Source organism: Thunnus thynnus, chromosome 4, assembly GCF_963924715.1.
Source record: "Thunnus thynnus chromosome 4, fThuThy2.1, whole genome shotgun sequence".
Lineage (NCBI taxonomy): Eukaryota > Metazoa > Chordata > Actinopteri > Scombriformes > Scombridae > Thunnus > Thunnus thynnus.
Window position 1 is genome coordinate 13,556,814 of NC_089520.1, and position 288,358 is coordinate 13,845,171.

The window sequence follows — 288,358 nt, forward strand, 5'->3', positions numbered from 1 at the left end:
ACATATTTTTTCATACTGTAGAAAGCAAGACTTTTAAAAACATTGGTACCATAGACTATAAAAAACTATGGATGTAGTCACCATGATGTCACCCACTGGTTTGTGGAATGCTGTTTTGAAGCCTTGAGTTAGGAATTTGACCATCGCCATCTTGGATTGGACTGTCGCCATCTTGGGTTTTTGTAGCCAGAAGTGTACCATGTTTGGACAAGAGAGTGGAACTGACCCTAGCGCTAGCTGCTAGCTTGGATAGCACGGTGCATTTACAGTCTGTAACTGTAAGCTGTGATAATGCTAATGCTAATTTTCACTGGCGAAAAACAGGCCCAAAACCATTAAAACAAAATGTACTTACTGGAAAAACTGAACAGCCAACTCCATAAAGGGTCTTTTAGTACAACCAAACACTGAACAAGACTTTTTTAGGTGACCAAATGTTACAATTATTACAATCATGAACAAATACACACTGTGAAATAGCAGCAGCTATGCCTATACTCTGTGAATCTGGGGTTATGCAATAGTTACATTATGAAATCAACGTTGTCGCCATGGTAGCAACTTGTCAATCACAAGGTAGCCACATTCTAAAGCATACACTGCTTTATCATCTATTCTACTTTAATTGGAACCATAATTTACAAAATGAACATCATGCTGAATTAAAGAGGAATTAAAAAAAAGCAATTGAGACCATAAACTCATTAGGAAACAGTTTACTGAGGTAATAAATCAAGTGAGAAGTAGGGTTATTTTCTCATAGACTTCCATACATCCGGACTTCTTTTTGCAACCAGAGGAGTCTGGCAGTTAGAAGGAATGCAGGTTTAGGGCACTTCCGCATTGGCTTCACATTTCAGACTGGGAGTTAACTGCTTAATTGGTACTGGATATAGAAAATTTTGCAGAATCATCCAACACTGACATTCTTGTCTATCGATAAAGTTGTTGTGAAGGAACACAAGTGCATTTGTGTGTTCATTAAATTTTTAGTCACCTTGATTTGTTTCAACAAAATTTTCACCTGATTCAAGTTTTCTCAAAATATCATCAAGTATAGAGTAGCAGCATTTTAAAGAAAGTATTACTTGTTATAGATTCTATTTTAATGATTGATTTTTAATTATGTAATTAATCCTTCATTTTGGATGAATTTTGGACAAAATTAATTCTAATATTTTAGATAGATTTAACAAATTCATTAAACTAATATTAATTACCTAGCTAGCTACATCTGCTATAATCATCTCACAAAAGGTCAATTAGAAATTATTTTAATAGCTTAAGTGTTGCAAAGTTTCAATCTGGTCACAGTAGTGAGAGGCAGTGAGGTGCACGGGGAAGATTTTTGCCCACTCCAACCTACAGTCACATTATATCAGTGTCAGAGAGTGAATGCCTGATCTCAGTCTCCCATCTGTCCCAATCAACACTTCCCCAGTGATGGCACAAACATGCAAATCTGCTTGGAAAAGTAAAGCAGCAAATGGTTCCTAGCATGGTCCTGTGGACTACATGTTCCTTCAGTTGGCAGCAATGTGCTTTTTAGTGATAACTTTTAAATCAAACCATTTCTTTTAACTTTTTAGCAGCTATCTGGAAGTGGAGACATCTACTGCTCTAAATCCACACTGCTATGTTGTATACTTCGTCATCAAAGGTGAAATTGTGATGCCAAATCCAAACGTACAGTATAGACCCATCTTTCCTTCTGGACAACAGAACGGCTTCAAAGAAGTCCTGAGTGTCACTTCAAAGATCTCTTCATCTCCTTGAGGTTTCCTCTCCTGTTTGGCTGCTCTGTGTTAAAAGTGTGTGTTTGATTCTACAGCCCTGTAATCTTCTATCCATTCCTCCATCTCCCCTTCCCACCCCTGGCTCACTCTGGTTAATGAAGGATTTTTTTTGTTGTGGTTCACTCAGAAGATGACACAAAATCAAAGATTCATCAAAGCAGAGACATGTTTCATAGGTATAACCTTTGCTCACAAGAGTAAGACCTAATTTGGCTGGATTTTCACAGGTGGGAATAATAAACATTTGCAAGTATGTGCTGTTGCCATATAATGAAAGTTAACTTATAAATAACAAATCTGTAACTAATCTGATAGCTGATACCTGGTGTTTCATCAGGTTTATGCAGATTATTCAAAGGTAATTTTTTTCCAACCCTGGAAAAAAATGTTAAACCCTTACGATTTTTTATTCGAAATGAGTTGAGAAGGGGAGCACGCAGTGAAATGGGCTTCACTAAATTTCTTATTCACAAAAGGAGGTGTTAAAAGACTGAAATACATAGCCCTGAGCTGACACTGACATTCATCTCAGACACAAATGTGGCCAGATGTAGGAGAAAAAGGCTTATTACTATGCCACACTTTACACCTCGACGCTCTTAAACTGGTACTTCTACTCAGTCGGGGAAGTTTTCAAGAACTTAGCCCACGGCTATGGTTTTTAAAGAAAAAAAAGGCTTACCAGCTGAAAAGTTCCTCTTCATTTATAACTTTGAAATTAACATAAAACATGTCAAAGTAAACAGACAGTAGCCCTTCTCTCGTGATGTAAAACATATTATTGTATTAAATGCATTCATAGTTAAATAAACTAAAATTAGTGGCATGTTGTATAGAAAAGTGTAAATCTACTATTTATGTATGTGTTGCTGTTGTTCTTGTTGTACTTTATTTTCCTTAATTACTGTGGTACCTAACAACATCGCAGGGAACACCTGGTCTTAGTCCTTTAGATGGATAAATGAGACATTTTACTTTGACTATTTCCCTCAATCACAGTGTGAGAGCAGCTGGCTGATTGCCTTTTTCCCACTGATAACTGCTGCTGCATCTCTGGGGGGACTTTAATTTTCACTCACGAACATCACAACTGTTCAGTGAAAAGCACTTTCTAAACTAAGTCAGTCATTCTACTCATTGACAAGCCAGGCAATGTAACTGAGTGTCATGGCATTGTTAAAGCCTATAAATGTACTTGTGAGAATGTGCTTGTAAATCCTCCTGAGACTGAATTACTATTGTTTTCTATCTTCATACAATGACTTACACTTGAAAAGTTGTGTTTCCTTTATTGCAACCTTATGGCTTTTATGTTACAATACCAAAGGTATATCCTGGCCATTGGCAATAACAGAAATAGATCAATGGAACACCATTGCCAAGATTGGGATCCACCTCAGGGCCTGCCGTTCACTGTAAAATTCTCCATAATTTACATTGTAACACCTCTGAAAGATACAGACACATTAATATAATAATAATAATAATAATAATAATCATCATCATCATCATCATCATCATAATCATAATAATGATTTTATTTATATAGCACTTTTTAAAAACACACAAAGTGCTTCACATTTAGGATAAAATACACACATACAAATACAAATATACATACGGTACCGTTACATACATACATACATACCAATACATACTTACACACATACATACTAGGGATGTGCAGAGAGCCCAGTATTTTTATCTGTATTTGTTTAGGCAACAAAATTATTTGTATTTGTATTTGAATAAAAGTGGAAATAGGCATAACAACACTATTTTTGTTGTTATTACACTTCTAATTTTAGGATATTAAAGTGTTAAAATAAGTGCTCTTCAATTAACTATTATAATAATTCCAAACACTTAAATGTAATATTGGTTTATAGTTTTCATAAACCCAGCAATAAACATGTATAACCGTAAACATAATTAAAAAGAAAATAATTTTAAAACTAACATTCAGTACCTAATCCACACTCAAGCAATAAACTAAACTCTAAACTAATAAATGCCTGAACATTGTGAATATTGTGAATATATGCATTGCATAGGCTAACATTTCACATTATTGCGCACAGTGCGGAGCACACACACACTCACACACACAACATTGTTTTGAAAACTTTTGAAAAGAGGACAGCTATAAGGTTACACTCAGTCGTTAAAGCTCAGAAACAGGTGCAAGCTAACCCATATTGCCATGAGCTACAATTAGCGAAATAGCAGGACAAAACATAATTTGCTCTGCACTCCCATTTTCACAATAGAGAAAATAGCGTTAGCTCATACCGGGAAACATGTCACACTGAGTTTGTGATGGAAAATAAGTTGAAATCACCAACATATCGCTGGTGCCAACACGTCAAGAAAAACTGCTCAGTCAGCAGCAAACTAAATTTAATGTTAGCCACCGTTAACTCTAGACAGCCACTCTGTCGGGGGAAATCCACACATAGGGCCCTATTTTAACGATCTAAAGTGCACAGTCTGAAGCACATGGTGCAAGTGCATTTCGGGTGTGTCCAAATCCACTTTTGCTATTTTAATGGCGGAGAAAATTGTCAATGCGCCAGGTGCGTGGTTCAAAGGGGTTGTCTTTAGTCTCTTAATTAATCATGGATGTGTTTTCAGCGTAACATGCAATAAACCAACCAGAGTGTCATCTCCCATTCCCTTTAAAAGCCAGGTGTGCTTGCACCTTGGCGGATTGCTATTATGATGGCGCATTTGCCAAGTAGTAAGAAGGGACACTTCTCTGCAGAGGAAACGGATCTGCTTGTGTGCAAAGTGAAAGCGCACAATCCATAACGAGCACACTGGCCCCTGCTGCTTCCGAACCCTCTCGTGATCAGTCCCAGACCACCAGTTCAAGATCCTGTTCATTAATTTGTTGTGAATGTATTTTCATTAAGTTTTTGAAAAGGTTTATTTTTTTTAAATTACAGCTTTGGTTTCTTTAAAATCGCTTTGCTCAGTCATGGAGTAACAGCGGGTTTTTAATTGCCGAAAGTATGGAAACCTGATCACTGTACTCTCAAAAATGTTAAAGAATATTTGTTAAATATTGTTCGAAAATTAAAAAATTCATTTTAATCATGTAAAGAATCATCAACACAGTTATCAGGACTTTATCAGCTCTCCAAGGTGCTGATCCTGCTGCTGGCAGCAGCTAGAAGCTGTCCAGATTTATTTCCTTCTTTAGTTTAATTGTTTTCACCTCATTTATTTCCCCATGTGTTCCTCATGTCATCATGTATTGATGCAGCAGTAAAGTCGATCTATGTCTGATCCGTTGTTGTCTGTCTGTTTAAATACCTACGTGTATTGCCACGATATGGTCAAATAATTAGACAATTTTATCCGTCATTACTGCAATTAGTTAATTCTGATAAATATTATGACTAAGCATTATGACATGTATTTTTAAACTATGTTGATGTACACAATAACAATCTTTCACATTGTAATCCTTTTATGTGTATTTATGAACACAAAACTCACGGTTCGGATCAAATCACGGATTTGAGTCACGCATCAGATCATTATTAGAAAAAAAAGGGGAGACAAATAAAACTTTGTTTTCCTTTTATTCTGTAACACATTTACAGACAGAAACAGCAAGGAACTTTTCCCCATGGTCTTAAATGAAAACAACACTTAAGATGTCCAATGTTTAAATTAAATAAAACATATAAAATATTCAATGCTCAGTTATTGCAATATGAGGCATGATACCTTCCTCTTTTAAACAGTGAATGAAACAGCCTCTGTCCACGTCATCAAAACTTGATAACAAACATTCACCGCTAAGCAGCTAGATGCTAATTAGCTGCTCAGCTGCAGCACATTAAACAGCAGGTAAACATAACTCAAATGTCACTTCGGAACCGTTAGATGCTGGTTTGATCGTTGCCCTTCAAAATCCCTCATAACGTTAGCGACATGCTGTCTGCCCATGACTTGTACTTACAGCAATTTGTTTACTTTGTCTTAAATGAGACATTAAATTCTCAGTTCATATGCCTGCCAAACTGCGGGGGGTGATCAGTACGGATCACAGATCAACTACAATCCGTTACACCACTAGTTAACACTTGTTATTCTAGTTACGTTAAGCTTATTACTCAATATATGGCTCAGCTTAAAAACGAACTAAAGAAACTGTCAGAAGCAAGCAGCCAGACCTCCTGCACTCATTCACTAATCATACAACATCAACAGGTGACTGAACAACCACTCAATTAAAAACGAATGAATGAGTAAGTCCAGACAGCTCACTGTAACTTCAACAAGCAAACTAACGTTACCCACAACACATTATATGATCTCTGCTGCATTCTTGTTAAAGAGATAAATTCACAAAACAGCCACACAGAGAGACATTTAACGATCGGAGATTAAATTAGCGACCAAAGAGACAGAGAGAGAGAAGCTGTATCTGACTCATGTTATCTGACGTCTTCTTCTTTCTTTCATGGAGATGAAGTATCCATGTTATAATATCCATTTGTGACTGTCGGTCATCTTGTTTGTTAGTTAACAGAACTTTATGGCTGCTGCTTAACCAGTCTGATATCATTAGCAACAATGACAAACAAGCTAACTCTCCTGGTCGTTTCTCCGACTGCTTCTCTCTCCAGCCTCCTCGGCAGCGTCCTGCTGCTGCTGCGCTGCCCAGTCCAGATAATTTCTCCCTTTAGCTTAACAACAGTCCTTAATAGTCCTTCCATGGATGTATAAAAAGTCCTTCAGGCTGCTACAACAAGCCAGCTGTTGCATTGGCTAACGCAAGGAGCTATCTACTGCTGCTACTCTGCCTTACAGTGGAGAGAATTGAAGATGATATCTGGAAACTATCATTGGACCAACTCGATGTCAATATTGCATTCTGGATGTTGATTGGTAAGGGAGGACAGCCTCCCTTGGAGCGTCATTTTACTTGTCATGGCCAATCACAGATTAGCATGAAAAAAAAATGAAATACATTAACTCTAATGTAAGAGATCTCGCCCTGTGGAGGACAGCAGGCACCCGTACTCCTCTGTCCCCCACTCCACCTCCACCAATTGCGCTCCCCCCTCCACTTCACACACACTGCCCTTTCTCCTCCCACCCTGCAGGTGTTGCTGTTGAAGCATTTTAAAAAGAATTTCAGCAATGGATTTTTTCCAAAGAAGAGAGAAAAAATACTTTATAAATAATACTGAGATTTGTAATGGTTTCAGCAGCCAATTAAAACAAACCACAGATTCAGATCTGATGGAATGAGGGAAGGTTGTTCCAAAGTTTAGGACCAACAACCATAAAAGTGTGGTCACCTCTGGAATTGAAATAGGAACAGAGAACAGATAAAAGGCCTTGATCAGATGATTGGAGTAGCCGACAGCTAGAATAGGGGCTCAACAGCCCTGCTATATATGCAGGGGCCAGGCCATGCAAGGCCTTGTATGTAATTAGTCAAATTTAAAGTCAGTTCTATGTTTTACCGGAAGCCAATGACGGGAGGCAAGAATTGGGGTGATGCAGTACCAACAACTAGATTTTGTTAACAGCCTTGTGGCTACATTTTGCACCAACTGAAGACGAGCTAAAGATCAATGAGTAATGCAAGTATAGAGGGAATTACAGTAGTCTAAGAAGAAAAAGATTAAGGTATGCACTCGATGTTCCATAGAAGTTCCATATTTTTGGCTGAGTAGGTTTGATTTTTGCAATATTTCTCAACTGAAAAAAAACAAGACTGAATGAGCTTAGTAATATGAGATTCACAGCTCAAATGTTGGTCAAAAAGGACACCAAGATTCTTAGAGGTGGTCTTGATGTTGCTGGCGAGGGGGCCAATTTAATGACTGACCTCCTTAGTAAAACAATCAGAGCCAATCACAAGGACCTCAGTTTTGTCAGAATTGAGATGGAGGAAATTTTAAGACATTCAATTTGTAACAGAAGCTAGGCAGTCATGGAGTGCGGTAAGGTTATTGAGGTTATTAGGTTTAACCATGAAGTAAAGCTGTGTGTCATTGGCATAGCAATGGTAAGAGATACCACTGGAGGAGTTTGGACAGATAGCCCAGAGGTAACGTAAAATAAAAATAGAATAGGTCCGAGGATCAACCCTTGTTGGACCCCACATAAGAGAGGAGCGGAGAAAGACATGCAATTGTTAATGTCAACATTGAAATGTCTGTCCTACAAGTATGAGGAAAACCATTTCAGTGGAGTATCAGAGGTATCAACCCAGTTCAGTAGTCTATTAATTAAAACAGCAATGATCAATGGTGTCAAAGGCAGCAGATAAGTAAAACTAAAGTGGTATATTCACCTTTATCTGAATGCATAAGAATGTTGTTCGTTACTTTAAGCAGTGTCATTTCAGTGCTATGTTTTTGGTGGAAGCCCAATTGAAATGTATCGATGATAATGTGTCCCTTTACCAGTTGGAGAAGCTGGTGAGTGACAACTTTTTCAAGAATTTTCTAAATGAAGGAAAGTTTGGAAATGGGCCTGTAGGTAACTGAATTGGTGGTGAGGGTTTTTTGAAGAGAGGGAAGACACTGGCTGTCTTGAAATAATAATCAGGTATGCAGCCAGGGGTGAGAGAATGACTGACAATAGAGAGAAGGCAGGGGGCAATGACTGGTAGGATCCCTTTAAGAAATTTGGATGGAATTATATCAGCAGGACAGGACGATGGATGGATATGAGAAACTATATCTAAGAGATCTTGCATGGAAATAGGGTTGAACTCAGACAGCAGGACCGGGCAGATAATTTGAACAGAGTGATAAACACCAAGGTTGAAATTTAATCTGACACCACCAATCTTGCCAACAAAGAAATTTAGAAAGTTATCACAGTCGTTAGAGGAGGTGGCAGGAAATCCAGAATGAGCAGGATTCAGAAGTTGGTTAAGAGTATTAAACTAAACTAACTAAAAAACGAGGATTATGCTTGTCATTATTAATCAGGCCATAGAATTATGCCACTCTCAGTTGACTGAGTTCTACACTGACTGTAGAACCATGTCAAAAATTATACATTTGTGATCAGAAACTAAATCAGGCATATGCAGGGAGTTCAGAGTCAGGCCAAGTGTAAAAACAAGATCAAGGGTTATGTGTGGGGCCAGTTCTGGCCCCACACATAACCGTGGGCACACTAGGTTAAATGATTTTGCAGTGTTTAGGAATTCTGTGGCTTGGGAATTAAAAGGATCATCAGTGTGAATGTTAAAATCACCTACAATAATGATCTTGTCAAATTTGAGAACAACAGAAGAAAGCAGATTGGAGAAATCCATCAAAATTTGTACAAGATCATGGGGATTGGTAGATAACAATAAAACACACTGAGATGTCACACTCAATTTTGAAAGTTAATAGCTCAAAACTATGAAAAAATCCAGCAGTAAATGGGACACATTTGAGGTGGTTCATATAAACTGCTGCAATGCCCCCGCCATGGCCTATGGATCTTGGCACATTCAGAAAGTTATAGTTGGGCGAGCAAAGCTCCACCAGGGGGAAGCAGTCCCTTGATTTGGGCTAAGTCTCAGTAAGACATAAGATATCTATATGGTGACAAAGTCATTAAGAATAAAAGATTTGTTTGAATGTGATTGAGTGCTGAAAAGGACAAAAACAAATGGAGAAATGGACTTTGGAGGCTTCCAAGAGACAGTAATCAAGTTCTTAAGTCTGGCAGCAGAATTACAGTGAATAAAGCATTTCTTTTGTCTGTTCCTACTAATCACAGGGATTGAGAAAAAGAAGGTGATGTTCAAAGACATGACTGGAGAACTAGGCTTGGTGGGGATATGACAATGATTGCTCAAATTAACAGATCTGGAGTTAGAAGGTTTAACAAGAAGATTTAACAGGATCAACTGACAGAAAATTAAATATCAATTCATCTTAAAAAAAATTACACATTAATTGATAGTGAAAAGATTTTTTTGTTGTAGCCCCCCATGCAAAGTTTGCATGTAGGGTTGAATGTGTTACCATACAAAGTTCCAAAGTACTTGCCTTGCAAATTTTCAATAACATGCCATTGGAGCAACCCGTATTTAGCATTTTATAATTCCATTTGGGAGATCATAAGTTCTTAATGACACAGCTCACACAGAGAACTTACATTACAATACAATCCTAACAGAAACTGCAGCCCACAACCAACTTCCACACATTTCTGTAAGCAACACATCTCTTATACATCAGGAGTCACAAAGCTCTAAGGATTTCTATGGTGTTTGTGAACTCACAGACATGAAATGTCAACAATGTCAACACTTACCCCTTCACCCTCTGACTCCATTTCTCGCCTCATTATTCAGTGTTACAACTCGGTGCGGAGTCCAAAGTCATTACTCAGCTCAGATCATCCAACAGGAAAGAAATGCAGACAACTCTTGCAACACAAGCCGGTGCTGCTACACATCCCAACACTCCTTCTTTCAAACAGTGTGATTACTCTCAAACACACTTTCCTCCTCACTGCCTCTTGTTCTTTTCCTCTTGGTCTTGTTTTTTTTCAAAGAATGCGGCAAAACCTTTAACTCTGCATACTTCTTGGGAGGTTTGAAAATAAAGATGTCCTTCTCATGAGGACAAATTGAGTAGTGCTTGTGTTCTTTTCCTTACACAAGAGTGAATGTTCCTGTGCATATTATTGGGTATCTGTAAATTCATTTGAGAGGATGACAAGTAGAGCTGGGATCTATAGTACAAAGGAAATAGTACATCTGACAAAACACAAAATACCATTTTGAAAAGATAGCCTCACAATTTTTTTTAAGTCCGTCTTAAAACTATAGTCAGGTGCCCAAATGAACATTGAAAGAAGTTTTGCTTGTTTTAATCATTTCACCTCCTTACAATGGACATTTTAAAAAGCCCCTCCAAATGCACTTCAGTGATGGGGGACATAATCTACAGTCCTCATTTATGCACAGATTTTTATTAACATTTATCTGAAGATGAGTCAAATCAAGTGGATATTTTCCAAAATTATAGTCTTTTCAAAATCAAATTCCTTCCCATCTTTGTGTTCCTCAGACAGTGTTTCCCTGTTAAGCTGCAGTATAAGGATAGTAACCAAAAAAGGAATTCGGCACCAAAAAGACTATAACTTTGAAAGATATCTGCTTGATTTAACTAATTTGGATGGCCAAAGCTTCATATTAGCTTAAAATAAACTCTTAAATACATTTTTTCAGGGGATGGCTGTGGATTTTGTCCCCCATTACATCACCTACATTGTATAAGCTCATTAGGAAGGGATCTCTTGATGATAAGTATGAACAGGAGGAATGATTACAGCAAGAAAAACATGTTTAAATGTTCGTTTGGACATCTGACTATTGTTTTAAGACAGACTTGAAAAATTGTCAACCTAACCTTAACAGCAGATGTTATGGATATGTAGCCTGGTTCCAGACCAGACAAAATATGATTTTTTTCAATTCAAATAGGTCTGGTGTTGTACTGATTGGTTAGGGCAAAACTAAACAACTCCAGTCGGCTAATATGAACACATTGTCAGGCTGACTGAAAATAAAATGGAAATTCAGATTGATTATTGGGCTAGTCAGTGTGTTTTTGAAACACTAAAGGAGAGCTTCATGTCATATGCTTCATGAATTATGCATGGACAGAGGCAACAACATGGTGGCACAGTGGGCAGTTATTTTATTCATACTCCTCCCAAAGGGAGAGCAAGAGAGACTAAAAGAATTCCTGGAGGTCTTACAGCGTTTCACCTGCTGGGACATTGGTGAGATACACATGTTGGCGTTGGCTAGGTGGCACCTGGTTCACATTAACCAGATGCTAGAATGCGAACCTCAATCACTTTGACAAGCAGCGGGAATGCCTGCACAGATCTGGCTTCTCCTGCTGCTGCACCACACTGGCAGACAGACACATTAACAAGTCATATGATTGTTAAGACACGACTCATTTGTAGGAGTCCTTTCTTGTATAAATGTCAATGCATCAAAAATACTAAATGGGACTCTCAATAAAACCTGAGTGATGGTGTACTGTATTCTGCCTCCTTCTCCATGTCTATTTTTAACCGAAACTTCACTTGCTCAACTAACAGCTCCTTCTGCATCTTAAAAGTCAAACCAGCTATAGGCACCACAGCTGGCACAGACACCGGCACAGGCGCTGGCTCCACCGTGGCCGGACACAACTCACTTTTCTGTAATACACCTTTTTCAAACAAAGCAGACAAAACCTTATTTCTAATCTCCTTACGTTTTTTTCTCTGCCACAATAATGCCATAATGGTCAGCTATTAGCACTAGCTGATCCTTTTTACAGCCTCTTCCAAATGTCACCGTATGTGCATCAAAAACTCTAACAAGGAAGCCATAATTACAAACACAGATACAGAGAATAATGTGTTCACTGCTAGACACGCACTATAGGGCAATTAACGGCCCTTGACAGAGAATCTCCCCCTAACTGCCTAACCAAAACTTAACTCACCCCTAGTCTTCATGTTGCTTGCGGCAGGTATTTATGCACTGAAACCAGCTGACTTGTAAAGCGCAACCCCACAACATCCTGCAGATGTGCCCCCAAGACAGCTGTCCAAAAACAACTCTAACCATATAGCCACAACACTACAAAAAAAAAAAGAAAAAAAAAAAGACACAACCTAGAAGGGAAACGTCACTACAGCCTAACAGGGAAAACTCTGTATACAGAGTATCAAAACACTAACCTTCTGAACTGAACTGGACAATCCAACATCTGGTCATAACCAAATGCATCCTGCAGAAGAACACATGGTGTATCTCCCAAAAGCCACAGCTAAACCAAAGTAAAACCGAATACCAAAACAGCTCTGGCCACAAGACACACAGCCCAAAAACCAGCACGCAGCTGGACCAAATCAACTCACAAGTTGCACAATTGCAACATGCGCCCAACTGCTACCTGAGGCAGAAAACAAACTTTTTTTACACAAACTAACCTCTCGGATGAGCCCCCTTTTGTCATGACCTGGCTCAAATGGTCACAACAAAAGGAAGATGCACCTTGTCAAAGTTTAAGAAAAGATATTTATTTTAACAAATTAACCAAATATTTACAACATGGGGTGTGGATAACAGTAGGGTCAGTGTGAGGTGCGTGATGCATGAATGGAGAGAGAGAGAGAGTGAGTGCGTGTGTAGGTGTTGTCAGGTGCATAAAAACAAAGTAAATAACTACAGCAACATAGTTAAACTGGAACAGAACAGCTAACTGGAGGGGAGAGGTGAGAAGGGAGAGCAGATAGCTGCCCACAGCAGCCGCAAGCAGTCAGCATAAAGTGACAACCTGCTAGCTGCGGTCAGGCTTTATCCCCTGGGAACACCGATGCCAGGTGTTCCCAGCTGGGGTAATGAGTCACTTGTGGAGCAGAACACAGACAGGTGAAGAAGCAGTAGACCCAAGATGACAGGGTTCATCACACAGTGTACATTTATGTCTTCCTCATTCTCACATATATTGTTCTTACTCAAAATTACCAATGCCTGGTAATGACAGTTATCTTGTCAGTACCAGACATTGGTAATTATAACTCAAAATGCAGTTTTTGAAACTAAATGCCAATGTTTGCGGTTTCCCCACAGTGCAGCAGGTGAAAAAGCAATATCATTGAGGTTAAATTGTATTGTATGTCCAAAGAGACAAGACTAGACAAGCTCATGATGTCACATGTTTACACTTCCTATTCCTAATTTTCACTCATGAACACAGTGACTTCAAAGTGCAATTTCCTTGTCTACTGACCCCCTTGGAGAGCAAGGAAAAAAGCAAAGCCAAAACAATGAGATGGTGAAGATTCTATGGTTTTGGATATCTGAATAAAAAATCTATCAAAGTATTTACAGAATGACTTTCTTCTTTTCAGATTTACTTAGTTTTAATAGTTATCTAATTGAGGTTACTGGTCTTGTCTGAAACTATGTTGTGACTGGCTGCTTTTTACCATCTAAAGCAGAAAACTAAAAAGACCTTTTTAGCATTTATCCCTGAAAATAACAGACTTTTTATAGTTGATGTTTTGACTCACAGTCACAGTTGGAAAAGCAGACATTAAGTAATACCACTAATTGTTGATGGCTCTGTTCCATTTAAGTGTTCCAGTAAGCAAAGTCAAAATGCAAAAAGTAAACTCAAAGGTAAAAAGTTGTTTTATCTTTGTTTTTTATGTTTTATCCTTAATCTTCATTGACATTTTTGTGCAATATACAAGTCTGTCTGATGGTGGGGGCTTTGAATAACCAATAAAATGTATAGACACAACAAGTTTAGCCTTCCTCTGAATGTCAAAAATGATTCAACTGAAGAAGAAAAGTGGGCTTGGAGGACACAGAGCATTTGTGTGGGAAGTGAAACTGGCTGGATCTTTGATACTGCACACTCACTTCAAAAGTAATTACTGCTTACAAATTGCAGTATTGCTCACAAAGACTTCATATTCTTATTTTTCATGTTTTGTAAAGTCAGTGCAATGAACCATATACTATACCTCAGTTTGCAGGCTTCTTCTCAGTTGAGCACTTTCTGATTCTGACACTGTGCCTAAGATAGTTTACTCCATTATCATCAAAATGCCAAATGATAAAAATACACTAGGTGTAAAGCAACACTCAGCGTAATAGCTCAAAGCTGATGCTCTAATTGTGAAAGCAATATCTTAAAAGCTGCAGAAGTCTCTTATTAAAAATCAATAAATATCACTCCCATCAAATGTCTCATCTTGTATGTTTTTTTTTTCTTTTTTATTGCAGAGCATAGCATTGAGCGATACGAGAAAGGCTTTAGGCAACAGAATTATGTGTGCAAGAAGCTATGAGGAGTAACTTCTTTTTTAGATCAAAACAATAATCTTTATATGTTGTTGATGCTTTGTGGTATTTCAATTAGATGTTGAGTATTGACCTTGATAATGTATCTGTCTTTTTTGGACATTAACTAAAAACTATTTTGAACATAAAATGAGACAACTCAGCCACTAACTGACTGACTCATTCATTTATTCACTCAAGGCTGAAACATACTTGAAGATACATGAAAAAGTCTTTGCAATGTGATGCAACCAAAGGGGTTTCTTGGTAACTATAACTCTGAGAGGCTTAAGAAGGCCAGACACGAAGACTTAAAAACAATCTTAATTACTGTTTTACAGTAATATGATTACTTTTGGCAGTAATGATTTGATTTGACTTTTGACTTTAAGGTCACAATTCGATTTTCGAGTACTGATAGCTATGCCATTGTTAGACTATCAAGTCTTGATTTGTAAAGATCAATAGATCAGTGGTTTTATGCCAAATGTGTACAAATGTCATTTACATTTTCAAATTCTTCTTTAAAAAGATAGGCTACATGGTATCAAGTGTGCTATAAATGCCATATTTTTTTGGAATGTACCACACTAAGGCCACATGGTCAAATTTAAATAATTTATTTAAAATGTAATAATAACTTATTTCACCTGTTTGGAACAAACTGTTAAACACAAAAACAAAAAGAAGAGCCACTAGATGATGGCAGAAGGGTACTTTACAAAAACAGTTTGGCTTTTTGCAGGTGAGGAAACTATGTTTAAGTGTTGCACTTTTTAGATGGTCCCTGCGTACTCATCTCCTCCAGCTCGGAAGACAGCTTGTTTTGGTGAAAATTTGCTCATTGTGTACCTCGCTACAATAGGAAAGAGGCATCATTTGTGTTTTAACAACATTTCACTTATGAGTTATTGATCTTGGAAATTCAAATCTGTCAACATACAGTATTTTCAACTTTACTGAAGTGTGTAGCATAGCCTACAAACTGTAGCTTTTCTGTCAATGATGCGTTTGTTGTTTACGCAGCTCACGAGGAAGGCAAAATGTCGCCACAATGGTGACTTCAGGGAAGTAGGAGGATTTTCCAGTTCTGTTGTTTCTCCATCATCTCTGACTCCGGCAGTGGCCATGGTGTCTTGAAAAGTGATGCAGCTGCAGGCTACCAGTAAGCTGTGCTGTCTTTGAAATGTTGTTTTTTTTTCTTCAGTAGCACGTAAGTAGGCAGGGGTGGACAGAAAAAAACTGCTGAGAGAATCACTGATCCTGCTTTTGATTTCAAAGGTCAAAATCAAACGCTCAATTCGATCGATTTAAAATTTAGAATCGAAATCGTGACAGCCCTAGTAACAAGTGGTGTAAGGGATTGAGGGTTTTGGGGGCCAAGTTGTTTGTCGCCTCACTGGTAGTTTGACAGAGAGTTGATATCAGTTTTGTCTCCATGCATTCAGTGTTAAGACTACGTTAATCTGGTAGATGCTAGTGTTGTGCCCTTAAAACTGAGAAAATAGTGAGGAGAGAGAGATGAAGAAACCTTCGCACTGCTCTTGCTTTCACTCGTGTGTATTGAGTGAGGGAGATTTTTAAATTCTTAACTGCCACACTGGCTTGGTGTGTGGAGCCTGAGGACGTGGCTAGCCACCATCAAAAGAGGAGAAATGCAACTCCAGGTATCTCTAAAGTTGTCCTGTTTGTGTCTTCTTCAGGAATCACTGTGACAAGCAATCACTGTGCCTAATGTTAAACTAGCTGTTGATGGTCAGTAAATACATCAAAATTACAGGCTCGCTGCTTGTTTAACCACATCTTGTTTTCTTCTACATTGGTTAAATACAGAAGACGTAAGATGTAACATGAGTTTGGAGGCTTTCAAGTTGAGTGAAGAGGCTCCGTCAAAGGTGCTGGGCTGAGAAACGTAAGTAACGTAACTTTTGCTGTTGAGTAATTAGTAATTACATTTTATTGAGTAATGTGTAAATGATTACATTTTACAAGTAAGTTCAACACTACATATAATCTACAGTCCTTTCCAGGTAAAAAGGGTAGTTACACAAGGAAGGAATTTTCTACTATAAAGATGAGTAACTTTGGAAGATAACCACTTGTATTGGCCAACTCAAGACAGTGAAGAATGATTACAACTACAAATAACTCTTCCCAGGTGCATACAGTACAGGAATAAGAGTATTGTTTTAAGAAAAACTTGAAGAAACGTGATGAGATGTGTTTCCTTTAAGTTAAGGCAACTAAAACTAAGTTTGGGGAAAGATTACTGTCATAGTTTTTCTTTTTTGCTGTGTTATAATATTGTTGAACTACTTCCTACGCTGGCACTGAACACAAATATAGGTTTCTTTAAAGCTGTTTGAACAATTGTTATGACTAATGCTGTCCTTTCTTTGAAAAGGTCAGTCTAAAAAAAACATACACACACTTGCTGAGGAGGAGAGGATAACTGCCATTTAGAGCCACTGAGTATCAACAATAGAGACAGTCAACAAAAACTATTAACTGAAATTGGTTGAAAGCTACATGGAGTTTCAGTTTTGTGATGATTCTCAGAGTCACGTGATTCAGTGGTTCAAAATTATTGCATACTGACACGCTGACAAATTTCTTTTAGAGAATCAAATGGGTTTTTTTTTCAAAAATGCCATACAGGTTAAGGGAGTGCTGTATCAATTATTAATTGCGTATATTTATGAAGGGACAATAAAAAGCATTACTAGTGTTTGAGGAAGGGTCTGCATGCCCAAAATGTATTACATAATCAAACAGCTCATTCATTAGTCTTTAGAGATATCCATGTTCCGTTGCATTTGTTTACACACCAACACTCATTTTTTCTTCCAGTTTCTTTAAAAGACACTGCAATGCAGTCCAAAAAAGCTGCCCAAGAAACGTCCTCAAGAGAAAGGTTGAAAAGGAAACAGGGCATTTTTAAGAAATCTAGAGATTCTGAAGAGTTAGAGAAGGCAAGAACACCAAATAAAGGTAGAAAAGGTATAAAAAATCTCTCTCTCTAGTCGACAGAGAGTTAGCAGAGTAGTATGGATGGTTGTGTCAATACAACTGGCTCTTTGTTTTATGGCCATAACAGCTCACCATCCATCCTTGGTTTACAGTTTATTGATTACAGCAGGCTCAACATCATGTGAATTCTATTTGTGCCCTTGGCCATGATACAGAGTAACTAAACTAAACTAAATGAATGCCCATTAAATCTTTTCTCAGAGCTCAAGAAAATCCTGATTGGCCTATTTAGAAGCAAATTTTCTTCAATCTTATCTAACCTTATTTTGGGACGCTAACTGCCTCTGAATTCTGCGCAGATTTTGTCAGAAGTGACGAGTTGTGGAGCAGTTAACAAGCAAAATCAGTGCTGAGTATTCGTTCTTCATTAAAGTATACACAGACAGTGTGTTGGCATATTATGTGTATTCATTTATACCAGTGACAGCAGAAAGGTTTCATTACAAAACATTTTCATATGTCAAAATCATAACCTGCTTAACTGTTGGTGCAAAATTAATGACATAATTTATTTTTTGGAAAAGAATCACCTTAACTCTATGACAACAAAGTAAATATTCTAGGTCTCTTTATTAACTGATGATCTTTTTTTTTCTTTGAAAACAATGTGGTCATACTGATATTTACAAAGGACAGCCAATTTGTTGCTGTAAGCTTGAATTATCCTCTTTGACTTTTACATATTTTATTATTTTTACAGCACTGAATCACAGTGAATGTAATGAGGCTGTTTGGAGACAGATCAACACATCAACACAGATCAACATCAAAGTGTTCACAGATCTCTAAAATTTGATATATATTTAATGCAAACATAAAAGCCAGAATACTCAGTTGTATTCAACTCTTTATTTTGACACAACAAAATCGTATAGCCATTTGTATTACTGCGAGAAGTCTCACTCATTTAACTTCTTAATAACAGCACCCTCTGAATGCTTCAACCAAACAAAGAAAACTGATAATACTGTATATTACCAGATGTTGTCAGGTCTCTGCACTGGCTTCCAGTGTATCTATAAATCTCACAGTGGTTTACTTAGTACCCCTTTGACTCTCTTTCACTAATTAACCTTCTCAGCATCTTAGGTTATCTTGTAACAGTCTGCTAAATGTTCCTGGGATCCAAACTCAACATGGAGACACAGAATTTAGTTTTTATGCCACACAAACTCCAGCTGGTACTTTAAGGAGATACACTATATGACTTGTCTAAACCATAGCCAGGTTAGCCTGCAAAGCTAGGGTCCAGAGGCAAAAAGGAGCTGATTCCCCTTGACCCTCTCTGTGCATTTTGTACAAGTTTGTTGTGTTGTCCCACTACCTAGGACCAGGTTTGGTGTTAATCAATAATTTAGGAACCAGATAAGCACAGTATCAGCTGAAATAATGGCAGTCTTAAAACTACATTTTTGTACAGGGTCCCTCTTTAAGACAGGGTTTCAAGATCAGGTAATGAAGTAATGAAGTAGGACTCACTCCCATATTATGTCTGGTGATAATATGTTCTAGCAGTGCATATTCCCCCAAACAAAATTCCAGTTAATAAAATACATCAAGTGTAACTAAGGGGCCCCAGAGTGGATGTCCACTGTACCCATTTAATCCAGGTTTGGTCCGGAATCTGACCACATTTCTGACAAGGTTTAAAAAAAAAAACAACCTTTAGGTTCTCCGCTGTCTTTAACTTATCATAAATATTTACATCAGTTTTTAACCCTCCACTTTCAGTATGCACTCTGACCCTTTGTTACTGTAAAACATTTCTTTGTTATTATCCTTGATATATGGTCTGTCTGAAAAATTTGTCAAGTCTGACAAAATAACTCCTGATGCCATCAGTGTCAGCTTGGGCTTTAGACAACATTTTTAGCAGAAAAGACTGCCTTGCAATCTGAGGACATAGAGTCCTCGGGGAAGGTCTAATGAAAGAAGCTATTGAGTTGCATTATGGGAAGTGGATTGTAGGTCCCAGTGATTTTGAAACTTGGCCAATACTAGGGATATCTCTGTTTCTCATTCACTTTATGGAAGTGAAATACAAAATTGCTGGAGCATCCCTTTACTTATCTTTTATTTACAGTAATAAAACCCACAGTGTGTAGGTGGTACTAAGTAGTAAACAAGGTTATTATGATAAACCACAGCAGTGTTTTGGATGCCAGGGCTGTACACGTCATTGAAATCTGGGTTTGTCTCTGAGCATACAGTAGCACTGTAAACTTCAAGGTATGTTAATAACATAGGTCTCATACATGCAGAGGCTGTAATTAAAGTGAAAAAAAAAACAGATTGTTTCTAGTGCCGGAGGGAATGCATTAAACCAAGGTCAGGGTCACACAACAATATCTGCATACTCGCTCTCTCTCCCACCTACCCTCTATGTCTCTTGTAAGAATACACAGACACACATCCCATAAATAATCGGTGCATCATTTTTTAAGGTAAAGAAACACACCCTCATTCTCTGCTTTCCTATTCCTCTCATTCCTCTCCCTGTCCCTGTCGCTAACAGAGAACAACATGTTGTTATGAAGATCAGTTGCTGGAACTGCAGCACAGTTGCAGATTCAGCAACAACACACAGTCGTTCACCAATAAATCAAAACACAAACACACACACACACACACACACACACACACAAACACATCACGGTGTTGGCTTAGGCCTTGACCTGATGAAAAATACACCACTGGAAATGGAGGTATATTGCATATTATGCTGCACTGTATGTGCATACATGCATACCATTAACATCTGCCAGTCTGTCATCCTTATAAACCAAACAACCTGCATTGGAGGCAAACAGATTTCCTCTACATCTGCACACATCATCGTAATGCCACGCAATGCCGGGCAGCCAGATGGCAACGAGCGGCAATTGAACAGAACAGATCAGGTTTTGAGTTTAGTTCCTTTCTATCTCGCTCAGAATGGCAACAGAGAGGCTTGTGGGAGATTGTACAGGCAGCAGGGCCAGGCGGGCTTCTCGTGAGGTGAGGAACAGACCACCTGTGCCAGTGGGGTGAACGAAGGCAGCGGGAGATAGTGTAGGTGTGGGTGTACGTGTGTGGGTGGGTGCCTTTGCATGTGTGTGTTCATTATGTAAGAGAGAGAATGAAATGATGAATGAGAAGATGTTACAGTATGCAGGAGTACAGCCAACAAAATAGGAAATGATATTCTCCTCTTATTTATGCAGAGGACAGCAACAAAGTAATAGTGAATTTAAATTAATTTTTTATACTTTGGATGTGCAGCATGTTTTTGGGCATATCTCAAAAGGTAAACACGCAAGGGATATCTACTACATTAAGAAGTTTTGAATAAATTCCTTGAACAGGAAACTATTTGATGTCAAGTCCAAAGGGGCCTCATGGTTCAGAGACCATGGAGGTTTATAATGTTGTCAAGTGTGCAGGAGGTGCACCTCCCTTCATTTTTCGAGCATCCATGGAAGTAAAAAGTGATTTGGAACCAACCACTTACACATTCACAGACACCCAAGACACATGCACACAGTGAATGCTTCATTAAACTGCATCTATCCTCCCAAATGTGCCTCCATCAACCCAGAAGGGAGCAATACAGACGGAGATGAAGACCAATGCGTTTCTGTGGCAGTTTCGGCTTATCTCAGAGATAAGATGGAGACCCTTCAGGGAGATGAGAACAGAGAATGAAAGATGGAGTGAAAGAGATGGAGAGAACAGAGCCAGTCCAACAGAAAGTGATGGTGCAGATGCGGAGAGAGAAAGAGAGACAGACAAGGAGGAAAAGACAGGAATAAAGACAGGCAGGGAAAAGATAAGGGGAGGAGAGAAAAACAGAAAGGGAAATATACATATAAAACATTGGGCATCATTGGTTTCAAGTCTCTCTCTGTTCCTTTATTTGCTGGATATAAATGGGCAGATTAGGGCTGTGCTCTGCAAATGTAAATCAGCTGGTGGGGAGATCAAACAGTTTTAGTTCATTTTGCCCTTCGGTCCACATACTTGCTTCCAATCAGAATAGAAATTGTTACAGTTCTCCCTCAGTAAACCCTAAGAGAATAAGAAGTAGAGCTCTCCAGAGCCCAGGAGCTCACAGGGCATCTGCTAAACTTTCTCCCTCTCATCCCCAGCTAAACCGTGACCTCAGATTCTGAAGAATATAGTAAAAATGTACATAATAAAATGCATTATACTTGTCTATACTGAATATCTTATTGAATCTACATTGAAGTATACAACCATTCATTGATGACCTCTCAAAATAAACAAGTAGGTGGAGAGTTAGTGTAGTTGCCATGGAGGGGATTTAATGTAATCAGAACACATTAGGGTGACCTTCATATAAACACGGGAGACGTATTAAGACCATTAAATGGGAAAAGTCACTGTGAACTTTTAACAACAGCAGCCGAGAAAATATTGCATTTAACTCAAAGCACAGCTGTGCCTTAAAGCAGCCTCACAGAGCTACTAGTGTGGATGTATACTCGCCGAGCACTTTATTAGGAACACCTGTGCAATCCAATGCAATCCAATACAACAGCTCTGCCATAAATTCTACTTCTACGAAGCTTATACATTTTCAGTTTTTGTTGACATTTTAAGAAAGCAGACCTGCCAATCTGTACACATTTTTCATAGCAGGTATGCATTTTGACATTAAAGTATGCTGGTACGATTTGTCACTCTAAACTACTCAAAAAAGCTGGTGATGCCTGTGAGTTCAACTGGGCTCATGCAGTTCTCAAGTCTAACAGCAAGAGGCAGCAGCAGCATCTAGCCTGCCAAAAAGCAAAAGAAGAAGAGTTCGATCAATCATAGCTCCGGATTCATTCCCCCTGCTTTCACCCAAATCATGGCGGGAATGATCATGATTGACAAATACGTAATGTCATTTCAAGAGACTGCAAATCTGCAAATGAGGATGGTTCTTTTAACTCCTTTGCAAAGGTAAACATACAGGGGTAGATGTGGAGAGTTGAAATTGTGAATTGAGTTAACACCCGTCAGTATCTAATAACGTTAGCCTAACGTTAAGTAAGTGCAGGCACCGCAGAAATAATGTTACCAAGAAAGTTTTATGCAAATCCATAGAAAATGTCAACCTCGAGTTGAGGGACCGCCAAATTCATTAGGATGCATCTGTGGATGTCAATACAAAATTTTGTGCCAGTCTTACTTGTAGATGTAGAGCTATTTCACTGGATAAGTGAAAATTCTGATCTGGTCTTGGCACAAGATTAAAAGTCAAGGGAACACTGAAGTCAGTAGAATTCATCCTCTGGGCATCACTGATATCACTAATTTCATGTTGAGACCATGTAGTTCCTGCCTATGCAATAAACATGTATTTAAAACCTGCTAGATTTGAATATGGATACATTTTGACTTTTTAGTTGCCTTTAATTGTTTGACAGTCAAGCAGCTGATGCATCTCAGTGTACCACTGTCAAGATTAGCTGGAGTCTGAGTCCTAATGGAGGCCATTTATGTTAAAAAATGTATGATGTGGGGCATTTTGACTTATAGAATCCACTATATGGCAGATGTTGTGTTCCATTTCGTTCACATCTTTATGCTCTGCTTGTTTGACAGAGACCTGAAGCTGTTAATTTCAGCAGAAGCTATTTTGTTAAACACTAAAGGCTTAATGCCCCTAGTGGACAACTGGTCAATAATTTACTGTGGAAACTGCATCACCAGATTATATGGAGACTATGGATCTCTCTAAATTCTGCATTGTCAGTGTCCAAGTGTCTGTAAATATATGGGTGTCATCACTCCAGACTATTGCAGGCTGATATTCAAATTCATCCCACTGATCTGTTTAAACAAGACTAGATTAAAACCCAATATATGGCAGGACCGTGAATGAAACGCTAATTTGAAACAATAGATACAGGATGTGGCGACACTTGGCGACCAAGCCCCCAGGAAGTGCACCAGGCTTTGACTGAAGCCAATTTGACATACAGCCTTTCTCAATACTAAGTACACCAAGTTGCATACTTGCTAGTTCAGACTTGGCAAGTTCGACTCGGGAGTACAAACTTCCGCGGATGGGAAGACACAGTACAATCATTCTGCAATTGGAACAGCAGCGTACTTGCTGACAGCAGCAGCTCAGCTTCAACACACCTACCTGACTGTACTGTGACATAATAATCTCAACTCAAAGCTCCACTAACACTTTTTTCTCACAAAAAAATTACCTCATTGACAGAGAGATGTGATAAAATGTGATGATATTTGTACATATATAGCTCCAGAGGCAGGTCTGTCCAGTAAAAACATGAAGCTTCACTTTACATTCAGATAACCTAATGTGGCAGCTACAATTGTTAGATTTCATCTTTCAGACTAACATTTATCTTCCAAAATGAATTATATTATATATCAAAATCCTACGGAGACATTAGAGCCAGTGATAAATTACCAAAGAGCTGTACAGATCACTTCATTGCATCATGTTCTCCCCGGCCTGGAATGACAACGGACGTTGATTATCTCAGCAGTCTGGCTGCTAGCAGCTGAGATGACTGACTGGCACCCAGCCAGTGGCTCCTCACATCTCCGAAAATGTCGGAGCAAATTTCCAAATAGGCGTTATTTGGATAAAGTGACCACATATTGGAAATCCAAATGGTTACTTTCTCGCCTGAAAAAAACATTAAAACTTAACATTAGAACCACCAGGGGTCGCTATGCAGTATACCTAAAACCGCCAACAGGTAAAATTTACTTGTGCACCTGGCTACCACATTTCTAATACTAAATAATGTAGTCTGTCATTGTATTAAGGCATTGTCTAAAGTCACAAAATGAGTTTCTTTAATCATCACCTGTATTTTGGTCCTCTTGTTTTATAATATTATAATAATATTTTTAAGTATCTTTAAGAACACTTATTTCTTTGCATGGCCATCAGTATAAATCAGTCTAAAATTACACTGTGCAAAAAACGTTCCATTTAGTGCAAGCAGTCTTTGCTTCTCCATTGCTGTTGTCATGTCATCTGCATTTAAAGTGAACATATGTGTCGTGCAGGCGCAGCACACCACAACACACACGTTGACTACCGGTGCCAACCCGACACATACATCCAGTAATGACTGAACGAAAGAGGAGCATCGTGTGGAGCTACTTTACAGCTGTAAATGAAAATGTTGCGAACTGCGGTGTATGTAGAAAGGCGGGTCATTACTGTGGCAACACCACTAATTTGTTGAAAATCACGAGAAAGAAAACTCTGACCTCCAACAGAAAAGAAGGGAGGAGGAGGGAAATGCCTCAGCCAGACCCCCAACACAGATACAGAGTTCACTGGCAGAGTCATTTCAGAGAGGCAAGGAATATCTAGGTATATATAGTGGTGAAATTAATACTTTAGTCAAATCTGATATTATGCATTAGTTTGTTACATTTTCAAACTATAATTGATCATCATTAGCTGTTACTTTAGCAGTCTGATTAAATATAGATTATATTCAGACATTCAAATAATATATTAAGCCCATTGAAACGTGTCATCTAAATTAATTATTTTAACGGAATTGAAAAAGAATACCTCAAACCTGAAATATGAAAATGGCTGAATAACCTTTTTGTTTAACTGTGAAAGATAGGTTATAGGATTCCTATATTTAAGCTACATGTAGTCTATCATAGGCTATAGACCTAATTATTTTGTTATTTCACATAGGTAATTCCCTGAGAGTTCTTGATATTACAAGGAGCCTTGCAGAAATGATTGTAAAGGACCTTCAACCTCTCTCTGTGGTTGAAGATGGGGGTTTTAGGAATCTTGTTAAGACACTTGATCCACGCTACAAGATTCCAAGTAAGAAAAGTTTAACAGAAGGGAAAGTGGCAGCAATGTATGAAGAATGCCACTAAAAGAGAAAAAATCTCTGGATGGTGCAAACAGTGTTGTACTCACAACAGACATGTGGACATCAGAGCCACAGAGGCTTATTTAACTGCCATGTTATTGATGAGAACTGGCAAATGCAAGCATGTGTTCTAGAAACCTGTAGTTTTGCAGGACAACACAGTGCTCACATTTGCTCAGAATTAAAAAGAATCACTGATGAATGGGGCAGTACTGACACAGATAATTGTGCAAATATGATTGCTACAGTGCCCAAAGCAGGTTGGGCGCATTATCCATGTTTTGCACACACTCTAAATTTAATGGTAAAAGACTCCATCAAGGCTGTTCCTGATTTACTTCACATCCAGGAGAGATCCAATGCTATATTAGCTTTATTTCACCACAGCACAAGAGCTGCAGAGAGGCTCAAAGAAATTCAGAAACAGTTGAAGCTTCCAGAACACAAACTGATACAATCAGTTGAAACAAGGTGGAACTCTGTGTTCTATATGTTGGAGAGACTATGTGAGCAGAGGAAAGATGTTACCACGGTCCTCTGTCTTCTTGGGAAGAGCTCACTGTGCTTAAGTGGGGAAGATTGGTCCATGATCAGTCCCTCCATTGATGCCTTGAGACCCTTTGAAGAAGTAACAGGAGCGATATCAACTGAAAAACATGTTTCAGTTTCAAAAGTGATCCCCCTCGTGTCACTACTTCTGAGAGCAACTGCATCTTATGAGTGAAAAGGTAGCAAGCTAGCTGCGGAGCTGTCAGTGCAATGCCAGCGCCACTTCAAAGGTATTGAAATGTTTTATGGTCTCGCTGTCAGCACCTTCCTGGACACAAGCTTTAAAAACCTTGGGTTCCGTGACATAGCAAATGTTTAACCCATGAAAGAGCGACTCATCAGTAAGTGAACCAGACCTCAGCCATTTCAGTGTTAGTTCCTGAACCTACCTCAAGTTCTGCCTCAAGCTCTGCCTCATAAATGGCTCCTGTGATTACCTCAAGCTTCCCTGCAGGGACTGCTGCATCCCCACCTGCAGCAAAAGGTGGGATATGGGCAGAGTTTGACACTCAAGTGCTTGCATCCCAGCAGCATCACACAATTGGCACTGATGTCTTAATTGAAATGTGCCGGTTCCTAGAAGAGAAGGTAATTCACCGGATCAAGATTCACTACTTTGGTGGAAAAAGAATGAGCAAACATTCCCCTCTCCAAGCAAGCTTGACAAGAAATACCTGGTAGTCACTGCATCATCTGTACCTGCAGAAAGGATTTTCTTGAAGACAGGACGGTTAGTAAGCCAGAGAAGAAGGGCAATGAAAGGGAAAAATGTAAATATGTTATTGTTTCTGAGCAAAAACCTCTAACTCAGTGCTTCTCCACAGGGGGCCAGGGCCCAAAAGGGGGCCTCATGGAATATTTCCTTGGACATGGGAGGGCCTTGGGGGTAAAAATGTTGAGGACCATTGCACTAGCTTGTTTAGTTATTTGCATCTTTATTTACAAAGGTAGTGAAAGTTATAAAACATTCATTGTTCTCCACAAATGGTGTGCACTTTGTTTATTCAAAAAACTTCTTTAATGTTTGCACATTCAAATTACAATTAAAAAATATGTTATTTGCCTTTTTAAACTGCCCTGTGTTCTAACATGCATGTGATTAAGCAATTAGCAGTGGAAAGCAAAAAAAAAAAAAACTGGCTTCATTCATTTATGTAGCACTTTTTTAGTGCTACATAAATGAATGAATCCGCTTTTGTTTTGTTTTTTTTTGTTTGTTTGTTTGTTTTTGGTTTGCTTGCTACATACATGCCTCAGTTGGGAATCAAACCCAGGTCTCACAGGTGGCAGGTAGAAATTCTGCCACTCACAACACAATCCAGTCGCCAGAAGAAAACGTTGCCATTGAACGTTTCTGCAAACCACAGAAATGTTGAATATATACGTTTCAACACGTGAATTATGTATCATAACAACATTTCTACAAATGTAGCATATTAACATTTCTACCCATTGAATAATGATGTTTTATGGTGTGATGACGCTGTGGTTAAGGTCTGGTTAGGTTTAGGCACAAAGACCACTTGGTTAGTGTTAGGGAAAGATCATGGTTTGGGTTAAAATAAAAATTAAAAGTAAAATAAAAACGGACGATGTCTCACTAAAAAAAGCCAGCTGTCTTGCCAGAAAAACGGCTTGCAAATGTCCTGACGTTTCGCTAAAAACACTCGCTTTTGTCGGTTGAAATGGGAAGCGGACATTGGTCTAGGTTTCGAGGTGGTCTCCAACCGTGTTCTCTGCTGATTTCCAACTTGCTGCCAAGAAACTTACTAACCATCCACCTGCCCCTCCTCCTCCTATATAGGAAAGATCAACTCATATAGATCACATGTGAACTACGTCACTTTAGAAATGTTGAGATGATACGTATTTTGGAAATTTTCATATAATACGTTTTGTTGAAATGTTGAGATGATACGTTTTGTTGACATTTTGATATGATAGGTATTGTTGAAATGTTAATATGCTATGTTTTGTAGAAATGTTTATATGATATGTTTTGTTGAAATGTAAATATGCTCCGTATTTCACGTGTTGAAACATCGATATTCAACGTTCGTGGTTTGCAGAAACGTACAATGCCAACGTTTCTGGTGACCAGGCTGCACAAGAATGATTGCTATCCTTTGGTAAATCATTCAGTGGTCATGAAAATGTATTAACCTATACATTTAGCTTAGTCTATTGATGATGCATTCACCTCATAAATCATGACACACTACTCTCCCCTACATGAAAGTACATAAGCCGCTTTTAATAATAAAAGTATCGGTATCGATATCACCGATTCTGGCCCTGTATTACTTGGTATCGGATCGCAAAGAAATTTTGTGGTATCCGTCACCCCTAGTACACAACCTCTGTCTTTAAGTTGGTACTCATGCAACACATCTTTGGAAAGCTGAGATTCTTGTGATTCGATTGATGCAAACCATTTCAAGATACAATCACAACAGCAGGTACTATCAACGCCTCTGTCAGACCTCCAACAAACAAACAAACAATTACAAAATTCACACTACTCACCTATGAGGCCTCATATCACTCCATTGACTGATACAACTCTGACAAAAATGGTCTTGTTACATTGGCAAAGGTCCAGTCGAACTAATCCAGTAAAACATTTAGCCCAAAATACATTATTACATCAATAAACATCCACGAATGGCTATTGCATCATTTCGAATTAGCCGGCAGATGCCCTCGGCCCAATCCCAAACAAGTCTCTACCCACTACCACTTCACCACTGAGTGTTACTCCAAATCAAATTACACTCACAGCTGTGGAGGGCACTTCTAATGAAGGGGGAGGGTATAAATGGATAGCCAAACTATGGGATGCCCTTGCCACTCTACCGGAACAAGGAAGCAGCCGTCACCACGGCAACAGATTGACACTGTGCTTGCATGGCTGTTATGCTGTTCCATAGTTTACGAGAATAAGAATGAGATATGAAGTAAATTTGAAATATTTTAATTTACTTTTATGTAGGCTATGCATGCATACAGGCATTTGTGGGTTTGCTACAAGTGAAGCGACCTTAGGGACAAAGTGACACTCTCCTCATCTTTATTTTATCTTTTCACACCATACATTCTGAGATTTTGTTTGAGACTGTAAAGTTTGCATGAGGAAAACAAAGATGTGTGTGCTCGATCTAAACTACTTGACAAAGTAGAAAGATGGAAGTCTTACATTTGTATGTTATTTCCTCCATTCTCCTGTTGCATGTGCACTTCCTGTTAGGATAATCGTAAGCCTGCACTGATGCGGACTCACTATTTAAGAGTTTCACAGTCAACTTACGCTCTGCATTAATTTGATTGGCACAGCCCTTAATATGGTGAACCTCCATGTGAATGCACAAATGGAGGGAGAGTGGATAGGGCAAGGGAATAGGGGCTGGTTTGAGATTGAACCCTAATCTTCCAATGTATTCTCTGTCACAACTTGCATTAGCATGTAAACATTAGCCACATCTTGGTATCAAATGGCGGCTACACTCTGACCTTTCAATTGACACTTCACTTGACCCAACAGGAGCTTCCATGTCCTGTCCACAGCCTACAATAGCCAATGAGAGTCTGCGTTGAAAGGCGGAAAGTTGAAGAGTTGCTTGCCCATCTTCTTTCGTGAAAGACAGAGTCTGCTGATGACTGGCGCTGATAAAATTCCAATAATGACCATATGCTACTTTATTGTTTTTTATAAAGCCACAACATGGAAATTATATAAATATAAATAGTTCGCTGCTATTTACTTTTTATATGAACTGCTTTTTCACCATAGCACTTGTTTTGACTCTTTTATATGCACAGTTTAGTTTCAACAGGGGAACAAACTATAATGTGTTTATGCTTCAGATACTCTGACGCAGGGGTTATTTGTTGTCTCTAAATGGCCTTTTTTTGGAAAGCACCTAGACATACCCTTAGAAAAACATGTAAAATATTCATTTTCTGTGGTATTGTTATTAAATTTGAACTTGGACTAGGTAAGGCTCCATGCTGTGGTCTCATTGTGTTTTCCAGCTAATAAGTCACAACTATAAGTCATCTGCAGGCATCTGTTTGCAAAAAAATATTCAGGTGGAAATAATAAACCTTATACTTCAGTGTGTTCAAGCTTCTTTCAAACTTTGTACATTTATGGTTACTGACTCTCTCTCCACCTCTCTATTTTGAGTGTAATTCATTTGCCAGAAAAGTGGCAGAAAAGTTAAAGGTCACAATAATTGTGTTGTGAAAATCTGATATTGTGACAGCTCTAACACAAATATATATTTCTCCTTTGGTGTTCTGTTCATGAAAACAGAGTAAAGAGTAAAAAGCCTGAATAAATGGTAACATGGTGAAACAAAAATGAATGAACAATCAATTAACAAAAACTAGGTTTTACACAATGAACAATGAATGTTTATGAGTAGGCTAAATCATATTCAGTTGAACACTACGTGTCCCTCAAACACACTTTGTGCAGACATTCAACACTCTGACTGTGCATTTTCCACAGACAGCTTTCCTGCACCTTAGGCATTTGGCAAAGGTTTTTTTGCAGGTCATTCTCCTCTGCTCTTTTTATAAATTAATTATGACTCGACATAGTTGTCAGATCACACATGCCATGCCGTTGCCTAGCAACTTAGAATGTTTAAACATGAACCATGCAGAAATAAATGCATTCCATATACAGATAAATTTTACCCAACGGCGGTTATGGGTATAACATAGATTAACTATGTTCCGTGCACAACAATGTTAGGTACAGATGACCTTTTACAGCCGATCGCTGAATAAATACTTCCAGGTCATGAATGAATATATCTGTGTCATCTTCATTTCTCCCTCTTTCATCCCCGACCAAGACAGAGACACCCCCGCCATTTGTTCCTGAGAGATTTCTGTAAGTTTGCTAGGTAGGCTAACTACCCTTGAAAATGGGGAGTGGGCAAGCTCCAGTCCAGACTGCAGCTTGGATGGGGAGAGCAGCAAAAATGTACATTTAAATTTAATTTATGTTTCTCACAGTACCACAGTCTGTATGAAATGATGGCTCAAAATCTCCACCATTGCTGCTGGTTGGTGCAAAATGCATTCTGGGATACTTGGTTGACCCAAGCTTCAGCAGCCTTCAGCTGCCTTTGGCTGACTGCAGCCAACCAATGGAGTAACTTCATCACTCGTTCAGTGACTCAGTGACAGACAGACATTCGTGTATATAGGGCTTGCCCAGCTGTTGCTGTCCAGCCAAAAAGAAAGACGGTAACATTTTGTGGCATAAGTAATCTGAAGTATAAAATTGGTACTACTTTACATACATTAAGTACAGTATTTTACAGTAAAATACATATACCGTATTTTCTCTAACAGTAGCCAGTATTCAATTAAAAGCTGGGTCTCCAATGGCCAGGGGTGTGGTTGACACAAACAAATAAAGGACGGCCCCAAATACAGGCCGGGGAGGGAAAAAACAAGGATGGATTGAGACTGTATTCAGATAAAATCAGGTGTTGCTGCACATCGCTGCAGGGTTGAACAGTGATGTGTGGGGGTGTGGATGTGTTTATTTGTGCTCTAGAAAGTAACCACTGTGAAACAATTAGATATTTTTTTATTGTTCTGATTCACTGCTTTCTTACCAGTTCCATCTCTTCATTCACTCTCTAGCCCACTGTCCCTCTTTTTCTCTCATCTTTTTTTAAAATGAGTTGGGAAACCAACAGCAAAGCCTAACTTTACTTTTAACGTTATCAAATGAAAGGAAATGTCCGCCCCCCTCCTCTTGGTGCCTGTTATAATGTGACTGTGATTTGTAGTAATGTGCAAGTGCCACAAGATGGCGGTAGTTATAATTGAAGTACCATACAGGACCTGTGCAAGTGTCAGTGACTAGATTTTCCATAACACCAATGCCACAACACTGTAGAGAGCGAACATGGCACCCATTTCCCCTCCGGTACTTGACCGGTCATACTTCACACAAGTTATATTGAAATGTTTGTGTAATGTTTCACAACAAAAGTCGGGAAATGAAGGCTTTTATTTTATTAATAGCATAATGCAGTAACAAAAAATTAACAGAGCAAACGGAAGCAGATCAGAAAACAGGGAGGCTTCGTACTAAAATATGAGCAAATATACTTATCAAACAGAGGGAATTAGGAATAAAGGCCTCTCTCTAATATAAGCCTGCTTCCAATAAAGGCCTGATACCCTCTGCAGTTGAGGTAAAAGGCCACGGCCACTATTAGAGAAAATACGGTATATACTGTATAAATGAATTCAGCTTTATAAGCATTGTAAAAAAGAATAATGTGATAATCCATATGAACTCCTGACCTTCAGCTACTTTTTCTGTTAATTAGAACAGTGAACAAATGCAGAGTTAGTTCTAAAGGCCAGCACTCAAACCAGACAGAGACAAACTCTTTCAAGCTATTTTGAAAATTGGGTAAAACACTTCAGTCAGAAACCTTGACATCAAGGAATTGACCATTTATAGCAAATGACTATACAGTTTTGGTGGAAAAGGCTCTGCTCTTGAGGTAGCTTTCAAAGAATCCGAGCAGCAATGAGGATTCCGCTGAGAGAGATAATCCCCCTATAAACATACATAAACATAAATCTTAGTTAAATCAACAATATGGAAATACCACATAAGGAGGAAGTTGGGGTTGTGGAGGGAATGAGCGTGATGAATATTGGACGTTACTCGCTACACAACTATGAATGAGCCAATGAAAGTGAAGGATATTGAAAACAGCTGGCGCCAATCAGACAATACAAGCACGACTTCAGTGCTGTGCTGGAACTAACGATATACTAAATGAATGGCAGAGAAAGATTTCCAATTATTTATTTTTTAAAGCTCTTTACAAAAGTAGAGTTGTGTGTGGTGTGTTTACATGGCGTGTATGTGCATGTGCGTGTTTGTGTGTGTGTGCAGCAGTGTTTCTGAATGACCTGGTTCACATTTAATCTGTAATGCTCCAGAGTGCAACCATCTGAGACCCATCACCCCCCAAGATACTGCAGCAATAATATTTTAAGGATTTTTAATTCAAAAATACCATAAAGAGAACAGACACTGGAGGGAAAAAGATGATGCAAATTGCACTGGTGAGCTCTCCAAGGTTACAGTCTTTATATGTATAAAGAGGGCCTGAAAGTCTCAAATGTACTGAGGCTGTCTGACAACACAATTAGCAGTCAGAAAACATGACATTGCTGTTGCATCCAATGAGTTATATTTTCAACGAATTACATGACTGCCCCACCAGGCACATAAGACCTGTGAGGTTATACTGCCATTGTAATGAATTATATATGTTTTTCTGACGATTAACTCGCAGTGCCAGCAATTTAATCAGACAGCCACATTGGTTTTCAACGAGAATCAGCTAAACACTTGCACATGGTATGATGGGTTAACTGGCCCATAGAGAAAAGTTAGTACATTATATTTCTCATATTGAAATTACATTGAGGTGTGTTAACAAGACCAGGAGTCTACAGCTATGCAAGTAGGCCTGTGAGGCTATGCTTAGACACAGTGGTGCTTTGAGAAAAACACTAGCATGGCAACATGCTCATAATGACAATATGAACATATTGATGTTTGCCGATATTCACCGTCTTAATGCGGCATGTTAGCATGCTAACATTTGCTAATTTGCAGTAAACACAAAGTACTGCTGAGGCTGGTGTGAATGTAGATATTGGACAAATTTCATCTCTGTTTTGTAGCTATTAAAAGAAGACTTTTTAACCTTTATTTAACCTTAACAAAGTCTGTAAAAACTGAACGAAATCAATGATGAATGTACAAAAATGAAATTATCATCATCAAAAAAAAAACTCCAACCAACCAATATGCACTACATTTTCTCATAAAAAGCAGAAAACCAATTATCTGAAAAGTTCTGTTATGACATCATGGACATGCCAAACAGTTTGTTTAAAGATTGTTTACGTTTTGCTTTTCTGTTTCTAGTTCATGACATCAACATCTGCTCTAGTTTTTCCACGCGCTCAACATGGATTTCACCCTGCACCACTCTAATTGTATTTGAATTTTAGCTTTAACACTAGCCTGGCATCGCCAGACTAATTTGCAAACAAAACATGGGCTTGGCAGAATTATCTGGATCCTTCCTTCCCAGGCTACATAAACAAATAATTTAATTTCATCTAAAAAACCACAACTCAACTCAAACTTAAGGTTAATGTTTCTCTTTTAAGCTAATAAAAACAGTCAGACCTCAGATTGCTAATTTAAACGCTGATGTTAATTGACATTGTTTTTTATTAAACCAACAAGTTTAAACAATTAACTTGTTTTTCTCTGAATCTGTTATGATGAGTTCTCTCTTATGTGTCTCCTCAAACCTCTCAGCCTCAGACCCTCCCACAAACTGAACAATAAATGAGTCAATAAAATTTTACCCTATAACCCACACAGGTCCAGCTGGGAAACAAACTGCTCACATGGTCAACACAGCCAAAGAGTTTGTGGTAACACAGTGACAGCAGCAGCAGCACCAAAAGTCAGAGAGGCTTTTATTGCTGTTGTTTCACAAAACAGAAGAAAATGTCTGAATGATGGCTTGTTGGATGCCACCTTCACTACAGCAGGCTATTTTACCACTCAATTCGAGTTTCTGAACATGACTCTACAAAATGACTTAATTCCTCCTAACATATAAATACATTTTACAGCAAACTACACCTTGACTATTAGAGCAAAACAAGAGCTCACAAAAGTTGTTGTCAATCTTCCAAAAGAACTGTGCAACCAAAACCACATTCTCCAAATACCTAGAAATTATTTCTCTCAGCCTTAGGCCTATGACGTAAGGAAATTAATACAGTGCCATCTGTATAATTAAATGAATCGATGGGTCTAATTAAATAAAAATATATAGGCTATAAAACGCAAGTCATCCAAGTTTTAAAACTAAATGAGCTATTAGGCCAAGCCTATAATTTTGACTTTTATTGAATAAAATTGACTTGCCTTAAATAAATAAAATTGCTTGCACAATGTGCATATGGGTTGCATAAAATTAAATTAGCCTATATTCGCTGTTAAGTGCAATTTAAAATGAAAAAAATAAAAAAGAAGAGTTGCTTGCTTGTAAGCTATCAGTTCTTTTGAGTTCACCTCCAAGAATACAAGTTTGGCTAGCGCCTGAGGCTTCAGACTCGTGCGGTCAGCAAAAACTCATGGTTCAGAACGTATCACAGATTTGAGTCATGGATCAGATCATCATTAGGATCAGCGGAAAAAAAGGGCGGAGACAAATAAAACTTTGTTTTCTTTTTATTCTATAACACACTTACAGCCAGAAACAGCAAGGAACTTTTGCCCATGGTCTGAAATGAAAACAACGTTTAAGATGTCCAATGTTTAAATAAAATAAAATATATAAAATATTCAATGCTCAGTTATTGCAATATGAGGCATGATACATTCCGCTTTTAAACAGTGAATGAAACAGCCTCTGTCCACATCATCAAAACTTGATGATAACAAACATTCACCACCAACGTTAGTTAGCAGCTTGATGTTAATTAGCTGCTCAGCTGCAGCACATTAAACAGCAGGTAAACATAACTCAAATGTCACATCGGACCCGTTAGATGCTGGTTTGATCGTTGCTCTTCAAAACCCCTGTTAACGTTAGCAACATGCTGTCTGTCCATGACTTGTACTTACAACAGTTTGTTTACTTTGTCTTAAATGAGACATTAAGTTGATATGCCTGCCGAACTGTGTGGGGCAATCCATACGGATCACGGATCAACTACAATCCGTTACACCACTAGTTAACACTTGTTATTCTAGATACTTTAAGCTTATTACTCAATATAGGCTCAGCTTAAAAACGAACTAAAGAAACTGTCAGAAGCAAGCAGCCAGACCTCCTGCACACTAATCATACAACATCAACAGGTGACTGAACAACCACTCAATTAAAAATGAATGAATGAGTGAGTCCAGACAGCTCAATGTAACTTCAACAAGCAAACTAATGTGACCCACAACACATTATTTGATCTCTGCTGCATTCTTGTTAAGGAGATAAATTCATACAACAGCCACACAGAGAGACATTTAACCATCAGAGATTAAATTAGCGACCAAAGAGACAGAGCGAGAGAAGCTGTATCTGACTCACGTTATCTGACATCTTCTTCTTTCTATCATGGAGATGAAGTATTCATGTTATAACATCCATTTGTTGGTCATCTTGTTTGTTAGTTAACAGAACTTTATGGCTGCTGCTTAACCAGTCTGATATCATTAGCAACAATGTCAAACAAGCTAACTCTCCTGGTTGTTTCTCCGGTTGCTTCTCTCCAGCCTCCCCGGCAGCGTCCTGCTGCTGCTGCGCTGCCCAGTCCAGATAATTTCTCCCATTAGCTTAACAACAGTCCTTAATAGTCCTTCTATGGATGTATAAAGAGTCCTTCAGGCTGCTACAACAAGACAACTGTCACATTGGCTAACACAAGGAGCTATCTACTGCTGCTACTCTGCCTTACAGTGGAGAGAATTGAAGTTGAAATCTGGAAACTATCATTGGACCAACTCGATGTCAATATTGCATTCTGGTTGTTGATTGGTAAGGGAGGACAGCCTCCCTTGGCGCGTCATTTTACGTGTCATGGCCAATCACAGATTAGCATGAAAAAAAATGAAATACATTAAGTCCAATGTAAGAGATCCCGCCCTGATAATTACACATGTCAGCATCAGACTGTCCTCCTGAAACCCGTTCTGACCTACCAGCCCCGTCCTCCGACCACTTACCAGATCTCACCTTAACCCAGTCCCCAGAATCACAGGCACGGGACTCAAAATCAAGCTTGTGCGTCAGGACATACTCGTCTGCAAGAGCAGTAGTTTTGACTTTACGCTCATTAATATAGGTAGCAGCATTACTCAGCAGAGAACTTTTGAACTGCTCCAAAACCATTGCATTATATAAGTCAGCAAATGTTTTAACTTCCAAATTCCATGTTGGTTTTCCTACTGTCCTCCCCAATTTTTTGAGTCACCAGCCGCCACTGATGTGCTCACAGCCTAACAAAACTGTGTGTCCCCGGAACGTCCCATCAATGAAACGGGCCATGATGCCAAGGAAGCTGTGCCCTCTTCTACTGGTCCAAATGTCAGTTGACTGAATAAACCCATCTCCTTTTTTGCAGTAGGTCTCGCAGCTTGGCTTAAATCTCTTTGAGGGCATGTGGCATCAGCACGTCCCAGACAGAATTGTAGCAGGGGGTTGTGTAGTCTGATTGGGCAGCACGGGCGAAGTGTCGCATCCCTTTGCGTTCTCCTTTACACAGGGGTTGGTAGTCCATGAAAATCGTTGTAAAAAATGCTTTATCCATCTCTCATTGTCTCTCCCCTGTCACGGTTGGGCCTTTACGTGAAGTGAAGAAATTTCTGAATTCCTCACCACTTCTTTTCTCTTTCTCTTGTTGCTGCTGCTGTGCCTCTCTCTCTATAAAATACAAATTCACAGACGGTCTGAATTAAATTAAACAAACATTAATATTTTGAATGACAAGATGAATTTATTTTAATATTATATTAGGCTATATATAGGGCCTATTTAACTAGCAACTAGCTCACCTTTTGATTCCTTCCCAACATGTTCTTGTAGCTGCATTCTTTTTCTTGTTCCACATTATAGTAATCTGTTAGTATAACAGGAATAGTACAGCTATAGACTTCTCAGCCTCCTTTGGAAAGTACTCAGTGAACTCCATTGTCGAGTTCGCAGCGGTGACAGAAAATAGTGTACGTGCGCAGATGCATTCTGGGTCGGGCATGCATGGTGTGAGCAATACCAGAGCAAAATTGGAGCGGGAGATAGGGTGATGCTCCACCTTAAAAAATCTGCTCATCACGCCATCCAAAATCCTCCCACTCGCGCTCTCCGCTCACTCGCACTCCACTCACATGCTCTGGTGACTATTTCTTTATGGAGGAGGAGGTGGTTTACTGGCTTGACTGAATATCCATTGGTGGTTTAGCTCTGGTTTGGTCCAATATTTACCTGTTTTAGCCCTGGATAGATCTACTGTCTGTGAATGTTTAAGCTCAGGTTTAGCACAATATTCATTCCAGCCTAAAGGTTTAAATGCATACTTAGAACAATTTTAGTGTGTAAGTATATTTGAGGGTCTTTTTTGTTTGTTTATTTGTTTGTTTGTTTGTTGTTTCCTGTTTTTGGACTGCTGCCAATATCCTGTTTTCATGTTTTTGTCTGCAATCTACTGGTATTTGGGAGAGCATGAAGGAGATCGGTGATACAGCTGCTATATATTTTTACAAGCCAAGTACATCTATTATCCATTCCCCATTAAGACAGGTGTTTTCCTATCATATAATATGTATCCAGTGATCTGTTTTGTATTATCTCTCTGATGGGTATAAAAAAAAGAACAAGCAAAGAAGCAAAACATCAACCTTGACCTTTCTTGTTCTGTCAGCACCTTTGATAAATGTGCAACCTTAGGAAATAACCAAGGCTGGTTGAGAGACACACGAGACTGGTCAAAAAGAACTCATTGCTTATTTATTGTATACAGTACACTGTACATTATTCATAGCATTCAGTTATTGCAGGCATTTTCCAGATATATGAGGTACTTTTGTGTTGCATGGGCTATAGCTGTGCTATGACTTCCACCACAAGCTCATTGATCACACAACAGTGTTTGTCCACCAGTGACAGTGTAGTGGTGCACTGCCTGGAGTATGAATGTTTATGCCATCTTCAGAGTATCTACGTTTGCCCGCAGATGTGTTTTTGTTCAAAAAAGAAAGATCTGGTGTAGAATAGTGGTAAATAATGAAACAATTAACATAGCATTTGGACAGGATTATTCTGCATTTTAAACCAATAGTACACTTATTCGGATAATAATAATGCCCCATTTTACCTTAAAATAGTAGTTAATGTACATATTGATGCTCTAAAATGTGGATAGGTTACCATTCCAGTCACAGCACTCATTTATTTACATTTCCAAACATGGTAAAGTATTGAGTTTTCAAACAAAGGGTTTCTCAAACCGCTCAAATTCTTAAAATTGTCTTTCCTGTTTGATTTATACATATATGTACAAATTTGATCACTGTTGCGTAAAAGCACATACCATTGTTCTTATGTCCCACAATGTAACTCTCCTTCTGATCTATATGTGACAGCCACATTAACCAAAAATGTCTTGCTGCAGATTCACTGCATTCAGAGAAAATATGCCTTATGAGAATTCCCACTTCAGCCCACCCCTTTAGACATTTCAATAATGAATGATCCCTCCTTCCTGAACCTCACTCATGGGTCAAGGGCTGATGTATGGGAGCCCAGAGGGGACATACAGGATGCATTAGCCAGGCTCGAGTCTGTACAAATGGGAAGTGAGTGATGGCGGAGAATGTTGACATCCTTTGACATCTCAGACAGAGAGAAAACAAGGCACTGGCATTTAAGCCATTGTCAACTGCAGACAGAGTCAATTTTTACTGAAACAAAAGAGCGTCTACAGGATTAGAACAAAGGAGAGAACACTTACCATAAGATAATTTCTTGCTAAACTTTAGGCAGCCAGTGAAATGTTTTCATAATCACTCATCAGCCCTCCTTGGTATTGAATTCCTGTTACATTGTGCCTGCTTTGCATAGTGCAGGCCAATTAATCCAACTTGGCTGCTTCCTCTTTGAGTGCTAATGCGATTAATGGGATTGTGACTAAAGCTAGTTGGATGTGGGTGACCATACTCTTGCTAGGGGATAAAAGCAGTGACAGAAAGACATATGTTTACACTTCAAAACCCAAAGAACTAAAGGGGATGTTAAAATCGCTTTGAAGAAAATCTTAAAACAGAAAGGTAAGGAAAGGGCATAGCCTATTTTTCTAAGGAAATGTTCACTTTTTGTATGCCCCATATTCCAGCAGGGAACATACATTTCTTTAAGACTTTATCCATCAAATGATGGGTAGGTAGATGAAGCCTAATTACCTTAACATTGAAAATTGTGTTGAGTAGATGTGAAGTCGTTCCATGATTTACTCCCCCTGTCTCCACTATTCTTTTTGTCAAACACAAATTAGCCTCCCGCTCAATCCCAGTCCTCAACAAGGACTATTTTTGCCATGTAACTTGTTATTGTGATGTGAGCTATTATAAAACTTTGAGCTCAATGAACTGCACCTAGAGTTTATTTTAAAACATACAACATAACAAAAACATAATGCAGCTATTTCAGCAAACACATAAACTGAAACTGGGCCATGCCCTGATTCTGTGTGGTCACTACAGCTACAAAACACGGTCCTCAGTAAACTCCATCCCACAGAGGCCACTGCCCTCAGAACTGCAAAGCGGCTCAAAGTGTTTCACAAATCCAGAGACAAAAGGCAAGCAAGAGTGAGCAATTTAGTGCTAGCTGCTTTGTGAAGGGTCTAGCGGCCCACACAGCACCATTCAGGGGACTAAAACACAGGCCAGGATTACTCTTATCAAGCATCAACTGTTTGGTCACACAGACAAAGGCTTATTGCTGTGGGACAACTTTAATGGCCCGTGGCTGAGTGCAAAGAGCGCCTCTTATACAGAGAAGGAGGGTGAGTTGAGGGCGTGAAAGGGAGGGGGCCACAGCAGCACAATCACTACTTTCGATAATGATGAAAGCAAATGAAGGGATGGACAGTTAGAGTTTGTTGAGTGGTATTATCTCTTTGGACCATAATGAAAAGGAAGCAGCACATGAACCACAGAGTGAGAGACTGAACAATTGCAATCCCTCATCGTCCAGAGGTCCATGTGAGTTTCAGAAGCTAATAATAGCTGGATGGATGAAAAGTCTGCTGAAGGCTTGGTATAAAGTACTCAGAAAATGTTGTCATGGAATTCCAATCTGTCAATAACACACTGTCAAAAAACAGAAGGAGCTGTTCCAGTTGGTTTGGCATAGATCCATAAAAAATATGAGCAAACTTTCACAACCTTGGGAAACAGGTGTGACCGCACTGCCTCGCTGTCACCTGCATGGGATAAATGCTGAATTAGATGTGCAGCTTTCACCAAATTAACACATAATGCAAATTATTTTCACCTTTATGCTCCTATTCTTGGTCAAATTTTTTACGCTCCATTCAACATTTTAGATTGCATAAAAGGATCATTTGGGTTTATTTTTATTTGGGTCCCATTTTGTAGTTTTGGCCATAATTCCAAGTGGTATAATATTGTACTCATCAAGTTAATTGCTAAGATCTGGGAATGCAGCGCTATAGCTAAAAATAAGCCAGATGAGTGATCAGAAGGTTATACAGGTTTTAAAGAAACCTCACGTTCACCGAACTCATGTGAAAGACAAAACAAAGGGATATGGTAGCATTGATTCCCAAACTGTCCACCATAATTACCCCTGGTTCAACTTGGACCTGCCATACATGCTGTAGCTGTGCACACACATGAGCAGATTTTGTGATTTAGGGGCCCAAGGCAAACTCAGGCACAGGACCAGCCAGTGAAAATAAAGTAAGGTACTTGTACTTTACTTGAACATTCTAATTTTATGCTACTTTATGTTTCTACTCCACTACATTTGCAGATCAAGATATTAGATATAAAATATATCAACTGATAAAGTACGATGCATTATTATAGATTAACATAAGGTAGTTAAAATTATGTTTAAATCAACATTAAAATGATTACATGTTAATGCATCTCTAATAATAATACTACAAGTAATAATGGTATAACACAAGTAAAACCTTAAAATCAGGACTTTAATTTGTATTGGAGTATTCCTACATTGCAGTATTGTGACTTTAAGGATCTGACTATTTCTTCCACCACTGGGAGTTAAATGCTACTAACACTGCGATATGCCTACAATGACAATGCAATCATGATGTTTAGCAGATATATTTACCATGTTCACCATCTTGGTTTAATGTGTTAACATTTGCTGTTTAGCACTGAAACCAAAAGTACAGCTGAGAATGATGGAAATTCATTAGTTTTGCAAAAATAAGTGAAAATTGGACCTATTGATGGTGCTAGAAGAAAAACTGAGGACTCACCAAAGTTATTATAATTAATCTTGAGGGGGACATGAATGTGTGTACCATATTTCATGGTATGTGTGGAAGTGTCAGGGGAATTCAAAGTTATGAGGATTAATTGTCTGGGAACCATGAATGACTGTACCAAATTTCCTGGCAACCCCTCTAATAGTTGTTAAGACACATCACAAAAATACAAAAAACCTCATATTGGCGCTAGAGGAAAAGTCAGGGGATCAAGTTGTTCGGATATTTCAGTCTGGACCAATGTGGTGGATCACTCTACCAATCAACAGAATTTTCACTGCCTTGAGCCATGTTGCTAGCATGGCTAAAAATAGGACCCAAGTTGTAATAAAGCAGAATTAGCCTTAAAAGAAGGTAAGACACTGGTCATGTCAAACACTCTAATTTGTCTGTCATTTTTTTACCTTAGCTGCTTTTTAAAAATCCCTTCCAGTCGTTGTGTGTCCTCTGCCTCCTTTAGGCTCTTACTTTTGGAGTGAGAGAAGAAACTTTATTTCTGGTTTAACCAATTCTCCTCTATCCTATTCCAAATGACGCCACTTCATCTGCTCTTCTCTGCCTACAGTTCTTTAGCTCATTTCATGTAATACTTTTATCCCGGCGTCAACATTACAGAGCTCACCTACGTATTCCCAGAACCACTGATACACTCTCCCAAATCCATCAGATATAGTCTCTCTCCCTGTAAATCCATTTGGGAACTAGACTCTATGTAAATCCTGTTCCTCTCTTTTTTCTTCCCTGTTATTCTTATTTCTATAATCCTTAGCTCTCTATCTCTCTTTGTTTCTCTTCCTTTTCCACATGCTCCTTCACCTCCTCATCACATCCTTCTCATACTAAAATGCCTGCCCTCAGACCTACATCTAGTCAAGGACAATATGTAAACAAGAATAAGTGATTTGGCATCTCTCAGTGCAATATGTTTCCTTCCCACTTCTCCTCCTCCTCTCTCTCTCTTTAATGCTGCTTGTCTAATTAAAAGGCATACAAAACATTACATTATGACTTTGGGACTTCAAGCTCATCTCCTCACAGATCTACAGTAAAAGGGTCAATTATATGATGCAAAGTGCTGAGAAAAATTAAACCCACCATTAGTTGCTTCGCACCATCTGCGTTATTGCAGGGTGCACACAGAGTAATGTTGTAAATTTTAGCCTGATTTTTCTTAGGAGGGCATGCATTGCTGAGTTTGCTCCTGTCGTAGTCAAGCATAATTATAGTCAAGGAGGTGTGTCACAGTTCTAATCTAATTCGCTGACAAAATGTCAGACTAACTAACTACTTAAGGACGTTGTATAATCACAAGATAGCTGTTGGGACAATAAGATGTGTATTTGTTTCTGTTTTATGAGCTTGGCTTTTGAAATGACATGCAATGGACCAAAGCCTTCTCTGCCATCTCGAAAACCAGGCCATTACTCTGCCTATTGATATTCCATAAGAGTTCACATTCTAAGGCTTCTTCTCTCTTGCGTCCTGGTTCTCTGTACTGATGGGACAATCTTTACTTGCACAAAAAAACAAAAAAAACAAACAGCATAGCACAACGCAACTCAACACAGCAAGAACAGCACAACACAACACAAAGAACCAGTCAAAGAGAAGGAGGTTGATCAGCCATTCTCCATTTGCATTTGTTCTCAATGTGGCAGACTTTCCTGTGGAGTCTGTGGCGGTTGAATACTAAAGAGAAAGCGAGGCTGTGATGTGGAGAAGGCGCACAGGTCTCAATCACCTCCCCAGAGACACCAGGTGCCTCAGTAAATGAGGGAAGAAACGGAGACTTGGACTTTCTTCATTGATACCACCCACTGAGGTAAAGAGTTTCAAATGGGTGGAATTACAAGATCAATAGTGTGATTAGCAGAGGCCTTGTAGCTATAGCGTGTTGTTGGCAATTCATTGCATCAAGCTAAACCCAGGGGACAAGGAGGCTGCTGCTCCTTCCAAGCATAGAGCCCTAAGGAGGAGGAGAGGTGCGTGAGAAAGAGGCTGAAACAAGAGTAACCAGGGCCTAATGCAGCAAGCATTTGACATGGAAAGATGGATGGATAGATGGATAGACAGACAGACAGACAGACAGATAGATAGATAGATAGATATAGATAAATTAAAAAAAAAAAATTCACTTCCAGCAAAAAAAATGTTTTGAGATCAAATATGTATCAATTGAGACTGAAACCGTTAATTAACGGAAAGTAAAACTTTTAGGTCAAATATAAATGGATTGAAATCAGGACTAAAGTAAACCAAAAACCATCATATTTTTTTCCTTATGCTTGTTTATCAATTTTCAGTTGTTTTATTGCCACAGTCTTTGGTTGCGAATCACAAACTCGGGGGATGACTAAATGGGATTTCATTTGAATTTTAAAATAAACAGTATATTGAAATAATAATTAAAATTGTGATAACTCTGAGAGTATTTTCTAAATTTGTGTCATACTTTGGGAAATTTCTTGATTATTATTCAGCCATTTCTTCTGCAATGGGCATGCAGAGCAAAACATGTTGGTCCCAAGCCGCTATATTGCTGTTGCTGTGGGCTTGTTCCACACAGCCTTCCACACTAAGTAAAGCATTTTTGCTGTAGATCACTGGAAGTTGTGAAATGTGCAAAAAGCTACTTTATGGATTTCCAGACAGCATAACATTACTTGGATGGACATGAGTGCTTTAAATCAGTCACTGTGGTTGGAACATTGCCATATTTTCCCACAACATACTGTATAATTGATGCTATTATGTGCATTCTCTGAGCTCTTTTGTCACATAGCCAATGCTGGTATATACTGCATGTTCCCATTGTCAATAATGTAATTTCTGTCATTACCAGTAATTTAACATTGGACTCATCCCATTTCTTTTTATACATGTAACACTTTGTACATACAAAATAATGGTACTCAAGCAGGCCAAGATTCGGTTTTAGAAACTAACATCACGTTTTTTCCACTGCAACAATATATTTGATTGGACACCTATACCATCATCAATCTTTGTTTTTAATGAAGTATTGGTTTAATTAGCGTTTCATACTGATCCTAATTTTAAAGTCCCAGCCCAAATGAGCCATGGGCACTTCCAACGTTTATCAAATTCCAAAAATGAAAGAATTTGGCACATATCTTTTTGAGCTAAGCACAAAATGAATCTGGCCTTACAACCTCCAGTAATGGACTACAAAGTGAGTGGTCCAGCTGCTTTTTTTTTGGCTCCCAAACCATGCCTAAATGTGACTGCCAAGAAAAATCCCTAACAAACGGCTCGCTAAAACACAAGTTCATGACATTACATAAAAGAGTCACCATTGAGTCCAAACACAGAGTGGTATTCCCTCTCAGCAAATTTGGGCCACTGTATGGCCAGTACATATTTTGGGAGGTGAAGCAGGGATGCTGAACTCCACTTAAAGTGGTACACCAGAAGGCACTCTTTCTCCTGCCCTCGATGTATAGATCTACAGTATCACCACTTTACCTCAGTTCAGGCCAGTCCTTATGCATTTAGAGCTGCTGGCTCTGACATACTGGTTGAATTTCATTACAGCGTGCTATTACAAGAGCAAGCTGCTGGGCTGGCCTCGGGATGAGAAGGCCAATCAATACAGTCAGTATCTGCCCCCTCTAATCTCTGTCGCCTGTGTCAGCCCTGCTATCTGTAATAGATCTTAAGGATTAGGGGGCCCCTGCTTAAGACACTTGTCTTTGCTGAGAACTGGCTGGCCAGCAGGACCCATGGGGGCCCAGTCATGCTGATCCAAAACTATATGGGGAGTGCCAGCGGGATGGTGAGAGTGACACACTCACCAAAGGAGAGGAGAGGCAGTGGCCTGGCTAAAAACGAAGATAGGGGTGAAAGAAATAGAAAAGGGGTATGTCAGTGGGGAGCAAGGTGAAGAAGGCAACAGAGCAGCTATGACATTGAGAGATTGATAGAGACAGGCAAAGAAGAGAGGAAAGGACATAGCTGTGGGAAAGATGGTGGGTAAACAGCAAGAGCAAGGCGAAGAAGGTAAGGGAGCAAAGGATGGAAAATGACAGAGAGAGGGAGAGAGAGATGAGCAGAGAGGAGGATAAGCACTAGGCCAGGAAAGGCGAGAGCCCATGTAATTTCTCTAATCCTCCTGGCATTTATACTTTCACCAGACAGATAATGAAAATGAAAAATAAAATGGAAAACTTCCCCTCTCCGACTGGGCACAGGATTTTTTTTTTTTTTATCTGTTGCACTGCTCAACTTTCTTTTTCTTAATGCCTCAGTGGGTCTGTGCTGAGTCAGCAGAATTGTCTATATGTTATTACTTCCCGTCATGGTAGATGTGACTCACTCAGGCTTGGTTTCTTTAAGATCAGGATGCAGTAAATCAATTATAGATAGATATATAGATAGATAGATAGATAGATAGATAGATAGATAGATAGATAGATAGATAGACAGACACACTGATGTAGTGTTTCAATGTGTGTACAGATTCTCTCTCACACAGACACATGAGCACACAGACAGGAGATTGAACTGAAGTAATTGTGAGCAAGCTGGAGGGCAAGAGCCATGTCCAATTGTTTATAATGTGCATGGCATGGGAAAGCAGCTTCGATACACTTGTAAATCAAGACAGACAGCAGCGAGCCAATTAGAGAGATGTCACTGTTCATAACCTACAAAACATGTTAGTCTTGCTTATGCTTGTCAGAATGGGGAGACAACATGTGAAACCAGTGGCCCAGTCAATCCGAGCCATTCGCTGAACATCATAAACCATAATTCATTGTTTATATTTGCAACAAGCACATAATCTATAAATGAAAAAAGTGTGTTGACACTTTAATGTCATGAATAATATTCCTAGTGATTATTTTGGCAGTGCAGTTTACTTTTAACAGACAGGAGCAAGCTGTGCACACAGTTTGTTGAGATAATTACTCAACAGAATACAATGAAGAGTTTTATATTTTAAATTCTTGTGACGATTTTAGATGCAGTTGTATGTTGCACCAAAGAATACAAAAGGGCTCCTCCCTCTTGAGAGAAAGATTAAGATGAGAGAGAATTGCAGTGCTTTCTAGGTGACACACAAAGCACTTCACTCTCATCTGCAGCTCCGCCTGGACTCAAACAAACCAGTCCTCTTTTTTCTGAGCACATCACAATTAACCTCAAGTACAACCAGGTCGGAAAGAAGTAATTTCAGTCATTTTCAGTCATTTTTACTACTCTGATGATGCCACTGCCCCTAATTCTTCCTGAAAACGCACTGTGTGATTGATTCAGCCAAGAGCCAGATTAATGTGTGCATATAGCCTTAGGAAAGCAAATATAATTGCGAAAAAGTATTGCACAAAGGCAAAATGTACTAATCACCACTACAGCCCAGTATTATGTCCCTTCCAAGAATGTGTCTGATCAAGAAGTAAGGGTGCACAACTGAGATTTTGTTTATCAGTGGTTGGCCATAACCTGAATTTTGTTCAGGTTGTACTTGAAAGTCCTTCGCAATTTCAGCATTATAAGTGTCTTTAGCCTTTGTTAATTTTCAAAGCTGTTTAATTGATTTTCCCATTCAGCATTATCTACATATGTATGAAACAGGAGATGCATGTCAGAACTACAGGTGACTTCTTTGAAACTCATCAAGCCTGTGCAGGTCTATTAGCAGTGGTGGAAAGTAACTAAGTACATTTACTCAAGTAGTACTCTCAAGTATAACTTTGAGGTACTTGTACTTTACTTGAGTATTTCCATTTGATGCTACTTTGTACTTCTACTCCACTAAATTTCAGAGGGATATACTGCACTTTCCACTCCACTACATTTATATGACAGCTTTAGTTACTTTTCAGATGAAGATTTTACATAAAACAATATATTTTAATATTATAACTGTTGTTTAAATTGCCGCTCTTTTATTTTCTTAAAAAAAAAAATGTTATGCACTTTGTGTGAAAGGTGCTGTACACTTATATATAATAGAATATGATGCAGTACTATCGCTATGAATCTACCCAAAATACTGTATGTAAAATTGGCTCCACACCAATCAACCATTACATTAAAATGCTCTCACTATTTGTTAGTGATAGAAACAAACAAAATAATATATTATAATAATATAACAGTCTTCATAATGAGTACATTTTGTTGATAATACTTTTGTTTATTTACTTAAGTAACACTTTCAATTCAGGACTTGCACTTGTAACTGGGTATTTTTAGACAACAGTATTTCTACATTTACTTAAGTAAAGTATCTGAGTACTTCATCCATCACTGTCTATTAGCATAACAACACCAGCATCTCTCCAAGTGTTGTTGGCATTCTTCCATTACAAACTGAACCCTTTTACAAGCAACATCCCAAAACTTACTACAAACAAATACAAGCGAGTTACACACGCAATCCACACCTAAGGTGTTTTTTCTGTGCTGCCGACAGGACAGCTGGTTCTGAGGACAGTGACAGGCAAACAGGGTCAGTGTGGTCAGTTGTGGTCAGTCAGTAGGTCAGTGTGGATTGAACTGCAGTAACTGGATTCTTCACCAGCACTTATATGTGCCGCTCGCAATTTACTTTTGATGTGGATTTCCATTAAGCGAGCCATGCTAGCTGCTCTGTGAGGCTGTATTTTGGAACAGCGGTGCTTTGAGGTAACTGTTAACATTAGCATGCTATCAGTGTTCATAATGACAACGACATGATAATGGCACCAAAGGAAAAGGTAGGGGGTCACATTACAATTCATCCTGGTGGGGGCATAAATGTCTGTACCAAATTTCATGCAAACCATACTACAGTTGTTGATACATTCCACAAAATAACAAAAATGTCAACCTCTGGGGACCTTTAATGTCTGTACTAAATGATATGACAATCCATCCAAAACTTATTGAGAACAAGCACCTGAATGACAGACCAACAGACTGACATTGCCATTCCTAGAGACACACCGCTATTGTGGCTCAAAGAGAGCACATAAAAAGATATATTTAATAATTTAATATATTTTGAGATGTGTTTGCACTGTCTTGTTAATGTTTAATTTGACATTTCTTTTGTTATGTTAAATCGATTTTTCATGACGTAGTTCATCATATTCAATGCCAATTGGACAGAAAATCTAATACCCTGCTGACTTTTTTGTTGTACCACCTACTACAGTTCTCTCTCAGTTTCTCTCACTGCTGGATGAAAATCAAGCATTCAAAACAAGTACAGTTTTCAGGGAATGATAAAAATGATCTTTTCATGGCTGTCATATTTATACCATCAGTTAGGTGGCTCTCTGAGCTCTAAGGTTACAGAGCGAAAAGGACCATGTGAACTTCCAATTGAAACTCAAAAATGGAGGGAAAAACTTCTGCAACAACTGCCTTGAGAACAAGTTGGAAAGGAGACTTGCAGAGAATTCATTCATTTATTCATTATCTTGTTATCTGTCTGTGAAATGGGCGCCGAGTGTCACCAAAGCATTATCAGATGCCATTGCAGTGTTGATCAGGTGAGTGCCTGGTCTCTGTCAGTGTGGGCGCGGTTCTGTCACTAAAAGGTCTGACAGGGGGTTTTTAAATTGCCTCTTTCCTGGATCCAGTTTTGCTGTCGTGGCACAAGTGACTATCTGTGCCTTTACAGCTGTCCAAATTCATTCTCACAACTCACACAGTACTCAAAGCGCAGAACATTTACGTTCAATTTACCCAGGAAACAGAAAGAAAGAGACCATAGCAAGATCTTCAAATACAGTACAGGTCAAGGGATGATGTCCCACACTAGAACAGACTTGAAATAATTTACTGCTTTAGGCCTCTAAATATTGGTCGCACCATTTTGCCACTTATGTATGAAAGTAACGACAGTATTTGAACACATTTTAGGCTCCATTTTAGGCTTTGCCTCTGTGTAAATGTATTCGAATTGAAACAACCATTTATCATTCTACAACTCCTTAACTCCACTTAATGTCTTCCCTATTATAGGTTTGCAAAATTAATTTTATTCCACTTCATGTTATCACTTATGTGGCCACTCTGCATCCTCTCCAACTTTTAAAGCTTATCTTAGGTAATGGCATGTTACATACAGCATCCTATATTACAATATGTGTCTCAAATGGCAAAATGCTAAGAGCAAATTTATTTAATATCCCGGTCTGTCAGGCTCTGTTAAAACAGTTGTCACAACATGCTTTACTGATGAAATAAAAGAGAAAGAAGGAATAAAAGAGACAGCGAAGGCAATTTGTAGAAACAAAGAGTGTACAATTGGACAAGTGTACAAATGAGTATAAGCTATAAAATCAATAAAAAGACAGAGAAAACAAGAGAGTTTTAAAATGCCTTAAAAAATGTACACTGATCTTCTTTTCTGAGACCGCATAAGGCTGTATCAAAGTCGAAGAGCAAGCACAGCTAAAGACTAGAAAAATTAAATCAGTGTTTCTCATGAGGAGGTCGGTATATTTTCTCAGATCGCAGTGCCTTGCATGACACCGAATGAACATGGCATCCCACACAGTCAAACAGCAAACAAATATTACTTTTACAAGATTATATACTTACACATCAAGTTAGTTGATCATTTTCAGCATGGCATGTTTTTAAATCATCGGCACACCAGTATATTCACATTGGTTGGTTTAAACTGTACACATTGAGGTTTCTAGTGCTCATAAGCAGCTAAAGAGATATTTAACTGCAGGCATTCATTGTTTTTTCCACTTCAGTAACTTGAATGCACAGAGGGTGGGAGTGACGGCTTTGCCACTTTGGATTATTAACAAATGCAATGTTAACTTTTGTACTATAGTTTTAATTATAAATATCTTGTTTAATTAGGGAAAGATAACCTATAATTTTGTGTTATCTAAAACTAGTATTTGTCATAATAGGCCAAAGGAATGAGGATGACACAACAGTACAAACATTTCAATGAATCCAGCGACGCATAAAAGTGTGAACAAGACACTGGTGTCTCCTGCTGGGAAAGGAGCAGTCAAGCAGGGTAAGGCTTACTGAATACTGACAGTTGTAATCATAACTGGATCTCTTGTCTCTCTAAGTGGTTATGCTTCACATAAAGCAAAAGCCCCTCTAAAAGTAGGATGAGAAAACCTGGCAACAATGGAAGACATTTCAAGTGTTTTATATGCTTGGTAGGACCAAAAGTCTGACTTTACTTTTGAAAATATACCTTTATGATTCTGATTACTTTTCACTAGTATACTTGATATCATGAGGTCCATTTGCAACGCTGTTCGTCAAAGCTACAACCTGTATTTTATGCCCCACTCAGTGCTTGTTTCATAAACATTGCATCAGAGAGCATGGTGGCTAAAACTTAACTTTGCCACCAAGCTTCAGCATGGTGCACAGACTGGGGATGGATAAGTAAAAGCTGACAAATGAGCAGGATAAAAGTAGAAGTATGATGAATAACAAATGACAGTAAGAGTGTCAGTTCAACAAGGGAACTACACTTAGAATGTTTGTGATGTCTTCCTGGCACTGACCACAGTCGTACGCTTGTTACAAGGTCCTACATAATTTACAGTTAGTGAGTTAGAGCTACTACATTCTTACTACATTACTAGGTGAACTTTGAACTTTTGAAGTCTGTAAGTGTCACAAAGCTAGCAGATGCTTTACAATTTTGATCAGTTGAGAGTGCATACAGGCACAAACACAAAAGGAAACAACAACTTTGAGACTTTTAAAAAATTATTCTAATCTGATTTACAAGTTGGCTATATCCAGTATTAAACCGTAATGTAACAAATTTTGTAACAGACAGCAATTCAGTAAGTACTAAATACTAACTTCTCTCTCTCTTTGGAAGGTCAACTTGTTTGCTGCCTTACCAGGAGTTGGATGGAGGGCTAATCAATCTTGTCTAGGATGTGTTAGCATGAGTGTGGGCGCTGTAGGTGGAGGGTAGCTCTGCCAAAAATACATCTTCAAGTAACTCCAAATTATTTCCATATTTTATCTTCCTAGCTTTAGCGACCGACTGGCAAGCCTGCATTCAAAAGTTACCTCAGAGATGGAACCTCACAGCTTCACTGTGATGTTGTGGCTTCACCTGGGCTAAGCTAGCTGTTGTAGGCTAGCTGCCTGTTTACCACAATTTCTACTTTTTTTATTTCTACATGTGCCTCATACAGGAGGTGTAAAGTTAAGGTGTGACTGATTTGAAGTTGCTGAAAGGCTGAGTAACATAAAGTAATGTAATGAGTCATGCAACTACTTACCTTTGCTAGTGTGTAATTGGCAAAGAAACGTAATTACTTAATTACTACCACAGACAACACTGACAGTTGTCAGTATACATACATATCAAAACAAACATGGAAAAGATTTAGATTGGGTGGAATTAACAACCATATAGAGTTTTTGTCTACATAATTTTGCATCACTTTATTCTTTCATCCCCCTCTTCTCTCTCTCATTCCCCCCTAAATGTTGGATACTTTTCTTGTTCAGAGTGAAATAGTCATCTATTGCCTGTCCTGTCAATTGCAGGTCTCATTCCTTCTGACATAAAGAGGTGTAATGACAACCATTTTAATTAAAGGCAGTAAAAAATAGAGGGCTCACTAGCAGTAATACCATTCTTCTGAACGAGAGTGGATCAATGACTTTAGCGGTGCACAAATCATGCAGCCACACAGGCTTACAAAAAGCTGACAGAGGCCAGGACAGAGTGTGTGCTGGTCTATGCTAACACAAATACCCATTCAACTTCTCTGGCAGATTCAGCTGCTGGGGTGGTGCCAGGGGGATGTGCATCTTTGCTTAATGTTTTCCCTCGATGGAGCAGAAACATAGTTTGTTTTAGGCCTGTCATGGCCTGTTGGGGCTTTGCTCGATGGTGAGATGCCCTAATACATATTGATAATCATACACTGATGGTAATGGTAATAAACCACCTTTGTCACAGCACTCAGGCGTAGGAGAGTAGAATGGATTAGCCTGGGTATTATTTTCCCTTTCTTGGCCATATTTCACTGCTGCTCTGTGAAACACCCAGCCAAGCTCATTGCATATTCCGCAAAGCACATATGGTGTTGTATTAAAAATTTGGAGGTAAATCCAGAGTTATGAGGCGGCAGGAGCAGCACTTGGAAGCCCAATGCAGCAAAACAACTTAATGTCAGTCACTAATCTGGTTGCAGGTGTTCAGAAGAGCAGGGCTCAATTAAACCAAATTGGCTTTCACACAGTTATTCAAATTAGTTTAGACTCAAACGCTCACAAACTAAATATGCTTACCTGGGCAGAATCGCCTTCTTCCCTTTGACTGCCTCCCTGCTCCCATACCATGACACTGTAAAGTTGGGGAGGAGCTGAAATAAAAATGAATTTACATTTAAATCAGCCTGGAAGCCGAACAAAAATGTGATCAGGGTCTGTGCTTTTCCCACTGCCTTAATCAAAGTTTTGATGTGATGACACATGCCCCACGAGAGGTTGCCTGGCTAGTATCTCAAGAGAGGGCCAAGGTAATAAGTTATTAATGTACTGCCCAGGCTGCAATTAAGCACCAATTAAAACCACAGGTTGTGTGTCTGACATATTACCAGGCTCTAAACCCTTTAAACCTCCCTTCGCCTCTAGCTGACTTCTAACTGAGTCTCATAAAGTACATGTCATTTTCTAGGTATAGCACATAAGATTGAAAGAGAGACGTTTTTCGGACTCAAAAAATTATTTAAAAAACACATGAAGTGACACTTTCCAGTTTTTGGAAATTATTTTTATTTAGTCATCCAAGCATTTGAGGTTCCTCAATAAAATCAGTAACTCAATGTATTGAGTGTTGTATGTTGCCATACATGATCACAAATTATCATAAAGGGGTAATAGTCATTTTGATTTGGGACTATCAAACATTTGGTAAATTATTTGTCACTTCTGCTACAGTAAATGGCAGCATATACTATTGGAAACAAAGTTTTCACTGGCAGTATGATTGTATATTTCTAGAAAGACAATCAGTCTCCTCCTGTAGTTAACACTGGAGAATGCTGAGCAAGCTGGTGCATCTCGACACCCAGCATCTGCTTTGTAAATCGTAATTTCTCTCAAAATTAAGAAGGCTGAAGTGGGTGGTTTGTTATAATCACATTAAAGTTGCATTTGGATTTGCCATAACAGATGAAGTGCTTGTGTTGAAATCTGAATTTGAATGAATGACTGTTGGCAGCTTCATTTAGAGAGCACACTGACCTTAAAGAATATCAGATATAAGCTGTCAAAGTGTAACAAAAATGTGATTACAAGCTTATATTGTGTTACCATAAATGTCAAGTGATGGAGGATTCTACATTTGTACTGTAGAAATGTTCTGCTTTACATCATCACATTGTAACCACAGCTGAAACTGACAATATATGAAAGTTGAGCCAAGTTTGACAATAGAGTTGAGCCTGAAAATATTCATGTATCAGCCTCAGTTTTATTCTTGCAGATTTTTAGTTCGTCCTTCGTTCACATTTTCTTTCCATTCTACCGCGTTACTCACAATACACCTTTTTTCTTTTTTTTTCTTGCTTTTTCCTCTTCCAGTCTGTCTACATTTATATCTCTCTCCCTATCGCGTTTACTGGTCCATGGGTGAGGAGGATCAGTCAAACTACCCCATTCACTTCACATCAAATCGGTCCTATTCTCCCTCCACAGCATCTCTTTCAGTCTCACTCTCTTTTTGTCTCTTTTCTCATATCAGCAGAGTACATTTCTCTCTGGTGGACTGAAAGCCGATCAGTCAATCAGTCCAGTACATCCCCTTCCTATCCAATCTAACTATTTCTCACTTGACTTTATCTTTCTTTCTTGTTCTTTTTATGTGAATGTGTGTGTGTGTGTGTGTGATTGTGCCTGTGTTTCTATCTGTCTCCTTGTGTGGCTTTCTCTGTTTCCTCGGTCCAGTAGATGGGGATCAGTCAAATCCAGTGGGAAGTGAACAGTCTGTTACCAGAGCCCAAAGCCTCAGTTGGAATCATGGCTGGGGATGGAAGGCTAGTTGAGGCTAAGTGAGCCTGCCACTGTCAACTGGATGGAGGAAAGTCATGTGATCTGCTCAGCTGAGGTGACAATTTTGGAGGGAATTTAGTCCAGTGGGGCAAAGACAAAAGAGAGGAAAGGTGACACTGAAAATGTGAAGACTGTCATTTCATAAAAAAACTTGTGTTAAACAAATCTTTTTCCATCAAAAGTGGAGGCAGCCTTGGAAAGAGTGCCAAGAGGACTCAGAACTTTGAGGAGTATATGACCTTCTGCACAAGACAAAAATAAATTAAAGTGGGAAGTGGCTGAATAGATTTCAAAGTGCATACGTTGAAAAAGTAGACTTTTTCCTCTGAAATGAAATTATGTGATTATTGTAAGAAAATGTCTGTATTTGTAAGATGTGTGTAATAACTTGCAGAAATGTGTTGCAATTATGCAATTCAGTAAAAAAGTTAAAAAGGAACTTCTCTGGAGCACAACCATGTAAACAACCACTCATTTATTATTTAACCTAGAGACATGGTTCATCACACATGAAGATGCTTGAAGGTAGCACATGATTTTGACAGCTAATCTCTGCTTTGCTAAAAGAGCATGGTTTTTGTGTGTTTCATCTATGAAGCTTCATCACAGTTTCTGTCTTATAGAGTATCCTGTGTTAAAGAGAAACTTTGGACCTCAGCTAGCTTTGCTGATGAAATGCCTCCAAGGGAACATTAATAAGCTATTTTCTGATGATACAAACCCATTACCCTTCCAGCCAACATAATACCAACAGTTCATTCTGTGAATATAGACCTTGTTGCATTTTCTTAGGAGTAGAGTGATACTGAGCCTTTTTTTCTACATTCCAACTGCAAATATGTTAAAATTTTTGTGAAAAATGTTGTATTCAGATGTTATTGACTCAGAACTACAGTTGCATGGTGTAGAATGCCAACAAAATATGCAGTAAAGGAATGACAAAGCAATAACACCCAGCAGGAATGATGTGCAATAAAAATCAAAAGTAGAACATCTTTAAGAATGTCAAGTAAATAGTACTTTTCACTATAACTCATTATGTTTAGATTATTACATTCAAACTAAATATGATACTTGTCTCCCAGACATTTGTCATTAGAAAGGTTGAAGAACCTCTGATCATTTATATTTTCCAGAGACCTTGGGGATTTTAAGAATAGCATGTCGTTGAATACTTGCTTCGCCACTTCTGTATGAACTTATCTTTGAAACAACTGTTCAAAAGTTGGTTTCGGCTAAGATTGTAACATTTTTGTGTCAGCCAGAAATAAGATAAACCACATTCATCTAGTATCTGCTTAATCTGCAAGATCCATGATGAAACATGTACATCAGAGATAAAGTTATGCAAATAGGCGTACATCCTCTGACTTAATTTAGTGTCTTTATTTTCTAGTATAGCTTTCCCCATAACTCAGTTTTAAATGAAACACATAGTTGTTTTCCTCCAACTGTAGCTAAACTATATTACTACAGATTATCATTTTAACTTTTATAAGGTATACTTAAGGAATTTCAGGTGTAGTTTTTTCAGTATTATATGAATACAACATGACTGTTGTGATTAACCTATCAAAATGATCTAATTTAATATCTACACATACGTTTTCTTTGCACTTTCAAATAAGGGCAAACATAGCTCCTCAATGCCAGTCTTAAAATAATATTCTATGTTATTCTATAATTACGACATCGCTCATACTCTGCTGTCAAGAAATGTTGATGGATTGGGTTTCTCTAGATGTACCTGTCCGGTTGGCAATGCCCGTTTCATCACACTTCATCACTTGGTAAAGTTTGTGTTCATGTTACCTTGTCAGTGACAATGATTTTACAAAAGCGAGGAGAAACAACTTCAGAAACACAAAACTACCTGCTTTGTCATCTTTGTCGTAATTTGAATGTGAGGAAAAAATTGCAGATGGCACCTTTAAAGAGAATTTTCCTTTTTAATATATTTTACTTTTTACATTCCCTGCAGTTATTTCACTTCACAGATCACTGCTTGGTGTATCAGCTCGTCCTTGTTTCAACAACGCTTTTTCCACCCACACAGTCTTATCAGTTCTGCTAGAGACAGTAATCAAACCACATATTGTACAATGGGGGAGGGGGAAGCTACTTTGTAGTTTTTATTGCAGGGCCAGACTAGCTGAAAATCTGACAATAACATATTTTAAGGCCACCTGACATGATAGATGAGACAGTCCACCCTGTAGGATATTACCATTTTTCTGCAGTGCCTCCTTTGGTCCAGCTCTCTCTCACCCTGGTGCTTGGATCCTATAAATACTAGTGGCACCCTCTTAAAGTTTGCTCAATTTTAACACTTGTCTTGACAGCGCATTTTTGTTGTTCTTTTTTTTCCCCCTGTAGACAGCACAGTTTGCATTGGAGCTGGTTTTGTGACAGGGACACATTCATCATGTAATAAAGTGATGCAAGCTGTTACAAAATGCCAAAATGAAACTCAGCAACTGTGAGTCCTGTACAGTAGTGAAGAGGAATTGTAGCTATTTCAGGATTGTTTCCCTGGCTTCACTGGCAATGATGTCCTGTTAGAGACACAAATGATTAACTCTTGCCGGTACCAGCTCTGTGTGTGTTAGAGAGAGAGAGAGAGAAAGAGAGAGAGAAAGGGAGGGCGAGTTGGAAAGAGAACTGATGATGATTGTAATGGTGAGGAGGACAAAATTTTTTCACTTATCAAGTAGTTAATATTTCTACGGAACAGCAACTCTAAAAATGATTTATAAATATTGATTATTTCTATGTACTATGTGTTTTTGGCCATGTGTCTATATATATATATGCACATCCTGTAGCAGCTATGTTAATCAGTGCTTCTGCTGATCTTAATGTTCTCAGCCTATGAAGGTATTTGTACAAAATATAAACATATAACCCCATTAAATTTTCTAAAAACCTGCTATTTGAAGCCACTGCTCTCCCTGATGGTGTTTCTTAAATTATGGCATGTGTGTGTGTAAAATTAAGACAAGAATGCGCTCATAGATTCAGATACTTTTATTATATTTGAGCAAATTGCAAGCATGATAACAATCAAGTCATGTTGTTCTTTTACAGTGATTTACTGCCACCTATTGTTAAGGCACAGGACAACTTACACAGGAGCCTTGAACATACAGTATCTGAGGTTACAGTTAATATTTGACCAATCATTCAGCAAGCTATTATCCAACACTTACTCTTTGACAAACTGCAAAATATATATTTTTAAAAACAAAACCACTATCCACTATGTTTTGAACAGCACATGCCAAAACTCTCATGAACTGGAAGTCCACGCTATTCATATCAGTTCATGATAGAGAGCAAAGTAAATACTTGTTGATATAAAAGTATCATAGATTATTGCTACTGTATTAATACACAAGTCTGTATTTTCAATAAAGGGTGTCAAAAGTCAATTTCATGCAAGAAGATTGTGATCTCAAGCAAAGTGCTCTGCCCCATCCATCTTACAGGTGAATTGATTGCCATGAACAGAAATAGAAAACTTCTTTATTTCCCTTAAATTAATGTGAATACAGTATTTTTTATATTGAACAATAGAGAATCCAGTATGAATAAAACTGATTATTATAGTAAAGGCATAACCTGCCATTCACAGGTTTTGCAACTAACAGTTGGGACTGAAGGCAACTAAAACCACAGACTTTGGCTTTCATAAGTCAAGTGGATCAAAGTTTAGAAGGTTGTTGGCTTCAGACCAAGCAGGGTGCTGTGCTCCATCCATCTCTGAGGCGACCTGGTTGCCACTGGCCAGTCTGTGATTGGCCCCACCAATGGTAGCATCACAATCAGGGCAGGTTCGCCTCTCCATAGCCCCCCCACAGTCTGTTATGAGATAGACATGGCCATTAGGACATTTGTGCCAGTGTCCCGGTGGCAGTTTTATAGCCGAGACGATCATCTTTCTCTCCTCTTCACTGATCCCCAAGCCTGTGAGTGGAATCTTTTGGTTCAGCTCCTTCATGATGTCTTTCACTCTTTCTTCATCTTGCTCAGTGAATTGGCCCAGCTTTTCCAAAACTTTTTTTATTGTTTGGACCTCGGATTGAATTTTGTCACTTTGTCTTCTTTCGCTTGCCATATGGCAACGGGCATTGAATTCAGCCAGGAGGGTGAGTCTCCGTAGCTCCCTCTGCAAATCAAAGACCTGCTGGTCTGTGAATTTTTGTTGGTAGCTGTTGAGCCAGTGCACAAACTCCTCGACAGTCTTCTCAAACTTGTAGCCTTGAAGGAATGACATTTTTTCATTTTTGATCTTCAGAAGTTTTGCAACTCTTATTAGGAAATCCATCTTGTTTTCCACGACCCACAAGTCATTTGCTGTGAGATAGCGTGTCTCCAGTCTTTTTTGGATATTCATATATTCTTTCTGCATGCCACACATGTCAAGGTTGTCCTTCCACTGTTTTTGAAGGGCCTTCTTGTGCTTTTTTATATCTTCCTGATTCCCAATTATCTTCTCCTTAACCATCTCAATCTCAGCTAGGCTGCGGTTGATGTGAGATCCATAGCGTAGATTCTTGCGGATTGGAGTTCGACACTTTGGGCATTCCTTCAGTTTTATAGCCACCTTCTCTTCTCCATTTGCCTGCTCATTGTCATCCAGCCCCATGTATATGTCCATGGCTGTGTACTCAATGATGTGCCTGCAGTCCTCTAGCTCAATGAAGTGAGCCTCAGGGTCATCCTCAGTGCCAAAGAAAATCTCTGTGACCTCATCATTATCACAGATGCGACATTTGCTTGGACATTTGTCTCCACAAAGACCTATGCATGGGTGGCCGCAATCCAGGGTCTCGGCACAGGGTTGGGTGCATGGCGGACGATCACATGGCTCATAGCAAAGCTTACTGCAGCGTTGGTGAGGGCATTGCCAAGCACAGGGTTCGATGCACGGAGCACAGGGCTGTCCACATGGCTTCATACACTTGCTGTGGATGCAGAAATTCTCACATTGTCTCCGACAGGGGGGGCAATCACGAGTGCAAGGCTCCCTGCACTTGTGAGAGCAAATCAGGAGACGCTCACACTGGTGTAAACAAGGGTAGTGGAAGCGTCCCTGATAACACTTGCCACAAGTACCACGACAGGCATGGCCGCATTGTAGCTGATGCTCACAAGGGGTCCTGCATTCAGGCCCCTCTTCCTGAGTGTTATAAAAGCAAGCGTCTTGCTGTCTGTGACCACACCTAAGTTTTACGGTGACCTTTACCTTGCACATATTGGTGCATGGTTCCCCGCAGGTTGAATCACATGGATGTCCACACCGCAGCATTTTCTGACAAGGCTCTTGGCACGCAAATGTCTGCGGGTCCTGGTGGCAAGGAACCATCTGCTTGTGTTGACACTGGGGTATGATCTTTTCAACCTTCACTGGACATTTCTCTGGGCATTTTTTATAGCAAACCAATGTGCACCTGTGTCCCAGATCACATAAAATCTTCTGGCACTTCTTGCCACACTTGTATTCCTTGTGCTCTGGGTCGTAGGGGTGGCAGACTCTTGAGCAAACATGGCCACAATCCAAACGGAACTCACAAGGCTGGGTGCAGCCCCCCTCAGGGGCTTGTTGGAAATCATCAGCACAATATGCTTTTACTTGTCGATTTGGATGATTCTGACAGCACAGGGTCAGAGCCTTCCCAACCTGGTCCTTCTCCCTCAAAGTGTGGAAGATATTGCTCCACAGTTTGACTTGACCTAGCATTGCACTGTTGCCTATACAGTAGAGCCCTTTCTTGGCACGGGACAAGGCTACACAGACACGATTGGGGATATTCAAAAAGCCAACTTTACCCTGCCTGTTGCTGCGGACCAGAGACAACAAGACAATGTCATTCTCTTCTCCTTGGTACTTGTCAACTACATGCACTTTGACCCCTGAGAACTGTTTGGCAGGCATAAGATTGCGCAGACGCAGACAGTGGAGCTGGCCAGTATACGTCGTTAGGATGGTAATTTGTTCTGGTTTGTAGTCCTGAAAGAGAAGATAGCGGCAAAGAGCAACTACAAACTTGGCCTCATGTTGGTTCTGATGGCTTCTCCCATCTTTGATCTCTTCTTCTGGGTTGTTATGCTCCACAAAGAATAAATTGCTGTTAAGGCCCTGTAAGACAGAATTCAATAAAAACATCAACTATGTTATTATTTGATATTTATCATATTATTTTGAATTATGTATTCTTACTCTTGTACATATTGCCCGACTTTGACTGAAAATATATTTAAAAGTTAAAAAGACTGATGCAGATGCTTTTTATCCATGCAAGCAAGTAAACAGATATTCACTGTTAGGAAAAACAAGCAGAATGGAGACACAGCAGGAGATCAAATACAATACACACCTTGATGTCGTCATAGACCAATACAGAGGGATGGTTTTCCAGCTCTGAGTAGATGTGTGGGGTCAGAAGACGGGCAATGTCTGGCCTCATACGATGCTGAAAGAACAAACAAAAGCACAGATAAAGTCAATCACACATAAACACTAAAATGAGGGTTAAAATTTTACCCAGTTTGGGTCAATATAGCACCATTGCAATACTGTGTTAACGTTACCCAGAAAGCCACTCAAGACAATGGGTTGTTTTAACACAGTTTTAGTATTATTGTTTATTTTACTGTTGGGTTATTTAAGCAAAGTAAAGCTTCCTATAATCTACTCTTTTTAAACATACATGTCACGGTTGTTATTAATTGTTAATAACTGTTGTTGTTTCTTGAGCAAAACATTTTTTTTTTGCACAAAAACATTGTTTTGCACAAGAAACAATAAATCTGTGACAGTTTTTAGCTGAAGTTTGTTGTGTTAAACACTAGGTCAAAATAACAGATTGCTATTGGCTAAAGTTAACCCGATGTTGTATTGGTGCTATATTAAACCAAAATGGGTACAATTTTAACCCACTGATTTTTAGTGTGACAGCGGCATACAGGCACAATGACGCACACAAACCTACAGACATTTTTAAGGATGATGCATTTAACTCTGTCTTTAACTAGACTATCATCTGAAGAATTTTTAAATTTTAATGATTGATCAAAGATGCAATAACACAAACCTGGTAGTTGAGTCTGACAAAAGGGAGTCCCATCCTCACCAGCCTCTCAAACATGGACATCTCCAGATTGAAGTTCTTCGCAAGTTCATATACTGTGGCACTGGGGCGCAGCTGCAGAAAGAAATTACATTTTAAATCATACCGTATGTTCTAAACGATTAATGTTCATGTATTATTGTTGATGAAAAATAAAATGTGATGCCCTGGTTTTTATTTTTCGTGCAAATTGAGATGGAACTTATGGTCTTCCTGTGGCCTAATGGAGAGCTTTTCAGAGCTAGAAATATGCTTTCATGACCAAAAGGCCAATTCCTTGTAATTTTGATATTTTTTCAAGTTCTTAAAGAAAAAATAATAACAATATGCATAGCAACTTTCTTATTTCCAGCTTTTAGTCTCTTCCATTCAGTGACTATTCAGTTAACATGTCAGGTTTACTGTATTAAATTAGCACATTTAAGTTTATTAAAGAGCACAACATCATAACCATGTCAGTGAAGAATAGAAGGATGACTTTCATGGTCACATGCCTTAGGTGATCAGAACAGTTGCAATTAAATGCTAGTGGAAATTATATCATGCTTAGACACAGGTGGAAGAATCCATCTATATCAAGGTTAGAAGGGATAAACAATATTCTGGGTTGGGTTTCTGTTTTGAAGGGACTGGATGGGAATATAGAATGTGTGCAAATGCACTCTAACTTTCTTTTGCTGTCCTGTTAAGTTTTCGTTGTTCTGCCTCTGTGTGTGAGTGTGTGTGTGTGTGTGTGTGTGTGTGTGTGTGTGTGTGTGTGTGTGTGTGTATGCAAACCTAATTTAGCTAGAGGACAGAGTGTGATTGTTCATGTGGGAGGGGTGTGGGGGAGGCAAGACAAATTCTAGTATAAATGTGAAGCATTGTGTTCTGCTCGATTCAACACCAAACCTGTGATTAATGAACAGCACAACAATGCCAAAGCTTATTTTACTCAGAAAGTGTGATCCATCCTCCTCCATTACATGCACAGGTTCAAGTTTGGGTTCCACAAAAACAAAGCTCCAAACACTTGTACACAGAGTCAAAATGAATACTATCAAATGGATTTAAACCCATTAAACCTGTCTTATCGTGATTGCTTTTCATAAATGCTTATTAACACACCTGTACCAATTTAATTTTCTAGTAGTTTTAAAGGAGATACTTTGATATTTCTTTATTTATTTACTTGTACTTGTCAAAATGTGTCTAGCACATTAAATAGCACCCACTTGTATAAAAGAGTAAAAAGAGCCTCGAGAATAGTGGTAAATTACTTTTACATCAATCTTTTATATCTGATGTATGAAAATAGCAATTGATTTCCAAGCCCAGGTTAAAATAAAGCAATTTTCAAGTTACACTCTATTTTAAATTCCATTCTTATACTTGCTAAACTTTCAGTACAACTGTAAGAAGTCAGGTTTGTTTGTATAGTCAAATACATGAATAAATTCATGCATAAACTGGGTGCAACAAGCAAATATTAGGATATGAGAAAAGAGCAGACAGAAGTTACACAGCAAGAGGAGACTAGGACAGAATATTGAGATGTGTGATAGAAGTGTGTGTAGTTGTGAACCCATAGTACAGATTGCTAGACAGGCTGCCTGGCTATATGTCCTTGGCAAGCCCTGACAAGTTGTTGTAATAGTCTTCTGATGTCCAGCATATCACTCCTCACTCTTCTCTTCTCTATATCTTGTAATGGCTGGCATGGTATGTTTTGGGGTTTTTTTGTCCAGCATCCATTTCCCTCAAGGCAACACACAAAAACACTGTAGACAACTACACAATCCCCCATGACAGAATGTCCTTTAAATTTTCACCTCGGCATGTAAATAAGGTAACTTCAGTCAGAGGATGATGACTTATTAAAACACATCAGTGCACATATAGATAGATATATAGATGCAGGCCCACCAACAGTTCTGGGGTCCGTTTCACAAAGCAGGTTCAACAAACTCTGAGTCTAATCCTGAACTCTGAGTTGATCTACTCTGAGATAGGAAACTCCGAGTTTCCGGTTCCAGAACAGCTGATTTGAGTCAGTTTATTCAACTCGGAGTAGTTTCACCTGGAGTTAAGCGCGTACACCACAACTATAAAAAGCCAGCATCAATTGAGCCCCGATTCAACGAGTCACCATGGCAACAGGGAAGCGGAGGGCTGCGTTTTTCGCCCCACTAGGGCTAGAAATCTTAATGCGATAATACGGCGAGTTTGAACATGTTTTCAAAAAGAAGTGCAACACCGCTGCAGCTGCAAAAGAGAGGGAGACGGCGTGGGAGAACATCGCTGCTCGGGTCAGTGCGTAAGTTTAAATGTAGTCCTTTGCAATCACAACAATATTACAGAGGAAAACTGCTTGATTGGTCGCCTATTAATTTATTTCATTTAGGTCCAATCCCGCGAGGGAGAAGCGCACTTGGAAGCAGTTTAGGATGAAATATAAAAACATTGTTCAAACAGGTGAAACCTCGGCATAATCTCATGGGAGAACCTCATTTGATCATGTTTTACATTGTAAAGTAAATATTAAGTGGCTGTTTGACTGTGCAGTTGTTTTATCCCCAACATAATGCTGGTTTCACACACATAAATGTCTTCTCATCTATATCATGTTCTGTTAAATAATTAATCCTATTTAAACTAACACAGACTTCTACTCAGCCAACAGAAAGAAGGCAGATGCCCGTAAAACGGGTGGTGGTCCAGCACCGCCACCTCTAACGGAGGCAGAGGAGCTGGCCCTAAGCCAAAATTTAGGAAGGCCAGTGGCTGGCTCCGACATTGTACAAAAAACTTCCGTTTGCAAAGAAACACAGTGCAACACACAATATCTGCTGGGATGTGAGAGCATGATTACGATTGGTAATGTTGCAAATGTAAGGACGGATTAGGTTTTGTATGTAGATGATGGACTGTGACGTGAAATGGTACTGCTCAAAAAGATAATTGTCTGGAAATGCTAGAACATCTATGCGCGGTCTGATAACCATCTCTCAACGAATATTTAATTCTCTGCGCAGTAATGCTGCACCTTCATCCACGGGATCGTTATCAAAAGGACATGCCATGTTAGTGAAAAAGTCGCCACCTACTGTGCCTAATGGACTTCTAATATACTGACTGATTTTTTTAATGATTTTTTTAAATGACAGACGGCAGAACTAGGCTACGCCAAAACTCGCCTGCTGACTGAATGAATGAGGAAATCAAATGGAGTGTGTGGCTCTGAAAGAGGGCGGAGACTGAGAGAAACTCGAGGTTCATTGAGAAAAACCTGGTCCCGACCAGGTTAGGTTCATAGAGTCTGTTACTACGGTAACTGACCGAGAGCTTAAGTTACCCCTCTCTGTGAAACAGGCTAGAGTTATCCCTCTTTCTCTGGTTTGAGTTACCTCCCTTTTTGAAACGGAAAACTCAGAGTTTCCCTCATTTCAGGGTTAACAAACTCTGAGTTTTCACTAAACCCGCTTTGTGAAACGGACCCCTGGAAACATTGGCCTGTTTGTCAGTGTGGGCTCTTACCTGCTGGTGGTCTCCGATGAGGATGAGGTGCTGGCATGCTTCACTCAATGTGGTGATGGTGTGGGCCTCCAGAACCTCTGCAGCCTCCTCTACAATCACTAGACTTGGACGAACTTCCTGTAGAGTCTTACGGAACTTGGCCGCCCCTGTTGTTGTCATTCCAATAACCTGATGGACAGGTTATCTGTGAGTTTATTTACACACAATACTAGTATAAAACCTCTACCCTTTTTCTGATTAATACTATTACCACAAACAGTTGTATTTCTGCCACTGTAAGTAATATTACTCGTATTAATTAGCAACATATTTAATAGTGTTATGACTTTTTGAGGGGTTATACCACTGCAGACGAATCTCCCTTAATTCCAGGGTATACTTAAAATGAACTTTGCACAGTGTCATCTGACCATGTCTAACAGGCAAGTGTTTTTTAGCTGTTCTGAATGGCCACACTCAGGCAAAGTCAAATGCCTGCCAACATAGAGAGCAGTGAGACACAAAGATAATTGAAATAGGGAAACCGGCGTGCACTTTCAGACAGTCTCTCCCTGAAAGCATTTATGACAGCTAATTTCTTTGACACAATAATACTGTACATGGCAAAGTGTGGACAAGACTTGAGTTTGAGAGAGAAATTCATTCTTTCTCACCTCCACACACTTAGCCAATCGCTGCGGGAAGTGGGTATGCTTAGATTGTTGGTTCTGGAAAGTCACAAAAATTGTTGGACACAGCCCTCCTATTGCAATATTGCAAAGGCATTGAGAGAGGGGTTTCCAACACTGTTTATTGATCCTTCAAGTGCTTAGTTTGAAGCACGCTGATGCCTTTACGTGAAACTTATATCTACCCTGTTGTGTGCTGATAAACAAGAAAGGCGTATTATTTTATATTTTTATAGTAAGATTCCAAAATAAATGTAAATTCCTACATATTTTGAGATTTACATCTCTGAGATTTCTGTCTCCAACCCAATACAATGGAAGTGAATGGAATTTCATTTGTGGTACTCCCAGCAATGAAAAATAATCCTTAAAAATATGTCTTTAAAGCAACATATGTTCACAAACAGTTGCCCATTTACTCTGGATAATCCACTGACCTTCAATTGTTGGAAGCAACAAAAGAAAAATTCCATTCATCTTCATTGTATTGGGCTGGAGGCAGTAATCTCAGAGATTGATATCTCAAAAAGTAAAGGTACATAATGCCAAAACTATACCTAGATGTTATTGAGAAAATGTTTTTTATAATTTGGGTCAGGCGACCCTTAAACATGTCATATCTGAAGCCCAGAGATTACTCAAAAACAAGCTTGATGGTTTTGTTATTACATTAAATGAGCATGACTTCCTACTTGATTTAAGAAAGTACAACAATGTATTATCTCACATTTACAAAACCTGATGTGTATATCACTTTCCTTTTTACATAAGAATGGACATGGCTGATGGAAGTTTTAAATAAACTGTAGGATCATTCAAAAAGAAAAACACTATTCCTATTATTTATTACTGTGGTAATACTGTACCGTGGCTTCCTTGAGGAGACAGAGGCTCTCATGACGTTTCACATCAGCCAATCTGTCCACTGCGCTCTGATAGGCCTGCTCAGACTCCAGAGCTCTGGTACGAAGCTCGACTCTGTAGCGTGCTACCCACAACCTGCAGATACAAAGTAAATTAATAATGGAAGTATACTCAGAGCCAAGGTAAAAGAAAAAAAGTATGGAGCTTGATATTACAGTGTTGTTAAACAATTACAGCAAGACACATTGTATCTATCTATTTGTTAGTTTAAATCAGTGGTTCTCAACCTGGGAGATAATTTCCAGGGGTCACAAGATGGTTGTGGAGAAAAAAATAAAATAACATATTTTAGACTGGGGAATGGTTTTTACATCTTATCGCCTGTACCAGTGATACAATTTGCCTTAGAGTAGATTTTATTGTGTGTTTGTGAGAGTGAAAGTGTGACTCTGATTGGACACACTTAAAAAAAAAAAAAAAGCTCGGGAAATATCACCCTGACTATCTGTAATATGGATTTACATACATAGCCAAAAACAACATGGAATATTCAGTGTGTTATTTGTTCAGAAGTACATGCACATGAAATCTTAAAACCAGTTAAAATTAAAGGACCAGTGTGTAAGATTTAGTGGCATCTAATGGAACGGACTTGGCAGAAATGGAATATAATATTCATAAGTATGTTTTAATTAGTGTATAATCCCATGAAAATAAGAATCATTGTGTTTGTGTTACCTTAGAGTGAGCCCTTTATATCTACATAGGGAGAGGGTCCCCTTCCACGGAGGCCACCATGTTTCACCGCCTATGCATATGTTTCTACAGTAGCCCAGAGCGGAAAAACCAAACACTGGCTCTAGAGAGGGCCATTTGTGTCTTTCACAAGTTTCGTGGCCACAATAGGTTCTCCCACATGCTTGGAAGGGGAGGGTGAGGGAGGTTTATTCATTTAGTTGCAATCTGCAACTTCACCGCTAGATGTCACTAAATCTTACACACTGGTCCTTTAAGAGACATTCAGGAAACAAAACGCATCTCACACATCAACAAATCCTTAAAGGTTTTTCAACATAAGGAAGGAGAACTTCGAGCAAAAAGACAGTGGTGAGTGAGTAAGCTACAGTCCCTGCTAGGGCCCTGGCAGCTTCATATGAAGTGGCATATCTAGTGGCTCAATCAAAAAAGCTCCACACTGTTGCTGAGAGCTGCATCCACCCAGCAGCCATTGCAATGACAAGAGCTAAAAATAGCTAGCACACTCCATAAAATCCTTGCCAGTGCAAACCAGAGTTTGCCACACTCTGCCATGAAATGGGATCAGACCATGAATCACCACTGTTTCACACAGAGGTCAGATGACTTTCTCAGGGTAACGTATTGACCAGACTGAACTCGTCCATATCCTCCGATTAGATAGTGGTTATTCCCTCACTAAACATCTGACTGACCTGTAGTGGGTTGCTAGCCTTGCATATTTGGCAGGCATTTTCGACCAACTGAACTGTCTAAACATGTCCCTCCAAGGCTCAAACTCAAACATCCTTGCTCTTTCTGACAGGGTAAAAACATCTTAAAAAAGGCAAGCGATGGGCCATGCAAGTCAAGGACTTTATGGACACTTAGGATATAAGCATTCAAAAAATGAAAGGGCTTACTGCCACTCACTACAGAAGCCTGCTTGACAATTTCAACAGATCAGTTTTGCCAACTAATTTTCGGGAAGCTGCTACAGGCAGGTCGCTTTGTCGCTAAAAGTTGCTAAATGACGTTGTGATTACATTGTGTGATGATGTCATTACGTAATGACATAAAACTGCGTCACTATGTAGAATACACGTTACTCAAATTGACTGGTCATCTCGGTGAAAAATATGATTTGAAATTTGTTAATTTGGATTTGTTTGTTTATTATCACATATTTTTATTTGTAAAAGTAATATAAACACAACACTTTATGATCAGATATTGTTTTATTTTTAAACACAACACACTGAATTATTGAACAATGACACATTACATATTACTGAACACTTACATTTTATTTATTTTCTTATTAACTAGTAAAACTACACTTTCTGAACAATTATAGTTTTAAGCAGTGTATTGGTAGTTATTTAATATGCTACCTAACTGATCAATAATTATAGGTACAAGCTAATAACAAGGTATATCATATATGCTATCTTATTGAACAATTGCAGCTAGCAACTTAACTCAAATATGCACTAGGCACCTCTCTCCAGTTCTCTCCAGGCTGTTGTGCTGCTTGGCTGGCAGTGACTAGTTGCTCAATGGTTTCCTCCAGATATTGGCACTGTTCTCATTCACACTGCAGTGCACACTGCCACCATCAGCTGTGTGTCCCCACTAGTTCCAGAAAGTCCATTCCTTGCATACGTAAATATGATGAATCATAAATTGGCGAGGAAATCCTCTTCATTTTCACTGTTCAACTGCGTTGTCACTGAGCTGGAACCAGCAGAAGAGGATGGAGTGGCGTTAAAGCTGTACGCTGCTGTGGTCCCAAACTGCTGCATAACTTCACTTGGTAGTTTATGCTGGTAACAGGTATGACCAGCCAGCTTCAGTCCATACTGCACCAGGAGTATGGAGTTGAGAGTGTGACATGCCAAAGGACATGCCGTGCAGTTATTCACTTCAACAGAACAGGTTGACTACTCTGCTGCAAAATGATGTTAAGAGGTGTACCAGATCCAAAAGCTTGCCAGGATCTGTTTGCTCTCCCTCAAATGACGTCACTGCAACTTGTATGTCAGCGAGGATTGATTTCAAGAATGTCAGATAGACATAGTTGGTCTTGTCTACATACATGGTGTGGAGCACATCCGCCATGTAGCAATGCTCACTGGCCTTGGTCAACTCAAAGTGGAGTTTCAGTTCTTCCCACTGGCTCAATATATGAGTTACAGCAGGCTCAATTGATAGCCAACATGTGGCACAGACTTTGGTGATCTGCAGGGGTTTCTGGCCACAATTAATGGCAGCATACACTGCTTTGTATGCCTCCTACCATTTTAAGGAAATCGAAAACCAGTTGGTTTCCTTGATTAAGTACTCAACACTCCTAGGGATTTCTTTGGATGCTGCACTGACAGCCAGTTGTAAAGAATGGCACACACAGTGGATGAGTACCAATGGCCATTGCCATAGTAGCCTCTGCAGTTTTGCAGTTATCCACATTCTTAACCAACTGTAATGCAGACTGTGTTGCAGGGTTGTACAGTTTTGATTTATTTATATGCTTTGCTGTAGCACAATGTTTTTTGATGTCATACATTTTTGCAAGCATATCTGATTTGTAGTACACACAGTATGCCTGACAGTCATCCCCATGTACTGGCTTCAGCCACCCTTTAAATTCAGGTACATGTTGATTGATGTTGTAAGTTCTGTTCAAGATCAAACATTCATGACCAACTATATTTATTGTATTTTAACTTTGGTTGTTGAACTATTTAAACTTATCAAGTTTAACTTTTAACTAACCACCAGAGAAACACATATGCATTTTTTCTTTAAATTAAATGTTGAAAAGCTTTTTCAACACTAGCTGCAGGGAGTGTTGTAGTATGTAGTAACATTACTGAGAGGATTTAGCCCTCTTCAGATTGTTGATGCTACTTTGTGGAGGAAATTCTAAATTTGTCTTATTTTTTTAAATTGTAATTTCCTAACCAAATATTTGTACTCTGAATTGAATGAGTTTAAATGATTTGACCAAAAAATGTAAGTTTGTCTCGTCAAACATATGCTACTGCTGCTGTAGTCAGCCAACAATGATTGTTGCTACTGTCACTACTGCTGATATCACTCACAATGCACTTTTGCAGCCAGGCTGGTTTTTGTGTCATTTAGAGGGAAAACACACGCATTTTAGCATTTGGGAAACTTTTCAAAAGTTGTCAAAAGTTCCAAATAAATTCTAAAAGTAGCTAAATTTGCTGCTAGGTACTTTTTGAAAAAAAAGTTGCCAGGGTAATCTGAAAAGTTGCTACATCTAGCAACAAAATTGCTAAATTCACATCATTGCAACAGATACTTCCCAAAAGATGATATGCCAGAGAGATACGACTGGATACGTCAGCCTTTCACCCCCTCCAGTGTGCAATACCTGTTGTCGGAACTGAGGATGTCCTGTTGGACCTCTCTTCTGACCGCACATACAGACTGCTTTCGCATCATGCACACTGGAACAATTCTGGCTGTCAGTAGCTGTGGAATACTCAGGACTATCAAAAGCTGCAATGGATGTACTCTTTACTTTGGATCTACATATTTATGTTAAAATATATTTTATTTATGTTAAAAGACATTTTCCACACTGACATTCATCAAGAACATAAAGATAACGACCCTTCAGAGATGAAGATGATCTTTGTGTGGCAGTCTCCTATTTAAAACCAAGAATACAGTTGCAGTTGTTCAAATAGGCAGGTCCAGCCATCCCACTAAAATGTGTGAGGGTAAGTGAATGATGTCCCTGCTGCATGACGGGAAAAAAAGAAAAAGAATCAACTGATTGATATTAGGCAACCAGCCTTTAAATGGAAGTCTGTAAAAAACAGATAGAATCTCCATTATTACAGGAAAATGTAATGAATGAACTGATATGAAAACAGTTCTTCAACTAAGGCCTGTAAGGCCACTGATTCGCTCTGAAAAAAATAAATACCATTCAAATGTATATATATTTCTGTACCGCCGCCCTGTGTTTGCTCATAAAACTGAGAGGTTTTGCTTGACACCAGTTTTGTATTCAGGGAACAGTTTATCTGCAGATGAGACTCATTTTTCCTGCAGCTGGACATGTAGACTTTAGTACTGACACAGTCTTTTTCTGCCCTCTTGTGGTCAATACTGGTACAAGCTTTATCTCAACTTGAAACTGGAGCTTGACATTATCACCCACGCAAACTGAAATGCTAAATTGAGTCCTTGACTCTGTGATGCACCAACAAAGGTCTGCTGTGTAAATTTACATCTTATTTTCTTGTGACTCTCTGTTGAACAGAACTGACAAATTGAGATTCATGTTGTTTTGAGATGTGATGCAAGTGTTTTGCATCACATCTTTCACTTTACATACTCTGTTTTAATACATGTTAACAGGCTCAGTTACCTAAGTAATATGAGAATGTATTTCTATCTATTATTATTCTTTTTGGCCTAAAGCAGACATGTTGGCTGTTGACTGTGAAGGTGCTGTTATTTCAATAAATCTAAAAACACTACTTAAAGCCAAAATTGAATTAGTTGTTGTTCTGTCTGAGGGCAAAGCAATTGTCTTCCTGTGGGGGGTTTGCAACTTGAAAAGGTTGAGAACCACTGGTTTAAATGATAATTTTGACTAGTCCTTGCAATCCTGTTTTCACAGTGATAGAAGTTTGGAGATACATCTTGGCTCTCTGAGGTAAGAAGATCCTCTGGGATACATTTTCCCGGTGATTAGTTGACTTAATTATACACACTGGGAATAGACTACTTCTACCAGACTGAGGTTGCTTGGGGGATAAGAGGGAGGAAGAAAAATGAAGAAGGAGGGAAGGAGGAGAGAAATGTAAGATACTAGGAGAAGTGATGGAAAGTGAGAGTTGATAAAGAGGCACATGGATTGTGAGCAAAGGAAAATAAAGTGAAACAGAGATGCAGACTGACCTATAGAGTCGCCATCGGTCGGGCGAATTAAGGGTCCAAATATCCAAGACGTTCTCTTCCTCCTCATCAGTCATAGCCGTGGTCTTCCCCAGCTCTTTCTTGATTTTGCTCTTTATCTTTCTCTTCTGCTCCCGTTGTATCTGTACAGACCAGAACAGGGTAATGTGTGAACTTCAGACCCTCAGTTCATTAACTGTTTAACCTGCTTTAAATTCTAGCTAATCTGGTAAATTGTTTTGTTCTGTAATTTAAACGCACAATATGTAATTTCAGCCGCTAGGGGTCTCTCAATCAAAACAATAACAAAAGACAGAGCGTGACGGTATGAAGTAGCAATGGATCATGGGAGTTGTTGTCTTCATCGTTAAATAACCAGCTTCACCGGGATAGGATTACTCCAGTGTTAATCATTCGGGATGTTTTTACCGGGAGCCGAATTACCCACAGAGGTATCCTCCTCTCCAGAACAAACGGACCCGGAGATTACAGGTAAAAACACTAAATAAAGCTGTTTCACTTAAAAAATCAGCTGAGCTGCTGCTAACACTTGTTCGGTTTATTTCTCTTATAACTTTAGATCCAGACGTTCAGCAGATTTCTCCCGGGAGCTGAATTATCCGCAGAGGTCTCCTCTCCAAAAACAAACGTACATGCAGATTAAAATCATTAAAATACTAATTAAAGCTGTTTCACCTAAAAAAACAATATTTCTCCGACGAGGTTTGGTGACCACCGGACTTCCTGGAGGGGCTGTTAGCCGAGCTGCTGCTAACGTTTGCCCAGTTTATTTATCTGATAACTTAAGATCCAAACGTCCAATGACAAAATCCTTCTTCCGGCTAAAATATATAGTTAAAAGCGACCTAAATTTATCATGAAACAGTTTCTGTGGAACAGCCACAACGCCAATGTGTTTTCTTGTATGTGTGTAAGTTACTCTTTGGTAGACACCATTGTAGCGGACAAACACAGCACCGCCACATGCATCTTGTGCATGTTTACTCTTTGGTAGAGGAGGTAAGACGCCATTGACAGGCGACCAAATGAAACAGTCCGTTACTTTGATTAAATTACAGATTTCTCTGGGTTTGAAAATTGTTGGAAACATTTGGGATAATCTAAGTACACAACTCAACAAAATATATAACCTAGGTCTAGTTGTTTTTAGACATTTTAATGTGGAATAATTACATATTATACCTTTAAGTAGGATGGTGCATCCTACTTCAGCATTAGCCTTGGAATCCATTGTAACTGCTGTGAATCCAAGCTGACTACAGCTGCCTTTCTTTGCACACAAGCAAGAGACCTTTATAGCCTACTGAAAGTATTTGATACTCAAAAGAAAGATTTTTGATGAAGTATTCCTTTAAGCAAGGCACTTAATTGTGTTTCTGTTGACCATTTACTGTAAACACATATATGCATATACATCTACTCCCACCAAACCAATCAACTATTGCCCTTCATAACCACATTCTCAATCAATTTATTAAGGGATTGCAAAAAAGTTTGAACTAGTGAACTCATTACAATCTCGACATGAAAATTCTTATCTTGATTTTACCTCCCATCCTTGCTCACTCTGCTCAGCCTTTATTTCAGATTTATCCAGGTTCATAGCCAGCATCAGTTCTTGCACTTCTCTGACAGTATCCTCCATGACTTCCCTCTTTCTGCCATCTCTACCACCTCTGGGAACAATGTTGTCATCAATAATCCTCTCCGCCTGGATCAGATCTGCCTCCTCTGCGATTTCAATGAGGTCCTCTTCCTCCTGCTCCATTGGTTCTTCTGCTGCTATATCTAACACGTAGCATCAGAATGATTTCATTCACCCAGTACAATTGAAGTACAGAATTTTAGTTTTCATTTCCAACTTATAAAGTTGCATGTGCATAATAATACACAAAAAAATGTCCTCAAATACAGTAAAATAGCACAGAAACTGAGTGAGGGGACAGACAATATCAGTCTACATTCAATATATTGTATGTACTGTATATTCTATGATAAATGGTGGATGTTCTTGGTAAATTTCAGATGTGGTCTGGCTGAACTGGGAGCTGGATTATTTATCATTGTGTAGCTACAAAATCCTGCTGCTTTGAGTTTAGAATTTAATGATCCTTTTTGAAAGCTCTTAAGTGTCAATTTCAGCTGGTTTGGAGAGAGCTGAAATGGAGCAGCCAGGGCTGGTGTGAATACAAATTGCTTTGAAAGTATAATGACAGAAGTACTCTTTCAATGTTTTAGTGGAGCTCCACTTATAGTAAAAGGCTTACCGTCATTTGCACTCTCTGTCTCCCTCTGCAGGAAGGCGGTGGAACCCAAACCCAACCACTCCATAATCAGACTGGGCTTCTTATTCCGGGTCTCAAAACCATCCTCCATCTAAAAATTGTTTCGTAAATATGAACTGATAAGTTAATAACATCTTATCTTCTGTCTAGCTCAGTTTACACATTTACATGTTTTGTTTTTGTTTTGTTTTTAATCCAGTTTGACTCACAAGTGGTTCTTGCAGACTGTTCCAGTGTCTGTCTGAAATGAACCTCTGAAGAAAGGTTTCACGCAGAATGCCTTTCAGAGAACACTCAAGCTTCACACTTTGATTTTGAATCTCCCTCTCTTCCTGACACAGCTGCTTGTAAATCTGTCATGTCATGAATAGGACAATTAGGTGGAGAAATCACACGACAATGTATGAAATATACAAAAAGATAAGGTACACCATATCCAGAACATCAATATGATAAACTTACAATTGTGAATCTGAAGTCTATAATAAGCTTAATAATAATAATGGTTTATTAAAAACCTATAATATCCAGTCATACATTCTAATCACTCACTGTAGGTCAGGCAGTTCCTCATACAATATGAGCTCACCTCATTAAACGCACCACGCAGATAAGGCGGCAGCGTTCGTCTGAAGTCATGTGAGTGCATCAGCTCCCTGAGATTGAAACGTTTCAGGACCTCACTGTTGCTGCGGCCTCCCACTCGCACAATGCCCGTCGGCAGGAATTTATGGATACCTTGGATGCAGAGGCAAACAAAGTGCACACAGGTTATTTGTCTTACATCGCCCATTCCAGCGCATCAAGCTGGAGTTTTCTAAGAAAAATATTAAAGATTTGAAGTATATATCTATAGCATATTAACAAACATTCCACCATATAAACAAATACAGCTGCCAAGATTTTTTATTTGTTTTAGGAATAAATACACACATTTTGTTGACAGGAGACCTGAATGCATTTTCAAATCATTTGATGAACCACTCAAAAAACTTGTCAAATAGATTTGATATTATAATATTATAATGAACTGGCATCACTGCTCACCCTCAAGGAACTGATCCAGAGCATGGTTAGTGTAACACACTACCAGCATCGGAGAGTTGCCATATCGATTTCTCCAAAGATCCCGATTGGTCAAAAGAGCCTGAGCAATCTTTAGTCCAACGTAGGTTTTTCCTGAGGAAATGTAAGCAGAGTTGCACGATTTTCAAATGTTTTAAGAGGCAAGTAAAACTTTTTAATTCTTAGAATTCTGTCATTTTACAAATGTGTAAAATACATTTTACACTACTAATTCACAAATTAATTAGTTTATGCTTCCAACAATGGCTTTTGAGTGTGTTACCAGTGCCAGGAGGTCCCTGTAAGATGGCCAACTCCTTAGTGAGGGCCAGCTGGAAGGCTTTCATCTGAGACTCATCCAGCCCCAGCTCCTCCATTCTCGGCCAGGCCTCTGCCTGCAGGCTGTGAAAGGGCCGTACGCTGTCCTTACATTCAGGGTTAGCCACAGATGACAGGTCATAAGTGTCATTTCTTTGCAGATAAGCTGGGGGTTGCACATCTGCATTACACTCCACGATGTACCTAGAAATATGACGGAGAGGATGACATCTTTTAACATCTATTATCTGTGCAAAGCAAAGATGTAGAGACATATCATTAATAGATTATTGTTCATATATTGCTTTTCCAAAATCAGTTTTTCTTAACAAGTCAAAATTACACACAAGCTCACAAGCAGCATGCATTAAGTAAGGATTAGTAATGGAAAACAGCACAAGAACTTGAGAATTGATCTCCAAAATTTCCTTTCAAAAGTTTCTATCATTTAATTAACATTGGTTTTCTTTTTATTATGTTTTAATGTATTGTGTAAAGCACTTTGAATTGTCCATTTTATTTAATTGACTTTTTTTTTTTAACCAACTTTCCTTGATATATAAAAATACCAAAGTTGCTGGTAAGTCCCATGTTGCAGCTCTGAAGTGAACACAGTTTAATGTTTGAGCTAATGAGTCACAAGAGAAATGTCTGGGAGACAGATGGCCAACAAAATGTTTCATGGAATACATTACTTTGTGGTGGCTGCAGAAGGGCACTGGGAGTGCAGATAATAACAGAACTTTTGAACTCATCCATGCGTGATAGCTTTTTGGGAATACCATAACGATATAATTAGATATAATTAACTCATGGCAATTAAGAGTGTGATGGCTGAACCTGCTTTGTACCATTTCTTCCCCCACTGCCCTTTGAAATACATGTGAACTCCTGTTGAAAGTACTGTGGGATTATATAAAATCTATTACCTTGACAGTAAAATATTAAACTCCTCCACAGCACACAGACAAACACACAAACACAATTGCATACCTCTGAAAGGGTAGCTCATCCTCTCTCTGCTCCTTTAGGCCATCTAGAACATACCGATAGGCCTCGAAGTAGGCAGTGGTCTCTACCATCAGGAACAACTGATCTTTCTGTGGGATTAAACCAGTTTATTTGTCATATATTTGTTATATAGAAAACAATAAATGCCCTCCACCCATCACCCACTGCATCCATGCAAGCAACAATGCAATTTAATAATATGATTGCCTTCTAAATACACTCAGTGGTCAGTTTATTAGTAAACCTAGCTATAGGTAATAATGCAACAGCCTGCTAAAGTTCAGTTTTTGTTTTTTTTTGTCAAAACTGTTTGAAAGAGGTGTTGATTCAACTTTATGGTCATTTTGGAGGCTGTAGTTTGTGGGACTGTTGAATTATATTTTATAATAATTACAGTATTGTATTATACAGAGGAAAAACAAACTGTTAGAAACAGTTTTCAATATTTTAGCATGGTGTACCTAAAAACTGGAAACTCCATGTACATTTCTGATAAAGATTTTGGAGATTAAGCGGCTGAAATCAGATGGTAACAATATGTATTTTCAGCAACCGCATGCATTCTGCCCTTGTCACTAACCACAGTGTGTTGACCCACCTGAATTCGGGCCAATTTGATTCTGCTCTCTTCAGTAAAGATAATCTGGACCTGTCCCATCTGCAGGTCTGCGGGGTCCCGATCTGACACTGTGGCAAACAGGAAGCTCTCAAAATTATCACACGACAGGCAGACCAGGGAACCGTAGATCAGCCTCTTGGAGTTCTGCCAGCGCACAAACTGTAGAAAAGATGGAGAAAGTTATATACATTATTAAATATACCTTAATATTAGCCAAATTTAGCAAAATACTAGCATCTCCTAAAATGTCAATTCAACAATATCTCATTTTATAACACAAAAAGTTTTCAATGTGGAATTAATCTAATGTTATATAAAGATAAGTTGTGACAAACATCTAATTCCATCCAATGGCTAACCTTAAGTGGCTGAATGTCAAACTGGACGGTGTAGGCGAGGCCAGCATGTGTGCACCTGGGTACCACCAGTCGTGTGTCAAAATATACTCGGATATCATCAAAGCGCCTTGTCTTCAGTGGTTTATCACTCCTCCCCATGTCCATTTGGTTCTGAAGCAATTGCTGGATCCCCTCACGGAGTGGCCTCACAAAGTCCTCTCTCAGCAGTCGGAAGTGTGTGTCGAGGTAAAGGTGGGTGCTTGTGTAGCGCTGAGAGGTGAGGTTGGGTCTAAGAAAGGGCCTGTGGTTCTGATGAAACTCCTCAGGGGTTGGGTAGATGGGTATGGTCCTGAAATCCTGATGCTCTTCTCCACCTGGGTTAGTAGTAGTGGGAGTTTCAGTTGTACTTACATATCTATAAAACTATGTGAGAATTTTGTACAAACATCTACAGTGTTTGGTTAAGGGCAGGATAACAAAACATTTGAAGACCAGCACTTCAGTAAAAATATCCATAAGAGGCCATTACCTGGGTTATCTCCACCGGTGTTTAGGAGGGCATAGGTGTCCCTGCCTGAGCGGAGGGTACCATCCCTGGATCTCTCCTGGAGGTGATTGACTAGACCCTGAAGACTCTCCATGTTCTCCTCCACTTGAGCCGGGATGTCCACTCCTGATGCCCTCAGGGTGTTGATGGAGTTTGGGACCAGTGTCAGTAACAAACTCACAGCCTGGACCGAGCTAGCAGGGAAGATGTTGAGCACCTAATAACATATTGAGGATAATTAAAGTGTAGGGAGTTTAACACTTTGAACAGTTCTGTTAAAAACAGTTAACAGAAAGAAGCACAATAAGGCTAAAATAATGCATTTGTAGAAGTTTATTTAAGGACCTGAAAACTGATTTTCTTACTATAAGCAATAGAGCACTAGAGGAACAAGTTTTCAAGTAAGTAAGCTTTCTGTTAATATTTGAACAGTTATGGTTATTTCCATATTTGTGTTTTTGTGAGTGTTTTTATCTCTGGTTTGAAGTGTGGAGGGCTAAATCTGACCCAACCACACCTACACAGTCTTGACAAAGCTTTTGAGCAAGAAACTCTTAATAAATAATAACTAAGTATGGGTTTTGACATCAGGGTCTTCAGCAGGGTGGAAATGATAAAAACAGATTGTTTACACCTGGTGCCCTAGGAAATAAATTATATTGCATCACATTATTTATTGCAAATTTTCATTTTTCCTTATACTTTGATTGTTGCTTATTTAGTCTTGAATATTAAATGTTATGGAGAAATACTTAAAATGCAGCTCAACTGCTGTTGAAAGAACTAAAAAACTAAGCTTTTATCAGAGACAACTCTTCTGGGTCTACTCAATTACTTTTGTGCAGGGGATTTTTCATATATTCCTTCATTTATCCTTAAGCTGAATTTACTGACTGATATGGTCTTTCATTCATTTCTTCCTGTCTTTACCTCTGAGAGAATCACCAGGATGTTTTCCAGATACTGTGGGTACTGTGCCCTGTGGACAGGGTTGAACTCGTACACCATGCTTGTCAGATAGTGGGGCAGGGTAGTGCGAATGAACCCTGAATCTTTTATGATGCCAGCCAGGTGCTGCAGGGTGCCTCTGTCTGAGCGTGATTTGAAGGCTTTACTCAGCACCAGGCTGAGGAGTTCGACAAGTTCCCGCTTCATGTTTGTCTCACGTAGTACATCATGTAAGGCAGGGTTAGTGGACAGGGTGATGGCCACTACAGAAGGGTCTTTTTCAGAGAGTTCTTCCAGTGTTTTATAGCCCAGTCTACGGCCTTGTGGAGGCCCGACTCTGCCTACAGAAACTGATCTCCCTCCATTCCCCTCTTGTCTTTCTCCCACACCGTCTCTTCTCTCACCGCCTCTACCTCCTCTTCTGTCCACACTATGCCCCCCTCTCCTTCCTCTAGCTGCACCTTGCTCTCCATTTCTCCCTGCCCCACCTCTCCCTCTCTCTGCCCCTTCCCCTCCATTTCCGCCTCCTCCTCTCCCTCCTCCTCTCCCTCTGCCTCCCCTTCCTACATCCCTTCCACCCCCTCTCCCTAAGTCTGCTGCTCCACCACCTCCTCGTCCTCTGCCTCGCACCCCTTCACCTCCACCTCCACCTCCTCTTCCTCCACCCATCTCCTCCCTGCCTCCTCTTCCTGCACCTCTTTCTCCTCCTCTCCCTAGGTCTGCTCCACCTCCTCTTCTTCTCCCTCTCCCACGCATCCCTTCACCTCCTCCTCCTCCTCCTCCTCCTCCTCCTCTTTGTCCATTTGTTTCCTCCCTTTCACTTTGACTACTCCCACGACTTTGTGTTCTTCTGCCCTCTGTTCCTCTCCCCCTGTCTCCCTGTGCACCTCCCCGTCTTCTCCCTCTGCCTTCACGGGCGTTATCATTTTGGCCATTGCCAGGATCTGGGGAGAAAAGCAACATTCACATAAGGAGACCTTGAAAATTGTACAGATTTGTACCCATGTTTTTAACTGACTGACTCTCATACTGTATAGTTACCATTAGGTCCTCTTCTCCCCGTCAGTCTTTCCATGGTAATACATGTGGTAGCTGTTGAAATTTAAGATGGTAACACAGATGATTTCTAGTTGGCAAGAAATTAGAAAGTGTATGTAAAAATAACACATTTGAGCATAATTACACAGGAACTTTTAATTCAAGACCACTAAGACTGTCAGCATAAATTATGTTTCACTCCTGATAAATGGTTACACTTTCACTATTATGCAGTGTGTTCTTATCATGCCCCCCCCCAGCCGTCCGCCCCGCCCCCTTTATTATCTGTATGATTTGCGTGGTCACAGGAGTGCCGAAGTCAGCCAAGAGGAGATGATCTCATTGTTTATGGCTTCTCAGGAAATTAGAGCAACTACTTTGCTCGCCTGTCTCTTCGCTCTCAAGAGAAAGCCTGTACTGTTATTTTGTGTGATATGTATTTGAATTCCCATTGTGGTAAGGGAACACTACGTTTGAACTACTCTTGACTGTAGTGTGACATTTTCGCTAGATTCTAATGAATCTTTGATTGAGAGTGCACTTTACTTGCAATTGCAATGACATAATCCAAATGAAGAGTGTGCCCTCTACTGGATGCACGAAGGACCTGCATGGGAGTGTAGGTTTCCTTTCAGCAGAAATCGGATGAGCGCTTCTAACCACAATATTTCTTTAGATGCGGAATTGCTGAAATGCCCTCGGGGTGTTACAGGTACTTTTCCAACAAGCTGACAATTGTGCAGTGTATTCTGTAGCTCAGTTTCGATAGGCTACTCCATAACACTTCTAGCCAATGCATGTCTTATACTGACCAGTGAGGTCTGTCCGCCCCATCCTCACTCCTATATTCTATATATTATATATACATATATATTTTTAAATCGATTTAGCTGGCTGCCTCTGCCTTTCACTCTTTCCCCGAGAATAACATACAGAAAGAAAGAGAGCTCTTACCCAGATTGAAGTCCACTGGACATTAAATAGTCTATATAAAGCTTTAAAAATGCATATTTGTTGTTATTATCGCTAATACATCCGGCTCAGTCTAGTTTCGGCTTTGCTGTTGCTGCTCGCAGGCTCTGGCTTCTCAGTTCAGGAAGCTGCTATTTAAATGCTCTGTCACTTTCGTTTCGTCAGAACAAACAGACCTTTCGTTTCTGACTAACAGGCATGTCACTGTGAAATAAAATTGAACCAGTGGGTGTTAAGTCTGTGATGATCTGTTCTGTGTTTGTTGTTGGTGCTGTTGTCGTTTTTGATGTGGTTGTCTGTTTGTCTGACGATCGCTGTGTTGCACATGATGAGTTTGATGAGAGGACTGTTATCTATCATCAATACACATAACAACTTGTGCCCAGTTGCAAACTTGTTCAGTATCTAGGCCTGTGGTTATTCACAAACAGCCTGGTGCGCGTGTGTGGCAGGATACCGCTGGGTTTCTTCTAAATTTACTGGTTTTGTTTATGTTATAGCCAGTGGTTAAGATAAGTTTTCAGATAGGCCTACATAGATGCCACAATGTAAAAAAAAAAGCTAAATTGCAAATTAAAAACCAGTATTACGTAATTATACGGTACGATAAGTAATATCAGCTAAATGTAATTGAAGTAGGCTTTAAAGTACTTACTATGCTGAATGGCTCCCAAAAATGTCAAAAAAATTATTTGTGGCTGCAATCATTCCCCCAGTCCATAGGAGATCCCATCCTAATGGAATTTCAGTGTAGGCTATAATCTACAGTTCATAGTGCACAGATGCTCTTGCAAGTTCAGATGAAGCTTCATGTCTATGGAGATATTCTGTATTGTCACACTGCCCCATCAACATTTCAGCAGTTAAAGCCTGTGTATCATAATTCATTACGCTTTATCACAGATGACAAACTTCATATTCAACATTGTTCTCTGTATCACCAGGTTGGTTGAACCTCCTTACAGTCAAGAAGAAATAACCATCTCATGTTATTCATATAAAGCTCTACTGTTGAAGCTCCCAAACTACCTCACATCTCTACTCTCATCCAAATCTACAGCACACGATCCAGTAACTACTTAACCTTAGATACCCCTCAGGTACGCACTAATGTTGGCAGAACTAGCCTCAGCTACTATGCACCTATTAAATAGAATGAACTACAAACTGCCCTCAAACTTGAGTCTTACATTCCTCTTTGAAATTTTAAAGCTTTATAATCTGATATTTTTTCATGATTCTTGTAACTGTTTTTATTAATTCCTTGTTTATTGTGTGGTTGTGTTGTTTCTGTCTGCTCATTGTGCTCTTGTCTTATGAATGTTTTCTTGTTTCTTGGAAAAGAGATCTTAATCTCAATGAGACTGTCTGACTAAATAAAGCTTAAACAAAACAACAACAACAACAACAAAGAGAAAGCTATAGCTGAGTTAGACAAATGAAGTCCTCCAGAGTTAGCTACAGTCTTTTTGGTACAATGTTCTCTTTGTCTTATCCCTGTTCTCCACCTCAGCAAGCACTGTCCAGGGAAACACAGAGAGGACATCTTCTCATGCTAAGTCTCTCATATTAGGCTATATATTATAGGTATTATATTATCTTCTGTCAAACTTTGGAAATACTTTTTTGCACAGAAAGAGAAATCGCTTTTGTGATTTCTTCACAGCCAGTATGGACATTAGGAATGAGTACAGCAACACATAAATCTTTCAATACAAGTATTGTTTTAAGATTGATTTTAAAAAATGTGAACCTGTCCTTTAACAATGAAAGAGGCATTTAGTCTGTGTTGTAACGTTAGGTGGAGCTAAATTGAACTAAAGCTGAGAGTTTAAACCATAGACTGTATATAAAGATTTTATATACATACAGTATATAGTTTCAACTAACAATGCGTCATATTTTTAAACTGATCACCTACAAACCACTGACTTATTTATTATTATTGTTGTTGTTGTTGTTGTTGTTGTTGTTGTTGTTGTTGTTGTTGTTATCATTATTATTATTAGTAGTAATAGTATTAGAAGCCGGAAGGTAGATTTTAATTTATAAACAACTTCATTGAAACAAGTAGATACAACAAGTTTACAGCACCAGTACAAACAGCCATGCACCAGTAGCAGTAGGGAAGGAAATAGAAAAGAGGAGACAATCATGAGAATAGGACACAGTAATCTGAACAGTAAAGTTCACATTACAGGGAATCATCCAACCGGTTTTTGTAATCATTGCCAGGTATCAGAAACTGTAGAACGTGTTGTTGTTAATTACAGGAAATGTGTAGCAGAGAGAAAGGACATGGTGGAAGAAATGAAAAGATTAGGGCTAAGGACTAACTGACTCCAGAGGATGGCAGTAGTGCAACATTTAGGATGCAAACTGCCGTTAAAACCCAAGGAAGAAGAAGAAGAAGATCGCCTCCTCCTTGACACGTCATCGCGTGACGCTACTACGTCATCATCCAGTCTGAGTAGGGAGGTTAGCTAAAGCTGATGAATCCTATTGGTCGCTTCAGCCAACGTAAACATGTAGCCGTTTCATCAGTCTCACCGTATTACTATCAAGCGGGGTTTATTAAGTGTTAACCAGTTTGTCAGTTGTCCGCCAAATGATGGCTGAGTTGATGAAAATATCAATTTCGGAACCAGGGCAGAGCAGTGTTAGCTTGATAACTAGCTAACACTGAGTAGCTAACTATCGGGCCGTGTTTGTATCTGGCCTTGCTAATTAAACAGCTAGCCTGTAGTTGGGAGTCACGAAGGGCTACATCGACGTTAGCCAAACAAAGAAGGATGGCAAGTAAGGTTATTTAGCAAGGACACGTTAAGAAGAGGAGTAAAAAAAATGAAGAAATCTAGAAGTTCTGGTGCCTCGTCACCAGTGAATGGAAAACAGTGTAATGGTAAGTGTGACTAAGTTAGCTGTCTTCATTCTGAGTTGCCATATGTTTGGGACATTTCAGCAGAAAGGACAGTCTTCAGTTGGTTTGTTTTTAATGCGAAAAAATTATGACCTCTTGTGTCTGTTGCTGGAGCTGTCTTCCACAACATCCGTAAGTGTGTGATCTGGATGCAAAATGAGCTGTTGCAAGATGAAAGTCAACACAGGCTAACAAGATTGTTGACTAGATTTTTATTGTGTTTTCTGTGTGTCAGACTGGGACACCAAACGAAAAAGAAAAACTGCGGAAATCACACAGGCCCTGAGTGCGAGTCCAGTGGATGTAGCAGCTCTGAGGAGGATGGCCATCAGTGAAGGGGGTCTACTGACTGATGAGATACGCTGTCAAGTGTGGCCTCAGCTTCTCAACGTTGCCCCAAACTTCTTGGATCAGGAACCAGGTATCATGTTAGCAACATATGCACCAACAGAGCAATAAAGGCTAAATATCTTCATGCCAATGACCATGCCTCCCCTTTCCCACTATGCAAGATAAATATTAACTCACAAAGTCTTAGCAGGTGCACACTTTACCACATATTTGACTCATTGTAAGGATGATGATGATGGCATGTGTTGTCCAGAAACAGTAGAGCGGGAGAATAACAAGGACTACAACCAGGTGTTGCTGGATGTCCAGCGTTCCCTACGAAGGTTCCCGCCTGGTGAGTACTTATAAACCACTCAGTTTGACTCATATATATACCCTGCTGTCAGCTGTGTTGTTGCATGAAACACTGCTGTGTGTACATCCCACAGAAACACTTGATAAACCCACAGATGAACACACATACACTGTGGAGCACCAGTGTATGTGTGTTCTACACACTACACACCAAATCTAGTGATTTTAACTTAAAAATCGATGTGTTAAATGTAGCATATTGTCACTTAGAATTTGTAAATCAAGGGATTTTCTATACTATTATTGAATCAGAGGGAAAACAACACTTTTGCTCAGCAGTGAATTAGGTGTCATTTTAAATTTGTTCCCAATTAGTGTTGGTACACTGAGTTCAACACAAATGCCAAATGCAACATTTTTTGACATGAGCGAAATGAGACACTTAAGATTTAAATAAATAACAGCAACAAAAAACATATGATTATGACTATTATTATGTTATTCTTTATATTTTTTATGTATTTATATATGCTGCTAAGTGGATTGCGGCCAAACCAAGTTTCGTTGTGTTTAACATGCAGTGACAATAAAACATCTATCTATCTATCTATCTATCTATCATTTGCCTCTGCACATGACTAAATTACATTCACCGTAAGAAATCTACATTCATTATTCTACAGAGCAATGAAGTGTGGAAACAGCCTTGCCACTACTTGCTGTTCGTATTGCTTTTGCTGGCACACAGACACATTCCCAGAAGGGTTTTTAGGGGTGAAGCCATATTGTTTTCTCTGCAGTCTGCACTGCTGGAATCTCTGCCTGTCCATCTCACTGGTTTTAATTCTCAGATTGCCAAATCAAATTCTGTTGATTTAAGACTAGACTTGAAGGAGCTGTACCAAAAATACTTTCCTGGTTGGAGGAAAAATATCAGCTTATTGTAGATATATTGGTGAAGGTTCACGTTGTCCGACAAGAAATTTCCAAACTAGGTTAGAGGTCATTTAGAAACTCTGTCACTGTTACATAGTTTGTTTACTGGAGAGCAATAACAAGATTATTTTTACACTGTAAGATGTCCTGCTCAGTATGTTTGTTGACACAATTAAAAATATATTATTAAAAAAAAAACAAATAAACAAATCTAAGGGATCCATATTAAGATTGTTTGTTTGTATTAAGGTTAAAAATACTGGTGATTGATATATTGTTAGCAGATTTTTAAACCCTTAAATATCCTCAAATATCAAGTATTGGTTGGGCTATAATTGTTATTGGTGCACTTCTGACATTTCATATTTTCAGGGTTGTTGATGTAGTGGTATACCCAAAACAAGCGGTTAATAAGTGTATTTATTTTATATTGGGTGGACTTGTACAGGTATGCCAGATGAGCAGCGGGAAGGTCTCCAGGAGGAGCTAATTGACATCATCCTTCGAGTTCTGAAACGTAATCCCCAGCTGCACTATTACCAAGGATACCATGACATTGTTGTGACCTTTCTGCTGGTCCTGGGAGAACGCCTAGCAACTGCTCTTGTGGAAAAGCTCTCCACGCATCACCTCAGGTACCTATCGAATAGGTCACTGCTTCTTTACCCTTCTACATTCTCTCAGTTTTTCTTTCTCTGTTATGTGCCCACATGTCAGAAAAAAAATGCCCTCTCCCTCCCTGCCCTCCATCCTTGAATAATGGTCTATTGTGCACTCCTTCGCAGGGACTTCATGGATCCCACCATGGACAACACAAAACACATTCTTAACTACTTGATGCCTATCATTGAGAGGGTCAACCCTGAGGTGCACGACTTCATGCAACAGTAAGACTCTGCTGTTGTAGTTACAATAGGGAAACTTCAGGAAAAAAAAGAATTTATTTTATTTATATATTATATTTATATTAATCAATAGTGTTAAAGGGTAACAGAATGGTTGTGTATGATTGTAGCTAATGTGAGCTGTTTCTACTCTACTGCATCAGTACCATAAACTTGGACATTCAATACCAAATGAGAAAAAGTTTATAAGAATTATGGAAATTTGTGACATTCAACAATGTCATCATAACTTTTTAAAGAAAAGAAGGATGCATGCCTGCAGGCTTTGCCATCAGACATACACAACTGTGGATTTTCAGTCTCTCAGCAATGAGAAATTCCATAATATATCATGTTAATTAGATTATTGGCTGTATCTTCCACCTCTTCAACACACATAAATCATATCTTCCTTAACAAAAGCTAATGTTAAACCTCAGCATGCCTCAATCAAAAGATGATGGTAATGTTTTGAGTCACAGAGTGAGGGATTACTGTGCACGTAAAGCATATTGATCCTATTATGACAGCTCGAGTCAGGTCTGTAAAGACTTGAGGACACAGATCATTAAAGTCCTCCACTTCAAGAGTTAACATGACAGTTGCTGTCCATACTGTATCTCCCTAATAATTCACATTTCTAAAAATTTCCAACATTCAGTGCTATGTTGTGCATGGGGACACAGTACAGTTTTGTATGCTGATGAACGTTTTCTGTCATGTATTGATTGTCAGGGCTGAGGTGGGTACAGTCTTCGCACTCAGTTGGCTGATCACCTGGTTTGGCCATGTCCTGTCAGACTTCCGCCATGTTGTACGGTTGTATGACTTTTTCCTGGCCTGCCATCCATTGATGCCCATCTACTTTGCTGCTGTGGTGAGTTCTCTGGAATGAGCACTTCTAATTTGCACTTCAAAGGGATTGGCTTATAAACTCAGCTTTGAATTTAGACTATTAAATCAATTATAGGCTAGAACATTTGTATGAGCTACATTTATCACATCCAAGACACTTGCCCTTTTGAGAATGTGTCATTTTATTCAAGGCCTTGCATACCTTGGATAGTATTTTCACTGTGCAAAAGGCTTTATGATAGCTTAAGGATATTGTGTATTATAATTATTAATATTATGCCCAGGTGCAAGAGTCAAGACATAGTTTAAGTTGCTAGAATGTGAAAACATATTTTGCATTTAGAAAGGTAAAGGTAGATATAAGTATGTTCTGTATTTTATTTATTTTTTCATGTAGCAGTTCAACATTCATTGAACTTTTACTATCCATGGCTGATTGATTGGTCAATCACTGCAACTGTATAAAACCGTAACATCAAATCAAGTTTGGCTAACCTGATCATCTCAGTCATGGTATTGTAAATCCTCAGATATGTGGTGAGAAATAGCCATCAGTTACTGACGAAGTATAACAAATGTGCCCGTATGCATCACTGGTACTTGTGTTGCAGATCGTACTGTACAGAGAAGAGGAGGTGTTGGAGTGTGAATGTGATATGGCCATGGTCCATCACCTGCTGTCTCAGATTCCCCAGGATCTGCCATATGAGACTCTCATCAGCCGAGCAGGAGACCTCTTTGTCCAGTTCCCACCCTCTGAACTGGCTAGAGAGGCTGCCTCACATGACAAGTACTTATCTTCTTTACAGATACTACCTGCGTTAATTACATACAAAATATTCATATTTCTTCTACTTCTCAACAACTCCAAAGCCTCACACTTTCATTTTCTGTCTCTCTTGGTTTCTTTGTGTATCTTTCCTTTTCCTCCAAAGCATGGCATCCTCTACCTTTAAGGACTTTGACCTTGCATCAACTCAGCAGCGACCAGACTCTGTTCTCCGTCGTCGACGTAGACAGAAACAGGCTGCGCTGGAAAGCTCAGTAGTGGCAGTGGCCCAACCTTCGGCAGCACGTCGGTTTGTTCGTTTGGCAGTCATGGGTCTGACGGTGGCTTTAGGGGCAGCAGCTCTCGCTGTGGTCAACACTGCCCTAGAGTGGGCCCCCAAACTGGACCTGTTTCCTTGAACTGCTCCTCCTTTAACCCCTTCACGCTCCAACTTATGTCTTTGACTGAATCTACCTGTTGGGTCTGTTTCCAAGACCCCTTTACTGAAATACACCGTGAACCCTGCAGTCGATAACACTGTCTGGAGTGTATGCTCTAAACTGAAGCAGTTAACGCTCCTCCTTTGTCTTCTAGGATGCGTCTTAACATCCTATGTGGGGCTTCTTAGGCTTCAGCTAAGGACTGTTTTTATGACTCCTGAAGAACATGCACCAGTATAACAGCTATACCTGCTGGTGTTAGGAAATGAAGAATCCATCCTGTTATAATGAAAAGACTGTATTTCTAAGAACTATTATCGGTGGTGTCATTATTAAAGTTTATTTATATTTGGTATTAGGATAATCTGATATTCAGTTATTCTCATAGAGATTAATGAAAGCTTGGTGGATTCGCTACACTTGATACTGCTGCCAATTAAGAGAGTTGGTGTGAATGTGTGTGTGAGTGAGAGTGAGTGTGTGTTTGGTCGCAACCCATTTCTTAGCTATTTGATATCTGGACTGAGACCAAATAGAGAATTGTTAGAATCCTCTTTCTGTAAGATTCACTGTTTATAGGTATGTAAGTAGCTGTAAAGACGTGGTCATGACACACAGGCAGTTTTAAAGGCCGTCATTTTATTATGTTCTTAAGTCACTTTGTCCCTTAAAGTTGTTTGAATAAGCTTTTTTTTTTTTAGTCAAGAAAAAAAAAATGTCTCTGTGACCCAGTATCTTTAAAACATGTCAAAAGTTGCTTCCCTTAAGTTTTAGCAGGCTTGGGTCAGGGTTGATTAAATTTATCTGTAAGATAATGGTCATGGTGTTATCAAGTTAAACATACTGTAGCTGCTTCATTATGTATATCAAAATGTAAATTTGAAGATTAGGCCCCTGAATGGTATAAAGCTTATTCAGTCCAGAAAGTAAAAAAAAACAACCACATGTAAATTCACTTAATTGTTTGGTTACACAACCTTAAAACATGTCTGTGTTTCATGGCCCCAAAAGATTAGAGTATGTTATCTGCCTCACTTTGTCTGGAGTGGGAGATTTAATCTCCACGTAGTTCAGCAACACACTCGCTCACTTAATGCCTGGTAAAATATAAGAAATATAAGAAACAGCAAGTAAAATGGCGTGATATTGTAGTCTTTGGTTTGGCACAGTGGGGGACCCAGTTTGCACTGACTGTAGTTTTGCAAAATCACTTTAAAATGAGCTTGATAGGCACTTTTCTCAGTTGTACTGGAAGGGTGCTCCTATCAGAAAAAGCGCCTGAGCCTTCAAAATAATGCTAACATTTTTGTTTTAAACACGAGTTTAGCTTAATTTGAATACATGCCATATAGTAAATTGGATTGCTATGAGTGTAAAATGCATTTCAGAGGCAGTCCAGCTCATTCCAATGTTCCAGTCATTTTTATTCAATTATATTTTAAGTCATATGGGTTTGCATAGGTTTCAGTGGTGTGGCACTCACCTGAATACTGGGGTCTTAACAGAAAATACATGGCAAATAGCTTGTCAGAGTACTTCATGCTGAGGTAGTCAATTTGGATTGGCTGTAATCATTATATCTTTTACTTTACAAATACATTTTTTTTTCTAAATTATTGACTGACATCTAGGTCACCTACATTGGATAACACAGCAACTGATCAACTTAAAGGTGCAGTGTGTAGAATTTGGTGGCATCTAGGGGAGCGGACTTGGCAGAAATGGAATATAATATTCATAGGTATGTTTGAATTAGTGTATAAGGACCTAAGACTAAGAATCTTTTTTTATCTTATAATGCGCCCATCATATCTACATAGAGAGCTGGTCCTCATCCATGGAGGCCGCCATGTTTCTACGGTTGCCCAGAACAGAGGAACTAAACACTGGATCTAGAGAGGGCCTTTCATGTTTTTCGCAAGTTTCACGGTCACTGTAGGTTCTCCTACACAATTGGAACAGGAGAGGGAGGGGAATTCAGTTGATGGCAGTCTGCAACCTCACTGCTGGATGCCACTAAATCCTACACACTGCACCTTTAAGATATTGCACCTCTCTATTAAGGTTGATATGTTTATTGCCTTGGTAGTGAAACACTGATCCAGCTGGTAAGAGATCTACAAATTTATAAAAATAAAGTGACCTAGAACATGTCCAAGGACGCTCCGAGGTGCCTGAGAGTATAGTTGTTCAGCAGTATTGTATTGCACCATGTATCTGCACTCAGTGGTTTTCATTTATTTTCATTGCACTAAATGATTTAACTGCCTTTTATGTTTATTTTGTTATAACGAATCTGTCATACTAATGTAAAGTTGTACAAGAGAATGCTAATAAACTAGAGTGAAAATGTTCAACATATTTGTATGGAGAGTTAAACATCAGTTTGTAAACTTAATTCATATGTACCTCATCGCATGTACACACCGACTGCAAAGTACACTTGTATGAAGATGTACAATGTTGCATTTACAAATGGATACCATTTTGATACAGTGAGGATAATAGAATATCCTTAATTCACCTGAACTTTTGAATTCATCCATCATTTGTTTGTTTGTTTTTCTCATGGATGTAACCTGATTTAGTTTGTGCAAGAAAAAATTACAGAATTTCACATTTCAGTTTCCCTCCATTGTACATTACCTCAGCCTCAGCTTGTCAGATTCAACTCTTGTCAGGCCTGGTTAAACTTTATTCAGCCTAATCTGTACTTAGTCAGGCTGAACTCAATATCCATCAGCTGTCTTTCCAGTCAAGATTCAGCTATCCTTTGTCAGTCTTATGTCTACATCAGCTCCACCTTTACTTTGTCGGCTTTGGCTATGTTTCATAATTGTCAGTTGTCCTTTTTCTGCTTCAGTTGAACTTTGAGTGTAATATTAACACATTTCATTGCGTTACAGTGATGCTAGCATGATAATGCTTGCAGTTCCGGTCTGATGCAGTTTCAGTTCTTCAAAACGCATGCAGTACACCTACAGTATATGATTATGGTTGACCTAATATGAAAAGTGATGTCTTCTGTTGCATAAGCTCTAGCTGAATTCATTTATAATTAAATATTTTGCAGTTAGTTCATGAGGAGTGTCAAAGAAACTGAAAAAGTACAGCTGATGCTGTAAAAAGAAAATTGATGAGGTACAGCAAATCAAAAACAACCAGTCTATCAGGGTTTGATATTGATTTTTTTTTTTTGTGTGTTCAGGCAGAGATGGTCTTCCTCTAAAAGGCTCAGGTTATGACACAACTGAGGACAAATGGACTCCCACCAAAAATTACACATACAAGAAATTAGATATATTGTGTATGCAATACACATACATATAATTATTTTTTATATTCCTCGAGTTATGAACACTTAAAAACTACAGATAAATACAGATAAACTACCACCTGCCAGTAATACAGCATCATTATTTGTCCCACCTGACATGTTTTAAACCTGATACTTCAAAGTCATTAAGTGCATCAGAGCAGCTTGTTCTGCATTAGGAACACATTCATTCAATGTAAACTCTTAAAACAATATCCTTCACCACAGTCTGATTAGTCGACTGAAAGAAAATCCACTTCTTATAATTCAGATTACAAATGAATCATTTTAGACACTTAACAAGCAAAAAATAGCAAACATAGACTGGTTTCAACTTAAAACATGACAGTTTAGTAAGAAGGCATTACTTTGGGCTCAGTTCAGTGTTGATAGTTTATGATTATGAGTTAGTACAGGGTGATAAGATTCATCTGTTAATCGCCTATGCTTTACAAACTGAATTATGATTGTAAAAATAATCAACAGATTATTCAGGAATTATTCACATAGGATAAAAAATTTCTTATTTATGAAGTTGTTAACTGTGGATTTTCATATATTTGAGGATGTTCTTGCATTTTTGTTTAGAAAGATTAAATATTATATTTCTGAAGCCAACGTAGAGAAAACAACATCATTGCTGGCTCCTCAAATACATTAAGTATTATTTTATTATAACAGCAAAGTATTTTTATAGCAGACAATCCCAGCGAAGCTTACTGTATCGCACAGACAGTCAGTATCCTCAACTGCACAGATGTAGAAGACATAGCTGGCAGTTTGTTTAGCTTGTGTGTAGCATTTCCACCTGCGGTTACCACACCATTGAAGCCCCAGTGGCAAGACAACGGCTGTACAGTGTCTTGCCACTATACCATTGAAGACAAGGCAGAAAGTAATAAAATACTTAATTACTCAAAATAACTGTAGCTAGCATTGGCTGCACTCTGAATTGCTTCAGACTGTGCGCGTGCAGCTGCATGTACTGTATGTGTTCATTAGTGTGCTTGCCTCAGTGGCAGTTTTGGCAGTTGGGATGACAAGGCTGATTATTTACTCGGCATCTACAGCCACCAGATGTGTCTCCAGTGCCCTGTCAAACACACAAAAACAACCAGTCATATGCAGAAATCTAACACATGATCTAACTTTCTTGACAACTAAACAGTATGTGAAAACGTGTCATAGTTTTTGTCTATTTCTACGTATGTTTATTTACATTGGGACCCCAGCGAGCTTGTTTCGTCACCCAGCAGATTTCAGTCTTGCACATCAAACAGCAGATCCAATCACAGCCGTCCTTCTTCTGGACAATAATGTCGCACCTGGGACATTTCATGGCCTCCCCGTTCTGTAGCAGGTTCTATGGTAAATATAGAAATGTACAAAAATGTAACATCTCAGACAATCAATCGACCAAAAGTACAAACACAGCAACATTCAAATAGTACATAAAACCAGCCATCCATGTAACTTTAAAGATAACCCAAATATGTACAAATATTTCAACAAAAATAGTGAAGCATCCAACATCAGTCCTGGAGCTTAGAACACTAATTTTGTAAATACATACAGTATTCAAGCAGGTTTGAAAATTGAGTCATTTCAAGGAAAAAAGCCTTAAATAGGCAAAAGAATCTTAAATTGATGAAAGAGCATTCATATTTAATGTAAAATAAAACACACATTCCACCAACCCTGCTAGGTTTGTGAATGAAGGAGTAAAGAAAGGTGTGAAGAAAGGTTCAGTTCAAGTAATACAAACAGTTTTTACTCATGATTAATCATAAATATTTAAAGGAGATTAGATAAATAAAATAAATGAAAGCTCTATGTAATGAACTATTAACTTCAAATGTTTACCAATGTTATAATCAACAGTAGAATATAAGGTGGAAATGTAAGGATGTAGGAAACACAACTTCTGTCTGGATAGTGCAATGGTACAACTTTGCAGCAATACACAGGAAGTAAAATGCCTTTTTATTGTTTAAGTGCATCTGACTGCAGCTGTAAACTCTGAAATTCTGACCAGTGTGCTGATAAATTAATTACATAAAGCCTCTGAGCTGACCCACCTCTAACATCTGCTTTGTCTGCTGAGCCGCCTGGTCGTTCTCTGCTCTTATACGAAGGTCATCCTGGTAGTCCTTACAGTTCATACCCTCGTGGATGGCCTGTAAACATACACAACGTCCTTTATGTTTGGTCTTTCAACTACTACTACACAAAAAGAAAACCTTTGTGAGTTCAGAAAATAAATGAAACAAAGCTACCCTGCAGAGAATGCAGTTGGTTTCGTCGCAGAGTTCACAGTGGAACTCGTTGACTTCATCCTCGTAGATGCACCACCCTCGACAGTTGGGAGTCTGACAGTGGAAGCTGTGCTCTGAGCGGCTTTCTGCGATGCTCAGACGCAACTCCAGAAACCGCTGGTGCTCCTCTTCTGTGAGCAGCTGCATCCGAGATCACACGATAAATGACAGACCGACAGAGAGGGAGAGTGTTACTACTGTATGTTCGCCTCTATGTAAAATAAATGAGCAACTTCTTACCTGCTACGTCTTTGTCTTTTATTCTTAAATAGATTTTCTTCATTAATTAATCAATTATAGTGCATGTACTTTTCTGTTACCTCTAATGATGACTTGAAAATATATATATATATATATATATATATATATATATATATATTATATATTCCAAATTCTTTTACACTTTGTCCATCTGACGGGGGGGCTTGAAGAAGAATAAGAAATCATTGTTTTTCGCTTTTTTTATGAGTCACAATGCCATTTTCACCAGGCATTCATTGTCCAAAGCTGATGTGCTATTTTTAAACTGTATTGAGTAAACATTTTTTGTGTAATCACTGACGGTAGTAACACTTCATTGTTCTATATTGTGTTATATCCCATGAACATTTAGGACTTTTTCACTTTTTTACCATGCATTCCAAAAGTTTGATGCTCCACCTTACACTCACCGCTTTGATCTCTCGGTCCAGTAGCTTGCTGTCACATTCACAGTCAGGACAGGACACCTCAGCATCCTGACTGTTCACTATCGTCCCTTTCAGACACTCCCTGAAAGGGGACACACACACCCAAGAAAAATACAAATATGTAAATACATAAAATAATAATGTTTTGCATATTTTGCAAATAATGGCATATATATATGGCCAGTGTAGACTTTTAGAAAGCAGACAGAATACTGTTAGCACTTTTACGACCATGTGCCAAAGCTGCAAAGCAATTTCCTGTGTCTGACCTGCAGAAGGTGTGTAGACACTCTCTGAGCACGATGCCCTCTTCTGGCTGCAGGGGAGAGAAGCAGATGGGACAGTCCGTGTCTGTGGTGTTGGGGATAAGGTTCTGTTCTTCAATTTCCAAAAGGTGCAGGTAGTTCTTCTCTCGTTCCTCCTGCTGAGCCTTCATCACCCAGAAAGAGAGAGAGACAGGCACAATACAGAGATTCATTACCAACTGTCCTGACTCATTACTTCATAGTCTTACATTTCCAGAAAAAGGAAAGTGAAACAGCTGAAGACTGCTGCAAGGGCTCTTGGTATCAGCTTAGTTTTTATGGTCATCCATTAGTTCTGCATTTATCATACATACTGTAATATTAGTTGAACTATTGAAAATCCTCTTCTGTATTAGAGAATCGTGATGAACTTTAGGAGCACTTAGTTCACTACACTTCCCTTTAAGTTACAGTAACAGATTTTTAACTTGCACTATTTCAATAATACATGCATCAGGTTTCTATAAATAAAGAAATCAGTGGCTAACAAAAACCAATGTACTTATCATATTCATTTACAGGATATTAAAATGTGTGCAAATTGCAAAAGTGGAATGTAACAATGTACAGCTTCAAAATGTGTCACACAAAATGTAAAACTATTTTAAGCTAATGTGAACCATATACTTTATTTTTTCATTAAAAATTAGAAAGTGACATTCATGCAAGTTAAGGTACAAGGCTGAAAAGATTTAAGGAACTGTGGTTGCCTGATACAGTAGTGTTAATGAGCAGCACTGTTACCTGTTCATACTGCATCATGGCCAGCTCTTCCTGCTGAATTCGTAGAACCTCCTCCTGGTCTGGCTGGTAAATGTTGGGGACCTCATAATCCTCTGGCCGTTCCTGCCCACACATCTCACAGCCAGGACGCGTTGGCTTGTTCACAAATGTACACAGAGTACAGGTCCAGCCCAACTACAAACACAAACACAGATATATGCTTGAATGCCCCTGGACTCATACTATGTACAGCAGACACCTTTACAGGCTCAGTCACACTGCAGACATCATGTGTGAAACAGAGAGAGATTCTGACCTGAGGTTTGGGAGGCAGAGGAGGTTTAGTTACAGTTGGGACTTTGGGAGGAATAGGAGGAGGAGTCTGCTGACCCTCTAAAGGAGCTGCTTTCTCGCCGCCACCTCCGCCCACTCCTCTGGGAAAAAGTTGCATCGCTTGCATCGACTCCATTATGCCTAAGAACAGATTATCATCCAGTAACTCGAAAGTTAACTTATTATTTCAACTTGTAATCATGGCTGGTGATTACAGATAAAAAAAATAAAATAAAAAAATAAAATCTGTCTATAGCTGGTATCAAACCTCAACAGACCTTATGTAAACCTCAAAAAGCAAACACAATCAAGTAACAGCATTTGTATCGAATGCTAGGACATTTTCTTTGTTTTGTGTACTTATTATTTAATCACATTTTGCCTAATTTAAATATTAATTTTATTACACTATTACTTTATTTATTTGTACATCTATTTATTTAAAGACAACATTAAACTCTGAAGAATTACAAAAGGTTGGTACCGAAGCTCAAAGGTATTGAATTGGTTCCCTTATTGAAAAAAATCCTACATTAATGCCTGAATAACTCAGTACAAGTTTTGCCTGATTTATAATAAGTTTTATAAAAAGCCATGAGTGCTTTTACGTTTGTCATGCACAATCGTTAATTTTTCTCCATATGTGTCTATTTTATGCCCAAATGATAAGTTGAATAACTAATTAAATTACAAACCATTCTGATGATTGATTCATCATTTAGGTCATTTTATCTGGTAAAATACAAAACATTTGCTAGTAATAACTTCCCAAAAACTAAGAATTGACTGCTTTGTTTTTTGCCTTTGTTGTAAAATGAACACTTTTTGAGTGCCAAAAATGTTAAAGCATCACTTTGGACCGTTGTTGTGATAAGCATTTATTTTTGATAGTAAGAAGTTCATTTATATAGCACCTTTCAGTCACAAAGTGTGAAGCACTAAACTAAAAAAACAAACAAAAAGAAAATTTAAAAAAAAACAAGAGACACAGCAACAAACATTAAATGCAGTCATCCAGCTAAAAAGTCAAGGCAAAAACAGAAATAAACCAAATTAAACAAAAGCAGGTCTAAACAAATGGGTCTTGGGCTGCTTTTTAAATGTGTTCTCAGTATCCACAGATCTTAAGTCCAATGGCAGAGAGTTACAAAGTTTAGAAGCTATGTGCTTATTGATAAAAAAGGAAAAAAAAGTATTAATTGACAACTAAAATAACAGCCTTGATCTTTCTGTGTGTGTGGTACTTACTGTCTATGCGTTGTTGCTCCTGGTCCTGCTTGTGTTGTTGCCGTGTGAGATGAGCAGCATGGGCGGAGAGGATAAACAGGAAAGCCTGGTCTCCATTCTGACGAATACCGTGACTGTACAACGTCTCCCTGTCCTGCGCCAGCCGCTTCCCAATCACCCAACGCTGCAGGGTGGGGTGGAACCCAAAGTCATTGCTGATCTGTGTGCATACAATAAAGTATGGACAATGAAACCTCAATTTAACATTTGTTTAGAGTAAAAAATTGTAGGAAAAAACATGCGAAAGAACAGAATTAGGTGGTTCAATTCAGTGTTTATAGTTTATATGATTATGAGATAGTACAGGATGATGCATGATGCATGTTAATGTAATGAAGATGCCTGTTACGTTACCTTGTCTTTAAGTTGTGCAATTGTCATGCTAGTAGAAACCACAACAGTCACTGGGACGTAGTCCTCTGACTGAGCATCCTCCACTCCCACCTTCAACCTGTAACATAGAAAATAATAGAACCAGTCAATCTTTTTTCTACACTATTGTTAATTTCTTGATGCTATTCTTGACCTTCATTCCATTAAATAATCCCAATTCAAAACAAGACTTCACCCTGAAAATAAATAGGCCTACTGCTCTCTGATAAAGGGAAAACTTTGAGCTTTGTGGTTTCCTGTTTTGGAAACATCCAAAACAAGGAAATCACATGCAGACAGCTGCATACACACAGTTGTGTCCCACCTTATGGAGTCCTGAGGATAGACCTGACTGTTGATGCTGACAGACACTGGGACGGAGAGTTCTGACAATTTCTGGCAGAGTCTTGTGGCTTCCTGTCCATCCCCGGTGCTGAGGGCTTCACTAAGAGACAGAGCCAGTTCCTCTGCTGCACAGGGAGCAAAGGAAGAGTTCATACATCCTCACGTGATTTATCATCAACACACTGTGAAAGAGGCTAATAGTGTATTCCTCTTTAATAATGGCTGCTACCACTGGCTGGCACTGCTCTCTGTGTTATTTGATACATTGCGTAGTGTGCAGTTATTTTCTCTACCTCTCACTAAAACATTAACACATCAAGAGTGTCCCAGTGCAAAAATAAGACATAGTTACATTTGAATATGTTACATAAGTCAGTGGGACTTCAATTTAGAGAGCACAGGTAATTATGACTAATCAAAACAATGACCCACTTTCACCCTCAGCAGAAACACTTAAATAGCTCGTTAATAAACAGTAGTTTCTTTCACTGAGACTAAATTTAAACATGAAATCATGTTGGACTCAATGTAACAGAATCGAAACTAAGTTAAGGCGCTCACCGATTTCTAGATTCACTTTCGGGGCAACTTCAGAGGCCATGATTACACCTGAAAACGACAAGCAAAACACAAAACGTGACACACAAATATCGCACTTTCGGGTTAAATTGACCGTCTGTATGAGAAAGTTTACGTCCCACCTCTTCAGGTCGTGTTGTTATTTCAGTTCTGTCCGCATTCAACACACACTTCCTCACGTCGACTCAGCAGAGCAGCAGCAACAGCGACTCAGCGAGTGCTCCGTCTGTGTGTCTGCGCTTGACGCGTTCAGGTGCAGAGTGGAGCGTGGGTCACCCGCGTGTTGAAAGCGCTCAGAGCCCAATAAGTTACGTGTATGTAAATCCAGTTGGAGGAGGAAAAAAAAAAGCCTTGACTGCTTGATTTCTTCTACAACCGCGGAATCCAGCGCCCACTCCTCAGCAGCTGGCAGCTAGAAGCGAAAGTGAAACTGACTAAAGTTCAGGAAGAGAAATAGCCTCTGCTCCGCCCCTCGGTCAGCTCACGTTCAGCTCCTGAAAAGCTACTGTCCTGGAATTTTAATCTGAACTGCTATGTAAATACAAAACCAATCAGCCTAAGTAATTTTATTTTTGCATCCACCAGTTCATACTTTTGTTTTCTTTCTGTCTTTTTTCATCCTTGAGCCTAAAGAAAGAAAATTCCTTTATACTACTTTATGGGCAGATATGGGCTACACTCGCCTACACCAATTAAATCTCTTCATTCGGACACTACTTTATTCAATTAATTAACAGAACGACATGCAATAGATTAGATTATATTATAGAATATATAATAATAATCGAATATATATCGCTTTGTTGTTGTGTTGACTCCCAACATCCAGCAGATGTCAGCGTCTGTCAAACATTAGCCAAGTGGAATTTTACAGCTCAAAGTTGGCTTTGAAATGAATGCGTCATTCTCATTTTAAGCTTTAATTTAAATTATAGGCCGACACAAAAGAATATAATGTATTTTTATTAGTTTCAGTAACTCTTAAATTGCTAACTCTGACCTCCCCTTGCATCATGTTAATATTTATACATTCCTTTATTGTTCTGATTCCGACGTTTGTACAGCATTTACGCATTAGGAAGTCATTCAGAGGCGAGGGAGCATTTGGTCCTGTACAAGTTAACACTTTGGTCCAGATGCACGGTGCAGACCAACGAGCCAATCACAGCGGCTCCAGCAGGAGGGGTTTGGCAGCTCTGCTCAGCAGCGCACCACAAAGTTGCGGAGCATCTCTGAGTCCCTGCCCGCTTTTCACTTGACATCCCTCACTCTCCTCCACACTTCACACCTTCACTCCACTTCAGCCTTTTCCCCCCGTCAACAGTTCGAGCGACCCGCAAGATCAAGGTGTGTCTCGGCGTGTTTATTAAAGATGCTGGCTTGTACGGAGATGATCACTATGTGTCTGCAGTCGGCCAAACAGAAGCATCTTCAGGCTCAGCAGCAGCAGCAGCAGCCGCCGCTGCACAGAGCTGGACAAGGTCTTACTATCTTTCATGATGTGAGTGCATCGACTCTCTTACATTTCCGTGAAAAGTGATATTTGCTCACCAAATTTCTACTCCTATTGGCTATTACTGTTATTAGGCCTGTGGGTATTTTCAGTGTCTTGTCATATTGTGGGAAAGTCTAAATAGGTGATTGTAATTAACTGTAAGAAATCATACATGGATGGGAAAACGAAATAATTGACCTACTGCACAGTTTAATGTAAAGTTGTACTCTTTTGGTTATTTCTTAACTCAATGAAAGTGAAAAAAAAAAATGTTTTTTCAAATGTTCTTCTCTTGTGTACACACAACACACACCCAAAGATGATACAGTATTTGTGTGTGTGTGTGTGTGTGTGTGTGTGTGTTTGTGTGTGTGTATGTGTGTGTGTGTGTTGGTGTCAGAGGAAAGTAGGAAGAGCTGCAGCTGCTGCCTCTGCATGATAAATTAAGCTCTCACAGTTGGACAGGTTTAGGGGTTGCTGGGGGTTCTCCTCTTTTTGTTGCACACACACACAAACACACACACACACACACACACACACACACACACACACACACACACACACACACACTTTGTAAGTGTTGTTGCATTTTAGATTTTCTCTCAACCACCCGTTTCTCTCTCTCACACACACACACACACACACATACACACAAATATGCACATGGACACGCCTACCCCAATTGGAGCTTAAACCAGTAACACCCGCTGCCTGATTAACCTTCAGCACTGCAGTAATAACATTTGATAACGTTTTAATAACATTTCTAAGCCTGTCAAAAGCTATCCATCAACACAGTATTCATCCATCCATTCATTGTCTTGTCCGTCACACTTCAGTTGTAGCCCAATGATGTGTCCAAAACTGCAGCTCTTACGAACTGGCAGTTTTCTGTCTGTACTCTGTCACTTATGCAGCACAGAGACAGCCTTGTCTAAATAAGGACACATCACTCATATTCTGCGGACGTGTCACTGTATTTCTGCACATTGTGCCTGAATTGTCTGTGCAAGGTAGATGATGATTTCTGCTTAATACTCCAAAGACAGACAAGGACACAATGCAATGTGTTGCTTTTTGTTTGCAGCCCTTGTCTGCTCATTGTCTCCTTTTACGTCATTCATTGTTTTTTTTTTGTCTTTCTGCTCTTATTTGGTGAAGGTAAACACTGTGCTGATGTCAAAAATCTTGTTCCTGCCTGTAGGTTCTCCAGAATTCAAATTTTGAATATTAAGCAAGGACAGGACTGTGCTGTGCTGCATTTGCCATAGCTTCACAGTGAGCAGTGGATTGAAAAAAGTCAGCTGGTTATCTACTAAGACTAAAAAAAATAAATATTTTGTGTGCCAGGAGTAAAAATTGTAAAGCAGATCAAAGGTGATTGATTTTCAGTGATAATGCCGGTGGATGAACTTTATTATTGCAGGAGTACCAGAGATAAACAACCACACAGGCAGCAAAACATCTAAACAGAGGGGAATATTAATTAGGGTTAAAAGCAGTTAAATTCTTTTTGATAATCTGACCAATTTATCTGAATCTGAATTGACTTTATTGGCCAAGTATGTGTGCAAGGAATTTGATTAAGGTCTCTCGTGGCTCTTAATTAGACACAGTGCCAAGAACAATATACAGGAAGATACACATGGAAATACTGCCAAAATAAGGACAACTAAGCTGAGCAAAGTTAAGTTAACATAAACATATAGCTATTATGTACAAGCAAACATGTGAAAATATATTGATATGCAAAGATGGTTGGAATAAATATTATATAGTGTACAATATAAGCACGTACAGAATAAACAGCCTGCTTAGATTTACTTTTGACAGTGATAGATTATATGCACATTACACAATCTGTATGTTAAAACTGTAATAGATATGATTTGTAGTATATCAGATGTTTCAGTGTTACTGGATTATTGTTTTTGAACATGCTGCCCAGCTTTCCGAGTAACAATCAACAGATACTCTCTCAGTGACAGATATATCGATACATCAATAGTACTGCAGGTCTTGAGTCCTTTCCAAACGATAATGAGCCTATCAGTAATGCTAGTGATGCAGAGATTGAACTCACAATCCCAGAGTGAGAGACAAAGCAGTGCCTCCAAATATTCCTGTACAAAGGCTAGGGACAATTAGCGATACTGGCAATGGTCGTGGGAGGTTTTATCAAGTCTGTTGTTGGTTGCTTTTTTAATGTCTTTGTTTTGTTTATCCTGTGGTTCTGAAGGCTTGCTCGATCACCAGCACTCTCTCTGATTTTTTCTCTCTCTCGAATCTCTGTCCTCCCGCTCTCGATGTTAATCTTTTCTCCTTCTGCTCTTGTTTTGCTGCTCTTGTGATAGAGCAACAAAAAAGAAACAGACGGAAGAAAAATAACTAGAAATTATACATCTCAGTGAACCTCCAAGAATCTCTGAGAAAAGTGAAAATTACGTCACGCACAATTTTATCAACAAATTATGATCATTAGCTCTGGTTTCCTCTTTCTAAAATACAAAATCTAAAGCCTTGCACAAGCAGCGTGTCAGCAGAGCCTGAGAGAACCCACTGTCTTAACACCTGCCACCATGACATCAGAACAGCAGCGCTCTGGGAAGCAGGTCTGACCTTTTCTGGGCTCGCTGTAAATGACGCATTATCGTCTCCTGACACTTGAAAGCCCAAAGACACAGCCAAACAAAAAGCAAGTTTAACACTATCTGTTCTCCATTGAATTGACTGGGATGACAAGAAAAAACACTGCTGAGATGGGTTACTGTGCCAAAGGGGAAAAGAAGGAGATTTACTGTACAGAAGCCTAATGCAAGCATGTTTGACCTTTACAGGTAGAAGAATTTCAAGATTCTTGTTTTCAATAAGGAGGGTTGGTGGGGTCAGAATCTAGACACTATCTAGACAGACAGAGGGCAGAAGTGGAGACCCTGAGCTTGTTGACCTATGGAAAATGAGAGTAAATGGGCAGCTTCTGCTGTTATTAATAACCTGTAGGTCAAAACTGTTAGTTCTAACTGCTCCCTAACAATAGAGACAATAGACTGAGGGTGTGGAGTAGAAATAAAGATCACAAATCATCTGTGCTGCCAGATTATGGATAGGTTATTTGCAAAAGTTATAGTTATTCATTTAGGAGCTGTGTTTTTTCCTGATAATTGCCCTGAGAAAACCAAAAAATAAAATAGATACTTATACAAATTATAGTGTTAGCGTATGTTGTGTTTGAGATGCAGAAATGACCATTTGTCATTGTCATATTAAACTGCCGATTTAAGGAAAATGGTGCTTTATTGATGAATTCTGAAATTTCGAATGTAAAGTACAGGTGGAAACTAAATGCATGCAGGTGATGTTTAAAATTCTAGTTTCAGATTCAGTTTTCTCCAGTTTTCAACTTCTTTAAACATATATCTGTGCACATTGTACTTGGGAAAAATTCTTATTTTAAAGGTTTTGGCCTTTAAAATAACTCTATGATAACATTTTTATCATCATCATAATTGTCAGGGACCTGGGGTCACTAATTTATAATGGAGCGGGTTTCGAACAAGATAAGCCCACAGCCACCCATTGTGAACATCCATTAGATTTTTAAGAGCTACTTCAAACTACTTTAACTTTAGTCTATGCTTCTGTATGCCCACAATTAAACAATACAATGGATGATTGTAACAAGAGCATTGGGAGCCTTTTATTTCTCACAAGTGGTTTAGTCATTATAGTTACACTGGGGACTTGTCTCATCACTTGTGTGGTTGTCTGGTGCCCTCAGATCTTGACTCATCTCAGAAATTAAGCTGGTGAGTGAAAATAACCGAGAGTGATGAACAAAAATACCAAAATTCTTCTGTATTTCTTTGCTGGTTTTTTAATTATTGTTTATGTCTCAATAAGTTTTCTTTTTTTGTTGTTTGAATCTGTGCTGTGTTGTTGTGACTCAGTTAGACCTTGGTTATGACAAAGTGGAATTTTCCTTTGTTGACCAGAAAGCAGCCCTTTCCTTCAATGCTGCCAGTAGCTGACTAACACTGCTCACACGGTCAATCACAAACCATACTGTATGGCCTTGAGTCTTGTTTGTGTCAGCAACAAATTGTATTTACCAGCATTAGTCACTCATCCATATTGTATTCATTCTGTTGTATTTCGGTCGCTCTGTCTCAAGCAAGTTTAGCTTTAGCTTCATCTTTGTACTACCAGACACAGTGAGAGTCACTGTAAGTCTCCATGACGATAGCCATATTCCCTGTCAACTCGTGACACACAATCAGAAGAAGAATGATAACGCTGTCAATTTCCCCTGAGTAAGACAGAACAGATCCTTGAAAGCATGTTCTGGCTATGTGCAAATGTCAAACTCTCCTTTGTCATATTCTCGATTTCTCAGAGGTCTTCATGTATAACTGCACGCACACACCCTCACCTAAAAAAAGTATCTGATTAGTATAACTGCCATTGTTTTTCACAAAGTGTTCAATTATCCCTAATTAATTCAGAAACATCCTCATCATATTTTCTATTATAACAAATACAGTTTGTTTTGGTGTTACAGCTCCATTCAAGGTGGTTTATATCACACTATAAAATTATAAGCAGATACAATATAAGGACATTTTAAGTATTAATTCATTGTAATGTAATGTACAATTATAACCTGTCCTATTAAGATATAATATATATAAATACAGCTGTGTTTTGCTATATTGTCATTCATCATTGAATTATATTGCAGCATCCACTTATGTGTGCCCACAGGAGGAGTTATAGTTGTTAATAAATACATTAATAAACACGTATATATTCTGTTAACTGCATTATAGTGTGTTGTAAACCATTTATTAAGTGTTTATATTCTGCTTATAAATGCTAAAAAGGGGAATTGAAATAAAGTGTTACATTTTTACTGACAGTCCATAAATCAGCTTAAACTGAATAATATTTATTTTGTAGTTTGCAATGCAGCGGTGGCCACCAGCCAGCAAATTAGCACTTAGCAGCAGACAAATTCTAGCTCAAATAGTTCTTTTTCACAGCAGACTGTCTATCTTGTCATTGTAGAAAATCACATGTGTAAATACTGTAATAACATGAATGATTTCCTCTGCAGTAGCATGGCCCTGGAACTGGAACACTGTAATTCAGCCATCGTTTATGTTATTAGTTGCACCTGTGGTTTTCCTGCTATGACATGTTTAAAGGTCTGCATGGAAAAGGTCTATTGAATCACATATGGGTTGGTGGGTGTTGTATTTCAACCTGCAGCACAGTCGCAGCTGCTGGCCAGTGAACGCAGTCAAGTGTAGCAAGAGATAGCAGCAGATGTTTGGAGTTGGTCTTTTCAATAGACCACTCTGATGGCTTTATGTTCCTGCTTGAACTTATACTATGGGCACCACAGATGAGCCTCAGCTTGTGAACATTGCTCTTTTGCTCAATGTTTATTGTTTATTTGGATCCCCTTTAGTGGTTACCTTTGTAACACCTGCTCTTCCTAGAGTCCATATTAAAATATACAGTATAGTCAACAAGTGTTTACACTTACATGCAGTAAATAAAACAGTTACAATATCACCATTACACCCAGCCCAATAAAATTACATCAAACCAAACATATTACGTACAATCAAAAAGAATAATTGACCATCAAACATAAAATAATGACACATCTCAGAAACTTAAAGAATAATTATGTTGCTAACAGTACTTATGTAAGTACTTAAGCCTGTTTTCAAAAATGTGTGTATTAACGCAGTTTGTCTGTAAGGGTAGAATATGATTTTAAATTTATCCCTAGCACCTGCAAGATAATAACTATTTACCCTCTTTGCTACCTAGCGGCCTTGCTGCTTCTGAAATTACTATTTACTTCTCAAGTGGTAATTATTAAACCAATTTTAGAGCTGACACATACTACCAATTGGTGCTCAACCTAAAATGACTCACCCATACACAGTATAGGGCCTTTGTAAATGTCATTCTTCATGTGGTGTTTCTGCTCGGTCTGATCTGCTGTAGCGGAATAAATGAACCTTCGACAGCAGATGTCGAAGATCCTATTGTGTTTTTGACAAATTGCCATGATTCTTAATAATCTGTACCTGCTTATTGCAAGAATCCCTTTAGTGCTGCTTGACAAGAAATAATAACCATCTCCTCCCCTCTCTTTTTATCCCCAGATTTTCCGCCGAGCAGACAAAAACGGTGAGTAAACAGTACATAACATGTTCAGTGATGAATAATTGGTCACAATGCATGCTTGTTGTTCTCCCCATTCTTCCAATTGTTATTATGCCTTAGACCGTCTGGGCGGAGAAATAAGCGATTTGCATGAATGACTCTTGAAGAGAAGCTGCTTTCCTCTTCATGCTCTAACAAGTTTCTTGGCCCAATTAAAATGATGCTAAGATGCTGGATTATAGCCACGAATGGAAGAATGTGTCACACAAAATGAAGCACCTCTCTGTCACTGTCGACGCAGATGACTGGGTGCTGTTTACAAATTAATGTGAGTCATGTTAATGCAGGCTGAGCCAAGTTTTTTTTTTTTTTTTTCTCCAAGCAGTGAATCACTGATAAAATATCTTTATTAGCAAGTACAAACGTGGTAACCTAACATTTTGGGGGAATTAGATCAAAAAACACTCATACTATTCACTTATACTACTTGTAGGTAGTTCATGTGTGACCACTGCTGCTGTCTTAGGATGTCAAACCATGTAAGTGTGAGGACAGACCCTATGGACAGTGTGAATTTTGGCTGCCCCAGACAAGAGTTGACATTAACTGGTTCAGCGATGACAGTCCTCTCAGCTGAGCTCATTATAATATATAATTTATAAATCTAAATCTAACAGTGAATATATTTGGCTGGAACATGGAGAAATCTTGGATTGTCAATCCAAAGCAGAGGTCCTAGTAAAAATAGTTTAAAAGACAAATCCACAGATGGCCAATTTAGAGCTTTGCTCACCAAAGACAACCTGCGTCAAAACTCTAGTCTCAGAAAGTTATGACCAGATTCTCACAATTTGACTGCTGCGACAACCCATGACCCCAGTCTGCGTGAAATGACACAGAAAACACTGGTCGACGGCAACATTTTAAGACATATACATGTGCATTAGTACCTTTAAAAAGTGCAAGCAAAACAGTGCAAGCACTATAGCTGTAGCTTTTTTGCTTAATTTTTAGAGAAAAGTAAAGCTGCAAACTCAACTATTCCATTTTCTGTCATGTCATTGCCCTAAAATTGCACCTATAGAAAAAGAAATCCAAATCAACTTGAATATTTTTCAGGTGCAAATTCTGCCTGACACATCACATATTTATATTGCTTCACCCCTTAACATGAGATATGAACTACCCTTTGATAGTTCATATCGATAGTTCATATCAATTCAATGCCAAAAGGGATATTTATTTCTGTATAACAGGAGACAACATAAGGTGCCAGAGCAGGTCACCAAAGTGTGGACATCAACAGGACAGTGTTGCATTTACTAGAGATGTAATCAGCGTGACCCAAAACAGCAATTACTTCTCAACAGCTCTTAAGCTTCGGTATGGCGAGTGTTATATGTGATGAATTGTTCTGTGGCTTCCAGCCAAATATATTCACTGTTAGATTTAGATTTATACATTATATATTATAATGAGCTCAGCTGAGAGGACTGTCATTGCTGAACCAGTTGTGCAGAAAGCATGGCGGGGAGGGTGAGGAAGGGATGTTGAGATAAAGAGAAAACAAGTATATTATGCTACATTCACTGCTCTTTATCTTTCAGTAATAAACACAGGTTTATTATCGTATAAACAGTATCACAATAATGATAAGGTCAGTAGAATGCAGTATTATATTTATAAGATGTTTGTACAGTACTTACTTGCTTACTGCTGAGGCCTCAGCTGTATCACAGTATCTTCATCAGCGGATGGAGTTTGTTCAGTTGCCATGGCGATGGATCTGTTGACATGCAAGCTCAGTAGCTGATGTGATTTCATTCATAGCATTTTTGGGATTTCTTGTCTCTTAGTTTAATTGTTGGCTTTCTTGCCAAGAGTTAGATGAGAATATAAAGCACTAAATATAAAGCTACAATCAGCTGCCGATTAGCTTAGCTTAGTATTGAGACTGGAACCAGTGGAAACAGCTAAAACTTTTCATTTTACACTTCAGATTAAACAAACAAGATATTACATGTTAATTGAGCTTTTAGAGGACAGAGGACAGGCTGGTTGTTTCCCCCTGCTTCCAGTATTTATGCTAAGCTAAGTGAATTAGCTGCTGGCTATAGCTTCACATTTATGTGATGTAGCTTTGTATTTTGTATAGGCTAATATGTCCTGTGTGTTTTTCGCTTTGTATTGTTTGTTTTTGAGCTGTTATATGTTTTATTTTTAAGGGACTGCAGATGAAAATTAGCTTTAAAGCTAACTCTGGTGCAGTGAATCAAATGTACCTAATAAATACAATACAATACAATAATGGACAGATATGTGAGTGGCATTGATCTTTGTATCCAACTATTGCAAGAAACTGACAATGATAAAAATAAAAATAAAACATTAATTAATGAATTAATTTAAGCATGAGAGTTCATTCTGAACCTAGGAAATTGTACCAGTAGTTTCACAAAACAATCTCAGCTTTCAACTGTATTACAAGGTCCTTGAGCTACTGACATGTCAGCAGATCCAGCCAGTACAGGGACTTTTGGTTGTAATTATTTTACCAAAAAGCTAATTGTAAAGAACTACAAAAATTCAGTCCAACTCAGTTTCAATTGATGCCCTGTAAATTCTGTATTGCAAGCATATCCTGCTTTTTATGGTATAAGACTGGCTATTACCCATGTGCATGATATCCAAAGAATAATTAGCCATGTTACATAACCCCAACTGTGTCACAACCTAATTGGCAAAATGGTCACAGATCAGTAGTCTCTAACATGTTTTATGTATAGCAGCTAAAGTTTAGTTCAATAAAAACAACAGCTGGAGACCTTCTTTAAAAAAAAAACTAAGACTAAACTTAAAATTTATTTGGAAAAAAGCTAATCTCTATGATCCAGATATTCAGACATAGGACACAGAACAAAGTTTGCAGTGTGATAGTTGAAGAGGCATTTTCCTCTTTTGCTCATCAGCTTTTAATGAACCCCGCTTCTTGCCCGACATCTGCTCCAATATGGAGGAAAAGACCAGTCATCCTCAGACCATTAGTGAGGTGGAGAATCGAGAAGCAGTAGGATATGTGGTCTAAAAGCAGCGTACAACCTTAAATTAGATATGGAGGCTAAAAGGCAGCTTATATCACAGACTTCTTTACAGATAGCCTGGTGGAATGTAACCTAAAGAGAATTGATACCAAGAATACCAGAATCTGTAATACTTTTACAGTATTTGTAGCGTAGAGGAGGTTACTATGAAGAATATAAGACACAACTCTCTTAGTAATGCTTTTGAAGCTGTGGTGCATTCGTGGGAATTTATAAACCACTTAGGAGAGGCTGCAATGGGACTAACCTTTGGAGAGATAAGAGTGCGGCCTACTTTGTGCCCTACTTTACAGGACTTCCTCCCTCACTCATTTGGCTCTTGTTTACTCTGATCCTGTGAGTACTTTGTTTAGACTGACATTTTTTTAACTGTAACGGAGAAAAGGCCGCATATGTATCCCGCCGTGTTGAAAAAACAGTGCACTTCCCCAGCCTCACACTTTCTTTGGAAACATTTTCTCACCTTGAAATTCCTAATTGATTTTTCTGGCTCAGTATTAAAGAGCAATTTATACATATTGCGTTTGACTCAACCTACAGTATGATTTATAGCTACTCTCCACCATTGTAATTAAGGAATTTCCTGTGCAGCAATGCGTTGCATGAAGGTTTTAACTATTTAAAGGAGGATATCACACAGTTAGCCAGAGCCTTTTTCATCAGGTGTGCTGTGAATACTTTCTGCCACATCTGTTTTCAACATGCTGCAGGTTTATTGTTCTCAAATGAAATAGCTGTACTGACAAATTGCTTGAATGATAAATGGTTGTGTTTGACGTTGGGCTCATCTTCTGTACAATTGTACCCCATCACTAAGGTGTGATGAGTTTTGCTTTTTTTTTTCTTGATAATAGAAATGACAAGACATGTAGACTTAAAATTCACGCTTTTTCCTTGAAGTTGTGCCACCTTTGTTTCACATGCCTTGTAGCTTTTTGGATAGAAATATTCTAGTTTGTACCATCATATAACATGAAAAAAAACAATAAATTATAGGAACATTTTATTTAAAGTAAAGAAGAAATACTGTACAAAGGAACTGGTTTTGTTCAAAGAGCTCCTGTTTCCTTTCAAACCAGGTGAACATTTGCGTATGCAGAGTACATATGATTCATTCTCAGACAATAATTAAGTTATTCATCTGGAATGTTATTGTTTTCTCTCTATGAATATTCCAGGAGTGGGTGCTGTAAAATCACATCACCTTCACAAAATTGCAAACACGACAGAAGCAATCCTTAGTCATGTTCATAATGTGGGCCTAAATGTGTATGTTATGAGTCTTTTACCCTTGTGTGTATATGTGATTTGGCCATGCGTGAATGATTTATTAATTCGAAGGCATCAGCTGGCATTTGGGTTGAGAATCTGTTTAGTAACTGGATGCTGCAGCTGTTTATGTAGAGCCACTGAAAATCAATGACATTTTAATGCATACAATTTTTCATGAAACACCGATCAACGGCTAGAAGACTTAATGCTTTATTATCATTTCAGTGTGTGAAAAATACAGACTTAATGGTGGATATTGTGCATGTGTGGATTTATGGGATACTGCTAGTCAAACAGTTTGATTTCCATTGGGAGGACATTAACAAGATTATAAATGGAGTGATAAATTTTAGAAACAAACAGTTTCAATTACTATAGTATACCACATCAAAAGAGTTTATGAGCTGTCATAGAATATGACCCATAGCAGGTTTGGGTCAGCAGGTACCACAATGTTCATGACCCCAGCAAAAAGGTACATCAGCATATTCATTTTATAAATCTCTCTTAATCCTTTCTGCATATTAAGTGAGCTCACGTTAGGTCCTGATGCCAATCTTGCGAAACTCTGCTTTAAGAAAAAAACAAAACAGTGCAGAACCGTAGAATACTGCATGTGTAACACATCATTAATGATAAACATCACTTCAGAATGATGCTTGACTGAACAAGGGTGTCCCATTTGACAAATAAGTGTTGCGTCAATTCCTCAATCCTCCCGTCTCACCCCCATATCCCTTAGGTCATAGGAAGAGATGCATATGATAAATGTGAGGATACATGAAATGAAAGGACCAACAGGTACGAGTCATTAGCTCTCGAACACCTAATCCCCCACCAGACTGAGGATCTTCATTTTCCTGATGCTTATAATGCCATCTTTTCATGCCATCTGGCAGCATCAGTTGAGGGCCTCAGAGAGATTGAAAGCAGGATGCATGCAATTTGATATTTCCAAAGATGATTCAGGCCACATTCTTATGTGGAAACATAAATCTGATAGGAATCAAATATGTTCTAATGTGCTAAGTCCTTACCCCAAGTTCAGTTTTTATATTTGTCTTGTTTGTACCCATTTCAGATGCCATCTGGGCTCCTCTTAGAGACTGGGTTTCCATTTATTCATGTGCACAAGCATGTTATTTTGTAGACAGTAATTAGTTATGGCTCATATTTAAAAGTAGATGCAAATTGCAAAATTCAGAAGTGGGAATTAAAACCTGTCGTGTAGCCTTAGTCACTGAAAAGTCATTGAAAACACAATCTGCATATAGGCGCACAACAACAATTCTACATATTAGCCTTCTTACATGCAACAAAATCTTGCATGAAGAAGACATTTACCCGGAACTGTCAAAGTGGATAGAGGAAACCACCAGTAATGATCATTAGTCCATCAAAGAGTATCATGAGTGTCACTTCGGAGCATATCTGCTGTCTGTGTAATTTGGCACCCACAAACATAGGAAGCTTTCCAAATACAGCACTGTGAGAGAAGGCATAGACATGTGTGTTTGCAGGGGATGATCTCATCCACAAACTTACTACAGATGGCATCAAAATATATAAGTACAATTTCATAAAGTATGTGTAAGGGGATCAAAAAAGCTCCAACATGCACAAATATATTCTGTAAGCTAAGACTCAAAAAACTAAACTCAACTAAAATATAAAATTGCACACTGTTCAACAGGACATCAATGATGCATTAACCATGTTCATACCAAAGAATTTTATATTGCATACCTGTTAGCAATGCTGGAGTAGAATTTCTAATCCCAGTGACATTATAAGTTTATGTGGTAAAAAGTGATGCAAGTTCACAGACACTGATTGGTCTGCCCTGAGGTGTAGATAACACAGATTAGTTTCCTTTAGAAATGTCTTTTTCCATTTTTAATGTCTGTAATGATGCAATTCTTTTCATGTTTTACTTTATCTCTGATAGATAAGCAGAGGCACATCCTGGAGCTGGAAACCCTTTTTTCCTTAAATCACAAAAGATGTTGAAAGTCTTGTTATCATTTAGATTTTTGAGTTGGGGAGGAAAACACAGATACGCAGACATTCTGAAAAAGAGGGAAAGTGAGCCATACACTGTCCCAGCCAGCATATTAAACATTCTGGTCAGAGGTAATGACAGGCATTGTCAAAGAGGCTCCAGCTGAACAGATGGTCTTCAAGCTTGCCCTTGAGTTTTCAGCTTTGCTGAGTCAGCCAACTGGAACTCTATGGCATATTAAATTGCTGTCATTTTACCTTGTCTTTTGTGTAGACGGGGTCATTATTTGGGCAGATTACTCAATGGCCTGCAAAGCCAGCAGTCATCCTGCCCTCAGAAGGTTTAAAACTAAAGCCAAATAAAAATGAGGGATGATAGTTCCCTTATGGGTGCTGTAATGACATGGCTGGATAGCTTTTGTTTGTCTCAGTAGCAGTCTGACCCTCTATGACAATACCAGTCTGTTTGTCTGATTCATCTAATACTTCACAGTAACACTCATTTGTCTTTATGCCCATTTTGGCTCCATTTTATCACTCTAATTGCTCTGCTCTGTCATTCACTCACATTGCCCGACTGAGTAACCAACTCCCTCCAGTATACTTCTGATTGCTTGAGTGTCTGTCGTGTCTCTGAAATGTTCTCCATAGATTCCAATCTATCTATTGGTGTAGGCTTCTTTATTAGGATTAAAACATCTAGCAGATTCTCTCTGGCAGGCTAACTGCTGACTGATTGGTGTGATCTGTGCCAGTAGACAGACTGATGGTAGGCTCAGGAAGGAATGCTTCCTCACAGATGACAACCAAGCTATTTATCTTCTGCTATTGATTTTTCTGTATATTGTCTGTCACAACAGGCTGTGCTCACAGTTAACTAGTCTGAGCAGGAAATAATTCCCAACTGCTGACAATCTGTAGTTTCTTTTTCTTATATTTTGTGGAATATTTCTTTAGTATTTGCAGCAAATAATTTCTATATATTAACATGACTTTTGTGTTTTTGAGTGCAAGTTACCAATCAGAACTGTGATAGAAATGAGTGTGATTAATCAATAAGTTGCAAGAAAATGAATCAACAATGAGTTAATAAAAATATTCTCAGGTTCCAGCTTGTCAAATGTGAGGATTTGCTGCTGTTTTATATTTTAATCGACTATATTGGGCTTTTAGACTGTTGGTCGGACAAAACAAACATTTGAAGATGTCACGTTGGACTCTGGGAAATTGTGATGGACACTTTAATACTATTTTCTGACATTTTATGGACATAATGACTGAACAGTTATTGACAGAGGAATGGATAGTAAAAAAAACAACAACACTAGAACAACAGTAGAGTGGAAGGTAGAACAGAGTAGTAAGGAACCAAAGAACTCATTTTCACTGACATGGTGCTCATCAGCTTGTTAGATTAGTGCGCTGACACACCTGAAATAAAAAAAGGGTTGCAGACAAAAGAAAACTAATCTTACAGTAGCTTGAAATTATATATAATGAAGTTTCTAGAGTAATGGTTGACATGCAATATGCTTTTTACAAGATGCTATCAATTATATACGTTATCTATTTAATGCAGCACAGAGTATTTATTGTAGATACACATATTTGACCCCAAAATGTTGTTAGCTCAATATGAAGCACATACAAGACCAAATGGTACCTTTGTATATGTATCTGTGGTTTTCTGAGTGAAGAAAGAGGAATATATAACACGTTGGATACTCTCAATTCAGACAAAATTACACTAAAACAGTAACAGTTTCTTTATATATTTATCCTGGTTTATTTGTTAATCTTTCATCTTGATCTGATACAAAAGAATTCTCTGAAAATGGTCCTCATGAGAATGTTTTTATTGAATAATCCTTATGATTTCATAAGAGCCAGTGCACTATATGTTGTAATGATGCAGTTGTTTTCTCTTTTGTAATGTATTTACTCTGTTTTAGATGATGGTAAGCTGTCATTTGAAGAGTTCAACACTTACTTTGCGGATGGTATCCTGACTACTGAGGAGTTACAAGAGCTTTTCTACTCCATAGATGGTCGACAGAATAAGTGAGTTTTTTTTACTCTTTTTGGTCGAACTATCACAATGAAAAACTACTCATGTTTAGTTTTCATGTGCTATATTAAATTGCAACAGTGCTCGAGTTATGACATTTATTATAAGAAAAGAAGCAGAAGAAAGACTAAACAGCAAGTGTTTGGAGCTTAAAGGCGCAGTTAATGTGTTCCTTTCAAGTCATCAGTTACAGGCTAAATGCCTCACAGCTGGAGGGAGGTCTTCAGTAAAAATAAGCCCGGCATCCGAACTCAAGCAGGCCGAATTAATGTTTACCCCCTTCCCTTGGACACCAGCCACTTCAAAACCTACTCTGCTGAAACTGCAATCAGAAAGAAATCAGCCTCGGGGTTGCTGCTGAAATCACTGGTCTGCAGAGAATATTTAACTCTCTGCAGCCACAGAAGAAAAAAAACCATTTCTGCCTTGTTGTGGTATATGAAATGGTTTTATGTTTCATTCTTTTCCTAAAGCCAGTTGCCTTTATTGTCTTTGGCAGATTAGATATTTATATTCATGAGGCAATTTGCAACCTTTCCCTCCCTAATATATACACTTTTTACTTTGTACCAACAATTGAAGGCTAAGCAAAGCTTTCTAGCTTAGCTGTCGAACCATATGTATCAGCTCTGGTGAAATACTGAATTTGATCAGTAATATGTAGTTTCACAAGCTATTAAAAAGGTTTTGTTTTCGTCCCTAACCAATTAGATTGAGTGTGGTGTTTGGACTTCAAATATTTTTTGGTGTGTTGCCAGTTCCTCCATCACTGTTTGATAAATTGATCCTGGACATGCTGTTAGGCCGATACTGTCACTGATGTGACACACCAGCCCTCAGACCCTCTCTAACCAAGCACTGAGCTTTGAGGCACTCGGCATGAACCAAGCTCTAATATCTAATTAAAGGCCTTTCTCGTTGGGAATAACAGCACTGTTAACCATATAATATCAAGTCTGGAACAGAAGCATTTCCAAAACCTGCACAGGCTTTGATAATGAGGCTTAAAGTAACAGAGCACAGAGAATACTTCTTTTCAATTGAAAATAAAGAAAAAAATCTCTTTGGTCATTGTCATAGTCGCCTACAGCAGAGATGTGTGGACTAATGTGAGATGTGTGACTGAAAAAAAAAACATGGATTGTTTGGCCTGTAGACGCTGTTTGAGCTTTTCATTAACACAAGCCATTAACCAGCTTCACTTATGGTCTGCATCTGACAGCGAAAATGACCTGTAAAATGCCATTAAAGCAACAGGGGAACTTTACATAAAGCAGCACTACAGCTTTTATCAAACTGTGATACTGAGAAAAAAATTGCCCGCAAACTTATAATTTCTGCCATGACTGGTAAACAAAGAAGTATTGATTTGAGTATTTTTCTAACCAGAAGGCTAAACTATATTCCCTGATGTTGACTGGCAAGTGCAGAACAGTAATTTTACACTGTACTAACACAAGTTTTACAAGATTTGTTTGGTCTTACAGTAACACCGGTGTCTTGTGTGTATTCCTTGGGCTAATACTGTAATAATATTCACACACTTCAGTGCCCCACAATCTCTCTAGCAGGAATGAAGAGCGGCACAATTTTTAATTTCTCTAATTAAACTCTGTTTTATGCTCTGCCCTGCAGCAATCTGGACACTGACAAGCTATCAGGTTGGTGGGAGAGTGCTTTGTCTGATTTAATGTGTCACAGTACATCAATTTCTGTACAACTTTTTTTATCATCTTAAAATGTGTTTGTGTGTGCATGCATATGTGCGTGTGTGTGTGCCAGATGGCCTGGATAAAGTGAGGAAATAGGGCACAGACCTGTAAATACCAGTAGTACCCAGAATAAAACGCCTGCATTATTTATTGAATGGGAATGGCATCTCTTCCATCTGACGTCAAGAGAAGTTGACTATTTTCCATGACAGAATGTTCCTTTTATCTCAGATTTAGTTCACTGACCGTGTATCAGTCATTGTGTTGCTATTTTAAGGAGTTTCAGGGTGATGTTGGTGTAAAAATCAATTGTAGAACTTAATTGAATTGAAGCAAGAGGAGTGTAAAAGGTACTGCGGGTCCATTAACCCCGGATCAAGTTGTTACGCACCTGTGTGTTATATCGTGTGCACTCTTCGGTTATAGTAATTAAGTTTTTAATTATGAAATAGGAGTTAGTTAAGACTTAAGTCCTTCTGTGCTTTACTGATGTGATATTACAAGTGGAACTGAAGAACTTTCCCCATGCAGCCTTTTACTTCAACTCATTAAAAAGTTAAATATATAACTTTCTCAGTTCATGTGAACTCCATCATTTACGGTGTAAATATGAGCATCTGTGGGAGTTCCTGGATATCTTTTCAATATATTTGGTGTCAAATTAAACACCGCTTCTCTCATCAACTGTACACAAGTGTGAATCTGTTAATAACATTTTGGTTATTAAAGTGATGTTTAAAACACCACTGTATCAATATCATACAGTGAGTGTTATTGACATATAGGCATGTGTACATCACATATCTCCAACTCTGATAATAATGTTTAAACTAAACGTGGATATTTTTACTCATTTCCAAGATATTCTCACTGCTACAGTCATGTTTTCATTTAATTGGAATCTGTCATAGCAACATGGAAACATTTTTCTCAGCGTTTGAAGCCTCAAAGAAAACATTTGATTGTTTTGACATTGCAATGACACTGACAGCTTGTTTCTTATCTCCTGTAGATTATTTTTCTCAGCACCTGGGGGAATATCTCAGTGTTCTTTCAGCTCTGGAGAGCCTGAATATTGCCATATTAAAGGCGATGGATAAAACTAAAGAGGTAAAATTTCATTGAGGATACATATAACCTCTATTTTTGGCTCTCACATTAAGTTGTACGCCATTTAGTTTTGTGTGAATTTTGCCTCAATTCAATTTTCTACAGTATTAAAACTCACATGGAGTGAAAACAAGTAGGTGTGCAACACATACACACACACACACACACACACACACAAACGTCAGGGGTTTCTGCTTTGTTTAATGCTGATTCATGCCAATGCAAGGAAACACTGCAAAGATGGAGCCAATGCTGCACTCAAAACTGATGAGTTAACACAAAACACTTCAGCCACACACTTTTCCATTACTTACCATTATATTATGCTTGATTTTAAAGGAATAGTTTGGGAAAATGCTTTCTTTGCTTTGTTGTCAAGCTACTACCAACAGCTAAACAGAACAGGGGGAAACAGCTCGCCTCGCTCTGTCCAAAGCATCTCTAAAGCTCACTAATTAACACGTTTATATCTCATATGTATGTAAACAAACAATATGTTAATTAGTGAGCTTTAGAGGTGCTGGTAGCCAGGTTTTGTTACTTGTGGACACAGCCAGGCTAGCTGTCTCCCCCTGTTTCCAGTCTTTGTGTTAAGCTAAACTAAGAGGCTGAGGCTTGTTACCACACAGACCACAGATAGAGTGATAACAACCTTCTCATCTAACACTCAAGCAAGAAAACAAATAATTATATTTGCCAAAATGTCAAACTATTCATTTAAGATTCTTATCTTCACTTAGAAGGATAAAGTCTGTCTGTCTTTGATTTTTGCCAATGTAGCTCAATTTTGGAGAGACATATCTGCTCTGTAGTCTGACAGTCTATGAATATGAATCATGTCACTACTGCAGGAAACTAGTCACTTACTATTCCAAATGTTCCAGTAGATTTAACAAAAGCTTCAAAGATTAATGTGCACCCATTTTGCACAAGCTAACTTTTTGTTTCCCTGTCAACACTTTATTTGATTCAAGCAGACAAGACATTTTAAATTTGCCTCAGGACTGTTGGAGGTAACAACCTTGAATCAGAGATTTGAATTATAATTGAAGAGAAAAAAACAATGCTTGTTGCACAGGGAAGAAGAGAGGAGATGTGTGCTGAATAATTATGCATCCTGTCTTAATTAGATCACCTTGCTCCTCTGTTCTGATTCTTCTTTAAAGCTGTCAGAGTGGGGATGCCCATAGAGGATTGCGCAATTGCTAGTTAGCAGCCTTGGTCTGTCATACTGTGCTCTGGACTGCTAATCCCATGATGCATTTTCAGTAGAGGCTAGTTGTCATCATAAGTCTTGACAAAGAGCTACTGCACTGTTACTTTAGTAGCACATTGCGTTAACAAGACTCCTTTGAGAATGCTTAATCAAATTCGTGTTTGGGGACTCGAGTAGCAATTATGTCTCCTATTAAAGTTCTTCCATCTTGGAATTTGGATATGCAGTACTGAATAATGTATGCGTTGAGAGAATGAATTAGCCTATTTAATTGCATCTATCATACTTGTATATGTAGTTGTTTTGTCCTGTCTCTGAGATGCTTTAACTTTCTAGTTGCTTCTGTTTAGGCATTATCGTCCATAATCTCTGCGTCTGTCTGCTACTCTATCTTTCTCTCAGGAGTACCAGGGTTCCAGTGTGTTGGGCCAGTTTGTCACCAGGTTCATGCTGCGAGAGACGTCCAGTCAGCTGCTGTCTCTGCAGAGGTCGCTGCAGTGTGCCATGGAGGCTGTGGAGGAGCAGAGCAGCCCTGCCCCGTTAGTACTAGCAGTAGCACTTCACTTCAATACACTATTTATACTATTCTATGGGCATGGAAAGTACTCAGAAATCGGATGTGTTACAATCATGTATCAGGACAAAAAGGACCTGCGTTAGTGTAATTTTCTTATTGTGCAGCAAAAACTATCTCTCTTGTCAATAGTCAAATGTGGTTGCTTTTAACTGTAATGTCAATGTTTCCATAACCTTAACCATGACCACAGTATCCCTATAAATGAACCAAGTGTTTTAGTCGTCTCAACTTAAACACACCTCATCAACCATCACAAATCCATCTTAACCAAGCAGTTTGGTCACCCAAACTTAACTTTAACCACACGGGCAGCAGGTCAGAAAAAGTTCATATGGGTTGTTTTTAAATGCGCCGACAAACTTCCTATTTGTCCCGGAAGTGATACATATAATGTTGATATCATGCTTTTCCCTTTAAGCTCTGACAAAAAGCATTACTCTATTGCCAAATGACAGTTCATAGAATGAAGTCTACACTGTATTGTTGTTATTTTAAAGTTCTCCTGCTGTCTTCGCAAGTTATTATACTTATTTTCTGGCTACAGTGTATCAAGACATCCTCAGCAGTAAAGCACACTGATGGTTTGATTGAGTATGTAAGTTACACAATTAAATTTCTTATTATGCCATTTAGGTATGAGGACGTATTTCTACACGGTATGAAAATAATTCACCATAGAGGAAATGCCACTATATATACAGACTGCACACTGCAACTCAGTATAGTCTGTAATTTGCAATAAACACAACCCAGTGCCAGACAAATTGGAGGCAGAGACCAATTAACCCCAATGAGTGATGCTGAGGACTGATGGAGAGAACTGTCAATTAATTGCACAGCCCACTTTATATGGCTTTAGAGCACATTTGTCCATAGCTTCACCAGACAACAACCTGCAAAGCAAAATACTAATCTACACATACAGTATCGCACTATATTCTGCTAGTTAGTTATTACAGTAACTGCTACAGGAAAGGAATCCAACAGTGCTGTTAAAAATGAAAATATTGTCAGTGAAGTTGACATTAGTTTAAGCAGTGAAAGAATTCAACTAATCAGTTCTTCCTCAGAAGGCTTCCTCTCAAGGTTTGCCTTTTCAACACAAAGATTTGAATGTGCTGCATTCTTACAGTAGTTCAAACAGTTGCCTCACTAATAGGCAAGCTGCTTTAAATTCAATGTTTTCTGTAGAGGAGCCTAACACTTTCATTAAATGTAAATGGAGCACAGAGAATAAAAACAGATCAAAATTGCCGTCACCAATTTGAGATTTGGGTGTATGAGTCATTGTGTGAAATGGGAGAACTGGTACTAACTGTACTGGTACTAATTGATCACTAATATTTGCTATGCAAAACTTGTACTTCACACTTTTCTTTACACTTTGTAGTTCATCAAAGATTTCAGCACAGCCTCCCACATCACTTATTTAAAAATAATAATAAATGCAGAAGATACTCAGAGAAAAAAATCCATCAATGGCATTTAATGAGTGAAAATCTATCTCATCACAGGTCAATATCGTGACAAATTTCTTTCATTGTGATTGTTGATTTTAAATAACAAGGATACTTATCCTGCTCTGTGTTGCTACCTAATTTGGTAGCAGCCGGGTTGTCTGTTGCACTGCGTGTGTCAGCAGAGCTCTGACACACTGTGTGTCACACTGGTATTATTGGAAATAATGGAGCGATTATAGCCAAGGTGAATTATTGAGAGGGGACCGAGGGAGGCAGAAGGGGAAGCAGAAAGAGAAGGGATGATAAGGGTGACATTGAAATACAGAGCAAGTGAGTCATGGAGAAAGAGAAGATAAATGATTCAAGTAAATTAATGACAGAAAGGTACAGGAAGTATATAGATTGAAAAATGGGAGAGGGGACATATATAAAGAACATGATGAGGAGCTTTTTGGCCTCTTTTTATGTTGTTCAAGCAGATATAGATTTTGCATAGAGAAAGAGGGGATGTGTGAGTGTTGGGAGGGTTAGAATTAGAGATATATTGAGTTGGCAACAAACAGCTTATTTCTCTCTCCTTTGCTTCCCTGCAGTAGATTTATGGCTGTTGCAGTGGCCTTTGGGCTCCAGGCTGTTCTCAGCATGAGAACCTCCTAGCAATGCACTCCCTCTGCGCTGTCAGCGTGACACTGCACACACACACACACTCGCACACACACACACACATATAATAACATGCACACGCAAAGATACAACAAAAGGAGGGAGAGAGAGACACACACTAACAAGAATAAACAAATGTGCACGGGCATTTAGAGGCACACACACACACACACGTGAAATCAAAGTATGCACACACACACACACACTTACACACATGCTGTGGGCATGTGTCTCAAGTGTCACACTCTCAGTGTTTGACGTCCTGTCCTTGACACTCTGCATTTACATACAGCAAACACTTCCATCTATTACAGAGCTGCGTGTGTGTGTGCGTCTGTTCGTGTGTGTGTGTGTGTGTGTGTGAATATTTGAGTGTGTAAGTGCAAGTGTAGGTCCTCCTTAACACCCAGCCTGTGGGTTAATAAGCACTGGTGTGTATCCAGCCCTTGACTAAGTGTTTTCACCTCTATTCTGGACACTTCCTGTTTATATCTGGTTCTTGTGTCTCTACACTAGTGACTGCTCTCTCTCTTCCTCTCATACATCAGACAGTTTCTGATTTAATTCAATTATTAATGCGTCTCTCCTTGCATATCTCTCTTTCTCTCTCTGTGTGTGTGTATTTCTCTCGCACCTCTTCTTCTTATCTTCTCGCTTTTCCTCCTTAGATTCATTCCATATCCTCTTCCTTATTCCCCGTGTGACTATACCTCTGTCTGCCATATCTTCAATATCTGTTTTATTTTATTTTTTCCACACTCCTCTGACAGTTGCTGTCTTTTTCTCTGATGTTTGTCTCCCTGGGTTTCCACCGCTGTCATGGCAGGAGAGAGGTAAAGGCACCGGAGCTGACAGCAGTACAGAAGAATGGCAGGCGGTGTGGTCGCAGGGTCCATAATAACCTGTGCATGTCCCCATCAGATCCCTGCTTTGGCATCTTGACCACTGGTAAGACGAATATATCATATTCAAACCACCAAAGGATAAAACTGGTGTTACTTAGTATATATTTTCAACAGTCTTCATCAGTTTACCCACAAGTATTTTTACTACTACTTTGTAAAGATTATTCCTTAGACCCATTTTTGTCCAAAAACTATTAAAAACACATCAAAAGCCACCTTGTTTCACTGTTTGACATGCTCTTTCATTATAGTGAATAGGACAGTGGGCAGTGAATTTTATTTGTCTTGTTTTATTCCCTCCTCTAGTCTGACACACACTTTGTAAATTTCTCAACAGTTGTTAAGTCCAAAATAGTTCATGATAAATCACACACATAAAGAGAATGTCTGCTACATATTTCTTGTTTTGAAATTTTCAATAGTTCATTTAATTTTTAAAATCTTGTTCAGATCCTTTTACATTTTACACATGATTTTTCCACTAGATTTCACTAGAGTGCCTGTGATGCTGCACGGGCATGGCGATATATCTTTTTTTATTTATCTTATCTGTGGCCTTCAGCCTCGAGCCTTGACCTTTAAACACATGCAGCATTGTGTCAAAGTCCATCTACTTGGTCAATTTATACTATACTATAACTCAACATTTCTTACATTATGATCACATGATTACATTCCAAGCAAAGAATAACAATAACAAGATGTTCCTCTTGTTGTCAGACATCAAAGGGAACTGTGTTCAGCAGTGTGTACATAGATGATTCCCATCACTGTCATTAGTGATGTGCATAATTAAAGCGTAAGTCTTCTCTGAGGGTACTTTTCACCTACAAAGATCATATTGATGTTTTCTAGAGACAATCACTTTGTGTTGAGCCTCATTAATTTTCTTCTTCACAAACGTCAATAGACTGAATGTCAGATATTGAGCCCACAATGAAAAGCACTAGACAACATTCCTTTTGAACACTGTCAGAGTTGGATGTCTTTTTATACATGCAATAAGGAATCCGAGCTGATTTTCATTATTTGTTATATTGTTTAACAATTCTGTATTTTTTCAAAGATTGTTTTCTCAGATTTTTTCAACTTTTGTGTTTTTTAAGTGGAAAGGGGTATATATACTGTATACATAAGATATTTTTAAACAATTTCCACAAGGATGCATCTTCACATCAAACATAAAACTGCTTCTGCAGTGCCCTCTATGTTTTGTTTTTTTTCTTTTTTTCCCTTGTCAGCTGATGGAAACCATCTGTTTGAAAATCTCTGAATGAAATCTCTTGACATTAATCAAAGGATTAAACACAGACAGGAAACTGAGATATGTTTGAACTTCAAAACATCACTCACTTTTATCAAATATACATTATGTACACACTACTTGCACTAAACAACAGTTAGGATTAGTATGTAGGATGGAAAATAGGCCACAGATTTCAAGTTTTCTGGTCATTCTGATGAGTTTGCATTGTGTTGTTTCCAGGTGTGAGCGTGGAGGATGGAGAGAACTGGTGCTCTCAAATCAACAGGCTGCAGCAACTGCTGGATAAACTGGAGTGTCAGGTATGAAACTGTTCTTTGTGAATATTTTGAAACTGATTACAGTGTATTTCTGGGACAGCCTCCATGTAGATATTCATCTTGTCACTTCAATGACTTCCTTTAAATTTCATCTAATGAGGTGAGACTAACTTTTTTGATTAATGTGATTCATCTTTAGGGATCGAACCTCTTTTTCTTTAAAACAAAGTAAAGTAAATAAAATAAAGTTTATTATTTTTGTATTATTCATGGAAACAGTTTATATCTCAGAGGTTAAGCACATGTGAACACAGAGCTTTAATATTTTGACACACTGGTCCAGGTCATCACATATAGATGAAATGAAGGCATAACCTTCTCATGAATATGAAAATGTAGCAGTCATCAATATTGCATGCTGAGCAGATAATGGGCTTAATTTAATAAAAATAATAACTAAGGCTGTGTGCAAATGCGGTCGTGCTGTCACAGGTCTTCCACCTCGCTTTTTATAACATTTTCAGCTTTAATTACTATGCAGAAACTAACTTATGCAGAAAGTGTGCAAAATAGAAATACCTGATGTGATATTACTGTGTTAAGAATAATGAGAAGTAAACAAATGTAGACTGCAATCCACAGAAATATGTAAACCTGCATTCTTGGCTGCACTTATACTTATACAATGTCAGCTTAATGCCTGAATGCTTTCACCAGTGATGTGAAAATATGACAGCCTGCTTGAACAGACCTATTGTGTATTTTCACTCACTTCCGTCTAAACTGTATAAACTTTCTATCATGTTATACAGTACATTGTAAACCTACAGTGTATTCAACTTCACGCTGACAGAAAGCACATTTTTATGTTTGTCATGATCAAAAAGACTACTGAAGGGTGCACAGCATGTGAGAAACAATGTTTTTCTAAAAGGAGCTCTACAGATGTGTGTATCTGTCAAATGCAAGGCACAGTCACCTCTCTACCTCTCCGCTCTCATTCTTTAACCTAGGACCAATTCTCACTTCCATGTCCCGAAGCCTCTTTCACGCTCTCCTGCCCCATCTTCTGCTCCACCTCATTCTCTCTCTCTATGTCTGTTCTACTCTTGATTAACTCCTGTTATTCCCATCTTTTGATGTTCATTCTTCCTCCTCTTTCAGTCTTTCGCAAAGCATTTTTCTCTCTCCACGCCTCGGTTTTTGTCAACCCAGAGGGACTCAGAGTGCAATATCAGAGCAATTCATAATAATGCAGGATGTTCTGTGTCCAATATCCATCCACACACCTCAGCGCCGCCGCTGTCATCACACACAACTTCTGTCCATATCGCTCCCTTTGCGCTCTCAAATGCAACAGAAATGAGTTTTCTGCCTCAAAGGTTATGTTCTCACACACACACACACACACACACACACACACACACACACACACACACACACACACACACACCGTAACCTTTAAGACAGAAAGCTCATTCTGTGTTATTACATTTACCGTACGTCATATTTCATAACATCATATTTTTATAGACTACATATATCCTACGGATATGGTTGATAAAATGAATGATGTGTCTTGTGAATTACATGCTTTCTGCTTGTTTTTCATTCAAAGTACAATTTCAATCTGCTTACTCTGCTGTGTGCTATGACCCACTTCATCACATCATTCTTTTTGTCTGCATTCACATTTCTTGCCATATGAGACACAATGGCATTATCGAATGAATGCATGTAACTTTTATTGCCCCTTAGTGATTTTGTCAAAGCACAGTGATTTCTGAAAAAACATGAAATCAAACACATAAAACATCAGATATCACATAACAGAACAAGGAAGAAATAACTACAACATTAGAGGAACAGCTAAGATTCACATACTTTGTCCATTTATTTTGCAGAGTAATTTTATGTACCACATCTTTTCCTGCATCCTGCAAACAGGACCACACATGTGCAAATGCGCTCAGGTCATCAGTGTTCTGTATAATGAGGTGGTGTTGGCTACTTGTTTGAAAAGTAGCTGATGTTTTATCATGGCCTGGAAACATATGCAATGCAGTGGAAGTTAAGTGAAATATGTATCTAAAAATGAAACTTCTGTTAGTTACTAAAAATGTTATATTAAAAAACATAAACTTCTAATTGCTTTTTGATCAAATCAGAAAATATGAAATGTTAATAAAATGTATTCCTCATATTTACAAATTGCTGTTCGCCAACAGGAGGAAAAGCAAATTAGCAAGTCGCACACAATCATTTTGCCCTTCATGATTACAGACTGGTAAACTGCAGTAGTTTATGCTCATACTCCTGACATTACCTAACTTTCTCAACCAGATGTTTTAACATATCCCAGAGCTTCTTCTCATATTTTTTTACCTTCCTGTTTTAGAGTCCCAAGTTGGAGCCACTGAAAGAAGACACACTGGCCAGCACATACAAGTCTGTAAGTCAGCACTGATAGCAGGAAATTACCTTCAATACTCTCCTTGGTGACAGCATTTCACAGCAATCAAACACTCAAGATTAAACTCTATCCCGAGACCTTTGCACTGCAATGCTGAAATGTTGACACTCCTGTGTGCCTGAGGCTGCTGCACAGCAGAAATATATGGACCAACCTTCCCTTTGGCTGACTACACTGTAGATTGATTGCAATATTCGTGTCTCACTGTGCAAATCAAGTACCGAGTATCGAAATGACTCACTTTAGTGGGTAACTGCTAATTAAAACAGCTAAAATCTAACAGCTGAGGGTGGTTTCACATTTTGTTCTTTTGGTAAATGAACACAGAACAAAGGGTGTAGGTTTGGTTTTAACTTTGGTTTGGACATTTTTTGTCGGACGGCCAAAAAAGCTGTATGGGAACTTGCTCTGTGTCTCTCTTTTCTCTTTGTTATGCACACATGAGCACACACATTAAGAGCCTGAATCTGCATAATGTTTACTTTACTGAATATGTATTTGCTGACTTGTCTGAAACCAGACTTGTAATATTCATTTTTACTCTGATTTTTACATTTTATTTTATTGATATAAATCTGAGAGATATAAATCTAACATTTCATAGACATTTCAATCTAACATTTCAAAAATAAATAAATGTTTAATAACCTTTGGGTAATGTTCTACTCTATACCTGCTGTAATATCTATACCTGATATTCTACAGTTCTGTCCTTTCAGTTTGTTGATTGATATCTTTAAATCATCTCAAAAACTTCTACTTATTATTTTTCATTCAACTCCTGAACTTATGCTAGATCTTTCACTCAGACATCTGCCATCTGTCTGTGTGTCTCTGTGACATCTGAGCTCACCTGAGAGGCCGCAGCTCATCTGTCTGTGTGTCTCTGTGCTGCTCAGGCTGCTGCTGACAGTATTTTCGTAATGAATTGATGCCTGACATTCACAAGCAAATCAGTTGGACAAGCTGTGGCAAATTTACCTTTTTAAATAATGTTCATGTCTTAATGACACAATAACTCTGCTCCTGATTCACTCATGAAAAAGGGAGGGATGGCACATTTAAAACGTTTAAAACGTCTAAACTATAAATACTAACCGTTTCAGATTTTCCACCTCTCCAACTCCACAACTGCTGCTGCTGCTGGGCTGCTGCTAGTTAACAATGCGTAACACACACGTGCTGGTTGCCAGGTAATCAAGTCGAGTTTCCCCTTTGTTTTCAATCTTTATCATAATGACCCACTTTTTGCAGAAAAAACATACAAACCTGGCAACTCTGCAGAGATCCTACTGTTAACATTATGTGGAGTTAAAAAAGCTGACAGGATATTATTTCTTTTAGCTGCACTCAGCAGTCATTCTCTCCAGAATGAATTTTACTAATCCAGTTTGTTCACCGTCCTCATTGTAAATGTCAAGTAGCACATCTGTTCTTTTCTCAACCCAAATGATACCACAATGGTAAATGGACGGCATTTATATAGCGCCTTTCTAGTCTTCCAATCATTCAAAGGGCTTTACAGTACATGCCAACATTCACCCATTCACACACACATTCTTACACTGATGGCAGAGGATGCATATGCAAGGTGCCAACCTGCTCATCAGGATTCACACACTGATGGCACAGCCTTCAGGAGCAATTTTGGGTTCTCTATCTTGCCTAAGGAAACCTCAACATGCAGATTGGAGGAGCCGGGGATCGAACCACTGATCTTCCAGTTGGTGGACGTCCCGCTTTACCTCTGAGCCACAACCACCTGTACCAGCAATTCTAATGTCTATTTTTGGCCATGCATGTTGTTGCTTTTGTAAAATTGATATATGGCAAGCCTCAAGGGGTAAAAGATAAAAACAAACTCAATAAAATATAAGTATTACATAAATAAGAGAAAAAGGTGCAGAGAGGGGCCAGTTTATGTTCAGGTCTGAAATGCCTGAGTCCAGTCTGAGTTCATTTGATGTGTTCACATGTGAACAAAAACAATTACTGCAGTCATGGTCCACTTGAGAGGCAGAAATGTGTGAAAAACACCCACACACATGTGCGTGTGCAAACTATTGTTCGGGGTAACTATGGTGACAATTACAAATTGACAATGACAAAATATTTATAACAGTGATAGTAAAGTCAAAGTCTTTGCCATGCTGGTTGAAAAGGGGAAAAATGGTAGAAAGAGCAATATTTAAACTGTACAACAAGTACATATAATCTCTTAGGGCTTCAACTAATGATTATTTTTGCTATGATTTAATCTGTTGTTTATTTTCTTGATTAATTGATTAATCGATTGGTCTGTAAAATGTCAAAAAATGTCAATCACTGTTTCCCAAAGCCTGAGGTTACATCTTGATTTGTCCCCGTCAGCAGTCAACAATCCAAAGATGTTCAGTTTACAATCCATGAAGACTAACGAAACCAGAAAATATTCATTTGTGTATTTTATTCATTTCAGAGGCTGGAACCAAAGAACAAAAAATGACTAAAAACAATTTATCAACTAATCGTTGCAGCTGCATATTTTCTCCTAAGTCTATTAAGTGATAAAATATGAACTATTGTTTTGGTTCAATGTGCTGAGGTTCTGAGGCGTCCACATTGTTTGTCAGAACACTGAACATTTCAATTTGAACTCATATCAAGTTAACTCTCACTGTCAACAGTTTTCATATGTACTATTTTATTCTGTAGTATGAAAGTTCACAGCGAGGTCTGTGGATCGTCCAGAGTAGCAGGGAAATCGTTCCTGGAAAGTAACAGAGATTGATGTCCCAAACCATAAACTACATGGGACATAAAAGCAGATATACCTTTATATACAGTATATGGGTACAAACTTTTAGGTAAAGGTCAAAATATGTTGTTGTAATTTGGATGAACTCACCCTTTAAGGCAGATACAGAATATGTCTGTGGAAACAGTTCTTACAAAAGAGGCCATAAGATGAGATTAATTTTATACTTTTTGCAGTAGTGACTCACTGCTGTTTTGAACTGTTGAGAAAGTATAGAGGGCAGAACGGTACATTGGGAGACCACACGTCAGACAGAGGACCATAGTTCAAGCCCAGTTTCCCTGCGGAGGATGCTGAATCTCTGCCAGTTGCAGGGATGTTGCTCGGTAGCCGTGCGCTTCAATCGATAAAGGAAAAAAAAAACAAACATATATTATTTTAAAGTCTTTTTTTTTTCCTTTGTCAGGAGGCCAGTGGATTGATATGGCAAGCAGGTGACTGAAAGCCACAAGTCTTATGTAACATTTTTAAGTAGAAAGAATGTGCTACCTCAGTCAACTGGGTGCTCAGGGAACAAAAGGAACAAATGTGAAAAATAACGCAGAACACTGACAGTTCACATCAAGTTGAAAAGGAAAAGCCTACCACTGGCTGCAATCAATATATCATATGAAGAAAGTGACAAACTACTCAGAAAGACGCTGATGAAGTATCATGGCAACAGTTGTTATAGTACAGGTCTACTTACTAGGAGGATGGAGGCACTAATTACTTTATAATTAGTGCCTCCATCTTGCCTTGTGCAGCTGTTTCCTCTCAAGCTTTCACCTACATTGACAAATAAAATTGAGTGTACTAAGAAAGTGCCTTAAGTGAAAGCAATACAAAGAGACATCACATTTATTTATTTATATCTCATCTGTTGTTAGCGATGGTGAGATGTGTACCCTTAGGAAGGTACAATCAGTTCCCCATCAAGCGTTTCAAAAGTATCCATCTTGACAATATGCACACACATGCCTGGACCTCAGGGGGTGATGTGTGCTTGATGCCTCTGCACACGCACACACACACACACACACACAGAGAAACGTGTTTTTCTTCGGGTCAGCCGGTTGTTTAATGTCTCTCTTATTCTTGTTGCCAACAGAACATCCTGCTGGTTCAGAGGCAGATGTCGGTGACCGTAGAAGGTCTGGATAACTTCCGGAAAGTTCTGAAAAGTTACATCGATGCCACCTCAGCTCACTCTGACAACCTGCAGTAGGTGTCTTGTTTGTTTCCAGGCAAAGCAATATATCTTCAAAATACAGTGACAGGCTCTGCTGCTGAGGCTACATTTTTAATATTGAGGCAAGGTTGAGTCAAGGGTTTGAATTGTAAACGGATATCCTTGAGTAAACTGAGCAATAATGATGCAAAAAATGTGTAAGTGAAAAATCCCCATTAGCATTTTCTCATCAGTCATCCTGGTATATTATAGCAGTTTTATATGACTGTGGGCAGCTTGATTAAAAATGAGAGTTTTACAGTAATAACAATATAGCGGTGTCACAAAGGCCATTATTTTATGGAAATGAGTGCTCATTTTCTTTTGTCTGCTGTCTTGCTAGAGGCTATGCTCGCTAGTTTTAAGTGACATCTCTCTTTCCTTTAAAAGATTTAAACTTTTTCATGTAATTTATCCTTGCTGAGTGCAAACTCTCTTTCATTCTGTATCCTCTCCTTGCCCCACTCTACTTTTCTTCTCTATCTCGCTGTCAGTGTGTCCGTTCAGAAGCTCCCGAGAAAGTCGTGTTACATAATTTATGAGTTCTGGCAAGACCGCATCTCCTGGATGAGGTCAGTATGGTGCTCTGCGTATGTGCATGTGTGTGTGTGTGTGTGTGTGTCAGATATTGGCAGACTGTTTGGCAGTCTTAACTTTTTGATGGAAATGTTCCCCACCAGTGAAGATGAGCAGATGGCCCATCTCTCAGTTCGCACACACACACACACACACACACACACACACACACACACACACAAGGATCTAGCTTGAAATGGTATCTATGCAATACACATATTAGTGAATATATTAATCTGTGATACAGAACAGACGTGTTGGATTAGAATGTGATTTAAAATATTTTCAAAAAATAAGCATGACATTAAGATTTTTGAAGAGTATTTGCTCTTTTCACACTTAACATCCCAACTTTGACAACCAACTTGTCAAATAATTATCTGAATCAATGATATCTCCAAAGGTGATGCTCAACTCTGATGTCTTCTCTCCCATTTCTGTATTCTTTCTCTCTGTTTTGCTCTGTCATTGTCTGTCTCTGTAGCTACCTGCAGTCCAACAACAGTAAAGATTTCCAGCGTTGCATCATTGACATGTTGGAGGATGCTGAAGTCGTATCTACTATGTTGCTCCCAGGTTTGTATAGCTGTGTCTGTGAGAGCATGCACATGTATTAATATGTATTAGCCACCATGAGTGACTGTATTCTAGAAAATCAGCATGTGCAACCTAGTCTTAAAATCATATAGAATCTGACTGAATCTGATTAACTTATATTACACAGTAGATACATAGGATTTGTTTTGTATAATTCCATGTGTTCATTAAGATGTTGTTGATTAGTTATTGGTGTGTTTATATATATAAATCAAGAGTTAAATTTTGGCATGTTAGGCTCTTACACTGTGATGACATAGTAGACCCGAACTCATGGGTGCTGAGAGGGCGCTAGCAGCTCTTGCTTTTCTTTCTGCTTAGTTGCTCATTGCCTCGAAAATCGCTCATTTTTCTGCCCCTTTCAGAGCTGTTTGTGATCATATTACACCAGGTCCACCCGGTCGGAGAATTGCTTCACCTCCGTGTCAACAGCAATTCTTAGGCTTTTGAAAAATATCTTTAGATATATAGCCTGGCTATATAGTAGAAGTAAAACGGTTTATGGATTATCCTTGTCAGGGACCTGCTCACATTCACCACACATGGCATGGCTCCGAGACTTCTGGCTTCTTAAGTCTGTCATTGTGGTCGTCTTTGGCCAAGCTGCTGAATGTTTGTATCTGCACCCAGGCGCCACTGTCAGTAACTTACTAATCATCCAGTGTAGTCTGCTGGCAAATGCTGTGTCCTAATTCCATATCCACTCACCACCATCCACAATTTATTTACATCTTTTACTGGCTCCTCCATTTCCTTTATGCATTGCATTGTTGGAGTACTCCCAACAGTCAACTCTCAAATAGAGCAATAAAATGTTTATTTATATCAGTAGTTGTCAACTTGTCAACAAACCACTACATATATGCAACACAAAAAAAGTAGCTAATAAAGGCTGTTTATTTAGATGAATGCTCTCGAGTTGGAATAAACAGAGGCTTTCTTGTCCTTCTCCTCCTGCAAATCTTACATGTATCCGTATGCAGTATGGAATTTGGATACAGCTATTATTGTGGCCAAACTCTAATTATTATTATGTTGGCCTTATGCCTCAGCCTTTTTCACATAGGCTACTCTTCTTTTAGTCAACAGTCAACAACCAGTAATGAGACATTGTACTGTGTGTGTACCATTCATGATGGTCCTGCTGTGTTGTGACGTCTCTTGATCTTTTTTTCTGTTTCAGTAAAGCTGTTAATTTGTTTTCTATAAAGCAACTTGTCTGTTTGGGTTTGGTTTTTTTTTGAGACACTGCCTGTTTTTTTTTCTCAGAGACAGACATCATTAGTAGGTTGCTTTGCTCTGAATCTCTGATGCATTTTGCTGCTGAGGAAGTGAGGCCACTATGCACTGATTGGAAGGAAGAGGGAAGATAGTTTATGAGGTGCACGTAACAAGCGCAAGAATAAATAAAACAGCTTTCTGTTGCTCATATATCTATGGCTATTATTGTCTGTGCTGCTGACTGTCACTGGCCACTGTCTTTATACTTTTTTTCCCAGTAGGTTCTTCTTCTTCTTCTGCACCAGCAGCCAGCTATTTTAAGGAGACAGTTATTCTGTTAAACTTTAATTATCGCTAAGAAACTGTTCACAGCTTCGACATTTGCTACTCTAAGAATGGTGACAGATTATCTGTCTGTATTATGTCTGCTTTACTTATGAATGATTTGAAGACAGCACAACAATGAGCAGGTGACTTTATATAGTGTGTCTATGAAGCTGTGATTTTCTTGCAGTTTGAATTGCCACATTCTCAAACGACACGTTATTGACACATCTGTTATTTGGTTTTGGTTTTATTTGGTTAGAGGAATGTTCACCTGATAAACAATAAAGGAGCTTCATAAAATGTGAAGTGCATTAATGATTTCTAAAGCTACCCTGACAATTCCCTCAGGGGTCATAAATTGCCCGGAGTTGCACAGTTGATGTGAATCGACCTAACTCTTATCATTCTGTGTATGTGTGTTTCCTCAGCTTCCTGGTGGATTATGACTAACAACTAACAACTGAATCCAGAATGTCACATCTACTGCCTACACTGTCACACGGACAAAGACACACTGGCGCATCAACCCACCCACATGCACTCACACACACACACACACATGCACACACACACACACACACACACACATACATACACAAGAAGAAGAATTCAAAAGGCATCCATGTGTTTGAAAGCAACAGGAGACATAGACTATGGCATCATCCAGCACTCTCCAGAAGCATCTTTTAATGTCCCTCTGTCTTCAATTGTCATATTTGTGCCGCTAATATCAAAGGGGATAGTTGCACCCTATGGCCAATCAATAGACTTGAAAATGACTGATTCTCTGCAATGCAAAAGCCAGTTTTTTTGAAGTTTTCCCTCATAACCCTGTCTCTTTCACTAATGCTATGGACTCCTCTCTCTTGCAGTGTTTGTCTGATATTATACCAGTGGAGAACAACCAAAAACAGCAAGACGCTGTAGTGTAGGCTACTAGAGCAAACCCAACTGGAATGGAAATTATCATGCCAGTAGTGTTCTGTGCTTTTGATGAGTTGTTTATTGTTGAATATATTTAAATAGAAGGAAAAAGCAGGGAGGAAGAGGAGACAAAGACTGCTGCCTAAACATGCATGCTGATGACTGTGGCCAAGAGCTTTCAGGAATAGTTCCTTTTAATCCTGGCTGTATATGCTGTATGATACTAGTAGTACTGTTTTTCTTTCATTTTGCTGTACTAATGTTATGTACACAGAATGCAAAAATGCTATTATTATAAAAGCTACACCTGCCCTGACATCTATCTATTGCTAGATATACTAGTGGTTATTCATACTAGTTACATCTCCTCAGTCTTCATTCTGAGACACTCTCTGTCTAAAATGTAAAAGCTAAAGCTCTGAAAATGTACGTATATAAAGAAATTAACACTTTGTGAAGGGATTTAATTGTATCACTACGTTATAAAGAGGAAAAATATATTTAATGTATTATGTATTTATTTTGATCATGGTAGAGTTTATTCTGTCTGTACATATGGAACTCAAATATATTCATATTTCTGATGTGTTTTGGTTCATTAATGGGCACCGCCAATTGTAAACAAACTTAAAAGTAATTAACTTTAATAAAATCATTAAAGCTACTAATTAGTTTTTTTGAGAAATTAAAATGTCCCCAAACTGTTGCTATATTTTGCTCTAATGATGCACTTGATGCAACTTCTTACACATTTTCTTCTCACCACATCTCACACACTGTCACGGTGGTGTATACCAGGGTTGTGTATAAGCCTGAACTTAATTGTAGGGTGACGAATAAACACAAAAATACCCAATAAGCAATCTGAGAAAAAGAAGAAAAGCAACGAATGTTTGCCTGAAGTCTGGCTCACGAAATAAGGAGCTTAGAAACCTTTCACTCTGTTTATGTCAATAATTTTATTCATCAGTGAGCTACGAATTACCCGCAGTGCTCTGAAATGAAGACAGCACTGGCAATTTATTTCAAGTTTCTGTGAATCAAAGGAGACACCTGTGTAGTCCAAGATTATCAACCTGAGTGAGCAGAATTCACAAGAATGTTTGTGTCCTTTATCAGCTGTACTGAACCAGTGGTTCCTCAACCATATCTACTTGTGATCCCTCCATAGCTTGTATCTAGTCGAGCAGCTCTAACAGAGTGACTTTCCCTTCTCAGATTGTTTTTTTTTGTTGTTGTTGTTGTTGTTCAAATTTTTAGAGATCTGATGAGGTATGTTACAAGAAAATGCAAAGATCAGAGAAATATCTAAGACAAAATGATAAATTTGTGTAGCAGAGTTGTGTCTTAATTTCTTAGGCTGATAATCACCTTGCAATCCCTTTTATTAATCTTGCAACCCCTTGTAGAGGTTTTGAGGTTTTGAACCCCAGCTTGGGAGCCACAGCATTACACCAAATTACAAATTCAGGCTTTTGTCTCTCCGATGCTGCAAAAGAGGGGTTGCAACACAAATGCAGCGGCAATGTACTGCAGAATGAGAACCGCATGCATCTAATGTAATGTGAAGTGAACTAAAGCTACAGATCTCAACAGTAAACAGGTAATCCAAGCAACAGATGTCCACGTATATGCTTCCTTTTTTTGTGCCAAATTTGCAAATGCACACACACGCACGCATAGAGGCTGGCACATCATTGCACTGATTGCTGGGCTGTAATATTTGATTGCATGATTGATACTGGTGAATTGAAGCCCTCTCATCTTCAACCTCCTGTCAGACAGGCTGTCTGCTGATAAGGGAGAACGATTATGTAGTGGCCATCAGGGCAGCCATGTAGATGAGGCTGTGAGGATGTGCACCCACACCTCTCGCTCCTCGTCCGCTCCTCAAAATGCAGAGGAGCAAGTGTCACAACAACATCTATTACTAGTGCTGAGAATTATGAGTAACAGAAAATAGAGCCTGTTGCTGTTTAAAGTGCAATACTGCCAACATACCAGATGTCGAAGAGAGATGAGGGATGGAAATCAATTTCTAAATATAGAAAGATAATTGGAACAATTCAACTTTTTTTTTTAAACTGTTCTCCCCAAAGGAACTGTAAAATGTAAAACTGTAAAATTAAAAAGACATTTATAAGATTAATCACACGCAACCCCTGCAAATTCCTGCAACCCACAATACAAGAATTCATGTCCTACTGTAGCTGACGTTCTCCCAAACAGTGTGGATATGTGTGCTGTGATTTATTGTAGCTATATCTCGGAGGTACAGCTGGGATTAACTCGCCCAGTCTTTGTTCCATTTTTGCAGAAAATCAAGGGATTCTATGCTGCTGCTGCTGCTGCTGCTAGATGAGAAATGCACACACTGAAACCACTGTGGAATGCGTTATTATCTCAAAATACATCCTGAGAGTCTCAGGAGATTTCTGCAGTTATATTACATATTCCAACATGATACTGAAACAACATAAGCATCAAACAGCTTCTTTGACTCTTTTGAGTTTTTATTGCATAGATGTCTGGTTTAAATAAATAAAATTTTGACAGTAAGTACTGACAGATTTCCTCACTCTGTTCATTTTAACCAATATTTTTTGATTATTCCTTTGTGAAACGTCCTTTTCTTATTGGTGAAAGGGATGTTGGATACAAATGAATAGCCAAAGTCAAGGTTCAAACCTTGTAGCCAACAGTTTTTTTTTAATCTTTCAGCTCTCTGAATAACACTACCTCCTCTCTGTGCACTTCTCCTTTAACAGGAGAGGGAAAAAAAACAGAAGCCCTTTTAATTCTCTTTCAGCCAGGTGCCCTTGGCTCTGATGTGTGCAAATACAGCTCATCACTTCAGAGAGCCAAGGGCCAGGGCTAAGGTGACCAAAAGACATCTGTTGTCCTGTTTCATTCCTCCCTGTTGCCATTTCCTTCTCCTTGGTTACTTTATTGTGCAGAAGACAGCACACAGAAGGCGTCCAAAGTCAAAGCCAGTGTCGCCTCTCTGTCTGTGGTGATAAAAGTTGTTGTGAATGTAGAAAATGGCAGAAAACCTTGAGGAATGTCAGCATAAAAGGTTCAAGATGGTTGTGTCAAATACATTATTTTAAAGCACAGGGAGTTTTTTGAAAAGGTAGGTGAAGTAACAGAGGTATCATATGTGATACATAAACCCAGCGATTATCATGTAAAAAGGACATTAAACAGGGCACCAGTTAATAAATTATAACATCTGACATGTGTAAGTGTTATTTACCGCCTCAGAAATCCAAAGACTGGAGGCCAAAGGTGACAAAGCAGCAGCTGTTGTCCTATTTTATGCGTCAGTATCTCAATTTCTTTCACCCTGGAAACCTGATTATGTGGGATGTTCAGAGGGCGTCTCACCTCTGAGAGACTGAGTCACTCGTCCTTGTTGACTTACAGACTCCTCATGCTGACTGGTTCTTTGCCATGTACTGATTTGTGTTCATAAGGTCTAATAGTTAAACATACAAATGTTATTTTGCAAGTGTTTCTGCATTTATTGTGTGATGTGATTGTGAGTGCAGTTATGCAGAAGATATAAAAGCTACATTTTATGCAGTTCATTCAGTAGCACAGTAGCAGCCATGCACAAAAATTTGCCTCAAAATCAATTGCTGTAAATCACTCATGACCTAGAAGAACATTAAGTGCTCATAATAACATACTGTCAAAAGCCATTTGCAAATTGTTCTGAGGGACAGGCAGGGTAGGAGAGAGATGGAGGAAAGAAAAATGTCTAAAATGTGAAGATGTAAAAAAGACAGATGGGATCCCACAAAACAGAAATCCGTCTGGGAGTTTTATCATTAAAAAAGGATTTCGGTGTTATGTGATGCCCAGCATGGGAGTAAGATATGGCTCCAATATGTTTGCCTCTATGTGATGATGAAGTGTTACAGATCCTCCAAAGAGATCATACAATTTGAGCATCAGGCTGAGCAGAGGTGACTGAAACAATGACACAGCTCCCTGTGCATTGCTAAATTAGGACTGGGTTTGTTTGCTGAGTGCACTGGATTTGTGCAACGGTGGTTATAATTTAGAGTGTTGTCCTCTTTGTATGTTTTTTAAATTAGTTTTAGTTTACAAGGTCTTCTGAGTGTTCACCTATAGTGCCTTTTTAAATATTTCTATGTAAAAAGTTTGGATTTTGCCCTTTCTGTGTGTTATGGTGTTTTTGTTTTTCAGATCATTTCACACATATACTAATTGATTCACATTTTAATGTTTGTTCTTTATAGTGTATGCTTCTCATGTTATGCTCAGTGATAATCTTGGTTGTCTGCCTTTCTTTGACACCCTGTGAAACTTGCCAGGCCTACATTAAATGTATTATTAACAAGTAGTCCACTGGGTACAAATACTGTTCTCCTGTGCAGCCATCTAGTTCTGATTCCAGTTCACATTGCTCTGTTGTGACCTATATATCTGTATCTCCTTGAGTATCTATAAAGAATGTTGTTTTCTGAGAAATATATTTAGAAGAGCTACATTAGAAAAATGGCTCTGCATGTGATCACACTGTGGTAAAGGAATAGTTTTGGGAAATACGCTTTTTTTTTTTTTTCTTGCTGTGAGTAAGATGAAAAGATTAATACCCTCTCATGTTTTTACGGTAAATATGAAGCTACAGCTAGTTAGCTTAGCTTAGCATAAAGACTGGAAACCCAAAAGTAACAAAATCCTCCTCACTAATTAATACTTCAAACCTTGTTCTTCATTCAAAAGCTAAAAAACCCTGTAAAAACAAGCATTCACAATATTTGGCTGGATGGCAATAGCGGGACCGGCCCTATAACCACAACTGTCCGTGACTGTGTAGCTGAGTGATGAAGTTACACCATTGGTCAGCAGGCTGAGTGTTGGAGTTTCCCCATTGGCCGTTGCTCTTTGAAAATGAATCGGTGTTAAGTGTCCTTGTTCTTCAGTTACACTTGAATTACATATTGACCAGTAGAACAATAACAACAACAACAACAACAACAACAAATTATGTTCTCATTTGGTTACTGTAACTAACAGTTTCCATAGTTTGACACTTTCATCACATTGCACATAAAGCAATAATATACAACCTTACAGTGAGTAACTATTAAACTTGACTCTATTACTCCATTGTCACACATTCACAAATTATTGTATTTATGTATCTTCTAAAGTCAGAAACAAATACACATAAACAGGAAAATAACTTAACAGACTGTGAAATATATGCATTAGCACTTTATGTAGCAGTCAACAAACCAGAACAAACCCCTTTTGTCTCATTAGTATTTCTATTGTACTCTGTACGTTACCTTACCCATTAGCAACACGTCCGCTAGCCTAGCATGACAGTGTATAGCTTAACATCTCTGTTTCAACAAATGACTGCAAAACCAGTCTAATCTAAACATTGCACGTTATCACCAAGGATTTACAACACCCTTATCCCTTATAATAGGGTTAATGCATGTGATTTTGAGGAATATTAACCCACCTGTTAGCTTGCATTCAGCTGGACTTCAGGATTTATTCTGCAGCGCTTACTTCTAAAGGGTTTTAGGCTCCTCCCAATAGCTGTGCGCCATCTAGTGACCTGTTTGAGTATTGCAGTACAATGAAATTGACATTTAATCACTATTTAAGACACAATAAAATAAAAAATATAAATACATTGGGATGTCTATTTTTAAACACTTTTAACTTATTGTTTTAGCAATAAACTGTACCATAGTCCTTTTAACATCTTTTTATGCCACCTTTAATTCCTTTATATACATTTTTTAACCCTTAACACTGGCTCCAGCTATTGTACAGACATGATAGTAGTAGCCTGTCAATCTTCTCAAAAAAAAAACAAAACCAAAGTATAAGCGTTTTCCCAAATGTTGACCTACTGTCTGAAGCTTTTTTTTTTTTTTTAAATGTGTACATATAAGTTACACATCCACATATCCATCGAAGGCCCCTTTAAACAAATATGTATATCAGTAATGCAAGATTTACTTTGTAACTACATAGTGCCAAATAGTAAAAAAATGAATATTTCTCAGGAAAAAGTACTTGATGAACTATCACAAGTGTTCCACAGGTAGAAATAATAACAAGTGTAATCAACTTGTCAAAGCTTCAGTGTGATATTGTTTAATCATCACATCTTTAAAGGTCTTGGTAGAAATTGTGAATCGTAGTCCTGCTACTGTGTGGGAGACAAAACAAAAATAAAAGCAATTAAATGGTACAATATAACAAATCAGAAACTCATTTGTTCAATACAGGAATGATTCACTCTTGGTGAGTTGTTATCAAAGTACATGATATAAGAGACTACAGTGCGGAAGTGAGAAAATAGGAGATGAAGAGTGGAAAGAGAGGATGGGTGGGGAGTGAAAGAAAGAGAGAAACATGATTTTCTCTATATCACTGCTTTGTGCACTGTAGCTTGTTTTTAGGCAACATGAGATGAGCTTCGGATCAAGAGCTGAATCCGATGTGTCTTCCATTCCTCTGCCTCCAGCTAGAAGTTGGGGCAGAAACAATGTACATAATTAAACCAGTCTCTACCCACAATCATTACAACATGTAGTAGCTTCTTTTTTTTTGGCCAAAGAACAAGCAGAAGTAGCTCAACCATACACTGAGAGGCCCCACTGTCCCCGACAAACACAAACCAACACACACACACAAACACAACTTGCTGACTCTGTTTTTCTTTTCTGTCAGCAGATAAACTTGTGGCATAACTCCTAAAAAATAATTCCAAAACAACTTATTTGATGCAGAAGAGAACAAAAGATGAAACACTCTCACACAACATAGAGGTGTAGAAAAGTCAAGTTCCCAATATTCTCACACATGGTATTCTCTCAGTTGCCAATTTATTATGTACACTTAGCTAAAACTAATATTTAGTATACCCTCAGTAATATAAAATATAAAACTGCAGCCTCCAAAATGACCATTGTATCAAAATTTCAACACAAAACTGGACATGGAAATTGTATTTAGACTGCAGTAGTTTTAGTTAGGTGTACCTAATAAACAGCATGTATGGATGGATGTAGCGTGCAAAGGCATCCACATGACATACACAGCTTATTAAAAACTGGATATAAAATTTCGACCTCAACCTGAAAACACTCAGTATCTCATACTCGGCAATCCTGCTGCTAGGCAATGAAATAAACAATAACGCTGATTCTGGCGGACACTCTTGAAACACACAATTGCATCCAGACAACAGATGAGTTTGATTTTTAGATCAACTGGTGATCAGTAAATACACGTCATGATTGTGGTGCTTTGCAGATCAGGACTTTGAAAAAAATCATAGCAGAAACAATGCAGCTTAAAGATAAACAACACTTGTAGTTTTAAGGGCATGGCTAAAGTTTAGATTTAATTTTAACTTCAGCAACAATTTTACATCACATTTGCCTAGTTTGAAAGTAAGCACAGTATAATCTTGAGGTATTGGTACTGAATTTGAGTATTTCTATTTTGTGAGTACTTTGGAATTCTACTTTTTACTCCACTACTTTTGTCTTAGTTGCAGATAGATTTTAGGTATTGTATGAAATATAATGCATTGCTTTACATTAAACTACAAAACAGTTGTTACGTCTATTAGCTACAACATTAAAATACTGCTTGCAGGACACATGACACATCTGAAAGGAGCCATGCTATGTTAACCTTTGAAATAGACAGTATAAATAGATTTTACTGCTAATATCTGTATAGTAGCAGTGAAATACTACGTTTACACACATGCAAACATGCACACACACACACACACAAACAAATCAGTCCACACACTCAGGCTCTGAACTGATGAACGTTGATGATGTGTAAAGAAGAGTTTAATGGGGAGGGCCTTAACTCTTTATGAAAGTATTTTAACATTGTGATAGAGCTACTTTTACTTAAGTAAAGGATCTTAATACTCCTACTGACACTAGCAAAGTGTAATCTTCAAACGCATGTCAAGATAACTTAGCTCTTACTATGAATACATATTTGACTCCTTTTTGTGAAAGTTCCTCAAATGAATGAATTCTTTAGTTTCATAAATGAGGAATTCTTGGCTGTATTTCAAAAAAACAACAAAAAAAAACATCTACTTCTTTTCACCATAGGCCTCCACAACAAATCACCCATATATAGGATATGTAACTTTTACTCATCAGTAAAATGCAAAGCAATGACACTTCACTTCTCAAATATCTAGCTTATACTGCCACCTCGTGGTTATTCAGGATATTACAACTTCCTAATATGTGCTGCTTTTGATGGCATTATTAACATTTCGCTTCTTTGATGTAAAACACAGTGATTATTAAGGTAACCATTGAAGTCAAAACAACAACTGTTCCTTTTAATTAAGATCTTCAAGATGAACTGACTTGAATATAAATTTAACTTCAGTGGTGGAAAACATTATACATTATAAATGAATAAATTTCCATCCACTTAAGGACAAATCAATCTGGCAAAGAGCCTCTTCATTATTTCATACCTGGATTCAAAGACGCCTCTTGAATATTTCATCAGGAGTCACTGAATGATTCACAACATTATGGAGACAAACAGCATGAAAAAAAAATGTTGCTTTTAAGATGAACCTCACAATTTAGCAGAAAAGCAGGTTTATTGAGAAACCAATTGGTATCTGTAATTAATTAATTTATTCTAAAAAGCTTTTGTGGTCCCATATAATGCTGGTTGGAAATCACTTAAATATCAAAGTGATATTTGTTCTGCTCTGCACTCATTAAATTCAACAGACCTTTGGAGCCAAGCTGGACACCATTGACCCCAGATAAAATACTTGAAATATTAAGAGCCCTGTTGAAAGCAGCACAAAATTAAAGCAGATGTGCTTGTCCTTGATAAACAATGAGCTAAACACAACCTTCAAGACTAGATGATATATATACTGGATTCAGAATAATGAATTATGTTTGGTTTAACTGGATACATCGCCTTTTATATGAAGCTTTTTGAGCTGGTAGTTTTAATTAAATGTCAATCAATTGAGCTCTTATTTCATACTCAACTCCTATAAAACCATGATTTATAGTTGGTTGGTTTATTTTCATTTCATTACATCCTCCTAATGTTAAATCAGTCACAGAACAGCAGAAAAATGTTTTGAAGTAATTCTATTTCTTTATTTCATACTTCATGTCAAGATATCTTTTTTCATATGAAGTTATGCCTCATAACAAAACGATGTGTTTAAAGAATGAAGGGAAAATTGTGGCTCACAAAATAAAGGCATTCTCTCATAATATTCTTTACAAAGTCATTTTACAACGAACAAAAACAAGAACAACGTCTCAGTTGAAACAGCAGAGTACAATAAAGTTCCTCACTAAACGTTTTGACTTTAAACTAACTGTGACAAAAGAAAAAGAACAGAATGATCTGTACATACAAATACAGTTTAGCTCCTGAGATTCTCCGTGGGTCAGTCGCTGCTTTAAACCTGCACCACAACAACATAGGCACCAGAAAGCCGTTTCCCCTTTTTGATAATTTCAAATAAACTCCCCTTCTGTTGAAAAATCAGTCATTTAAATGCTGTACGACACACTGCTCTTCTGATGCAAACATTGCAATGGTGGAAGATTTGAAGCAACATCTGGCCCTGCCATACACAACTGGTGACGTGAACAAGCACCAAAATGAAACTGCAACCAGTATGAAGTCATCACTGAATCTTCCTGCGCTCATTTGATCTAATCACCATCATCTTTCTCTCTGCTCTTTGAGGATGTCTGATGATCAGAAATAAAAAATAGTGACCAGAGTCCCTTGTTAAGCTCATTATAAAAGTAGATAAGATTAGTGTATAAGTATCTCTTGTTCACAAAGACAGTTACAGGCAATGACAATAACTCTCTCTTTATTGAATGAAAACTTTGGTGATGCAGAAACGGCTTGAGATACCTGAACACTTCATTGTAATATTGCTTTGACAAAAGTATTCCTATGCTTTACAATATTCACTGACGGCACAAGCGTTTGAAACACGCATTCACACATATGACAACCTGACAAGAACTTGGCGAGCAAATATTTATGTGTACAGGAGAGCTGCAGAGGCGACTCTTATGTGGTCTACTGTCAGATTTTTCCTACAGGACAAAGACAGATGCTTTATGGCTGGTACTATTACACTGTTTACATTTACCACCGCCACCTCCCTCATCTTAAATCTATACACAACAAAGTGAGAAAATTAGTTCGAGGGGAGAGGTGTGTTTATACCTCTGTCTTTTCTAATATGCCTTCCTTTCATAACTTCCTCCCCGCAGCCGGAGATAACTGACGATTGATCTCAGTTTTTTTTTTTTCCTTTCCTCGCAGATCCAAGATTTCGGGTTTTGGATGAAGACAAATGCGTTTCCATCTGTTAGGGAGATCTGTTCATCCAATGGATGCATTCGAGACGAGTCCTTCTGTTCTTTGCCAAAGCCAAAGTCCCAGTTGACATATCACTCAAACAGTCATCCATAATCTGTCCTTTTTTATCTGCCAAAGAGTATGATGAAAAATCTGTTATCCTAACTTAACCCACAAATAGTTCCCTCTTGCTGCTGATTCTTCCCCGTTAAGGGAGAGGATAGCTGACACATTAACCAATGATGTCCTTCACCTCCTAGTGTCCATTGGTCTCGGGGGCCGAGGCGGGGGTGGAAGGGGTGGAGGAGCGAGAAGCAACCGAAGCCTTCTCTCCACCAGGACTAGAGACTGAAGGCACACTGTCAGGGGCCTTGACCCCAGCCAGGCCGACAGGAGACACCCCGGCTGCTGCTGCTGCTGCTGCTGCTGTGGCCATGGCAGCTACTCTGGTTGCAGTGATGGCGGAAACTGGTTTGGGTTGAGCCTGAAGCCCTGGGCTGCAGATGAGGTGATGCCTCTCCCAGTCTTTGTGCTGGCAGAAGGAGCCGCAGTAGCGTGCGGCGTTGCAGCCGCTGCATGTCTCACTAGCTTTACGGCCACAATTCCAGCAACACTGAGAACAAAAGGAGGGAAAACCATAAGTTTTTTACAGTAATATAAAAGGGAAAGAAGGTATGTGTCTCCACTGAATCAAGTTTTTTTTCACCATTTTTTTCTTCCAAAAAATCCCCTGAAGATGAGTCTAATTTCAGCATAATTTCAACAATCTACATGTCTGCTCACCTCACTGGAATCCTCCTGCTCATTGATGACCATGATTGCATCCTCTTGAGCCTTCCTCTTTGCATCAGCCAGAGTCTTTTCCATCTTAGCCCTTTCAGCAGCAATCATCTCAAAAGCCTTCTGCTCAGCCTCTGCCACTGCTTTCTGAACCTCATCCATGGCCTGACGTTTCACCTCATTCACCGCTTCTTCTTTAGATTGAGAGAGACAAACGTTTTAAGTTTAGCTAAGCTTGTAAAATAGTAGATCAGTGAATAATAAATCAGCAAATTGACCACACATCAGCATACAGTAGCCTGTTATCCGTGTTCCATCTTTAACGGTTCATGTGATTTTCTTCTGTTATCTTGATTATTGCTTTAATAAAACGCATTACATTTGTGTCTAACAAAACCTAGACCATTTTTGACACAAATCAATAAGTTAAATTTTAGTTTTCTTACCAGCTTTCCTCCAGATCTCATCTGTAACGTATGCTGAGCCTGGCCGCGGGGCAAAGTCGCGCTGGGAGTCTGTAGGAAAGCAGAAACAGAAGGGATTAGCACCTGCCAGGGCTTATAAAGATATTAAGATGATAAATTGTTGAAATAATCATTGACTTGAATGGTTGACAGCTCAATCAAGGTAACAGAGAATGGCCACACAGGCAGGCAGTGATATTATCTTTGTCATCTAGTCTTTGATTTTGTCGTCGATGCAAACAAGTCGACATATCTAGGCCACACAACCAGCGTAATTGTTGTTTATCAGAGTCTTGGACGGATCTGAAAACTGACAGCTTTAGAAAGGAATGTGTTTGGCTTGGAGGGGAAATGCGGACCAACAAGCTGTGTCAACATTCTGTCTGTTCCCTCAAATCTCTCTCTCCCTGCATTTTAATTCATTTCTGTATCGCTACCGGGCTCTGTCTCCCCAACACTGCCGGCTGGCTCATCGCCTCTTTCTCCATCTCATACATCCTCTGTCTCACAACCGCGTTCTCTCTTTTCTTTCATTTATATCCACTTCTCCTCTCTTCAACCAGGCCTGCATACACTCTCCCCACCGCCATTTCCACCCCCACTACAGTCCTCCTCAGCCCAGGCGGCCAGGCAGGCAGGCTTCCCGGCTGGGGGCCCAGATGGTGCTCTGGCGAGTCAGCCAGCTCTGGGTCTCTGAGCCGGCAGGACGGCAGGACAGCCCTTCTGTGGCCGATATGGCTGAGGCCAGTCCTGGCACCTGTCTGTGACTATGGACCAGCAGGGGGACGGCAAGGCTGGCAAGGCCGAGAGAACACTGCCAGTACACAGCAGACTGAGGGACTAACTGCAGAGGGACTCACTAACACACTGATATGTGACTTTGGTGTAATTCTATTAATGACCACTAGACGGTGTAATGAGTATGAAAGAGAAGTAAGGCTGTCCTGACCAGAGTGTTAATAACACACTTTCAGGAACTAAGACTTAAAGCACAAATCTCTTCACTCTTATATAGTTGTATGGCAGATGTTTGGGGTGGATGACTCAAACTCTTAAAGACTAGATAACACCACTTAGATAACTATGAAAATATATTTTTATTAAAATTTGGGGAATTGAGTCTTTAAGTTTAACAACTAACTGATTTCCATTGGTTTGGCTTCATCCCTGAGTAATGAAGCAATCTTCAGGGAAAAACAATGGGCGCCAATCACAGAAATGACAACTTAATTGTTGGTTTTTGTGGCATACCAACGTCACTGAATTGAAAATAGCTGTACCCACCCGACTCTGCAGAGTGGGGGCTGTGTGTCTTGGAGAAGGGAGCGGAGCCTGAGCCTCCTTTGCGAGGATCCTCCTGCTCGCTTGAACGCCGTCTCCAGTAGTTGAGCTCCTCGCGATCTGATTCCTGGCATCGTCTGAGCACGCTCACTGACCTCCGTGTCTTTTCCACCATGTCCACAATGGAGTTCAACACCTGACATAGGACACACAAAATATATTGACTGAGTTTGCTTTTAACTTTTTGTTAAAAAAAAGAAATGTATGCAAATCTTAACAATGGTTGTTATTAAATATAATAAAATTTGAGGGAGTTGTGCTCCTGCTATTTAACAATTGTGGGGGTTATAGCTTCTAGAAACACTTCTTTGCACTTCACTTATTCTTTAGTTGTCAAAAGTGTCTAAATCTCCACAGGAAAGAACCAAGAATCACTTATTACACCTCCATGACATATGTGTGTGTGAATGTCTTGTATAACATTCAGATGTGCTGCAAATGTGTCATTCCTTTCAAGCTGTGAGAAGGTGAAACACTGTTTTGCTAAGGACCCCAGTAAAACAAATTACATTTTACATTCTTTCGGTATCTCAAGCCATTAGCAGTGGTGCCTGTCTACAGACTTACATGGTCCAGATGCCTCCATTCATCAGCCCACTCTCTGTCTGTCAGTCTGTGGTCCACCGGCTCCTCGCGGTATCCCCCGTTAGTGCCTGATTAAAACACACATAAGACAGACCACAGGCCACTGTGATTAACAGTCTTCTTAATGTAGGAGAAGCCACAAGTGACAGTCTGAGTGAAAGGTGTGTGTGTATGTCTGTATCTGTGGCAAATTGGTGCTTTATTAAGATTTGTTAACACTGGTTGAATAGTTTTCATTATGATCATTAACTGGGAACACATTTAGAGCACACAACGAACCCTTTGTGTACACTTTCCTCACATAGCAGAAGAGACATTACTTAAAAGTCAAAGGACGCTCATTCTTACATCCTGAAGTTAAAGTGACAGTATTGAGGTAAATGGGGAGGAAAAAAATAAGAGACAAAAGATGCGAGATGGACTGAGGGATAGTGAGCAAGAAAGGTAGAGTGAAAGAGAAAAAGAGAAGCCTGGGATGCAAAACAGACTTCCAGCACCCAGAGCCTGAACACATCTGGAGGTCAGCTGTCAACCACACACACACACACACACACACACACACACATACACACACACACACTCCCCAAACTTTTCCCTTTGCACCTCCCCTCCTGGAGCTCACAGCATTCCAGTAGGGAGACACTCAGGCTGAGTGGTGTGGCTCCACTTCTAAACACAACCAGCCGCTCTGACACTCACTGCCGACCATTACAGTCATGAAAACACACACACTTACTGTTAAATATCTGATTCCAATTCAGTTATTACACAACACTATAACTTAAGCAATATCTAATTGCACATTTAACAGTAATAATAGTTTGCACACGCAATCTTGTGCTCACGCAGAACTCAAAAATGTCTTGATACATGTCCATACACTCAGACACCACACACACATACACTAAAAACAAAGACTAAGCAAACCGCAATCTCTTAAAAATTTAGGAACAAACAGCCAACAAGAAGCCGCATGCACACTAGACCTACTGAAGAGAATAATGATTCTCTTATACACACACACACACACACACACACACACACACACACACACACACTAGTCTCCCCCTCGACCTCTTCTCTACTCCTGGTTCTCATCAGTGTTCATCAGTTCAAAGCCATGAGTGTGTGGACTGTTTGTGTGTGTGTGTGTGTGCCTGTGAGTTAAGTGGCGGCAGGCGGGCGGGAGGCTGTCAGACAAGGGACTAAGGCCTCGTAAACACAGCACCTCTACCATGAACCTATCAAGGTGTGTTTCTGTATGTGTGTAAGTGTGTGTCTGTGAGCTACTGCTGTTTCCACTGTGTGCTGACAAGCCCCAAATGGAGGGTAGATATACACCAGAGTAGATCCAACCCTCCCTGGACAGTATGGCTCTGTTTATACACACATGTGGGCTACTAAGACATATTGGGCAGTCGCTCATATGGCCATGGCTATGCAGACACACAGACCACCCGTTATTATGTTAATTTCTAAATGTTCCTCACCAGTGTGAGGAACCAGATTAAGGTGAAGGTTTTATGTATTTACCTAATTTGCAAAGTGGTCTATCCAATAACATGTGTTCACTATAAATAACATTCCTCACTGCTACAAAATGAGTAGAAAAATTGAGGAACATTTTTGATATTATAAAAGTCAGCAGTCAAAACTTTCAAAGCTGGTTGAAAAAGAACTTGGATAATTACCAGGGAGTCTGGGCCTGTCTTTAAGCTCGCGGATCTCCAGCATGCGTTGGCTGTGCTCACGGTGCAGAATGTGCGGCGCTGCAATGTCATCCAGGGCGTAGTGCTGCAAGGGCGGCGGGGTCGGGTGGAGCTGGGCGCTGAGGGGCAGCGGGTGGGCGGGGCTGTGTCGTGGAGCGGGACTAATGGTGCAAATCCGTTTTGCAGCGGGTTCCATGGCTACGGGTGGACGTTCATGGAAACCATTTTCTTTACCCCTGAAGAAGAGCAACAGCAGTAGGTGGTTTCAGAAATGTGCGGCAGGGTGACAACTAATATCTTCACATTTTATATATTTCCACTAACATACAGTGTAGGTTATCCCTTTATCTAACCTGCTGGGGCTGTGTCTCTTGGTACCAGCTTCATTAGGCTCCATCAGCAGCTCAGAGGAGTCTGGAGAGGAGGCCAGGGTGGTGCTTAGCAGGAGGTGCTCATGCTGGGACAGGTACTGGGCTGGGGTCTGCTTGGCTGCCCGTGCACAGTGGAGCAGCTCTCTCTGCAGCAAGGGAAGGTTTGCCTAGAAAGAAAGAAATAAACTTGTGAAAGCAGCCCTGAGAATTGTAAAATTAAATTAAGTAAGTTAAGTTTTCCTATTTCTTTTGTGGCAGAAGGCTGAAGCTTCAATCAACCTTCTGCCACACACACATTCAGTCACATCGCTCCTCTGTAGCTCTCCCTTTTAAGGAGTTTTTCCTTATTCGAATCAACAGTCTAAGGACAGAGGATGTCGTATTGCTATACAGACTGTAAAACCCCCTGAGGCCAATTTCAGATTTGTGATATTGGGCTATACAAATAAAATTGACTCGACTTGACATTTCAGTCATACCTCACATATTCATCCAGAGACAGAGACACACAGAAAGAGAGAAACGCCAGGGAAACATGTCATTAAAGAACAGGGGAGGAGGTCTGGAGCAAACAGACCAGAACTGTCTTAGACAGACCACCACCACACTGTAACAGAGCTAAGAGACAGAGAGCAGATCTGCCTCCTGGGGAAGACGCCTGGCTGGGAGTAAAGGGGTTTTAAGGGGGGCGTTGACTCCTTGAGGTCTGGCTGTTAGGCTCAGTCTGGGTCTGGGTGTTGTTCTGTGGCTGCTTCCATGGTGGCTGTGGTTTCCCTCATTTAAATGAAAATGACTGAGTTTTCTAAGCTGCTCCTGAAATTGGTAACCAACTCCTTGCTCATGGCATGAGTGCTGGGCACGTGAAGTTAGTTGCAGCAAAGACAGGCATAATGATACAGAGGCTTACAAACTTAGAAACATTCTATAACAAATGATACAAAAACTCCACGTCTCCCTCATTCCTTACCCTGTTTTTTATATATTTATCTGTGACTGTCTCCATCCTATCTTTCCATCTCTCTTTTGTTCCCTGCATTTCCCTAATTAGGAACATACTCTGGTGTGTTTGCAATTACACCACTTCCTCACTCCCTCTTCTCCCTCCTCTTCACCAACCAAGGAAATAACCATATCGTTCTCGTTTTGTGACTCTGACCTCCTTCTATCACGTAGCTTTCAACCATCGTCTAGCAGGATCTGTAGATTCAGTTTCCAATCTAATCTCACTTTTTCTGGTCTGTCTTTATTATTAATAGTAATAATAATATTTACAGCATCTCTGGCACTTTACCATATTTTTGTACCATCTTTTCAAAGATGCTAATACCTCTGCTTTATGGTCTACTCTCCCTGAGTTCTCTTTTGCCCATCTACCATCCTCCTCTGCCTCCCTTCTTTCCCTGGGGCCCCAGCTAGCGGACACATGTGCTGTGTGTCAGTTGAGCAGAGGGCTCTCTGGGGTTCAGCGGGGCGGATGCTAGATTGGCGGCGCCTTGGCAGCTGAATGCTCTTTTAACGGGACAGCGGCTCCATATGGCGTACTGGAGCCCATAAAAAAGGGAAGGGAACACTTTATAGGCATGTTTCACACTTCCGAGTTCCCACTTTTCCCTCTCTCTTCTCCTCACCCATCTCTCTCTCTCTTTTCCACGTCCCTCACCCCCTGACTTTGTCCCATCTGTCTATTTTCTCCCCCATCTTTCTCTTTTTCTTAAGAGAGACTACTCTCAAGGAGTTGGAATTAAGTTATGAGGACCCCACCCCCTCGTTATAAGGAGTGGAACAGAGGTTTCTTGTCTCGGCACTCGGCACAGACAGATGGAGGGGCTCCAAAGGTGAGTAAGAGGTAAGTGTGGAAAAAGAACAGATTTTGACTGCTTGAAGTTACAGCAGTACAACTGACTGAAGATTTATGGGCTGCTTTACTGAGGGGAGCTCCTAAAAAGTATACTCTTGCAGACTCCCCTGGTTACAAAGGGGCTCAAGAGGCTGTTTAACACACACACACACACACATACACACACACACACACACACACACACTCATCTGTTGCTTGTCAAGTCAACACGGAAATCTTGATGGTTACTTTGAAGTGTTGAGAAGCATTATTCAATTAGAAAACCTACACAGAGGCCTATCTATAGCCTACTGCATGTAATGAATCTATTACTTTTCTATTATTGCTTCCATGAATCACAAGCTGTGATTGCTCATAGATTATTCATATCATCCTGGATTAGGGTTATGTTGTTCAATGACTTTCTGTTTACCACTTGTTATTCTGTGGTTAATAATGCATCTTGGTTGATAACCACAGCCGAGATATATGTGAGGATGATGAGAAGGCAATGCTTTAAGTGGGGCTGGATGATTCTGACAGGTTACATGTAAACCATTGAAATGTATGGTTTATAATTTAACTGACAGACGGGATGCGTGTGGGGGGGGCGGGAGGGGGGAATGCCATGCAATGAAAAAGGAAGTAGTCCAACGGAATAATGCAAAACAAATATAAGAGGTGGAGTGAAGGATAAAGAAATGTTTACCTTGAGAAAAGGAATAACAAAGGGCCGTAGGGGAAAGTTGGTGGCCTCCTGAAGCCGCGAGTGAAACTCCTCAATAGTAACTGTTGAATTCTAGGAGACAGGGAAAGTCATTAAAGAACTGAATTAGCAGTGCTAAAGTAAAAAAAAAAAACAACAACAAAAAAAAATTTCTGAAGTCATGAAGAAAAGATTAAATGCCTGTTTTTTCTTTTAATTCTTTGATCTTGAACACAGTAATGAAAGACTTACCACAAGGGCCAGGACTAGGCTTCGGACGCTGTCTCCAATCTCAGGAGAGATGTCGTTGCCAAACTGCTGCAGCGTGGTCAGGAAACGTTTCAGCTTGCTCAGCTGGCGTGCCCCACAGGTGGCCGGCAGCTGCTGGTTGGCCAGCGATGAGGAAGAGGAAGAGGATGGTCCGTTGCTGTAACGCTGCGGTGGAGATGGCACTGCATTCAAGGTTGGTGGGGAATGATGATTCCCATTGGTCACTGGCGAGCAAAGGTGAGATGAAGAGGGGAGAAATGAAGATGATCCCTGCTTAGAGTGGACAGATGTTTTCGACCTACTTATTTGACTAACATAACCATATGCCAATGCGTTTCCAGTTCAGTGTAAGTCATGAATTCAGATGATGGTGTAAAATGCATTAAAATCTCATTTCCAAACACACTGTAGCTTATGAAAACTAGAGAAGCAACAAGAGAAGTAACACCAGAGGCTTATAGGGCAAAAGAAGAAAGAATTTAAGAATGACCCTTACATGCTGTGGTGGAAAAAGAGGCCGGACGAGGGCCGCTGGGGTTGACAGAAGGCAGGGGTGGCATAGTGGAGCTGGCGCTGCTGCTGGGGGCTGATCTGGAATGAGTCTTAGCATCCACAGGAGAACCGGGCATGGCAGGGCTCTTCTTCTCTCTACTGTCTGCAGAGGGAGAGAGGAGAGAGGTCAGCTGTGGGTCAAAAACCAGAACACTTTTGTTGTTGTTGTCGTCGTACTGTGGGCACAGCAGTGAATAAAAATAAAAATCAGGTTTTAACTACTCAAATCCCACTGAACATATCTAAACATGACATGAAATGTGTAAAGTGTGTTTAACCAATAAATATGAACAAATGTTTTAATATATCTTTGCTTATTTTCTTTTTCACAATGTACCATCTTCTCTATATGAAATAACCAGCACACACACATACACAATTTGTTAAATATATCGATTGTCTTCAAAGCTTTATCAGAATTTTGATAAATAAAAATACTTCTCTAACTTTCCCTGATGAACTCAATAGTGTAAACCAATGCAGAAGCTTTGGATCCATAGTTTCAAACAAACAAAAATGCCCACCCCCCCCCAATCCACTTCACATCATGCAGCACATACTGCCAGGGCATCAACCCCCCCACCCCCCCCCACCCCATCAAAGGGCCAGATGTCTAAAGTTTAGCCCCTCACTCCCAACCATTCAGATCAATAACAGAAGAAATGCTGAAGAAGGCTATTGTGTGGGAGAAGAATGCCCCCTCATTGAGCTCCCCAGCAAATAGGGGGGGAACGAAAGAAAAGAGAGAGAGACAGGGCCAGGGCTATTTCACGCTTTACTAACAAGATCGCCAAAGCTTTTGAATGTTAAACGCAACTTTTCAATATGCTATTGCCGCTGAATGAGACCACCAGATAAGAGGTATGGAGAAAGTGCAATGAGGGTGTGGCGGTGGGGAGATGTGGGATCAGAAGCTGCCTTTGTCTCCTGGAGATCCATGAAGGCTGGGCCCGTCTCCATTTAGAGTGGATCAGACTTTTCTAACTGCTTCAAGAATGGACGATTAATAGACAAGCATGGTCTCACGGGTCATGGGTCAGCAGAGAGCAGCTTTTTAAATGTGGTTTCATGGTTTTAGGGCTTTGGCTTCAATGGCACCCTTTATATCTTTTTCACAGCTATGAACTCTGCACGGCCTTGAGCCACAGGGTCCCAGTTTATAAAGGCTTAAGTTGGAAGGTTTAAGACGTTAGTAGGTAATGCACTAGAGCTGAAAGGAATGGATTACGCCTATTGTATGAATAAAAAGCATTTTGCGTTGTGCCATTGCAAAAATATGTAAAAACATACACAAATCAATGCATTAAAAAATTAGAAAACAGTTAAATTGCATGCACACATATATAAACTTAGCTGAACTCTCACTCTGACAACAAATCTCTCAGCCTTGTTTGCCTTCCCCTGAATCCGTCTATCTGCACACTTTTTCAATCTGCCCTATGCAACTCATCTGTCATGTCTGCAACTCATTATACAGCTTTGACTGTTCTTCCTTCTGTTTTGCAGTTCTCTTCACTCTCTCTCTCCCCCTGCCTCTCTCCCCTCTCATTCTTTCTCAGCCCTGTGGCCTGCCTGCCATCGCTCCACCTGTTCACAAACACAGGGGGCAGGAAGGAGGGATCTATGCAGACATTTGGACTGTCATACCCACCACACACGCGGTCTGCCAGTGCACGGCAGGAAGCAGCCTGCAGCACGCACACACACCGGTTCCAAAGCTCCGCACACTCCTTCCGTATGGCCAGGAAATTAGACTGACATCTCAATAACAGAATCAACGGGGCATATGGCCTTAGTGTCAACACTGTTACCATGTAAACAACTTTATAAACAAGAGCTAGGATTTGGGCATTCAACTTGTGCTATGTTGCATGGTAATGTATTCACGAGTACTTGCTCTTGATTTGTTGACATGCTGACACATCATCAACAGATCTCTATTGGCAGTGAACAGTAGTTTCATGTCCAAATTGACTGTCATCCTCTGGTTTTGAAAAGCCATGCTTGCAGGCCTGTTGTGTTTGACTGACAGGTCTACATGAGCCATAGAATGTAAACATGCACAACAAATAAAAACATATGTCTTATTGTGCATCCCATTTCAGCGTGGAGCTGAGAAATTAGGTTGCAGCTGCAATCTTAAGATGTGTGAGAAGTGTGTCGTTAGCCATGCCAGAGGTTACGGCCAAAACAGGGGACATCAGGTGTGTGCGCATGCAGCGCTGACAGCCCATAGAGAATTGCCTCTGCTTGTCAATAAGACAGTGTACATAGCTGGATGACTATCACAGCAGTCACACATACACACACACACACACACACAGTGTACAAAGTGGTCAAATGTTAACTCAGGTGAATATTGGCTTAGAGGAGGATGTGGGATGTTTGTCTGGTCTAAATGCCACCTGTCATCTTTGCTCTAATAGAACAAAGAGAAGGTACACAAAGCTCCTCACCACACATCAGCAGGATTACATGGAAATGCCATGATGCATAGACAACACTTTGAACACTGTCAGCAGCACACCAAAGGAAACTGAATATAAAACTGGCTAGCAGATTGTTATGTACACTCTTTTAAGATTCTTCTAACAAAAAATCCCCTATACATTCTGCTCATACCGTTCTGTGTTGCTTTTCTTCCAATTGTCTTCATTTATCTGTTCTCAAACAGATGATATACCTATACATTTTTACAATCTTGCGTGTTACTTGGGCTTGCTTATTTGCTTTCTACAACAGTTGTTATTGCAGGGATGGAAAAGTAACGTGCATCTGTGGTGATGGCTGTTGTTGCTAGCCAGGTGTTCCTTGTTTGTTCAGCTTCAGGTGACTTTCGTCTGCATTAAAACATTCAATCGGCTTTAATTGCCTCTGCCTCTGCAGGTGATGATTCAGAATGAGGCTTAGAACAAGACAGAGCGAGAGAGAGAGAGGAACAGGGCTATTCCCAGAGCCACTACTGTGACTGAAAGCAATCCATTAAATACTGAAATCGGAAACGACAAGACAAATAAAGTGGTGAGAACATTAGTTTAGCTCCTTACGTAAAGTGAGGATGGATAACCTACTTTGAGTCAGAACAAATAAATTATACTCGATGTGATGTATAAATAAATGTGCTCAGTTAGGATTTATTAAGCTCATGGTTTAACTCTGAAGTTTAAACTCTCTGTGAAAGGTTGGCAGCTGTGAGTCATGAGGCATGTGTGTATATGTGTGCGTGGTGATGTGTGTACTCGTGCTGTGCTGTGCTATCTCTGTCTTGTCATTGTAGATGAGGTGAGCAAAGATGTAGCACAGGCCTGACTAATTTATCATTGAACAGAAAGACAATACATGGTGTGTGCAATGCAACAACTATGTGAGACACACACATACACGATAACAACCACAGACACACACATAAACATACTTTTGTGAAATACTTGTTTTCTTACCAAGAGTTAGATGAGAAGATTGCATTTAGTAAAAAAAAAAAAAAAAGGTCCAGGCCTAGCTTACCATACATAGGCTACTGGGAGAAGAAGGAAAAATGGTTCACAACAGTTCAACCACTGACATAAATACATAATGTATCTTGTATATCTAATGTATTAAAAAAGAAAACAATAGGTGGGAGGAAAAGGTATGCAAAGTCATGTCCTCAGCAAAACCCAAGTGATTGGCGTTTTGGTGGCTAGTTTAACAGGTAACAAACAAACACATGTTAATAAGAGAACTTTTGAGTTGCTGAAAGGCTTTTTTCCCTCTATTTGAGGGGGGGTTTAGCTTTTTCTCTTACTCTGTATGTTAAGCTAGGCTAAACATGTACTGGACCATGAGTCCACAGAGATGAAACATAATCATGATTCTCTAACTCTCAGCAACTCAGCAAAGATGTCCATTCATTATATGTGATCCCTGAATAAAGATTATTGTCAAATTTAAGCTCAGTCCATTTCCTAATTAGTTTATCACTTTCCCAAGAAACTGATGATGTCAAATATTGAAAATAAGATTAAAACATCTCAATGTCATCCTCACAGCCAAACAAAAAACAATCATGAACATTGCCACCAGCTACTGGAAAATAGCAGTACTATTACTTGTACTGTAATACTGTAATCACTTCTAAGTAACACCACTATGGATCACCACTATTACTACATCGCCACTGTCTCTCAGCGGCAATTAATGGAGCCATATTCCAACGTTATCCTATTAACGCAAAGAAAGCCTCTGACTAATTTGATGCAGGGAGAGGAGAGGGTGGAAATGATGGACATTTGAATGTTTTCATAGTGACTTCATATGAGAAGCAGTGCCACCCATCCCACTGATTCCACATCACCCCATCACCCTGTGACAGGGTGGAAAGAATCAAAGTAATATGGCCAAAATTCTTACAGAGGTCAAAGAACACCACACCAAAAAATGTTCCAAAAGAAAATCAAAACTCACCAGCATTTGAATTTGTCTTCTCCAAACTCTTAAATGATGTAATTTCCTCTCAGTAATGTCCCTTAAAAGTAACAGTACAGTACTTTGGTGCAGAAATACATTGGCGTGACGAGGCGGAACATGAACCTTAAGGAAGGACACACATAAATCTAGGGGTTTGAATCTTTGGGGATCACACGATTCAATTCTGATTCTTTGGTGTCTGATTCAATGCAGAATGGATTCTTGATTCAAAACTGATTCTCGATTGAATGAATAGAAAATGAGGCACAGTTTTCAGTCTCTGGTGCCAGTATACTGTGTGCCAATCCATTCACTGGTGACCTTAGTCCACTGAAATACAATAGGAAACATATCAGGCTAATAAGATAAATGGTCCACAGCCTTTTTATTTTAAAACGTTAACTGCATTAAGTAATGAATTATTAATTTGAAAGCATCGTACAGTCTCCTGCCTGTATGAGAATAACAAACTGAGGGGGAGGCAGGGTGCTCCACTGTGTTGTTATTAATGTCATGTCTCCAGCAGTGGAGAGCAGCCTCTCTGCTGCAGCGTTAGCTCCGGGGAAAGACATCGCTGTCCAATATGCGGAGCGGGCTCAGGTTTTTTGAGGTGAAACAGACTGAGCATTGAGTTATTTTCTTTACCTCAGAGTTAGTTTAAGTTGTTTAATTCTGCAGTGTGTGTTGGTCAGCCGGTCTCGTTTGTTACTGCTGGAGTTCACTGCTCCGCTCCGCTAACATGAGTCTCTTAGATAGTTCACAATATACACGTCAAGTTCGTCTCACAAAGGTAATTATTTAGTCATTATATCTAAAAGTGCTTTTTTTGAAGATGAACTACAAGATAACCCTAGCATGTGCACACTGTTGACTGTCTGGGTGCTGCACTGCCCTTGCAGCTGAGTTCCGTCTTTTTCGTTCCGTCAACATCACATTATTAACTAACACTTAGAAAATGGATTTCGAGATTTGTGAATTGATGTAGAATCGTAGGGGATAAGAATCAAGATTCTTATGTGAATTGATTTTTTCACCCATCCCTACATAAATCATGCTATTTTAACCAAAATATGTTTTTTAAGGAAGCATTTATGCTCCTTAAAACAAAAAGTCAGAGATTTATACAATATTTATTGAGTGTTACCTCACATGAATGTGAGAAATGGTCAGAATGGACATGAGAAAATGAATATAGTTTAACAGAATACAGTTAAAAATATAAAAATTGTAATTTTATCATTTTATTTTACTTTACTTAATGCAAATAAGTACCCTTGAATTAGTGAAGCCATTGAAAACAATATTGACAGTTTTATGAGTTTTGGGGACCCAAACAGTTAACAGTTTTCAAGGGGAAAAAAAATTATATTCATGCATTTAAAGTGTTCAACAGAGGCAAGAGAAATTGATTTGAAAATTATCCTGAGGTGTCTCCTTTCTGTCTGGTCTTGGTATTAAAACGAAAAACACAAGACCAGACAGAAAGGAGGGGGGTGACAGACATGGATTTTAAAAAAGTAATAAGTTATCTGAAAAAGTGTAAAAAGTGTGGAATTGTCTTGAATTTCAGGGCAAAAAAGGGACAAGCTCACAGCCCCCTTATCACCCATGCAACTGATGGGCACGTTTCTCTCCTCCTCCTCCTCCTCCTTCTGTACCATATGGATCTAATCGGCCAAAAGCTGGCCAGCTGGGACCTCCAACAGTCACCTGTGAGGGAGGAAGGGGGAGGGAGGCTCCGGCAGAAGGGACTGCTAGAGCCTCCTCCACTAAGCCAAGGCAGCCCCATCCTCCACACACAACTTTGCCTTCCCTCCAAGGAGAGGAGGAAGTGGAGGGGAGGGGAGGGGAGGCACGAGGCGGCTGAATGCAAGCGAGTGGACTTAAATGCCAAGGAGACAAAGGCTGCACCTGGTCCCCGTCCGTTCACGCACACCACCACAATACAGCACACATCTGTTCCTCTATCCTGCGCTCCCTCCTGACCTCCACACACACACACACACAAACACGCGTTGCACAGACAAGGGTCCCTGCAGCGACACACAACCACATCCACTTTTAAAACAGATAAACCAACAGTGCATGGTCTCTCTTGCTGTCAGATTGTTGTTATAACCTCACAGCTAGACGACAGTTTCAAGGACCTAAGTATTTTAGAGGCTTTTCGACGTGTGGATGGTGTCAAATTTCTGAAAAGCAGGAGACACGTGTCCCCTCTTTGCTGATTTCAATTAGCTTAATTTATATTATTGCTCTCTTGGGGCTGACACCTCCTCATACTGTTGAGGAGCCTCGATACAGGCTTTTCTTTTTATTTTCCCACTTATGCAGTCACCAAATCCTTTTTACAATACAGTTCACAATATAACAACTACATGTTACAAACCTATTTTCATCATTTAAAAATCAATTCCATTATTCTGTACTAAACCAAAAGAGGGTATTTAGGGACCAATTTTCCTCCCTTTTCAACCAAGGTTGAAGAGGGACTTTTATCATATTCATGACCATTTTTTCTATCTCCGTTTACAGCTTAAGTGACTTGATCACTTGCCATCCCTTTTGAAGACATTAAGGCCAAAATGTTGCCTGTGTATTTTCTCTGTAGCACCTTTAAAGATAGTTCAGGAGAGGTGAACAGGTACGGACAGGAATAAGAAATTAGTCTGCAAATTAGAGGCGCCAGAGGTAGAGAAGGGGGGATGCAAGTAGGGAGAGAAGGACGGAGGATGGGAGGGAGGGAATAACAAGGATAAAATACTGTTTTCATTTGGTTTCATCAGAAAGACAAGCATGGTTGTCAGACTCTGCACCAGGCTGTTTTTCTTGGCTCTCATTACCACCTTCCAGCCCCGTAGACTACATATTTGGACAAAACCCAATGTCAACACACTGCTCCTCACTCTGCTAGGGAGGGCAGGGATGGGGAGGTGGCAAGGTTGACAGTAAGGTGGAAAGCGAGAGAAAGATGTATACATAGACAGGGAGAGGAAAGTGGGAAAGAGGGAGACAGCTTTGAAAAGAAATGGGGAAAAGAAAAATGGAGGTGAAGGAAGGGCCAAAAGTCAGAAAACATGTATGTGACTTCCATGCACACATATGAGGAGGTACAGTGAATTGAATTCATCACATTTCCCTGAGACAGAATGATGGTGAGAGAAGCCCTCGCATAACCTCGTCAGTCAGTGAGATAATTACTAAAACACTGCTGTAATCCAGCATGCCACATAGTGAAAAAAGGGACCCAGGAATGGAAATGTACTTAGTGGCAGAGGGAGAGAAAAAACGAAAGTAGGGGACGGCAAGGCGGACAGACGTCGCCCATAAAATGTAAGAATGAGCCGTAAAAGAGGCAGAGTGATGTGATGCTGGAAGCAGAGGAGGGAGAGGAGGTTTGGCAGAGGCTGGATAGCAAAACGGACGGCATCCACGTGTACATGAGGTCAGACCGCAGGGGAAAGTGCTAGGAGAATATACTGGACGGGATTAGAAGTTAGTGACTTTGCAAACACTCCGAAGCCTTACAGTCAGAGATAATTCATCTCAGCTCGTTTCCCTGTTACTGCCTTGAGTTTGGATTCAAACCAATCAACAAGTACTGAAAGTTAATGAGCACCAATAGAGTTATAAAGTTGGACAAGTTATTTACAGCATCCAGGCGTAAAGGCTCTGTTCATTTTCTGCATAGACAATTTCAGGTAACTGGCAGTTGTGGCCGTTGAAACTTTCCCAGTTGAATCATCAGCACAGTGAGCGACTGTGTTAGTAAATGTCTGGTTGTTGATTAAAATGTCAAATGTACAAGCCTGTCTACAAATTAAAGATGTAAGGAGAATAATAAACTAGTCCTCCAAGGAGCATTTTGTTAAAAAAAACTGAGTGCTGCAGAAAGAGTTTACACTTTGTACAAACCTGCTGAAACATTCAGCATTTCAAATCAGTCCACTTTTGGATTTTTTGATCAGGAGTAACAATTAGGATATTGTAAAAAGAAACTTTGAAATAGGAATTTACATTGCTAAAACAATATTTCAGACACCAGCAGCTCCTCCTATTTTGCAGCTCTATTGCTATTATGATAATTACTTGGTCCTCTGTATGTTAAAATCAGTAAGTATACAGGTTTTATGTTCCTGAAGAAATTGTAAGAGACAACAAGAAGACCCATGGCTGGGCACTGTAGTGGTTAATTGATTTCTGTTGCAGGTTCAGTTGTCACTGGGTCAAATAGATGTGTTATTCAGAGTGACACAAACTTTAAACACAGACACACGCCTGCGTCACATAGCTGGGCCGCGGGGGATAGAGCTGGAAGTGGATGTGTGTCATCATGCCTGTGTGTGTGTGTGTGTGTGTTGGCCCCATCTACCAGGTGTTGGGTTCATCATTCAAGGACAGCTATCTCTGAAGTAACACACACACACACCTGTGAAATGGCCTGCCTGGGGCACATATACACACATCCACACAAATAACAACTGTGACATAACAGGGACAATTCAAATCTGTCAATCATGACCTCAAACCACAAAAGCAGACACACACACACATACGGAGACTCTCTCACACTAACTCCCCTTTTCTAAAGCCAGTAGATTATCTGCCTATCAGGTTACAACCCTTCTCACCTCTCCATAACTAATTGGTTAGCCTGCCTATCAATCATCATCAGGCTGGTGATTCTTTAAACCCAAGAACGCCAAGTGAAAAACTATCAGCTATAGTGGAATATATATATATATGGAAGCGCTGCAACATTTAAACAACGTTGTACTGTCCTTATTTTCTTTGTTCCCCCTCCACATTTCATCTCAGGATGGAAAAAATGAACTTAAAATAGACTTATAGAGCTCCCCTGACACACAGTGAAGATGTATATCATTGTGTGTGTCTGGAGGATTAAGACTGGGTGGCTCCTATACATTATAAACCCAGACAATCAACTTAAACTGAAGCTGGCAAAATAATGTTTTACCTCACCTCCTTACTTAGGGACACACACACACACACACACACACACACACACACATACACACACACTCTCTGAACTTGTGAGTTACAGTAGTCCATAAAACAAAATACGAGCCCTAGACATGAGAAAACAAAGTGAACATTAAGATTTGCTGGTTTCAGACCAGGTGTCAGAGGCCTTAACAGCCAAATGGCCTCGGCTCAGGTCCAACCAGATGTTGCTATCACCACGGGCCAGGCCAACTTTTTTGACTCAGTCTGGGAGAATGACTCAGGAGCTTCATAGTCTTCCAGTTATGGTTCATCTCATGACCTTTTTGAATGCATTTTAGGCATTTAATTGACATTTATCCAGAGTGACTTAGAGTGACAAAGCAGATAAGCGATCGGTCTCTTGACAGTAGACATGAATATTGATCGACGTACACTGGTTGCAGGGGTCTCCCTTGCCTCCCTGGTCCTCCACTACTTTATATTTTCTGTCATAGCCGTCACTTTTAGTTAAAAAGACAAGGTATATCAGGGTGTACCAAGTTCATGTTTCTCATATCAGGCTTTCAAAAACAATGTTGTGAAGCACAATGAAATGCACTGAGTCCATAAGCAAAGCTCAAGAAAAACTACACACATTTCTACTTACTGTTTTGTTGTAAAACAAAGACATCTGTATATCCCTTCCCCGAGCATGCACTACACGGATGACTAATCTGTCGCCCTCATGTTTTTGGGATGCACTGAATCAAAGCTGAGCTGTATGGTCCATAGAGTCCATAAACAGAGCTGTGGGCAGGCTTAGCCCAGCTGTATAAAAAGACCAGAGCTCAACAGCCGCTGAGAGAGACAGATAAGTAAAACAAAGAGGCCAGCTGTGCTCAAAAAACAATGAGGAGAATGAGACAGAGATAGCTGTGGTGAGTGTATGTTTGTGAATGTGTGGGCAGAGCGTGTTTTGATGAGACTGTGAGTGTTATCGTTGTGTATGCAAGCTGTATGGGTTTGAGTGCACATGTGTTTAAGAATACACTGTATTCTTTTGTAGATGTCTTGACAAAATATGCAAGGCTGCTTGATAGTGAGGTAGGAGTAAGTTGCGACATGAAATACTCTACTAGCAACAAAGTATCAATGTGAGTGTCTATGCAAAGTTTTAACAGCCAAGCAAATGATAATAGGCAACGGCAGTTTTATCTTTTGGTGTTGAAACTGTACCCATTTTTCTCCATGCTTTCTGAGAGGAGGATTGAAGGAAAGGGAACAGAAGAGAGAGAAAGAGTGAAAATAATGACTATGACAGACAGTTCATGGAGAGAGGCTGCACCACCCATTTCTTATCCACCCACACACCTAACAAAACAGGCACATACAAAGTTTTGCTATTGCAAGTTCTCTTGAGTATCAACTCTTGTCTTTTGGGTTTTGAATTGGAAAGCATTGCAGTCTTTCCAGAAAGTTACACAAATTTAAATGCATCCTATTGCTTCAGTTTTTCATTGGGGCTCATAAAAAGTCACCCTTCCTCTTGTCTATTTGTTCCTCCTTGGTTAGGTATTGGAAACCATAAATTTTCAGGCTCCATTACTTAATGTTTGTACTGTTGACATTCAAATGACTCAGTAAAATGTGAAACGTTAGCTAGTACTGCTGAACACACTGAGAATCAACATAGCTTAGCTGGTTCTAGGGAATTGTTTTGGTTATACGGTCTGCATATAGACTGCAGGTTGAGTCTCATTGCTTTCATCAACCTCACATTTAAAACTACATGCCAACAAGGTCAGTAAGGTCTTGTATAAGCCCAAAATGGCAGAGAGTTGAAGGGAAAAAAGGCTGATGAAGAAAGTTGAGCATCTAGAAAGCAAAATACACAGATGTTTTTCTGAAGAGTTGCTGACCCTAACCAGAGCTAAAAGCCTATTTTGGATGGTGAAATTACAATCTTTATGTAGCCACACACACATGTCTTGAGTGGGATGGTCACGTTAATTTGTGTCTTTTGGATGAGTAATAGGAAACTCTTTGCTTGTTGCTGTTAGCTGCTGTGTTTCTGTGAGAATGTTCTGGACTTATCCCAGCCCCCAAAAATGCGCTATGCAGCTATCAACAGAATCTACTGAAATGAAAACACACTTTACCACACAAATCTGACCATAGTCTCCCCAGTTACCATATTGCAGATATCATTAGTTTCATGTTTATGTCATTTATTGTTAATATGTTTAGGCAGCCAATTAATCTCAATTGAACACTTGAAGTCAGTTCAGGAATTCAATTGTGAGGTCATTTTACAGCCTTTAAACATGTTGCTGATACTCTTCCCTCTCAGACCACACCAGCCCAGTAAATAAAGGTCTTGTCTTGGGTCAGTGAGCGGGTCTCTCAGGCCAGCAAAGGGTCACTAGACCCCTGCAAGAGACCTCTGACTCATGCACTTAGCACAAGGAGAGGGGCTGCCATACAATGTCAGTGGGGTTGCAATAGGAGGGAGGGAATGAGCGCAGGTGGTTAGATGCTCATTGACACAGATATGCCTCTGCACACTCGCTAAAACACACACACACACACACAGCCATTTACACAGTCAGGAGACGTTTCCCGTGATGAAACAATCTTTCAGAGTGCTACTTGAAGTGACTGAGCGGTTTCTGTTGAGTAAATGGCCTAACACTTTATGTCCACACGCACACACACAAACACAAGAGCGAGTGCACACATTCACACACACAACCTCTCACTGATCCCCTGGGGCCAGATATCACAGTCCTCACCACTGGAACTAATAGAGCACTTCCTGCATCCAGTTCTTAAAGCAGCTGCTCCATTCTGTGTGTACGTGTCTGTGTTTGCGTGTGTGTAGAAAAAGGGGGCATTCTGTGGATGAATTCTTCGGATAATAGCATAGCGAGCAAGGTTCATGGTGGCCTGTTTCTCCATTTATTACTGCACTTTCAGTAGAGAGACTCACAGCTGGGAGTGGGAGGTCAAGAAGACAAAAGCTACAGAAAGCTATAAGACAAGCAATGTTGTACTTGAGCAGACAAAACGTCTACAGGACACCTGGTAGACACATGCACACGCTCTCACTTCCTTAGACACAACCATACATTTATCATGTGATTGAAAACCTCAAAGACAAAAACAATAACCTCACATCAGCAATGAATGAAGCTTAAATAATATTTCTGTATAAAACAATCCGAAACATCATGTCCTTGATCTCTGCACAAATACATATACAAACACACACACACACACACATACAGAACAGTGTCTGCTGTCAGGAGTGTGACAGTGTCCAGCAGACCAGACAGGGGTCTCTGGTTTGAGACTGTGCAGCCGACAGTTAGTTGCTCCTATCTCCCTGATGGACTGGCCTGGCCTGGTGTGACACTAGCCAGGTCTCTCTGCCTTTTCTCTGTCTGCTTCTCCCTCACACACCTCCTCCTCCTCCTTCACCTCCCTCCACATTCACCACATGCACAAAAACATCAGCACATTTTCTCCTGCCAGGTACTGTTGACAGGCAACTTGTGAAAAAAAGTTGTTCCATCACTGTGATTGGGGATGCTCGCTTAATACACAATGTCAATGGTATGACAACGTGACATTTGCACTACACTGGGATCCATATTCCCACTGATGACAGTGTTGTGTAACATGTCGGAACAGCATGAAAGACACACACAGCAGTTTCCCTCCTCTTCCCATATGTCTGGGATACTGTACAACAGATGCACACGTCTTATTTACCTAGTTTCTTCTGCTCTGTTTGCCATGTGGAAAAACTGATTACTATCTGAGTAAATGACAGCTGAGAGAGATAAATCCCACATGAAGCCGATCACATTGCTGGGTTTATTTATCCGGTTGAAGTAGCACTGTTTGACGCTCACATATATATCTTCTCTATGGAAAAAAGAAAATATATTTCACTGCATATTATGAGCATTCCAGGTACTTGCCAAAAATGGAAGCAGGAGAAACTTGAAAATTAAACATACTGCAGAAGTACCTTGTATAGAAAATCTCCTATTGCTACTGATTTTCTCAATGATGCCAAATATGGAAAGTCACCAGAGCATTTAGGGCAGAGTATTTATGATAGCGAGTGAGGGAGAGACAAAATTTGGACTATTTGCTCTGAGGGATTTTTCCTCAAAACTAAAAAACATATCAATCATAGTCAAGAAAACTACTAACTACATCTAAGCTTCAACAGTTTTCTTAAGCAATCAGAATTGTGTCCATATGACAGCAGACATTTGCTGTGCACTGCTAATAGAAGCAGGCAGAAAAATTCATCCGTTCTTCCCTCCTACCTCAGTAGACAAGGATGAAGAGATAAAAGGGAAAGGATCAGGCACCATCTGTACAGTACAGAGCAGCTCTGGGAATTAAGATGGAACACACACACAACGCATATAAATGCAGTTTGCAGAAGTAGGCATACACATTAACCCTAATAGAAATAAATGCACACTCTTTGCCGAAAACGCACTGAGAAAGACACAATTTCAGAGTGAAATCCACTCTTCTCTCCTACCTCCACTCTAGTAGAGTCCACTCTTCAGTCCTTTGAGAAAGTCAGCTGCAGTTGCAGGGTTTTGCTCTCTTATCCGTTCCTTTTTGTCTCTTTCTGTGACTCCACGCCTTCATATGTCAGGCATGTGTTTGCATTCCCACATATGTGAGCTCCAGTGTGGCAAAGGCCAGAGCCAGAGACACAGATGGCAGCCAGATGGAGACAGATAACCGAGTAGACCAGCGCAATGCTGCAGTACGCACACTCTCTCTCTCTCCTTAGTTTCTTTCTATGTTCTTTGCCGTTTTTCCCTCTCTCATGTGAAGCCCTCTCTCTACCACTCTCGCTCTCTGCTTCACTCAATCTGTGTCCGTTGTTGCACTTATTTCTGAATCTCTCTCTTGTCTTTCTCTCACTGAATTTGTGTCCTCTCTTGTGCTCGCTCTCTCAAGCTCTGAGCCTCCCACCCTCTCAATCTTTCTCTTTCGGCTCTAGCTCCTCCCCTATTTTCCCACACACTGTCCTCTCCTCTGTTTTCATGGGCCGGGTGCTCTGGCGACGTCACAACCCCCCACCCTCCCATACACCCCCACCCCCCCTCCTCCTCCCCACCTATTCCCCCATGGATCCTGGCCAATCATCCACTGCTGACTGGCTCTATTCAAACTGCATTCACCGGCAATGGACCCTGCAATTAACATAACTAATTGCTTTGGCACCTAAAGGCTAAACAAGACACCGTGCCAAGGGAGACAAAAGTGTGTGTGTGAGAGTGTGCATATGCATGTGTGTGTTTGAGAGGGTGTGGGTCCTTTGCAACCCCACTCCCTACCACACTCCCCTCTACGCCTTCAAGAGAAGTGGGGATCTCCCTTTAAAATGTTTTTATACTAACTACCCCCCCCCCCCTCTCCTTCAGGCTCTTTCATTGATGCCCTCTTTTGTCTCAGCTCTTTAATGCGCCTGGCTCAGCCCTGCCTCGCCAGCCAACCCATTGGGGGACACTTGAGGAGCATGAATGACTTATTCTTCTCTCCTCTTCTGCTCTCTTATCCTCTGCGCTCCATCTTCACTGAGTTAAACTTAAATCACTGTCTGATTTACGCCCAGCCTCGCACACAAGTGTTGCTGTAGGGACAATGCAGGTTAAGATAATGGAGCTTGGCTGGGACTGGGCAGCCGGCGTGCTTTATTCACTCCTGCCTATTATTCCACCAGTTTACTTCTAGAAAGTACAGAGGACGGTGCTAAGTTCATTCTAAGCCTGATTTAAATACGACATTAATCTGTTTTTAATTAGACAACTGACAATTGAGTGAACACGATCAACATGTGAGAATCCACAGGCACTTGGCTAAATAAACAAGCAAATGCTGTCAGAAAAATACAAACAATTCATTAGAGGAAGGTGCGGCCCCTTCTCTTTGCCCCCATACACTATCAAATACTTGCTCAAGGAGCGCACTGAATAACTTAAAGTGCAATCTGATCAAAATGGGTAAGAAATGTTTTTACTTTAAAGAATGCAGGTGAAATTCACACTACTAATCTGTGATATCTAATTGTTTCTAAACATAATCACAAAAGGATTTATGATTCATTATTATATTGCTATAGGTTGTCAAAAAATAGATTTGACTGCATAATCACCCGTAATAACCTCTATCTCCCCTCCTCTCTCCTTGTAGGCCTGCTCTATTCAGAGTGCATCTGGTCAGCCAGCAGGCTCAGAGGCAGGGCCAGGTGGCTGCGAGAGAGGGAGAGAGGGAGGGGGTGGAGGAAAGATGCAGAAATGAGGAAGGCCTCACATCTGAAGCTATATACTGTAATCCACAGAGCTATTGTGCTACAGTAGGTGATGAGCTGCTACTGACACTACTGATGGACGAAGTCTTGAGGCAGAACTAGAACAAAACCCAGGTGAAATGAGTGGCAGGTGACAGATAAGTGAGCGTGCTCGTTAATGTCCTTTGCCGTCTTCCATCATAGGCTGAAAACTCATTTCACTCGCCTCAAGGACAGCCCCTATATGCTGAATCATATTTAATTTTTTACCTTTTTAAATTTCAACTAAAATCTATGAGAACTTACAGGAATGACATGAAAAAGTGTCCATGTGAAAAAGAAATGCCACTCAGTGTCTCATTTAATATCTAATAAAAGTGCTATAATTTTAAAAGCAATATCATTTTGACCAAGGAATCCATTCACTGACAGTTTTTCCAAAAGTGTTGCAATCTATAATTTTGTGCGATCAGCTGTAATGTTTCACATTATGCTGTTTTAGAGCAAAACTTATCAGCTACATGATTAATGACCTGGACTGCAACTAACAAGTACTTACATTAGGATTTAATCTATAACACTTATTATTTTGAATAATCAGTGCATTGCTCAATTTAAATGATGTCAAATGCTGATTAACAGTCATCAAACTCATGTATTCAGTTGACAGAATGACAGGCAAAATAGAAAAGCAAGAAAACACCCAAATATGAGGATCTGCAAGACAGTATTTAATTACCAAAATTGTCAGTAATTAATTGTCTGTTGAATGACTGAATCCATGTGTCTGCTCAGTTCATCAGTTCAGCACTAAAAAACAATTAGCCACAGTAACTTGAATATGGGGAGACTTTTTCTCACAAGAAAACATCACTCCCATGATTCATCACTATCCCCATGTGCACTAGGGTGGAAATACACTCAAACTGAACAAGATCACACAACTGTCATCCAAATAGCAAATACGTATGTGCTTTTTAGAGCAGCTATGCAGTAATGTGAGAAGGTGTCATCATAGTGAGGAGAGACTATAAAGCAGAAAGAGTATACAGAAAATAAAATATTGGATTTACAGGTAGCAGACAAGTAGCCACATTTCTTTCCCTGTATATGATCATCAGAAATATGCTAATGACCGCCCTTGACGCAATAAAGTATGTGTGAAGTATACTGGCCTTACGTTTGTGCACTACTTCTTTCAAAATATTCCCAAACAAGTAGAGGGATGAAGTGATCTGTACTGCCTTAAACCTATTACTTTTGTAATGGAAAGTCAACATGCTGCATCTGTGCATGCTGTATGGCTTCCTTTTACTGTAGCTGCACAAGCGTCACGCAGCTGTTTGCCATTGTGTGCATGTGTGTGAGATGAAGAGTGAGAGAGAGAGAGAGAGAGAGAGAGAGAGAGAGAGAGAGAGAGAGAGAGAGAGAGAGAGGGAGCAACAGAACAAGAGAGTATGCAGCATCTGTTTCTGTTCACACGCTCCCTCTTCCACTTTTAGAAAAAGTAAACAGCATTTTTTTGGAAAGGACAAAAAATGGGGAGAGAAGAAGGAGGAGGAGAAGCGGGAATAGGGGATTTGAAGACTTGGTGATTGAGTAAACCAGATAGACTCACCAAAAGTCAGTACATCAGTCCTCCGCATATGCGTGTGTGCATTTAAACCACAGGATGTTTAAAAGGAAGGAATAAACGTCCAATATAGTGTGTGTATGCCTCCGTTTTCAAGCATTGCTTTTTCCACCTTGAAATTTAAGTAAGATTTAGTTTTGAATCTTTTTTTTTTTTTTTCATTACACAATGTCTTATATTTTATATTGACATCAGCAAACAAATTTGTAATTGACAACAAACTCAGTGGATGCATGTGCTTCTAGTGAAAACTGTTTTCTCAGGAGTCATTATCATGACAATAGATGCCGATGCAGCCGGCCTGTAGCTGCATGAAAGAAGCACACAGAAGTGGTGGATGTGGCGAGAATGGTAGACTGCATCTCTAAAAAGGGGACTGATGGTTAACCTCAATTTTACTAAATGGCTTTTTAACTCTGGATAGATGGGCTTTCACACCAACAATAGCAATACAGCAAAACAAAATCAAGGGGCTCTACTGGAGCAGGCATGTTGCAACAGGGTGCAGGTAAAAAGTACAAAATGCAAACCAGCAAGTTGAAAGGTTTAACAACATGCAAAGACACTCTTTGAAGCAGAATTGTACAACTCTCGAAAATTAAGTCTGTCCTCCATCTCCCAGCTGACAAGACGAGCAGCAAATCAGCATCAGTTCAAATTACGCACTGCAAGGTTTTTGGTATGCATGCTTGGCAATATTTAATAGGCTAATATAATACATGATGAATGACCACACAATCACAGATTTCTGCACCACAGTAAAAGTGGAGCCATAACTTTTTGCCACATTATGCTGTTTTGTTTTGTTTTTTGAGTGCTCCCCATCCCGTCTCCTAGAAATTAAGTTTATACTTTATTATGTTGACAGCAAATATGTTTTGCTAGCAACATAATGTTGGATGAATAACATTTTCTAGGAGACAGGGTTGGCCCTCAATTCTGCAATGGGGCCCTCGCTCTTCTACTGTAATGGGTCCAGTGAATAGGGAACCCTGCAGTTTTGTCCGATAAAACTTTTCCGTTTTCAAAGTTCACATATCAAACTGGGTTGGGAACCCCCCCTCACTGAATTTTATACACATGATCCCGATCTTGTCCCACTTGATGCTTGATAAGTTTATCAACAATCCTCTAGTGTGGTGATAGTCAAGAAATTAGGAGGGTGAGAGTGAGATATCCTCTTACAAAACAAGGTCTGCTTGGCAAAATGCCTCATGAGCATTGCTTGTTGTTGCTGGAATCACATTCATTTTCATCAGGCAATACAACACGCACATGGTGAAAACATTTTCCCAACACTCACTGAGGAGTTTGAAAGGGTAATCTGAGAAATGGGATTTAACTGGGAAAGTAGCTGCCAAATAAGTTTGAAATGATGACAGAGATTTTCATAAGCTATAAAAAAAACAACTATCATGCCTCTTTGTGTGTGTTTTTTTTATACCAGCCACAGCTTCCTATAATCAGATGCTTCCCACTTCACACTGTGTTGATCAATCTTTGTGAGATTTTATGTGCATGTGTGAAGTGAATGCGGACTTACCAAGCTTGTCTATCATCATACAGTGTGGAAAGTGAGCCAGAACATCTCATTCTCTGGCCTGATTCCCGCCAGCCTCGACTTCACTGGCCAGCAGATCTCTATAGGGCCCTGACACAACAAGCTGACCTGAGAAAACTAGCAAAGATAAAGGCAGACTTTCTTTGTATCACCTTAAACACACCACAAAGATAAATGACGGCCAGATGACCGCTACTATATATGAACGCTCTGCACCCACAAGTGAGAAAGAAACTAGTCAGTCAAAAAAAAAAAAAAAAAAAAACTACAAACAAAAAAACAAGCTACAATTTTAACATCTCTGCAAATATGTTTAAAGAGTATAGAAATAAATATTGAGAATGTTTATGATTAAAGGTTGCAACTTGCACAGTAAAATTTGGTTTTGCGTCGCCCTTGGCATTGTCAGCCTGTGATCTTTTGCTTGCGGAAGATGAATTGAGAAGTTGAAACATAAGGAGAAACCACACCAAATGGGTTAAATCACTGGTTTGCTATAGCCAATCAGAATTCACACATAAATTTCCACCGCCAACGGACGCTCAAAAATGGCCAAAGAATGTTGGTTTAGTGTGTAAGAGCCCTTTATAAAATGGTCTCATGGTCTCTCTCTCTCTCTGTCTTTCTTGCTATCTGATAAAAATGTCTCTTTTGGTTAATTATTCATGTTGTTGCTATTTTTTCCCATCAAACCTCATTATTGCTGCCCCTCTGTCTCTCTAACCATCTTACCAGCATGGTACCCCTCCCTCTCTCCTTCCCCCTTTTCCCTCCATCTCATCACTGTTCAGATCCCTGATGCTGGCTAATCTGATGCAGCCATAGATTTCCCTGTCTGATCTTGCACGACCATATTTTCCATTACATCCTCCACAGCATATTTATCTAATAGGGACACGTCATTTTCCAGGTCCATGTCTGTCTGGAGGACCGATTACTGTAAAAAAAAAAAAAAAAAAAAAAACAGAGATTAAACAAGATGCTTCTCGGTAATAATTAAGGGTAAAGTGAGGGGGAGAGGCTTTTTTCTCTTTGCTTCTGCAGGATCAGATAAATGAAAGGTCATGTGAATAAAAACATATTACTATATGTGTTTGTTCTGGTATCGAAGGATGGCACTGGAGGGAAGAGATTCCCAGAACATCACCCTCCCATACATACACACACATACACTCACTTTTACTTCTACTTCATCAGCTTTAAATACCAAAGAAACAGAAAAAAAAAACATTCAAATCTATTCTTCTTTCTCCACTTCTAGTTAAATAGTAGTTGGAAAACCACAAAATGGTTCTGGTAAGGGGTGTGGCTGAATGGATAAACAATTTTACAAACATGCCAGATGACATAGTTTACTCCTCTTAGCTTTGAGGGCAAAGATTCTTATTCTGTGCCTCTTCCTGTTATCACTCACAATGCACTTAAATATAGCCAAATGTGGATGTTGTATTGAGATATCTGCATCTGTGGTCAGACTTCACAATTTTAAAGTTTGATTGACTGCATCTGAGCGGCAGCTCAGGATTTATCATTTGACTTGGCTAGCAAGTAGCATATATAGCATTCCATCAAATTACTTTTTACACCCTTGTCATCTACCTTAAAATATAAACAGAAAAACAGTGTTGGAGACAACAGAAAGTTTGCCGCTTAGGGGCAATCCACATCGCTAACTACTTTTGAAGTGCTGCTAGCAAATTTGACGTCACAGAACAGATATACCTCCATTTCTACAAATGTAGTAGTCCCAACTGATTCTGATGCCACTGATGGTCCTTTTTTCCAGCACATTTAGAGAAGCAACCATTTGAGTCATATGTCTTGTCTACATGTAGTGAAATTTTGTCTACAATGAAATGAATCAATAAAAAAAATAATGCTGTTTTATTCCAGCATACTTCTCATGGAGCAAACTACTTTTGTCAATTGAATTTATTCAACTAATTATTAAATAATGTGAGGACAGCTGGTTCTGAGGACAGTGTGTTGTTGTTGGTGTGAAAGATAGAAGCTTTAATAGAGCTACTGTCCTGCGCCTGCAGTGAATTTTGAATAAAATATTTACAAAGTCAGTATTTTGAATATTTTACAACCTGTATTGTTTCATCAGCTAGCTGTCATTGTCTTCTCCTCTGTCTTTTTTCTGGTGCATTGCTACATTTCTTGGCACATTACTGCCACTAAAAGCACTAAGTGCATTCGCATCCTCATATGAATGCTGAAATACAAAACAAACAAACTTGTCAAATCATTGCTCCATAGCAACACCAGTGGTCAAAAACTTCACAGCATACCTTTAACATTGCGGACAGGCAGAAGTATGTCAGCCATGTGCAGCCTTTAATAGAGCAAACAGACTAACGTTTGCTGTCCCTGATCTGAGAAGCACCTGATTCAGCTGCATATTGCTGGAAGATGCACGGAGAACCCGTTTTTACTTATGAAGTGCTGGTATTGTCAATTGTATCTACCGTGGAGACCTTTTTTTGAGAAAACATATGTTTTTGTTGGTAAAAAAAATGCTGAATTCATTTGGATGAAAGACCAAAAAGAAGGAAAAACGTTTAAAATCATCTGCATTAGTTTGTAGATGGTCTCAATTCAAAACATTGATTCCCTTGTGGCTCGTTCACAGCTCATCCCAAAGACATTGAAAACAAATGGGTGGCTGGTCAGGGGGGTCCCACAGTGCCCTGACACAAAACAACCACTGCCTGGTACTTTACCCCCTCCTGACATCCCACTAGCCTGAACACGCCTCTCCCCTCCTCTCTTTCCCCACAGTCCACCAACCCACCCTCGCCCCCCCTCTGTCCTTCCATTCCACGACCATTGTGCCCTCCTTTTCAGACATCCTCATATCACCCATAACAAATGGGCCCCGCATTTTGCTCTCTCTCTCTCCTCCCCCTCCTTTCTCTTATTTTCTCTCTCTCATACTCTCTCTCTTTCTCTCCTTCACTCGCGGTGCCGATGAAAGGCAGGCATTGAGCCGGCAGTGGCATTCCAAAACCTCAGGCCTCGGCTCCAGTGTGTCTGGCTATTCAACACTGCTGGGAGCCATTAGTTTAAGTAAGGCCTGACCCGCCTACTCACCCACAGAAAACCCTCAGATCTCCTATTACACTCTGCACACAGAGGGGAGACACACGGCTGCTCTTCGGGTGCAACGTGTGCGTATGTGTGCAAATACAAGACAGAGACAAATAAGAGATGAGTAAATATAAGAAGCACGGGTATGATAGAGAGAGAGAGAAATGCATGCACGAGTGTGTGTTTATGAGTGAAAGGGGAAAGTGAGTGAGAAAAGTGCTTGTATGCTGGTATGAGAGAGACAGACTGAGAGAGTGGCTGCATGTGTGCTTAAAATTTATGAGCGGTGGGTCACACGCTCACTTGGCTGCATCTTCCGAAAGTTTCCACACAGGGAGGCCAAGTGCGTAGCCAGACGCCAAACCCTTCTCACCAATAACTCCCCTTAAACGATATTCAACAACCACGCACTTTTCGCAGTCTCTCCAGCCGCTCTCTTGTTTAACTTATGTACCAGATATGCTGTCAGGGATATCCATCTATGGCACTTATAGTTAAAACCTTAAATGCAGCAATTTTGCTAATTGGAAAATGATACCATGGACCAAAACTTGCTCCGTGTTGCTAGCCTTACCCCAATTGTCGGCACATAAACATGAATAGCTCTCATAAACAACTCCATGTTTGGGAGAAGTTGTGTGTTAAAAGAGCGTGGGCTCTCTAACACGTGGACAGGCCCACACACAGACCTAACACATACAGTGAGCAAGTCTACGCACTTCTTCGTGCATTGGACATTCCTCTCAGTACAAGAGGCATTCTTTTGTTCACAGCTGGCCAGTATACGATTTGTGACATTGGCACCTTTTTTTTAAAGGAAACCCTTAATTAGGGCTAAAATCTGAAATGTATCAATCACATCATTTATAGGTCTTTGTAACGGTTGTCACATCGTAAAGACAAAGTGAAACCTTTATGCTGTAACTGTACTGTAACATGTTCATTTTTTCCCCAGTGTTAGGATATTAGATAATTAAGTTATAAAAAGAATAATTAGATAATAAGAAAAATTTGTACTGGCGGTTTAATGAATCATTTTAAGTGTAAACATGAATTAAAAGCCAAATAATTGATATCAATAGTGGGGCAAAAGTCACAACACTGGTGGGAAAATGCTCAAATTTAAGAAAGAATGGTCAAAATCAAAGCAACAGAGACTAACTAGAACACTGGATCCTACATTTCTCATAATGCAACATAACCGTGTCTTTCATTAGATCCTCCATTCCTCCTTAATGCCCAATTCTTATGATCCCCCACATTTCTAGGTTGTAATGCAGACTGATAAGAATTTTAGGGTTAAACCTGCAGCGCAGAACTTTTACATATAAATAAATGTCCGTTACATTCAGGCTCTTGCCAAATGAGTTCACACAATGCTGATTAAGCCTATCACTGCCAGATAAATCTCTCTGTATTTCCCAGTATATCTGAGTTTTTAAATCTCATGTTGGGTGCAACATTCCCATGTTGGTCGTCTGGCCATTAATCGTCCAGCTTTCCTAGACTTTCCAACTGTTATCGGACCAAATGGATCAAATTCTGACAGTGGAACAAGTCACTCAAAACAATTTATCCACCGTTTTACAGCCGCAACAGGAGGTTACGGCCCGTGGTGTACTGGTCATCGGGAGTACTGGGACAAATCCCAGTGGGCCGGTGGACTGTCAAAAAATACATTTTTGGGCCGTTGGACCATCAAAACAAATCCATTTTAACCAGCGTTCTCTGCGTCCCTGTCATTCGGGGTGCACATGAGAGCGTGCTGCATTCCTGTGTCAGGCAATCACAGTTGAGCGCCCCCTTTACTCTCACTGCCAGAGGGGGGAGACAAAAGTCCCACACTCTTTAAGACATAGCCGAAATAACCCTGATGACATCATCTGGGATATTTTTTAAACTTTGGACAACTCCCTCAAGAGCCACAGAGGACATCATCCGGTTGTTTTTACAGGCTAAGTAGTACTCCTCATGAGGTGTAAACTGAACTGCATGTGTAAAATTGGCATGGTGCGCCTTTAATGTATCTTAGTTATCATAGTAATGTATCACAGTCATGGACAAAAAGTATGAAGCAAAACAATCTATACTGACAGAACTAAAAAATTCCCTTTGTTTTTATGATAAAATGAAAATGTTATCATAAAAACAAATACCACTTGTAGTAGAACAGATTATATCTGATTTAGTGATTAGTGGGTGCAATAAAATTACCCTTGAAAGAGAGGAGCCAGAAAAAGAGTAATGTAAGACATTACCATTAATATTGCTTTCTATTTTCAATATAATAACAATAATAAATATACTTACATGCAGTGTCAAAAACTCCCACTCTTGTCAAAACCAACACTGAGCTGCTCCAATTCAATGCACTTAACTAGCAAATAAGAAAGGGAAAGTTGTGTTCACTGAAAAGCAGGCAATGACAACACCACCTACAATTTAATGTTACTTTATACTATGTGTACTTATGCCTGATGTGTGAAGCTTCCTGCTACCAGCAGTTGATTATAAACCATTCCATTCCATCTTACTTTTTTTCTCTCCCCAAGGCTGAAGGAGCAGCTGTGTTGTTCTCTTCCCTGGCGATTGCCACACCTGTGATCTGCAGGTGGTTCATCTGGCAGCGGAGCCGGGAACACCTGGCCAGGCAGAGATAGAGCCTCCAGGCTTTACTCCCTGTGTGTGTTCGTGTGTGCGTGTAATAGTTTTGGGGATTTCTGAAGGGCTCAATTAAAGCTGAGAGAAGATAACGGCTGGCTTTGGTCACACACACACATACACAGGCATGTGTTGGCATTAAGCCTCAGGGATGTTTGGACTTGTCAATGTTGCAATACAATCCTCAGTCTGTGTGTTTGTGTGTGTGTGTGTGTGTGTGTGTGTGTGTGTGTGTGTGCGTGTGTGAGTGTGAAATGGAGAAGGGGGTGTATTTACAGTTTTACATGTTCTGGTTCTTTTTCATTTCAAGACATAACAATCCAAACTAAACCTCTTCCTGTCTCTCCCATTGTGTCTTCTTAAGTTTTGCAGACCAAATCATGAAAATCTCTCCTACGAACGGAACAACAGGGCACCGTGGCAGCACCTGCTTTGTTGTTACTTTGTGAACCTACCACAAGTATGACATCTTGCTACAGTTCTCTGCTAGGACAAACAAGCAAAGACAACAAGCAGAGACACCAGCTGAGGACAAGACACATAAACAACAGCACCCAGAACACATTCCACCCTTGGAGCAAGAGCAGACAGAATGTTATGCACGTTTATGTGTGTGTGTAGCAAGAGAGCAGGTCCTGTTCTCTGACAGCAGAAGGCCCAGCAGGAGTGAAATCAGAGAAGGGACAGATGAGGTGAACTTGACAAAAGTCATAAATCTCACGACTGACACGTGGAGAGAAGAGCTCGGGAGTGAGATTGGCTTAGACTAAGATCCTCTGTCACATTCACTGTGTGTGTGTGTGTGTGTGTGTGTGTGTGTGTGTGTGTGTGTGTGTGTGTGTGTGTGTGTGCCAAGGCCACACATTATCTTTATCATTGTCTTGTCAGGATGTGAGGCAGTGATTATTTGGGTCAGAGACATTGCTGGATATGCTTGCTGTTGGAACAATAGTAAGCATAACATGTGTTTCAGCTGATAATTGATGATAGTAATGCTATAAAACATTGTGTTGAGTGTCTCTTCAAAATACAGAAACACTGACACAGTAAGCAGTGAGTGACATCTTATAAAATCTTCAGCAAAAACATGTGAAAATAAAATGTGTAGGAAAAAAATGGAAATGAATACAGCAATAAAAGTGTGTTATTATATTCTATTCTCTATGTGAGAAGTCTCACTTCATGGTTTGATAAGTATATCAAACCATGAAGTGAGACTTCTCATACAGAGAATACAGTCCTCAATAAAAACTCAAATGCAGCTGGATGTCAGCTTTCCTCTGGGCGATGACAGGCCAGCTGCAGTTGGACAGCATGGTGGCCAAGACAGACTGGTGGGGATAGAGAGAAGGATATGGGTAGACAAATGGAGACAGAAAAGGAACAGTGACTGAGAGGCAGGGAGAGGATGGAGGGAAGGAAGAAGAGGGAACAAAGAAGGATGGACGGAGGGAGTCCGAATGTGAGACAGAAACAGGAGGTGAGAAAGAAGCGTTGAAGTAACCCTGGAAGGCGTGGAGAAAAGGGGGAACCAATGCTAACTCCTCTTTGTCTGAGCCAAGTGGGAAATGATGGAAGGGGGGTGAAAGGCATGAGGACTGCGAACAAGGGGACAGGGGCATTAAAAAAGCATAATATGGCGATAAGTTCCTTTCACTTGACCACTCCGATTCTCCCAGTGACTGGGCCTCCTTGTTCCCAGCCAGTGTCTCTCCACTTAAAGTAGAAGAGTGAATAAATGCCTGCGCACAATCATGGGCCCTGCATCCCGCCAACCTGATAAAGGATATTTGTTTCCATGATGATTTAAATGAAACACTTTTAACAGATGAACACACAAAAGAAGCTTTAATCCGTTTTGGTTGAATGTTTCAAAAGCCATATGACAAATATGCTAAACCATTCTGAAACGCTGCGAGCCGCCTTTTGGAATAGTCAAATGTGTCAAAGCGATGTTTACGCTGCCTTGTGACACCTGAATACAGAGGTCATGGCAGTGGCTGGCAATATAACAAAATGACAGTGTTAACAACGCTCGGGAGCCGAGCTGAGACCTGCAATCAAGAGGGAAAAGCACAGGCCTGGGTTATCTTTCAGATGCGGAGAAGTGATGTTTTGTCAGGGGTAGGCAAGCACGGACACTCTAATAGCCCTCGTCTCCTATACGGCTGGTATTTCTGAGGATTGTTATTGGCGGGTGATCCTCGGCGCAAGATCACATCTGGATCCTATCCTCCCAGCCGCTCCGTGCAGTGCCGCACAGCAACAAGAAACAGCTGTGCAAAACTGGCTTCAATTAGCCTCACATTCTCTCTGACAGTTAATCCCTTTCTACTCTCTTCTGTCACTGTTTTTTTCCCCTTTAACTGTTCGGTCACTCCTGTCTTTCTTTTTTTTTTAAGCTTTGCTTCAGGTTGCCACACTGTCTGAAGTAATAGACAGGGGAACACAGTGTGCTGAATTGGAAACAGACCTCGGGACTGAGAGCTCAGAGGTCTCACGAAACACAGAACATGACAAATCCTATCTGCGTGAAAAGACTGATGATGCTGTTTGCAGTGGTTTGAGATTCAACACAAGGGAACTTGATAATAGGCTGCAGAGATGAATTATTTTCATTGGGTAGTAAACGTTTCATTACAATTAGGGTTCATTTAAATCTTTGACTACAATTTTCACAGCATGTGATCCTTAACAGTAGATATGTGACAAATGCAATTAAAGTCTGGTTAAATTGTCATTTCATCAAATATTATTACTTAAACAGACGATATCAGATTCTTTGTTGTGGTTCTCACATTTGGAGCACTGGGCAACAAAATGACCCCATAAATTCAGTCTTTATACATTTTTTTTCCCACTGAAACCACACTTTGCAAACACTTAAGTGTGATCCAGCGGAACAGCGCACTGAATAAAATGTCGCCACTCATGAGTCATTAATCAAACTCTGCTCAACTCAAATCAATTCCACTGCACAGCATCTTGACTCAGCTAACTGCACCAGGGAATCCAGCTCAGATTGGTCCTGTGATAGGAAATGGGAGCCAGATTTGAGGTAAGGGAGCCGATCTGATGGGCCTGATGAGCAAATCTGGAAGTTTCTGCAGTCATTGTAGCCCTGGGGCCCGAGTAAAACACTAACAGGTGGTAGTGCTGGTGGAAAAGACCCACGCAGAGACCAGAGGGAGAGAGAGGGATACTGGGCTCACAGCCTGACACACACAAACACACACCCAAGCACACGCATTGTGCAAAAACACAGCCAACCCCATTCATGACACATACAAACACACAGAAACAAGCACTTGCAGAACACAGAAAACAGACAAAAAGCATGCAAACTTGATGTACCAATGCGCACAATATATATACCTACAACACAAACACAGACTCATTCTCAGACACAAACACATGAATACAAACAGCCTACAGAGACTAGAACCATTGGAGGGGTGACTCAGAAAAGATCTGCAGGCACCTCTTTCTACCTCCAGCATAGGCAAATTCTCCCACATGGCAAAACACAAAGGGCCCACGTCTGGCAACACTAACAGCCGACTCAAGCCAAAACCAATTAGGTCTCTAATGCAAACCTGCAGGGCCCCTTTGTCGTTTATTTCCCCTTTTAATGTCAGAGGATTGGAATCTGACTCTGTAACCCACCCCAAAGAAAAGAAGGGAAAAGGCATAAGGGAAAATTATCGGGGCTTCCAAATTATCCACATGTTTTCAAGTAGAGCTAATTGAATCAAGAGAGTATGGAAATGATTGACTAGTGTGAGCGATGTTGAGCCTACATGCTCTTTAACACATTTTCTCCGAGTGTACACACAGCATCCCCAGCTTCCCAGAAGGCTATTTAGCTTTCTGCATAACATCAAATTACTACAACGAAACAACAATTATGGTAAAACAGAAGAATACGCGTATTTTATTTTTTTGTGTGTGTTGTAGTTGGAACCAAATTTTCCAAAACAGGGATAACTCCAAAACCCTGAATCCATCATGTTTATAGTTTCATATTACAGTACACACTCTGCTGCTCCCTGGTGGCCACTGTAACACCATCATCATCATCATTATCGTCACCACCACAACATCACCATTACAGTCATGTCTTTGTCATGCGATTATTTGTTACTCTGTGGTGAAAAGGGAGACCAATTGGAGTCCTCGGGGGAGTCACAGTGACACATGAGAGCCTACAGTCATGCCCTCAGGCCCCGCTGACCCTGCTGGCAGTACAGGACTGTACTATTGACCCCTGATGTAAAGCAGGCATAAACCGCAGGCACAGAGGGAAAAACCTCCGCTTGGCATCAAGCAGCAGCTCCAGCCTGGTTTCACACCGCCTGGTGTTTTTGTCTTGAAAAGCTGTAAACTCCAGATGGTGGAAAGAGAAAAAAAAACTTTGCCTGGTGGATTAAGGACTCCAAATCCTCCACTGAAAAGACACATAGACCGAAAAGCTGCTATTCAATCAAATGGGAGCATAATAGCTGTCTTGTGGGGGCTATATAAGGGATAATGCATCCAATAGAGTATGTGTTATGCATAGTTTATTCTCACTCTTTAATGGACCCTAATGAGCGTAAGATCTCAGCAGACAAAGGGATGACTGGGTTTTTGTTTGGTCATTAAAATGATTTGATATGATCTGAAGTAACACATTCAAACGTCTTTTCTGAATACTTCTCCCTCTCTGTGGGGGAGGAATCTGAAAATAATGGAGTGGTTTTCTTTTCTGTCCATATCAAATTATGTAGAGAGCCTAATTTTCCTATATTTTCATTACCTGGCAAAGGCAGCCTCTTCAGCTGAGATTCTGCTCCCTCATTATGTAAAACATAAAAATGAGACCATAAGGACATTTGGAGCATTTGTTACGGGTCTGCATCATAGTGTGCAGGTGCAAATCTATACATACCTGTGGATAAATGATGTCAGGTAACTCAGGTGTGACGCTTCTTTTCACTCATTATGTTAAACATGAGTTAAAATCTACTTACAGTTTAAAGCACTCGGCATTCCGACCATGCTCCTCGTTTTTTTAAATTTTTTTCCTCCTCCTTGGCAGAATGATGATATTTCGATCAGTCTTGTAAAGTTCAAGTCCTTCGATTTCTGTTCGGCAGGGTCTTTACTGAATGTAAACACTTTAAAAGCACCTTTACATCACTAAAACAGACTGAAAAAAAGAGACTGCAGGAGACGATCGATCCCGTTCAACAAGAGGCATCAAATATCGAAAATCTAGCGCAACAGAAAATATTTGAGTGGGCGGTACTAATTGTAAGCATTTAACCAGAAAGCCAGTAACGCTCCGTTACAGCAGGGAAACGGTGTCTCAGTAATGATTAACTCGGAGCGGCAACAATAGGACACCAAAGCTCAGCTCACATAATCCTCACAGCAGACACACTTCCATTGCCTTGAGCAAAGTCGTTTATGACCTCGACTTGTTGGTGTATTGATTTTGTTTTTCATAGCCGAAGTCTACAGCCTGGAATGCCTCTACAAATTGTCATTGAAACAAGGAAGGATAGTGGGAGCCTGGTCAAACAAAAATGATTGATTGTATTTGATAAATGGCCACCATAATTGATTCATTTTTTGTTGTAATTGAAACGGGTGAACAAAATAAACATGTATGAGGTTAAAAATAAATGTTGAATATTCACTGTGTCATCTGTTGAGCCTCATGACACCAAGCCAGAACTCTCCAGACACAAAAACCTAGAATGTTAGACTGTATCTGGACCCCATCCAGAGTCTCTCTCTGTCATTCTTCTTTACAAGCATAATATTTGGATGCTGGCTGAGAGAGCTGTGAGCCATAGCACCCCCAACACACACACACACACACACACACACACACACACACACACACACACACACACACACACACATATATACAACCACCATCATCTTTCCATCCCCCCCCCCCCCCCCCCCCCCTACAGCCACCCACATATGCCACACGCTCCTGTCCACCCCCTACTTCCCTCCCCTCCAGCCCCCATCCTCCACTCCTGCCAGGCTGCCACCTGCTCTCTGCAGCATGCTGCACAGCTGCTCTGCTACAATAACAAATTAAGGTCCACCGTGGCAGGCAGGAGTCATTACCTAATGCTCCTGCTATGGAAGAGCATAGAAACCCATCAGCTACCGACTATGTGTGTCGGGAACACAGGTTTTCCCCCCTTTATGTGTAAAGCGAGGGGCCAAGGGGCCACTAATTGTTCTGACGTGGAGCAAAGGATCAGGGGGTGCTACAGTTTGGGGACCCAGAAGCAAAGAGTCACCGCTTGCTGTGTCAGTGTCAGGAGCGAGTCACACGTTGCTGACTGTGCGGTTTTCACAAACAATGAAAGAAACAGAAAAGATCTGATGATTTTTCCAACAACACTTGATCAAGTCCATGTTTTAAAGTTATTTATTCACCATAAGCTAGTATTGAGAGACTGAGAGTTTCACATACTCAAATTTTATTGGATAACCAATAAATGAATCTACAGTATGAGAAGGTTACAATTTTTTTCTTTTCAAATTAAAATATTGTTTTCCTGTAGGGATGTTATTTTGTGACTCGCAGTCTGTTTCTTATCAATGTCATTAAAATAATATGTAGCTACCAAAATGAATAGGCTAGGTGTCAGTTACTTTGTTGAGCGGTTTATCCCTGCTTCATTATCTTGCAATTCATTAAAAGGCTAAAGATAAACTACATCAAAAAAAGTGACTGAGGAAACTGTCAGAGAATACATTTTTGATTTGTTAATCAAGCAATAATGTGAAGGCACAATCCACAGAGGAGGCATGAATATCATATCAAGAGAAATATTAAGAAAAGAAGATATAGAAGAAGAAGTGTTAGATACAATTTACTTGGGAGAAAATGAAATAAATTCAAGGTCAACCGGTGTCACTGGCAACAATTAGTACTAATAAGAAACTATTTCTAGGCCTACTGTCTTAATGGATGGGGGCAAACTGTCTAGCTCCAAATATCCACCACCCACATAGCTGACAGCAGGTGCACACAGTAAATGGAAGAACACCAGACACAATAAAGTGAAGAGGACAATGTTACTGTGACATATTGAATCACCTTTATTATGTTACAGTTCAGTCAAGAAACTTTTTATCAAGGTTTTAATTAATTTGGCAACAATAACGTTCTAATATCAATAACATTCACATTCTATTTTGGCACTGTGCTGGCATTACATAGTCACTGAGCACAAAAAGCTCCCTGCAGAGCTTGGGATACAAAACAGTCAAATGAACACAACATTTATTGAATGGAAAACATGGTAATTTAACATGAATCTAATGGCTGATGCAGGAGAAGGCTGTGGAGGTGGTGGGAGTTAAGTTACTGTGTACTACACTGTATGGAATATGTGACTTTTAATGACTTCTGTGAATGCATGAACTACCACAGGTCTTCATTGCAGACACATTCTTATTTCAAACAACTAATGATTTCTCTGTCATGGCACATTCTTTTATTATTTCAACATGTAACTCAAGCAATAAGTGTAATCTAAATCTAGTATGTATTCAGTGATTTACCCATACAATGAATCAATCCAGACTAAACCTTTGATTGTGACAACAACGTCCTATCTAACTCATCTTGTCAACCAGCTATGTGACAGGTTAACAAAGAGATGACTAGTCAGTTAGCAGGAGGCTGAAGTCAAAGAAGAAACAGGCTCAGACGGTGGTGGGATTTGCCGTGGTCATTATGGTCCCTCTGTGTGACAGCTGGCCACTGCCCCCCTTCATCGCCTTTCAGCGTCTTTGTCACAGCCCCTTTAATCACACCAGCAGGACTGTTACACAGCAAATCAGCTGACCTGACCTACTGGCTGACTGAATGACTGTCTGAATGTACTGAGTTATAGCTTTCTACAAGCTGTAACCCTCTCCTATTAACCTATTAACATTAACTCAGGAACAGTTCTCACCATGCAAATCAAATGATTTGCAAATTTTAATTTAAAATTCCTTTCAAGACAATAGAAGATGTCTTGTTTATAAGGAAAATCCTTGAAATCGGGTAAAAACAGCTACTTCCTCATAAGGATTGAACCATTGAATCAAAATGAGCCATTTCATTGTTGAGGCTCAGTCAGATCTACATTCATAAAAACAAAATTCCAATTTTCCAATTAATTTCAATGTAATCAATGAATAAAGTTTGTTGTACCACTTTCCGATGTTACTGTGCTGTAAGAGAGGCTGTTGTTTGAGAATGTGAGATTTGTGAATGCTCAATATGAGCAAGATGACCAATACACCTTTTTATCTTTCTCTTTTCCATATACCATCTCTTTGCATTTCTCTCAGGCTATGCTTTGAAGAACATGCAGGTCTTTCCCCCATCCTGACCCCACACATGTATCCTCAGCCTCAAATGCAACTGCCTACCCCTTAAGTAATCACTGCCTTGGAGAGATCTGACAGTGCCAACAGCACTGTGAAAAGATGCCGTGAATATATGAGCCCACACATTAAGCACATTTACCCTGATCACTTACCCTCTCCACTGTACAGTGGTTGACCTGACACATTCTTAATCCCTATGAGGAAACGCTTTCTCCAATTATTTGCTCTTTCACTTCACTGTACTGAGTCAAGAGGGGGCAAGTCATTAGCTGGGACTGTTTACCCTACTTTCTCAGCAGTCGTGCCATCTGTGTGAGCTCTGTAGGTTGCATAAGGCCTGGCAGATATAACACCTCCACAAAACCTGTTCCCTTTTAGCCATTGTCTCAGTCTGCTCCTTCCAATATTATCTCTTCTCTCCCGGTTGGCTTTTCATGACTTCACTCTGCTCACCAATTGTCTCTTCATGATTCTCCTCAGTCCTCACTTATTATAAATCTCCCCATTCCTTTATAATCTACATCTCTCCTCGCCTTTCCTCTCCGTTCCTCTCCTCCCCTCCTGTCATCCCCAACAGCTGACAGGCCAGACCCTGCCTGGTGGTGACACTTCACCCTCACCGACCCATGCCGACCCAAGCCAGATCACTAGTCCATGTGAGAGCCAGAGACAGAGCCAAGGCCAGGGTTTCTGCTGGGGGGGCTGAGGCCAGAAAGATGGCCCTAGTCATCATAATCATTCATTGCCTGCTGGTCCTTCTGTCCTCAGGCCTCCTCCCACTCCTCCTGCTTTTTTGTCTTCCTCATGTCAGGGCCACACGGCACGCGTATCAGCTGAGCCCAGGATGGTCGGAGTCAACGGGGTCAGGTGGCAGACGCCTGGTTAATTCTCCCGAGGCTCCAAAGTGCTTGCATCAGCTCATACAAATGGACACTGAAATGCACAGATAGAGAATAAAAAAAACACACATATTCACAGAGACCCACAAGCACAGCGTTCATTGCACAAAATAACAGTTATTACAATGAGATAAATTGTTGGGGGGGGTTGATGAGGGTGATGGGGCATTGGGTCTGTCAGACAAACAGTTAGATCTACATTAAGAAGGAGGAGGGGAAGATTATAAACATACGACCAGATGGAGAGAGAGATAGCCCTATTATGTAGATCCTGTCTCCTCTACTCCGCTTGGATCCCTCATGCATATATACCTTTACATTATTCAGTAGGTTATAATGAGAGTAACTGAATGTGGGGTTAAAAAGAAAAAAGGTCGCTAGGCGGTTTAGATGGCAGAAGGTGGGCCACAGGTGTACAAGCCTGGGACTTATTCTTCTGTTTGACCTCTCATTATCACCCCAAGTTCTGATTCATTATTATCCTGTGTCCTCGGGTGTTCAGGGAGCAGTGTGGTGTGTCTGTCTACCACAGTCTGTTCACTGCACAGTCTGTCATTCATATTTTGAGAATAAATTAGTCCATATTTTAAAATCTATTATTGTCTGCTCATCTGTTTGTCTGCTGTGGTCTATCCATCTGTGTTTCTTACTATTTGTTTTTTGCCCCATTTCTGATCACTTTTTTACCCTCTCTGCTCATTTTGACCACATATCCAGATACTTCTCTAATGGCTTGGCAGGCACTTACCAATATAACCGCTCAGATGGATTACTGTAAAACTCCACAATCATCACGTCTGTTACTTTAGACTTAAGTCTTATCAAAATCCTGCTGTCATATCTGCATATCTATCTTCATCTCACTCACACTAATCTATTTTTCTTTTTTTGCTCATGATCAGTTCATCTATCTGTCCTGGACAGCCTGTAGAAGAGAGGTCTGGTCTGTTTGTTTCAGAGGAACAGGTGGGGCAGGCTAACAGTCAGCACAGGCTTGACTCATGCACACACACACACACACACACACACATGCACACACACACACATGCAAGCTGCAGGGAGGAAGGCAGTCAGCCGCTCAGACACTGGCCCATATGGTAGACCTCTGGAGCTGTTGCCCTTAGCAGAGTAGGGGAGGGATGGATGGAGGGATGCAGAGATGGCTGGAGGATGGCAGGAGCAGGAGGAGGCAGAGGGAAACTGGGGGGAGGTTGAAATTAATCAGCAGGACACCCCAACTGTCCACTGTCTTTGGGGAGTTGAGACATGCATATATGTGGCTGATTGAACCAGGGGTCTGGGGATGGTAAGTGGGGGGTTGTAGTGCGTTTAATTGTGTGATTGTGTGAGTGTGTGTGTGACAAAAAGCGAGTACATTAATGTTTGTATACCCTAACAATTTTCTAAACATTTCATTTCACTTGATTTTATTGACCATATTAATATTTATATTAAATATACACATATTGCACAAACCTGTAATCATTAAATTCTCCCTTTATATCTCCGTAAATAAAACATAGATACAAATCAATCAATCAATCACACAATGAAAATATATTCTATCTTGAAATAATGTTATTTTTTGGAACTTCTGCTTCATGTTTTTACATTCTATGGCAGATGTATTTTGTGCAATACCCCTGTTAGAATGTATTGCAAATGTTTAACACTTTGACAATGACAGATTATTTGTTGTTTTTGATCTATACCCCACAATACAATTGGGTCTGACATTAAAAAAAACATGGCTATGAGATTATTAAAGAGCAGATTTTAGCTTTAGTGTAATTTGAGGGTGTTTACATCCATATTGGGTGAACAGTGAAAGGAGATTGGGTGAAAATGTGTATTAAGGGCTGAAAGCCCCATAGTGTTCATCTGATATAGATGTGAACACCCACAAACACACTTTAAGCCAAAAGTCAGGACTTAAACCTCAGTCATTGTTTCATCTCAAGTCAAAGCTGCTGGAGTAGAGCCACAACAATAGAAACCGTGTCACTGTCCACATACTTAAGGGTGGCACTATGCATATGCTTCCATAGGACGAGCAACTTTTCCGTACTATGCACGACTACATCAACTCCAAACTACAAATGTGTTTTCTGTGAGAGGACATCTATTCTTTTGTGTGTGGGCGATCCTTACAAATCCTGTTGTCCCATTCACTGAAGCTTTGAAAAAATATGAAGGCTTGGTACTGTGAAAGATAGGCTGGCCACCTGCCACTCACCACACAAAGGCATAGACTGACAGATGTATAGACAAGAGGTCAGATGGTCAAACACTTTGTCATAATGCTAAACATCATTATGTAGACACACTGCTTAAGTCAAGCACTGTCATTGAAGCCCCTCATTCATTGCTGCTGAGCTCTTTATATGTGTTGTTCAACACATGTGCTAAGTACTACATCCGAGTGTCTGTCTGAAATAAGAGCTGTACAACAGTGCAAGCATAGGTGAAAGTTTATGGGAAGACATCAAAAAACTGTATATAGCCGAAATAATTTTTCCATAACGATGAATAAATTTAATGGCCACTAGGGGGCACAAGAACTCCACAACATGCTGACAGACACAAACCTGATGTATTATCACCTTAAGAATTTGTAATGGCTAACATGTTAGCAAACACTGACCTACTTTCATATCCAGACATGTAGCAATGGTAGCATTTATTTGGTGTCTCCATCTTTGTAGAGTTTTGTTTTTTTTTCTCTCCTGAGGAAATATCTGGCTCTTTAGCAGCTAGGCAGGTAACGTACAGTTTTTATTGAACAATGGAAGCTGCTAGAAACTGCTAGATGATGTTCAGCATCACATTTTAATCTAGATTAATTTTGAATATTTATTTATGCCTTTAAAATAAATTAAACTAACTACTTAAATCAACCATTAGTAAAAAAAATGGTTACATTACACACGTGCATAATATCCTATTACATACACATTGCTCTTGTTGATTAAGACTATAATCATAGTGGCTTGAGCGGTTCCTAGTAAATGTTTTCTTTAAAATCTAGGCTTAGATAAAAATTTCTCTCTCATCATACCATCTGGACAACTGAGATCTGTCACTGTGTGCAAGTGAAAACATTTGTTGATCAAAACAAGATTTCTTCAATCAAAAAACTTCTTTGCCATCTTTCCTTGAGTAAAAACAATGTTTTCAAAGTCAGTATTTCTTTATAACCTACATGAAGTGAGTACTAATACACAGCACTTTACTGGACATATGGTTGGATATGAACTTAATAACTGTGGTGCATTTAATCCTAGGACAGATTGCGCTGGTGTAGAGTTAGTGGATGGCACAGTGATTGTATCTTTAATCTTATGCTCAAGAGATTGATCCATATATGGTATAGCATATATTATTATCAATCTGTGAAGAATATGTCTGCCTTAACAAGGTCAGAAAGAATATATTCAGTTTGCTTGGTCTTATTTGAGAGCAAAAATAGTCAAATGATGCTGATATCTTGTCATAAATGTTGTGCTCTTTTATGCTTATATGTTTTTGACTAGTTTTTGTCTTTAACTGGCATCACAGAATAATTGGAAATGCTGCTCAATGTCTTTAAAACAAACAAGGGTAAAAAATATTGAATATTCCCTGTCAGATATCTGTCAAATTCAAAAAGGTGCCCTGGCCTGCCACCAGGGTCTGCCTGTCTTAATGTAATGGAGCCATTTAATCACTAGGGGGAGACAGAAGACTGGCAATGTACCTTTCAAAAAGCCTGCGTTGAGCAGAATATTCAGTTTGTTGCATATGCATTGTGTTCAATGGTTGCATGAAATTAAGTTATAGGAAATAAAGCTTCTACCTGTAATACATTACAACTATTTCTAATTTAATGGTGCAGCTAAGGTTAGTGTATAATCTTTCTGCTGAGCCGCTTTTGGAAGTTTTATTAACAGATGAGCATTATCTGTATGGGTCGAGCATTTTTCAGTCAATGTTCCAAACTTGTTTTCATTAAAGGAGCAATCACCCCTCACCAGCCCACCCAGAAGAAACCAGGGTTTTCTAAAATTGGGTGCAGGAACTCCTTTGCTATTTCACCTGCTGTGAAGCAAATGCAACACAGGCTGCCACACACACACACACACACACACAGCTGAGTGGTGGCAGATTACTTGCAGATGCAATAGAGCATAGGGAATGTGGACTGCTTCATCAGCTTGTTTAAGTGACGCATGTTCTTAATGTCTACTCAATAAAAGTGCACCTCTGCTGAGTCACCAAGACAGTGCAATACTTAGTCATGTGGAGTTGGACTCAGGGTCAAGACCAAATGGCATGGTCATAACTTAGTACTACTGTTTCAAACATATATTTGACAGCATTTTCCATATTATTTCCAGTGGTGCATTGGAATATGGATTATTCAAAGACAAAACTAAAGGTTACAGCTAGATAGCAATACGATTTATTGTCTTACCACTGAATAATTTAATAATGGATAAGTCCATCTTTCTTTCTAGGATAACTACAATCACCAGAGCTTGTCTAAAGTAAGAAATCACATGAGATCACAGATAGAAAAGATAGATGGAAGACAGAAGGAAGTGAAGGAAATGCATTTGGAAAAATAAGTCATTCAAAATGTAGTCTAATGGAATGAAAATAAAATTGGAAATCATGTGGACACAAAAGGATAGTGGCATCCCACTGTTTAGCATAAAATCTCGAAATTGATGCCATTTGATAGTCTTTTTTTATTTTTTTATCCAAAGCACCATATAGTACCATAAGTGCGCATTCATGAAATGGGTGTAACTGTTGTGAATCAAATAATTGATCTAAACAGTGATACTCACTGAAAACTTTTAGAAGGAAGATACAGAAAAGTTTTTTTTTTTGCCTCTTTAAGTCTTTCTTTGCCCTTATGGAATTCCCAGTCTGGCACAATAGGTTTGGTTCTGGTTGTTGGCCAGTATTGATTCAGCTTTGTCAGTGCTCATATACTGTGCTGCCAACTCATTTCAAACCTAAAGGAGGGAAGTAAGGCAATGCCACCATTCAGAGAACACCATGCTTGTCACCAATTCCCTTTTAAGATTTTGTTGGTTATTGACTGGAAGGATTATTTTCCACAAGAACTTTAACTACAAGGCAGTTGCCACATCCCAGAATTTTCATGGCCTCATTTTCTCTTCTCAATGCTCTTTCGGGGGGCAAATCAGGTTATTTCTTTGAGAATTAATGCGTCTAAATTATTCTTCTTTGTTTTATGCTGAGAAGTTCCAGAGCAACATGGCAAAAAATTGGCTTCTTTATCATTCTGTTGCTACCATCACTTCACATAGAATTATTTCTGTCAGCAGAGGTTAAACTGAACACGATTTGTGGATTTCATGCCTGATATGAGCTCTATCTACTGGGAAAGCAGAGCAGTAGCCTTAGAAGCACTATTGATTTTATTTTCTTCATGACAGAACGTCTGTATATATCAGTGAAGTGATTTTGTGTCTGTTGGGCACATAACAAATTAGATCTGTGATCTGAGCCCGGGTGGTTCAATGCACTCAAAATAAATAAATATATAAATGAATCAAAACTTAATTATGTGTGACTCAACCGCACACAGTTCATTAATGGAGAGACTCAACAAGAAGCTCTTTGAACTTTGAGTGTGTGTGTCAACACCGTTGCTAATCGTATCACCCTCAATTAACTTTACTTCTTACAACTGGATAAACCTCTTTGGAGGGGGGCAAAATCAAGGGGGGGAGAGAGAGAGTGAGAGAGGGGGGATTGTGTACAGTGTGTGTGTGTGTGTGTGAGTGTGTGTGTGTGTGCCTCCTACCCCAGCCCTCCACCCCCTATCTCTTTACAGGACTGCCAGCCCGTCTAGAGTTATTCCAGGAATGCGATGAACATGGCTGCCGCGATGAAGGCGCAGAAAACGGGACTGCTGGAACTTCGAGTGACCGTGGACCGCTGGATCCGGGTGTTGGCCACACTTACCGAGGACACGCTCACTGTAAACCCCGGAGAAGGTGTCGAAGATTCCGCGAAGCCCAATGCGAATCCCGCCGGTGCTATCAACGGAGACCCCCCGAATCTGAGCTCGTCCCCGGTCCCAGAAACCATCACCAACGTGAAGCGCACAGTGCGAGTTACCAAGCAAGATGTTGGAGGACTCGGAATTAGTATCAAAGGTAAGACAACCGCTTCAAACAAGTAGCAAAACAGCTACAAACGGCGAGTCACTGTCAGTTAACTCAAGTTGTGGGCAGGAGTTTGAGTGTAGTTTCTGTCAACGACGTCGAAAACGTGTCAGTTAACTAACCGTTAAAGCCAACAAATGTGCGTCAAAATCTACTGATGGTTTCTCCAGTTAGATTCTTACCGTTAACTTACACTTTAATATATTTCTGTTTATGACTGTTTGCACACAGAAAAAAAAATGACAGCTGTGATTATCTCAAGCTGTGCCTCACTTTCAACGGGGAACCATTTCAATGTCCCAGAGTCACCGGAGATCTCAATAAGCTAGCTACTGTGTTGTAGGTTTAGACTGGTCTCAGTCTTAGCAAACTGTAAACCACTAACTAACTTGGTTAACTTAAGAAAAGAAGGAAAATACATATTATTTTATGCTACGGAGCACTTTCTTTGGGTAAGACAAATGCTACCCTAACGTACATTTCCTTAACGTGAAATGTATAACGCTAAAACGTTAATGTAGGCTACATTATAAAATCACGGGTTAAGTTAGCTACTCTTTCCTTCAATAACACCTGTTTCAGCTAACCTTACTAGATGTCATATGATAGCTACCAATAATTAACATCACTTTACTATCAATCATGTTCTTTCTCTTTCTTTATAGGTTTAATAGAAACATTTCCATTTTATAAACCAAAACACAGTATATCAGCTGCAACGATTTGCAGTTGTTTTGTATTATAAAACTTATTTTATTTCTACAATCATGCTGGCAATATATCTGACATGCCTTATTCAAAGTGTTATTTAGATGCATATACTGTACCTGTAATTGAAATAGGATTGTCATGTCACTGAAAGGTATGGCTGAGGACTAATTAAGTGCTATATAGGTGAAAGCAGGGCAACAGAAACAGGACTAAATCCATTACTGTTTCTACAGAATGTAAACTGCGTGTTCCAAAGATCCATTTTGCTGATTAAGCTTGTCTTTGATGCGAAAATGTATAGACCCTGCGGCTGCTAAAATCATGGTTACAGCAGGATTGCTTCTCTAACTACTCAATGGGAAAAGGTTGTGACCTCTCCATATCTTACAAGCCAAGCTTACATACCTGTATCGTGCACTGTGCAGCGGCTGTTAAAAGCCTTTTCCTTGTCCTGTTTCCTTGACCTGCAGCAACAGGGTACTATCTCAGTGGAGATCTCAATGTGAAGGAGACTGAGAGGGTTGAGCATTGGGAAGCTATGTAAATACACAAGATGGGGTTGATGGTGTAGCGATAAGGCTGACTAGGAAGGAATATTTTGATTTTGCTCAAACATTGTTTTCCAACAAGTTCAAGCCCATATCATTTCTATGGCATCTACAGTATATTCACTTTACACTGCAGGTGCTTTAGGATGTCTTTTATATCTTATCATGGTGAAGGTTACTCACTTTGGGTTGGTGACACATGCACTATCACAACAAACATCAAGGCAGTGCATTGAGTAGTGAATAATGGATCTGCATTCTGATATAGACGTTTGTACATTGCCTTTTGAACATGCATGCATGTTAGTTAAGTCCTTGACTTGCAGCTCTGCAGTCTGCATGTATTGACAAGTTATCACTTGGCCATTGGCCAATGGATGGGTTGATCTGATGGATAGATGTGGACTCGCACCATTGTCATGTTGCAGAGATGGCTCATCATTGTAGCTGTTCATTTTAGTTCAACCGCCTCTACCACCACTACCAACAACAACAAAGCCAGCACCTAACGACATAAACACAATGTCCATCTCTGTGGAAATGGGTGGCTTTGAAAATCAGACAGCATGTTATTAAAACAAAATCATAGCTGGCACCCTGCTGGCTTGACATTGTTGTGATGCTGGTTGTTCAAAGGCAGCGATGAAGGGAGGGAGGAAGAACGGTGTAGCAGCGGGATAGACAGAGAAAGGAGGCAAAGGCACAAAGAGCAAACTAATGATGAAATGGAAGAAGGAAAAGAGGTCAAATGAGAGGCATTAAAGAAAGGAAGAAATGGTAAGTGTCAAAAAGAAACCGAGTGAAACAGAATAAGAACAGGGTGGAACTTGTGGGCTAGCTGACCCCACAATGTGAACAGCTGAGAAGCGCAGCCCACAGCAGGCAGTTGTCATTGGCTAAAGATGAAAGCTATGTAGCTGGGAGTGGTAATTTTAGGGAGCCCACCCCAGCTTGCAGAAAAGCATGGAGGGAGGCAGTCAACCTTTACTCTCGCATGTCTAAATTTAAGAGGAGCGGCTAGGAAGCGAGGCTCCAGGTCTCTAGACAGGCCTGCTGGTCAGATCGAGGAAGAGCATGGTTCTCTAGACCTCGGTGGAGTGCATTTTTTTCTGAGCTACAGTACTTAGGTGTGTGTGGGTTTGCAACAATGGAGGTCACATTTATTCATTTGGAATTTCAGATGAAACAACTGGTGAAAAGTGTCACAATATTTGGGGATTTATTAACTTCCCTGACTTGTCTTGATGTCTTTTACTCTGGTTAAGTGAGACTGCATGCAAGTTAAAATTAATGCAAGGATTTTTAGGGCAAATATTATGAAACCATATTTTGGTGCCTCGAGCTTATCGGCCATATTTTTGTCAGTTAACAAGGCTCAGGTGCGGTGCTTCATAACAAATCTATTAATAAAAAGTTTTTTTTTTTCTTTTGTGGCTCTGCACATTTGTTATTTTAAGGTTAGTGTTAAATTCGCATTGTTTTCTTTTGTTTCTCCCAGTATTCATTAGCACTACATGCAGTTAAGCTGATGAAGTTTGATGAAGTTAAACGCTGATCTCGCTGAATTCTTTGAAAAGAGCATTTTCACAACAAACATATTGCAAGCACAAAATTGCCTAATGAGGTGCTTGTCAGTGTTGCATATACCAGTACCATTCATTTACCTGTCACTGGTAGCTCCAGTGGCTCCACCCCACCCCCGCCAACCCCCACCCTTCTGTCAACTGAGTGACAGGCTGCCTGCTGGAGGATGCAGAACTATGTTTGACATGAAAAGTTGGAGGAAGAAAGGTGGGATGGGAAAGGAATATGCAAGGATTAAGAGTTGTGTAGGAGTGGCGGACGTATTGACAGTTGTTTTCTACAGTATGTCGGGGATGTTTATTCGGCACTCATGTCAGTATGAGAAATTGGAAGTAAAGATGAATGCATGTGAAGAGAGCAAGAGGAATAGAAAGATATAAAGGTGGAAAAAAAAAAGGTTACCGTGCGCTTGTCACTGTTGTTGGCCCTCACCTCCCTTTATGGCCCCAAGGTCAAACTTAATAGTTTGTCAAAGCAGAGGGTGAAAAAAAATCTTACACCAAGCATCCCTTACACCATACAGGCCATTTTGTCAAAAATAACAAAATGCCTTATTGATTCAAATATCTACAATATAAATCTATCTACATCATTATGGTGCCAAAGCCAAGTTATTTTGACTCTAATGCCACCCCCCACCCCCCCTCCCCATCACACAGTGACACCAATGTCACTGTCAACCAGAAGAAGAAACCAGGCTGTCTTTTGCCTACTTGTCCAACCATTTACTTTAAATAGGTGCTTAGCATAAATGACCACCTTTCATCAAGTAAAAAGAGATAGCACTGCAATTGGTAGAGTGGGAAATGCTGTAAGGAGCAATCTATTAGCATGATGGTTTGGTACATGAGATATGAACATGTCAGTTTTAATGAAGCTGAAAGGTCACTGACTGTATACCGCCCTGGCAATCACTGTTGAAGTATGCACGATCCTGTATCTATCCTGCATTAGTACTCTTGGATTTTTCAATTAAATTACTTTCAAGGTTGGATCAGCAGCCTGGCAGTAGTGTGGTATGCACTGTAGGTTTAATTCTAGTCTTTGGCTTTTACTTTCAACATGCAATGTTTACTCTTCAATTTAGCACAAGTTAGAGTACAGTTGTTTACTTCTTTTTTTTTTACTGTAAAGTCTATAAATACTTTGGTGCTACCCTTCCTACCAGAACCAGTAATAAGCTATTACCGGATGTCTAGCGTTAAAGCATGTCTGGCATTAAATCCTTCATGTAGGTTATACAGAGAATCAGTCTGCAGTTAGTGTACTGCTGGTGATACTGTGGAGTCTTCCTGTAGTGAAAGGAGATTATAGAGAAATGTAATTCGCTGATGGTGGTGCAAATTGGGGGCAAAGGTAACCTGAAGGTTAGAGAAGCAACTTGTGACTGGAAGGTATTCAGATTTAATCCTCAAATCAGCTGGGAAATTTGGAATTGGGGGGGGGGGGAGTGAGCAGGATACATCCCTTCACAGGGCTCAAGACCATTTCAGCTGACACTCAGAACCACTGATTAATATTTTTCCATCTTAATTGTGATAGATATTCGTCTGTGTACAGAGGAATATCAGAGGAATAGTACAGACATGTATCAGCATTGATTGTAAACTTAATCTTTGATAGTTTTTTTTGTAATTGGCAGCTTTTCCACTGATCACTTTTAAAGCGTTAAATAGCCTTGCCCCGTTAGATCAGTGGATGGGGCTCTGTTGGTTATTCCTTGGTCTCGGCTGGTGACCAAAGATGACCAGGTGTTTGCTGTTAGAGCCCCCAGACCGTGGAACACTCTGCCTATTGCTACATCTTTAGCGTCTTTTAAATCTCTTAATTAAATTCATATCTTAAAACATTCTTTTTTTAAGGAACGTGTTCATGAATATTTAAAATGTTGCTGGGTTTTATCATCCCACTCTTGCCATTGTATATTTTTATTTAACATTTTCCCCTGGCATTTTTTGATCCCTGTGTTTGTTCTTATTAGATTCTTCCTTCTTTTCATGTGAAACACTTGTAACCTTGTTAAGAAAAGTGCTATATAAATAAAGTTTATTCTTAGCTGTGTTGAGGTTTACTGTGGTTTTGGTTTCTTATACTGGTAGATGAATTGGCATTATATTGCAATCATTTCATATGTCTGGCAAAATCTACTCTAACCTAGGTAATGGGTGCTTTATGTACACAGTATGTGGCCAAATCAGCAAACCTAGTTTTCCACACTGCTGTTTATGATAGCCTTCAAGGACATTTCATTCTTATCACTGAGTCTCATCCATGTAAAATGCAATATATATTCCTGTTGGACAAAAACATTTAGACCTCTTTTGGTAGCAAAATACCAAACTATTACACAGAAAGTCCATAGTAGGAAAGTTGCAACCACCCAAGGTCATTGTAAATGCATAGTCTACCACCTCTACCTACGGAGCCAAAATACTTGGCTCTCCTTTCAAACTCAGTACAGCAGTCTCCCTTCGTTATGAAGAATTGATTGAGAGGTCATATTTTTAAATGTTTCTGGCAAGGTAACACAAGGCAACCTACAGAGCCCCCAAAGTCCCAAAATACATTATTTAATGTTGTGCTTCCAGGAGATGAAGAACTTGTATAAGACCCATATCAAGATAATAACTTGACAAGATAAAAATCATCTTTCAGGAGTTTGGCAGCTTCGTATCAACCTAATTTGTACAACACATTTTTTTTTTATACAAGATAATTTAAAGAGCTTTACATAAAGTAGAGAGACAGCAACTGTCAGAAAAGTAAAAAAAAAAAGTTGAAACTCGCAAAAACTTTACATGGTTGCCAAATTCCAGTACATTTATAACACATACAGATTCAAAACAGTGATTTGAGTTCATGATTTTGATTGATATTCCAAATTATTAAAATGGTATTATTATTACATATATTGACCATAACATCACCAACATCGCTGAAGGTTCCTCTTTCGCACATCTCCAGTTTCTATCAACACATCGTGAATCAGAGACTCAGTAAGTACAGGACATCGCCTCACTTCTAATACTCAGCCATGCAGCAAACAACTATCTGATGCCATGGAGCGATCAAGTAGCTAGTAAATCCCTCTTTCTAAAACTTGAGCTGTGTGGTGATTGACATGCATATAGTGTGTCAGCTCAGACCGAGGGTTTTTTTTTATTAAAAGCATCAGTCTGTGGCCTCCACAGGAAAATACATGACTTAAATCCCAAGGAATCACCCAGAGGAAGCAACCTGTAGAAGATGTATTTAAAATTAATTATTATGTAATCCTCCTTTTAGATAATTTCTCACGAGCCCGAAGGCCAGAGTCCAACTGCCAGCTGACATTAATGACGATATATATCTCATGAAGAGTGGAAGCCCAGAGCAAAAGGCAGATCCATCAGCTTACTAACTGATCTTCATTTAACAAGAGAGAGAAAGGGAGGAGGAGGAAGAGATAGGAAACTGCAGAAGTTAGTACAGGAGGTCTGTCCTTACATGCTCTTTTAACCGCAGTTTGGGTGACTGAAGTCGCCTTAAATGCTCAAATTTGAGGATTGCAGTGGTTGAGTCTGTAATAACTAGCTACTGGACAGTTATTTGAACAGACTGATATCTTACCATTGGAATTAGGGCTACAACTAATGATTATTTTCATTATTGATTACTTGGTTCAATTTATAACAAGTTAGAAAATAGTGAAAATGTCACCAAATACTGCTATTTCTCTGGGCTTAAATATTTTCAGTTTACAGTGATATAAAGCAGGAAATCATAAGAGGCTGGAACCAGATAATGTTTGGCACTTTTTGCTTGATTAATGAATCAAATCAAAATTGTTGTAAATTAATTTTCTGTTGACTGACTAATCTGTTAATTTATTGATCAGTAAACGAACACTCTTCATTCTAAACACTCCTATGGGTAGTATAATATGCTTATATTGAACAAAGCTGTTTGTTTACTGTTTATTTCTGGCATTATCTCCTTCAGTGTGACCTGAGAAGTCTACCTACTAGTGTGGAGTCACAGTGAATATAAAGGCATTTGCACTCAGCGTTGTATTTGACAGCCTTTGGGGAACTGACAGAATTTGTCCTTGTTACTATTATAGAGATCTTAGCATAGGCACTTGCACCTTATATAGACTGTGTAATTAGTAAGGAACTTAAATCCCAGCTACTTTGTAAAGCTGATCAGGCGCCGAAAGTTCAGTGTTATAGTTGCACCGTGCAAGTGTGAACGTATGTAACTATGTGAAACTATTTGAAACAGCAGGTTCCTGAAAATAAAATGTTAAGTCGAAAACAGCAACATTATTTTCCATCTTTTCATTCAGGCGGAAAGGAGAACAAGATGCCAATCCTCATCTCCAAGATTTTTAAGGGCCTGGCAGCTGATCAGACTGAGGCACTTTATGTCGGTGACGCCATATTGTCTGTCAATGGTTATGACTTACGGGAGGCCACACATGACGAGGCAGTGCAAGCCTTGAAGAAGACAGGGAAGGAAGTCATCCTTGAAGGTAAGATATTTTTCTTTCAGAAAAAAAAACAAACAAATCCAAAATCGACTCTGTTGACACCTTCTTCTTTGTCCAGTGAAGTCTTTGTTTTGTTGTCTCCTTTCTATTTTGTCTCTGCTTTGCTTTAAATATGTTCTGCTGATTGCCAGGAAACTACGGATTAACTCAAAGACACAATAGACACAATGTGCTGCAATTACTGTATCTCTGTTGCACTATGAAGAAGCACTTCATACATATTTCTTTAACATTATAACCCTGGCAGTAAGAGAGAGCAAAGATTTTATCTCTCATAAAAAAGTTACAGTTCTTCTACCTACCCTGTCTACACTCCACAGCTCCAAATAGATACATGGATGGAAACGATGGGAACTTTTGATACCTTGATATGTTTTTGGTACGTTTCTCCAGCACTTTGGTTGTTTTTTTCCTTGCGGGCCATACATGATGAGCTGAGCGAGATGATATGTTAAATCATACTTTGATCAAAGTTCCTTGGAAAAATCCAAATGAGTTTTCACTGAAACAGCATGAGGAAACCAAAGGCTCAAAATTCAAGAATATTGTTGTGGCTCACACCTCTGATACATCTCAGCTAATGAGCAGTCTTCCCCAAGCATCAAACACTTTTGACACCGATAGAAAGTACTCATACCTCATGTCAGAACTGAGAACTGTGGAGAAGTTATAGGACGGGACCTGCTGTGCACGGGAAGGTTTGCTGTGGAGTCAGCAGGTGTTTTTCTGTCCTCTTTTCTCTTACTCATTCACTTGCGCTGCCTGAGCTTATTAACTGTATGTCTCTGTCACCTTCTCTCTCTCTCATTCATACAGTTTAGTCATTTCCCCTCACGTGTTTGTGAATCTGAGATGAGATCTTGAGTTGTTAGGACAGCAAATCTTTCCTCTTGCCAACTGATTACATCACAAGAATTCAGATGTATTCTGTCCCACCTAAATGACATCATGTCACCGGGTTGAATTGTAAATCCAGTCTCTATAAATGGTTTATGTTTAAAGACAAAGATCGAGTGAGGTTTTACACTTTACTATTCAAAAAGAAAAGATTTTTTCATCAAGAGCCTTTCTTATCATGCTTCTGTTATTCTTTCTATTGATCTTTATGTTCTGTGTGTCAAAGACTGTGTTTTGAGAGACAGCTTACCCACAGTGTCTAAACAGATGCTAACAGTCATGTTCAGTGATGTGAGTCATACAGACACTTCAGACCATAGGCACTCCCAATGTATACTTGTAGTTGAAAACCTAATATGTCTAATAAATCTCTGAAAGAGGGAGAAGTAAATGCTACCAGTTACTATATGTATTTTATTGTATTCAAAGCTAATAATTTGTCTTTAAACTGCTTCGGTACACTGTATGAAATTACAAACATGATATAAATGTTTGTTTTTTTTAGCAACACTAAAACTAGAGTTACCAGTTTTCTATGTGACAGCATTTCTGTTTCTGTCTGGGTTAACTGGCACAGCAGGCTAGCGTCAGTAACTTCAGTCAGCGGAGCAGATACAGCTAGTGCTACAGCCAGGGGAAATCATTGCAAATCCCCCTGCCTTACTTGTCCACAGTCAGGCAGAAAAGTGTTGATATCAGGCGGCTCAACCAGCGCTGCTCTGTGATCCGTCATGTCAGAAATCATTTCATGCCCCCCTCCACCCCCCTCCCCTCACCCCCCTCCCGAGGACCGATAGAGGAGTGAAGAGACGAAAGAGGCTTGGAGGCTCACTGAGGGGAGAGCATTGAGTGCGCGCGTGTGCATACATGTGTGTATGTGTGTGTGTATTTTTTGATGTCCTGCAGTTGCATTGCTTGTGTTTGTGTGTATATGTCTGTCTGAACCGGAGATTGCAGGACTGCGGGACTTATATCTGTTGTGAGGAGCTTTAGAGTATTTTTAGGGAATACAGGAAATAAAGAATGAAAGTTTCTGGGCAACACTCGAGGGTGATGAGCTTTTCTAGCTACGTTTTCAAGATTCTGATTTAATTTCAAGACTATTTGTGCATCATTAGCCGTCCATAAAAATACATGTGAATACATATGACATGAAGTTCAAGTACAATGTTTATTTTGGTTTTGGCATTTTATCAAGAAATTCAGAAACACAGTCAGAAGCAAACTCATTCTTGGCACTACTACGGTGTGAAAGGTCAGGGTAACAGTCTTTCTACATGCGCACAGCAACAAATAGCCGCCACTGCTGTGCTCAAGGCAGTTTTCATTGCTCTATGAAAATTATAACACATGCGGCCTTGACTGAGGTCAAGGAGAAACTGGTTCGATCACATTAAAATATCTGGATTATGTGAACAATAATAGTTGAATCTGTCAGTACTTTCACAGTGTCTAAGCAAGTTACGTTACGTTCTTGCCTGTGGCAAGATTTTTCCTTCTTTACTCTTTTGGAAATCAAGCGAAGAAATATTTTTAAGAGCCGACATTAATGCAAAGTTTGATTGTTGTAGCAGCACATGCAAGGTGAGTGTTTTCAAGGATACAACATAGTCCATTCAGTGTGTGTGTGCTGGTGAAAAGACTGTCTTCAAAATAGTCATTGATGAGATTAAACCATGAGGAAAACAAGAAAATAGCTCATTAGATTATTTTGATAAGGATAAGGGTTTCCAGATGTGTATCTGTCACACTTTATTATAGTCACCACTTTATAGATCATATCATTTTAATGTTCCACACAGTTGCTTAGCAGCCAGCAGCAGAAGAGAGGGGCAGCGCTGGGCAGCTCCCAGGTGTGAGTTTGAATGTGTGTAAAGCCTCCCTACTCCTGCAACGTTTCCCCAAACCTCTCACAATAAATAAGAATTTGCGTGTAGTCAATCTGCCAGTTTCAAAGAAAAAAAACCTAGAGGCTCAACTATATGTTCCCAATAGGATGCCCTCTGTTCCTCTCCCTCTGTGTCCCTGTCGCACCTTATATCAAAATGTGAAGGAATAATCAATGTGTGTGTGTGTGTGTGTTTGTGTGTGTGTGAGTGAGAGAGAGGAACAGTAAACACCTGAGAGGGTCAGATAAATATAACGGACTAGATGAAACCATAAAACCACAGCTGCCTTCATTTCCTCCCAGCGACATTTACAGCCTGACTGTCTGTGTGTTTGTGTGTGTGCGCGCGTGTGTGTTTGTGTATGGGTGTATGAGCACATGGGCTGCGTGTGTGTATGCTTTAATAGAGAGAGGTCCTCCTGCTGCATCCTCAAATGTGTGTGTGTGTGTGTGTGTTTATGTAAGGAGAGAAAAGAAGAGGATGAAGAAGGGAGGTGCACAGGTCAGCTCGACATGTTCCCAGGTCTACCCACACCATATTATTACACCTGAATGAGCTGTTGTAAAAGAGTCATGGGGTTTCTGTCACAATGAACTGGGAGATTTATATATCAATTTTGCAAACTGTCAAGTGTGAGAACACCCTGAAACAATTAGACATGGCTTTATGGAGCAAAAATGAACACTTGGAAGTGAAAAAGAAATAAGGATAGATGTAAAAGTGACTGGATCCATAAGAAGCAGCTCAACAGGGACTGGATTAGCCATGTACTGTAGTACTGGTCTCCGAACTGTCCCACAGTTTCTACCTCATTTTAATTTGGATTCTACTCTCACTGAAAACGCATCAGTCATTGCCACCAGCTTGCCAGCCAAGACAGGGTGCGTTCCACTTCTGTATGAAGAAACCAGGGGACTAGGAAACTGTGTGTGTGTGTGAAAGAATGGGTGGGGGGTAGGCATAGTTGAATGGTAAAGCTGCTCCCTGGGCAACCAAGGTCTGGCAGAAAAGCACAAACACACAAAGTAAGTATAAAAACACGTACTACATACATATAAGAACTCACACACACAGAGGGTGTAGGCAGGGAGGATAAATAGGCTGCAAAGAACAGGTCAGGGCACTGAGGTAAGTGTGAATGTAGAGGGCTGATATAGTGTTCCTGAATGTGTTTGTTCATAAAAGGTTTATGTCAATATGTGTATGTGTGAGTGCTACTGGACACACTTTCTCATTCAAGGTAACAGGAAGGTGTGTCCAAACTTTTGACTGGTACTGTACATTAGAAGAAGAAGAAGGCACAAGCAATTGCTCTCAGCTTAGTACATTAAAGCATTCTGGTAGATTACTGATCCTACAATCTAAATAAAATGCCTGAAATAGTAAAATAATTTAAATTGTATGTTAATTATATTGTCTGATGTTTGGTTCTCCTCCTACTTGGCACTAAAAAACGACTAAAAATTGAAGATGCCCCCAGACATGTTTTAAGACATTAAAATACTCTGCTTTGAATAATAATTTGTGTCTGATGTGGTTTTTCCATGAAAAAGTTAAATTATCTGATTAAAAATTCTTAAAATGACATCTACCCCCTCTACTTCTTTATCCAGAATCTATGAATATGAAATGTTTTTCATTTCAAAAGTTTTCTGGATACAAGATGTCTCCTACTTCACTAAAAAGTCTGTTCTCAGTGTATGTGCACTGGAAGTTTCCTCATCACACTTGTGTACGTTGTGCACTGGACCTCGAATGGCTTCCAAACTACTTTTGATGTCACAAATCATGCTCCTAGGTACATGTATTAAACTTAAAGATTTTTGGTGAGCACAGAAACGTTCCACTTTCTGCAGACGATTGTGAAAACAGCCTTCTAGTGTCAAATTCTGCACATACTGTACATTATTCTGCACAGTGAAGCTCATACATACAACTGAAGTAACAGTAAGCGAAACACATTTTTGAGTGGAGGGGGACTTTACATTACATTATGGCCAAGGTCTGGCCGGGAAGAGATGGTCTTGTTCCATGGTGGTTAGGTCCATTTTTGTACTCGGTAAGGGTATTAGCTTAATGTCAGCCTGAATTTCAGCAGAATTTACTTGGATATCCATAGGGACATAGTTGTCAGTGCGTTCTGTGTGCATGAAAGAAAGAGTTGGGGACAGAGTGAGAGAGAGCTAGTACCCTTTGCCAAGACATTTCTGGACACTGCTGGTTCTTTCTGTCCTGTCCTTTTCATTAAGTTAGTTGTGCTCAGGCTCAGTGCACACACATGGATTAAGTGGGCTTAGTTATGGAAGCTCTATGGTTGCAGTTTTTCCCTTGTCTAAAACTTCTTTTAGCAGGAACGGTATGTGTTTTAGACATGTCGTATTAGCTGTATCAAGCCGTCTGATTTCTGTTATCCCCGTTGGGCTTTTGGCCAATGTGTAAGCAGGAACTATTGACTGACTTTGTACAAAGTCCATTATGCCTGGGAAAAATATGCCATCTTTAAGGCCCAAAAACAAACAAGCAAGCAAACAAAAAAAGGAATGGAAGAAAAAAAGAAGGTGTTAATATGTTATTCTCTTAAATACGTGGACATTGACTAAATCTACTGATGGTAACAAAAGACCAATTTTTCAAATGTGTATTTAACTGTGGATGGTGAGTGGATTTATGAATTAAGTGACTGCAGATGTAAAATTATTTGGGGATATGATATACATTTTGTGGTTCATAGCAGTTAGCACCACAGTGAAGCAAAACATGCCAAATATGTTCAGACTTTGTTGCTTGTTGATTAAACCTTTGTTTTAAGGAGTGTTTGAAAGATAGTCCAGTCTTAAGTGAATTTATTAACTACACTCTATAGTTGGAGTTCCACTGTACTAATTAATTAATTTTACAGATCATCATTTTGGCACATAATGCCTTCTTCAGAGGAAAAAAACACGAGTCATCTCAGACGGCATTGGTGCCAGGTGACTCAAATTAAAGATCTCACAATGCAATCAATATGAATATAGATATTAAGTACATAGAGAGTAAAAGACAGGTTTCCAGAACCTTTTGCATCATTTGAGTGTTTGCATCCACATATTTTTTCTAATTTATTTTTGTTGATTCCTAGAATTTGGATGTATGGATGTTGGAGGATTTTGGCAATGACTGACCTCTCTGTGGACTCTATTTCTAGGTTCATGTTGATTGCTCCTTGATTTGAATCACCTGTTCTATATACTATATATTTCACTGAAGGGCATTTGCATGTTTTTTTTTTGTTTTGGTTTTTTTTATGCTAAGGAAAGCAATATATGCTGAAACACCGCTGCATAGAGCCCCTTACCTGAGAGCCAGTACCTAACTAGAATAGGTGAACATTTCCCTTCAGTTTGTTATTTTTAGCCAGCTTGGCTGCACAGTGTGACATGGTCGTGGGACCAAGACATAACCATTAGAGCCCGCCTCTGTTGAGTTAGTCATGTGTTGCCTCACTGTTTTTTAGATCATGTCTTCAATACAGGCTATATTTTGAATCTATGTTACATTGCATCTTCTAATATGAAGTCCCAGTGGACCCATTGGTTGCACTTGTATTTGATAATTGTGACTACACTCATTACTGTAGACCCAAGTGCATTAATACTGCTTTAAAACTGTCGCAATGTGAAAATTCATTATGCACAAACAGGAATGTGCCTGAGGTGAGATTAGATTTGAAGAGGTTAATTTGTGTCTGTGATGAGTGTTAGCTGAAGGATGCTTTGTCAGCGTTCTCAGCAAGCGCTAACCCCAAACCTAATCTCTCTCTCTCTCTCTCTCTCTCTCTCTCTCTGTCTCTCTTTCTCTCTCTCCCTCTCCCTCATGCACCAAATCCTTTGACTGCATTTGTAGAGCAAGTTGTTTGATGTAAGTAAGACATTTAATTGATGAACGGTGTAATAGGTGTCATTTGTTACATTACAATCCTTAACTTCAATGGCAGCAAGGTGCCCCTGTTACACAGTACGTATCACGCACTTGTAATTTTGATTATCTAGGTAGTCGCTAGTATTAGCCATTGATATGAGGATGAACAGTGCAGGCCTGGAGAAGACTTGAGAGTGCAGACTTTCAGTTTGAGTCACATTTTGCTTTGAGGGCTAAAAATTGTATTTCCTATCTATAAATCCGGTTCTTCAAGGGCATGTGTGAATATAGCTCTTTATAAGAAGATACATACCGTACCATATAGTCTGTTTAAGCAAGGCCAGCAGAGATACTCCCACCCTATCACCCTGCACTGATTCAAGTCTGGCTAAGTGACTGATTTATGGAATATAACGACTTTAGGGAGTGAAGTTTAAAGCTCCTCATACGGCATGGCGTACTGCTTGCTAAGACTGTCTTCAATATTCATTCTTTGTCTTAAGTTCACTCTGTACAAGTTCAAGGTCTGTTATTGAAGCAGTATGCCTCAGTTCTGTTGTCTGTTCAAACATTATATAATCTGCAAATAGACTGTGCTTGTGTATGCCAACACACGCACTTACACATGAATTTGCTCACACGCACACTACCTCCACCTGTCCTGCTGATCCAGAGGGTGGCCTGTGTCCCAGTTGGACCTGCCAGACAGGTATGCTGGTGAGGCAAGTGAGATTTTCTCAATTCACACAGTTTCCAAATGCAAAATCTCAGGTGGATGTCCTTTGGCCTCAGCCCAGTCAGAGATGTGCGAGTCGGTATTTCTTTGTATTGGCTAATCTATTCATCTGGTGGGTGGCAGGAGCAGCAGCATGGTCCTGCAGTTTGGAGTGTTCTTTCCAGTAGCCCTTTTGTTTGTCCACCTTGTGTCCCTGCTTTCTTCAGGAACTCATGCCTCCCTCTGAGAATTATTGTCAAAAATGTAACACCTTATGTTATTGTGGAATTGTTTTGAGTCATCCTCCCTCCTCATTGTTCAAAGAACATCTAGGTGAAAGGTACTGTTACAAGAGTCGCATAGCTCTGTTAAGGAATAGGGCAGTGTGTAATGTGTGTGCGTAGCAAGTGTGTAGTTGAGCGAGTGGCAGAAAAGTGATGGTGAATGCGAGCAGAGCAGAGGAAAAGCTTAGCAGTAAGTTGTCAATATGGCAGTAAATATCCAGTTCAGGCTACAGTTTGTCAGTTAATAAATGCTGCAGCTTCTCAAGACCAAGAGGCCCAACAGCCTGTCTATTGAAGGGGGTTAGCCCCGAAGTTAGCGACAATGCGTTAGCCTAACCTGACCAGGCTCATTTATGGTGGACTGACCTTTAAGGTGGACCAGCTATTCTCATTTTACTGTTAGTCTCAGCCTCTCTTAAACAGAGAATGGAGAAATGTCTGGCTGCTGAGTGTCTTCCAAGTTTTTGATCAACCAACACCCCCCTCCTCCCGCTGCCCCAAAGCAGTCAACCTAGAAGAAACACTGCCTCATGCACTTGCATGCACCTCAAGCAAAATCCAATCACTATTGTTTGTTTAAGGTGGAAGTCTGTAGAGGGGCAACTTCTGGGAGCTAACCAATCAGAACAGTGTGGGCTCATGGGAGGAGGGCCTTGAAGAGACAGGAGGTAAAACGGCCTGTTTCAGACAGAGGCTGAACTGAGGGGCTGTGCAAAGGGCCAATATAAGAGAAGAGTTTTTTACATTGCAAAGATATTCCCCTAGAGCCCCAGAATATAAATATAGACCTGGACATGTGTATGGTATGTCCTCTTTCAATGTGTGCAAGATTGTCCAACAGACTGTGTTATCTGTTGCAGATAAAACTACTGCTCTCATAACTTGAGGACCAATGGAAAGTGCTGGATTGGACAGGCCCTTTTTTTATTATTCGTGTTTTTAACTTGCCTCTTAATTTGACCTGCCTATCACATTTAATTGCCATCTGAAAAGTGCATTTGCATGTAGCAGTATTCCAGTGTGGATCATGTGAAATCAAACGGGTAGTTTACTGATGGGCCTGTGCACAATTAATACACAGGTGGTAAACATGATGATGTGATCAGATTCTTAACTGGTGTTTTGAATTGTCTGCTCAAAATTCATACCTCTGAGATATGTCAGTGGAGATATAAATGAATGGATCCAACCACTGTTGATACTGGTGCTGCATCTATGATTTTTTTAAAGAACTTTTCGACAGTGTAGTCTTGTGTTAGCCCTTTTTTAAGCTTAGTGACGTCATAACTGCCTACACTTATGACATGACAGCCAATGACATGAATGTACTTTATCACCTAATTAAAACTTTCTGGCTCCGCATGTGTGACAGAATAATTATTACTTTGAAAATACACCTTTCCCTTGTTGCCTGACTGAATCTCTCTGCCACATCCCTCTAGTTACTTACCACATTACCTATTGGATCTTTGTTCCTACTGCTCTCTTTGCTCTTGTCTCCTCAGCTTTGATAGTTTTCATGAAAAAAACCTTTTCAAGTAATATATTTATCAGTGAAGAGAGAAAGGCTTTTCTCTTAATTTCAGATGTACCATTATCTAGATATAAGATCGTTCTGCAGCGTGGTTCAGTGCAAAGTCCATGTAATCTGTGTTAATTGGGAACAAATTGAAATTCTATTCAGTTTGGTGATTTGGTGATTCTATTGTTTATTTCAGTTAACCTCTGCCCCCCCCCCCCCCCCCCGCCCCCCCGAAACATTTTTGTCTTTTTTAGGGTGGGGCAGGGCATCTTTAGGGATGGATAGTAGTATATCAACAGCATATGACACATAGAAGTGGTATACATCATCTGAAAGCTGGGAACTTGAAGATTAATTTGAGATGCAGCTCAGCACTGCGTGTCAAGTTTTCTAGTCATAAATCTGTAATAAAGATTGTGTTGGGGTTAGGCACCTACTCTAATTTTGAAAGTTTAGAGTGTATAAGGGCTTGGAACGTTATGATGCAAGTATATGATGGCCATTCACATGCCCAATTATGTCTCATAAGTTGTTGCACCAATTTTTGGGTTGATACCATTTGTTACACAGATTTGGTGCAAAATTTGACCATTTTTGACCACTGAAGAATGGATAAAAATGATCAAAAATCCCACCAAAATACCACAATAAGACACCAAGACCTTGAGGAACTACATAGAAAAATTCATGCTGTGATTTGGTATCAAAAACATTTTTAGATTTTTGTAAGAATTGCATTTTTCAGCATTTGGATGGTGAGCACTTCTGTTCTGGAAATTGCTCAGAAACCCCCTTATTATCAATATACCTAGGAAGGCCATACATCATCTGAATGCCCCAGGTCTGTAGTTTGTGGTTTTAAAGTTTCATTTGGCTGTGATTATCCTAAAGGTCACAATAGGTCATTTTATACAGTGAGGTCAAGTTTAAAAAATGGTCTCACTACAACGAAATGGCTACTGCGAGGATTAACATCATCTCACATGAATAAAATTAGGCTCATTGAATCCACAAGAGCCTCAGCTATCCAGTCATAACCATAAGGACCCAGTACGCACAAATATTTAAATGCACCATTTTTAGAATAGGCAAAAATAGCACGTTTATACAACATACAAAAAACTGCATAGTTTTTGCCCAAAACTACATGGGATTAGCATGAAGTGGGGATGTCTGTAAAGGAGAGACTTGTGGGTACCCATAGAATGCATTTTCTTTCAGATATCTTGAGGTGAGAGGTCAAGGGACCCCTTTGAAAATGGCCATGCCAGTTTTTCCCTCACCAAAATTTCTGGCTAGTTATCTGCTAATGTTTCACCAATGCACATTTGACACTCACACACACAAATAGACTTTAAGACAAATGCATAAAAATTCAACTTTAGCCATCAGCTTTGGAATGTAAAATGTTGAGATTACATGTCGTATCTAAAAATAACACTGCTGAACTGCTGTGAAATAATACAAGAATAACCGCCGAGAATATTTTTGAGTGGATACGCATGTCGGCCTATAGGTTATTTTACATACACACTCCTCTGCTAATGGCTCAACAGTTACATGTTCACAACATCAGATCTTATTTTTGAAAGGATAAAGTACCGGTGTAAAACCGACTCCTACATGGAGTGTTGCAGTATGGGTTGTTTGTAGCATTAATGTTGCTAGGCTAGCAAGTATCTGTACCCTATCTTACGCCCGGCGCAAAGCGGTGCCAAGCGCAACACAAATGTCTTTGCTAGTTTAAGACTGACGCAGTTGTTTTCCCGTCCAGCGCTCATGTTGTTTAAATAGCAAATGCACTTGCGCCCATCAAAGCACCCATGGACGTGTTGGTCTTAAAATGAGGTGTGGTCAGGCGCATTGTTGGCGCATTGCTATCTTGAGGCAGCAGAGAGTGATTGCGCTATTGACCATCAAAAACCTGCCCTGAAGTCAATGGCGCAGTGTTTCACTGTTATTTTAAGGGTGCATTATCAAGACAGTAATATGCGCCTACATAGGCAGCTGCACAACATACACTCTGCTTGTTACACAGGACGCACAGCAGCGCACAGACATGCAAAAGATTACAAATAAAAGGATTACAATGTGAAAGATTATTATAATAATATTTATCAGAATTAACTAATCACAGTAATGTGTATGTATGTATGTGTGTGTGTATATATATATATATACACACACACACACACACACACACACACACATATATATATATATATATATATATATGTGTGTGTGTGTGTGTATATATGTATGTATGTATATATGTATGTACATATATTCGAATTATTATATATATTTGTACATAGAGCCCGAGTATGTCATGCCATTGAGAGCTACTGGGACTAAACGCAACGAAAAACACTTTGATGAGAAGAAGGATGAGACAAAAGTCAAGCTAGCTCTGACCACCAACTGCTGGACAGCTCTTACAATCGAAAGCTACGCCACAACTTTTCTTAAGAATTAACTGGTTAGTTACCGGTTAATGGATGTCAGTCTGTTGAAAGCAAAATTAATTGAAACTGACATCCCTAGTGGTGCCCCCTTTTGTCTACACTGAGCTTCTTCCCTAGTTGACAACCCTTCACCGTCAAATTCCTACATATATATATATATATATATATATATATATGTGTGTGTGTGTGTGTGTGTATATGTATATAAAAATAATATCTTCCAAATGTGAACCAAGTTGTATTTGAAAATACTTTGTTTGTTCTAGTGCACTTAAGTAGCACATATGGGTCTTCCCAGGACACAAGATGGTGTGTGCTGTTATTGACAATATACTTGGCACTTTCTGAGAAATAAACTTCTTCCATCTGGTGTTCCAATTCTTTAAACACTCACAAATGTAGCCATTGTTCAGGAAAGTCAAACTGTTTTGTTTGTTTTTTTTCTTTCTGGAAAACCACAGCAGTGACACATACAGTAAATAGAATAGAAATGTTGTAGATTCGTGCCAGGATAGTTTTGTTGTCCCCTAGCTTCTGTGCCCTATGGCAATAACATGATTTGTGAGTGTTTATTTAAATCAAAAATTGTCATTGGACGTAATCAGAGAGTAATTACTATCCATACCAGTCCAATCTGTTTCTGTGCAGAGTCTGTGTGTGTGTTCATGTGTGTGTGTGTGTCCCTGCAGTGAAACCTCTAACCCTCTGGACACAAAGCTCAGTTCCTTTTCCTTCAGAGCTGCTGGCCCGTGAGGACATTGTGCTTATACTCAGCGAGGGAATGGATTAACTCGCAAAATAACATAGCTTTATTAAATCACAACTCTCCCTCAGACCCTTTCTCCCTCTTTAGCGTCAAGTTTGCTTAACAGGCCCCCCTCTGAACCCCACTGGCCTGATCTGGGGCCCCTGACAAATTAGTGGCCTGGTCTTTGTGCCACTCTCTCACTTCATTACAGTCTTGGACTCCACTGCTCTCACAGCATTGTACTTGTGTACATGGGGGGTGGGGGGTGGTGTGGGGGGGGTCACAGGCATGGGAGGGTGTGTATACATACTATTATTCAGAATAAATAAATTAATACATATATACATAAACACACAAATTATATAATGAATGACATATTCAGCTTTTCTAAAAACTGCTGATATACCTCCCAATCTAAAATATATTATTTTGCACTGAATTTTCAAAATAGCTTTACACAACTTCATACGCTAGCACATGATAACCCACTGGAGTGTCTATATCATATTCATTATTCTACGGTACAATGTGTTTAGTGACCCTTTTCAATATCATCCATTTACTTTCAAAGCCCATTGCTATTTCAAATTGAGAAGAAGCTGTTTACATCACTTCCAATTTCTTCATTACAAATGAAAAGTTGCTGCAAATGAGTTCATGAGTCATACAGCAAGTGACGGCTTTGAATCACACTGAGAAAATATATATGAACCTATAAATGGAAAAATTGTGTTTCTCTGCATTTCAGACAGGAAATAGATCACTAGAAGCAAAATGGAAAAAGTTGGAAGGTAAAGTGGAAACGTCTGCGGCTGAACCTCCCTTTCACTCTGTTCTTGTCCTCTGCCAGATCCTGTTCAAGTTTCCTTCACTTTCACTTTGTTGAATTAGGATAATTAACTCTCCTGACACACTATGCAAAGTAATCAAATCTTTGCTTTGGCAGTACGTGAATTAGTTTAGAAGTCTGATTCAGTGTGCTCTGCCCTCTTTCTCTCTCTCTCTTCCACACCTTACACCCCCTGAGGTTGGCATTTATCCATGATTTTAATGAGATGGGCTATAAGAACGATGAACTTACCTAAATCATTCAGAACAAGGGAAATCTTCTCTGGCTGACTGACGCTGCCAGAAAGAAACACACATTAAGTAGTGAAACACTGGAGACACTCAGACCCAACATTATTAATTGTAAATGAGTTCAGACAGATCACTGAGAGGAGACATGAATGTGCACTTTTTTATTCTCATATGTACACACAAGGAGGCACAAACATCACTTGTGAGTTTGGTAAGTCAGAGCAAAAACATATCATGCAAATTCTCTGCTCTAGCGCCCAACTGATACTGAATATTTCAGGATGACACGGATATTTGAGAGCAAAAATGATAATTACATATCCAACATATGAGCTAAACAAACATTTTGCCTGACTATTTCTTGCCAAGGCAACTAGCAGTGACTTCAGGAAGTCCAAGCCAAGAAATAATCTGGCACATAACCCCTCATAAACTGGCAAATTGTTGTTTCTACACCATAGTTTTCAAATGGATTAAAGAAAAGAGACATGAATTGATTACCTTTAGAGGTGCCTTTAGTCAAACCCAGGTTACCCAGTTTCCCCCGTTTCCTCTTTAAACTAAACAAAGTTAACTGGATCCTGGAGGCAGATTTCAGGCATTCAGACATTCAACCTTAGTTCTGCTTCCAACAGGTCAAAGAATCGATCAAGTTTAAATTTGGCAATCAAATTTGTTCTGGGTAGGGCCTTCTGCAGTAAATTGTTTACAGTAAACTTATCTGTGTTCTCTGGGCAAACTTTATAATAGAAACTGTTGCTAAAGAAATTTAAACATACACTATCTGGTATATTGGCATTTCTAATCTGCAATTTGTGTTACTTATCATCCAACATACACCTCAATACAATCTGCCATGGGCTAAAAACGGACAATAATATCGGCCATGCTGATGTATCAATCAGGCTTAGCTCTGCATGTGTCCGTGTTTCTTTACTAAATGTATAAAATAAAAACAAAGGGACCTTTCTCATATTTAGTCATATTTAGTAGTTGTTTTTTTTTGTTTTTTTTTACCTCAGTTGACCTCAATGTAGCTATGCAAGTTGACAGCTACTTCAAACCTGTAGCTGATACATATTGGTTGCTCACTGCTTGATACTTGTTCCCAGTCTACACATCCCCAATACGTCTGTTTTTTTTTTTTTGTTTTTTTTTTTACCTCAGTTGACCTCAATGTACTGAATGAAAACAGTAAGTGTTCCTCGTATTTTGCGGTTATTTATGATGTTGTTTTGGCTCAAGACATCTTTCCTCGTTGGTGGTGTAACATTGGGACATTCTTTAACTGACATGGTTTACAGAGCCAACAGCATGCTTCTGAGGTCGCTGGCTGGCCAATGACATTCCAGCTGCTCCCACGGTAACCAGCAGCGGGGGGAGGAAGGGCTGGCGTTCAGCGTTAGAGAATTGTTTCATCTTTTACACATTAAAGGGGACTTATTATGCACATTTCCAGGTCTATATTTCTAATCTGGGGCTCTGTTGGAATATCTTTCCATACAGTTCAAAAAAGTCCTCATTTGTCTTATACTGACCCTTTATGAAGTCCCTCAGTTGTCAGTTGCCTGTCTGAATCAGGCCATTTTAGCTCTTGTCCCTTTAAGGGCCCCCTCCTGAGGAGCCCACTCTGTTCTGATTGGCTAGAAGTTGCGTCATAGCCATCCTTTGGCCGCTCAAAAGGCTACGTAAACAAACCATGAAACAAACTATGGTTGTAGTAGGATTTCACTTCTTTTTTCATTCTTTACTCGAATTTTAACTTCTCAAATACATTTGTACACTTTTAAGCCGGATTCCAATCCAAAATATGCAAGGGGACAACAAAAAACAACACATGGATAAACCTGACATCAACTTGTTGGCAAGGTAGAAAAAACCATTCAGGGCAACCTGTCCTGAAAAAGTGTTCAGGGCAGGTTGAAGCCCTGGCTTTTGACTTGCAAGGAGCATTTTTACATATATTAACTTCAAGTTTTGGAACTTGGACTATGTTTAATTTATATATCTGACATCATAATATTATATAAATAACAGAAAACCACAAGAAAGCATTATATGTTCCCTTTAATGACCAAACCATGTCTACCTGCTGTTTTTCTGATTGTACACCTGATTGTTTTAGGATTCTGAGAAATGCTGATGGGGAATCTTCTACAAACTATGTGGATGTGGGTAGAGGGGTGGTCGAATGTGTGGTAGTCTGTCTGAGTGTATATTAGGTAATCAACCTAATGGTGAGCATTGGCTGAGCATAGTTTGAAAATTTAAACTCATGCTTTGGCAATCTAGACTGTCCTGGGAACTGGAAAAGAAAGAGCTTTACAAAACCAGAGTTAAGTGAATTGTGTCAAAACTGAATTGGCTGAAAATGTCTGGTCAGGATTTGTGAGGTTCAATGTAAAGACTTTAGCTTGAAAAGCTTAGTGGCAGAATCTGCAGAAGAAGCAAAGAAACTCCTCATACACAACCATGTGTGTGCACACACACACAGCACAAAAGTAGTCTCACTGGCTGCCAGATAAGCTAAAGTAATAACAGTGCCATCTCAGCTAATTTTAGCTCTGTATTGAATGTGCCGCCACTGGTATTCATGGCAACATTTCTGGCAGAGCTTAGCTGTACGTTCCGTCTGTATTGCCTGTCTCACTCTTTCTTATACTCTTTTCTCACTCTCGATCTTCTTCTCCTTCCTCTCTCTTTTCCATGCTGTTCATTCCTTTCCTCCTCCCCTTCAATTCTTCATGAATTTCTCCTCTCCTTTTCATTCACCACTCTATTTGAAGGCTATCTTGTCTGATTTGTTATGTGGGTCCATAGTTAATGCCTGACTTCTAATCTGGGAACCACCACAATGATCATTTCCACATCGCTTTTTGGAGAATAGTAAAGCCTCTTTCAAAATTAAACATCTGTATATACTTGCTATGATTGGTATTTTCCCTCCAGCCTGTCCTGCAGTTTGTGCAGCATGAAACATATACATGAAGCCTTACATAATCCAGAGTAATGACCACTGAGAATAAACTCTGTGTATGCACCAGATATTAGCACCTCCACTCTCCCTGTTTTTTTCTATGAAGTTTTAAAAAAAAACTTTTATTGCTCAATGTGTAGAGCTAGTTGTGTGACTGAGACATCCTCATTAGCCTACATACTGATAGAAAAGTGCCAGTTTTTACCTGCTGTCTGGCTGCACTGCACCACCCACAAGAGATTATTGAAAACCAAATTCTTCTTATTCAGTATATTTGTAGGAGATCTTCTCATGTAATCATGTAGGCAATCCCATTTCCATTCCCAGTCTTGTGGCCCTGCCTGCCACATTGAGATTGACCACATCAATTTTGAATGGATTTGGTCCAGCAACAAGGAAGCAGTTGGCTACCCCATGGTACAAACATCAATGGGTTGGCATGAGAACACATGGATAGAAGCTTATTTCCATGAAACATTACGTATGCAAGTTGACAGCTACTTCAAAGCTGTAGCTGATACATATTGGTTGCTCACTGCTTGATACTTGTTCCCAGTCTACACATCCCCAATACGTCTGGTTTTGTCTACAGATGCTTTTTTTTCTTTTTGGATAGATTTGCATAGTATAAATGAGGCTGGTATACATGTCAAGTTCTCTATTAGAAAAGAGAGAAATACATCTTCATACACTCTTCAAATGCATGATGGTCATGGGAAGAACAACACAAATCAGAACATTATGGGCATAGAACAAGAAGCACAATTTTACAGTGAAGTCCTTAATTCCCTACTGGAAAAGGGGATACATAGAGCTGGTTTAATTTCTTTTTTTCTATTCTAGTGCTCATTCCTGTGTTTTTGTAATACCAAAAAGATACTTTTTTGAAAACCTTACTCACATAAAAAACCCTATTTTTTATTTAACAAAATAAGCTGGAGTTTTCAAATGGTAAATGTCATCTAAATACAGGCAGCTGCATAACTTACTAAAGTACAGTATAAAATTAGCAGAATTGTCATCTAAGTCAGGAACAATCTGATCAAAGAACAAGTAAAGAGTCCAAATCTGAGCAACAATTTGATACCAGCCTTCAGTAAACAGGCATATTTCTGTTGGTACCAAGAAGTATTGAGGTTCGATACCCAGTCCTGTGTATACAAAACCTTGTGTATATAGGGCCCTATGAAATCCTTTTTAATTTTTTCCAGATTCCATTCTATTTTCTCCCAAATTCCATGTTTTCCCTTTTAATTTAGCTGAATGCTGTGGTGGATGAATAAAATTTCAATAATTCAATGAGAAAGTATTCAAACTTTAATCATACATTGAATAAAATGAATATATATATATCAATGAATTGGTAATGATACAACACAACATCGCACTAGTTTTTAATCAAAGAAAGTGCTTCAATACACAGCACACTCGGACATTAGCATGAAGAAGTGAAATAGATATGTAAGAACTATGGCCTGAAGTAATCCTTCATATTTTTGTGAGTGATGGCACTGTGCGCCATAACAAATAATAATCACAAAATAGCATTGGTAAAACGAGGCTTATAGTGAAGGGGTTAGAACAGCAATTTGCTCATCCTCCCAAAGTCAGGGTGAAGCCACTAACCAGCTGTAGGGATGGGTATCGTTAGGATTTTATCTTTATCTTATCCATACCCTTATCAGTCCGGTTCATACTCTTACTGGTTCTTTTTCATTACTAAAGAATTTTCATTTTTAAAAAAAAGAGTAAATTTAGAACAGGATTAGAATTGATTTAGGCTATATTTTGGATATAACAAAATGTTGTTTCTAGAGTACCAACAGTAAAGATTACAACAACAAAGACATTATACACACTCAATAATATCTTACTGTAAAGAAATCTAAAATGTCAATAAAACAAATAATATTCATGACATAAAAATAGTGAGTGTTCATTTGGCTTAGGAGCTATGAAAAAATGCTTAGGTGCTACGCCTAAGTCTTATAATGGTAGGGAAAACCCTGATTTTTATAAATTGTATCCACATTTTGGCACATTCCACGATAGTTTTACATTTTATTTCATTTTTACTATCAAATTCCACAATTCTGTCCATGTTTTTGGCAACACAGAAATCATAGGGCCCTATGTACATGTGTCTGGGTACTTACTCATTCAAGTGCTGTATGTTCAGCGCAGAGAGAGTGTGTGTGTGTGTGTGTGCATGTATGTGTGTATGCCTGTTTGCATGTGCTGTAAATGTTAAACCAGCAAAGAGAGTGTGTGTAGGGTTACCTACTATGTGTTAAGTTTTCACTCATTTTCAATTTGAAGAGAATAAATGAAGAAACTTTTAACTGGTCTTATATCATGAGCTCTTTTCAATACATCGACCTCTGTCTCATACTTCCAAAGAACACAGACAACTTCTTACTGATAAAATGAGGAGTGAAGATGCCTCTAGGGCAGGCTGTGCTCCTAGGCAACCCCCTTGATGCAGTTTGTTTCACCAAGCAGATGAGGGCCCAACAGAAGGCCTCTTAGCCGGTATGGCCGTCTTGCTTCAGAGCTGGTTGATGGAGGTCCAAGTCGATACATTGGTCCTGGTTCTTGGAGCTTCAGATGTGAGCCAACAGTGAATTACAGCTTCTGTCGACTTCTTTTGATTTTGGCTGAGTGTTGAATAAAAATTAAATCTGGCTACAGTAGCTTTTTCCATTTAGGCTTGGGTAATTCTGCCGGCTGGATGAAAACTTCACTTACAATGTTACAAACACAAGATTTCTTGGTACCAAAGTAAAAAACACAAGAAGAAAACAGTTCCTAGAGTTCAACGCTGAGGTGCATGAAGCTTGTCTTAGAAAAAGTTTAAAAGTGCGTACTTAGGCGAGCAAAAAGAATATTTAAGGAAGACATCTAAAAAACTAAGACAAAATAAAGACACAGTTTCTAAGCTCAGAGATGAGGACCAGCCTGAAGCACAGGAGTCAGTCAGGCTCTTTTATCATCTTAGCCCAGGCAGGCGGAATTTTGGGGGTGTTTTGGGCGTGGAGAAAATGTTTCCTGCTGAAACCTCTAAAGAATATGAATTCTTTTGTTCTCCAGGGACAACATGGTTTGAAGCCTAAGATGGCGGCTTCGCCTCTGTGGTCCGAAATGGCGGCTCCTGATTTCCTAACTCCTGATTCTTAGGGAATTAAAATTTGAGTTTTACACGCAAAAAGTCACATACTTCAAAGATCACTATAGTCAATTAATCATGATTTTAAATAAATAAAATAAATGGTAGGTAATAATGTGTATTGTATTAGAAGAAACCTCACAGTTTAACATTTGGTCTTCAGCATAATTCAATCATTCATTCCTGACGACTTTGATTTTTAACATGGTTTCTGATACTGCTAATAGATAAGTAAAAGTAGACAATACTTAGTTGATTACACAATGAAAATTAAAAGAAAAATTGTAGTCTTACACACAATATACTAATATGCTAATATAATTGTCCTCATGGTTACTACGGTCTTAAAGTGTTCAAAGATTTTGCTATCTATCTATCCATAGTCAATAGATGGCAGTGTTGTCACGCGATGCAGAATATCTCACCTCTGGATTTTAGTAATTCATCCATTGTTTATTGTACAGGTATCAAAGTTAGACCATTCTTCAGGAAAACCAATGATGAGCAACATTACTTACTGAACAATTGGACCACTTAATTCACATTAAGTCAGACTTGGCTAAAACAGGGAATACACCAATGTGAAGTCAACAAAGGAATGCACTCTCAGATTTTGTAACAGTGAAGATAAGCGAAACCCAAATGGAGTCTTTCTCCATGTTAATGTAGAGTTCTCTTGACTTGCTTTCAAAAGATTCAATGACCCAAGGGTCATTTAAATGTTTTGATGTTCAGTTGTTAATTGTAGTTATCTTGTCAGCCATGGTCTCTGGCTAGCCTCCATTCTGTCAGCCTCACTGGGAGAGGTGAAAAGGCCAGTCTGAAAGTTTGGAAAAACACTTACCTACTTCTGAAATTAGAGAAAGGTTGTGTTCAGAAAAAAGTCAAAAGCAAACAGGGCTTTCTGCCTACATGTGACAGTGGGACAGGAAGACAGAAAGGGATAAAGACAGAGTGTTAGGTAGTCATTTTCAATACTCTTAATCCAAAGTGGGGGAAAAGTCATTCTTCTCAATGATTCTTTATAGATTGGAGAGAAAAACCTTCAATGGCGGGATATTTTTAGCTTTCAAATTTTGTAACCCTTCACTTCCAAACCAAACTGAAAGGAACATCCCTTTAAAGAGAGAGAGAGAGATAGAGGGAACGACTGCAGACAGATTAGACATCCAGGACAATATTGTTGAGAAAGAATAAGTTTTCAAAAGAAAAAAGGCACAGACAGGGAAACACTGAACATTGTGCTGACTCAGAGGACCTACTGAATATTTCTACTTTTAGGCGTTTAGGTCATGCCCTTTCCAACAACAACTTACACAGGACCATGTAACATTTCTGTAACACTGTTCAGGCACACCCAGTTTTACTGTGGTCTGACATATAATGCTTCTGCATATGATGTGGGAATCAATCATGGGAGACAAGGAAGTGACACATTTCTGTAAATTTAGATTTCTGATCATAGAAATGATTTTAAAGCAACAGAGTTGACTGAAAACCCACTTTTGCAAACTCAATTGGATACATAACGTGTCTAAAAATGTCCGACATGGCCCGTGATGTCTTGTTCCTACGCTGAAATTTGATAACTACCGCCCCTCCATGCCAAGGACGAGTTAACAAGTGAACAATCTCTCGCCTTGTGCATCTTACATAACTTTTGCGATGCCTGTTTTCACGTGCCAGATGCCAGCTGCATGAGTATTACGGCATTAACTATCCTAATGTGTTTGAAAAGAGTCGACATGAAACTTTTCCATAACACATTGCAAATTTAGTTGTTGTCTTAGAAGGACTTTACAGAAAGTGAGTGGATGTGTTTGTGTGCACAGTGTTCCCTCTTAAAGACATTTTAGAAGGGCCCTTGTGTCACTTTTGACCCTCTCTTCAACCACTGACCCACTCTGCCACCTCCTGATAAAAGAGAAGAATTAAAATCAGAACTGCTACTGCACTATTTGTAGTGAAATAAAACCATTAAAAAGACAGAGCCACCACACATTTATATGTATGATGTACTGCTTGATGTTTTAACAAAATCACTGCCTGACTGGCTGGTATGGGCTCTATTTTGGGAATGGTAGAAGCCCCCACTCTCACTCTTGTTGTCCTGTGCTGTGACTCCTCTGCTTGCCCTCTGGCTACATGCCTCTTGTACTGTGCAAGAAGAGCACTTCACACTTCCCCAGTGAAACCAGAACTCTACCTTCAGCCTTCAGACTCATGCCTTGCCATGTCCTCTGGGCTATTTTTACTCCAGCAGTGGCTAGTCCTGCCAAACCTATACCACAGCCTACTGAACTGGAGCTGAGCTGTTAGTATGCATGTGTATGTGTGTGTGTGAGAGAGAGAGGAGTAAGTGTATGAGTGGTAAAACTGTACTTTTGAAAAGAGATGTGTGCAGAATAGGGCTGTGGCAAAGTATTATCACAATTAACTTGGCAACAATTTAGATCATAGCCATTAATGGATACCGTATGTAATTTTGGTGTATTTACAAATAACTATTTTACAATATTGAAGTTATGAGGAAAAAAGTGGGATGAATGTACAGTGATGTTGCAACTAATGATTATTTTCATTATCAATTAATCTGTCAATTATTTTCTCAATAAATTGAGTCATCCTTTGCTTTATAAAATGACAGAAAATGATGCAAAATGTCCATCACAATTAAGTAACATCATTAACATTAACATCATTCCTATTTTACCTTCGGTGCTTCAGCTGGAACCAGATAATTTTTTTCTTAAAAATTTACTCAAAACAATTGATATACAGATGCCACTTTCTTACTGTTAGTGATACAGAATACAGAACAGTTAATACTGATAGTTGCTGTGACAAGATGAATACTGGTATTGACCAGTTCGAGTACTGGTTATCATTGGAATGAACATACCAAATTTCTCACCACCTTCAGCTATGCTTAGTCAGCCAATGCCACACAGTGCCAGTGGACAGCCACAATTACCCAGCCCTTTTTTAAAAGGTAGAACACTGTGACAAATATACAACATTAAAGAAAAAACTAAACTGCTTTGTTCACTACATGACTAAACATGTACAACCCTTTTAGTAAATTATACCATCATGGTAATATTAGTCATGTTGGGAAGAAAAAGAGCATGAAAGGCTCTATAATAGCTGAGAAGTGACAAAATTCTTTACAAATGGATTCCTGCACCTTTTTGAAGCAGCTCTTAAGTGCAGCTACAGTTTTCTCAACTCATCTCCGAACCTTGAGGCTCCATATTCACATCCCAAATTCCTTTTCTCTCCCTCCTCTGTTCTCTGGTACTTCTTCTGCCTTTCTTCTTTATCTAATTCTCTCTCTCACACACACACTCTCTCTCGCTCTGCTTCAGTGAAATACATCAAGGAGATGTCGGCCTTCTTTAAAAGCTCGGGGTCCCCTGGGGCCGCTCTCCCATGGGACTCTCCTCCCTCCACACCTCAGAGGGGGACTGAGCTCTCTCCTGCTGAAGTGAAGGAGCCCCGCAGCATCCCACTGAAGATGTGCCAGGTGTCACGCAAACAGTGCCCCCCGGACACAGAAAACAGGTACTGCATGTTAGAAGTTCACTGCTTTACGTAATATTTGATATTCAGTTAATGGGGGAAATCTGACAGACCTGAACCTCAACATAAAAAAATGGCTTAGAGAGAATATTGTAAAACGGACTTGTTACCCTGTCGTACTCACATATTCTCTTTGTTAATATCTGAAAATATCCTCTTCACCTTGGGCTTTTCTCTCTTTGCCACTTGTCTTTGATTTCTCTAACTGCCCCTTTTCTCTACCTCTGTTCTTCTTCTCTCTTGGCTTTCCTCTCTCTCTGTCCTCATCTCCCCTGCCAGGTATTTCGAGGTGATTTCGTCCAACAGAAAGAACTCTATGTTCCTGCGGGCAAAAGACCCAGCCATGGCCCAGTCCTGGTACAATGCCATCCTGGCTGGGGCTGCCAACCTTTTACCACGAGTGAAGGAAGAGATGAAGAGCATGCAGCCTGGCATGGAGGTCAAACATCTGGGCTGGATTACAGAGCAGGTATGCAAGAATACAGGCAGATATGGTCCAGACTGCCAGACCTGCTCTATAGTATTTTATATTTTGTCCTTTTTTTAATGCTGATCTTAGTTTTTTTTTATTTTTATGGTGCCCTTGTTTTGATTGTGCTCTACTACTATTTCTTTCTGTAAATTAGCTTATGAGTTAAAGATAATTTTCCATCCTGGCAGAGAGGAAAGTTGTAAGTAAAAGTTATAAACTGCATGCACAAACACAGATCCATGTATAGTTGTGTCAACTGCCAGCTGATCTCCACCGGTCATAAGTGTGCCGCGTATGGTAATCATATAAAGTTCCATCATTTTCTCAGATTTCTTCATCTCTGCTACAAATGTTCATGTGTGCAGGTGGCCCAGGGCCCAGAGAGACCAGTATTAGCTGTGCTGACTGATAGAGACCTCCTGCTGTATCCCTCCTTTCCTGAAAGCAAAGACAGCATCAGCAGTCCCACCAAGAGTCACCCGCTCATCACTACCAGGTTCACATGTACACACAAACTGTCTGCGTATATACACATCTACACTACATACTAGATATGATCACACTATTGCTGTCTCTTTTTTTCCTCTGTCTCTTTTTACACAAACACATCATGTAACATAACATATTCACATGGCATTTCATGAACTGAACAGATCTGTTCCTCACTCTGAGCAGCCCAGTTTTGAGTTAGGAGACCTTGGTAAAAGAGCACATGCTCACTCTTTCCATAAGTGGACTTTTGGACATTTTGCCACATAACGTCACATTCATTTGGAAAACATTAGTGGATCCAGAACCTATGAGTCATGTGTTTTTCCTCCCTTCTCTCTCCTCTCTGCATTTCCAGCTCACTCTCCAGTTTTCTCCACCAATGTAACATTTTTCTGTAACACACAAACGTCCCTTTATTTGATTATTTGGGTCCAATCTTTTCTATGAATCTTTATTCTTTTGATCCACATTTTTCTCATAGTTTCTCCTCTCCCCTTTAGACTGGTCCACTCTGGCCCAGGAAAAACTTCTCCCCTCCTGGACTCTGAGCTTTCATTTGGCCTGCGTTCAGGCACTAAGCAAGGCGTGGAGACCCATGTGTTCAGGGTGGATTCTGCCAAGGAGCTGTCCACCTGGACTCATTTGCTGGTAGAGGGCTGCCACAATGCTGCTGAACTCATCAAGGAGGTCACAACGGGTACAGATACAGCCAATATTTGATTCCCATTTCTTTTTACTGGCTCGCTTTACAGATTAGAAAAATTCAAGTTTCACTCCAAACTATCAGAGGGTACAAGGAATTCGCCAGAAATTACTGAGTAGTCTTATACCAATGCTGACTTTGGTAGTCATTGTTGTCTGCCAGTGCTGGTGACCTTGATTCAGTATTATCACAATAAAGGTTCAAGATTTGACTCCTGCTAGGGTCACCCGCTGTAGAAATTGGCCACTTTGAGGCCTAATCCATGATCTAAATGTGGAAAAAAAACCTCAAAACGCAAGACATTGTCTGCTGTCAACTTGACTAAATAGTCTTTGTGTTAAAGGTTTGTTTACATGAGTAATGCAGTAAAGCAGATCTAAATATCTATATTCACACAAAATATATGAAGAAATGCTGATTTTATACCAATAAAACAAACTCTTCAGTCATATCTGTGAATAAACCTCAAATCTGTTTCATCCTAACAATCACTGATTGGGCACAAGATTTGGTTTCTGTTCATTAGACACAAACATTTCCAGACATAGTAGGGGTTTGTCTCAAAAAGCAGGATTAGGAGTTGGGTTTTATTGTTCCTTACACAATGATTTAAGGACTGTACTCTTTAGCAAAATGTCCTCAATAGCTGGAGATTTCCTCTGGCTTAGTTTTTATAAAAGATTCATGTTTTTTAGAAAGGCATCCTTTTTGTGATACAGTAGATATTTTTGTAGAGCTAGTAAGAGGAGACAAATTACTCACTCAAATTACTTTTGGCACCCAGTAAAACCCAAAACAATCTATATACTTTAGCCTATGTTCCAGATTCTGCATTTTATCTCCTCAGCAAATTTAGTTCTGGAAACTCAGGAATCCTGCTTTATGAGACCAGTTTACATACAGCAGAGTAAAGGAATGTTGTTACATTGCCCTCTGCTGGTAGCATGAGGTGGTGCAAAAAATATTCTGCAATAACCCATTTTAGTATCAGAATTAGAAAGAGTGTTTTATTTATCTTAGACACATTTTCTTTTCTTGACAATAAGCTTTATTTGAATAATACTTTTTATCATTTCAATGCATTGAACTGTCACATACACAGGATCCTGCCAGGAATTCTGGATGTTGTACTTTACTGTAACACTGAGCTCAAGAAACATGTAATATCAGTCTGGACTTATTCAAGAACAAGTTCAGCTGGGGTCTTTTGAATCTTTACATTACTTTTCTCCTTTTGTTCCTCCTCTATGTAACTCTTTTTTTTCTACTCTGGCAGCCTGTAGTTGGAATGGAAAGGAGTGTACCCTGGGAGTGCACATTGATGAGGGTTTCACGCTATTCACCGAAGAGATGGGTGTCCGGAAAAGTATTCTTCTTCAGCAGCCCTTCGAGCGCCTAAGAATGTCCTCAGACGATGGAGTTCGCATGATGTTCCTTGACTTTGGAGGCCCTGAGGCTGAGATTGTAAGTTATGCTGCCTTCCATTCAACTTTATCTAAAAGTCGCAGTATGTACGTTGTATCATTACCACCATACATTTGAGCTATGTATATTGAATATTATGAATTTAGCTTGAATTATTGTAAATAAACATGACAGTTGGTGTATGCAAAATAATTGCTATATTCTCTGAAAAACAAGACGACTAGAATCTACCATCACCCTCAAATTAATTTACAGATATTTAAAACATCCACTGAAACTACACATGTAAACTGTATTATTTATGTTTTCTTATGCTGTTTGAGAGTGTTGTCTAATTTTAAGGAAATCTGCAGGATTAATACAACATTTGAGTGCAAATGAATTAAGTAGTGTTAAATTATCTCAGTAACAGGACACAATAGTTAATCGGAAATGTTTTTAGTTTTAGATCCATCACAATGCTATTAGTTTACAAAAATCATACAAACAAATCACGAATAGTGACAAATCTATGTTTTTAACAGTATTCAAATGTCTTGCTCATTTTATGTACTGACCTACTTATGTAATAAATTTTAAAATAATTTTAGAAATTAGAGGTAAGCACTTTTATTTGTCAAATTCCTCTAAAAAATTTGCAACATCCATATATGTTGATCATGAAATGAAGCAGTGTCTGATAAAAGACATAAAACCATCTCTGTGAGATATTAAAAAGCTAATTTCTCCCCTCCTGCTCTCCCTCTCTCTCTTCATTCAGCAACTGGACCTCCACTGTTGCCCTAAGACCATAGTCTTCATCATCCACTCTTTTCTGTCTGCTAAGGTCAAGCGACTAGGCCTGCTGGCATGATAATGGCCAACTATCCGGAACATCAACAATAGGAATATTCAATAAAACACACAGTCCAAAAGACTTTGGAGGATGGAGCCCAGGAATAGTTGCTGACTAGCCTCTTCTTTTCAGCCCTTTTAGGCCTCTGAAATTATCATCTCTGGTCAGGCTCCTCCTGGTCTTCCTGGTCTTTAGAGGAATGAAGAGAAACTGCAACATTGATGGACCTTTGTTGAACTTGTAGTTGTATGGTAAAGAGAGAGTTTTACAGATGGCATAAGTCAATGGCCATTTGAAACCTGAGATCTGTCAAATCTGTCACAGTAAGTCATGACACTTTATGATGGCAAACTGTATGATTATGACAGTCTGCATCTTAATGTTTCTAAGCTTGAAAGTCCCAGTCATTTGAATTTTTTGCCCCATTGTTTAGTTTAGTTTTGTTTCATGAGTCACAGCAGGCCTTTGTCATGAGCATCCTTTCATCTTTCAATCTTTGCTTTATGTGCTGTGAACAGTCATAACAAAAGTTATTTCACAAATGTCCTGATTGATGTTGGACAAACTTTTTTTTTTTTATTAAGGCAGCTTCAGTGGAGTGACAGGATGACATGACTGATCACTACATGGTTTATGGTCTGTACTGAACAATGTACACCATACAACTATTACGAAATGCTGTTAATGTGGATGCTTAAGTTGCCTTTACCTTGAAACTTTACGAAAGGAGATACATCTCATGCAAAATCAAATATATTTTTCATTGCATTTGAACAACTCTTCTTTTGTTTTCGCCTCTGTCTGTTCTCCGTTGTCTGCTCAAAATCAATGGCCTAATATATAAAAATGGACTAACAGTAAAATATAAAAGGCTTTTGTTTTTATGTTTTAGCTTAACCACTCAATTAGATATATGCGTTTAATTCTAACAAAAAAGTGACTCCCATCTTGAGTCTAGAGATGGACTCAACATGGAGTATGATTTAGGAGTTCTACTGACCACATGCTGTCACATAATCATGTATTGATAGATGACAGCTAAGCTAATTCTCCCGTATGGATAAGCTTTCAAGTATACTGAGTTCAGCTCTTAAATAAACATATTCTGTAGTACAAAGAGTTTTTGTCTGTACTCATGAATTTAATTACCAGAGAGGACAAATGTGCTTCATCAGAAAGTACTGATGGTGCATTTTTACAAAATATGTCCAACATTTAAATATGTTAATGATGAAAGACTTTGAGGTGTTTACATAAAAGTGTTTGATCATTTCTCCTTATGATTTTGTGTCATCTGAACATCCAAGACTTGGGGCCTTCTCTCTCTGTCCAACACTAAACAGACTTGTATTAATATATATTTCAAAACTAAAACTTGTTTGCTTCAAGAATAAAATGTATTGTATATTCTTATTTAAACAAAGGTGTGCCTTGCAGGGTTGTTTGTATATAAACATGTAATAAACTTTGTTAACTTTTACAGTTTTACTTCTGGTTTATTGAACATAAATGCCACATTGATTGTTTTATTCCTTTTAGTTTTTGTCACTGAGGTTAGACTATATGGGTTGCAAAACCATTTTTAAAAAGTAAAGTAGTTTAAATATTGAACTGTAAATCATACATAACCCAAAACTTAGAACTAGAAAATTCAGTTTTAAAGCCAGGTAACTTAATAGTTAAAGATCCCCCCCAGATATAATAAATAATTAAAAAAATAAATAAATAAATAATATAAAATACTCTGGATATTAGCAGATAATTTGTGTATAATAAGGTTTTTCCATAAATAAAGAAGTTATACCTGAAAATTAGTATTCTTAAAATGCCATCTTCTCTTTCTCCCTCACTGAAAAATACAGTCTATAAATATGTAAATATTGTTCGTAAAGTTTTAACTGCTGGATATACAATGTCTCCTATTGTCTCCTACTAACCTGAGGCTTCAGGTTTCCACATCACACTTGTTTAAGTTGCATACTGGACAATGATTGGCTCCAAAGTACTTGTGATATCACAAATTATGCTAGAAGGTACACATCTTAAACTCAGATTTAGGTTAAGCACAAAGAAACTCTCCCACTTCTGCAGATGAATGTGAAAACAGCCTTCTAGTGTCAAACTCTGCACATACATAATTCTGCAAAGTGATGGTTTAAAATCAACTTGAAGAAACAGAAAAAAAACATTTTGAGTGGATTGAGACTTCAAAGCAGCACCAATAAATAATTGCAGGTTTTCAGCTCATTGTTAAGGTTTCTATCTCATTTTCGAAAAAGTAAACAAAAAACAACTCTGATAAACTCACTGTACACTACCTGCACAGCACCAATCTTTTCCTTCAGGAGCAGGTGGAGACCAAAAAAGATAAAAAGAGAGTGAATATTGGACCTACATTTGTAAAGTGACCAGTAACACAAAACCAAACTAGAAAATGCATTTCCTGCAGAAAATGCGTGTGAATGCTGGCAGCTGAAACAAATCACAAAGCATTGCTAAAAATGCTACAGACTTGTTCAGCATCCCCATCTGTACAATTTTGCTGAATTTAGTTACTATGGAATATTACATCTAAGAGATATGGCAGTTAATGAGTAGTATGGTGGTGTTTCACTAATGGCCATAAGGTGGGGCTATTGGTGCCATGCTTCAATATACCATGCATATGGAGAACTTGTGTACCATGTAGAAATATGTTAAATTATAGTAGTGTCCCCTGTGGGTGGAAGTATTAAATGTTACAGACTTGTGGAGTGTGGCTGTATGTACAAGGTTCCCAAATTTGGTTGCAATCAAATTTAGCATTAAAGAGTTATGGCCCATTAAGTGCATCAAGCCACACCTTCAAAATTTTACCAACCAATTACAGACAAACAGTAAGTGATACCCAAAAACAAACTCATAAGTTATATTCAGGGTCATCTAAATATGGTATGTACAAAGTTTGGTGAAGACAAGATGAAATATGTGCCAACAGAACCAAAAAAAAATGTGTTTGCCAAAAAATCCAAAGTGGCAGAAAATGTTTCCGAGTACAAATGGGCGTGGCCTATATCATTTTAATCAGCATCATCCAAGGAATCCACTGTGCAAATATTGTTTTGATAGGCCTTATGGTTCATGAGTTATAAGCCAAAATGTAAAACATGTAATAACTGACCACATGGTGGCGCCATTGGTACCATGTTACAATATGTTAAGCATTTCCACATTGGACACAAGTCCATGAAGTATGAATACTTAAGCTGTGGTCATGTTTTACTGTGGTCATGTTTTAATGACCACATGGTGGCGCTATTGGTGCCATGTTTTAATATGTTAAGCATTTCCACATGGGACACCTGTTCATGAAGTATGAATACTTTAGTACTTTTAGTTTGTGAGATATCAACTTTCAAACATTGCTCCCATAGACTTTCCATTATGAATTTTAACATTTTAAAAAATTATATAAAATTACTGAGATATGCTAGAAAGAAGAACACCTTTAGAAAAAGTCCTTAACAGCATAAATGTACTTAAAGAGCAGCATATTATTGTTTTATTTTGTTTCTGTAGCTGAAAGTATGCAGAAGTACTTAGCAATCTAAAAATGTGCAGAATAAATAAAGATTTATCATATATTCATATATATATAGTCATGTCATATATATTCAGTGTGCTTGTAAGCATTCACACTAATGAATGCTTATGTTGCTTGCTAAATGTTCACCATAAATTTGTAAAAAATAAAATGTCAATCTTGTGTTTTAAGAAAGCGGGAGGTTCCGGGTCTGAAAAGTGAAGCCAATGCGGAAGTGTATTAAACCTGCATTCTCTCTACTGGCCATCAGGGGGCGACTCCACTGGCTCCAAAAAGAAGTCCAATTGTATGGAAATCTATGAGAAAATGACCCTACTCACTTGATTTATTACCTCAGTAAACACTTTCCCAATGACTGTATGGTGTCAATCGCTAGTATCAAGTCATGATGTACATTTTGTAAATTATGGTCCCATATAATTTAAATTTGACGATAAAGCAGGGTATGCTTTAGGGCATGGCTACATTGTGATTGACACGTTGTCAATCACAACGTAGTGATCGCTACGTGTGATCGCTACCACGTGACAACGTTGGTTAGGTGACGTAAACATGGCGGAAGATTCACCAAGTATAGGCGTAGCCGTATGAGCCGTAGCATGAGCCGTAGCCGTCATTATATCAGTGTGTTTTCAGTTCATGAAAGTTAATTATAACATTTTGGTCACCTAAAAAGTTTTGTGCAGTATTTGGTTGTACTAAAAGACCGCCTACAGAGTCAGGCGTTCGGTTTATCTGGTAAGTACATGTTGTTTTAATGGTATTAAGCCCGTTTTCGCTAGCGAAAATTAGCATTAGCATTATCATTATTATTATCACAGCCAACATAGACTGTAAATGCACCGTGCTAACCAAAAGCTACCAGCTAGCGTGTTACCCGCCCGTCCAAATATAGTCTCTACTCATCATTTCTGGCTCCAGAAATCCAACATGGCAACGGCCAAAATGCCAAGCTCAAGGCTTCAAATGTTCAAAACGCGAGTCCACAAACCAATGGGTGATGTCACGGTGGCGACGTCCATTATTTTTATACAGTCTATGGTTTAAGCTTGTTCTTCTGCCTCCAAGTGGCCAGAAAAACAGCTAATGCATCTGTAATGTCGATTCAAATCAAAATCTGGACTTTTAGACTATTTTAAACAGGTATGGTTCTTGTAATTTGAGTTTTTAACTGAAAGAAGGTTTGAAGAAACACATATTTACATTTTTTTCAATGTAAACGAAGCTGCTATCACTCATCAGCTAGATGTGTAAATAGGCAACAGTTTGCAAGTGCAGTGTGAAGAGAAACATGGACATGGTTGAAGCTTGAAGCCTGACTTTGATTTACTGTTAGCCAACATCTTTGGACTGCAGAAAGAAAATGTAAATCTATCCATCTATCTATCTTTCTGTCTATCTACAATAACTGTTATACAGTCTCGTAAAGTCCTTTTCAAGTCAGTCCTAATGCACTTCATATCCAGCTGCAAGTTTTAATGTCATATCTCATATTCTTTAACGAGCTGTTCCACTGAGCTGCTTCAGACGGCAGATCTAGAATTCATGCGGTCTTTATTTAACAGTCCCAGTTGGGTGTCTGACAGTTTTATTAAGTCCAGACAGATCTGTAGAATGGGCAGCGCAAAGATGATGATGAGATGCTTAAGTCAGCGGGGTGTATGATGGAGACAGTTAGGCCTGCTGCTAGCCATTGTAAAAGGAGCAAGCAAACAGTCCCCTCTTATATGCGTTTACTGCCATGAGGCAGTGTTATCAGTGAGGCGCAGATGCTGTTTGTCACTGTGTAAAGTGTGAGTCTGTGTGTGCATATGCTTTTTAAACGCACGTGCTTTTGCATGTGTGTGCCTGAACAACAAATGGAAGCGGGAGAGTCTAGTAATAACAAACTGTGAGTTGTATATCAGACTATCAAAATAGAGTGTTCACATTTGATCATATCTTCCCTCTTTTTCTCCCCTCCCTCCCCCCTTTTCAACTCTCGCTCCTCTTGTTGCAATGTTACCATGGCAACGGTACGGAGCTCTCAGATTGGCTGTGTCCATCTCTTCCCCTGAACTATGGTTTTGCTCCTGAAATTGCCAATCAGCCTCTCAGATCCGCTGGAGAGGAGGAGGAGATTGAGTGAATATATTTTGATTAACAAAAATGGAAGGGCACTTAGGAGGGAGAGGAAGAGGGAGCAAATTGTCAGAAAATATGATGTTAGTAAAGGAAGAGGCTAAGAGAAAATGTTGCACTAGATATAATAGAGTCTGCAATCCGTTCTTTGTGTCAAGGTGTTGGGCTAGAAAGCAAACATTATGACATACAAAGAGAAGAATAGTGATTGTAAACAAGATCTGATAGTCACTGTGACATTTTGATAATTGGGCATTGTGATCTTTGCTTGAATTTCCACAATAACCTTGAATAGTCTGTGAATGTTGGCATCAAACAAATGAAACGAACAGAGAATAGACACAAGATGAGTTGCCTCTTCATGTCCAGGCTGTTCAAAGCTGTTTAAGGACTATACTGGTGTATTTGTGATGTTTTAGTCCACATTACAAATCATGTACTGTACTACCAATAATCTTCCAAAGTAGCTGTATTGTGTTTTCAATTTTTAATGTGTTTTTCACTTCATACTGTTATTTTTGTGCAGGTGTGTCAGATCAGTCAGCACTTTAAATTGCATTATTGCACAACGATAACACAAATTTGACAATAATAAATGCGAAATAAATGTTTACTGTGATGCAGATTTATTTTCTGTTCACCACTATGAAAAAATTGAAACGTATTACTCTTTAGAAAATTGAAAATAACATTCAGGAATGTAGAGAACACGACTGAAGAGAACATTGGCATAATGAAGAGTATACGTGGTTTGTTGTGAAGTGGCTATGTGCAAAAAGACTGATGTGGCCCCACTATGTTCAATGAAGGTCTGGAGCTCTGCCAATTTACTAAATAAAAATGAAAATATAATTGAATGCTACATAATGTAAAAACACAATTTTGTGTGAGCACAGTCTATCAAATAAATCTGAATCATTTGACAGGTTAAAAAACATGCACTCCAACTCTGCCTATAGTCAATTTTCTAATTCACATAAGCTTTATTGGCATGAATGTCAAAGTTATATAATTGCCAAAGCTAAATTACATATTAATTATCTTTTACACAAGAAAATTAAATAGATAATCACAAAATATTAGTGATTGAGGGTCACTTGTCTAATTGTGAGGGTCCTTTTTTTCAATGGTAATGTTGAGAGGAGAAGTCTGACCTGTAGAGGGGTGTGATACATTCCTCTGTACTCTAATTATAATTAGCAGAATTCTGCACACAATGTTTCGACTGGGTGTTTTTCTCAATTTAAAAAGTCATATTCTATAGATTCCTTTGAATATTTTCAGCCAGATATTTATTTGTACTGATCTTTTTATGGTGTAAAATACCCATTTTTTAAAATTTTCTTTTAGTTTGTTCACTTTCAATTCAAATTTTCCTGATGATATTATTTTAATTTCTAAATATGTAGAGTTATTTGTTGATGGTTGGTTTGTTGAAGTTGTTGAAGTTGATGTTTCCAATGTTTCTTTGAGTAACTACTTTGGTTTTGTGAACATTTATTTTCAAGGGCCAAAGTGTAACAGAATAGTCCTAAAATATCCGAGCCATGTTCAAGTTCTTCTTTTGTGGGAGACAGCAGAACTAGATCATCAACATACAATAAAGATTTGATTTCAGCACCACACAAAGATAGATCCGGCATTGCAGAACACTGTAATTTCTCTGTCAATCCTTTTAGAGGTTGAACTGAAGAGTTGAAGAGTCTCTCTCTCTCTCTCTCTCTCTCTCTCTCTCTCTCTCTTTCTTTCTTCAATAGATGTTCCCGACTTAAGACTAATGACAGGTTTTATATTATAAATGCTTTATAGCCTTATTAAAAATGGTCTGTTGTGATATTCTAAGCTCAGTATTTTAAAAGTTCAAATAAAAGTTTTTTCAGTTTTTATTGGTCTCTGTTGTGTCAAAACTTATTCTAGTAGACAATGATGAATAGTTTTATTTTAATAGAAGCAAACCTAAATAACTGTCCTGGATACACCCTTATATGACACAGGCCCAGGATGTTCATCTGGTGTTTTTTTCACACTTTGTTACCCCATTAGAGTTTTATCAAGCAAGGATCACTTTCACGAAGTGACCACCTATTAATCAAAATCAATTAGTGCCAGTACTTGGTTGCTGTGTTAACTGTCTCCATCACTTCCTTTGTAAAGCCATCATCACAATCATCAGTATAATAACTGTTATCATCCGTGCTGTGCTGTGAATCTGTGAAGCCCGTCCTGCGGTGTGATTGAAACATCATGCTGTATACAGATCAGCAGGCTTTTTGCAAAATACAGTGCGTGATCAAAAGATTTTAAAGTACTTACTTGTACTTCAGTTATTTCCCTTTAGACTTCACTGCATTTCAGAGGCAAACATTGTACTTTTTACTCCACTACATTTATCTGACAGCAATAGTTTCTTTGTCATTACAGATATTACAGAAAACTATATGATAAGCGAATGAAATATGCATTTTAATCATTCAAACAATGTAATGGCATATAAAGTATTGTCCGAATTATCTCCATCTCCACCAGATACATCATTGAAATGCTGCTTACATGTTGAGGTATTAGTAATAACAATCCAATACTATAATATATAAATTAATTTCACATTGACAGGGCCCTTTTGTCTGCATTATGAGTACTTTTGTTTTTGATTCTTAGTACATTTTACTGATAATACTTTTAAATGCAGGACTTTTACATGTAATAAAATATTTTCACAATGTGTTATCACACCTTTTATAGGATGTTAAGGATTTGAATATTTCTTCCACCTTACGAAGATATAGATTGTTCAGATTGTTTGCATTTGTGTCCTTTTCACTCAGGGGAATACTGCAGAAAAATGAGCTGGATGTGTGTCGCATTTACATTACTGGGCTTTGTGGTCCATTTTTGCATTATACTGTGCAGTGTGTATGATTGCAGACAGATGGCAGTAATGTATTGAGGGAGGAGAGGAAAACTGAAGCTTGATAGGCTTTAATGTGCTGTGAGAGACAGTAGGGGTCTCTGTCTTTCCATTCAGAAGCATCACAAAGAGAGCTCTGGTGTTCAGTGAGGGAGAGAGAGAGAGAGAGAGAGCATTTAAGCTTTGATTGGTCCTGACCTAATTCAGAACAGGACATCCCACAATATTCAATACTCTATTTCTTGTTTTCTCTCTCTCCAGCCGCTATCTTTTTTTCCTCCCTCTTAACACAAAAGGACTAGAGAGAGGAAAGAGGGCAAGAGATTAATACTAAAGCATGAGCTGAGCAATTCATATTCCAATTGGAAGAGCATGTTATCTATTTTCTCACACTCATTCATTGTGCTTTTCTTCCTGAGAGGCATTCGAATAAAAGCAGGATTCAACAGGAATCAAACAGGACTTTCAAGGAACTGAACAATGGAGACAACATTTTGTCTAGGTAGAACGTTACAACCTTGCACAGGATCCAAAGGAAACAACATGCACAATCACTTTCACATCAACTCCTCTATAACCATGTCAAATATGTACAGAGGGATGGGGTGAGGCTGAAGCTGAATCCTGTGTCATTGGAAAGTCATTCATCCAAGCTTAATCAATCTAGGTTGTTTGATTCAATTCAAACTGCCTCCCAGGCAGAAGAGGAGAGGGAAAGAAAGGCAGAAAATGAGAGTTGAGCTGAGCTGACTCTTTCTAACTTTGACAAGGCTTCTCTCCATTTCTTGTCTCCTTCATTTCACCCTCTTTTCTTTCCCTCTATCGTTCTCTCAGCCTCCTCCTAGAGGCAGGAATTATAGGTACTCATTTCATTCTGAGGCGTAGCTTGGATTTTTTTTTCAGTCACCAGTATTTTTTTAATATTGTTATTACTACTGTATGTCTTAAAGACCAGGTTAGGGTTATTAAATATGCCAAAGCGAATTGTATTTTCGCTCAAGTAAGCTCCTTGGAAATATTCCATCAGGGCACCCTTTTATTCTTTCCAAATGTAGTTATGAATTTTAAAGTAGACTTGTATTACTGGAGGAGAGAGGTGTGTGATCAGAATACTGAGCAAAGCCCAGATTGGAATTCCTTGTTCTTGGAGCATTGACTGTGGCTGTCAACAGGGAAGGTAGGAAAAAAAGATATGGGGGGTTAATATTGGCTGCTGGTGATGACAAGCACACTTAAGTTTTTTTTTCTTTATGTGAGGCAATGGAAATTGGCTACATTGCTTTCAGAGAAGTGTTAGATTAAAATATTGTACAAAAAGTGTGCGTAATATAATAGTTGCTAAGGAAATTATAAAGAAAATGTTTAATTTGTCAAAGCAAAGCTGTGCATTTCCATTGCTTCCCATGCTTTCTAGGGTTAAAATGCTTTTTTTCATCGCAACACCATCATATAGACATTCAAATCCAACACCACCAGCCCCCCCACCCCATCCTGTCTTCATTTTTTGGTATTCATGAGCATATGCTCCTGTGTGAAGTCCCCTGTCAATAAATATGCACAGTCTTAATTGTTCCCTTCGTAATTAGACTACAGTTCTGTTCTTTTTGGCTCAGGTGTATGTTAAAGCTCTTTCTTTTGTCTGCGGTTTGGCACCTCTGATGATTTCCATGACAATCATTTGAGTGAGCGAGGAAGCGAGAAAAGGGGTGAGAGAGGGAGAGAGAGAGGAGGTGAGAAACAGTTGCTGGAATAAAGCCCCATCTCAATCTGAATAGCTTATTAATAGAGCTGGTCCCAGGCAAACAGATGGCAGCTGCCAAAAACAAACACAGAAATCACAGAAATGAAAACCCTAATTCAATTAGGTGGGAAGCATTCCTCACTGCAGCAGTTATTGAGCAGTTTCCATTAATTTGATAATCCATTTTTTAAAAGAAACATATTAAAAAGTGCCTTCCCCAGAATGTTCTCCTGTGTTTATTATCTGAGGCTGACAAGCAGAGAAAGAAAAGGCCAGGAGCTGTACATATGTGGGTGTGAGAAGAAAACAGGATTTAAGTCATTACTGGCTCATGGTTAACAAATGCAATTAAAGTTGCTAATGATTGATTGAATTGCAGTGTTTCTAAAATGAATTTATAGTTCATATTAAAGCAACTGCCCTAGATTAGTGAGTTAGGTTAACATATTAGTATACTACCTTTTCTTACCTCCATAAGAGAAGGAATAGAAAAATCAATCCATTTTAGGAGGTTATGTTGTCATGCTGTGGTCCATTTCTTCAGAATAACATTGTGATGCATCTTTATTTTAAGATTAGCATTGTCCACATTGGGTATTTGGACATAGTAGACAGGAAACTGTAGAACATTTACTTTTTCTTATACAGATACAGTATGATGCATGAAGATCATGCGATATGATCAAAAGCTCCAGAACAGCTAAGGTGAGATTGTTTTGTCAGTTGTTAAACACAAATGCATTGGCCTGGGATGGACAATTTTGGACATCCTCACCTGGCAAGAGGAACTAGCAGTCACTTCCTGGAGCCTCCACCGGTTGCTCAGCAACCTCACAGTGATGACAAGACTCCAGGGCTGAGTCTGAAATCACTCCCTATATATAATGCACTCTATATGCTGTCCACAATTTTATTTGAGTGTATGAATTCTGAGTGTGTAAATGTATCCTCTAAAATATTCCTACAAAGGAAAAGTATGGTGCCCATTGTAAACTGCATCCTGATAACAGTCCCACAATGCAAGGTGATGCATCGTATAGATGTGAAAATTACCATTGTGTGACTCCACAGTTGTCAGTGATGACACAAAATGACAACAATTACTGTAGTACGTGTCCAAAATCTCAACTATTGAGTATGTATTATATAGGGAGTAGTGAATGAGTGAATTAAGGAGGGAGCCCAGGAAGTGACTGTGCCAGCAAAGTCCCCCTGTAAAACTGCAATAGGTTTATGTCATTTTTGCTTTTTATGCATAAACAAATGAGGTACAACAAGTTAATTATTTAACCTTTATAGTGCTGGCAGTTGGATTTTTTTGTTGTTGCACAGAGCCAGGCTAGCTTTTTCCACCTGTTTTGTGGTTTTATGCTAAGCTAATCTAACCAGGTGTTGGCAATATCTTCATATTCACAGTGCAGACATCAGAGTGGCAGCAAATTGATCTTCTCATTTGACTCTCAACAAGAAAAGCATATTTCCCAAACTATTCCTTTAACACATCCTGTCTCCTGCTTCAAGTCACTTTTGAGTATTTTAATATTTCACAAGACCACAATCTTTAAATGCTTTGACTGCGTACACATTACCATGAAAAACATGAATCATGTCTTAATTAATTTCTAGATAATAATGATAATAACAATAATAATGATAATAATAATACATTTTATTTATAGAGTACTTTTCAAGATACTAAAAGACACTTTACACACCAAGTTAAAAGGATCCTAAACTACAAAAAACACACTAAAAGCATAAGGTAGCACACAACATTAATCACACATAAAAAGCAGCTCTAGTTCATTTCTAGACAGAGTTTCATCTCCAGTAGCATTCAAAATTCTCACAGATAAGGTTAGCTTTTCAATTACCTAGCCAAAAAGCTCTGCAGATTTTCAGTCACAGTTTGTATTTTGGATACTTACCACACTGAAGTGTCTGAAAACTTCTCCAATCTGAGCCAAACTGCACATGAACTCTTGACCTGTCTTGCATTCAGGTGGAGAACTAGCTTCAACAGCTGCTGCCCGTCTCCATGGCAAGACAGCTCATCACTGAAAAAGTTGTTTTGGTACAGCTTCACACTGTACTGACTAGATGCAAGGAATAACTTGGTGACATTGGGGTAAAAGAAAGTTCTAAGTTTTTAACTGAGAACAAACATTTATTTGTAAAACCAACACATTGTCACCATGTTGCCCTCATCAGGGTTTGTGTGGCAGCACCAGGAGCTCTCTGTGAATTATTTAGTCTAAGATGATCCTTTGATTTGATTCCCAAGTTGAAATTCAATCCACATTTTTTCACCTGCTCCGAGCCTTTTAAGCCAATTTCTTTCAAACCAGGGAGACTGATTGAAAACACTCTGGAGTGATATAAAGTATCATTTCATTCAAGAGAGAAAGAAAGGGAGAAAACTCAAGAAAAATAAGGAAAAGATTCTGATGTATTTGATCTTAATGAATGCAGATGCACCTGACAAGAACAAATGTCCCTTGGGAAGAAAGAAAAAGTTTGTCTCACAGACATAAATAGAGAGTGAGAGGTCTTAAAGATGGAGCGATATATTGAATATGAAATATGACAATTCAATCAAGCACAAAGCATTTTGGATTCTGCTGGTACATAAATACTATAATCGGTAAAAGAGAAAAGACAGATTAGCAAAGCAGGTACCGGCCAACTGTTTGTCAGACACAATGGAACTCACAGTCACTAAACAAGACAATCTGGTTTGTCCTTACTCATTGTTCTTCAGTCTTGAGTTAGTGTTCATATTAACAGATCTCGCTGTACAAACACTTTTGTCATGTCTTATTATTGAAAATTACCAAAAATATGGCATTTTTCATACAGAGAAAAAATGCTATTATCAAAGTCTTGGCTTGTCACTTTCATTTGAAGTTTGTCCCACCTATGGCGTACCTCAAAAAGTGAATGTTGTCATGGTACTTAATTTAAACTCTTGCATTTACATAAGAACAAATGATGTGTATATTAATTTTGACGAGTCTCTTTAAAGGTGTTATATATGATATTCAGCCCCACTAGATGTAGCACTAGAACACCAGCATCTCAGACAAATGCACATGTTGTTGACTCAACAAAGTTGGGAAAAAAGAGAAAGCATCATCTGAACACATGCTCATGAAACTCAGATCAGACTGTAAAACTAGGCACTGCTGATCAAATATGGATCAAAATTCTGTTACTGCATTGCCTATTTTCTTGCCTCAAATGTTTTCAGAAACATATTTTAGTGTACTGGTTAGTTGTCATATGATAAAGTTTGTGACCTGGCCGCCATGTTGAAAACAGATGCAAGGAGGACAGGGAGGGACACACATGCACTAACATGCATGTTCACATGCACTAATATTCATGCATGACTGGAACAGCTATCAAAATAAAGAACAGGGAAGCTGGGATTACAACACACACAGAGGGAGTGTGACTTCATTCTCTGCTCAGGATGACATTACTCCACTATATCATTACATAGTTATTTGCCGCTATATTAAAGGTTCTATAAGTAGGATTGTTAAGCAATTTATATGTACTAATTGTTTTTATTGCCAATGAGTGAATGGGTTGTAACATAACTTAAAAAATAAGACCTTCCCTGACTTTCTCAGTTGTCTGCAACAGCCTGTGGTCTGATTTGTAAGTGAAGGAGGGTGAGGGGGGTGGTGGGGGGGCTGAGAGATGCTTTGCTGAATTATGAGAAGTGCAAGCGAGGAAAAAGACATCACCTGCAATAGTCGTGCACCATGAGCACGCAAGCGTAAGCAACAGCATGTTGACTGCAGCTCATTTAACAGCCACTAGTGTCACTAATGAGAAGGAATTTCTGATTCCTACAAATAGAACCTTAAATGTACTAAATCTCATATGTAGCACCTTCAAATTAACACAGACATAAAGTTTATCTTGGAATACAGAGGACAAATGAATGACAAATGAACACTTTTTCAGGAGAACCATAAAGGTCAAGGAGCTTGTAACGTTTAGCAGTGGCTATCAGCTAGCATTTCAAACAGTTCAAGTTTTCAGTATTTGGCCCAAGAAGCTTACTAACAATACAGATGCCAACATTTTTTGAAAATTCATTTGGCTTAAAGACCGTTTATGTACTTACATCAAAATACATCAGAAATGATTTTTGATATTTAGCCTAGTCTCTTCAGTGTTTCTTTACACAACGCAAGTGCTAACTTGTGAATCAGAGGTCAGGCATTTAGTTACAGCTAGCATTCTCACTTTTGTTTTTTAAACTTCACTGATATTCCTTTTTTCTTCCAGATATATCAGGTGGTTTAATAGTTTGGAAAAATAAATTGCATATTAACATTGAGGTCCTGGTTGGATGTTATTTTTATTAGCTCGATAGCATTAGCTAAGCAAACCATCCTACCCAATATGTTTCTATTAAAAATTACACCTATTTTAAACAAATTGTGCTGCCTTGCTCATAATTCCTGGGAGTCCAGGAGTTTGTGCTCTATTGCAGGAAATACTGACAAGTTTTGGAAGACATGAGACACTTGGCACCATAAGCATTCATTATACCTTGCTGACAACTGACATGGATCTCAAGTCTCTGTATTAAATTTTGGCATATCTGAGCCATGTTTTTTTTGTATTTTGTCGAAAGAAAGATGTGCTCTACCAATGGATCAGTATCATTTATAGTATACTGCATGGAATAAAACTGATTATTTTCTCTCTACAAAGGAGCTTGAAATGCTTTTTTTTCTGTACAAGAGATCATTGTGGTTGTATCTGTTGTTACCAGTGAATGGTTAGAAGAGAGGAACATCTCAGTGTTTTCAATCACTGGGTAAACAAGCAAAAAAATTCTCAAATAATCTTTTAGATTTTCTTTTTTTTTACAGCAAGCTGCACATACAGAAAATGTTTATGTTTTTATAAGTAAATCAACCAGTGCTATTCCAAAGTGTATCACAGCAATGATAATGTGAGGGATAAGTCTCTAAAATGTATTGTGATGTTATATTTTACTGTATATTGGCAATGCTTGTTCCACAGCTTGGTTGCTATGGTACTGGTTTTAAGAACATGAACCTTTTTCACCAACCAAATGCTAGAACTGTCTATTATACAACATGCCAACATGTTGCTCTATATTCAGTTGAATCCTTTCCCAATCTCATCTTCAAGCCTATTTAAACAGTGTTACATGCCATGTGCATGACAGAGCTGAATACCTAACTTCCCAAGTAACTATATTGTATTTTCATAACAAGGCTTTAATCCCAAACATCTGGACCAGAACCTTATTACACTAACACAACCATTTCTCTCTAACACTCTCCAACTTGCAATTATTGGGGGATCTAAGGTACAGCATGTGTGGGCGATATAGCTCAAATAGGGCAGCTGCAATGTTTAACAAACATCTGAAATGACTGCATATGGCTGGTCCCATATTTATGGCTCCATTGTGAGGGGATCCAAGGCGTCAAGAGGTCTGACTTTCACAGACGACTGCAGAGGTGATGAGAAAATAGTTTTGTGTGTGGTTCTCAATCTGACTCATCTCCACTTCAAATCAAGACTTAAGAGCTGCTGAGACGAAGAAGTGTGAGGCACTATTATTTTACCTTTTAGTCAGTGAGCGCAGTGGTTTCTCAACATGGATGTGGGCTCTTGCCCCGTATAGCCCACAGCCAAATGAGCGACAGAGAGTCAGACAGAGAGTTATCAAACAAGTCACCATTTGCTTAATGCTCTCAACCACGATTTCCACGTATCCATAAAGATCAAACGTGCAATATCGACTTTTTCACGTCACTATCTCTTCCTAGTTGGGCAAAAGACATATACAGGAAAGGCATATTCAACTCATTAAATATCACACATTCATCTCATTATCTGAAATTGAGATTTTAAAAACTGAACTTTAAGAAAAATGTATGTATGTCTTCATTGTTCCCAGAGATTCTATGAGAGAGCTCAAGAAGGGAAAAAAGTGAGTAATTTGTGTTTATTTAAAATTCCTTTGTTTTATGTCCTTTTAAACATTCAGTTTAATGTATAGCAGCTGTCCAACAAAGACCCCCTTCAATAATATAACATGGATGTGGCATGAAAATTAGAAAGGCAACATGTTTTTACAACTAAGTAAAGTTTGTAAGTTTTGCTTAGAATTCAGTTTTTATGCTGTAAAGCAAGATTTCTAAAATTGCTTTATTTTTCCTGTTATTATAAATAGAGTTAAGTTTAGTCAATGAACACGCATTAACAGCAACATTCGACAATCTGAAAGTGGATGTTGGGCTGGGATATCTCCAACTGCTGACTTTGTGCATACAAAATATAAATGAGAGGGACAATCCAGTGGGCTGCACAAACTTTAAAAACAAAAGGATTAAAGAAGAAAAAAGTTGCTGTGCTCTGAGATTCTCTTGAACCACAAGGCCACTCCAACAATACTAAAACCAAGAGAACTGTTCAGAAGGCAACTTGCCTTACCATTTACACCACTTGCCATTTGTCTAAATATGATATACGTTTCTGTGTCAGTCACCTTTTTCAAAGCAGTGTTGTGTTATCTTGAACTTTAAATGTCCTAGATACTATTTTCTAATGATCCTGCAATGTGTGTGAAGCAAAGTAGCCAAATTGATATTGAGACATTCAAATTTGGTTTAACCCAGTCATAGAGAGAAATTCTTCATCACCTGATGTTTCATAATGACTGAGGGGAATCTTATATATAAAAATTGCACCCCCATGTCTAAAAAGTAATGCAACCTCCTTAAACATGTAATTATTTGTAATATCAAAACAAACAGGAAATGGACTAAATTTGTCCCCTGCAGGCAGCCTCTACTGACATAAACTGGTTTATATATATATATCTACAGGTGTGAAACCACAACTGTGCTTTGTACCTCACGTGTTATGACCCATGAGATATATTTTGTCACCCTCGGTTTGCTTCTGCCTTTTGTGCATGATTATGACTATGAAAGCTGCAGCTGTCATGTCAAATAATTTCCAGTTTGTTTCAAAAAGAGATATCTCCTACAACAAAACATGATACTGTTACAAAGTAATTGCCGGTAATGCTATATTAAAATAGCAGATTTAATTCTAATTTGTTGTTGGCTTATCGTTCATGAAATGTGTTGGTAATATTGTGTTTTGATAATGTACTAATTCATTTTGTGCTGTACAGTCAGCATAAAAAAAACTTTAACTGATTGTGAACACAAAGCGAAACCCATTTCTTGTTAAAACCACCCACATTTCCTGCTGTTTGTTGCTCCACCGCAGCACCAAAGTTGCAACTGAAACACTTTGCGTGTATGCTACAGTAGCTGGTCTGTGAAAGACTAGGTGTCTTAAGTGTTCACTGCCTGCGCAAGCCTTAAGTTCAACCATAGCACTGACCTTCTCATCTGCATCAACCTAAACCCAAAGGAGAAAGAAGCTGCAGCTGTAGCTGGTTGTCTTATGTGGTCAAACTAACCATATTTATAATCAATGCTTACATAGAAATCACTGATGGTGCATTGTTCCACCACAACTATGAACAAATAAAGTTTTAAGAGGAAAATAACAAGCTTTTGACAGGGTGGCTCTTACATTGTACAGGTCTGTTGGTTGTAGAAATTTTCCACTGTTGGCTGAGAGACTCCACAAACAAACATTCACACACACCGAGATTACACCTCATATTCATCATCATCTGCAAACATGCTTAACCTTTTGTACATGTTGTACATTCTATGTTTTCAATAAGCACTTGAATACATAACTAACTAACTAAATTTTCTGGCAGCATGCACACCGCAGAACTTTCTTTGTTTTAAGTGACTGAGTTGTTGTGTTGTTGAGTCTAACATTGACCAAAAATGTTTTATTTTATGGACCCTGGACACTTTTATTATTAATAAACCTCAATCAAACACTTTGGTCAGAATCCTAGAGCCTCAATGAAAGATCCTAATGGACAAAATTAAAGCAGTGAGTTTGTTTGTTATACTGTATGTAAAACCTAATGATCATATCAAAAACATGGGCCCAAAAGAAAACACAAAATAGGACTGAGGTGAATTAAAACTCAAAACTAAATCAAAAATAACATTTTGATTCGGTAAAGGCAAGATTTATTAAACCACACACATATAAATTAACCTTACTATTGCAAAAAAACATGAGATATACTTTAAAACACAAACAAAACATCTTTCAATGAGATTATTCCGCTTTCGATTTGGTATTAAACAGTGTGTTTATTTTAAGGTCTTATTTTGCGGTCTTGCAGATGAACATCACACTGACCTCATCTTTCTCAACCAATTTCCTATTACTGATGTCATCCACTTTGCTGCTGCAGTTGTCTTTTCAAATCTATGGAAACCAACAAGACTGCTGCATTCACCTCCTCTCAATGGCATCCTCCACCATAAATTGTAGCGTTTCATTCTCTGTTGGCCTCATGACTTTGACTCTGAGACGGGGGATGGGATTAAGTGCGCTGACAGAGGTGTCAAATTTATACTGTTTTCTTGCAGTATTTACTACAGTATTACTATAGACAATGACTGCCAGCACTTCTGTGGATGGCGGTGAGAATGTAAAGGAAAAGCTATTTTGTCTAAAATAAGAAAGAAATGGACTATTGTTGCCATATGAACAAATACACCAGCAGCTAAAGAGGAGAGGCAACACCCAAACACAGAAAAGAAGGGGGAAAAAACACAACACACAAGCATATATTCATACAAACACACCGCACATGTACACAAAAGGCACAGACAGAGACAAGGCTGTGTGGCTGCACCCAAAACCTCTTTTATCTGGCATTGCATTAAGAATGTATGACTGTGATTTTCATATAATGTGTGTCATATCACAAAGTGGCAGGTTTTCCAATTGTCCAATAATGATCTATTTGCCAATTCAATACTACTGAAGAAGAGACGGCAGGCAGACGTAAAATGAATAAAACATTGAATGGAGGGATCGTGACGGTTCTATTTCAATCTCTCTCTCTCTCAGAAAGTGTCGAAGAAGACTTGTGTGCAATTGGGGTAAAATCAGTACTTGGACGGTTGCCTGAGTTTGTGTGCACATTGCATTTTTCTGTTCTCTTTATCTCACACTAGACGCCTACGATGCACACTTTCACAAGCAAAGCAAACGTCTTCTCGCATCTGCTCTCTTGTTTGTTAAGATAGTTTACTGGCAATATTCGCGCTGGCTGGTGTACACTGTAACCATGGCTAATTAGCTAATACCATCGGAGTCCAGAGCCCTGTGCTAAATATAAATATAGGATACAAATGCGACCTCTTAAGTGCAAATTCACTGTAAGGTACAGTAAGTCGGGAGTGTTGGTGTATCTTTAAAACAATGATTATCTTTTTTTAAAAAAAAAAAGGTGTGATCATCTCATTAGGAAGGGGACAAAATGTCTGCAGAGAAATTAAAAGGCATCAGGCATTATCACTTTTAAACTTTTTTTTTATTATGCTGGTTTGAAATAAAAGAAGCATTGTGACACAAAGAGATGCTGCTGGTAAGGAAAGAAAGGAGCAGCATCTAAAATGTAAAAAATAAAGAAATAATCATTGTTGTGGTCATCATCATTTTTATCAAACCAAAGAGAAAAGAAAACAATAAAATAATAATAAAAATACACCTCCATTGTAAGAAGCAAAAGTGATTTAATTTCTTTCATAAATAAGAAAACCTGTCAAATGGCTGATGGGCAACTAGCGAAAACAATATATTGATAACCATTTAAAATATTTATCATTACTGGCTTTACAAATAAAATAACTACAATTGGCAGGGTTTTTTTTTTTTTACACAAATTAAAATGTTATAGTTCTGTAACAACTAAAACTGAAATGATGCTACAGTAAGGAGATAAAAACATGTCTGTCAGCAAAATGCATTTCTGTTAATCACACAAAAGTTAAAAAGATGAGATCAACACAACCAAACACCAACTAGAAACTTATAAAAATCACTGTAATGTGGATGTGATGGCTCCATTCACATATTTCATTACTTCACTTCTGCATGTTGAGGAGACAAAATTGACATTATGGTCAGACAAAATAAGAAAAGGGAGGGTGGGGGGCGAGAGGGGGGGGCATTTTGAGGCAATATCTTTTTTTTTTTTTTTTTTTTTTTTACCTGCAACATTATATCTCATTTTATCTCACACCGTTTCTTTCTCTCTTTCCTCTCTATTTCTCACCTGGCTCTTTCCATTTAATGATCTGCAGGACACATATTGTGTATTCAGTTTTAGATTGAACTTTATTGGAAAAAACACACCAGTGAGCACAGATTTAATGCAAGAACGAGAGTGTGAAATACTCTTCTGAAATCCAGCTGCACAAGGCTGTTAAAATTCACGAGAAAGACTCGAACACTGAGACACTCTTGCACGCAAGTGTGTGTCCGCGCGCATACACACATACACACTCAACTGCACGCGTCATGAATGGGCTACATTCTAACGTCCAGACATACACGCACGCACGCACGCACGCACACACACACACACACAAAATGACTTACATGTAATATTAAAGAAGAAACAAATCTATCTGGACTTTCAATTCCCAATTTGATCCCATAAAAGTGATATTTACAATCACACTGTGACAGCTCAGTAGACCTCAACAGGTCTTTAATATTAAAAAAAGATTCTTTTGTTTTGTTTCTCTTCCCCATCCCAGCTTTTTGTATTAATTTGCAGGCCCTTAAGCAAAGCTACCATAACATCAAGGCCTGCGCTGAACCTACTAGAAGTTAATATTTCTCTACAGTACAGGGCCCACCGCTTATTGGCAAAAAAAAAAAAAAAAAAAAAAAGAAACAATTTTGCAAGCCAGAAATAAATAAAACAGCAACAACAACACAACAGAAAGGAAAAAAAACACAAAAAGAAATTAAGATGATTAAAGAAGAGAAAGAGTATTTTTTTTCTTCTCATTCTAATTAAAGCTGGATGGGGTCCCTGAGGGGACTCTGATGGTGACACAAAGAGGAGTGCTCTACAGCGCAGCCTGTATCAGAGCGGGCGAAGAGACACACAACTCAGAAAGAGGGAGGGGGGGAGGGAGGGGGGAGCAGGAGGGGGGCTTTATAAGTGCTTGGCAAATTTAAACAGCAAGAGGACCGCTAATACATTAAGTGGTACAGACAGTAGTCATCTAGTCAAAAAACTCTGGTCACAAATTCCTCTAAAACTGAGAGAAATAATAGTTACACTGACAAAAAAAGGTGGTGGTGGTGGTCATGGTGTTTGAGAGGTGGAATGTGTGTGTGTGTGTGTTTGTATGTGTATGTATGTACATGTATGTTACGTGTGCACTGTATGTAAGTGTGTGCATCAGAAGAAGGTTTGGGAGGGAGGAGGAAGGGGGAGGGGGGAGGGTAGGGGTGAGGAGAATGGAGGAGGGATGTGAGGGGTGAGAGTAGACTCCTCGGTGTCGTATTTGTCGACAGAGTATGATCTTCAGTTTCAGGTGAGGTAGAGTGGCTTGTCCCTGCCTATCATGCTGCCACTGGAGGAAAAAAAGACAAAAACAAATGGGCATGGGTTAGATTACATACGAAGAAACAACATCAGCAAAGAGGAGAAGGATTCCAAATATAAAAGAGAAAAATATAAAGTATTTTCCTCTGATTGCAAATATGTATTCCCTGAAGGCCACCATTTATGCTTTAAAGCTGATTCTCATAACTTATTCTAACCGATCCCTGTAAATAAACCAAACATTTCTTAGTACTTTAGCATGACTAGCACTACTATAGACTTACAATATCTTCCAGTGCTGCAGGACTGAACAGCCTGCCAAAGCGTTTAGTCCAACAACAGTGAAAACTTGTGTTAGGAACATCTGTTTTTTACCGCTGTCTGACAAACACATGACAAGCTCTATTATCTCACCATTACCTCTCCAGCTGTCTCCCCTGTCTCACTGGAATGGAGCTGACAATTTTCAACACTTACATTGTGAAAGCAGTAGGAGAGACGTCTGACATGACTATATATGCTTATTTCTGAGGGAGCTCTAGTTTAAGTCTGGGATTGTATCATATCTTTCTGACAGTATCAATGTGAAAATCTGGAGTAAAATGTAAAAAGGTAGTAATGGAGTCACATAATCGTGGTTATTTGGGCTTTTATTTAGGGTAAATACGTCAAACAGGAAAAGAAATGTTCATTTGGTTGAAGAAAATGTACGGTCTCCGTTCTAAATGTCTTTCTAGCCTATATATTACAAAAACATATAAATAAAACTGTCTTGTGTGTTTACACTGACCTGCAGTGGTTGCCACACTCCCGATTGCAGTATTCACTGTCCCAGTCATGGCTCTGAGCCACTCCGGGGCCCGGACCTGGGCCAGGAGCTCCTGGAGACTGGGAACCCCCAATGCTCTTCTGATACTCTGACTGGAGGTGGGAAAACCCCTGACGAAAGACAGAGAATTAATGACAATTTATACTTTAGCCAACATCTTAAAGAAAAAAAAACATTTTAGAGAGGCGACTGTATCTCAGTTAGCTACCTGCTGCCCAGGAGGAGGGGAGTGAAGAGAGGCCTGCAGCCCCATCTGGTGAGAGATGATTGGCTGGGACTGGACCTGCTGCATGCGGATAGGCTGGTTGAGGAGCGAGCTCTGGTGCAGGGAGAGCTGCTGGTGGGGGTGAAGGGGTGGGCTGATCTGGAAGGAGGAAGGGGGAGAGGCACTAATGCTGGGCAGCATCTGCGATTGGCTGAGCGTCTGCGACAGGGTGTGGCGAGGGGCGTGTCCTGCGTAGCTCTGCAGGTCGGTGAGAGGGAAGGCGCCGGGTCCCAGGTAGGGCGATGACGGCTGTGGAGGGGGTGGCACGCTGTACAGGGGTTGGTTGGCTGGCATCATATGTGGAGAAGCCTGGCCTGTTTGGGCACTTTTTGTCTCCACAGGGTCATTATATGTCTATAGAGAAAAGAGGAAAATTTTCACACTCATTGCAATAATACCTTAATCCTTAAAGGATAACTCCAGTTAATCACAACAATCCTCTTTCTGTAGTTGTGTGCACAGACAGTTTTCATTGTGCAATGAGGGATTATTACTGACATTCCAGATGTGCTCACTCTCAGATTTACCTCCATATAAAGTGAGTTAGACAATCTAACTAAACTGTCTGATCGCTCATCTTTCTTGCCCTGGATGACTTAGTTTTATTGATGTTGTCGTATTTCCAAACCTCCGCAATTACTTTGGTGAGCATGATGTTATCATAACCATCAAAAACAAAAACCAAACCTACAAAAACAAGACCCAAGATGTAATAAACCGGAACTATCTTTTAGGGATAAATCAAGTATTCACTGAAACATTAACAGTGTGCAACTTGCTGAAGGGTTTATGTGATAGTAAGAACCTGATTATTAAACCTTTTGCATTTCAGCTCTTATTCATTAAATGTTCAAGTGGTGATTGTAAGATCGTCTCACCTTTGATATAAAGCCACAGTTGTAGTTTTGCACTGCACTTCCAATAAAATAAAATTGCAAACAGTGTAGCCAGTATTGTGACCATGTATCCAAATTGTTTATACTACATACTAATAGCATAACATTGTCATATAAATTTTAGTATGTGCAATGTCAGCAGTACGCAATTTTAGTCAGCGATAGATCTGAGTGTGCATACAGCATAGACATTAAGTATGGGCGTTGATGGTCACTACGTCGTTAAAACTGTCACATAATTCTTTGTGTCTTATCATTCCTATAAAGACAACCCTCTCAGGGGAAGTTTAAAAAAATATGACAATGAGGCGGTATGAGAGCAGCAGCTGGCATTGGCAAATTCTAATTCAAAGATAATTATTTAAATGAATTTCATTCATGATAAAAATTTCTAGCGAAAGACTTAAAGAGGAAAGCATCAGAGCTTCCAAGAAACTTTTGTTTGATGTGAAAATCTAATCATAAGTGGTAGTGCATACTGTATTTTACATGCTGAACAATGCGCATTCATTCTATACTATTCACTTTGAGTATGTTTAGCCGTTGTGGCTAATTCTACACATGATCTCGCTTTGTTCTACTTTTTTTCTTTATTTATTCCACACAAACCTCTGTTAGAGACGAGACACACACACACACCCACACATTTATTCTGCAGGTCTTTCTGTCTCCATTCCTTTCATGCAGTGGCGTATGTATGAAATACATCCAGTGTTTCTCATTAACTGTCAAGCTGGCTGGAGTGATGTGTGGTGGTCTGCTATTTAGTAATGGCTCACATCCATCCCTCTGAACCCATGAAATAATCAATGGAATGGGGTGGAGGGACGGATAAAGCAGAGGGACAGATACATTTGCAGGGCCAAGTGGAAAATGAAATACTGAAGAAATTGTGTGAGGGGAGAGGGAAAGAGTAAGAGGATGAACATGATTTGTTGCACCTTATTTTACTTTAAGGGGGGAAAAACTCAGTTAACTGATTTCATATCCATCAGAGGAAAATTATATACAGTAAAAGAGAGTTTATATGGATTGAAACATTTATTAAATTATAAAAATCAGTGAAATTTCCTACATAGTGTAAGCTTTTTTTTATTAAGATTTTTTCAAATCACATTTTGTGTTTGGACCTTTTGGATTCAAATGAATACAAGAGTACCATGGCATACAGTGGGTAGCAATCAAACTTCTGTTTTTTTCTTCTTCTCCTAAACAAACTGACATGCGTCACAAAACAAAAAGGCAACAGGTGCACGCTGAAGATGTGAATCCTTCAAATGACGCTCCAATTACCTCCAATTCCTCCATTTGAAAAGACTCCTTCATTGGTAATTAAAAAAAGAGAGTCGTGTTGAATCATGAGATTCAGCCTCGCATTCAGATTGGCTGATCCTGAATGGGTGTGCGCTGATGTGCAGGTTTATTTTTGTCAGTCAGTTTTTTTGACTGGCAATCTACCAACGTATAGTATCAATCAAGCCTCTGTATAGGCGCTCTGACATGAATGTCTAATTGCACCAAAGACAAGAGATGAGAATAGTCCTTTTAGTTGGAAGTATGCCACAGTGAAGAGGCTGATGAATTAACTATTCATGCCTTAATCAAGGTGCTTGTTTTCGGCCCATGAGCATGAGAGGAAATGTGGCGCTGTGCGGAGGGTAGGAAGGAGGACGGGAGGGGGAGGGAGGGGGAAGAGGAGGAGCTTGGTATATGCTAATGCAATTTAGAGTTGTGTTTCGAAAACAATGCAGAAACAGAGAAATGAAATGCAGTGCTCCGACAGACTGAAGCGATTGAAGCTCCCCTGCTCTGTGATAACCATTGTAGAAGCCTTGCAGATGTAAGATGATGTAGGGGGGGGGAAGTGTTCTACAAGCCTCTTCAATGTGGGGTTTTTATACAAACACGGATACAAATGTGTCAATGTTCTGAGGCTGAACTGGAGTAACCTGCAGCAAAGAGAGAGCAGTAGGTGTGAGTAAACCTCAGCCAACACATTAGTGAGCCATCAGGGAGGACAGAAACGCCAGGTGGACAGCAAATCATGGGTAATGTCCACTTCTCTACTCTTACATGTGCACACTGATGAGCGCTCAAACACACACATACACACACACACACACACACATGTACTGTTACTTTTCATTTCTCCCCAGGTTGCAAATCAGGTGTGTTTGAGGCCTAATTTTCACTGTTCTCCTCTGAGCACACACACACAGCCACACACATGCACACATGCACAAACATCCTAACCCCTCAGTGCAGCAAGTGGACCCTTTCCTTGGAATAAGAGTGAGAGGAATTTCTCTGTCTAATTTATCATCCCTTATATCGCTGCTGACCCATGTATATCAAAGATGTGACCCCCGCCGTTACCTTGGAAACCAGACTGGCTCTGTAGGCGGCCAGGGCTTTCAGGTACTCCTTCTTAGCAGCCTCTGTTTTCCTCTTGTAGCTCTGCAGGAGCAAACACAACAACAACAACAATTGATTACAAGGTGATGCCAAAGGCTAAAATGACCCTGTGATCCACACTGACTGTTGTGGATGAGATTTTGGGAGTCATGGTGTGATTGTGTGACCCGGCAGTGTGCTGGGTGATGAAAAACATATCAAATACATTCATTGCACAGTTATCAAGTGAAGGAGATTTGACCCGTCTGTATGATGTTGCTGCATTTGAATCATTCATTTCTTTAAAATACCCATAAAAAATGTCAAGAAAGCTCGTGCGCAATAACGTGAAAATGGAGTCTGAAATATTATGGAGCTAAATGAGAGGAGAGAAGCTGTTTGTCACTTTGTGTACTGCTTTTCAGACTCTTCCTCTATTAAGGCTGTTGCTCATCTCTTAATCAGAGCTGATGTCCCAGCAAATCATTCAGATGTGGAAAAAAAAAATAAAAAGGATTCAAAACAGCAGTAGCAAACAGGCAATCTCAAGCCTTCTGAATGCACCTCAAATGATGCGTTAAGACAGGGAATTTGAGTTAATGTCATCACATGTCACTCACAAGCTCTTTATAGCTGCCACTGGCTGTTTGATGCGGGGAAAACAAGTCGCAAAAAGTCCACCCTTAAATCGATGAGGAAGACTCAAATCGCGGCTCCTCTCTGGAGCATTTTAATACGAAGAGAGAGAGAGAGAGTTTGTATGTGTGAACGTTGTGGGTAATTACTGATCTTCAGCGAGAGGACTGTCTGTGGCTGCATGGACGGGGTCATTTCTTTCAAAGAGGTGGGGTAGAATAACCATTAAGCATTCATGTGTTGCCAAATGCACATGGGCTGGCAGCCGCTAACACATACAGTCAATAAACAAACAAACGCAGAGACATACACACAGAACAGCAAACAAACCGGGATGAAGACGGATACAATCTTTTGCTCAAACAGCTGATGTTTATCCTCTCACTCATCCCTATTTACAATATTATTATTTCCCTTCTATAATATACATTCAGATATTTTGGGAACAAGAGTGGATTCAATTAGCAAATCCACAACACAAGAAAAGAATTTGATAATAGAGAACAAACCATAGATTTTCATAATAACAACAGATAATCCCTATTAAGTAAGTTTAAAAAAAAAAAAAAAAAAAAAAAGTGACAACCTTACCCCTCACCCCTTAAATATTGATAGAGCCATGGCTGCCTCTTTAATGAACCCCAAACTACTCCCAGCAGCTTTAATTTCAAATTAATTTAACACAGCTAATGATTTGCGCAACGACGGATACTTTTAAATAAATTACCATGCCTAAGGATGTCTAATTATTCCAAAGTGAGTGGATTCATTAGCAATTGAAGCCGTCAGAGGCTGCAGGTCAGTATGAATTAAAAATAACAAAGCTGCAAGGGGAGAGCATATGCCTCCATCGTAATCCTGACACAGAGGTGTCCCGCCTGAATTAGCCCCTAATTGTACCTTAATGAAATGTTCTTGTTTGATAACCAGTTAATTACAGGAGACAATAACTCCGCACCCTGCTGACACTGAAGGGAGTGATTATCCCTACGACCGAAAGACCGAAAGACCGAGCGACCGGTGAGGAGGAGGAGAAGGAGGAGGAGGAGGAGGAGGAGGAGGAAAGGAAACAAACGGGAAGTAGAGAGGCAGGAGGAGATATGAGAGGGGTGAAAAAAGAGGGCTGAGGAGAGGAGAGGAGAGTTAAAAACAAACAGAAAACAAAGACGTGTATGTGAAAGGGAGACAAAGAGGCAGATAACTGATGGATGCTGTTGGATGGATACTGAAAGTTAGCCTGTATGTAGGAGTTTTAATATCAAAGCCTGCTGTTTAAACAAAGTGACAGTGTTCTTTTCCTTCTATCTCTGACCTTTCACCGACACACATCTCCAACACAGCAGACTCAATTAAATAAAGCTAAGGTCTCTCCTCCCTCTCTACCCCAACTCCATTATCACTGTTCCTCCCCACTGCTCTAAAACTGGAAATTGATCTTAATCTTAAATAACAAAAACAAGAAAAATGTTGTTGTGTGTTTCTGGGCCAGCTTTAACATGTAGTCACCTTGAGGAATAACACAGCCCAAATAACGCATTGATCTTGCACTATAATGCAAAAGGCCTTCGGGAATTAAAAATCGCTGTATGGTGTGCGAGCTCCGAAAACATCTTAACAGAAAAGAAAATATGAACATAAACATGGATTTAAAAAAAGGACTTTGTTCTACCAAACTCAAGGACGGCACCAGAGAATACACAACAACACGAGCAAAGTAGGGAAAAAATGCACACTGAAGCTCAAAACAAAAGAACTCGAATCACAAGAATGAAAACTTCTGATCGTTTCTTCAGTAAAACACAGCAATAAAACGCGCTGCCTTTAATGCGTTTATGTGAATTCTGCTGCATGGTATATTCGAGGAGCACTATAGGTAATTGGAAACAGGGGCCGCCTTCTAGTTAAAACAAAGCTGTGTGTAGGGGAAGGGTTGTGTTTACATTCTGGTGCTCCTGCATGGCTCCAGAGGGTCTGACTGTGACATTGTAGAACACACCTCATCGGTCCTATAGAGGTGACGTGACAGTCAATGTAGGGGAAAAAATAAAGAAAAGGAATTTACAGCAGAAACATAGACAGAAAAAACAGATGAAGAGGAGGGGGAGATATAAATTGAAGTTTTATATTGAAAGTGAGTAAGCTATGAGACCTTGTCATTGGCCGTTTTCACTTTAAGTGCATTTGACTTGAGGATTAATAGTCAGCAGTTGTGGATACAGTATGCTTTAATATGTTGTTATTGTTATGAGTTAATCAGTGTCATTGTAGAAACCATGGACAGAAATGTTAATGTTTTAAGACTTGAATAAGTATTAACATGCAATAGCTGAATTGGTTACACTCAAATAAATGCACGGTTATCAAGTTGATCCGTTTGTTGTGCTGGAGTAAGTGACACCGCTAGTCACTGAGAATAATTAGAGCAATCACAGCGTTATTGCCCAGACAGGGTACTACATTTCATTCTATAATGACATCATTACCTCAAGTTAATTATGTGTCTAGCGAGGTGACACGTTTGATTAAACACATGAATGCATAAACAAATCAAAAAATTAGCTGTGGAATGGCACAATAAATGGGGGGATTTTTAATGGTGGAATTGCCCTTTTGTTAGTTTCGTCTCCGTTCCCAGGTAATACTGTGAAGGACAAATGCATTTAGGGGGAGAGAGAGAGAGAGAGAGATGAAGAGAGAGACAGAGACAGAGACAGAGAGAGAGAGAGACAGAGAGAGAGAGTTGCATCTAGTGCTAAATCTAAGGTGAACAAGAAGCCAGGACATAAAGGGTTAAGAAGCACAAACAATAACATTTCAGGAGCAGATGTCCTTGAGGCAAAACCAAGGACAAGGCAATTGCTAATCTTGTATTCCCAGCATGATCAAATCACCAGGCAACAGATATAAATAAAAGGACAGGAAATGAGGAATTCACATTCAAGGGTGTCAGCGGCGAAATGAAGATTCATGGTGAAGAGCCCCGGTGAAGGCGGCAAAAATTAACTGCAAATAAAAGGGACAGACGGCCTCCAAAGTCCAGCGTATAAAGTAGGTTTGGTGGGAGAAAAACACACACGTGCTAGATAGGGTCTAGTCGACGGTGGCTGAGGCTGAGGAGAATGGGCTGCACTTTGTCATGGAGACAGGTGCTTTTATTTGACACCCAATAGGCTGTGCCCTGACGGGTATTCTAAAAATATGAGTCTGCGCATGATCATCAGACTGTCTCGTTTTCCATTCATTTCACACCATCATTTGTTACCACAAACACACAGAAACACCTTTGACTTTGTCTGTTGGTCTGGAATGCTAAAATGAAATGGAAAATGTGCAGGACGGAAACGCTGTGAACTGCAGTAAATGTTGCTGCAGTCACATATGCAAAGGTCAGGCTGTACTAAAATTAAATTGACTCATGAAAATATTCTCGGAAATATGTCTGCAGATGATGGAACCAAACTTTTCACTTCTTTCAATATATACTTTTCACGTCATAAATACAAGATTCTTCCAGAGATTCTAAATCTAATTTATAGCATACACAAGATCTCAAGACTGTTCCTACGTGACAGACATCAGGTAAATGACTCATGAAAGCAACTGTTTTCAGATGAGCTTCAAAGCTTACCCATTACATGTTTTGTGCTAGTTGACATTATGGAAGATGGGGGCTGCTATCTCATTTAAGAACAAAATTTCATAATTTTCTGGCACGGCGCCATTATTCTACCTGAAAAAAACATATTGTTATGCAGGTTTAGCATATAATAAACAAATTATGTTGGTAACACACTTAAAATTGCGTTTCTATAGGCTCCTGTGACATATACAGTATGTAGAATATGATATGTAAAGCATGCTAATAGTTACAACTTGACTTGAGTTTTCAGTCAGTGCTTTCTATTTTATATTATGACAGGTAACACCAGAAGCTTCCCTGTTAAAATTGTGTAGCTTCACAAGAAGAATACAAAGAATATTTATACACATAGATACTATCAGAGTATCACTTTACCCACAGTGTTGCAACTGAGAGACTCATCAAGCTGTGAATACTCAAGCTGCAGAATTTACAGTATGTGTGGTGAACCTTTTTGCTTGACCATGACCTAGAAATGTAAAATGGGCTGCTGGAGTGGTTTTACACTTATTTCATGCTAGTAGTGGCTTGTCAGCTATGGTCTATCAGGTGCTGTGAAGTGTCATAATACTAGCACTTTTACGGAAATGTGTAAAAATACTGTAATTGACACCTTAAATTAAACATACCCCAACCAAAACAAAAAATAATTTCAAGCAAAAGGTTCAAAATTTTATAAGCATCCATATTTTAATGTTGCTTTCATTTAAAGGGGACATATTGTTTTGGGGATTGTCTGTTATTTATACACTGTTATGATGTTGGATGTCTATGTTAAACTTGAGGTGAACGTAAGTAAAAATGCTCCCTGCAAGATAAAAGCCCAGACTTCAGCCTGCTCTGAATGCTTTGTTTGCAATGTTTTTCCTAATGCCGTGTTGTAGTCTTTGTTGCTAAGTTTCGAAGATGTAGGATGTATTTGAGAAGTTGACATTTTGAGTAAAGAATGAGAAAAAGAAGTGAAATCCTACTACTATTGTTTGTTTAAGTAGCCTTCAGAGCCGGGCAGAAGTCTGCCGAGGGGCAGCTTCCAGGAGCTGACCAATCAGAACAGAGTGGACAGGTCAGAGACAGGAGCTAAAACGGCCTGTTTCAGACAGAGGCTGAACTGAGGGGCTACATAAAGAGCCAGTTTACGATAAATGAGGAGGTTTTTGAACTGTTAATCATGCAAAGTTATTCTATTTGAGCCCCGGAATAAAAATATGGACCTGGAAATGTGCATAATATGTCCCCTTTAAAAGCAAGACTATGTAACTTTTCTTGTACAGCGGCCACTGTGGCCACAAGTGCCAATAACAAGATAATGGTGAATATTAAAACACAGTGTGACAGTAGCACAGTAGAGACGAGTCATAAAGTCAGTGAGTGTGATTTGTAAGAGGAAGAATGTGTTACTTCTTCTTTGAAAAGTTATATAGAACTGATTGAAATACAAAGATCAATTTACATTAAATAAACCATACTCTCAATGTATATCTACCCAATATTTATCTCCCTACCTGTTTCTGCTCCTCTCCCAGTCCATCCCACATGGAGGCTACAATCTTGGATACGTCTCCAAAGGTGGCGTTGGGATTCTGTCCTTTAATGGCTGCCTGGGTATCTCTGAAGAACAAGGCATAGGCTGACACAGGCTTTGTAGGCTCATTGGGATCCTTCTTCTTCTTCTTTTTCTGGGGTTTGGGCTTGGGCTTCACCATCTCTGAAGACGGCCGCTTCTCACCCGTGATCTGGAAGACCATCAAGACACAAAAAAAAACAAAACAGCTTATTGACACTGCTGGAACTGATTCCACTAAGGTAACCTGTAACCTTGGAGTGAATAATTGCATCTGTGATGGATGCTTGTAACATTGGGTCCAGGTGAAGCATATAAACTTCATTAAATCCCTAATTCGATACCTCTGTTCAACACCTGTGTAGTCAGTGTTTGAATATTGCAGCAATGTTTCGCCGACAGTTTTACACTTGTACACAGCCACACTGGTTGATAGCAGTCTTTTTTTCTGCCTTACTTTCTCAAAAATAACATCTGTTAGTTGAATTTATCAAACCTTTTCAAATCTTTATTTTTCAGTTGTTCAGCAAGTCATGAATTCTGACTTTTCATGCTAGGGGTGAAAGGAATTTTAAATCGCCTGCTGTATCTGCGCTGGCTTTGATGTGGTCTCAGAATGAATTGGAGAGAGCAAATGGAATTACTTACTGATAGGAGAGATGGTAATCATTTTTATTCATATACACATAGAGAAGCAAAGCAGAGATGTATAGGCAGGGAATTTTTTTTTAAACTAAAGGATCCCCCTTCTTGTAATAGTGCATCCCTGTGAGCTAGCATTTACATACACCAATGAATCTGAAACACAGTGGATGTGGCAGATTCAATTATACACTCATTCACATTCCCCTGATAAAAATGAAGCAAATCCACTGAGACATTGGTTGGTGGGCAATTTATGAAAGCAGTTTTACAGATTTACATAATAACAAGTATCCTTCTCCTCTCATTTAAATGAATGAGTGATTTAAATGAAGGAGTGGTAGCTTAGACTGTATACAGCTCTCAGGAAATGATAAACAAATGACAAAATTGATACAATTGCCAACACCTTGTGTTTTTTACTATCCACCCATTAAAATACTTCTCAGATTCGTGAATAAAGGAGGTCTGTCCATCATAGACAGAAAATGCATAATATTTCTTGAATTACTTTAGGGAATTTATAGCATGTGTGACAATTAGCCAACTAACATACCATGTTGATAATAGATTGTCAACAAATTGCAAATGTGTAATTGAAAAAGAAATGTGTCTGAGTGTAAAATGATCAAGCACAAAAGGACCAAGAGAAGATTGTGTTGCTTTTAAGTGTGAGCTAGATTTTGGAATCCTGAATGTTGCTTTTGATTAAATTGTGCAGCCCTGAATAAAGAAATAAGGAAACGATTAATAAAATAACATAAAATCAAGTTGGTTTCTACACTTAAATTCAATCATTAACTAAATATCTCAAAGCAAATATCTTCTCAAATGTGACATCAAACTGCACTACGTCATTATATACAAAAAAACACGGCTTCAGTTCCATCTACTTTCAGCAAAACAGTGCAACCATGTTAGTTTTCCAGCCAACCAAATAAAACAAGCGCAGGCATAGCTACCACTGTATTACTGTTAAACTCAGCATTGCAGTTAGCATGCGGACCATCTCAGAGAAGCGCTACCAAGCCCTGGCCTGTCCCTCACTACAAGCCAGAGAAGCATTGCCACATCAGTACCTTCAAGTGAGGATCAGTCTCCTCTTCCTGATTGGAGCTTGAGGGGGAGGGTGTGGCCGATTTACTTCCGGGAGGTGAGGGGGAACCATGAGGCAGTGCACTCCGGCTGACCTGAGGGTTTAGCTGGGACAGTGCGCTCATGGGGTTGGGCAGTATCGGAGGTGAGTTGTTTATCAGGGGGTGGTTACGAGCGGGGTCATAATGAGCGCCGTCTGGGTGCTGGTGATGGTGTTGCTGTTGATGGTGGTGCAAAGCCATCTCCTGCATCTGGGGTGAGAGAAGAATACCAGCTTTACTACCTTCTCCTCTACGCAAAGTAATAAAAGTCGCCAATCAGCCAAATATGCAAATACTTTATAGAGGAGATGCAATTTTTCAATTTGAGAAAATATGTGTGTTGGATCAAATTTAAAAATGACAAAAAATAACTCACAAAAATGTAAGTGTAATGAGGGAAATGTGTCTGTTGACAGAAACAAAACAGACCAAAAAACCCCTCATATTGGTCTCACTGTTGAACTGAGGCTGGTGCTCCACTGTCTTTCCTCAGCACAGATAAACATTATTTTCAAATTTGTAGGTTTGTGGCCAGGCTTATTCATTGCTTTTTGGTACCTGACTTCAACACTGACCTTCAGCAGCCAAGTCTGAATACTGGGAACAAAGTAATTAATAAGCTAACTACAGTATCTCACTAAAATACTAAAAGAAAGACCTCTCAACTCGAACCAATCACGATAACTCACAGCAACTTCCCTTTAAACACAAAATAAGACATCTACTTTGCTCCCTAAAGGCAAATACCATCCATTGTAAGCTAATCACGCTAGAAAAACATCTGTGACATTACTCATAGTTTTCTGAAGGCTCGTTTTAAAGCCCTTGCATTCACTACCCAAGCCAGAAAATCTAAGGTATATCCCAATTTCATACTACATACAAATTCTAAGCAGGTTATGGGTATGTACATGTGCGTTCACACTGTCAAAGTTGCAAAATGAAGTATCCTAAGTGTCAATGGACACTAATCTCCCATAAAGTAAAACATAAAGGAAATGGCAGAGCTGCTCAGGGCTACATAAACTGTGGATGGAAGCTCCAAAAATGTCCAAAAAAGTGTTAAATCCAAATTAAATACATACTATATAATGTAATGTCCTGTTAGTATGAAATAGCACACTATGTCATTTTTTGTATATTAGCTGCCAAAACATTATACCATGACGACGTGTATGGATTTGGGACAAACCACTAGATTTTCCATGATGTGTTGCTGGCTGGAGCCTGATGTTGGATAAGAAAGCTGCCATCACCACAGCTCACTGTAATAAACTTAGACAGCTGTCAGTCAAGCTAATGAGCCCCAAGATTACATTTTTTAAAATGAAAATGTGTTTTCAAAATCATAGGCAAAACACACACACCACAAGACTTAAAATCAACTACCGAGAGCCCGACTTATGAAATAAAATAAACTTTGCAACTTAATAAAAAAGAGTAAATTTTCCACACTCACTATAGCAGCTATTAAGGGAACTGTCTTTTCAGGCAGTTGGCATTTCTTCAACATTTAGCCATGGTATTTGCTGCTTTTGTGTAACACACAGGCCCATTATGACTTAACTCAAAATCATGTACTTGTTCAAAGGAGTTCTCTATTCCAGTTAAAGGCACATTTACTGTAGTAATCCATGAGTTTTACTGACTTCTTTTAGCAATCACTAAGAAGTGCAACAAGTGCAGCCCCTACAAGGGCCTCGAGACACAGGAAGAAGACCTCAGTTACAGCATCTTAAAATGAAGTTTTGAGAAGACAGAATTTCAGCACCTGGCAGAGGAATTGTTGAGTCAATGATATTGATCAACAACTCTATCAACCCCCTGCAGATATATTATGCTCACTGTGTGCTATGAAGGAGAAAAATATTACTCAATGCCACGTTAAACAACATCTTTTGCAACACTTGGGTCCACAAATAGAAACAAAAACGGTGTTCGCAGCTGGAGAATGACCCCCACATGGAGAACACCCTTCAGAATGATTACAGAATTAGACTCTCACAAAGTCCTGCTCTTAGCAGTTTTAAAAGATCTTCAATAATAACTACATCAAAAGCTTTTCTTCGAGATTCATCAGGACAGAACATGAGCACCGACCAAAGGATGCTTTTAATGCAGGCATAAATGGGAATGTTTGGCAATTTACAGATCAGAAAGTGATGAACTAGCATTTGTTAGCTCTTTTAAACATGCATGAGTTAAATAATACATTACACATTAGTGCAGAGCTAAAAAGATCAAATTGAAAGGGCCCAAGCATATGAGGTCTTGATAAACACGAATGGAGGTTCAGAGATGAAGGTTTGGCTCTCTAATCATAATTGGTCCCAGTAGATTTCTAGAATAAAAATGCACAACAAAGTAATGCTGTACAAGGCTCTGGCCTGCTTTAAAAACTCATAATATTCACACGACATTAGATTCTCTGTTTGCCTCAGCAGCTGCTCACAAAAGGCAGCCATGAACAAAGACATTCCTTTTGCATTTCAAATAACCAAGCGCTAACCTCCCCCATCCATGGCAATCTCCAACTTCCAATCATAATTCAAAACACCATCACTACACTTCTTAAAATATGGGGGAAACAGCTTCACCAAAAGAAGTAGTAAGACAGAAAAAGAGAGAGACGGAGAGAAAGAAGGGAAGGGGAAAAAGAAGGAAATAGAAATCCATTAATTTTCCATTTTCCATGGGCTTGCTCTTTAAGGGTCCTCACAAACCAAGAAGCATTGAAAAACCAATTAATCAAACATGAATGGCCTATCATAGCTATAGCAGACGCATTTCCATAGCAACAGCCTCCCGGCAAAATTGTCACCCTTTAATCTGAGCCACACCATGTTTAATATAAACAAGAAGGAGACATGCAGAGCAGAAGAGTTCACTGGGGGAAGGCACCACGGTACTGTGGGTAAAGGGTGTCGACCTCATATGAGTAGATAAACCTGTGATCACTAACACTTTAAGTGACAGATTAAGAAAATAAAAATCTACATTTCTGTTTCTATTATAAGTCATTCCTTTGAGACCCTATTTTTCAAATTGTGACAATATGTTATATATTAAGTCACCTTACTCTTCATTTGAGGAAAATCATGCAGGTGTTGCAAAGTGTTGTGGCGACGAAAGTGTGGTTGGCAATAGATTTTCACCGTATTTGTTGGCTTGTTTTGAAACAAGCACACGTTTCCTTGGTCATTATTCCTATTCACTCTCATATTTCATAGCATTTACTCAATTTTCACTAAAGCGGCGTGTTATGTCCTAAACTAATGAAGCAGTTAGTCATCGGAAAATAGAAAAACATCAAGTACTGCATTCCAGTATAAGTCGATAAAGCTTATAGACAAGCTTGCAGTAGCTTTTGTAAAATATAAACTGTATATATCTATAAAATTCAGGCAAAAATATATACTGCTTCGGTACGAAAGTGTGTGTTACCTTATTACAGTTACTAAAAGCAGTGTGCAGCCAGCTATAATATCAAAAGGACTAGTGCTAAGGACTACTGCTCATTACTCCAAACACTCCCACTATAATCATTTCCTTCTAATAGTCATTCCTGTGTCCTTTTTTAAATGTCTGTGAGTGCTTTTAGTTGGTGCTTTCACCTGTGTGAGACAGAAAGAGCAAGAAGTTATCACATAGCGCCATCAAGCCTGTGCTAAATAAAGCGAGCGGCAGACGGCTGTACAAATATTATGAAAGAATCTGACAAAGGTTGCCGGTTGCCATAGGTACTGTATGCTAATTCCTAATGGTATCATCCAAATGGCTGGCCGAAAGTGGGGGGAGTGCACAGTGAGTAACAGGACTTCGCTGGTCACTGCTCTCTGCCTTCAGCTTGACTGACTTTTCATGGACTCTAGATGATGGCCTAATACTGTTTTTGTTTCTGAACACATAACAGGACATTACGCTAATTGAATCTAGGAGGTGATGCAACTCAATAATTACGTTATAAATCATTTTTGGAGTGCAGTAGATGTGATAGATGTTTATAAGTTGGGTAAGAATTAATATGGCAGGTATCCCACAATGAAGCAACTAACACATTTGACATTTTGCGCAATCTCATGCTGCATTTGAGTTTTGATGTATTTTGCAATTGCACTGAAAACATTGCCCCAATAACTAGCAAACTGAGTAGAACAGTGGTATACATTTATTCACTTTGTTTATTTATAACTTTAGATTATCAGGTCCGTCGGGTATTGTCATCGCTGTGCTTAACCTCAAGCAAGTTAGTTGTGTGTTGTAAAGCCACAGGAGATCAGAATCCCTGATAAACACGAGGAAAAGAGAGAGGGAAGGAAAGAGGACACTGGAACAGAGAGAGGAACAGAGAAAAAAAATTACAGACACTGCAAAAGAAAAAGAGACCACATGACCCAAGTACTAAAATCAATCTCCAAAGTTAGCAAGGGACAGTTAGATATTGCTTTTTGGTGATGAGCAGCCAGGCAGACCTAAACTGTGATGTAAAGCCAGGAAACTCGGTGTGAACGTGTTCCTTTGCCATCGTTACGCCTGTCGTGTTTGTATTCACATCTTGTACATCATAGTCAAATGGGAGTCAAATAACAAAGGCTTTCCAATTATGTGTAGCACATTGTGTGCGAGATGGAATATCACAAAGCCATTGTTCCCTTGCTGCTGCTGACCTTACCTTTGAAATGGTTTCACGGCCGCTCCAATTGCCTGCACCATTTGATTTAGCTAAGGGGATTTGACCACCAGCACAGAGATGAGAGAAGGGGAGAAGAGAGCCCTATACAGCTACAAGGAGAAAGAGGAGAGATTCAAACCAGAGGAGAGTAAAACAGCTAACCTTGGTCCGTCCTCATGATGATTATGGCAGAGTGGCATCTGTTTCATCATTTAAATAAGCAGCTTGATTGCTATGCAAGATTTTATTGCCCTGGCATCATAATAAACCAGTCTCTCAATGCTACAGAATCAATAAATGTTGTGGTCATGTTTCAACTTATTAGCATCATCTAAAATAAATCTTCAAAGTGTGTCAATTTTTAATGAAGTGCCTTCTGTAGCGCCGGAGTCAATTCACTTTTAGTTTACTTACTTCAAAATGGAATTTGAATCCCACAATGCTGCATGATATTATTCAGTATTTGGATTTTAAACCTGCTGAACTGTTTTAATAAGCACTATAAGACTATCATACCCTTTCTCAATCCCATCCTGCCTTGTTTGAATACACAGTGATCAATGCCTCTGTGAGTCCTGGGACTTTTCCTTCCTCACTCCCTGCTTGACTGGAGCCATCTTGTTTAGAGTGATGGCTCACTCACACAGGTTCACGGCTGCTATTGTAAAATCACCCAGCGTTTAATTGAAACAAATGACTATAATAATAGAACATTATCCCTGCAGGCACCCAGCCATGACAGCTTTAATTAGAGGCGCGTTCAAGACTGATCCTTCAAAAGCACAGCCGCCGAGCAACACGGTGGTAAACACGCCGTTAGGTAGGGAGCCAACCCTGGGCCTCACAGCCCTCAAAGCTACTTCTCATTCACCCTGAGGGCAAAGCACTAACAACTCTGTTCCTCAAAGAGCCTTCGAGCCGCCACCCCTCCCTCCCCTGCTCACTCTCCCCCTCTCTGTCTCTCTCGCTTCTCTCTCCCTTCATCCATGTCTTTGGTTTATCAAGCTTACATACAGTATACCCGGGAGGGTCATTTACACAAGCTGAGGAGAATTAATAAGAGAGTGGATTTATGAATCATACGCTACTTAAGTATGAAAGCAAAGGCAAAACGCTGCTTCTGCCTTCTTGTGACATCAGACAGATGCTAAGTAAGGAGATATGATGGGCAGCGGATGCTGGGATGTTTTAAGAATTTGTTCAAGCTTAATTGGATGCATTTTGAAAGTAGTCAAGATTACATTATTAAATGTTATTCAGTAAGACTTTGATACAACTCTGCTATGATCCAGGTGTACTACCAGCCAACTGTATTTAGCAGCACACTGTTAAAATCAAATTTTATTTATTAGCTTGGCAGTCCCTCCATGTTGCCCAAACAAGACACTCTAAGGTCACTTTCAATCATTCCAATTACATGCTAGTCAAAAGGAGAAAAATAAAAAACTTGCTCCCGCACCTCCTGCTCTGAACTGTGATCAAGTAATTAATCTGGCAGAAAAACAGCAATACCTCACAAATGAGCAGCATAAGGAAATAATTACGAGTTACGAACACAAACTTTAAAAGACAGAAAAGGCGATTCATTCCAAGAATGTCTTAAGTAGCTACACTTTTCAAATGGACGTTGCCACTATATCTCTCAAAGCCAAACAGAGTCAGCGCCAACACATTTGATAGTTTCATAAAATATCTAGGAATGGCTTTTAAGTCATGCCACACAGAGAGACAGAAAAACACACACACACCGTCTCTCTCTCTCACACACACAACGATAACAAACGTAGGTAAAAAGCTAAACTTTTATGTTGTTCTTATGAGAGCATTGTGTTGCTATAATTTATTCCCTTTATGCTTTTGGTTTGAAAAGTTACAATGATGATGATGATGATGATGATGATTATTATTGTACCATTATTGTATCATTGCACATTATCATAATGTAAAAGTATAGCTGGAAGCGTTTGCACAAAAGGCTGACTGTGATTGACTGTTGGTTTGAAAAGTACTGTACCACCCTGAACGCTTCTCAGAGTGAATCTGTGGCAGCAACAAGGCAGTGGTTGATTTGCAGATAGTAATGTCATGATGTCCCCCTCGGCACCATCCTCCATGTTCCTCATTACTGCTAATGTCAGAACCTCCTTTGCTTTTATTTTCTCTCTCTCTCTTCCTCTCTATTTCTCTCTCTCTCTCTCTCTCTTGTTCCTCAGTCTTTTTTATTCTCTCTCTTGTTCTCTCTCACCGTCTCCATCTCCCCCTCTCTCGCTCCCTCACAGCCCGGGCGTGTCTCCGAGCTCACCTCACAAAGCACGGCGTCAGAGAATCAGAGCCTTGCCTGACATGACATGTAGGAGACGGTTGTGAGGAGCGGTAGGGACACACACTCTTGACAGCAGAAGGCAAGGCTCCTCTGCTCCCACTAATGAGACTCCTGACTGCCGTGTCAAACACACTTTGTATGTATGTGTGTGTGTGTGTGTGTGGGGTGGGGGGGGGGGGGGGGGTGGGGTGGGGGTTGTGCCCGTGCTCGCACAACAAAAAAAATGAACGTAGATGCAGAAATAATGAACAGAAAAACAAGAAAGAACGTGCAAATGAAAAGAAGGTGCATACAATACTGTATCTGCCATGCAAGTGGAGGTCATGCCAAGATGATCTGACGTGTGTAAAATCCTCTCACAAAAGAATTTCACACATTTCACCTCATTCTCCAGCTTTGAACTACTTCAAAATACAGACAGTGTATTACCAAACAAATTAACTTCTTTCGTCTGTGCTGAGGTACAGTATGTATAAGGATTACTGGATGGGTGGGCAGGGGGGTTGCCAATTTTCACCAGAAATTGCCAATTTTTTCAAAAGGAACAGATCGTTTAAAAAAATGCTCAGGGATTCGATGACCCTGGACATCCAAAAGTTTTGTTTCCGACTGCTACACTGATCCCTGAAGTTTATGGTCAATAACATCCTCTTGCTTCATGGACCGCTCAGAAAATACTTCTGATAATGGAAAATGAAGAGAAAAGTTGGAGAAAACAAAAATGAGCCACTCATTTGCTACTGAGTTACTCCTGGTTTAGTGATTAAACTCAAATAGTATTTTTAAACTTTTATTCTCTGATGTTCACCTTTTTTAAAATGTTTTTTAAATAAAAACAGAAAACCACGAGCTGTGAGGTTTGGCCCACCATTCCCTTCTCCTCTGATAGGCTATTACAGGAAAACCAACATTTTTTCCTACTTGGCTCAGTCGAGGATGGAAACCGGTCTTAAATGCTGCTTGTAGTTTACGCCCCTTGGTCCTGGATTAGCACAGCGTATTATGAACTGTCTTACATGAATACACAGAGTGTTTTAATCACTCTGGCTCTAACCGCTCTTGCGTACATTAGCAGACAGAGTGGTAGTGTTGTGTTGAAATGGTGGCTGGTGGCACAGCAGGGGAGACATCCCTGAGTGAGATGACATGGGACGGTTCTCCACCGCCACCGGGGCAGAATATTCCTGGTGGTGAAAGCAGAATGAGCTTATGGATGGTTGAGATAGGGCACAGTGCAATATGGACACGATTTCATGGCATGATAAATCTCAGCAGGGGCCCGTGGCTAAGTGTAATATGAAATCCCTTATCTATGTATCTGCTTCATAACACCGGCTATCTACTGCAGCTGAATCTGCCTTTGTTTCTTTAGCTCTTCTTTGCTTGAATGCCACTTGATCACATCTACAGTATGGAGGAGGACGATGACAACAACATGTGTGCGATAACACATCTTTTACTCAGTTGTTTTTGAAATATGATGTGATGAATTATCTAAATTGAAAATTGTCACTGTGGAGATCCTCTTGTATTACCTGTGATCACAGCGATAAGCAGCGTTATTAGAAGAGGTTTTGCATTTTGCAGCACTCCATAATGTAGAAGCTGGCCTCTGTTTGTACATAACAAGTTTATATTACACCTGCAATATAAATGAAATGCAATTTGTCTCACAGAACTGATCCTTTTAAAGTTGGGTGTGTGGGTTATTTAACACCATCTCTTTAGAATTTCTGATTAAAAAGAAAGAAATTAAGTCGGCACCTTATCCTCTGATTAGCTTAATCCGATAGGTTAATTGACTTTATCAGGGTGGAGAAGAAAGATGAGCTGCCATTCCAGCCTGCAATAAAAATCCCTCCAAAATGATGAAATTGGAAAATAACCTATATTTCTTTTAAGATATTTCTTAATATACAACTACAGTTTCATATCACATTGCCAGAGAAATAAGGCACTTTCTCCCAGGAGATGAGAAAAGAATTGAATTTTTCCTTATCGGTCATCTATTTTTCCACAGAATGCTATTACTTGCTGCCTGCCGTTGCTAAGCAACAGGAAATATTAATAGGACCTTTTATTAGCTAGGCTTTACCAGTGGAGTACTAAAATGAGGAAGTGGAAAACATGAATGTGTTACATAAATCTCTGAACCTTTCAGGGTTTGCACAAGTCTCTGTTTGTCCAGTGATTTATGGCTGTGATGGTTCATTTATGGGAGAGGGAGGTGTGACATGCCAAAATGGAACATTAGCCTTAGGGACAATTTGAAAATAAATAATCACAAAAAAGTGGAGAAAAAAAGGAAGCAGTTTAAAGAACAGCCTTCTTTTTTTTTTCCCCTGTAGATTTCAAGAGGCCATCAAACAAGCAAGTGATTTTTGCTCCCGCTGGAGGCATTGATCATTCAAAATCATCTGTGCCTGAATCAACATTGGAATAACTAATACAAGTTCCATTCTATCACTGGGCTTGTTGAACTGTGGTGAAAAGCGACAGACATTCCATCATTTTCTGCAGACGCTCTAATCCCTTTAAAAAATGACTGAAAATGAAGGTCTTTCAAAGGAGAAATAGGTTTTCTTCATCTGAATGAGAAGTATAGAATAAGGCAAAGCCTCAAAGAGCAGAAAGTCTTTAAAGGCAGAGGTAAGACAAATTTAAGTCCATATTGGAAAAGTCTAAACACATTTAATTACACTATTTCTGAAAAGTCACATGATAACAGTCCGGTTGATATACAGTACTATTCTTTCTTCAGACTTAGAATTAGGAGAACAAGATTTTCTCTATAAATGCATCACCTTATCTCTAATCCACCTTTTTTTTTTCCTGTTCCGTCTTTATACAAAAACCACCAGGTGTACAGAATGCGATAATATGTTTGCTGAGACCCTCCATCAGAGAGAGAACACATTAAAACACACCTCTGCTCTTTTATCATTAATTCATCCCAGCTTGTCTGTGACAAGTTCGGTTGACATTGCAGCTCATATTTCATTCACACAGGCCTGGAGAGCAAGCACCTGCCAGGAGCACTTAATACCTCATGAGGAAAAATAAAGAAAGGGAGAGAAAACACAAGCGTCTAAGCAACTTAACATGACAATCAAGGCGGGATTAATACTTGATAATTAACCTTAACAACTGAAGATAAAGAGCTTGTGAGGAAATTTTCACATTCAAATGTTGTAACAAAAGAAATTAGAGAGTGAATTTAAATATGAATACAGCCGGCAGATCTTTAAGGTGCCACAACCCTCATTACAAATGAACTGACCCTCATTCAGGCGTATTCACGTCTTGTATTCTGGATAATAACAAATGAGATAATACCTGGGAGTTTGATGGAGCTAAGGCTGCCTCTGCATATAGCTCTTTCTGCTAATACATAGCCGTTATGCATAACATCTCCTGGCTGATTATACATTCATCATCTGTTACATATTCAAAACATCACACTCGAGCCAGTTTGATGATGGCTAATATTGCATGCATCATTGAAGAACATGAAAAAAACTTAATCAAAGATAATTTATTCCAGTTGCAGGCACAGTTCATATGAATTTGAGGAGCATTTTTGAATATACCATAATTGAATATGGAGCATTTTGGTATTGCAGATGTAGCTGTCACAGCACAGGTGTGAGGCTCATATAAATATACCTATCCTAGCCAATAATAACATAGTTTTGCTTTAGGAAAGTTCTTCGGTAAAAGACACAACAGACAACAATAAGGCCGCTCAGTGAGTCCAGAAATTATTCACCAGTAGCAGCAGAGATGTGTATCTTTCTGAGCTGTATTGATAAGATCAATGCAACCTGAGCATGGCTATTAAATGTCTAATGTGTTTTGGAACTTGTAGATGCTATGACAGTGGGGGCATTAACAGAGAGAGGCAGAGAGAGAGAGAGAGAGAGAGACCCTGCCAAGTGCATCAGAGAAAAGAGCTCTCTGAAAGATATCAGGTTTGGCCAGGAGGGGCTTCAGACCGCAACACAATAAGCATCAGCGAAAAAAACCCTTATGAATTGAAAATTGCCTCTTTACAAAATTAGGAGAGTACAGTCAATTATGTCTTCCAGGTTTTGAGAATCAGCAGAGGAGAGAAAAAACTAAAAAAACACCAACAAAAAAAAAAAACAGTAGCTTCCTGGTTGGATGGAAAAGTTAACTTGCATGTTGGTGTTGATAATATTTAGGCTGGCAATACTCTATGTTTTGATATTGTCAACAATCCCATGAAAACACCAAAACAAACAATGAATTGATCCCACAAACAAGTAGGGCTGCTACTAATGATTATTTTCATTATCGATTAATCTGACGATTATTTTCATGATTAATTGATTAATGGTTTCTTCTATAAAATGTCACAAAGTAGCAAGGAATGCCTTGTATGCTTTTTCTGTCTGACCAACAGTCCATAACTCAAAGATAGTCAACTATTAAGAAAACTAGCAAATATTCACATGTGAGAAGTTAGAACCTGTGAATTTTGGGCAATTTTCTGTTGAACAACTAGTTGACTCTTGTTTCAGCTCTATGATCAAACATTGCCCGTGTAGCCGCAACCTGATATATGTAGGTTATAACCTTGTGTCAGCCATTGTTGTGGCACGTTTAAAATGATTTACAACAGATCAGTCAGCCACACCTTTGCACTGACTTAACACATTCCTTCATTATGAAGAACTGTCAATCCCACATACTGTATACCTTCCTGCTACTGCAAATACTTAGTAGTAAATAAGTGTGTAATAATTTACAGCTGTCAATTATCCCAAAAATGCATTATTTACCTCTTGTTTGAGTGAAAACTACAGTTCCCAGTTGTTTTAGAAAATTACTTGGGCTTCTAGGAACAATTTGTCTTAACAAATAAGCTTGGGGCTGAGAGCCACAGACAGGAAGTCAGAAAGTATTGACAGACTAACATATTGATTTTTCTCTTTTCATGGAATTTGTTGGCTGTTAGAGAAATACAATAAATAACAGAAATACAATCTTATGCTTTAATAATCTCCATCCTTTATGTTGCATGTACAGTATCTTGATAGTTTTTCATTGGTCAGAAAGATCCACACCCACAACTCAGAGTCACGTCCACCTATAGAACTCAATCTAAACACCATTTACACCTATAGCTCACCCTACTAAAACAAACAAAACGTGCACTTTCTGTTCTGTTTAACAGCTCCCTGACTGTGATCAGCTGCTGCTGCAACACTCCTCTACTCTAAATCCTTTTTTGTTATATAATCGTCCTATTTATTTTATGTTTATATTGTTGCATCTGCAATGGAGTACTTTCAAATGTCCTCATACTTGAATCACGTAGGCACACATTTTAAAAACCAGAGGCTCTCAGCCTTTTGTTGAGACAGAATAACCTTATTTCACTCAACTGTATTATCTCTAAAATATCTGATAATGAAATCCAGGAGGTACAGAAAACTGGAGGTATATGCTCATTTTGAATAAGAGTTACTACCACTTTCCTCCTTGCAATTTCTTCTTGCTTTCCTCTCCACAATGCCTTCCTCTCTCTCTCTCTCTCTCTCTCTCTCTCTCTCTCTCTCTCTCTCTCTCTCTCTCCCTCTCTGTCTCACTCTCCATCCTCACCCCTCCTCTCTTCATCCAACTCTATTGCACTCTTTTCATTGCCCAGCTCACGTATTGAATCTGCCTGATGAAAACAGATCTCACTGCAGCACCACAATAGAATGGCTGATGCAGGAAAGATGAACCCTAATGGATTTTTTTTTCAATGTGCTCAAGATTGAATATAAGGCCTGACCTCCAGATGTAGTGGATCCATTTCAACAGCAGAGATATTGTTTATAGTGAAGACACAGAAACACACAGACACATTCAGACGCACACATACAGTACAACATCAACAACAGTAGCAGCAGCAAAATCCCATTCAATCTACATATAGCACTCAAACGCTATATTTTTTAGCACCCCAAAATAATCTAAAATTAGAATTAACCCTCGTTATTTAGCTATCCATGTCAAGTGAGGTATTCATAATGATAGCATCTCATGTTTGAACTGCAGAGTTTGCTTAATTACTCTGCTCAACAGACTGTGTCAAGGTGAGGCACCAATTTAATAGACACTCCGTTCTCAGCACAAATGAACCTCTGCTACGGTTTGGTAGTTTCGCCAGGCAGACTATTTGATTTAGAAATTTCTGAGTTTGCTTTATATGCTGCTTTTTGCAGTGAAATTGAAGCAGGGCCGTGAAAAAGCTCTCCTGTGTGTCCAAGAAGCTTTTCTCAGAGCCAGTTAGAAAATATCAAGATTTAGGAAGTTTACTTGCTAAATATAATTTATTTTTGAAACATCAATCATCACCTAGTTTAAAAGCAGTCTGAAATGCAATTGATGAATTTCCAGTAGTGTCATTTCTTTTAGCTTTTCTTTGATTAAACTGCTTCTGAATTGCATTGAATATGAACTTCATTTGAACAACATACTGTTTATACGTATGTTTTGCCCTTATCTTTGTCTCCACTTTCTTTTTTAAACCACCAGCCCTGGTTATCAGAATAGCAATCACCAGCCGGTACAGCATTTGTAGTAAATGTGTTTTAAGTATATGTTCATCATGTGCCAGCTGAACATTTCAAATCGCATGCATTTTTATCATGCAACCTGCAGTAGTCAATCTATTAAAACCACAGAGTGTGCCCCTCTGTAGCAGTAACAAATAACCTGACTGCCGAGTGAAACACTGGCCAATCAACCACTGTCTCCCAGTAAAGGTCATGACCAAAATGTAAAATGAATATGAAGATAAATGACACATGAATCCAATACCTAGGGGGGATATTCCAACATTATACATAATATACTATACAGTGTACTGTATTTATAATTCAGATCTTTATCAAGCCATTTTTTGGCTGTATGCTGACTGTTGTTTAGTCTTATCTCGTCTGTTTATGATAAACATTATATGTTCTGCTTGACCTTGATGTGAATCTGTGCATATTTAAATGTAAACTGGATATAAAAGATGTTATTTTTCCTATCATTAACATACACAAAACATGCTACTGTCTTGTCATTTTTGATGATAAAAAGAACAATATATAGTGTCCTGTATTCAGGACCACATACAATCAAGTTTATGATATCTCAGTCAACATCAAGTGCATTATGGAGATATGCAATCGTGACCTTCACATCTTCAACACACACACAAAAAAATCTTTGTATATGTTAATATTTTTAACCATAACAATTTATCCAAGTGATGTTCACTGAGATCGCAATGCTGCAATCCATAAAAAGTTGGGCTGCAGCTAACAATTATTTTCATATCAACTATTCTGTTGCTTATTTTCTCAGTTAATCGATTAGTTGGTCCAAACACTGAAAATAGTGAAAATTGATCCTTGTCTCCCAAAGACAGAGCTGAAGTGATCAAATGTCTTCTTTTGTCCCAACCAACAGTCCAAAACTCAAAGATATTCAGTTTACTGTCATAGAGGACTAAAGAAACCAGAAAATATTTACATTTGAGAAGCTGGAACCAGAGAATTTAGACCTTTTTTCTTAGAAAAATGACCCAATCATCAAAATAGTTGCTGATTAATTTAACAGGCAATTAATCGATTAATCGACAAATCGTTGCACCTCTGATAAATAGTATTAACATCTGTACATATTTAAAATTAAATTAAAATACTAAACAATATCTAACATACATGTGAAACGTACACAGTAAAGTGCACCTATACTGCAATATTTTCATTTTGGTGACTGAATAGGATATGAAGCCGTTAGTACTTCCAACTCTAAGCTCAGCCTCAGCTTCGGTACTAAACAACACTTTTTCTTGCCATGTATTTCCACATGTACTATAAAAGCGAATGCTAAATAGAGAGCCCTTGCTTATTGGAGCCTATACATTATGTGTCATGCATATAAGCTTTACATATGTCATTTGTTGTGATAGAAACCTGCTCAATTCCCTGCAGTTCTCATGAATGCAATTATGGTTTGGAGATGCTAATTTGTAGAGGAGCAGTTCTATGTGGAGCTGAGGGAGTAATCAGTGCGTATTCATGTTTGAAGGCTTGACAGATTGACCGATGCATGCTGTCGAGGTAGATATGATGCTGATGGATTTACCCACAATCCTTTTCTCCGTGCATCAGAGCTGACATGGCAGCCACTGAACAATCATTCGGTTCCCCCCACTTAGCCCCCTTCTTCCCTCTCCGTGTCTTGAAAATTACATTTGCCTTATAAGGTTGTAATCTGCTTCATATTCATATAGGGTTGACATCTTTTAAATGGCTGGTTTGAATGTTTTGCAATATCCAAAAAGCTTTAAAAACTCTTTTGAGAGGAAAATTAGTCCAATCTCGCATGTGCTCCATCATCATTTTTTCCCTAAATTGTAACCTTGTATCTGTTCAGTGTTTGTGTGTGTTGACATGCGAGGCTTAATAGTTTAGTACTCACATCCTCCTGGGTATCTCAGATACAAAAAATACTTCTTCAAAGTCCAAAAGTTATATGGTATATAGGTATGCAAGTACAATTGACCAAATCACAACCCAAACTAAGTCCAAGCATCAAATTATTTTAACTGAAAGTAGTAGCTTAAATTGTCCAAAACATTTGTGACCATTACTGAAAAAAAAAGTGACTGACTCCTTAAACATCAGCTTTTTGGTGTTACGGGGTCCCCCATAAGATGGTTTAGTCCACATAGTGCTACTCACCGAGGGCATTTGGCTGGAGACGAGGTGGCTGTCCTGCGCCAGCATGTTAGACATCATGAGTGTGGGCAGCTCTGGGTAGGAATACGGGTTGATGAGCCCATTGTGTGGCAGCGAGTGGCAGAGGTAGCCTGTAGAGTCATGCTCCATCAGGTGAAGGAGAGGAGGCTCGGGGTGGTTAGGTGGAGTGATGGGGGGGATCTCATAGTCTTCGTCCCCAGCTCCATTTCCACTGCCGGTGCCACCACCTCCGCCTCCTCCCCCGCCGCCACCAGTCTGACCTGTGTAGCTCTGAATATAGACAGACAGAGAGAGTAAAAAGTAAGAAACATTAGGTTAGACAAAGTAGTGTACAGTTTATAAGCAGATCAAACTGAAGCTAAGTCGTAACAGCATTGTATTTGGCAATATTCGATATAGGCTGCATTCAGGTGACAGTAACAGAGTTTTGAAGGTTGAGTCGGTACTTCAGGCATCAAGTAAAAGTCATTTCATTTCCAACAGACAATGTTAAGTGACAGCAGAAGATGAGGTCTACAGTAGTCCTTTGATAAAAAGTCAAAGCGTGTAGAACAACTCGCTACATTTTCAACATACGATCACTTTGCTTAAAATTCTTGCGCCCTAAAAGCACTGAATAGGACCCCCAAAACACATTCAGCAACCACTTTACTTTTGGGTCAATTGTGGATTAATATTACAACTGGTATGGTGATCCCAAATGCAACAACACTCTGAATTTACTATAGCTCTAACTCCTGCATCTTCTCCATACCAAAGTAATGTTTTTTGTTGGTTTTTTTTTTGTTGTTGCTGTTGTAGAAACCTGAAATCTGAAATCATTGAAATAGACATCCATAACATAAACCTTCAGTTACATTAAATTATCCAGGAGACCAGAGTCTCCATGTTGTGGACCACTGAGGCAATGATTAAAACAAGAAACCTCTAGAGCCAGCAGCTTCTCCCACTTTACTACTTTATACATATTTTGGCAAAAGGAAATATTTATTTCTGATTGGCTGGTGGGCTTCTATCAAAAACAGTTAAACCACCATTATATATCAGGAAAGTTTCGGTATCCATAGCAACAGTGCTTATTACCGTTGGTGCTTGCTAACAGTTAAGCTAACTGGTGAAACTGATCCACTGAAGAAAATGTTCTTCGCTTTCCCTATTATTTTTTGTACACCTGGATATTTTGTCACTTTGTACTGCTTACCACAGCAACCAAAAATAGCTGTTTTTATATAATATAATATAATATAATATAATATAATATAATATAATATAATATAATATAATATAATATAATATAATATAATATAATATAATATAATATAACATTGTATCTCATTCATACATTCAAAGTGCAACATTGATACTGTATATATATTGACATAAACTGTTCTTGTATAGTTTTTATTTTTATTTCAATTCTTATCATTTATTATTATCTTATTCTATTTATTTATTTATTTCTTGCTTGTCTCTATCTGTACTCACTTCAATAAAAATCAAGTTGATTGATGTGTTAACATCTTGTCAGCCAAAGAATTCAGTTTCCTGCAATCCCACAAAAAGCTTTGTAAACTGTTTAAATTCTGATCTGTCATTTTGTTAGAATAGGTGTAATTTTGTTTTGAATGTTGAACGTCTCATTTTGGGACAAAAACTCAATGCTCAGTGATCGGTAATAAAGAAGACCAACAGCCTCTGTATTTGTGTGCTGTCGCGCTAACACAGTAAGTCCAATCAGATCAGAGTTCTACACAGAGCAAGAAGAAAAGAAAAATAGCAGGGAAATTCAACAGGGAATGAAAAGCAATTTTGTCTGAGACGATCCAACTTGACTCCCATTGTAATGACTGAGTCAAATTAATCATCACAAATAATATTCTGGTGTCAGCCATTCAAGGGTTTTTTAATAGAATTTTTATGATTCATGTCTAGCAGTATACATCAAACAGTCAGTTCTGCAACATTTCTGAAATCAATTCAATATCATCTTTGTGTAGGCTGTCATCCTCTGCAGCAGAGTGGTCATTTATCTCTCAAACAGATACTTTTAGAAAATAAGGGGAATGGGGAGATGGAAGAAAGGAAAAAGGATACAGGGCACACTTTTTTTTTCTTGTTTCTCTCAACCTTTTTCTCAGTATAAAGGTGAGTATAAAGGCCCAATTTATAATTTTTGACCATATAAATTACAGGTTTATACAGATATGTAACTGAAGAGGTTGAGACTCTATGTTTCTCGACTTCTCAGACTTAACATAGTTCTGTTTTACTGCAAAAAAAACCTCAATCAACATCAAAAAAAACATTAATTTAGTTGTCAGTGGAGCAAGCCTTTTGTTTCCATTCGGATCACAGACTGTGACTGTAACTACATAGTAAAGGACAATGTTATTTTTTTTCTTCCACAATAGCCTTCAGCAGGATTAAAATGTATCTGATGTCTTTTGAATGAATACCAATCTGAAGCAGTAAGCACAAAAGCCAGATGAGAGGAATACCATTAAGTTACAATACATTAAACAGTAAAAAAAAACCCATTTTTAATTTGACCACAAAAAAGGGATGTTTGCAACATTTTATTATGAAGCAAGAATGTAGACACAGACTCAGCATTTAAAAGCACACTTTCATCTTCCTACATGTTACACAAAATGAAAAGAACAGAAGAGCAAAAGAACTGTGATTACCTCAATTTGATTTACTTTGTCCTGACATACCCTGTAAGCCGGTTGATATTAATTTTCTGGACTGTCCTTTGAAGACAGATGTTTTTGTAAACCTTTGGGGATAGTGTTATTGTTTGGTCTAATGGACAAGAAAACGAACATTTCCTGAGATTCAATTTCCCTCATAATTGTTGGAAGGAAACTAAATTGTCTGCTGTAAACATCGGGGGCCATTGTGTGAAGTGAGTCCCTGTGCGTGTCCCTCGGCGCCTTCGCATCACCGTCATCTTTTCACTGTGCGTCTCTCTCTCTCTGACTGTAGGTGACCACGGTGCAATCGAAAGACTGCCGTGCTTCGTCATCAGTGTTCATCAACCTTTTGTTTTCTCGGTGTGTAAATATATATCCATGCCACAGAAACATTTTCCGTTGCTTTTGATTGTACGAGAGGATGAGGACTGAGGATGTGTCATGTGTTAGATTGCTGTGAAGGCTCATCCAGTGCCCTTGATGATAAAATGTAAATACCAAGGACGTTCCCAGTTGGATTGTGGCAAGATACATTATTCATATGCTTCTATTCAGAATGAGATTGCATGTACAGAACCACATGTACACTTTGGCTAATATATACTCCCTTCTCCTTTAAAAGTAAAATCCAAACAAAGGCAATGTATTTGATGGATTGTATAGACCAGCATGTGTCCTAGTATGGAATTGGCTTTTCAAACAAAACCCTCCTCCTCTTTTTTTTTTTTTCTCTCTGGTCATTGGTTTACTTTCAATACTCAGGGCCACACTTCTACCAAAAGCTGCATAACACAGATTCTATTTTCTCACTCAAACATTCTTTATTTTCTCCTCTGATCAATACCACGCACTATAAGGAACATTATTTCCAATGCACAGTATGCTCAGTCGGCACAGTGAGCGAAACACAATCTGTAACATTTTAATTAAGAGACAGATCTCCCGACTGTAAGTGTTACATACCGGCACACCTTTCATTTGAAAGAAACAGATGAATAGACAGTTGGTCTGGGACTGAGAAAGAAAATAACATTGATTGGGGAGCTTTCCAGCTTGTCTTTTATTTGGCACCAGAGCTCTCCTTCCCTCTGTAACATTGCCTGAGTATTCAAAGCCTTCTGGAGATGATATTGACTGTGGCTAATGGCTCATTATCTGTACATTCTTCTTCTTATTAGATTATTATTATGATGCTTGTAAAAATCAGGATTTAGGACATAACCCAATTAATATTAAGCTGTATATTAATTCTGTAAAATGATCCACTGTAAAATATCATTTATACAGAAAAAAGCTGCAGGCCTTTTAGTATGCTCAAAACATTACAGTATAGGATCTTGGCATAATGTTGTCTGCGTGTTTTATATTACCTGAAACAGGGTGTTATTTGACTGGTCCCACACATTTCTTCTTGCAATAAAACCTAGTTAGCCATTAAGTCACACATTAAGAGCGTAAATGCATAAGTATATTCAGGCCGGCTGCCTGCGTGTCACACAGACGCAGAATTTGGAGTCCTACAAAGTCAGCATTTGTTTCGGGGGGAGAGGGCGGGAACGACAGCTAGGAGACAGACGATGACAGATCTGCCTTACCACTAATGTGCACTTATCTGCCTATTGGAGAGCTTTGTCACAGTGGTGATTTATGCTTAAAATCCCCTGCACACTACCACTTCCATCACCTCCGACACTCTCGTTCCAACACCTTCTCGTATCCGCCGTGCAGTGCTCTGCACACAGAGACAAAGTCAGGCCCCGTTATCTCTTCTTTCCACGCAGTCCGGTTTGCAAAGAAAACGGTGGATTTATCTTTGGGAGGAATTTGAGAGCATCATCTATTTTCATTCACTCAGCCATTGCTCTCCCAAAGGAAGATTATACTGTATATTTATGAATGATCCTGTTTACTTGTGTACGGAGCGCTCTTGTTTAAATGTAACACAGGAGAGGCAAATAGTGGTTGTCAAGACTACAAAGATCACTTACTTTCAAATGCTTAATCTGACCGGCATGACCTGTTCTGCTATTTTGGTTTATTGGGCTGTTTTTGTTTTTGATACCCCTCTTTCTTTGACCTCTCCTTCTTTCCGAATCTCTCTCTTTATCCGTCCATCTCTCTCAGTCAACTCAGGCTTAATTAAAGCCATAGCTGTTCCTCTGCTACAATATCATGTCAGGGACTATCAAGACACCACAAAGCCTTCTCTTGCAGAGCTCATAGCGAGGGAGGGGGAGCGGGCCAGAGATCCAGTTACAGCCATCCTACACCTCCACTCTCCTCTTCCTCTCTTGGCTGGCCTGGCCTGTCCCTCGCAGAGCCCAAACAGTTCTGGTCCCTGCTCCACATCCCCAGGACCCTAAACACTGCTCAGCCCCATTCCCCCCCACCCTCCCCACCCATCCCCCTGTCATCTCATCTCTCTCTAAAACAGCCAGGCTGCATTATTTATCTGTCACTATGTTACTGTTTGGAAATCATGAAAGGAGCGGTGGGAATAGGGACGCTAAACCATCGTGTACTCAGTTTCCAACCGGCGAATGAATGGGAGGGTGGGAAGAGAAGAAGGTAGGAGAGAATTAGAGATTGGGAGGCAGCAAGGGGGTGAGACAGGTAGGGGAGTAAGGGGAGGGAGTGCTCCACAGCTCTGGACCGAATGGATGCTCTTTCCAGGAAATAAAGCCACCTACTATCTCCCCAGCACCATGTGAGAAAAAAATGATCTGTGACAAAATGCTTTTTATTTATCATTATAGGCAGGAAAATATGGAGGGAATTGTGAGAATAATTAAAAGGGCACCAACTGTCCAAAATCCAAAGATGCAGATGGCCCCATTCACCCCAGCTACTGACTTGATTACTAACTAGCCTCCCGTTGACTAAAACCAGCCTTTCTAATTGCATATATTTCCCCCCTTTTTTTCTTTTATGTTTCCTTCCCTTCTTCTCCCTCGTGTATCCTGTTCCCAGTGCTCGTCTCACTTGTCAGTCAAGGTCAGGAGGTCATCCTCATCTGATCGCATGTCAGAGAAGATTAGAATCAGAGCTTTTGTGCCATGTCATATTTCATTATGCATTTGACTCATCTCGTGGGTCAAGAGGTCAGTGTGATTTGATTGGATGACAGAAATGATATAATTTGTGTTTAACCCTAGGCTGTATGAGGCTCTGAGTGGCGTACTAATGTATTTTGCAAAGACGGGGCAGGCCCTCTCCACAAGCGACTAATTTGAAGTGGCACACCGCAGAGTTGAAGGAGAGCCAGAGCTATTGCACAACATGCTGAGGTTATAAGGGAGGCTTTATCAAATAATAAACACAACCTCCCTTGTACCTCTGTTTCTGTCTGTCTCTCGCACGCCTTCTTTTTACTCTGATGCAAGTGCCCAGACATCAGCTACACTCTCCACCTAATATGTTTCTTTTCCCCTCCTTTTTTTCTTTTTTCTTTATCAATTTGATTTACTGAAAATGTGGGACTGACCCTTTCTCTCTTGTTCTTTTCTTTCTCTCTCTATCTCTGTTTCCTCTACACGGTCTAATAACACTTGATTTTGGCGAGCCGGGAGACTAATGGAGAAGTACTGTCAGCAACAGTGACCAACTGGACTGCAAACAACATCTAAATATCTCCCAAATGACTTCAGGATCTTTAGAGCACAGCAGAATGGCATAGATATGTAGTCAAATTCAAGAGTGGCAGAAAAATCCACCAAGTTATTACTTTTCAAGGGAAACAATAACAGGTTTTAGTTTTGCTATTGTTTAATAAGTTAAAATATATTTCAGTCTTCTGCTGGTGCATTGTGCACATAGAAAGAGTTCAGGACCCCGGCGCTAGTAATGATATGCAGATGCCGCCAAGTGTCAGTGAAAACTCAACTGTGATCTCCACTAATGCGGTCGGAAAACAAACCATGGGTGCACAAGATAGCTCAGGTTTCCCAATAGTCATCTAGAGTGATTGTGATGCCAATGTTGATACTACTGTGGGTGATGGCGGAAGAGGGGGGAGAGTGGAGAGAGGTGGAGGGGTTGGGGGAGGTGGATGGAGGAGAAAACGGAGAGGAGAGTCAAGGGGAGCAGAAAAGAGAGGGGGGAGGGGAAAGGGGTGAATCCAACATTTCAAATGAGGACCATAATCAAACTTATTGCCTGACAGGGTGAATTTAGGATTACAATGTTACACTGGCAGACATACAATATTATTTCCAGAGTCCCCTCTGTCTCATCATGTTCGGAGTAGCCATGTCTCCTGGGAAGCCTTTTTAACTTTGCTCATTGGCACACAACTGTCTGTTCTGCACGGCTTAACAACCGCCACTGCTATTGCTGAGTTATGACCACACAGAGACTGCCCAGAGAGCAGACAAGGCCAGAAAAGCAGCAGCAAGTCAACTGTTTTTACATTTTTAATGACTCTTCAGTTATCTACTTTTCTGCGCTCACTGTCAAAATCATTATTAGCATGTGAACAATGGCACTACTGTGTCTGAATGACAAAACTAATTATTGTTATAAGAACAAGTAAATGGACAAAAAAACAGCACAATAAAGGGTTGGTGGATCTGTACTGACTGACTCTAACAATGTTGAAAATAACAAAGGGAGCGCTGATGGCGCAGTCATCCAAACAAACGTGCATTATTCTGAGAATTGTTAGGATCCTGTCACCCACAAATAACTGCTTTACACGAGGAGAAGGGGGGTGTAAAGTGCATGTGGCTTGGTGAGTGTGTGTTTGTGTTCCCGTGAGTGTGTCATTTAATCGGTGTGACAAATGTGTGTCTACGTGCATTTCTGCCTGCAAAGAGTGTAATAGCTCTAACATTTTGTCAGTATCCCTGATTCATTTTTATTTCTTAACAAAAATCTACTGTCAAGGACTGCCGTCTCTATGTGTGCATGTGGTGTCAGTGTGTTCTTAAGTGTCTCCCCTCCCTGGTTTACAGTCAATGAGGCTGTGTATCAGAGGCTGGCACAGCTGGTGGGAGCAGGAGACTAACATCTGGACCCTCGTACTCCTGGTGCCATTGTTAATAAGAGGCTGGTGGGGAGTGGAGGGGAGTGGAGGAGACAGCTCTCCAGTGTCAATGAACCTCCCTGTCTCTCACTAGAGCTCCACACTGAAACTCATACTTGATGAATCACAACCAGGCCTTCATCATCGCAGCTAACACAACTGAGATGTCAGAATTAAATCCATACAGGTATAGCTTAATAGGCCTGATTTTTGTTGTTTTTAGCCACATTAGCAACATGCCTCTCGGGATTTAAATGTTGGTCTGTCGGTCCACCACTTTGGTCAAGACTGAAATACAACCACTAATGGATATATTCCCATGACCATTTGTACAGACATTTATGGTTCCCTGACAATGAATCCTAAAGTCTTTGGTGATCTGCCGATTTTTCCTCTACCGCCACCATGAGGAGGACTTTTTGTCAGCAAAATGTCTGGACAACTTTTTGATGGATTTCCATGAAATATGGTACAGACCTTCATGGTTCCCCTTATGACATGTATAACTGAAGTATCCCTTAATTTTCACCTAGCGCTATCATCCCAATATCATTTAAAATTGTCCAATACTTCAGTTAATGACCAAATAATAATAATAGTAAGAAAAAGAATGTTGTTATTTTATGACCAAATATCTGTGCAGCTAATGATATTTTCATCAGCTTCAGCTATACTTTTTTTAGGGCTAAAAATGTTAGCATTCTAACATGCTAAACTGAGATGGTGAAAGAAACGTTATACCTGCCAGACATCGACATGTTAGCACTGTGTTTGTGAGCGTGTTAGCATGCTGAGGTTAGAAGCCTCACAGAGCTGCTAGCTTGGCTATTCAAGTATTACTCTTGTTAATTCAGCGACAAATAGCAGTTTAGTGAGGTTTACTGAATTTGGATAATCCACGTACAGAGAAGTTCAATGAATTAATTTTCAAGCAATTTCCTGTGATTGTCTACATTTTCTGTTTCTCACAGTATTGTCTTAGATGTAAAATTAACTCCACCCTTATGTTACTCCTTGCAGGTTAAAACCAAAACATAAACATATAAATATAATATAAAAGTTGTTTGCCCCAGGCTTCCTTTTCTGTGTGCCACTTAACCTGTTTAATACGAAAAAATTATACCTTATTTCAACTATGTGCAGAGGGAAGAAGTCAACATGGATCGATCTCAGCTCAGGGGGGTTTTTTTATACCTTAAAGACACTTCATCAATAATTAAACACTTATATTTACTAATGAATCTTGGTTCGATGGAAGATTTTCCTCTCTAATAACCCATAATTTGTCTTCTCAGCCATGAGGGGAAATCAGTTCAAGGCAAACTTTGTAAGTTTTATTTTTAAAAGATATAAAATATCTCTGTGGTTATGAAAAAAGCTAAACAGACACAGGCCATTTCATGTCTTTTATAATACTCTGGCATGTGATCTAGCACAAGAGTGAGTGTTTGGTCTCTCATCATTTTATCCAATGGGGTGAAAGGCCTACACAAACACATTAAGGTTGCCATTAGTTTCATCTGATCACCTGGGGCAACAGGGGGATGGACAGCTTGGCAAAGTGAGGGCCTTACACAAATATACAGCTGTGCATTTATATGTGGTGCCATGCAGTATTTCAAACACAGAGCTTTTAAATGGAGCACGAGAGACTGAGGTGGGGGGTTTCCAAATGACTGTAAAAAGGCCATGGGGAGAGAGCTTTCCATCTCTCTGCTGCTGCAACAAATATGCCTGCACATCTTTTTGCTTTGTCTCCGCTCCCTGCTTCGTCAGCGAACGGCTATAGAAATATTTTGGCAGGCTGCTCTTTGTTTTCATTTTCACAAAAGATGTAGAGGGGGA

At 39.2% G+C, this 288,358-nt stretch overlaps 7 protein-coding genes and 1 long non-coding RNA gene across 17 annotated transcripts in view; 3 read left to right on the forward strand and 5 right to left on the reverse strand.

Moving 5' to 3' along the window:
- Positions 1-58,292: 58,292 nt before the first annotated feature.
- On the reverse strand, positions 58,293-82,595 carry znfx1 (zinc finger, NFX1-type containing 1). Its single transcript, XM_067586792.1, has 19 exons — positions 82,282-82,595; positions 81,331-81,415; positions 80,272-81,233; positions 79,324-79,558; positions 78,816-79,168; positions 78,436-78,615; positions 77,820-77,926; positions 76,792-77,030; positions 76,491-76,622; positions 76,033-76,181; positions 75,653-75,796; positions 75,426-75,534; positions 74,708-74,946; positions 73,141-73,280; positions 67,464-67,596; positions 65,930-66,097; positions 62,378-62,488; positions 61,661-61,756; positions 58,293-61,422 (listed from the first exon to the last, which is right to left on the reverse strand). Exons 2-19 carry the CDS (start codon positions 81,362-81,364, stop codon positions 58,969-58,971), a joined length of 5,985 nt encoding a protein of 1,994 aa, XP_067442893.1. The 5' UTR covers positions 81,365-81,415; positions 82,282-82,595; the 3' UTR covers positions 58,293-58,968.
- A 2,128-nt stretch (positions 82,596-84,723) lies between these two features.
- Positions 84,724-92,105, forward strand: tbc1d20 (TBC1 domain family, member 20). Its single transcript, XM_067586795.1, has 8 exons — positions 84,724-85,201; positions 85,455-85,640; positions 85,824-85,904; positions 87,249-87,435; positions 87,586-87,687; positions 88,420-88,561; positions 89,151-89,329; positions 89,475-92,105. Exons 1-8 carry the CDS (start codon positions 85,144-85,146, stop codon positions 89,725-89,727), a joined length of 1,188 nt encoding a protein of 395 aa, XP_067442896.1. The 5' UTR covers positions 84,724-85,143; the 3' UTR covers positions 89,728-92,105.
- Positions 92,106-93,026: 921 nt separating this feature from the next.
- Positions 93,027-100,439, reverse strand: rbck1 (RanBP-type and C3HC4-type zinc finger containing 1). Its single transcript, XM_067586793.1, has 13 exons — positions 100,135-100,439; positions 99,995-100,042; positions 99,414-99,558; positions 99,071-99,167; positions 98,678-98,876; positions 97,413-97,570; positions 97,118-97,291; positions 96,338-96,498; positions 96,051-96,150; positions 95,341-95,520; positions 95,143-95,241; positions 94,284-94,427; positions 93,027-94,157 (listed from the first exon to the last, which is right to left on the reverse strand). The coding sequence occupies exons 2-13, from the start codon at positions 100,032-100,034 to the stop codon at positions 94,077-94,079; spliced, it is 1,578 nt and encodes a 525-aa protein (XP_067442894.1). The 5' UTR covers positions 100,035-100,042; positions 100,135-100,439; the 3' UTR covers positions 93,027-94,076.
- Positions 100,440-100,813: 374 nt separating this feature from the next.
- necab3 (N-terminal EF-hand calcium binding protein 3) lies at positions 100,814-136,088 on the forward strand. 2 transcript variants are annotated; one of them, XM_067586797.1, is made up of 13 exons: positions 100,814-101,513; positions 107,690-107,714; positions 116,017-116,125; positions 117,768-117,793; positions 118,857-118,954; positions 120,573-120,709; positions 123,697-123,818; positions 125,262-125,341; positions 127,698-127,751; positions 131,660-131,772; positions 132,274-132,351; positions 132,840-132,931; positions 134,929-136,088. In XM_067586797.1, exons 1-13 carry the CDS (start codon positions 101,385-101,387, stop codon positions 134,955-134,957), a joined length of 1,092 nt encoding a protein of 363 aa, XP_067442898.1. In that variant the 5' UTR covers positions 100,814-101,384; the 3' UTR covers positions 134,958-136,088. The 2 variants fall into 2 exon arrangements, with proteins under 2 accessions (XP_067442898.1, XP_067442897.1); XM_067586796.1 differs by lacking the exon at positions 134,929-136,088 and adding an exon at positions 133,318-134,910.
- An 8,492-nt stretch (positions 136,089-144,580) lies between these two features.
- Positions 144,581-184,358, reverse strand: cbfa2t2 (CBFA2/RUNX1 partner transcriptional co-repressor 2). Of its 7 annotated transcripts, XM_067586800.1 has the most exons (13): positions 178,938-179,010; positions 178,780-178,846; positions 173,359-173,493; positions 154,403-154,561; positions 153,889-154,130; positions 153,640-153,729; positions 151,076-151,260; positions 150,705-150,958; positions 148,996-149,081; positions 148,372-148,564; positions 147,070-147,138; positions 146,627-146,817; positions 144,581-146,456 (listed from the first exon to the last, which is right to left on the reverse strand). In XM_067586800.1, the coding sequence occupies exons 3-13, from the start codon at positions 173,375-173,377 to the stop codon at positions 146,100-146,102; spliced, it is 1,845 nt and encodes a 614-aa protein (XP_067442901.1). In that variant the 5' UTR covers positions 173,378-173,493; positions 178,780-178,846; positions 178,938-179,010; the 3' UTR covers positions 144,581-146,099. The 7 variants fall into 7 exon arrangements, with proteins under 7 accessions (XP_067442901.1, XP_067442905.1, XP_067442903.1 ...); XM_067586804.1 differs by lacking the exon at positions 173,359-173,493 and having other exon boundaries at positions 179,004-179,123; XM_067586802.1 differs by lacking the exon at positions 173,359-173,493 and having other exon boundaries at positions 178,938-179,009.
- A 1,864-nt stretch (positions 184,359-186,222) lies between these two features.
- Positions 186,223-194,375, reverse strand: LOC137181242 (uncharacterized). Its single transcript, XR_010928135.1, has 2 exons — positions 194,251-194,375; positions 186,223-188,463 (listed from the first exon to the last, which is right to left on the reverse strand). It is a non-coding gene; the product is annotated as an uncharacterized lncRNA (long non-coding RNA).
- On the forward strand, positions 194,223-230,620 carry snta1 (syntrophin, alpha 1). The gene is made up of 8 exons (XM_067586805.1): positions 194,223-194,605; positions 201,785-201,970; positions 225,000-225,195; positions 225,493-225,682; positions 226,051-226,181; positions 226,678-226,874; positions 228,157-228,344; positions 229,066-230,620. Exons 1-8 carry the CDS (start codon positions 194,317-194,319, stop codon positions 229,156-229,158), a joined length of 1,470 nt encoding a protein of 489 aa, XP_067442906.1. The 5' UTR covers positions 194,223-194,316; the 3' UTR covers positions 229,159-230,620.
- An 18,353-nt stretch (positions 230,621-248,973) lies between these two features.
- The window catches only part of tox2 (TOX high mobility group box family member 2), a 115,580-nt gene continuing 76,195 nt past the window's right edge, over positions 248,974-288,358 (reverse strand). For 2 of the 3 annotated variants that reach the window (XM_067586808.1, XM_067586806.1), the window contains exons 4-10: positions 278,777-279,064; positions 262,972-263,238; positions 261,192-261,422; positions 255,396-255,476; positions 252,067-252,477; positions 251,820-251,968; positions 248,974-251,057 (exon numbers count right to left, since the gene is read on the reverse strand). In XM_067586808.1, coding sequence (XP_067442909.1) covers positions 251,015-251,057; positions 251,820-251,968; positions 252,067-252,477; positions 255,396-255,476; positions 261,192-261,422; positions 262,972-263,238; positions 278,777-279,064 — 1,470 coding nt within the window. In that variant the 3' untranslated portion in view covers positions 248,974-251,014. The remainder of the gene's footprint in view (positions 251,058-251,819; positions 251,969-252,066; positions 252,478-255,395; positions 255,477-261,191; positions 261,423-262,971; positions 263,239-278,776; positions 279,065-288,358) is intronic. The other variant, XM_067586809.1, reaches the window with a different exon arrangement.

Bases quoted from the DNA above. Each gene is read 5' to 3' on its own strand.
- necab3 (XM_067586796.1), top strand. From the start codon at position 101,385: ATGCTGGCTTGTACGGAGATGATCACTATGTGTCTGCAGTCGGCCAAA. The intron at 118,955-120,572 runs GTAAAATTTCAT...TCTTTCTCTCAG, and splicing joins CGATGGATAAAACTAAAGAG to GAGTACCAGGGTTCCAGTGT. The intron at 127,752-131,659 runs GTAAGTCAGCAC...TGTTGCCAACAG, and splicing joins TGGCCAGCACATACAAGTCT to AACATCCTGCTGGTTCAGAG.
- snta1 (XM_067586805.1), top strand. From the start codon at position 194,317: ATGAACATGGCTGCCGCGATGAAGGCGCAGAAAACGGGACTGCTGGAA. The intron at 226,875-228,156 runs GTACAGATACAG...CTACTCTGGCAG, and splicing joins CATCAAGGAGGTCACAACGG to CCTGTAGTTGGAATGGAAAG. The intron at 228,345-229,065 runs GTAAGTTATGCT...CTCTTCATTCAG, and splicing joins GAGGCCCTGAGGCTGAGATT to CAACTGGACCTCCACTGTTG.
- cbfa2t2 (XM_067586798.1), bottom strand. From the start codon at position 184,170: ATGGTCGGAATGCCGAGTGCTTTAAACT. The intron at 151,261-153,639 runs GTAAACATTTCT...CTTTCTTTCTAG, and splicing joins TTGTTATTCCTTTTCTCAAG to GCAAACCTTCCCTTGCTGCA. The intron at 146,457-146,626 runs GTGAGCAGACAT...TTTTGTTCTCAG, and splicing joins AGCAGGAGGATTCCAGTGAG to TGTTGCTGGAATTGTGGCCG.
- tbc1d20 (XM_067586795.1), top strand. From the start codon at position 85,144: ATGAAGAAATCTAGAAGTTCTGGTGCCTCGTCACCAGTGAATGGAAAA. The intron at 85,641-85,823 runs GTATCATGTTAG...TGTGTTGTCCAG, and splicing joins CTTCTTGGATCAGGAACCAG to AAACAGTAGAGCGGGAGAAT. The intron at 87,436-87,585 runs GTACCTATCGAA...ACTCCTTCGCAG, and splicing joins CTCTCCACGCATCACCTCAG to GGACTTCATGGATCCCACCA.
- znfx1 (XM_067586792.1), bottom strand. From the start codon at position 81,364: ATGGAAAGACTGACGGGGAGAAGAGGACCTAATG. The intron at 75,797-76,032 runs GTGAGCTCATAT...ATGACATGACAG, and splicing joins TGCGTGGTGCGTTTAATGAG to ATTTACAAGCAGCTGTGTCA. The intron at 62,489-65,929 runs GTAAGAGCCCAC...TTCTTTCTGCAG, and splicing joins TCATCGGAGACCACCAGCAG to CTGCGCCCCAGTGCCACAGT.
- rbck1 (XM_067586793.1), bottom strand. From the start codon at position 100,034: ATGGCCTCTGAAGTTGCCCCGAAAGTGAATCTAGAAATCG. The intron at 97,571-98,677 runs GTAAGTACCACA...ATCTGTTCTTAG, and splicing joins GGAGCAACAACGCATAGACA to GCATAATGGAGTCGATGCAA. The intron at 96,151-96,337 runs GTCAGACACAGG...GTCCCCTTTCAG, and splicing joins TGTCTACACACCTTCTGCAG to GGAGTGTCTGAAAGGGACGA.